The following is a 281,108-nucleotide window of genomic DNA, read 5'->3' as shown; positions in this document are numbered from 1 at the left end:
ACACACAGTCGAGACAGATTCTCTCTCCTCTCTCTTTCTCTCTCTCTCCTCTCTCTCTCCTCTCTCTTTCTCTCTCTCTCTCTTCTCTCTCTCTCTCTCTCCTCTCTCTTCTCTCTCTCTCTCTCTCTCTCTCCTCTCTCTCTCCTCTCTCTTTCTCTCTCTCTCTCTCTCTCTCACAGCAAGTTACATTGCATGATACATCAATATATGCCCCTCTTGTGGATGAACATTTTTGGGCAAAAACACACTAGTGTTCATACAACACTATATTGGTGATTGTTAATGATGCTGTATTAATGTCCACTACATTTCTTATATTTTGGTATTAGTGAAGGACTATCAAAATGGAAATTATAGATTTGGGTGCATAAACTGCTGACAAAGCCCGTGCTGATTGAAAATTCCTGATGCAGCTTACGTACATAGCTTACTTGCTTGTTTTTATTAATTTGTCAAGGATGGCATGAGATGTGATCAGAAACCATTTTCACCCTCACTCAAAACCTTCTGTCACACTACTTGGGATGTCTGAAATGGGTAATCTAGCCATTTGACCAAGCCCCACAGAGGAAAACCTCGGTGTAGATTTACATCCTTGTATTTCTCATTTGCAAAGAAAATTGCATTACAATGGAAAAAATATTTACAACATGGATATTTTTAATGAATTTAAAACACTGTTCACAAAAAGAAACACAACTGTTAATCTTCTGTATCTTGAGGTGAAGGAAATGTAAAATTTGTCAGCTAGCCAAACCAGGAAATTTTTGTGTGAAAGATTTCCTACATCCTATTATACCCACTAAACTGCTGTCAATCATTTTGGTTGATGTCTGTGGTCCTCTACCATCAAGGGGAGGATCCAAAACATATTGTAGCTTTTTCTTGGTATATTCACTAAGTATGTCAAACTTTATCTGTTAAATGCGCTACTGGTGCATCCATAGCCAAGAAGCTGGTCAAGGATTATATAGTCAAAGTAGGCAAACCAGAGGCTCTTCTTTCTGACAATGGGTCAATGTTCACTGGATTTCATTGAAAAGCAAACATTAACCAGTTGTGGTATAAATACAAATTCTAACATCAGTGTACCACCCTTCTGCGACATCACGTGGAATGAATTTTGTGAACTAAACTGGTTAATGAGAACATATTGCCACAACCAGGAACCCAAATGGATCAATTATCTTGATGATTTTCAGGAAATTGTAAACAATATGCCACAAGCGACAGAATACATACCATACAAACTGATGTTTGGAAAACAGGAACAGAATGACTGGATTCGACCAATTCCTAAAGTAGCTATTAACAAAATAGACCTGCAAAAAGTACAACAATCCTTACTCAATATATTGGGCATGGCAAGGAAAAGGAAAATATATTTTGACAATTTCTTGGAAAAATGAAAACAAAAGACAGAGTTTTTAGTTATAAACTCATCCTAAGGCTTCACTTAGACAGAGCAAGAACCCAAAATGGCAATTATTGTATCAAGGACCATTTGTGATTACCAAAATAACCCATCCAGGAACTTCCACTTGGAAGGTTGTGAAGAATGGAAAGGTGAAAGGAATGTATCCTCATAATTTGTTAAAGGAATTTCATGATTACTGAAGATACTGTTCTTATCAAATAATATTGATTAAGACGATTTTCATTAAACCTATGAATCATACTTAGGATAGTTTTTCTTTTTGCAATTTAGTTTTTTCTTTCCAGGCATAATGTAAGAGAGATAGGCAGACATTATGTATTTGTTTTCCAATGTTCACAATGCATAATGACCGTGGGTTAGTGACTCAAATGAATCTGGTCTATGGCAAGATATATTTTCCTTATGTCAGTTTGACAATGTGTGTTTGTATTTTTTTTACTTGCTGAGCTGAAGTCATGCTGTTTGGAAGGGGTAACCTGTTCTCAGTTAAAAAAAACCTATTACTCTTGTTTCCACCTTTTGTGATGGACATTTTCCAACAATAGTACAAGATTATATAAGACATACCTGTGTATGTAAATTATGTCAATCATTGCTTGCAAAGTTACAAGCACATAAAGTAAGTCCATCTGAAATCTTAGTTCAATCCCACCCTGACTAAGGGAGTCTGGTTTATGGTTTGGTGGCGCCCTCAGCATTGTGTACTTGATCTATTGCACCAGTGGCATTTGCCTCGTGATGGGAGCTTTTAGAAAGTGTCTGGTGACCAGTGTCCTGGTGGAGGCTGGAGTCCCTCCATTGTGGATCCAATGTGCGCAGCTGCTTGCCAGTTATGTTGCACACATTCATAATTCACCTGAGCATCTGAATTACTGTCTCCTTTTCTCACTCGTGGCAGCCCATCTCCTGCACCGGCAGCCCAGATCAATGGTTCATGGCTCATGATTGTGGTTCGCATGCGATCTTCTCTCTGGAGTCTTTCCCTTTACCACCTCTACCTGAGGTCCATTCATGTACACCTCCCTGGTGTACACCTTGACCGAAGAGCTTTGTCTGGACCTTTTGCATGGCCCAAAGGACTGTTACCTAGCCCCCTCTGCTGTCAATTCATCTAGATTCTTGACATTTTTCTGGGGCTCTCAAGTTGTTCTCCACCCGACGGGCTCAATGGCTGATGGTAATGTTGGCTTCGGCCTACGTCCACAGAGGTCATATCGAACAGCATTCCTTTCCCGCTGGCTGCAGTGTATTCTCTGCAGAGCTTCTGGCCATATCTCGTGCACTTCAGTACATCCATTCCTGTTCTGGTGAATCATTCCTCTGTTCTGACTCCCTAAGCACCTTAGGAACTATGGACCAGTGCCACCCTCCACCATCCTTTGGAAGTGAACATCCAGGAGTCCATCTCTGCCCTGGAATGGGTCCAGTCGTTCAGTGGTGTTTGTGTGAACCCCCAGGACACTTTGGAATCCCAGGCAACAAACCTGCTGGCAGGCTGGCCAAACAGGCTATGCAGAAAACAACTCCTGGGGTTTGGCATTTCTGAAACTCACCCACGTTCTGTCTAGCGCCACAAGGTTTTTCGGCTTCGGGAGATGGAGTGGCATCAAAGTATGCATAACAAGGTACGTGTCATTAAGGAGACTGTGAATGTGTGGAAGGCATTGCTGCAGGCTTCACAGGAAGTCAGTTTTTGTCAGCTCCACATTGGCCATACTTGGCTCACACAAGGTTACCTCCTCCATTGCAGGGACCTAAGTCAATGTTGCTGTGGGCTCCCAAATCAGTTGTCCACCTCTTGCTGGACTGCCCACTATTAGATGCTCTGTGGTGGACCTTTAACTTTCCCAGCACCCTACCTTCGGTGTTTGGTGATAGTGTCTCAACAGCAGCTTCAGTTTTACGTTTTATTTATGAGGGCAGGTTTTATCATTTGATCTGAGTTTTAGTGCATGTCCTTTGTCCGTGTGTGTCCTCCACCCTAGTGCTTGTAGGGTGGAGGTTTTAATGTATTGCAGAGTGGCTAGCTTCTCCTCTTATTCTCTTGGTCAGCCTGTCATGATAGTCTGCTTTCTTGTTTTTAATCTTTTCTCCCTGTGTGCTGTCTGTCTCTCTGTGGCTTTCTTGTCTTGTACTGTACATTGTAGTGTTTGTTGTCGTCCTTCTTGGTCTTCCTTTCTCCTGTTATTGTGCTGTATGTCTTCTTTTTCTTTCCCTTCGGTAATTTTTCAACTGGGAGCAAGGGACCGATGACCTTGGAGTTTGCTCCTGTTCCACCTTTTAAACCAACCAACCATAGCACTCTGAACTCCTCTGTAGTGGTCCTTAAACTAAGCTGCTTGATGGTCTGACCAAGGCCAGTCCAATCATACCTTTCTGATCAGCATGTCATTGCCATTCATTGGGTGATTAAGAAGGTAGATTAGTCCTTAGTGACCCCTCACACTATTTTTCTCACCTTCCATAGAAAGGTGCTTCCATCCAAGATCAAAGCAGGCTGGACTATGGGTGTTTCATTTATGCATATGTGCGTCCATCCTTCTTACACCAGCTCATTACTATCCACCATTGTCGCATCCCTTTGGCCACTGGCACCTTAAAAGCTAGCCTGTTCAAATATCTGCATGCCAAAGCTGCTAAACTACAACTGTCCCACCAACATGACTTTCTCTTCAGCATCCCCCTGTGGGTTCGGGGGTAAGAATAGGCCCACGGTATTCCTGCCTGTCGTAAGAGGCGACTAAAAGGAGTCTCAAACGTTTCGGCCTTATGTGATGGTCCCCTACCGGGTTTGACCTCCATCTTCTAAATTCTTCCGAAGAGCGAGCTGATTGGGGAAGGGCGCCTTACAAGGTGCAATGTGTCCATCGCTCATTACCATCTCTAGCTTGGTTGGTCGTCGTCGCATAGCTGTCCCGCCCACTCAACATCTCTAGGGCGTGGCTTTGTTCTTGGGTGCGGTTTTTGCAGTCTGCTCTGCTGTGTCGCTTTATGCGCCAATGACGATCATGGGCTACATTTCACCTGAAATCCAGCACGGTAGCCAGTCCGTTGTGGTGGGGCCGCCATGTACCCTGTCGGTTGTAGCCCCCTGACAACACAGGGATCGCTCTACTGATGCCTGCGCCGTTAACTCCCCGCGTATGCCAAGGAGTAGATGCCTGTCTCCTTGGGGCATCGGGACTCCCGGCAATGGCCATCCCGCCAGGTGGTCGTTGCTGAGGCTGGGTGGCGCCCGTGGGGAGGGCCCTTGGTCGGAGTAGGTGGCATCAGGGCGGATGACCCGCGATGAAGCGTGGTACATCATCTCTTGCTGGCGGCCAGCCGCCAGCAGTCTCTAAGCATTCTCGGCCTCAATACAACGCTCAGGCATATGATCCACAATCGTTCCCCTCCCTGGCCACACCATGGGAGGAACGAAAGGCTACGGTTAGCAGCGAACCTTATTCACCTCGCTATTTAGTTTGTACACGAGTCGATGGGGAATCGTTTATGGCGACCAAGCCTCAGTTTTTTGTCGAGCACTTGGAGGACAAGTTTGGGGAGGTGGAGGGCTTGTCCAAAATGCGCTCTGGGGCAGTATTGATCAAAACGGCATCCTCTGCACAGTCACGGCGGTTACTCGCTTGTGACAAGTTGGGGGATGTTTCCGTCACGATCACACCCCATAAGAGTCTCAACATGGTCCAGGGCATTATATTCCATAGTGACCTACTCTTGCAGTCAGACGACGAGCTACGCGCCAATTTAGAACGGCGGGGTGTTCACTTCGTCCGGCGCGTCCATCGGGGTCCGAGGGATAATCAGGTAGCCACCGGTGCCTTCATGGTGGCCTTCGAGGGTGACGTCCTACCCGAAAAGGTCAAGGTGATGGTCTACCGACGTGATGTGAAGCCCTATATCCCTCCCCCGATGAGGTGTTTCAAATGCTGGGAGTTCGGCCACATGTCATCTCGGTGTACTTCCAGCATGACATGCAGAGATTGTGGACGCCCTTCACATCCTAATACTGCATGTGCGCCGCCTCCCATCTGTGTGAACTGCGGCGAACACCATTCCCCTTGCTCGCCAGACTGCAAGGTTCTACTGAAAGAACGAAGGATCATGGAATATAAGGCCCTGGACCGCATGACCTATACTGAGGCTAAGCGGAAATACGAGAGGCTACATCCTGTGGCTCTGACCAGCTCCTATGCCACCGCTGCCAAAACAGTAGTTTTGTCATCTGCTGCACCGATTCCACTGAACACTCTGAGCCGGAATACTACACCTGCCCCCTTGATGGTGGGGGGCACTTCCCCATCTGTTGCTCCTGCACCACCTACCTCAGGAGCAACGACCCCCCAACCATCGGGGACACAAGTCCCCAACTCTAAGCCGGAGAAGCGTCCGACTTCTTCGGCGACTCTCTCTCGCAAGGGATCCCTCGGGTCCCTCCCTTCCCAGGTTTCCACCTCTGGGAAGGGTGACGTCAGCCAATGGCTGAAAAGCAGGCCAGCGGCTGGTCGCAGGGCTTCCCGCTCCTCCTCCGTCCCGGAGACTGACTCGGTGGAGCCCTCCCAGCCAGTAAAGCCCAAGGAGCAGAGAGAGAAGACGAAGAAGAAGAAGGCCTCTAAGGCCAAGGAACGCGCGGTGGCATCCACCCCACCGCTCCATACAGGCTCTGCGTCTGGGGATGAGGTGGAGATCCTGGCGTCCGCTGAGGACCTGGATCTCGCCATACCCTCAGACGCCAAGGACGCCGATTGTACTGGTCCTCGATCGGTGACAGCAGGTGACCCAGTGACGTGATCTGCCTCCTCGGTCCCTTCACGCTTATTTCGCCCATGGACAAAGTGATTCTCCAGTGGAACTGCAGCGGTTTTTTCCACCACCTTGCTGAGCTCCGCCAACTCGTCAGCAGTCACCCTTTCTTCTGCATTGCCCTCCAGGAAACATGGTTTCCGGCAATGCGGACCCCTGCCCTACGAGGGTATCGGTGTTATTATAAGAACCGGGCAGCTTATGAGAGGGTGTCTGGTGGAGTCTGCGTCTACGTCCTTAACTCTATCTACAGCGAGTGTGTGCCTCTTCATACACCCTTAGAGGCTGTCGCTGTAAGGATGTGGACGCCTCAGCCTATTACTGTCTGCAGTTTGTACCTTCCGCCGGATGGTGATGTCTCTCGTCATGTGTTGGCTGCATTGATAGGACAACTGCCGCCTCCCTTTGTGTTGCTGGGCGACTTTAACGCCCATAACCCCTTGTGGGGTAGCGCCGCGATCACTGGCCGGGGCAGAGATGTCGAGACTCTTGTCACATCTTGACCTCTGCCTTTTAAACACGGGAGAGGCGACCCACTTTAGTGCAGTCCATGGCTCGTTTTCGGCCATTGACCTTTCTATTTGCAGCCCCGGACTTTCACCATCCATCCACTGGAGGGTCCATGACGACTTATGTGGTAGTGACCATTTCCCCATCTTTCTGTCACTGCCACAGCGTCACTCTTCTGAATGCCCCTCCAGATGGGCTCTGAATAAGGCTGATTGGGACTTATTTACATCTGTCGCAGTGATCGCACCTCCTTCCACTGATCCGATTGATGCGGTGGTTCAGTCGGTCACCACCAGCATCGTTTCTGCGGCGGCATCTGCGATTCCCTGTACATCCGGGTCACCTCGGCGGAGGACTGTGCCGTGGTGGTCGCCCGAGATCGCAGAGGTGATTCGAGATCGCCGGCGGCTCTTCAGCGCCATAAGCGGCACCCGTCATTGGAGACCCTCATTGCTTTTAAACAGTTCCGCGCCCGAGCCCGACGCCTTATTCGCCAACGGAAGCAGGAGTGCTGGGAACGTTATGTTTCCACCATTGGCGTCCGTACCTCTGCATCGCAGGTTTGGGCCAAGATTCGGCGACTCCAAGGCTATCGGCCACCTGTCTCTGTCCCTGGGCTTTCGCTGAATGGAGCAGTGTGCACCGACTCCGACACGATTGCGGACCGGTTAGCAGAGCATTTTGCTCAGTGTTCCGCGTCAACGAACTACCCGTTGGCCTTCCGCTCCCAGAAAGAGCGGTTGGAAAGTCGGAGGCTTTCCTTTCACACGCGCCATGCGGAGTCGTACAATGCTCCTTTCAGCGAATGGGAATTCCAGAGCGCACTTTCTGCTTGCCCTGATACGGCTCCTGGACCAGACCGCATTCACAGCCAGATGCTGAAACACCTCTCAGTGCCTTGCCAGCGACGCCTCCTAGATCTTTTCAATCGCGTCTGGGTCGAGGGTGTTTTCCCGTCTCAATGGCGGGAAAGCATAGTCCTCCCCGTATTGAAACCTGGCAAGAACCCGCTGGAGGTGGACAGCTATCGCCCCATAAGCCTCACCAACGTTCCTTGCAAGTTGCTGGAATGTATGGTGAGCCGGAGGTTGAGTTGCCTCTTCGAGTCTCGGGGCCTTCTGGCTCCGTCTCAGGGTGGGTTCCGTAAAGGCCGCTCTGCCATCGATAATCTGGTCTCCCTGGAGTCTGCCATCCGTACAGCCTTTGCGCGCCGCCAACATCTGGTTGCCGTCTTCTTCGACATGCGGAAGGCATACGATAAGACTTGGCGCCATCACATCCTGGCCACACTTCATGGGTGGGGCCTTAGGGGCCCGCTCCCGATTTTTATTCAGAATTTTCTTTCGTATCGTTCCTTCCGCGTGCAAGTAGCTGCATCGCATAGTTCCTCCCGGGTCCAGGAGAACGGGGTCCCACAGGGGTCTGTCCTCAGTGTGTCCCTGTTTTTAATTGCCATCAATGGGCTCGTTGAGGCGGTGGGGTCGTCCGTCGCGGCTTCTTTATATGCGGACGACTTCTGCCTATATTACAGCACCAGTGGCATCGCCGCTGCTGAACGGCAGCTGCAAGGTGCCATCCGCAAGGCGCAGTCATGGGCTGTAGCGCACGGCTTCCAGTTTTCGGCCGCGAAGACCTGCGTTATGCATTTCTGCCGGCGTCGCACGGTTCACCCTGAGCCGCGCCTTTACCTTGACGGTGAACCTCTTGCTGTGGTCGCGACGCATCGGTACTTGGGACTGGTGTTAGATACCCGGTTGACTTGGCTGCCCCATATTAGGCAGCTGAAGCAAACATGCTGGCGGCACTTAAACGCTCTCCGTTGCTTAAGCCACACCAGGTGGGGTGCCGACCGGTCCACCCTCCTCCACCTATATCAAGCGCTGATCCAGTCCCGCCTTGATTATGGGTGTGTGGCGTACGGTTCTGCCTCGCCTTCAGCATTGCGATTGCTGGATCCCATACACCACTGCGGGATCCGCCTCGCCACGGGAGCGTTCCGGACAAGCCCCGTCGACAGCATACTTGTGGAGGCTGGTGTCCCTCCATTGCGGTTCCGGCGTGACCGCCTTCTGGCCGCCTATGCCGCGCACGTTTATAGCATGCCAGGGCATCCAAACTACCGTCTCCTGTTCCCGCGCTCGATCGTCTATGTTCCAGACGGGCAGCCCCGGTCAGGGTGTCCCATTGCGGTTCGCCTCCGGGACCTTCTCCGTGGCCTTGACTTTTTTCCTCTGCCGCCTGTTTTCCAGGCCAATCTCCGTCTGCCCCCGTGGAGTGTGCCCCGACCGTGCCTTCGGCTCGACTTGGCACAGGGTCCGAAGGTCTCGGTGCCTCCGGAGGCCCTCCGCCGCCGCTTTCTTTCCATCCTGGCCGAGTTTCCGAACGCGGCGGTGGCCTACACCGACGGTTCGGTGGTCTCTGGTCACACTGGTTACGCTCTCACTCTACGGGATTATTGTGAGCAACGGTCATTGGCAGCTGGCTCCAGTGTATACACTGCCGAGTTGGTTGCCATCTATCGTGCCCTAGAGTTTCTCCGCTCCCGCTCAGGTGAGTCCTTTGTCATCTATAGTGATTCCCTGAGCGGTTTACGAGCTCTTGACCAGTGTTTCCCTCGTTCCCGTCTGGTGATGGCCATCCAGGAGTCCCTCCATACTCTCGTCCGTTGCGGTCGCTCTGTCACCTTTGTTTGGTCCCCGGGTCACGTTGGCATCCCGGGTAACGAGCGGGTTGACGAACTGGCGAAACAGGCAGTCAGTTCCCCGGCCATGGAGATCGGTCTTTTAGAGAGTGACGTCCGATCCGTATTGCGACAGAAGGTCCTTGCTGCTTGGCGTGATGAGTGGCGCACCCTGCCCTCTCCCAACAAACTTCGGGCAGTCAAGGAGACAACCAGTGTGTGGCGCTCCTCCATGCGGGGGTCTCGCAAGGACGCTGTCGTCCTCTGCCGGCTCCGCATAGGACATACCCGGCTCACGCACGCGTATCTCTTGTGCCGTGACGACCCGCCTCTCTGTCGCTGCGGATTGGCCCTGACCGTGGTACACGTCTTACTAGACTGCCCACTTTTAACTGCCCTCAGGCAGACGTTCGCGCTGCATGATACACTCCCTGCTCTTTTAACCGATGACTCTACTATGGCTGACTTAGTTCTCCGTTTTATTCGAGCAGGGGGTTTTTATCATTCAATATGAGAGTCCCTTTTTATTCTTTTTAGTGTCGACTGTGGCTTTTGGCCTGGGATTTTAGTTTGTGGTGTTTTAATGTGTCCCTTGGTTGTTGGCCTTTCCAGTTTTATTTTCATGGTCGGCCAATGACCGTCGCACTCTGTGTGTCTTTTAATCTCTTTTCTCTGGTCTTCGTCTGTCTTTCTTGTACTGTGTCGTCCCTTGTCGTCTCCGTTATGTGTTTATTGCTTGTTGGACTTTTCTTCGTGTATTATTATGGTCGTGGAACAAGGGACCGATGACCTAAGTAGTCTGGTCCCTTTAACCCCCACAAACCAACCAACCATCTCTTCAGCAGGTACGCATGCTGTCTGTCTGCCATCCAAGGCCACCCATCCTGTGTCTCCTCCTTTGAATTGTCTGATCGCCAGTATAGGGTTCGTATGTCATGTTACCTTGTGGAGTTTGCTTTCAGCTCTTGCTCCAGCAACTTAATTTCACTCTACATGCAACTTTCCTGGGTGTGTAAACCCTTCACCACCTTGGTTTCGTGCTTGTCAATGTTCACCTCGGCCTTCAATAGTTTAAGGATACTCTCTCTCTCTCTCTCTCTCTCTCTCTCTCTCTCTCTCTCTCTCTCTCTCTCTCTCTCTCTCTCTCTCTCTCTCTCTTAAGTTACATGACGTTTGCATGGGACCTTACATTGTCCTGCTGAACTAGAATCCATCACTTGATTCCACATTGCTCTCCTTAGATTCCCAAGGTGCCAGCAGTACAGCTCAAGGAGGCTATGATTCAGATGTGCCACTCGTTCTCATAGATACTCCACTAGAATACTGTTGCCATCTGCAAACATGGTATATTTGTGCTCAACACCATTCACAATAGCAGGCAGATGATTATCAGAAATCAGAGGACAGATACAGGACAGAAGGAATACCCCCTCCCAACCCTATTCCACTGATATTACTAAAAGACTAACTTCATGACATTCAGTACCAGTTTCATATTGCTTATCTGACAGTGTCCTGGGTCAACAGAAATATTCCTTTTTAAAATGCAGTAATTACAAAATATTGAAATTAAACTGTTGTCAGAATTTAGAGGTATGATCTTGAATCAGAGGTTAAACATAGGAAGAAAACTATTAAGAAAGGGTGTGCATGCCTTCAGCCAGTGCAGATAAAGATGCACAAAGAACACACACTACATTCATCCAGTGTTTCATAATGAGAGCACTTAGCTGCTTCCAAAAACATTGATTATAAATTCAAACCTTTTCAAAATTCTTAATAGCGGACATTTAAAACGTCATTTACAAAGCAACAGAAGTTCAAAGAAACTGCAGTGTGTAAAACAGTTCCAAATAATTTGAAGTTCGTTCATTAGAAGCAATAATAGCAATTAGAAACCCAATAGCAAACGTTTTCCCTTAGTTTGTTTGTGGCCTTCCATAACATTTCCAAGGTTTGCTTGAGCTACAATAAATCCAGGCCTATGAAAACTATATTATCAATGTGTGAGTTTAACACACTTCACTTTCTTTTGAATTCTGTCACATTCTTTTGCAAGTAACAAATGTATTACATTCCTGCTTGGTGTCCTTCAGCCTTTTCATTATCCAAGGTTTTTATTACAAGCTGTTAAAGCTTTAAGAACATAAAATAATTGTGACGACTCTTGTTCCTGTCATGCTATTCAATAGGTTATATTAAGTACATGACATGTTAGTTTGTAGATATAGACATACATTATTAGAAAATGTGCTCTGGCCTTCATGGACAGCTACACAGGAATGTATTGTTACTCCTGTGCTTTTTAATGTATATCTCTCTATCTATCTATCTATCTATCTATCTATCTATCTATCTATCTCTCTCTCTCTCTCTCTCTCTCTCTCTCTCTCTCTCTCTCTCTCTCTCTCTCTCTCTCTCTCTCTCTCTCTCTCTCTCTAGCTTACATCACAAAATTTGTGGGCTTTTATGACACATTTTCCTGCAAATTTATATTTGTGCACACTACTGTGATTCAGTTGCAAATTGTTTTCTTTGAAGTGAACAGCTGTGCATATAGAAATGTTACACACTCGTAATATGATCTGTAGTACTGATTGCCTGTTAATGTTGACATCCCACCTCTCGTCCTAAGCAGACTAATAAAAAGGTTAATGTATGGTTACATTACAAAACAATTGTATGTGTTGTCTGGCAATTTAATGTGATTAAGCTTAGGGGTGGCCAGTTGTTAGATTGTTTGACACACAGAGTGCCACCTCTTCATGATATTAGACTTCATAAATAAGACATAGTAATACATTTATGTTCCTTGACATGATGTAATTATATTGGACTTGACTAGCTTTAGCGAGTGAGCTGCTTATGACATGGCAGTTTTGTGTGTTTATGTAAGTTAGGCTTGGTACACTGCTTTTTTACGTTATGGCACATATACATCAAGAATATGTGCACCATATATGTATATTGGTCATTTTGGTGATTTTTGAAAACAAAAACGCCTTTGTTGAAAACAGCTGCGTTATTGCCATATATTTGTATGAACTTAACATCCCATGTATTATGAACATCTACATTCTTTGATTGTATGATGGTAAACCTGTTACCTTACACACTTCTCAGCTTGTACCTGTGTACCTCACAGATAGTGTGTTGCCTTAGAATTGGAAAATTACATTCACTATTTCATACATTTTGATTATGATAGTTTTTCTTTGTGTATTAGAAATGTATGAATTCTGATGTGATAGTAATTTTCTCGACAGTAAAGTTTGTTTGACAAATGTATCATAATTCACATTTGTAACTATTAGTCATTTAAATTTGGTCCCTTTGAAAGGAAGTAGAAGTATTTAATATTGCCATTACTGAAGCACCTACATTACTGTTGATGCTTGCAAGCATTGTAAAATGTCTGGTACAAATATGGCCAACAATCAGAGCTTCATGAAGTACAATTAAATGAGTCATATTTTCTACTTCCAACATAGACATTACAGTATTTGGAGTTTTATGCACTACAGGAAATTGTAAAGCACTGATGTAGAAAATGTATTCTACGCTTAATGCAACATTCAGTATTTAGGGTGCATGTTCCATAATATGAAAATATTTAAAATGATATTCCTCAGTTGCTAGAAACTCTTACCCAGCTAGATTAGAAATCCTTTGTTTGCATTAAGGATGTACGTTATAACATCAGCCACAGGTTCATATATTATCGATACAACTGTATGTTGTCTTCGGTGTGTCTTTGGCAGAAATTATAACAGCTAACTAGAACTTGACTCTTTATGTTGGTTACTAGTAGATTTGTTGTGATTTACACATGATACAATATTGTTCTGAAGTGAAAGGACGGAACCTTCCTAAGTTACGTTGTGTGCCAATCTGCACCAACTTCATGCCCTTCAGTAGGCATGTCATATGTGTGCTATTATGCATACATGGCTTCATATGTAGACTGATAATGTGTGCCACATCATGTGGGACATAGTGTAAACTATTTGTGTAGTTTTAACTAATGGCTGATAATGGAAATTTGGATTGTCATTAATACATTTTTGACTTACATAGGTGGTGGAAGAGTTACATACCATACTGCTCTGTGGTGGCATGTCTTTTCGTAGGTGCTTGACAGTAATGTGGTAGTCCAAATTGACCAGTAATATGATAAATGTACAGCCTCAAAAAGTTTCCTTTTGTGGAATATTTGAAGACTGTGTCCTCATATATAACAAATGTTACTTGGACTTGGTGAGCTGTAGATAAAAAAATTGTTAGCTAAGATGGTGTAGGCTGTGTTACAGCTTCTAAATGTCATTATTTAAACTTTATTTAGGGAAACCTTCACTGCCTCTGTAAGTATTATGGGAGTGTGAGAGGAACTCCCAAAAATGTTGTTTACTGTGTTCTGTAACCTAGGTATGTAAAAAATCTATGCTTTTGCCTTCGTTGAAATCAGTCATTATCCAAACATGCATGAGCTACAGTCATGACAAAACATTTTGTTACAAAGTATTTCAATTGATGGTGACTCATCAGCTGTAAAGTCTCCCAGCTTTGTGCTAAACATGCAGTGTGTTACTGCTGTAATATGCTGTTCTATAGATACACATTGAATTTGTAATTTAGTATTTTAGTCAAAGATTGTAACATTTCTATGGAACGATTTCAATTTGGTTATGAGGAATATCTTCTTCTATATTATCACATCAAACATAAAGTGTAGCTATTTCAACTATTATTAAAATGAGGAAAATACTTTCATGTGATGTAGTTTATATTTTTTAGCTAAGGAGTAACCTGCTTGTAGCAGGTGAACATCAAGCTTTCATTGTTAACTGGATGTAACAAGTCTCTGTAAAGTGTCTGCATGTTGTAAAAATTACTGCTATTGAATAGCAGCACTATTACTCTTAAAGTTAATCTTTATTTTTTATGCGCTGATGGGAAAAATGATGCTCAACAATCCATGTAAGAAAAATCTAAGTAATAGTTAGTCTAGTCCTTAATGCAAGAATCTTTCTTCTATGTGTCAGATTGTCTTAGACAACCTTTCAAGATAATCACATGTCTGACTGCTCTGACACTGCTTCTGCTTACTTGCAGATATCTGTTTCTGTCGGCCTCCCTTGGCCAACTCTTGATTTTTTCGACCCCGACGGTATTAGGTTGCGAGGCCTGAGGGTGTCACTCATTTTCTTTCTCTAGTCTTACATTCCATGGGGAAGAGGGCCTCCATAGATGCAGTGAAGCCAGTCCTCCTAGTGGTGTGAACCTGTAAGAAAAATGTGGTCCTCCTAACTGTGGATTATGTGATGGCTGGTAATCTAGCCTTGTGTGCTCACAAGCTTCAGAATAAGCCCCAGGTATGAAGGCTGACAAGTACAAGAGTGTTTCTACCATCATTCACCCACTATGACACTCATTTGGGAACAATGTGGCCTACAGTTGGACATTTCTCTGCATGGGAAATGAAGTAGATGACCACATGAAATGGGAACTGTTCGAGTCTTTGAAGAATTATCATAAGTAGTAATGAGGAATAATGGAAACTTGTAACACCATGTTGGTGCTGTCACAAGGACAATCCTGGAGAGAAGCACAGCACTTCAACACTGCACTGAGCCAAGTGAAAAAGTACGACAGAGGAGGCTATTGTTTCGAAATACATGTGATGTTATGCACCAGATGGATATTCCTGAGGGACAGAATGAAAGTAATGTTACTGGTGCCAAATGTGAAGAGAAGACTGAAGTGAAAGTGACATAACATTGTGGGAGACTGGTGCTGAAATGGGGAACCAATGTACTTAATCCCAAAACACACTTCAGTACACAGCCTCTGATGATACAAGATTCCAGAGTTTGTCATCCCATTCCTCATGGATGTCTGCACTAATGGTCTTCATTTGTATTTTGGTGACCAAACTAGGAGAAATGACTGTTATTGAAGAAGATGCTTCTGGACTTTTAACAGGAAGACATCATGTTCAGTCAGCTTGACAAGAGACGTGAAGCACCTTCACTGGCAATCTTACATTTGGGAGAGTGACATAAACTACCTGTAGGCCAACATAGTTCCACAAAAGTGTTAAAACTGTGACGAAGAAGCTCTACTTGCCAACCAGCCAGCATTTTTCCTCCTGTCATGCACTTCCTTGACCTTTGCTGAAATGTCTAGCATAAGAGCCAAGAAACCAAGGAACAAACAGTAAACAATGACTGCCTGTGTGTGCATGCTGAGATTCTCTGATGTAGGAGTGTGTCACTTGTAACACATCATCTCAAAGAATATTCAGCTGAATGCGGTCTTAAATATCAGTGGACTGCTAATTTTGCCTGGTGAGGAAATGGACAGCTTATAATAAATACAGTGTGAGATGCCAGTCTTAGTGGAAGGCCCATACTAATCTTTCACGGGCCAATCAGTGAAATGTGTTGGAACTGAGTGTGTTCTAGAAAAACTTCAAAGAATAATAGCTCTCTGTGTGGCCGTTCCTAAGTTGGCCCGGCTGAGGATTTAATATCATAATATTTCTTGAGGGAGATGGGATAACCAGAAGAATGCAGCATGTTGTGTGGCACAAACTACTGCCTGTCTTCCAAGATGTGTGTAGACTTCACAATGAACTACATTCACAATAGACTATCCAGAATTTGTGATGTGAGGTAGAAGGGTACAAAGTAACCTGTTATTGTGAGTAGTAAATTGCATCCTGATCACTGCTGTTAACCTGTCTTCAGTGTAATATCAGACACAGTTACCACTGGCCTGATGTATGTGCTATTAAATCAGTTGTGACCAGGAGGAGGATAAAAACATCTTACTACCACAGGCAGTGTCACTGGGAAAAAATAAATCTGGTTTTAGTTTCGCTTGATATACTGCTAACAAGCTATTTATGTACGTTCCTTTCTTGCAGCTTTGCTGTTTTTCTCATCAATTATATTTAACCATAGGATATTGTGTACATAAATATTTGTTACATGAGAATTATCTGCCTCTGTTCTGCACCAATACTGCAACACAGAAGCTGTGGTATGTCATAAGCATATTTAAATTAAGTTAATTGGCATCTACAATGTACAGTAAGAAAAACCTACCTATATTTTACAGATATGGCAGATTACTTTGATCATCAAATTAAATGTACTGAAAGAAATGACTGTTGCTATATTTGCCATTTATTTATATAGTCAAAAATGCTGTACCAGTTTATTGCTCAGCTCATGTTCAGTGCTGATAAATATGTGAAAGAGAGGTGTATTTTGCAGTAAACAACCACACCAAGCTGTTAGCAATTTTATTACTCCACTGCTAGCTTGGTATGGTTATTTCACATCAAAATGAGTTCTATGCAAGCTGTGCTGCCCAATTTTTATATAGGGTGCTATGTTTTCCATTGTCATATTTGTGAGTTACGTGATTGTCTCAACAGATAACGGAGTAATAATAAGTTTCTATAATATAATTATTTCTGAAACATAACATGAATGTAGAGCTATGTAATACCTCCTCCATCATGAAAATTGAGACACATGTATAAAAGTTGTAAAGTCCAGTTTTCCACTCCGTTTTTAATTACTAAAATTATGTTCTAGAATTTGAACCATACCTGCTGTAATGCACTTGTTGGTTGTGCACTACAGTTAAAGCTATAAGACTGCCTAGTTGTACAGGAACTGAAGAGCAGTTGTAATTTTGTGTTCATACAAAAGTTAAATTGAAGTATACTGAGAACTCTCCTGAAAAAGTTGAGACAATTTGGCAGTTGCACCTGCTCATTAAGGATGCCTTACTGTTCACCGTTGGGATACAGTGAAGGTAATGTGAATGAATCCTCCCCTTGCCACCACAAGCAAGGCATAATCTGTTGTTTACTCTCACTGTTGTCCTTTGTGCAGGGTGTTCCACAATTCCTGTTCCAGGCTTTCACAGGTTGTACAGGAGACTTTGTATATTTGTCAACATTGCCTCCTTACTAAAACCTCATCTACTAAACTTGCTCTACAAGCCTGTGATAGGAATTGTAAAATACCCTGTTTTTGTTCATTACCAGGTTGATGGAAAATGGTTTGCATACATTATTGCGCCTCAGTAATACAGCATCTTGCATATCTAGTTTTCAGACATCTGCTACTATACAGCTAGTGGAATTATGTGCAATTACTACACACAAATTTATGCATAAATTTAACATCTAATGTCATTCTTTCTTCCTATGTTGTCAATTGGGTTCAATGCAAGTCTGTTGTTCGTTTGAAAAGCTGACATAATGCTGATGTAATTAAACAAGCTTGGGGAGGAAATTGTCAGTGCAAAAATATGCTTGCATGTCACCAGTTTTCCTTCAGTCTTCCTTAATGAATTGCAGTAATAGAAATACATTATTCTCTGATGCTCATAGAATTGTCTGTTGATAACATTTCTACAATGAAACCACAAGTCTATAAGATGTATACAAAAGTTCCTCATATGAATTAAACCAATGATTTCATTGCTTATGAATGTGAACAAATCATTTGTCATTTTTCATATTAGTATTAGCACTCAGATAATGGAGTAAAGTATTATGTACATATGGTTTGCAAGTGACATGAGGAACAAAGTTTGTTGGAACTTACTCCAAAGTGTACTTGCATAGTTATTTTGAATGCAAACATATTACTGCAGTGATATTACCATGTTTGTGTACTGTATCTGAAAAATTCTGTGCCTTATACGGGTTTACAAATGTACTGGTAAACCCGTATTGTCTAAAGTATTGATCACCCATGCTTAAGAGCTGCAGACCAATTGCTCTGTAAATTAGTCCATGGGTTAGTAATTTACTTAGTGCATGTAGCCAAGACATGTCCAGGAAAGGTTTGATGTTAAGCATAAAGTTTGTTGGAAGTTGGTAAGTGCTCTCACTCAACACTGTATGGATAAAGAGAAGGTATATCCATGCAATCCATGCTAAGATGACAAGCACTCATTTTCTCAAAATCCTAACTGTACTATTTGTCTTATTTGTTTGAACTTCTACTATAGTACACATCTTAAAGAGTAAATCATGGCCTTCTAAATTTCTGAATTTTGTCAATTTGGTGAAATAATGATTACAAATTTTTCATTGTCCTTCGAAATTGTGACATAAGCAATCTGTGGCTGGTATCGTGTCTGGGCTGGTTACTTAGTGACAAAATCTTAGTCACGTACAGGGACATGGAAGATAGAACTGAATACCAGTTACTGGAACAGTTATTATAGTGAGTGTTGTAGCCAAATACTTAATAACATAAGAATGCAAAGTTAGAATTACAGTGTTCTGGCTGCATAGTGACTTAAACATACTAAGTCTTCAGTTATTAATGTCACTGCATTTTTATGTTTTTCTTCCATGTTTTTAGTACACAAATTATTGGCTATAGGTTCTCCCCTCTCAGATATATGTATTCATGTAAGAGGGTGTGCTCTCAACATATATGTTGAAGTACTACACAAGCACTGTAAGAATGCTCCTGCCAGAGTGAAAAAAAGGTGAATATGTTCCTCTATAAAACAATATGAGAAAAGTGAGGAACCAACTGCTCAATCCTCAATCGTCATTCCTCTTTCTTCACCAAAATTTTGGTATGTGATCATACTTGTGCTGTTCAGACATCAAACATTCTACAGCCTTTAACACCATTTCTTTAGTTACATATTAATATGCCCCTAGAATGGGAAACAAAAATGAATCTGGCTGTAGCAGATGTGGGAAAACTGACAATACCTCCCACTCTACAGATGTGCACACAACGCTGTTTCAGCAAAAAAAAGGTGAATATGGTCTCCCTTAATTTGCTTCTATGCAGTCAGACCCAATGGACTATATGCAGCTAAAAGTTCTCTTATCCATTGTCTCCAATACTAGATGTCTCAGCAATACAGTACCATAGGTAGGATCAAAGTTTTGCATACCTGGATCTAGGATGGTCTTGAGATACCTGGATCAAAGCAGTTGTTAGACTGTAGGAGCATTGGTTTCCTGGATGGAATTCGGACTCAATCTCTAGTTAATGATTTCTCCATGAAAAATATCACCAGTTCTTTAGATTTGTAAACACATCTTTGACTGCTTCACCCACATCTTGACCTTGTCGATGAGTAGTAACAAGATCATCCAGCCTGGCTTCACTTGTGGGTAACCAAAATTTGCTGGCAGCAATCTCTGTTGCCCTGATCATATGTTCAAATTCCTCTTCAGAGCTGCTAAATAATCAGATATCTCATTACACATACTCAACGTTCTTCCTGTCTTCTGTGATCCTGTCAAAGTTGTCCTTAAAATTCTAACAGGGTGTTCTCAAGGGCAAAACTGAACAGTTCCAAAGTAACTTGGTGGTGTGAAGATGGAAGTTGAAAACCATGGGTTTCATCAGCCTCTCAAAGGTCTACTGGAGTGTTTTTCAGTGGCATCCTAAACTCTGACAACTGAACAGGGTTCCATGATGGCTGCAGACACAGGGCTTCTTGCAATAGAGAAACAAAATCTGTAGTTAGGAGTCATCTTCAGTGAACTGTCAGAAAATGGACAGGTGATCTATTAATGACTGCCCTGGCTGGAAAAGTTCCCAATATTAAAGATTGTCAAGAGTTAAGTTGTATATGTGACAGGATCAGGTATCGTAAGCTAAGCAGGGCTGCTCAATGATAATACACATTCCTGTTTCAGCCCCCTCACCCCTTTTTATGCACTGGATAGATAAGCAGTGTTCCCCATACTTTTGGTATTTCTTTAGTCCTGCTAATTGGTATCGGCTGGTGTAATCTCCTACAAGTTCTTCACCTCCTGTCTGGATAATCTTGGTTTTTATTGTCTTCACCTGGGCTTTTCTTCTTTAGCTATTTGATATGTTCTGATCTCATCCAGTGTCAGTGAGGGCCACTGTAGTTCAGCTGTGGTTAGACTGGAAATACAATAATACTTCGGGCTCATAACAGTTGCTGATGGTTGAAGTACTCCTTCCATCATCTGCTGATTTTACAAATTTCTTTGTAGTCAGTCACCCTTTTTAATAAAAGGTGGCACCATTAGGAACAATTCTGTGCTATCGTTTGCTCTAGTCTGCTTCTGCCTCAACAATGAGGTCCGTGACATACTTTCTTTGTTCTTATTGGAGTTGCTTGGATAGCTCTCCAAATTGTGCTTAATCCTGCACAAGATCTGTCTCCAGCAACCACTTTCTCATGGCCTTTTGTCTCGTGAGGAGGATTGGCGAGTTCGTTCCTTTCCACCCATCTTCCCAACTGGGGCTCTTCATGGTCACTTTAGCTGTGTTGGTCACTGAGCTCTACATGGAGCATTCTTCATGCTTTTTGAAAGCAGCTTATGATTTTTACATAATCAATAGAAAAAATTAGACCATATATGGATGCAGTACCCAAGAAGTTAATAGACTGACCTAACTACAGATGAATAGTTTGTTAGTGACTCAATTGCTTCATGAAATATATTTGTCACCTGTATCACCACCATTAGTCTCAGCACTAATTCATAGCATGTTTGAACATTCAAAGCATCTCACTGTGGTTTTTGTATGTGAAGGCTAATCACTGAAAATTACTGAAGGGCTCATGCCAAATAGGATTTTCAGTAATGGACAGGTTCACGAGTGCACAGGAGACAGGTGTAGGCTGCCCAACTGCATTGCCAGGTTGCCACGAGCTACCACTAATGGGAGATGAGCTGCTGTTGACTTCCTACATGACTTGGCGACGTGGCACATACAGATTGTAAGGTTGCAAGAACATATGGAGGTACACAGTTAATTTTTAGCTGGTGTTCAGAGAAATGCAGGAAAATGTTGCACACATTCCAGCTCACACTCACGGAGTGAGGTGGCGCAGTGGTTAGCACACTGGACTTGAATTTGGGAGGACGATGGTTCAATCCTGCGTCCAGCCATCCTGATTTAGGTTTTCCATGATTTCCCTAAATTGCTTCAGGCAAATGCCGGGATGGTGCCTTTGAAAGGGCATGACAGACTTCCTTCCCCATCCTTCCCTAATTCGATGAGACTGATGACCTTGCAGTTTGGTCTCCTCCCCCCAAATCAACCAGCTCACACTGGGCTGCACACTGGTTCATGTAGCAGCTAGCAACTCAAGCTGTTGGCATGAGATGTCACTAATGTCACCGGTAAATAGAGTGCAGATTACATTCTCGTCTCGTGGTAGATTCTTGGCATCAGCTGTTCAAATCTTTGGAGTTACACGAGTGTGACGAGGTTGAGGTTGTTGCCTAACATTATCTGTATTTTAATCAAAGGCAAGTTGCTGCTAAGCACCAAGAGTTGTCAGGCCATAGATACATAGTGCTAACTGAGTAAACAGAGGAAGGCTTGCTTGTTAACAACAAAGTAAAAAAAATTTCCCCACTCACTCCTGTTACATACACATTATCTTCAGATAACCATTTAAGTTCTTGTAAAACAAATGTTGTAACAACTTGTAAATCAACCCAGCTGCAATGAAATTTGTGGATTAAAAACTGTTGCACGTTCATTATTTTCACGTTACCCACTCAGATCTGTGCCTGATTAACTGGGGCTACAGTTAGCCATTAATGTACAGACATCATTGTTTGAAGTTGCTCCAAGCATTTCATAGCTACACAAATGGGGCAGCTCACTAAATATTGCTTATGGCTAGGTGGGAAAGTCAAAGGAGACATAAGTTGTAAAAGAAGTAAAATGTCATAGCAATGGTTAGCAACAAGGGAAGGAAAGGGAGAGGTTGTGGAAGAGGGGGTCAAACTATGTTGAAGTTTGTCACCTGTAGCTCTCAGTTCAGCAAGTAGAAAATTCTAGCGTGTTTGCTGAACTTTGGTTTACTACAGGGAGGAAATCAAAAATGTGAAGTATAGCAGGAGGGTAAACACAGGAAATGAAAAACATAGTGAATTAGCATGTGGGATGGTTCAGAGTATCATAGCATGGAGAAACTGAAAATAACTACATCAAGGGTATCCCATAAAGAACACAACTTTTGAAATGCCTACTATTCCTGTTTTAACTGTATTCTGCTCGATTTTAATGTTCTTTATAATTAGCAATAAGGCATTTCACTGCAGAACAGAATGTTAAGCAGTGTAAATGTATTAAACATGTGGTAAACCTTGTGCAGACTGACTGGCTGCAAATTCAGTGGAATGACTGCTCAATGTAGTGCACTGGATAGGTTGACTGACATTGATGAGAGATTGCTAAATTTGAGAAAACCAGTTAATTTGTAAATAAAAATCCTTGAGGTATCATGATGTTATTCACTCATTGGTCAACATCACAATAGTGAGGGATAATGTTGACTTCATGAAATCTTGTCGCTAATGTTCACAATTATTGGGTGTTCGCAGGACTGGCATGCAATTAATTCTGGAAGATTTTCTGCATCTTTTTATTGACAAGACAAAACAAAAGAACTGAAACCAAATTACCACCAAAAGTGCCTACTATTTGCTGATTGGGTGTTTGTGTAATTGGACAGCAGCTTAATCTCAAAAACATTGTTCACTGATGATTTGTTTTTCCATTTAATGACTTCATGATGAACCAAAACTAGAAAATGTGAGGCCAAAAGAAAACCTACATTAAGGGACAGCCATTAAATCTACAACCAGTGAAAATGTAGTGTGGTATTTGGGCTGAGGGAGTTACTGGGCCATACATCCAAGAAGTTAACACCAGAAACTCATATTACTGTAGCATTAAGAGTTTATAGTCCAAACTCGATGGTGTGAATGCTGCACAAAATTTGTTTCAGTACGGTGGTGCAACCTGTCACTCATTAATGGACATGTTAAAAGATAAATTTCCTAGCTGGGCAATGTCCCAACATTGTGGCATGAACTGGCCACCCATGTCTTGGGGTGCAGACCCATCTGATTTTTTGGGCTGTATTTGGTATTTGAAATCCCATGTGTACCCAAACAAAGCACAAGCACTTCCAGAGCTGAAGACCAAGATTCAGCATGTAGTTCTAGAGCAAGAGATGCACATTGGGCTAAAAGTTATACTCCATGAAAGCAGCAGTGTGCCTGCAGTTTGTCAGTATCTGCGTAATGCTATGTTTCATACATAACCACAGGTAAAGCACGTGCAATAGCATTTAAATTACTTAATTTCACCCTCAATTTCAATCCATTCAAAAACTAGGTTCTTTATTGGATGTATTTTACATACATAAAATTACACAAACTTGGGAGATGCTGATGATCAGAATGGTGATAGGAACCCATATTCAGTAACATCATACAATGGTGCTACAGAAATTCAAAGTTCAAGGCTATGGTGAGTGTATATGTATGTATATACAGGCTGAGTCCATGATGTCACAAAGGAACGATGGATAAATGTATCAGTGTGGAGTAAGGGAGCCCAGTTTATGAACGATAGTCAAAAGTTAGAAGCAAAAACCATCCAATACATCTTATCTTAGCAACAATAACGAGCAAAAATATTGGTTCTAAAATGTATTCCTGAGGAGGTATGAGCATGATTTTCAGTTGCATAAATGTTTCGGAATAAGAGATAAAGTACTTGTAGATCTTAAGGCATGCCTCCTAGAGCCCAAGTTTACTGAACATTTATTTTTTGGTCCATTCTAAAACTTAAGTTGCCTATATTCCAATCTGAGGAACAAAAATACCAGTACATGTATTCCACTGTCAGAGGTATTGGACAGATTTTCACTTGTAACTTCAGACAGAAGTTTCCAGGCCAGGGACTCTTGCCTTTAATTCAGGATGATGGAGCTCAATAAATGTACAAAAGTTTGTAAAGTCACAAAATCACCCAGTTTAGATGAACATATAAAAGTGCTGGTGCCCATAGCTGTAGTGGCATTGGATGACATTTCTGGAAATGGATTCATATTCTCATTGCCTTCCTTAAGGCACCCTCCAAATCCCCTCTAGGTTAGTGTAATTTTGAAACATCCTGTATAGGCACACACATGTGCATGCAGATTTGGGTGGTTGTTGACCCTTAAGACGGTGCACAGGGTTTACAATTCTCCTCCATGGATAGGCAGCTCAGCATTTTGGATCCAGTTCTCATAGGCCCACCAATTGCTGAAAATCATTTCTGCAGCTCATGTCAAGACTGCCTGCTTGGTCTTAAAATTGGACATGTCCACCAGGATTTCCCATAAGCACAGTTTTGGCCTGGCAAGTGTCTTTCCTCCTAACAATGTGCACTGCCAGCCTTAATTTCTGCATCGTCATGGTGTTTTATTCAAGGATTGCCCCCCCCCCCCCCCCCCAAGCTGTTCATTGTATTTTCCTGTTCAAAGATCTAAAAGTTCATGTATTTCTTGCTGTGCTTCAGATTCCTGTCCCATATTAAACAGATCACTGTATTATAGGATGAAAGTTTGATCTTACTTGGCAGACGTTCTGATAAGTTTGTGGGTGAAATAAGTTCGATGCATTGAAATATGTTAATTTCTGGTTAAGCCTGTTAAAAAGTTTGACGTATGTTTCTACTTCCACAACAGCTTTCTCCACATTAAGCACAGTCTAATATAATGGGTTATTAGCTAAATATTTTACTGCTCCCACAAATGCTTTCTCTCGTTCTACTACATCTGCAGTGTCGCCTGCATATCCCAATAACTGTGTTCTCCCATTTAACTCAGCCTTTTCACCTTTTGATTTCTTAAATGACTTCCTCTGTGACAAAACTTGAAAATTGTGAAATAACACCATGTGACTTGTGATGCTGAATTTCTTTGAAAGATTTCCTTATATTTTAAATCAGACTTGCTCTGCATTACACTGCTCTACCATTTTGACATCACTGTAGCTGAAATAAGTTTAGGGAGATCTGTTCCACTGAGTCTGCTGATGGAAGCACTATTTTGACTGAAAGTTACTTCAGTAAAGCCTCCTTTGCTTCTTAAAGACATTGCCACCACATTTAAAAAGGACTAGTCAGAAGATTTGTGTTCTGCTTTCAAATGCCATTATTACGGCTCTCCGCTGGGATACTCTGTAAAGTCAGTGTGGCTGAGTCATCAAATTGCCTCCCTGTGTGGGTGCATGACAACGTACATTTCTGACACACAGGGGAGTGTTAGAGCAGTGGTGTAACACTGGGACTTCTGTTAGCGACGTTCTACTTGCTTGGTGGCTGAAACTTGGCCGATGCCTCCAGTGCTTTGGCAGCCGTAACCCAAAGCAACAGTGCTAAAGCAGGTGCACTGTGTCCCAGGGCTTGTCTCTGTCCTGCAGTGCAGGTGTCAAGGACATGTTCCCATGGAACACAATGGATTCCCATGCTTCCATTGGCATGGTAGAGGTGGTGTCAAGATTCATCAGACCAACCAATGCTCCAATAATTCACCAATCTCCAGTACCGAGGATCACATGATCATTTGTCGAAGTTGCCGATGCTGTGGTAACATTAGCAAATGCATGGTTCGTTGGTTGTAGAGGCCCATTTACTAAGAGTGTTGAGTGCACTGTGGTCTCTCAAACTTGTACTCTACCCAGCACTACAGTCCGATGGTAGTTTTGCCAAAATTTGCCACCTGTCCTGTTCTACCAGTTTGCCCAATCTATGGGATCAAAAGTATTCAGACATCTGGCTGAAAAGACTTAAGTTTGTGGCACCTTTCATTGGCAATGCTGGAATTAGTTATGGTGTTGGCCCACCCTTAGCTTTGATGACAGCTTCCACTCTTGCAGGCATATGTCCAATCAGGTGCTGGAAGGATTTTTGTGGAATAGCAGTCCATTCTTAACAGAGTGCTGCACGGAGGAAAGATATCAATGTCGATCAGTGAGGCCTGGCATGAAGTCAGCATTCCAAAACATCCCATTGATGTCCTATAGGATTTAGGTCAGTACTCTCTGCAGGCCGATCCATTACAGGAATGTTAATGTCATGTAACAACTTCACCACACAGTGCATTATGAACAGGTGCTCGATCGTGTTGAAAGATGTAATCGCCATCCCCAAATTGCTCTTAATCAGTGAGAAGTAAGGTTCTTAAAACATCAATGTAGGCCTCTGCTGTGATAGTGCCACACACGAGGAGTGCAAGGCCCCTATGTAAAAAACACGACAGCGCCGCACCAAGATTGTTTGATGTTTACACTTCTTACACCAAGTGAGGCATCGTTTGGCAATTACAAGCATAATGTGTGACATATGAAGAGCTGCTCGACCATGAAATCAGTTTTATCACCTCCCACCTAACTGTCACAGTACTTGAAGTGGATCCTGGTGCAGTTTGGAATTCCTGTGTGATGGCCCAGATAGATGTCTGCCTATTACACATTATGACCCTCTTCAACTGTCAGTGGTCTGTCAATCAACAGATAAGGTTGACCTGTAAGCTTTTGTGCTGCATGTGTTCCTTCACGTTTACACTTCACTGTCACATCGGAAACAGTCGATGTAGGAATGTTCAGGAGTGTGGAAATTACACTTAGACTTACAACACAAGTGACACCCAATCACCTGACCACATTTGAAGTCGGTGAGTTCTGTGAAGTGCCACATTCTACTCTCTGATGTGGGATGGCTACTGAGGTCACCGATTTGGAGTACCTGACAATAGGTGGCAGCACAATGCACTTAATATGATAAAACATGTTTTTTGGGTGTCCAGTTACTTTTGATCAACAGTGCATGTAATGGGGTGATTGCCGAAACCAACAATATCAGGGTTTGGTTCGACCACAGGTTGAAGACATTGCACAATGAAAAAATATAGCAGTGAGTACAGCAGTTTCCAAAATGCTCATGCCTAGCCTGTGCACCATCACAATTTATCCTCAGTCATACTTGGTTCATTGCAGCTGTGACAACTATTTCCACATGTTGCCTGGCTAGTTTGGTGCACAATGGCTGTTGTTTCTGTGAGGCATAAATGTGCCCACCTGCTGGTGGTTCAGCTGTAAAGCACATCCTGCTTTGTGCATTTCTGACTGAATAGTCTTTGCTACATCAATAACGAATTAAGCAAGATGTTTGCTTGTACAGCTCAGCTTTATACAGAAAACATGGGAACCCACAATTGTCATTGGAATGCTACAAAAAATATTTTTCCAAATCAGTTACTTCCTCTCATAAGGGTTAGCTGGTGACCACTATGGGACACACATTATTGTTCTTATAATAATGCAAATTACAGATTTCATCTCCTGTATCATTTACCTAACCTTGTTCCTGGAGGCAGTAATTTTGGGTGGTTGTCAAAAGAAATTTATTCCTAGTCTCTTTAGAGTTCACAACCTGCAAATGTTCTTCTGTGAAATCAAAGTTCACTTTCACCTTTTGGGCAATTACAGCATAGAACTGAATAATAAGCCTAGCTAAAGCTCTAAGTCCAGCTTGAAAATAAACATGCAACATAATGCAGAAAGTAATGGTCTTCGGACTGCACATGGTGATGCATAGTATAGTTCATGGCAACAATGGGAATGTGAACATTGCAAAGCAAGGAGCAAACGTTGTCTGTATGCCTTTCTTGTCAAGACAAACAAGTGCTGCCGTCTGTGTTTTTTCATAGTAGTAAAAGCATGATACTGTCTTGTATGTTATGTGTTTGTGCGGATATCTGAATATGTATACAAAGCTCAGAAACAGCCAACATAGATCCTTAATTGCTTAATTTTGCAGCTTATACCATAAAAAGATAAGCTTGAGATACTTCCATGAGGCCATGCAGTGTGCCTGTTGTTCCTACAGTTAGTGCTCTTTCACAACTGAATTAAACTGGAGGCTGTCCAGCTGGATAAGCAACAATAGTACATATTTCCATAACGGGTACAGAGATTCTTGTATCGTGAACAACGGCTCTGTCACACTTTCTTGGGATGCAGTGAAAATTGTCATACAGATCACGTTGTTGATGTCTTCAGTCCTGAGACTTGTTTGATGCAGCTCTCCATGCTACCCTATCCTATGCAAGCTTCTTCACCTCCCAGTACTTACTGCAACCTACATCCTTCTGAATCTGCAGAACATGTCCTACCAACCGGTCCCTTCTTCTTGTCAAGTTGTGCCACATACTCCTCTTCTCCCCAATTCTATTCAATACCTCTTCATTAGTTATATGATCTACCCATCTAATCTTCAGCATTCTTCTGTAGCTCCAAATTTCGAAAGCTTCTATTCTCTTCTTGTCCAAACTATTTATCGTCCATGTTTCACTTCCATAAATGGCTACACTCCATACAAATACTTTCAGAAAAGACTTCCTGACACTTAAATCTATACTCAATGTTAACAAATTTCTCTTCGTCAGAAAGGCTTTCCTTGCCATTGCCATTATACATTTTACATCCTCTCTACTTGGACCATCATCAGTTATTTTGCTCCCCAAATAGCAGAACTCCTTTACTACTTTAAGTGTCTCATTTCCTAATCTAATACCCTCAACATCACCCCACTTAATTCGAATACATTCCATTATCCTCGTTTTGCTTTTGTTGATGTTCATCTTATATCCTCCTTTCAAGACACTATCCATTCCGTTCAACTGCTCTTCCAAGTCCTTTGCTGTCTCTGACAGATTACAATGTCGGCGGCGAACCTAAACGTTTTTATTTCTTCTCCATGGACTTAAATGGCTATTCTGAATTTTTCTTTTGTTTCCTTTACTATTTGCTCAATATACAGATTGAATAACATCGGGAACAGGTGACAACCCTGTCTCACTCCCTTCACAACTACTGCTTCCCTTTCATGCCCCCTCGACTCTTACATCTGCCATCTGTTTTCTGTACAAATTGTAAATAGCCTTTTGCTACCTGTATTTTACCCCTGCCACATTTAGAATTTGAAAGAGCTTTTGACGATGTTGACTGGAATACTCTTTCTCTAAGTCTACAAATGCTAGAAATGTAGGTTTGCCTTTCTTTAATCTATTCTCTAAGATAAGTCATAGGGTCAGTATTGCCTCAAGTATTCCAACATTTCTGCAGAATCCAAACTGATCACAAGTACTACGTATTAAGAACATTTTGTTGTTTTGTACATGCTAAGAAGTATCAAACGAGAACAAAACTGATCTAATATTGTAAGCTTGTATTTTGTTCAGTTTGTCATTGTGTGCAAATGTACCAAAAGCCTTCTTGAAGGCAAGGTACATAACACCAACCTGGATGCCAGTGTCTTGTACCATCTGGATCTCCCATGAACAGAAAGAGTTGAATTTTACAGTTTCTTTGATATTCCCTCTTTTCCCACTTGTCACTGTTGATACTTACTGAGGTCACATGTCCCAAGGTCATAAAACGTGCAAAAAACATTCCACAATTCTAAAACATACTGAAGTCAGATTAGTCTTTCCAACAAATGTTCTTAAAAGGATAGATCATGTGCAGCTTTCGTCATCTGGAATCAGTTGGTGCTCCAATGTTCTGCAAATAAGATTTGTCATTAGAAATAGATGTTTACTTCCAGCCAAGCTTGTACAAAAGTCACACCCTTAAAACAACACATTGGACATAATTCAGAACTGTTACCAGTTGGGCTCCTATCCCCAGAGCTGATTAAAGTCTTGTGGTACATATGGAATCACTGCAGAGGAAACAGCTCATGGGAGGTGCAAGAGAATGGCATAAAGGTGGTATCATGTTTGGAGATGGACGTGACTACACCATGAAGAAATTTGCTGATTCGTGTCAACATGGGCTACGTAACATGTCGAAAATAAATGTTCAACTCACAGCCATTTAAGACAATAGAGGAAGAGGGATCATAAAAATATTCTACCTGACAGGTACCAAACAGGGATGTCTAGAGTTTATTATGACAATGTGTTCCATACTCCACAAATACTACTGCTGTGAGTGAATGCTAATCTGTCTTAACCTGTTACCTCGCAAACTGCATAAAATCTAAGATAGAAGTCTCATACCTTGCAAAACGCTATTGGTCACAGAGGCACATCTGGATGCATATTATCAGTAAGCCAAACAATGGAACTGAGCCTTACTTTAAAAGGAGGCTGAATTGTGGCTTGTCACACTGTGCTACACACCTCGAACGAGCTGAGTCATACATTGCACCAGTGGCCAAATAGTGTTCAACCCACAGTGTGCAAAGTGTAGTTCAGGCTGGAGGTGATTTTCATGACACAGGCACACTCATTCCAGTTACAATCAAAATGAACCAGGCCATGTATTCCAATATTTTTTCATTCCCATTTTCATGGCAAATACTGTGAACTGTCTCATCTTCTTATGCCTAGGGCCCAAAGGATACATTACCTTGTTCTCACTTAATGTGGACACACACTTTTGGGTAAATAGTCGATCTATGAATATTATGTTGATACGAAGCACTGCTAGATTTAAATGTAAAAAAAGTTGAGTGGGCAAAATGGGAATAACGGTGGTTATGAATAAGTGGTTTCAATGGTAACATTTTCACCATGAATGGGGACAGAGCATGGCAAGAAAAGTTTCTCATTTAAAGGATGATTGTTTTGACATAAATGACCCGCCATTTTCAGAAAGACCTTCAGCATTTGATGATGATCTAAATGCATCAATTCATGATGAAATGATCGTACTTCATCACATTTCAGGTTCCTGAGTGCAGTGATATGGATCATCATTGTGCAGCATTTGAATACAATGGAGAAGGTTCAAAAATAAAGTATTTCGGCACCACATGCCAAACCATAAAAATCAGTTGTTGGCTTTATGTGCATTACCCACTCACTTGTCACTGATTAGTATGTGAACACTACTGAAAATTTCTAAACCTCCGTATCATTTCTACCAGCCCCTTGTGTATCGTTTCTACCGTCTCCCCCCCCGCCCCTTGTGTATCGTTTCTACCGTCTCCCCCCCGCCCCTTGTGTATCGTTTCTACCGTCTCCCCCCCGCCCCTTGTGTATCGTTTCTACCGTCTCCCCCCCGCCCCTTGTGTATCGTTTCTACCGTCTCCCCCCCGCCCCTTGTGTATCGTTTCTACCGTCTCCCCCCCGCCCCTTGTGTATCGTTTCTACCGTCTCCTCCCCGCCCCTTGTGTATCGTTTCTACCGTCTCCCCCCCCGCCCCTTGTGTATCGTTTCTGCCGTCTCCCCCCCGCCACCCCGTTGTGTATCGTTTCTGCCGTCTCCCCCCCCGCCACCCCGTTGTGTATCGTTTCTGCCGTCTCCCCCCCCGCCACCCCCGTTGTGTATCGTTTCTGCCGTCTCCCCCCCCGCCACCCCGTTGTGTATCGTTTCTGCCGTCTCCCCCCCCGCCACCCCGTTGTGTATCGTTTCTGCCGTCTCCCCCCCCGCCACCCCGTTGTGTATCGTTTCTGCCGTCTCCCCCCCCGCCACCCCCGTTGTGTATCGTTTCTGCCGTCTCCCCCCCCCGCCACCCCCGTTGTGTATCGTTTCTGCCGTCTCCCCCCCCGCCACCCCCGTTGTGTATCGTTTCTGCCGTCTCCCCCCCCGCCACCCCCGTTGTGTATCGTTTCTGCCGTCTCCCCCCCCGCCACCCCGTTGTGTATCGTTTCTGCCGTCTCCCCCCCCGCCACCCCGTTGTGTATCGTTTCTGCCGTCTCCCCCCCCGCCACCCCCGTTGTGTATCGTTTCTGCCGTCTCCCCCCCCGCCACCCCGTTGTGTATCGTTTCTGCCGTCTCCCCCCCCGCCACCCCCGTTGTGTATCGTTTCTGCCGTCTCCCCCCCCGCCACCCCGTTGTGTATCGTTTCTGCCGTCTCCCCCCCCGCCACCCCCGTTGTGTATCGTTTCTGCCGTCTCCCCCCCCCGCCACCCCCGTTGTGTATCGTTTCTGCCGTCTCCCCCCCCGCCACCCCCGTTGTGTATCGTTTCTGCCGTCTCCCCCCCCCGCCACCCCGTTGTGTATCGTTTCTGCCGTCTCCCCCCCCGCCACCCCGTTGTGTATCGTTTCTGCCGTCTCCCCCCCCGCCACCCCGTTGTGTATCGTTTCTGCCGTCTCCCCCCCCGCCACCCCGTTGTGTATCGTTTCTGCCGTCTCCCCCCCCGCCACCCCGTTGTGTATCGTTTCTGCCGTCTCCCCCCCGCCACCCCCGTTGTGTATCGTTTCTGCCGTCTCCCCCCCGCCACCCCGTTGTGTATCGTTTCTGCCGTCTCCCCCCCGCCACCCCGTTGTGTATCGTTTCTGCCGTCTCCCCCCCGCCACCCCGTTGTGTATCGTTTCTGCCGTCTCCCCCCCGCCACCCCGTTGTGTATCGTTTCTGCCGTCTCCCCCCCGCCACCCCCGTTGTGTATCGTTTCTGCCGTCTCCCCCCCGCCACCCCGTTGTGTATCGTTTCTGCCGTCTCCCCCCCGCCACCCCGTTGTGTATCGTTTCTGCCGTCTCCCCCCCGCCACCCCCGTTGTGTATCGTTTCTGCCGTCTCCCCCCCCGCCACCCCGTTGTGTATCGTTTCTGCCGTCTCCCCCCCGCCACCCCCGTTGTGTATCGTTTCTGCCGTCTCCCCCCCGCCACCCCGTTGTGTATCGTTTCTGCCGTCTCCCCCCCGCCACCCCCGTTGTGTATCGTTTCTGCCGTCTCCCCCCCGCCACCCCCGTTGTGTATCGTTTCTGCCGTCTCCCCCCCGCCACCCCGTTGTGTATCGTTTCTGCCGTCTCCCCCCCGCCACCCCGTTGTGTATCGTTTCTGCCGTCTCCCCCCCGCCACCCCCGTTGTGTATCGTTTCTGCCGTCTCCCCCCCGCCACCCCGTTGTGTATCGTTTCTGCCGTCTCCCCCCCGCCACCCCCGTTGTGTATCGTTTCTGCCGTCTCCCCCCCGCCACCCCCGTTGTGTATCGTTTCTGCCGTCTCCCCCCCGCCACCCCCGTTGTGTATCGTTTCTGCCGTCTCCCCCCCGCCACCCCGTTGTGTATCGTTTCTGCCGTCTCCCCCCCCGCCACCCCCGTTGTGTATCGTTTCTGCCGTCTCCCCCCCGCCACCCCCGTTGTGTATCGTTTCTGCCGTCTCCCCCCCGCCACCCCGTTGTGTATCGTTTCTGCCGTCTCCCCCCCGCCACCCCCGTTGTGTATCGTTTCTGCCGTCTCCCCCCCGCCACCCCCGTTGTGTATCGTTTCTGCCGTCTCCCCCCCGCCACCCCCGTTGTGTATCGTTTCTGCCGTCTCCCCCCCGCCCCCCCGTTGTGTATCGTTTCTGCCGTCTCCCCCCCGCCCCCCGTTGTGTATCGTTTCTGCCGTCTCCCCCCCGCCCCCCGTTGTGTATCGTTTCTGCCGTCTCCCCCCCGCCCCCCGTTGTGTATCGTTTCTGCCGTCTCCCCCCCGCCCCCCGTTGTGTATCGTTTCTGCCGTCTCCCCCCCGCCCCCCGTTGTGTATCGTTTCTGCCGTCTCCCCCCCGCCCCCCGTTGTGTATCGTTTCTGCCGTCTCCCCCCCGCCCCCCGTTGTGTATCGTTTCTGCCGTCTCCCCCCCGCCCCCCGTTGTGTATCGTTTCTGCCGTCTCCCCCCCGCCCCCCGTTGTGTATCGTTTCTGCCGTCTCCCCCCCGCCCCCCGTTGTGTATCGTTTCTGCCGTCTCCCCCCCGCCCCCCGTTGTGTATCGTTTCTGCCGTCTCCCCCCCGCCCCCCGTTGTGTATCGTTTCTGCCGTCTCCCCCCCCCCTTTGTGTATCATTTAGCACCCTCTCCCCCCCCCCCTTTGTGTATCATTTAGCACCCTCTCCCCCCCCCCCTTTGTGTATCATTTAGCACCCTCTCCCCCCCCCCCTTTGTGTATCATTTAGCACCCTCTCCCCCTCCCCCTTTGTGTATCATTTAGCACCCTCTCCCCCTCCCCCTTTGTGTATCATTTAGCACCCTCTCCCCCTCCCCCTTTGTGTATCATTTAGCACCCTCTCCCCCTCCCCCTTTGTGTATCATTTAGCACCCTCTCCCCCTCCCCCTTTGTGTATCATTTAGCACCCTCTCCCCCTCCCCCTTTGTGTATCATTTAGCACCCTCTCCCCCCCCCCTTTGTGTATCATTTAGCACCCTCTCCCCCCCCCCCTTGTGTATCATTTAGCACCCTCTCCCCCCCCCCCTTGTGTATCATTTAGCACCCTCTCCCCCCCCCCCCTTTGTGTATCATTTAGCACCCTCTCCCCCCCCCCCCTTTGTGTATCATTTAGCACCCTCTCCCCCCCCCCCCTTTGTGTATCATTTAGCACCCTCTCCCCCTCCCCCTTTGTGTATCATTTAGCACCCTCTCCCCCTCCCCCTTTGTGTATCATTTAGCACCCTCTCCCCCTCCCCCTTTGTGTATCATTTAGCACCCTCTCCCCCTCCCCCTTTGTGTATCATTTAGCACCCTCTCCCCCTCCCCCTTTGTGTATCATTTAGCACCCTCTCCCCCTCCCCCTTTGTGTATCATTTAGCACCCTCTCCCCCTCCCCCTTTGTGTATCATTTAGCACCCTCTCCCCCTCCCCCTTTGTGTATCATTTAGCACCCTCTCCCCCTCCCCCTTTGTGTATCATTTAGCACCCTCTCCCCCTCCCCCTTTGTGTATCATTTAGCACCCTCTCCCCCTCCCCCTTTGTGTATCATTTAGCACCCTCTCCCCCTCCCCCTTTGTGTATCATTTAGCACCCTCTCCCCCTCCCCCTTTGTGTATCATTTAGCACCCTCTCCCCCTCCCCCTTTGTGTATCATTTAGCACCCTCTCCCCCTCCCCCTTTGTGTATCATTTAGCACCCTCTCCCCCTCCCCCTTTGTGTATCATTTAGCACCCTCTCCCCCTCCCCCTTTGTGTATCATTTAGCACCCTCTCCCCCTCCCCCTTTGTGTATCATTTAGCACCCTCTCCCCCTCCCCCTTTGTGTATCATTTAGCACCCTCTCCCCCTCCCCCTTTGTGTATCATTTAGCACCCTCTCCCCCTCCCCCTTTGTGTATCATTTAGCACCCTCTCCCCCTCCCCCTTTGTGTATCATTTATGATTACTAGAAAATTTGTCTTTATGCGAATGTAAGGGAAAGTATAGAAGGTAATGCTTTAGTCCAAACAAAGCAGCATCAACACCACATAGACTTGGGCACACTCACACAAGATAATGTTATGAATATGGTAGAGCATTGACCATGTGGTGTACTTAAAGTTGCTTGCATGAGGTGTGACCATTCTGTTGGCATTTGTTGTCAACAACAGACATCTTGCAGATGCAGTCCCAGAACAACAACCAGGAAGACAGAGTGAAGTGATGCTATTCCACAATAGCAGCCACCGGCATTCTGCTAGACTGGCAAGAAACACTATACAACAATTAAGTTGGGAAGTCATTTTGCAACCACCTTTCTCACCTGATGTTGCACCCTCTAGTTCAAATGGCTCTAAGCGCTATGGGACTTGACATCTGATGTCATCAGTCCACTATACTTAGAACTAGTTAAACCTAACTAAGGACATCACACATCCATGCCTGAGGCAGGATTCGAACCTGTGACCATAGCAGCAGCAGCAGCAGCGCAGTTCTGGACTGAAGTGCCTAGAACCACTCGGCAATAGCAGCCTGGTGCACCCTACAGTTTCAATCTTTTCTGCTCTCTGTTCAAAGGTCTTCACATACTTCCTTTTGCGGGTAAAATACACTTTCAACATGGATATAAAAGTTATTTGCTACAAAAACACATTATTTGTAAAATTGTGGATTCAAAAAGTTAACCCAACATAGGCAGGCTGTAGTGAACAGTGAAGCAGGTTATATTAATGATCACGTAAGTCCCCACTATGTATAGTCTGTGTTTTTTAACTTATATAAAACACTAGTCTCATGTATCTGCCTAAGATAGACTGGCTATGAAAAATGTTAATCTGGGAGTAAGTACTAAAAGGCTAAACCTGGAATAACATTTGCCACACTGTCCCACTGCCAATCAGATAAATTGTCTTAAGCCTGCAGGCCAACTGTGTGAGGAGTTGTGAAGGACAAATTGAGTGAGACTCAGTGAGGGGATGGCGTGGCAGAGGGTGTAACATAAGAGGCACAGGAACAGGGATGGAGCTACGCATGGGAATGGGGAGCATATGTGTAGTGAGTACTGAGGGAGGAGAATTATGGAACTTACGAATGAGTTAAGGGGAACTATGATATATGTTGCAGGTAGGGAATCTGGTATGGGGGTGGAGGGGTGCTTAGAACCATTTGAACCAGAGGGTGCAAGGTCAGGTGAAAAAGGTGGGTGCAGAATGGCTTCCCAACTTAATTGCTGTATAGTGTTTCTTGACAGTCTAGCAGAATGCCGGTGGCTGTTATTGTGGAATAGCATCACTTCACTCTGTCTTCCTGGTTGTTGTTCTGGGACTGCATCTGCAAGATATTGTCATTGGAGTTGTCTATTACCCCATTGGCAGGTGAGGGATAACTGTGGATGATATTATGATGATTCAGATCATTGGCCATGAATGTAGTTAACTTGTTCGTCCCATAACACTGGCAATTTTCCTCTTTAAGCAGCTCAACTATGCTGATTGATAGTTGTATAGTTAAATATATTTTATCTCAAGATGATTTTAATGAGTCATAACTATAGAATAAGGGGACTGTGATAAAAACATTACTATTAATTGCAGTGTGCCAATTAGTAATGTTAGCTTACCTTTACAATGACTTATTTTTAAATGTTAATTTGCTACTTAAAAAACTTGGATTCTTTCTCTTTGATTAAATTTCCCTCACAATCTACATACACATTTTAAATACAACTGCACACTTGTGACCAATCTTTTGTCATTACAAAGGCACTGCCAATTTTCAGTGCAAATTATGTAATACGTAATTAATATCCAGTGTCAAGCTCATGTATAAAATTTTGAACAACTGTTCCACTAAAATATTTTAGCACACCACCTATGAAGAATTAATGTCAAAGAAAAGATGAAAAAATGTGCCACATAAGAAAAATATTAAAGTGATAACTACTGAAGAAAGCAAAAATCTCAGCTGCAAATACCTCCTCTGGGTGTACCTCTTGTGGCTCCTGCAAAAAAATTAAAAAGCTGAATGATTTACACTCAAATTCAGTTGATGTAAAGTTAAACACCTTGAAATGTGGCAGTGGTATGTCATCTCACTGCACATGCTTATCTTACTGTTAAAGTTGCTAAACTAAAATGGAGATTAGGAATCAGGTGCAGTGACAAATATACATGTGAAATTTTAGGAAAGTGAGATTGATGAAAACTACATAATGATCAAAGTGAATCAGAAAATATTTGAATTTTAATTGAGCTTGCTAGTCTGTATGGCAGCTGGCAGCTCTAGTAAATTCAGTCACACAGCAGGACAATGGTGCCTGCAAAAAGAAAGTCAACATTGTGGGAATGAGACCATAACTGCTAGATGTTTGAATGCTGGTGTAAGGATACTGCCAGTGACCAAAATAAGAGTACGGCATAGTTTGCTAGAATGAACACCCCTCATGAAAGGGGGAAAGGATTAACAGACCATTATAAAATTACAGACTGTCAAAGTCAGGTGATAGAGAAATTACGTCATGTATAATTCTGATAGTGTGTCCATTGAATTTCAGGTTACTTATTACCAACAGATCCCAAAGTGTTGAGTCACACCAGTTCATAGTTCCATGTAGCAGATGTCACAAATCACATGCCATGTGGTGTAGAAGAGTTGTGGTAGCTTAACAGCTTTAAGTACATATATGACCCACTTTGTGGCCTCAACAATACATTATGATTTTATCAGATTTGTCTATTTATGGGTGTACTAACCTAATCCAGTGTGTTGCTGGGTAAGAATTCATCATCAGTTCATATTTTGGATTCCAACATGCTAATAGCTGCCTCACAGGTAAGGAAGTTCAATGTGTTGAGGGCCAGAACATAAGTTTCCATTTCAATTGAGTCACGCAATCTTGTTACGCAGTTTGTTCAAGGTACATTGTTGGTTAGGGCTTGAGCTAATTATTTTCTCTATGTGAATTGTGTGTGTTGTGTTTTTTAGCACATGGTCAGTTAGCCCCCAAACTACAGTCAGCAGTTCACATTGCTATAGCAGACTGCAATGTGATTGAAATATAGAACTGTAGGCATTGAAACAACTATCAATGGCATTCTCCTGTAAAAATGCATCTGTGGCTACTGGCATCAGTGTGTCAACCTCACTGCATTGTAGCTGTACACACAGAACAAGTGAGACTGGTGTGTTTCATAGTGAATGAATAAGCAGAAGCCACTTCATACTGTGGACTGTGTTAAGGTGATACGCAGAAACGTATATCTAATTTACAAAGATGCCTACGCTGTGACATTGGTAGCAATGATACATGGCATCATAAAGCACAAATACTGTAACAGCTCAACACTTATTAAGAGAGAGAGAGAGAGAGAGAGAGAGAGAGAGAGAGAGAGAGAGAGAGAGAGAGAGAGAGAGAGCAACAGTGACTCAGTAAAGAATCAGCATACTGGTATGAGAGTTCCAACACTTGCAGCTTAACCAGCAAAACTATCACCAACAAGTGTGGTACTCAGTACTGATGACTTAAATATCAGGCAGTCCTTACAGGGACTGTTGTTACAACTTTTACAAGAAACTAATGAAACATTTATACAAAATCCAACTGAAATGTAAATTTGGATTCTGTGATATGCAAAAGCCAAGTCCTACATCACTTGGAGGGGAAAGAAAATGTCATAACTGAAGGCTTTGAAATAATCTGTAGGGAAACAACTTTATCAAACTATAGACAATGCATCTTTATTCCATTTTGGCACATTTGAGCATTTCATTGGGAAGCTGAGAGAGCAATTGCTGTGGACAATTTTGAAGCTTCTTTGTATCTCTGTGGTCATGGCTAACAGATGGAAGCTGATATTATGAGAGCAGTAACACATTGACACTAATGGGAACATGCCTAATACACAGGAAACTGCAAGTAAGAAATTTTCGTCAAGTAGTTCCATGAGCATGGACATGACTGGGCAGCCCAATGATGAGGGTCCCAATGGCACTCTCAACGCAGGAAATAAAACAAATTAAAATGGAAACAAAGTGGAAAAATAGGTAGAACATCTAAACATGACCACAAATGTCCATTGTTGAGGGGCTACAGCAGTGGGCTGGAATTAGTCGTCTGAATGTGAACTAAATGGATTTTGGTCTACTTGGCCTGTGCCAGTAGCTAACAGGATGGGGCTTGACTTCCAGCACTGCAATACCTCATGAGAAACAAGTACTTCTATTCACTGTGTGAAGGCTGTACAGAATTCTTTGGCCAGTCATTCGCACACAAGTTGGTGCAGGTGACTGCACTGAAGTCATTCCATGTGTGTGCTGTGTTACCATCATTACTGTGTGCCTCCTACCAGCTTTAAACAGATGATAATGGAATTTAATAAGTTATGGAGAGATGAGGATGCTTGCACAAGGTAGACTGGAATGGAGAACTGCATCAAACCCACCTTCAGACTGAAGATAACAATAACTAGAGCCCATAGCTATTACTGAAGGGTGCAGTGATGTAAGGCAGATTGACTTCGTAAGTAAATTGAGTGCATGTCTTGCTATTGTTAGGTAGCACTGATTGGGCCAAATGACCAATTGTTGCCATCAGATGGCCTCTAACAAAGCTGTTTTTTGTGTAACTGTGGAGGATGCAAGGGGAAATGACATGATGCAGTGTCCACAGTTGCATTTTTCCTCGATTATAGGAAGACGGATCTCTGGATAAAGTTCTGTAGTCCAGCCTTCAGACAAGAAACAAACATGTTTTGTCCAACACAAATGAAAAGTCATATTTTCTTATTCCATTTCCACCATGAGAAAACACGCACTCTCCATCAAATAAATGCAGCACAAAGACCAATTTCAATATATAAAAAAGTTCGAAACAACAAATAATCCTGATTTTATATATAAAATCAGAAGATATGTTTTGCACATTTTTGGCAGTCTGATGGGTGGCAATAGAGGAAGAGAGAGATGAATTTGAAGTAACAAAGTCTTAAAAAGGGGCACTATTGATTTATTCAATGTATTATGTATATAGACATAGAGCAAGTAAAGAGAACGCAATACTCTAAATATTAAATTCAAATAAATTTCAGTTACAAGGGTAATGTCAATTAGAACTAGCTCAAATTTTCTAATCTCATCTTCGATTGACTACCTGTCAATCATGGCCTGACGAACCACCTTAAGTCTTGTGAAAATACTTTCTGGGTTGTGAAGTAAGTACCAAGTGCACTTAAAGAGGTCATCTTGTCTTTGTGGTTCTTGTGTTTCACACGTGTTGATTAGTAGTTCAATGAAACTACCTCAGTGTACTTCAGCACATGTATCACAAATTGTGCAGTGTGACGTAAAAGTAACTGTTTAGTGAACTTCATCCTTTTGGATTTGCTATTGATAATATTAAGATGTCTTTGGTACACAGAATCAAATGATTATTCTTCTGATCTTTCAGATTTTGCACTGACGTCTTTGCCAGCTGTCATCACAGCAGTCAATTATCTAGTATGTGGTTTCTTTTTTATACATCTTGTTCCATAGAACCGATTTGAGGAGCAAATGTTCAAGGTTATGTAATGTGTCAGAAAATGTACAATGATTATGAAACCAAAAGAAAACCATAAGTTTACATAAACACAATTAAGAATATAACAAGGGAATCAGCTTAATTTTTCAAGAAACTACTCAACAGAACAGGAGTAGTGACCTGTGAGGAAACATTAATAATCAATTCAAATCAAAATTGAAATAAGTCTTTAAATTACTGTGCATCTTATTGAAAAAAGATGCTGCGATACACTGTGCACCTTCCCACACAAAAGTCAAGGAAGTGCGATCCAAATGCAGATTGGATTCCTGCCTAGTGTTAACTGAGAGAATGCTGCCAATTCTTGGGAATAAGCTGGTACTGTTCACAAAGACCAAGGAGTGATTGAACCAGTGACAGTATCACTCTAGGCTTCACAAGTGGTTATCTTGATGAAACCATCAGGTAATTTGTGACTGTGTGTGGATTTTAAAGCCACAGTCAATCCTAAACTTCTTGTTGCAACATTTTTCACCACATCCAAAAGACATGTTAGAAACATATTTGGCTGGACAAATTGTCAAAGTTAAATCTACAAATGTATCTAACTTTTAATGATATTACTTAATTTAATAACGCTTCCCTGCGTAATATTCATGTAAATGCAAATTCAGAAAGATAAAAACTTAAAGGGTCTGTGAGACCAGCTGCGTTTCCAGGTGCGTGCACCACCAGGTTAAGTATTTAAAGCAGTCATTAAAATTCCCCAATACATTCATGTTGGAATACTTTAACAAGGGGGTGAACAAATAACAATGTACTTGTGCACCTACATGGAGCCATTAAAGCCCTAACGAATAATCAACATTAATCAATTAGTTATGCAACATTACTGGTTCATCTACTTATCAGAGAATGTTGATTAAATTATTACATTTATTATGAACCACTAGAAAAAACAATGCCAACAATTAAAAGCTTCCAGATGCATTTCAACTCAGATGTTCACATCTTAAAGCCCATTCTACATCTACGTCAGTAAATGCACACAACTCGGTACTTAAGTTTGATATAGCTTGTTAAATACAAACCAAACATCATGGTAAAGAATAAAAACAGTGAAACTAATGATTCACAGTACCATTCACTTGCTAGCATAGGTAATCAAAGTACTGCAACAAAATACTTGATCGTATTTCTAACAGATGTAATCTGTCACATGTGCCAAGCTTCTTTCCATTACTGTGCTTGTGTATGATCCACTACAATGTAGACGCTGTAAAGTGCAGTTTCAGAAACATTTGTGGCCAAAAATGTTAAAGTTCTTCATAAGTAAATGAAAATAAGTAAAATGTGGTTTACAATGATATTGACGTTTTCATCACACGTAAATAACTGCAGGTGCATCCACATGATTTGCTAGGTCTCACGCTCTATACAAGCCACAAGCACATTAACAACAGACTACATGCTCCATAAAGGAAACAATGAGAAGGGGGAAATTAGGAAGATGATGGTGAGGTGAGCTGCAGTCTTGTGATAGACTATCATCGCAATGATAGTTGGGGCCACACAGGAGTGGAAGATGTCACAGGTATTTCCAGGTATCCTGCATTCACATGACAACTATTAAGTAACAGTAACATGTATTGTTAAAGCTATAGAAATTCACCTGAAGTAAGACTATGGGAATGGAAGAGGCCAGAGTCTTGGGAACATATCAACCTGTGTGATGGATGAATCTTTGGAACTTCAGGAGTCTATCCTCGAACTTTATCTCTGAACTCAATAAATGGAAGCTATTTAGGACAAACCAACAACAGCCTGACATACTACCAAAGTGTCTGCTGTAGCTATTTCCATTCTTCCTTTTGCTTCAGAATTCAACATAGGACACATTCATATTAAAATGGTTCATCCCTGGACCAAATTCAAACTAACAACTTCTGTCTTTACACCTTAGTTCCATCTGCAGCGGGAGGTCAACCAGACACTTTTCCCTTTATCTATATCTTTCGAAGACATCAGACTTGGACATGTCTGCTATAGCCACTGGCATTCAGCAACTGCACAGTACAGTTATCAATTATTTGTTCAAATTTGACTAAATTTAAGAACTAGCTAACAATTTTTTTATTTAGGGACAAACACAGGTATGCACAGATGAGCAAAAACTAAAGGTAACATCATCCATGTCATAGGTGGATTCGAATCTGACCCCCCCCTGGAAAAGCATCAGTCTCACTCTACACCTCCACAGGCTGCAGCCACATAGACTTCTCACTTTAGGTCTGGAAATAAACCTGTCACCACTGCCACTCCTGATGGCAACACATTTTCTTCCTCCCCAGGCATAAGCACAAGATCAGCAAGTAGAAATAATATCGCGAGCAGTCAGTTGCCATAGCTCACCAGGAGCATTCAACATTCTCATTGAAAAAGACAAGTTTTTGATTAGAGATGCATATAGGATGTATGGCATGTCACTCACTTCTATAGAGATGTTGGAACAGTTATGTTGAAAGAGGCATATCAACAGAATTCCTGGTTCAAGCAGGAAGAGACTGAGCACACAGCAGGATGACACACAGGTTGCATGTAAGAGCCAACAACTCCTCTTAGATACGAAGCAGTTTTAGTGAGTGACCAACTTCCCAGTTCTGATGAGACCGTTCACTGCAGGCTGAGGAAAGCTGTACTGCATGCACAAATATCCACTATAAAACAGGAACTCTGAGGAAAATGTCGCACGGGGTGGCAGTCGCAGAGCTCAACTTGAATGTGATGTGGGAAAATTTACTTTTCACTGATAAGGTGTCTCAGTGGCCCGAGAGTAGTTTAACAGCCCTGAGGGTTGAGACATCGTGAAGAGTAAGTGGTTACAACAAGTAGTACTAGCTTGTTGCCAGTTTCCTGGAGGGGTTTGTTTTCTGTGAGAGGAGCAGGAATGCTTCCTCAATAGCAGACAGTATACCCAAATTTTGAAGAAAGTGATGCTGCCTGTAGTGTGAATGCTATAATGAGAATAATTCATGCTACAGGAAGTATGCTCACTTGCATATAAGTCTACTTCATTAAACAGCAGCTGTCCAACATCGACATTAATGTAGTGAACTGGCTGTGACTGCTTACATGAACACAATGGAAAATGTGTGTGGAAGTAGCACAAACACTGTCAGAACTGGCTGTGAAATCATTTATAGCTGATGTTCTTTGGGACTGATTTTTGGAGTCAGTGAGGAAGTTGCCTCTTCTGACAGATGCATCCAGTGTGTCACAGATTTGGTGCCAGGGTGCATGACTGAATTTAGAAAGAATGGGGCATCCTTCCTTCCTTCCTTCCTTCCTTCCTTCCTTCCTTCCTTCCTTCCTTCCTTCCTTCCTTCCTTCAGTGTTCTGTCAGTGACAGCCAGCTTTCAGAAGACTTAAGGTGGTTTGTCAGGCCATGATTGACAGGTAGTCGAAATTGCAAACACGCATCCAAGTACTTTTCTAGAATGATAGACTTGTTCTCCTCCACACATTCATGTTTGTGATATTTGCTCAAAAATGAGGAAAGCTCAGTTCCCAACTGCAATAAATAAAAAATTTTAGGCAACAGTAAGCAGTGACTGTCATTTTTGAAGAATATCAATTGTCACCTTCAATGAGTATAGACTAACATGTAACCTGTTGCTTCGGTAAAATTGTGTATCCCACAATGTAATGTCTATAGTACCAATGAACTATGGTCACCACCAGAAAGATATTTTTTAGTTCAAATGGTGCATTTAAACTTTTATTCACTTTAGGAGCTTTACCTTTTGTGCAGATCGATGCAGCATTTCTAGTCTCCACAGTACCTGATGATTGGAGTGGTTTATTCGATGATGACATCCAGTTAGGTGGGCACTTAACTGCATGGTTATCAGCATCTGCACAAGGTCCCAATTTTTAAAGTCCTGTCTCGCTACTTTTTATTCCATGCTGTCCCATTCTGGTTCAGCAATTTGCCTTCCCCCTAGATCTGTGAAAACCATGACAACTGCCATTACATCTGGATGATGGGGATGAAGTTGACATGTCGTCAAGATTGTGTACTAACCACTGACACATGACATGGCATTGATAATTAAGGAGAGTTTCTTGTTGTAAATTAAGAGCCAGTATGTAATTGGTCTTTGAGAAATATTTTGGATCATTTAGCAGATAATTTAGACTTCAGGTAGCATTTCAGTTGTCAGTGCAAAAGAAGTTGCATAGTTTGTGGGGCCAGGAAACAGACTGGAATGGTAGATGCAATGAGAATGCAATGAGAATGAAATGGAGATGAATAGGATATGTAGAAACGAGTTTATTTGATTAAGTCAGTCAGTATTGTGCAGGGCAGCACACAATAGAAGTATTGTAATGGCTCAAAGGCGTGAGCTGATGAAATTTGTGAGCACCCTGGAAGGAGGCCAGGAAACAGAATGGTGTTAATTATATGATACAAAATCAAACTTTTTACTGCTTGTGAAACTTGCCCTCAATGTGCCAGCACCAGATATGTTCCCTCCCCTTTTTGCCTTTTCAGTGACAGAAGTTGACCTTCCTCCTCAATGGGGCCTGATTAACAAAAAAAAATGAAATTTTGATTTAATATAACAAATTACGTTTTCGAAAGTAAAACAACCAAATGAGAAACTATAATCATTTCAGCATGAAATGAGAAAGGACAGAATCAATTATTTCAATATTTGAGGATGCCTACTGATCAGTGTATGACTGAGCATATCATCTACTCGATGATCTACGAGAATCAACATTACTAGCAGAGTTCCAGAGAGCCAGACCTTTATTCCAGTTTCAGACTGGGTATCTAAAGCCTTTCCAGGGCAAATAAACCTTTGTCTACATTTCTGATAATTAGTGACCAAAATTTAAAATATAAAATGCTGTAGCAATCTGCTTATTAAAACAATCTTTGGTTACATGCTTAACTCGCTGTGGCAAGTTTAATCACTGAAGCGTAGAACAAATTTTGATTGGTTGTGGATGGAGACATCAGGGCTAGTTGGTACATATTGTACATATGGTACTTTTCATTATTGTTTTACCAGTCAGGAACCACTCATTTAAAGCAACACATTTGTAAGAAAACCCACACTCACACAGCTCTTTCAGGGATACTGGAAGTAATAAACAACAGTATAACGTGTGTTGCAATGAGTGCCAAAGACTAAAAATCAGATAATGTGACTAATTTTTGGAGTGTTTGCTGTGATTACCATACTCAGGGTCCCAGGGAAACATGAGGATTATTATTTCTTTTTGCTGCTTCAGCCGGGTTTCCTGTTCATCTATTTTATTAATTATGGCACAGCACCCTATCACGTCCAGCATTTCTATTATTTTCGCCAGCCTCTGATACAGCCGCATCTTCGTGGTGCCAGTAGAGGCTGTCGGGTGAGCTGCTTGTACCAACTGCCCCTCTGCACACGTAACACTTACTTGGCCAACATCCTTGTAACTGGAAGTAAAAGTAAATACTTGTCTGTGTTACTAATTTCTCAATATTAGTTTGTTGCAATGGACTACAATACTGCATACCCTAAGGAGTACCTGTAACTACTATTACCAGCAGTTTGAAGCAGTACGAAATATGATACAATGACCTACCTCCACACAATTTGTGACTGACAATCATTACTAGTGACATTCACCCAAGCTCCTGAATCTCTGTTCTAACAAACTTTAGCATGCTGAACTAGACATGGATTATCTTCAGTTTCTATTGCATAAATTTATAAAACATATCTTCCATTTTTAATATCAGTTAATTGGACCATGCAGAAGTGCACGGACTTTGTTTCAGGAAATAACACTTTAACAAATTACATATAAATGTTTGTGTTGAGAGGTTCCTCCATTCTTGAGAGACAGAAATAAGTTAATAAAACAGGACAAAGCTAGAGGGTATTAAAATTTAAGTAATAGCATTCTAAAGACATAGCAGTGCTATTAATATTTTCAATTTTTCATGAATAGCTAATATATAACTAAATAATATGTAGTTTAAGTACTAAGCTGTTAGGCTAAGCCTAAGTTAAATATATTAAATAATAAAATTTTTTTGCATGCAAAAACTCAATTACATCAAACTAATACGTAGGGGCTTTCTTACAGCATATCTCTAGATGCCATCAATAAAACTTTGTTGGCTCATTCTCCCCTTAAGTTGAAAGCTTCACACAAGCTGTGGCAGGTATTCCAGCTTGCGGAGGGGTTATGTTGCTGGTCCGGGATGAAATTTACTACGATCCCATCACATTGCACACTGTCCTGCAGGCAGTTGCCATCCGAATTACTCTCCCCCCCCCCCCCCCCCCCCCCCTCCCTTTACATTTTCCATTTGTACCGTTTACACTCCCATCTTCGTCTGCCGTTACCAGGGCAGACATCATGCAAATTATTGCTCAGCTACCTGCACCATTTTTGTTATATGGAGACTCCAATGCACACCATCCCCTTTGGAGCTCTCGAGCATCCTGCCCGAGGGGCTCACTGTTAGCAGATGTTTTCAACCAGCTCAATCTTGTCTGCCTCAATACTGGCACCCCTACTTTTCTTTCAGACACATTTCACACCTATTCCCATTTAGACCTTTCTGTATGTACTACCCAACTTGCACGCCGGTTTGAGTGGTATGCACTTTCTGATATTCGAGCGACCACTTCCTGTGTGTTATCCATCTCCTGCATCATATCCCCTCTCCGTGCTCAACTAGTTGGAACATCTCCAAAGCAGACTGGGGCTCTTCTCTTACAAGGTGACCTTTCAGGATCAAACCTTCACAAGCTGTGATAGTCAGGTCGCACATCTCACGGAAGTCATTCTCACTGCTGCTGAATATTCCATCCCTCATACGACTACTTCTCCAAGTCATGTACTGGTCCCCTGGTGGACCGCAGCATGTAGACGCTTTACGTGCTAGGCGATGTGCTTTACATGCCTTTAAAAGCCACCCTACAGTGCCAAATTGTATCAATTATAAACGATTACGTGTGCAGTGTCATTGTATCATTAAAGAAAGCAAGAAAGCCAGCTGGGCTGCTTTCACAAGCACCTTAAACAGTTCTACTCCTTCCGTTGTCTTGGGTAGCCTGCGCCGGCTATCTGGCACTAAGGTCCACTCACCAGTTTCTGGCTTGACGGTCACGAATGACGTCCTTGTGGCCCCTGAGGATGCCTCCAATGCCTTCGGCTGCTTTTTCGCAATGGTTTTGAGCTCCACTCATTACCACCCTGCCTTCCTCCCCCGAAAACAGGCAGAGGAGGCTCGGCCACCTAATTTCCACTCCTCGAATTGTGAAAACTACAATGCCCCATTCACCATGCGGGAACTCGAAAATGCACTTGCCCAGTCATGGTTCTTTGCTCCAGGGCCTGATTCTATTCATATTCAGATGCTGAAGAACCTTTCTCCTGCCGGTAAAGGTTTCCTTCTTTGTACTTAAAATCGCATCTGGATTGAGGGACATGTTCCCGCATGCTGGTGCGAGTCTATTGTTGTACCGATTCCTAAGCCGGGGAAGGACAAGCACTTGCCTTCCTGTTATCGACCCATCTCTTACAAGCTGTGTCTGTAAGGTGACGGAGTGAATGGTTAACTCTCATTTCGTTTGACTGCTCGAATCTTGACTCCTACTTACCAATGCGGATTTCGTAGGCGCCGCTCTGCTGTTGACTATCTGGTTACCTTGTCGACCTTCACTATGAACAACTTCTTGCAGAAGCGCCCGACCGCAGCTGTGTTCTTCGATTTGGAGAAGGCTTAAGACACCTGTTGGAGGGTGGGCACTCTCCGCACCATGCGTACATGGGGACTTCGCGGTTGACTCCCTATTTTATTCGTTCCTTTTTAATGTATCGACAGTTCAGGTAACGTGTGGTTTCTGTCCTGTCAGACGCCTTTCGCCAGGAGAATGGGGTGCCACAGGGCTCAGTTTTGAGCGTCACTCTCTTGGCCATAGTGATCAATCCAATAATGCATTGCCTCCCAGCTGATGTATCAGGCTCACTTTTCGTGGACGAGTTTACCATCTATTGCAGCGTGCAGCATACACGTTTCAAGAGAACGCTGAAGACAGCACTACAGAAAAGTCATTACTCCTGGAGTGTCGCCAATGGCTTCCATTTATCTACCGAGAAGACGGTCTGTATTAACTTCTGGCACTACAGTTTCTCCCACCATCCTTATGACTCGATCTCGTTGCTCTCCCATTCGTGGAGACAGCAAAATTTTTAGGTCTTCCATTTGACAGGAAACTTAGCTGGTCTCCACATTTGTCAGCCTGTTGTACCCGTTCTCTAAATGTCCGTGTTCTCAGTGGCATGTCGTGGGGAGCGGATCGAACCGTCCTACTTCGCCTATATCGGTCCAAGCTGGATTATGGGAGCTTTGTATACTTCTCTGCATGGCCGTCCATCTTATGCCACCTCAACTCCATACAAAATCGGGGTTTACGTCTTGCGATCAGATCTTCTTATACTAGTCCCGTCAAGAGTCTTCATGCTGAAGCCGGTGGTTTGCCACTCACCTACTGGCTTGATATACTGCTTTGTCGATATGCCTATCAGCTACTGTCAATGCCCGACCACCAGTCTTATCATTCCTTTTTGGCAACTCTCTCGACTGTCAATACGGGTTGTACGTCTCTGCACTGCTACCTCCTGGAGATCGCTTTCGTCGCCTCCAACACCTTGATTTTTCACTCCCTGCAACCTTTAAAGAGGGCGAGAGCCACACGCCACCTTGGCTCCAGGCTCAGGTTTGCGTTCACCTTGACCTCAGCTCGCTTCCAAAGGATGTTACCTCCAGTTCGGTATACCACGCCCGTTTTGTCGAACTTTGTTCGAAGTTCAATAATATGACCTTCGTTTATACAGATGGCTCTAAGAACAATGACGGGGTCGGGTGTTCTTTTATTGTCAGGGCACAAAGTTTCAAATACTGGCTACATGGCCTTTGTTCGGTCTTCACAGCTGAGCTCTTTGCCCTCTAGCAGGCCGTTCTTTACATCTGCCACCACCGGCATTCTGCTTATGTCATCTGCTCTGATTCTTTGAGCACCATCCAGAGCCTTAGTGATCCGTATTCAGTTCACCCTTTTGTGCACTGGATCCAACGCTCTGTTCAGCAGCTGGTGGACGACGGGTCTCCAGTTAGCATTATGTGGGTTCCTGGCTATGTCGGTATCCCTGGGAACGAAGCTGCAGATGCTGCGGCCAAGGCTGCGGTTCTCCAGCCTCAGATGGCTTCTTGTTGGGTCCCTTCATCAGATTGTAGCAGGGTTATTTGTTGGTGCATTTTATCACTGTGGCATGCAGATTGGGCTGCACTTACGGACAAGCAGCTTCGGGCCTTGAAACCTCTTCCCGCGACTTGGACGTCATCCTCATGGCCTTCTCAGAGGGAGGAGGTCATTTTGGCCCGGCTACAAATTAGACACTGCCAGTTTAGCCATCGCCATCTGCTGATGGCTGCGCTGGCGCCGTTCTGCCCATGTGGGCAATTGCTGACAGTCCGCCACATTTTAACATCCTGTCCGGATTTTACTACACTGCATCTTGATCTTGGCCTGCCATGTACTCTAGATGCCATTTTAGTGGATGACCTAGGAACAGCTGCTCGCGTTCTTCGTTTTATCAACTTGACAAACCTGTATAAGGACATTTGATTATGCTGTTTTTTAAATTCTATGCCTGTTAATACGTCTTTTATAGTGTTGTCCCTTTTAGTTGCTGTTTTAACCTTGTGCCTCGTGGTGCATTCCTAACTTAGCCAGGGCGCTAATGACCATTGTAGTTGTGCACCCTAAAACAAAAGAAATGGGTAATTTCAAAACAGGTTGCTCTAATGCACACTGAATTTCATGCAAAACATTTTCTCATTTGAAAGAGCCATGAAAAAGTTTTCAAATGTCTTGAAAAACATGTAATGTGCGTTTTATGAGGTTTTTATTCCTAGAGTTGGCGGCAGCTATTGACAAATTGATCTGCCGTAAGTTTTTTCTTTAGTTCAGTAGCAATTGCTGGATATATGGATTCAGATGAACTGGTTTTCAACTCGAGACATAAAAATCTTTCGTTCACTTCAAAAGATGGAGATGGTGCAGCATATCGAACTACTAAAGACAGTTGACTTTGGTTAGCTGTATTGGTAGATTTGTCTGCCATTAATGAAAAATGTCATGGAGAAGTTTCATCTTGCAAGTCTAAAGACTCTCCCAAACAAGTCAACAACTCTGATGCAGTATACTTACTAAGATATGTGGACCTTTCGTTCTGAAATTTTAACAACTTTTCAAGGTTAATGACGCTTTTCAGTACTAGCTTAGTAATTACAGGTTCATATTTTGTTGTATGGGGTATTTCTTCCTTACTAAGGAAATAGACTTTGCAGTTTAAGGCAGTTTAAAGCTTTCACATTTTAATTTTGTTTAAATATCTATGTATGGATTGGAGCAGTTCATCCCTGTAATCTACAATTTTAAAGTGCAGTGGCTCTTGCGTGTTTTTCTGACTTGGTGTACTCTTCTAGTTTTCCTGTGGTTGCAGTAGCTTTTCTAAATTTAGTGAAAGGTACAGAAATTAATACTCCTCCTGTTTTCTGTAGAGTTCCAATATAGCTTTTTAAATGCATTTCACACAATTTGCAGAAAGCCTCACCCTGCTCGTGATCAAAGTGCAACCAATTGTGCTTTCACTCCCAATTTTGGTGATACTTAATCTCACATTCAGTACTTTGAGAACGAAGTCTTTCATGACGACACTGTTGAATAAAATATTCTCGGACTTCTTGCCGCATCAAATCTTGGTAAAACCTCGAGCATTCAATGATATTCACCACCGTCATGGTCAGGAAACTGACTGGCTAAACAGCAGCTGTGGTGGACCTTATGTAGCCCCAGGACGGCTCCTGATTGGATGGCGAATATGTCACGGTGTTGCAGATGTTGTCGACGCCTGCACTGGTGGTGCCATCACTCCCAGAGTATCGAAGACCCGCGGCGAATCTGACACTTCTCCACATCGAGTGCTCGCTTCCATGCACCACTAAGATTGTAACCATTGTCACGATTAAAATTATCACACAATCTAATTTCTATCGCCTCTTTAATTACCGAGTCCCAGTGTATGGAGGCCTGAGACAGAACTTTAGTTTCACCAAACAAAAATTTGTTTCCTAGTGAGGCTATGCTCTTGCCAATTTTTCCAGCTCCCTATTTTTAATGCGACGTTGATGTTCTGTACAGCGATCTGAAATGGTCCAGACTGACCAATGTAACTACTTCCACATTCACAAGGAATTTTGTAAATACCAGGAATCCTGAGACCGAGGCAGTCCTTCACAGGACGCAACATCCCCTTGATTTTCCTTGGAGGTCGAAAGATCAGTCTTAAACCTTGTCTACGAAGGATCCTGCCTATTTTACTGGAAATAGAACTGAAGAAAGGAAGAAACACGCTTGGTTGTTCATCATGCGAATAATCATTATTTTCACATTTCTTTCTCTTGCAGAATGCTGACTTTACATCCCATGAACCATAGCCATTCCTACGAAATACGTATTTTAAGTGATTAATTTCAGAATTTAAATGGTCTTTGTCAGACAGTTTTTGCTCTATATATCAATGTAGTTAGAACGGCTTTCTTCTGAGCTGGATGATGGAAACTCTTAGCGTTGAGATATAGATCTGTGCGTGTTGGTTTGCGGTGCACAGAGTGGCCAAGCTGCCCATCTGCTTTTCTTTGCACCAGTACATCTAGAAACGGCAGTTTTCCCTCTCTCTCTCTCGGCAGTGAACTGAATATTCGGGTGCACACTATTCATATGTTCAAGAAAATTCTCGAGGGCTCCTGCGCCATACGGCCAAACTAAAAACGTATCATCCACATAACGATAAAAAATAGATGGACGGAGTGGATCCGAATTTAGTGCACGTTCCTCAAATTGTTCCAAGAAATAGTTAGCCAATACAGGGGATAATGGGGAACCCATGGCCATATTCCATCCCTAATTTTATAAAATTTCCCGCCATACAGAAAGTAGGTGGTTGTCATGACATGTCAAAACAACTGTACAGTTTCCGGAGGAAAGTGTTCTGTCAGAAATTGCAATGTGTCCTCAATAGGAACCTTGGTAAAAAGCGAGACCACATCTAGGCTAACTAAAATACCATTTGGACCAACTCTAATCTGTTTGATTCTCTCAATAAACATTTGAGAGTTTTTGATGTGGTGTTCACAATGGCCAACTATGGGAGTCATTAAATTAGCGAAGAATTTCGCTAGCCTGTATGTAGAAGATCCAATAGCACTAATGATGGGTCTTAAAGGAACATATTCAATACTTTGTTTAGAATTGCAATTTATGGATGGACCAGAAATAGCACATTTATCATTTCAAAACTGTGGAAGGGAAAAAATATGACTTGGTAGATCTATGTAGTTTGTCACAATCACCAGCACTTCTTTCAGTAGATGCTCACTCATCTGTCTTTTGCAATACACTGTCTTTATTGGAAAAGAAAGAAATTAAAGTTTGTTGTTTCGACTATGTGCAATATTTGTGTTTACAACAGAAAGAAGTGTTACTGCCAAAATACATAGTACACTACATAATCACATAACACTTGCATAGTAACTTGTCGACTGTCTGTTACAGCCTTAAAACAGTTTCAACAATGCATTGAGTTTTTATACAACAATGAAAGCTTAGATTATACTCACAGAGCAGTGTTGCCAAACATTCCACTCACTGAATAAAACAGGATTCTCAGTCCTTTACATTTAGTAACCTTCGAAATAAGCAAGGTGGTCCACTGAAATAGCAGGGTTCTCAGTGTTCCGTAACAGCCATAAACCACTCACAGCTAGAATCACACCATCCCCCCTTTTTTCCCATGTTTTGCTGAAATTACAATTTGTTTAAAGACAAAATTGTTAAAAATACTAAAAATCTGATATTGTGACTCATTTCTGGAGTGTCTACTATGCTTAACGTAATTATGGTCCCTGGGGAGCGCACAGAGTATAATTTATTTCTTCAGCTGCTTTACTCACATTTCCTTTCTGTCTACCTCATTAATTTGTGAACAGCATGCTTAACAGAGCATTCCTTTACTGTCAATTTACACATTCCACATTTATATAATTTCGGCCAGCCTCTGGCTGAGACTGAGGGCAGTCATGGGTGCACCTGTCATTCCCACTGCTTCACAGCATAAACAGCTACTTGCCTTGGCTGGCAGATGTTCTTGGAACTGTAAGTACAAGTAAACACAAATCTGTGGTAACTATTTGTCAGTATTCATTTATGTTAAACTACACTACCCTCCCCCCCCCCCCCCCCCCCCCCCCCCATGAACCATAGACCTTGCCATTGGTGGGGAGGCTTGCGTGATTCAGCAATACAGGTAGCCGTACCATAGGTGCAACCACAATGGAGGGGTATCTGTTGAGAGGCCAGACAAACGTATGGTTCCTGAAGAGGGGTAGCAGCCTTTTCAGTAGTTGCAGGGGCAACAGTCCGGATGATACTGATCTGGTCTTGTAACACAAACCAAAACGGCCTTGCTTTCAGCCGTTCGCAGTACCAGCACAGCAAGGGGAAACTATGGCCGTAATTTTTCCTGAGGGCATGCAGCTTTACTGTATGGATAAATAATGGCATCCTCCTGGGTAAAATATTCTAGAGGTAAAATAGTCCCCCATTCGGATCTCCGGGTGGGGACTACTCAGGACGTTATCATTATCAGGAGAAAAACTGGCGTTCTACGGATCAGTGTGGAATGTCAGATCCCTTAATCGGGCAGGTAGGTTAGAAAATTTTATAAGGGAAATGGATAGGCTCAAGTTATAGTGGGAATTGGTGAAGTTGGGTGGCAGGAGAACAAGACTTTAGGTCAGGTGAAGACAGGGTTATAAATAATAATTCAAATAGGGGTAACACAGGAGTAGGTTTAATAATGAATAAAATAGGAATGCGGGTAAGCTACTACACACAACACAGCGAACTCATTGTCGTGGCCAAGATACACAAAGCCCATGCCTACGAGAGTAATACATGTTTATATGCCAACTAGCTCTGCAGATGATGAAGAAATTGAAATGTATGATGAAATAAAAGAAATTATTCAGGTAGTGCAGGGAGATGAAAATTTAAGTCATGGGTGACTGGAATTAGAGAGTAAGAAAAGAGAGAGAAGGAAAAATAGTGGGTGAATATGAGTTGGGGGTAAGAAATGAAAGAGGTAGCCATCTGTTAGGTATGAGTAAGTTATGCTCTGTGCAAAATTCTAACACTTGGTTCAAGAATCATAAAAGAAGGTTGTATACATGGAAGCAGCCTGGAGATAATAAAAGGTATCAGATTATATAATGGTAAGACAAATTGAGGAACCAGGTTTTAAATTGTAAGACATTTCCAGGGGCAGATGTGGAGTCTGGAGTCTATTGGTTATGAACTGTAGATTAAAACTGAAGAAACTGCAAAAAGGTGGGAATTTAAGGACATGGGACCTGGATAAACTGACTAATCCAGAGGTTGTACAGAGTTTCAGGGAGAGCATAAGGGAACAATTGACAAGACTGGGGGAAAGAAATACAGAAGAAGAAGAAGAATGGGTAGCTTTGAGGGATGAAGTAGTGAAGGCAGCAGAGGATCAAGTAGGTAAAAGGACGAGGGCTAGTAGAAATCCTTTGGTGACAGTAGAAATATTGAATTTAATTGATGAAAGGAGAAAATATAAAAATGCAGTAAATGAAGCAGGCAAAAAGGAATACAAACGTCTCTAAAATGAGATGGACAGGAAGTGCAAAATGGCTAAGCAGGTATGGCTAGAGGACAAATGTAAGGATGTAGAGGCATATCTCACTAGGGTTAAAATAGATACTTGCTACAGGGAAATTAAGAGAGACCTTTGGAGAAAAGAGCCACTTGTATGAATATCAAGAGCTCAGATGGAACCCAGTTCTAAGCAAAGAAGGGAAAGCAGAAAGGTGGAAGGAGTATATAGAGGGTCTATACAAGGGTGATATACTTGAGGACAGTATTATGGAAATGGATGTGGATGAAGACAAAATGGGAGATAAGATACTGTGTGAAGTATTTGACAGAGCACTGAAAGACCTGAGTTGAAACAAGTCCCCGGGAGTAGACAACATTCCATCAGAACTACTGACAGCCACGGGAGAACCAGTCCTGACAAAACTCTCACCTGTCTCATCCATTTTGCTCACCAGATGGTAAATACCCTCAGACTTCAAGAAGAATATAAAAATTCCAATCCCATAGAAAGCAGGCATTGACAGACTTGAAAATTACCAAACCATGAGTTTAATAAGTCACAGCTGCAAAATACTAACGCGATTTCTTTATAGACAAAGGGAAAAACTGGTAGAAGCCGACCTTGGGGAAGATCAGTTTGGATTCCATAGAAATGTGGGAACATGTGAGGCAATACTGACCCTACGACTTATTTTACAACCTAGATTAAGATAAGGCAAACCTACATTTCTAGCATTTGTATACTTGGTATTCCAGTCAACGTTGTCAAAAGCTTTCTCTCTTTCAAATTCTGAAGGTGGCAGGGGTAAAATCCAGGTAGCGAAAGGCTATTTAAAATTTGTACAGGAATCAGATGGCAGTTGAGGGACATGGAAGGGAAGCAGTGGTTGGGAAGGGTTGTAGCCTCTCCCTGATGCTATTCAATCTGTATATTGAGAAAGCAGTGAAGGAAACAAAAGAAAAATTTCGAGTAGGTATTAAAGTCCATGGAGAAGAAAAAAAACTTTGACAGAATTACAAGGTCATTGGCGAAATTCAGAGACACCAAAACTTTAAAGAGCAGTTGAATGTAATGGATAGTGCCTTGAAAGGAGGATATAAGATGAACATCAACAAAAGCAAAACAAGGATAATGGAATGTAGTCAAATTAAGTCAGGTGATGCTGAGGGAATTAGACTAGGAAATGACACTTAAAGTAGTAAAAGAGTTTTGTATTTGGGGAACAAAATAACTTATGATGGTCAAAGTAGAGAGGATATAAAATGTAGACTGGCAATAGCAAGGAAAGCATTTCTGAAGAAGAGAAATTTAACATTGAGTATAGATTTAAGTGTCAGGAAGTCGTTTCTGAAAGTATTTGTATGGAAGTGAAACATGGACAATAAATAGTTTAGACAAGAAGAGAATAGAAGCTTTCGAAATGTGGTGCTACAGAAGAATGCTGAAGATGAGATGGGTAGACCATGTAACTAATGAGGAAGTATTGAATAGGATTGGGGAGAAGAGGAGTTTGTGGCACAACTTGACAAGAAGGGACCAGTTGGTAGGACATGTTCTGAGGCATCGGGATCACAAATATAGCATTGAAGGGCAGCGTGGAGGGTAAAAATCGTAGGAGATAGACATGCATACACTAAGCAGATTTCGAAGGATGAAGGTTGCATTAAGTACGGGGAGATGACAAAGCTTGCACAGGATAGTGGCATGGAGAGCTGCATCAAACTAGTCTCAGGACTAAAGACCACCACCACCACCACTACAACAGATGTTTATGGCTTCCTTATGTCTTGCTGCTACCAATGAAATTGTAGCTACCAAGACAAATAGATACATTAAAATGCTGGAAGTGTAGATGGCAAAAGGTGAATAAGGGTAAAATTGGCTGACTCACAGTTAGGGGAGACAAAGGCAAGTTGCATAACTGCTGCTGCTGCTGCTGCTGCTGCTTAGCAGACAACTCCAACTACTACACGATCATAGTATACGCTACTGAACAGGCCACAGCCAGGAAAGTTACTCACAGTTCGTGAGTGCACATCAATGTCTTGCATCTCAGCATTTCTTCACACTTACTACTACTTTCTTCACTCCATTTTAGTTTTCTATATTTTTCATTTTCTGACCTGTATATTTTCCATTGTCCCCATCCTTGTCCCATCTGTTATTGTTATATACAATGCACTCAGTTTTTTGCTCTTATTAACTCATGCATCATGTTTTAGCACTAACCTCTTTCTTGCAGATTACTCTGTCTTCCACCTCAAAGTTTTCAGGTTTTTGAATCTCATCTGGTACAGTCCCAAACAGTCTACCTTTCTCATCCTGTCTAGTTAGTTTTCCCTAACCCAAGGCTCTAGGTGACTTTTCCAAACTCTATCCCTTTTCCTAAACTTCTCGTTCCTTTCCCTTCATCCCTCTTCCTACTCTTTCAACCCTTCTGAGGACGGTCATGCCCCGCTGAGTAGGTTTTTTATCTAACGGCAACATGAACTGTCACACTATCACAAACTGTGTTGCAGGTTGCCATATATGCTGTGGTGGGAGGCATAATTACGACAGTGACAATAGACACAGATGACACAGCAAGCTTTATTTCCTGAGGCCTGTTTGAAAAATAGGCAGGTTAATCAGATGACACTAATTTATGGCAGAATTTTAGTAGCTATAGCATAGCACACAATCTCAGATGATTAAAGGGCAGACCTGTGTTCTGCTGCTGATACGGAATGTAGCAATGATAGGCATGTTGCTCATAGTAAAGGCATTAATCATGGACTGCCTAATAGATGTTCATTTGTCTTGTGAGAAGGAGGCTATAGTAGATGCCTACATGGAGGAAATTCTATATTACGTTCACAAATGTAAAGCACAGTCTCATCTCATTGGGATGAAAATTGCCAGGTGATCAAATCACAGTTCGTCGACATAGATTCTCATAACTTCAATTTAATTTTCTGTTCAGTATTCAGTCAAGTGAGTATTTTGGTATGCTGGTGTCAAGATTTGTTATTTTCTGTATTTAACTAAAATTCAGAGAAAAAGTTTAGTTAATATTTCAGGGAAATGAGCTGAGATATTTGAAGAAAAAGCTAGTGTTATCTGAATATTCTACCACATGAACCATTCTGCCTACCTTTCTGCCCATTCCTTGTTTGAAACGGACAGATGTAGTGAAAGAGGTACACATGATGATATATTGGGAAGCAATTAGACCATAAAACAGCCCAATCTCTAACCTCTTCTTATCTGCAGCTAAGGCTGGGAGAAGTATTAGGCTGGTTTTGGTCATGAGGGAAATTAATAAAATGGTAATCCTGTTTGAATCTGACCAGAAAATTTTAAAACAACAAATCCAGTGGATCCAAGGGATCAAGTACTTAATTTCCATTAATTTGAGTGTCATAATCGCAGATACTTACAGAAAGACCGTGATTTTATCTTTACAGGTCATACCTACCAGTTTAGAACGTCATTTACTCTCAACGTGAGTGGTGTTTTGATTATAGCACCAATAGATTATTTATTAGGCCTGGAATTACTAAAAAGAATTACTTTATTTGTGGATGATCTGTCGACTGCCACACAAATGTGTGGAGAGCATGTGGAGATCGTAGGGAAAGTTTTATATTAATTTCAGCAACATCATGATATAGGCAATTTCAAAAAATAAAATGTGGTGGTGGTTAGAAAATGAATTTTTTGGGGCACTTTATTATGCCTCAGTGTCCTAACTGACAGCAAAAATACAACCAGTTCATTACTTTCCAGTATCCCAGACAGAGGCAATTAAAAGTACCTTTAGATTTATCCAACTTCTGTGTTTAATAATTGATCTGGAATTAAGTTACACTAGAACTATTACTGAACTTTCTACACAAAGATATCATAGACTTGGTCAAAAGTAGGCCAATCTGCTTTCAGTAAAACCAAAAATGCACTAGCTAATTCGCAAATGTTGTACCATCTGGATATGTACCAGATTGGGAGCTTGTCCCTTCCAAATCTGAGACATTTACAGTACATGAACTGTTTGTACAATACTCTTTGCACGGCCACTCAGTTGGAATTTCTTAAAAGTGCATATAATTGTGAGAACTTCTATCACTGTTTTGTTGGTAATCACACCAAAGAATACTGTGATAACCAGCCTTTAAGCTTCCTTCTCAATTACAAATTACTGCACGCCACACTGGTTGAGTTGTAGAATATGGTTTTGAAATAGTTTATGTAAAGGGAGAGAATGATGTACTAACTTAAGATCTGAGGGATAAAGTACTAAATATAAAGTCTTTCTGATGCAAGATAACATTTTTCATCTGCATTAAATGTCTTTAGTTAAGTGTCTCTGTGACAGAGACCCCAGGTGGACAGAAATCTGAATACAGTTTATCCTTAACCCACCTGAGGCACTAGTTACATACTGTGTGCTTCACAATAATGTATTACGTTATTGCTGTCACATGAGGTATAACTGGTGCAATTAAATTCCACAGGACAGTCTGGAGAAGCTAATCTTGTGCACCCATAGAGCACTGAGGATCCTGGAGTGGCTAAATGTGCTGAGAAAATCAATGACTATTGCTATTTTCCTTTCCTCCAAAGCAGTGTGGAATGGATTATCCAGAAATGCCTAGTCTGTCAAAATGTTGAACCTTCGAGCCATGGCTCCAAAGGTGAGCTACACCTAATCATTACCAAGAAACCCCTGCAAATCCTTGCCATTCGATTAAGCTGGTCCCCTTCCCTGGGGCTGTGCAGGTGTTACACATTGTTGAAATATGAGACGTATCTTCCAAATATGTCAACTTACATATCTCGAAAAGCGCAGCTAGTGCAGTGACAATATGACAGGCTATTAAAAATTGCACTCCACATGTTGGCAATCAAGAAATAACAATTTCTGATAATGCACAAAACTTTGCTAGTGTAAAATGTAAAACGTTCCTGCATGTTCATGATATTGAACAAATACTAAAATCAAGGTATCATCCTGACAGTAAACCCAGAGAAAGAGAGCTTTGAGAGTTTGACAGATTGAGAACTTACACTTTAAACAACATCGATTTTGTGGCCAAATTACTTTCCATTATTTTAAGGATATTTTAATAATCTAGTTCATACCTCTATAGTATGTTTTCCTCCTCTGTTCGTCTTATCCTCTTCACCCTATGTATGTGGCAATATCCTCACCTGCACAAAGAACATTATGTATAAGAACAGATGTATGTAGAATAACTAAAATGTGAACAGAAACAGATAAAAACATTTCTGAAAGAAATTTATTGGCAGAAATGACTTTGCCTTTCCCTTGCATGTGTTCTGCTGCCTGAGCTACCCAAGTAAAAGGTTCACAGTGCAAGCTGGAGATGTCCACACAGTTGCAATCTGCCAGCAAGTTCCATATCACAGCACACACTACTGGAGAGTGAAATAGTCACTATGGGGACATTTATCACAGCTTCTGAAGCCACAGGTATTGAACACTTACCACAAGTCAACAAAAATTTGAATCTGAGGAGTAATTTTTGTAAAAACTATGACATAACTCTGAATATCTATCACAATTGTTTATGATCAACAAAGAGATGTAAATTAGTATAATGTTCCTACCTAGCCAGTGTTCCATGTACCAGATCTGCGGACGGCCACGTTCACTCATTTTAATGCCAGCAGCTTGCAATGTCGCCTGGTCCAAAACACTGTCATTTGCTATAAGACAAAGGCACATTCTGCACAATGGTACTTTTCAGTAGGGTACTGTTGCTTTGTTAAGAGTTTATGATAAAAATAAAAAATGTAAACTATTTCAGATGTAAAACAATTCTGAAAAATACAAGTAGTGCACCTGTAACACAGCTGATGTTTAAAAAAACCAAATAGGTAACTGAAATGTGATTCAAATATAATTACATTTTAAATAATAAAACCTTAAAAGTACACTACAGATAAAGAACATGTTGTGACACAATTTGTTAGTGTTCACTGTTTTAATTTTATAAAGCTGCACGTCTTGATAATTACTAGGACATTCTGTTCTAGTGTCTGCTTGTTTAGCTAATGGGGTGGTGAAGGGGAGGATGATGGTGGGGAGGTGGGGGGGGGGGGGGGGGGATGGAGGAAAGGCAACTGTCAGATTTGTTACAACAGACACTCCTACTGAATTTTAAACTGTTATCCCTCCTTAGCTGCTCAAGAAGAGACCAAAAGCACCAGCTTCAAATATTTTCTGATTAAGCAGCCCATAATCAAACAACTAAAGACAGGGAAAAAATGCTGGGTAGTCCACAATGCCTCACTAATGAATGTATTAGTGTATGAACCATGTAATACATGCCCTGCAGGAATTCCACCCCAGAAGAGTGCCCTTTTCTGTATATTGACAAGACAGTCATCAGAAAAAAGATATAATTATTAGTTCCCCATTTGGTATATTGTTATAACGTAGAACTAGCAGCGACTTTGCCACTTTATCACATGTGTTTCATGTTGGGCAGAGGGGATGCTGGGGGTTTAAGGATGTCATGGAGAAGAGTTGTTTTTCAATTGTGGTTCTTCAATGATGTACACATTGAAATCAAACAATAGCTGCACCAGACACTCACACTAATGTGAAGTTTAGTGGTCATTATGCACCCACAGAAAGTTAAACATTGGTTGTAAGCCAGCTGGAGTGAGATACGGGCTACCAGATCTATTTAAAGGACAGAAACTGACATTGGGTCTGGCAGATGAGTAAAAAAAGTTATTCCTCAATTCTTCAATTCATGTCCAGACATTATGACAGGACGAGCCTAACTTCAGAAAGTACGGGACTCAGCAGCGAAATTCTTATTTCGAATAATTTTCTTTGACAAGTAGTACATTCCTCAGGTGTCTTCCATACAAAATGACCTTATTTCATGGTCCATTTGATTCTCTCCTTGTGTACAGTATAAAATGAATTATGGTCCAGGGATCTAGCAGATACATTAGTTATGCATACATAACTGGCTCTGCAGTCCCAGTGTTATGTGGAATTGGAACAGACAAGAAAGCATGGTCTGTTCCCCACAGTCTACATTAATGAACCTACTTTAAAATATGTATTACATAAGGAATCATGATTAAAGTCATAAGTATGACATCCATGGAAGCTTATAATTTAACTCACAGTCCAGTAATATAATGGATTCTAAAAATTTAGAAAAGTCAACATTAAGTCCGAGACATCAAACTGCATGAAACAAAAATAAAATAAAAACAGCTCCATTTGCGCGCGCATGCACACTCCACCAAGAGTGTCTTTCCGCCGTCCACCTGACCTTCGTAACCTCTTGGTTCATCCGTATGAAATCCCTAAACCACCTTCCCTACCCTCTGGCGTATGAAATCCCTAAACCACCTTCCCTACCCTCTGGCTCCTACCCTTCTAACCGCCCCCGGTGTAAAACCTGTCCTATGCACCCTACCACCACCACCACCACCACCACCACCACCACCACCACCACCTACTCCAGTCCTGTAATCCAGAAGGTGTACAGAAAGGCAGAGCCACGTGTGAAAGCACCCATGTTATTTACCAACTGACCTGCCTACACTGTGACACTTTCTATGTGGAATGACCAGCAACACTGTCCATTCGCATGAATGGACACAGGCAGACAGTGTTTGTTGGTAATGAGGACCACCATGTGGCTAAACATGCCTTTGTGCCAAGATGTGCTGGACGTGCACCGTGTTAAACTGTCCGGGTTAAGTGGATACTTCCCACAAACACCAACCTATCCGAACTCCGGAGATGGGAACTCGCCCTTCAGTATATCCTCTCTTCTCGATATCCGCCAGGCCGCAACCTGCGCTAATTTCAAGTTGCCGCCGCTCATACCTCACCTGTCTTTCAACAACTTCTTCGCCTCTGTACTTCCGCCTCGACTGACATCTCTGCCTCAACTCTTTGCCTTCACAAGTGTGTGTACGTACACACACACACACACACACACACACACACACACACACACACACACACACACCTGTCCTTTTTTCCCCCTAAGGTAAGTCTTTCCACTCCCGGGATTGGAGTGACTCCTTACCCTCTCCCGTAAAACCCACATCCATCTTTGTTTTTAATATATTTTTCCCATGTGGAAGTTTCTTTCTATTTTATAAACACTAGGTTAATTATACATAAATGAGGAAAATGTGTGTGTACTTTTAACACACAGAAGCATATACTGCAAAATGTTGGCCAGACTTACAGCAGCTTCAGAATATGATAAAAGTACTATGTGTGGAGTACTGGACTGAATCTAGTTTAAGGTGCTCATCTCTAAGGCCTTGATGACAATAATGGAGGCATGCAGAATATTTTACAGGGCTACAGGTGGGAGGGAGAGGTCAAATTTAAATAGATTCATTTACTAACAAACATGACACTACTCAGAGAATAGGACAAATGGACATACTGCAGTGAAGAACAATGAGTAGGCCTTCAGTTATTAACTGCACTATGTCCATTTGTCCATTTTGCACAAAAATTAGCCACATACAAAATGTCACATACAAACACACAAATAGAGCATTTGAACTCTACAAAACACATGGAGTGCAAGATTCTATACATCCATCTTCTCACAGATGGTTGTGGGTCTTGGCTTTTCAGAACGGACTGTCCAATCTGTACAATTAAACAGCCAGCAGGTGATGTTTCAAATGATCACTATCAAAAATCTACAGGTGTCAGTCATTGATCCAGTCAGAACAAAGGCCAATATTCAGACGTGGGAATCTCCCAGCACATTGTGCACGGGGGCTGAAGATGGCACAATATATCACCAAAACAGTATTCTCAGTAAAATAACTTTTTTCTCCAGGTACAGAGTGTCAAATTGAAATAATTTGAACACCTGTTAGCCATCTAAATTTCCAAAGTTGTACAGATGCCACACTACAGATAAGTGTTGAAGAGCACTGAAGGGGAACAGTGTTTGAGAGGAGAGAGAACCACAATGCTATTCAGTCTGTACATTGAACAAGAAGTTCAAAAAAGATTAAAGGAAAACATTGAGGTTTTTGAATGAATTTTAATTTTGTGAGATGGAAAATCACTTGGGAGAGCAGTTAAATAAATCTCTTTAAAGAGATTATAAGATGAACAGCATAAGTGAAATAAATGTAATGGAAAGTAGTCTAATTAAATCAAGAGATTCTGAGTGAATTAGATCATGGTTTTAGACACATGAAGCAAGACATTATTGTATAATAGGATTCCATAAAAATGTGGTATTCTCCCTTGGTTTAAACTGAACAAGGTGTTAGATATGTTACTAAAGATTTACAGTAAAAGTTCTCTCTTATCAAATTTGTTGCACATGATCCAGAGGAGTTCATCAGTCTTCTGACTGGTTTGTTGTGGCTCATCCTGAAATAGTCTCCTATCCCAACTACTTCACCCTGCAGTGTAACACACACAATTATTTTCTAGACCACTTGAATCTCTCCCTTCTCCTAAAGTTTTTTTCTCTGTAGCTCCCACAAGTATGATGAAAGATACTGATTGCTCTCTTAACATGTGGCCTGTCATTATGTCCCTTCTTGTCACTGTTTCTGTGGTGAAACCCTTAGTTTCTTGAAAATTCAGTGGCCCAAATTACAACATTCCTATGTAGAACCCCAACTTTAACACTTTGATTCTGTCCTTTTGTTTTCCCACAATACTTAATTGAATTCTATAAAATTCTGTGGTCTTTTCAAATTTACAATGCTCCCCCACCTCTCACAACCACCCTGACCCCCACGCCTCCCCAGTCTCTTAGGACTTACAAAGAAATGTTAACTGTGCCCCCAGCCTTATTTGATTGCACGTCTCCCAATACTTTGTTTATCCAATGAAGATTAAGAGTTAAACAATGTCATCTGACTCCTCTTATATTATCAGACATATTGTACCCCACATAGGTGGAAAGTGTACATTAAGGCATCTATCAGCTCAATACTCTTGAGTTCAACAGTGGAACTACTTTTGCACTCCTAATGTTTGGTGAAAATAAAACCAAAGGAACAAAGGTTGCTTTGACTTTTTTATATGCTCAATAGTCCTACAAATGACTATTTCACTTTCGATTTCTTCACATTTTTTCTGCAGTCATTTCACTTTGGCTCATCTGCTTTCCTATTTATTTTACACTCAAATGACTTATGATGTATTCCTGTCTCTTACTGCACATTTTTGTATTCCTTACTTAACAAATCAATTTCAGTATTTCCTCTGTAACACAGTTTCTTTAGTCACCTTGTGCATACTTAAATTTCTGTTCCACTTCTGTGATTATCCTTTTCAGATAAATTCCTTCCTCTTCAACTGACCTGCCTATTGCAGTATTCATTACCACAGTATTTACTACTTCAGAGAACTTGAAACACACACACAATTCTTCCTAGTACCCTACTTCCTTCACCACCAATAGTTCTGGACAATTCTCGTAAGCTTCAGTCTATTCTTAATCATTACTAAATTGTGATATGACTCTACATCATTGAGACTTTTGCAAATTCTGATATTGGATTGCAAGGTGTACCCAGGAGCAGATATAGAGTCGTGAGAAGATTCTAGTTGGATTACAACTTTTCGAAATGTACCTCCTCCTCTATTAATTTTCGAATAGTATATTCATAATTAATAATAAACCTATAGAACAATTGAATCTGTTTTTTTTTTACTTCGTCACTCCCATTGCCAAGTTCATACTGTTCTACAATTCTTTCTATTACATCGCCTACTACAGCATTCCAATCGCTCATGGTTATTAGACTTCCATCCTCCTTTCATAAACATTTTGTCAGATACTTTTACTCTGTATCAGATTGTGACATTGGCAGATATATGTGAACCATTAGTGGTTTTTCCCCCTGTCAATTCTGATGAGCATAATCTTATTACTGAAATGCCCACTGTATTTACCTGCACAGATCCACACCCAAAATCTGGGTAAGCAGTTGTAAGGTGCATGACACATGTCAGCAGATACAGCTAGAAGTTCAACAATAGCCAGAGGCTGACACTCATGGATGCTCACAGCCTCCCATCTGTGCACTCTACTGGTTGGCTGACAGCTTTTGGAGACAGGACTAGCCAGCTCTAACTCAGTCACATTTGCCTTGATGTGTGTGTTACCTCACTGTTATTGTGCACCTCTCCATTGCTAGTGTATTAAGCCTAGACACAGCTTGTTTTAATAGATAAAGTTCATTGTGTCTGTCACCACATAGTGCTGGGATTAGAACATACAGTGACTCATTTCATTTTAGCCAAAGAATCTTTGGTATTAACTGACTGCCTCTATTTCTTGGCTTTAGATTTCTGCCATGAATTATTACAACTTATTCCATGAAAATTGACATTGAAACTATGTGACAACATATTAGTTGGAAAGATATTTGCTATGACAAGGTATGACAACATCTGAAACGAAGTTTTGCATAATGACTTACCACACAGATCAGTCCTCGCTTCTATCTTGTTTAATTTAAATGAAAGTGAATAGCCAAAATATAGGGGCTGTATTGTGGAAATATCAGATGACTGGTCAACACCTTCTGATCTAGTCATATTCAGCCAATACTTCCAAAAAAGTAGGTTACAACCTAATGAAAACGTGCAACTTATGTTTTGCTTACATCTGTCAAATAGACTGTCTCTCTCAACATGGGCATCAAGGACTGTGTGCCAGAGTATCATAACGTGCACCTAAAATACCTTGGGACAGACACTTCCTTTTAAGTAGTACTTAACACCAACACCTGGAAAGCTCAAAAACACATACAACATTCTGCACAAGCTCTGTGACCTAGTCGGGCAGTGTCAGCAAACATCCTTCAGTCAATAGCACAGTACATCTACTGTGTGCCCATTTAGTGGAATAGCACATATGTGAACAAGATATATGTACATCGTAACTGATCTGCATCCAGTCAGTAGGTCTGTATAATATATTTCCACACATTGGTTACCTATGTCAGCTCATATTCCACATCAGATTTCTTATCATGGCCGGGTTTCTTCGTGAAAATGAATTGAAGGCCACAGATAAACAGAAGTGCTGTTGGCAACAAAAGTGTTCTGTGTCGTGCCTGAAACTGTCTTGCACCCATGAGAAAATCCACGGACTTGATAAGCCTTGAGAAAATTGTGGATTTGAATGGTGCACGGAAGACTTGTAAACACGTTCCACAAGTGAGACAAATCTTCATTACCATCTTGGAACTGTGGTGTGTGATGGCAGATAGTAGCTCATGTGTTATAAACATGGAGAGGGGGGGAGGGGGGAGGGGGGAGGGGGGGAGAGGGGGGAGGGGGGGAAATTGATTTGATGATCAGAGGAGGAAGAGGATGAAACATGGTACCGGTTCATGGCCTCCTACTCACAGGGCCACCAAGCTTAAAGTCCCCATCTGACAGATGGATCACTATCAACAATGTAGTCAGTCCTCACGTTGTAACACACAGAGAAGAGGTGGGACATTGATTGATCAGGATACTTGAGCCACCACTCCTATTCTCCATGGTAGCCAAATACTAGCAGTGAACCTTTCATACACCCCCAGGATTCAAGCTGGCTTGCCTGACAGCTAGTCAACCTCACTTCATCACTGAATACACTTGTGCTGTGTTGTGATACTCTGTTCAGAGGTGGGAATTTCTTGTTACCTAAGGAAAATCGTTCCTCTATAACAGCTGCTTTTCTGAGTTATGCAACCCTAGGTAAATAAAATGTAATCACCACAAAGGAATTATCTGAATGGGATAGAAATCTGAATTTTGTGTACATATGCAGATAAACAAATGATTACAATTTTCGAAAAATTGGATGATTTATACCAGAAAAAGAGCTTCAGAAACTGAGCAAATCAGTAATGCATTGGTCCAACTCTGGCCCTTATGCAAGCAGTTTTCAGCTTATTGGCTCATAGACATGGTGAATATTTTCCTGAATGATCCAATGCCAAATCTGGCCACAAGGTGTGTTTGGTCATCAAAATACCAAGTCGGTTTGAGTGCTGTGCCCATAACGCTCCAAACACACACTAGTCAGAAGAGATCCGGTGACGTTGCCGGTCGAGGTAACATTAGTCGAGCGTGAATACGAGCAGTAGAAACTCTTGCCGTGTACAAGCAGACGTTATCTCGATGAAATGTTAGCCCAAAATGGATTTCAATGGATGGCAACAAAATGAGGAACAGAATGTTGTCGTGTACCTCCGTACTGTAAGGATGCCGTAGATGACAAACCGAGGAGTCCTGCTACAAATAGAAATAGCACACACCACCACTAGTTGTCAGGCTAAATGGCTAGTGACAGTAACGTTGATATCTCAGTGCTGCCTGTACCACTTCCTGACATGCCTTCTGGCTGGAATCTCACTGACTGCAGTAGAATTGTCTTCAGTGATAAGTCCTGCTTTGCAGATTGTGTATGTGATAGTATACTGTGGTCATAGGGGGCTCACTTCAAACACAGTGAGTCTTGTTTGTGCTTCAACATGGACTGCTTTTATTATTTTGAGAAAACAGGCCAAGAATGAATGCCTTTCTGTAAGCCTTGTCACCTTTAAGCTCTTATAATATATATCTTCAGGTAAATGGATCGCTCCAAATCATAGGAAAAACAGCCAGAATCAAAGTGGGACCATGATTAATCACAACAAAAGTGTAACATTTAGGACCTGTCTGTCCCACATGGCCTACCAATGAGGAACTTATTGGACGATCTTCATTTGAAGCCATGCATGTTTCTAACCAATCTTAACTGCTTTCAGCTGAAGTATTATTTAGAACCATGACACGACTCGCCTTTTATTTTAGGGAATTGGAAAAAACAATGCAAGCGACATTCTGTGGATACCAGTTTCGAGGACATTCTAAAAACTGAAAAGTCAAAAACAAATTCCATCACACTCCAACCACTTCCCATATGGGCACAATTTTTCTGAAGAAAATTGTTTGAAAGGTATCACTTTACGAAAGGATATCGACAGCCGTGAGATTCCGTATAAGACTCACAGAAATTTGAAGAAAATGACAGTTTTTTCTCTGAGTCGCACAGTTTTCTGAATGTCTAAAGACTTGTCAGACATTGTGAGAGTAGTGCAATGTAACCGACTACTGAAACTACAGATACCACCGGCTGGCAAGGTGTGCAGTGCTGTCAATCAACTTGAAGGAGCAAGTGAACTTTAATAATATTTCACTTTATGTTTACGTAGTTATTTTGTTACAAAATGGCTAGTATGATGACAATGAGGTATATTGCCACAGAACTACATTATAAACACTTTTCATTTTTCATACTATGTTTTTCATATATGTACACATGCGGTGTGTAAAATATCAATATACAACCAAGGTTGGCAATACTGCACAGTTCGTAAGCTCTGAACAGGAGCTGGTTGATGGCGGGTGTAGAGGCAGTGGTGTTCAGACGACTTGTAATACGTATGCTCCTGGAGAGCGGACCGAGTGGTGCTTCTCCAGCTCTATCGCACCTTAGCCGAGTAGAGGATTAAATTGTGCTTCCATAGTCCAATTTCGAGCGCACTGTCTATTCTTCGGCGTCTCGGCTCTGTCCACCACCGTGGAGCGACTGGAGATTTTTAAACCAGCCCTGTGGAAAGCCTTTATGCTGAGACTGCTGAACCTCAGCTGTCAAATTGGCGAGATGTCCTGAGTCATTGCGCTAGCCATCTGTCGTCCATGCCTGCTAATCGGGCCCATGACATTTTTTTCTATGCCTCCTTGGTGGAGAGGAATCGCAGCCTGCATGCCCTAAATCCTCCACCAGGAGTCCGCTTTTGTCACCTGTTACACTCTTTCCTTCCACTTTCCTAAGACTTTCTTGACAACTTGGGGTACAGCACCACCTTGGCTCTGCCCTTTATCAGTTCCCCAAGGATGGTACCGCTTCTCTTTTTTTATCATTGGGCATTTGCTGCTTTATGCGCACAAATGCAGGATGCCACATTTATTTACACTGATGGCTCAAACATCATTTGGTGTTGGGAGTGTCTATATTGTTGGCGACATCACAAATAGATTTTGACTACCCAACCAGCGCTCGGTTGGAGCATTACACCATTCTCCAGGCTGTGCAATACCTCCATCACTGTCAGCGGATACAGTATGAGGAGAGAGCTGAGCGTATAATAGTCTCGAAGCGCTCTACCCTGTCCACCCTCTGGTCCACCAGATACAGGACTGCCACCACTTGCTCCACTTGGGCGGAGCTCTGTGGCATTCCTCTGAATCCCAGGACATGTTGTCATCTGTGGAAACGAGGTGGCCAATATAGCGGCCAAAGCTGCACTCTCTCTTCCTCAGCTTGCTATACGTATGGTTCCCTTCGCCGATCTACCGAGTGTTTTATGTCGCGTTGCTCTTTTATGGCGAGCACATTGGTCGCCACAGCCCAATAATAAATTGCGGGACGTGAAAGCTCTTCCCTGTGCTTGGACCTCTTCCTCCCGAACTCATTGAGAGGAGGTAATATTAACTAGACTCCGGGTAGGGCACTGTCTTTTTAGCCATCGACATCTTTTAAGTGGCGGTTCTCACCCACTTTGTCCCTGCTGCTCTCAACTGTGCACGGTGAGACACCTTATACTTGAGTGCCCCTATTTTACTCCGTTACATGCCTGTCTACAGCTGTCGCCTGATAATCTTCCATTTTAGCAGATGTCACATGCACAGCCAATTGCGTTCTCGAGTTTATTAGTGTCAGTGATATGACGTCAGTCATTTGAAGATCTTTTTGAGGACAAACAGCCCCCCTTCTATAGTGGTTTTTTAAGCTTTCCTTTTGTTTTTGGTTTCCCCTACTTTTTGACTTTTGCTCCCGTTGCTGCTGGTTCCCAGTTTCATTTTTTAGTTTCTCCTAAGTCACAGACAGGGCGTTAATGACGGCAGCAGTTTTGCGCCATAAAACCATAACAAAAAGTGTCCAGTAAATGCACATTTGACTTTCTGTTCGCCTGCAGCTGGACATTGGTGTGTCAGTTTCATTATTGAACAGATCGACGCATGACTTGCTTGGTTCGCCCCCGCTTCGTCGTTCACATTCCACACTGACTGCAAAGTCACAAAGTTTCCTCGCATCGCGCTGAATGCGAGAGCAATTGTCTGGCAAAACGTGAGCCTCACGACGAGCCGTTGATGCACGTGAAGCAGAAGGCTTTGAATAAATGGTATTAACGTCCATAGGCTGACGTGAATAATCATGGCGGTTTCCGTTGTGGTGACGCCCACGCGAGTCACGCGAATGGGAGACAAGTTGTCAATTAGTGTTTCTCTTACTGCACACAACTTGAACATGGCCTTTCTACTACAAAAATAACACTGTGCTTGACAGGATGGGAAACCGTCCCGTGGGTGGGCACGACAGCAGTTCAGAGATTTCAGTTTCTGAGAAGGTGCCAGGCGTGAAACATGTTTATGTGCGCGCGAGCAGCTCGGCGTGCCTGGCTGTGCTTGGGGGCGGGAGGGCACGTGTTACGGCGCACTAGCAGTACACACACCCGGGGTCACGTCGAAAGCAGAAGTACCCATGTCTAATGTATCTGGTCTGTCTAGCAAGTCTACTACTTCCTGCAAAGACGGCTTTTTAAAACTGAGGACTTGTTCGTGGATGCGGTGATCAGTCAGATTCTGCGCAATAGCGTCTCTAATCATTATATCCGCATATGAGCGTCCACATGAGCAATTACTCACAATCAGAAGTTAGTCCAGTAAATCTTGGTTAGCGGATCTTCAGGGACTGAGTAGGGCCACCCGTAGGAGAAGAAATTTGTAGTGTGCAGCTACAACACTAAAAGAAAATTGTTCAAATGGCTCTCTTGAGGACCTAGACTTGCAGATTGAAGCAGCGTTCCAGCATGTACGGAATTTCCTAGAACTGCCTGATAGGATTCGGGACTCATTTTAGAGATGAGTTCATTGTTGCATTCAAACACATAGACCACATTTTGAACACCTACTTCAACGTTTAGAGATGCTATGTTTTCCTTGACACCGATGAACCGCAAGAGTCAAATCAACCATTGTAGACATACAGCACATTATGTACTCACGTGTATTGGGACGTTTGATGGTCAATAATTCACATAGGGAGAGCACAGGCAAAAACTAGTCACTTCTGAAACACCCGGTATTCGAAATCAATTTGCAACACAGTGATGTTACAAAATGATTCATGATAACAACTGCAACACACCCGGACATACAATAACTGGAAAATCCTTGCACGACCAGAACATCTGGAAGAGTGTCAGGTCCCATTCACCTGCAGAGTTTTTTAGTCAGTGTGTAGCTGATTTTTCTTCAGTCAATCACCCATACTTTGCAATGGTATGGTGTCACTGTATTCGGCTGATGGTCATAAAAGTATTCAAAAAGTTTAATAACTTTCCTATTTGTTACTCGTCTCTGTGCAGAAGCAGAACGAGGAGAATAATTTCATGTGAATTTCCTGTTACTAAAACTTGACTGCCTCCACTCAGTGCTTGGAATAAACAGTTATTGGGTTTGTCATTACCGGTATTGTTAGGCAACTACTACACTTTACCTGGAGAGTACTCCTTAATTCAAAGCTCTTTCATACCTGTGATTTAAAACACAGTTCAGTGTTTGCTTGTTGTATGGTGTTAAGAAACAGTTCTCAGAAACAGTCCGGCAACATATGCAGATTCACATAACCTCACATTAGTCCACTATCGAACTGAATAATAAATTTCAGATGTAGATTACAAGTGATTGAATGTGTTTTAGAATAATAAGACAGCTGACAGATGATAGGACGGAAGTAGAGAAACATTTTGGAGCCACAGTGGCCGACACAGGTGGCCAGCCAGCAGCGTCCTTCCGAGACGGTGTAAGGTTATCGCGGGGAAGGGGGCGCAGCCGGCCGCACCCCGCCGAGCAGGCGGCAGTGGCCAAGTGTCTCACGAGCGGCAGTGGGGCAGAAGCTTTGGCCAGCGGCGCTGACGGGTGCTGGAGATCCGTATCTTGCAAGTCGAAACGGAACCTCGAGCTTCGCAAGCTTAACCGAGCCGAACATAGCACAGAGAAGCGGACGCGAGCTCTCCCAGGAGAATTGTGATCATTCAGAGCTCATACCCTTCAGAGCCCAGACAAACAGATGTAATTTCTTTCCAACAAGGAATGCTACATCTTATGAAACGTCCCCTTAGAACAATTTATACACGACTGTGTTTAAACTGACACAATATTTTTAGCGCAACGCAATCTGACTTTCAATAATCCCTACAAAAGAATGGCCCTGACTAACATTAACCTATATGTTTCACAAATCACTTACCTCACAAAAAAGCTTCGTTACTCAAACTACTGCAATACAGCAAGCACCACTACTGCCAGCTAAATAAAAGATTCAAACTACAGAAGGCACTAACTACTGATAGCCACAGTTAGTAAATGAAAGATTTTAATAGAGAACAATCAATGTATTTACCTTAATAATCATTATATATATATAATCTCAGTTCATGACATAAATTATTACAAATTTCAAAACTCCATCCTTCTCCCCACGTCCACCACTGCTGGCGGCTCACCTCCAACTGTGCAACGCCACGTGCTGTTAGCATCCAGCTGCCGCTGCCCAACACTAAAATGGCAGACAACAATGCAAACCAGCCACAGCCTGCACACGGCACAGCCAATGGTTTTCATACAGAGCGCTACGTGGCGCTACCAATATAAAAACCTAAACAGCCTACTTACATAGCCCCCATGCTACCCACAAAAAAATTACAAATTGTTTTGGGCACTGGCCAATAATGATTTGATAAAATTTTTCATCATTACAATAACAAAGATATCAAATGCACACAATTATTGATACAATGTTGGTCAAAAGCTAAAATTTTCTCACAGTCCATAAAGACAGTCCTGATCGTTCATCACAGTAAAATTGCACCGTTTTTCTCAGTCTGCTTCCAAGTGCAATTTCTTTTATTGCTCAGTGGATTTCTAAGCAGTCTTGAAGAAGTAGTGTTGTCCTTCGAACGGAAAGACAGTGCTGACTCTTGGCATGCACACAGGTAATGGGCCACAACAGAGCAAACCCACAGCAGAGTCAGTCGAAGTTCAAGACTATTGGTAGGTAGGTCATCACAGAGCAGACCCACTGTAGTCCTGGTAGAGATTAGGGTATTGGTGGGCCACCAGAGGTACAGACCCACTGCAGTCCATGTAGAAATAATGGTATTGGTGGGCCATCGAAGGTGCAGACCCACTTCAGTCCTTGTAGAGATGGCCAGCAGCCATCTATTGGGACTGTGCAGGTGCACAATCACCATCGAAAAGTCATGCAGAGAATATAGCAAGTCCATAAACCACCACTTATGCACTCAGTTTTTTTTAATTGTGCTTAGAACAAGCAATGCTGTTATCCAGTCTCTTGTTGAATTGTCAACACACGTGCAAACACTAACAGTCCCTACTTCTCACATATTGTCCATATACTATGACCAACAGAAACATGTGCAGTGAAGTGTAACTTACAAGTTACTTAATTTGATGAACTGGTGTCAATTACCATTTTATAACATAAGAATACAATAACAAAATACATCATTAAAGAACCTAACAATACAGATAACATTTGTAGTAAAACAGGCTTTGCAAAAGAATCGAAATAACCAATAAATCAGTGTTACAAAAATTACGACATAAGTACATACATAAAAGATCAGAATAACTTTTGAAACATCAACTTCACACATGAGCATTAGAACAAAACAGAATAAATAATGTGTAAACATCTTTACAAAGTAAATAACATGTTATTAATGCAAATTATATTTGAGGATAACAGTATTCCTCATCATAGTGAATGTAGCTTAGTATTAGAAGAGAAAAAATTCTATGAAAATAAATAAACAAGGGTACACGAACACATAGTGGGATAACAGACGAGGAAAGGACAGGGTTTGTTTTCAGGGTAACATTTGGTTCTGCAGTCCATCTCAAAACTTCATTCCATAGATCGTCCCTCTCATTTCAACATTTGCTCCAGCCAAAAAAATTCTTATCCAAGCATGCTTTCTGTATTCTGTTCACATCCTCTTTCAAAAATAGTTTTTCTCCACTGTACACTACTTTTTTGGCCAAACCATTTTCTTATAGCTTCTGAGTGCTTTTCTTCCAATTCATCATAGTTAGCTTAAGAGGGGGTAGACTATGTAAGAAACTAACTTAAACGTACTGAGCTCAGATGCTAAACTAAGGGACGAGACAATGCAGCAACACAAAACAATTAACACAAACAGCAATGACAAAAAAATGCAGATTTGCAAAGCAAGCAGCAGTAAATGTAATAACTTATATCTAAACATGACAAAGCTGAAGCAGAAAAAAATATTACAGTAAAAATGTTTAATACCTATGTCACATCTTAGCAATAGAGTGACGCATCACGAGAACATACGCTAGCAGATAAGTTAACAAACCGTAGAAAAATTATTTTTGCAATTCCTGTGAAGGGAAATGTCTATTTGTGCTCTTTTCCAAGAAAGTACACCATAAAATGATTCTTTACTGGGTCTGTAGACACAAAATAGTGATATTAGTACATCTATTAAATTTTATTTTAACCAATGCTGAATTGCAGATAGAAACTGGATATTGAACAAAATGAGCAATCTCTCAGCTAGAAAGACAATAGATATAAAATATTTCTCATCATTTCATTTCAGTAAATATCATAAATTAACAGCTTCACAGTGTAATCATATGTTTTCAACGATGAGAGAATTGATGAAGCCACGCTTGTGGATGAATGTCGTTGCCAGAATTCTTAAATGATTTGAATTTACGTGTAGTAATGAACAGCTTATAGTCAAAATCATAGTGTCGGCGGGTCACATGTTGGTCATTGTTACGTCGTTTCGGCGGTTCCATCTCAAAATTCGGTGTACTTTGCCAATTTCTTTCATAATCTCCAAAGTGCCCTGTGTTATTATTTTGTGGCAGTTCCGTATTTTTATGTCCCTCTTCCCGTAATTCTTGTATTACCTGTGTCAGCTGATCTAGTACTTCCCGGATTTCTCTTTGGTGTTGCGTATTAATTTGATTCAGACTTACAGAAGAATGCGAACAAATGAAGAAATTCAAAGTGTCATTAAAGACGACCGGTTTTGTGTCATTCAGATTATCATCTACCTTCGTATATAAATTATTTAGCTGATCCGAAAGTTCAACTACATTCTCTGATAATGAACTAATGTCCTCCACGTGTCTTTCTAAACCAATTTTCAGAGTATCTACTGTGTCCTTCAATTTTTCATGAGTTTTTGGAAGTTGCGTAACCGAATCGGTAGATGCAACTGAGTCAATTTTAGCTTGCAAGGTCTCATGATTTTCATGAACAATTGTTTGCAGTTCTTTTATGGCTGCTTCGTGATTCTGTAATGCATTTTCATGCCGCGAAAAATAGGTTGGAAATGCTCACAAATTTGTTTTTACGTCATTACAGACTTTTTGACATTTTGATTAGATTTTATGTAATTCAGTAGCTAAATCTTAACGTGTTTGTTCAAAAATTAGACTCAGTGGAACATATGCTTGAAGCTTTTGCTCCATTGCGTCTAACTTTTGCTGTGTTTGTCTCTGATTTTGTTCCATTGTGTCTAACTTTTGAAGCTTTTGTCCCATTTGTTTCTGATTTTGTTCCATTTGTTGCATTAATTGCAATAATAATGTATTAGTGTCTGGAATCTGTTTTTCTATGCTTTTTGGCAGTGCATTTTCACCGGCAACATTCACATTTTGACAGGCAGAAAACGTCTTGACTCATTTCAGTAAACGGTGAGGACCCATAACCTAAGTCTACAGTATTTGCAATATTGTGTTCTGTCATTTCGGATTCCTGAGGAGAGCTGTTGCCGACTGATCGATCGATAATTGTTCCCTGTTCACTACTTGTTTCATTGTCTACACCATTATTTGCCGCCCTCTCCATTTCCCTATGCACAATTATCAAATTACTACTTCGAATGTCTGTTAATTCACTACACAGTGGTGCTGATAAGCGACGCTCGTCGTCACTACTATTTCTCAGTTTACTTTAGAGCCTAGTGTTACATTTTTCATACGCCATTATTGTCACAATATTTCACACGATAACACACAAAAGCACAATTTGAAGAGCAAAAATATGAGAACACATTAACATAGCACGGAAAATAATATCTAGTTAATTGTAAGCGAAGCTGCGAAATACTTGGTGCAAATCTACATGCATGCCACAATTGTTTTACTGTACAACAATGAAAGACTGCAACTACAAAGGAAATTCTCTCTATGATTACGCACTAGCAATAAACAAAGGCTACACTAACCACACAAACTACAAGAAAAAATCAGAAGATTCCAGTGAGGTATGCTTGGCTAAGGGTCAACATATGAAACGTCCCCTTAGAAAAATTATACAAGACTGTGCTTAAACTGACACACAATAGTTTTTAGCGGAACGCAATCTGACTTTCAATAACCCTACAAGAGAATGGCCCTGACTAACATTAACCTATATGTTTCACAAATCACTTACCTCACAAAAATCTTCGTTACTCGAACTACTGCAATACAGCGAGCGCCACTACTGCCAGCTAACTAAAAGGTTCAAACTACGGAAGTCACTAACTACTGATCGGTATAGTTAGCAAATGAAAGATTTTAATAGAGAACAAACAATGTATTTACCTTAATAATCATCATAAGTTCATGACACCAATTCTTATAAATTTCAAAACTCCGCCATCTCTCTCCCCACGTCCATCACCGCTGGCGGCTCACCTCCAACTGCGCAACGCTACACGCTGTTAGCATCCAGCTGCCGCTGCCCAACACTAAAATGGCAGACAACAATGCAAACCAGCCACAGGCTGCACACGGCACAGCCAATGGTTTTCATACAGAGCGCTATGTGGCGCTACCAATATAAAAACCCCCCCAAGGGGGCTCGCGGTCCTTTCGTGAGTACGCACGTGGCGAGCACGGGGCCCCGAGCTATTGCAGCCTTCCTTCTTTTTCCGGGCTGCATTTCCTTTCCCTTCCCCTCCTTTCCTGTCCTTCATCCTTCCCTCCGACCTCTCCTCTCCCTCTCCTCTCCCTCTCTTGGTGTCCCTACTTATGGTGTCCCTCCTTATGTTGGCCCTGCTATTCTCCTGGTTCTGTCGACCTTGCAATTCGGCCTTGTTCTGTAATTCCTTCATCCTTTTGGTATTCTCTGGTCCCCTCTGGGGTTTGACCTCCATCACTAAATTTTCTTCCGTAGTGTGAGCCATTTGGGGAAGAGCACCTTACCTAGTGTCTCCGGCGTGTGCCATCATCATTGATTCCATCGTTTCCTTTACGTCGTTGTTTGACGCTAGGGTCCATAGCCAGCACGGTAGCCAGCCCGTGTGGTGGGGTCGCTATGTACCCTTTTGGTTGAGCCCCCTGAAAACACAGGGATCACACGTCTGATACCTGAGCTGTGACCTCCTCATGTAAGCCTAGGAGTGGTTGCTTGTCGTCCTGGAGCATCGGAACTCCCAGCAATGGCCGCCGTGCCAGACGGCCCTTGCTGTGGCTGGGTGGCGCCCATGAGGAGAGCCCCTGATCGGAGTGGGTGGTATCAGGGCGGACACTATGCTCATGAAACGCATAAGAGTCCACAACTCTGGCCGTTCTCCGGCCGTCTCTTTGACTGCAAAAGATTCTTCACGTGCTGCTTCCTCTGCCCTTCCGCCTTCCCTTCCGTGGCTACCCCCTGGGAGGAGGGCCAGGCTCGTCGGCTGGGGGCGAAACCTTTCCCTCGCTATCTGGTTTGCGCCAGAACTGATGGGGATACTTTTACTCATACGAAACCTATGTTTTTTGTTGAACACATCGAAGACAAGTTTGGCGAGGTGGACTCTGTCAGCAAGATGCGGTCTGGGACGCTGTTGATTAAAACAGCTTCAGCTACCCAGTCTGCAGCTCTCCGTGCCTGTACCCATCTTGGTACGATTCCTGTGTCAATTACCCCACACCAGTCCTTGAACATGGTGCAAGGTGTAATTTTCCATAGAGACCTCCTCCTTCAATCTGATGAGGAACTTCGGGACAATCTAAGCCGGCGGGGGGTTCACTTTGTTCGGCGGGTTCAGAGGGGTCCGAAGGACAATCGCGTTGACACTGGTGCCTTTATCTTGGCCTTTGAAGGGGACACCCTCCCTGAGAAGGTCAAGATTATGGTCTATCGGTGTGACGTGAAGCCATACATCCCACCACCTATGCGATGTTTCAAGTGTTTGCGTTTTGGCCACATGTCTTCGCGCTGTTCGCAGGCCCCCCTCTGTGGTGACTGTGGACATCCGTTCCATGAGGGAAGTTCCTGTGTTCCCCCTCCTGTGTGCGTAAATTGTCGTGGGAATCATTCTTCACGGTCACTGGATTGCCCAGTGTATCAGAAAGAGAAAAAGATACAGGAGTATAAGACTCTTGATCGTCTCACCTATACCGAGGCCCGTAAAAAGTATACACGCCTTCATCCAGTGACCCTGACAACTAGTTATGCTTCAGTAGTATCTTCACCCTCTCCTCCTCATTCCTTACCCCAGTCCCGAACCCCTTTCCTCCCCCCTCCCCCTGCGGTTCCCACACCATCCCCTCCGGGCACCGCTTCCTCTCCCCGGCTAGAGAAGTGTCCTGCTTCTTCGGCGTCTGCCGGTCATGGGCACCCCTCGCGGGATCCCCCTTCCCGGCACCTTCCAGGCCAAAGGTCTGCTGCCACGCGGCCACCACGAGAACCACAGTCTGCGGGCCCCCAGATCGCCCGCTCTCTTTCTGTTCCCGATCTTGCTGTGGCTGGCTCCATTTTGTTGCACAGCCCTCCACGATCCCAAACAGAAAGAAAGAAGCAGCACAAGTCCCGGGACAAGGAGTCTCTGGTGTCGCCAGAGGTCTCGTCCCCATCTTCACAACCTGACTCTGACCTGTTATTCATGGATGTCGCCCCCTCCTTGTCGGTGACGGGTGGTGACCCACCGGCATGACTGACATTAGCCTGTTCACCCCCCAATTGACTCATCGTTCTTTGGCTATCCAATGGAACTGTAATGGCTATTACCGTCACCTACCGGAGTTGCAATCCCTTCTTTCGTTTTACTCTGCGGCTTGTGTGGTTCTACAAGAAACTCATTTTACTGGTGGTCACTCACCAACCCTCCGTGGCTTCCGTGCTTTCTGTCGAAATCGGGTCGGCCCCCTACGGGCGTCTGGTGGAGTTTGCACGTTGGTCCGAACGGACATTGCCAGCACGTGGATTCCTCTCCAAACTACATTGGAAGCAGTTGCTGTTAGGATCCACCTTGACTCTGGGGTCACAATTTGCAATCTGTATCTCCCTCCTGACAGAACTCCTACACCTGCCTCCTTAAGTGCCCTCCTTCAGCAACTTCCTCCTCCCTTCCTTATACTTGGCGATTTTAATGCACATCATCCCTTGTGGGGCAGTGCATTTCCATCTAGTCGGGGTCATCTCATTGACCAGTTTATTACCGACCACGACTTGTGCCTTCTTAACGATGGCTCCCCTACCCATTTCAGTGCCGGTCATGGTAGCTTTTCTGCCATTGATCTTTCTCTCTTCTCCCTCCCTCCTCCCTTCCCTAAAATGGTCACCGCACGATAGTGACCACTTCCCGTTGATTCTCTCGCTCCCTTCCCGCTCCCCCATGGACAGATCACCTCGTTGGTCCTTCCAACGTGCAAATTGGCCTCTGTATACTGCACAGGTCGTTTTTTCTCCCTCATTGTCGGATGGTATTGATGATGTCATACATGACATGTCTGACGCGATTGTTCACGCTGCTAGCCTTGCTATCCCGCGCTCATCTGGACCATTTCGCCGCCGGCAGGTCCCTTGGTGGAGTTCGGACATTGCCGTTGCCATCCGTGATCGCCGTCGAGCTTTGCAACACCTTAAGAGGCATCCATCCGTTGCCAATCTTATTACCTTTAAACGCCTTCGCGCAAAAGCCCGTTACTTAATCAAACGGAGCAAACGGATGTGTTGGGAATGCTTTGTTTCTTCCCTCGGTTCTGCTGTCCCTCTGTCGCGGGTATGGGCTACACTTCGCTCTCTCCAAGGTTGCCATCGGCAGTCTACCCTCCCGGGTCTTCACCTCCCGGATGGCCTTTGCACGGACCCGTTGATTCTCGCGGAACACCTTGCGACCCATTTTGCAACAGCGTCGGCATCAGCCTCCTATCCGGCTGCTTTCCTTCCCCAGAAACAGCGGGCCGAAGCTTCCGCCTTATGTTTTACCCCCAGCCAGTCAGAATCATACAACGACGCTTTTACTGAATGGGACCTTCTTTCCGCACTCTCCTCTTCTCATGATACGGCCCCTGGCCCAGACTCCATTCATAACCAACTGCTTCAACATCTCAGTGCTCCACAACAGCGACATCTTCTCCGGGTATTTAACCGTATTTGGCTCCAGGGTGACTTCCCTTCTCAATGGAGGGATAGCATCGTGGTTCCCGTCATTAAGCCCGGTAAGAACCCCCTGTTCGTCGACAGCTATCGGCCAATTAGTCTGACGAACGTTGTTTGTAAGTTACTTGAACGGATGGTAGCCCGTCGGCTCACTTGGGTCCTCGAATCTCGGCGTCTGTTGTCCCCTTACCAGTGTGGCTTCCGAGAGGGACGGTCTCCGATCGATCATTTACTTCGCTTGGAATCCGCAGTTCGGCAGGCCTTTTCCCAGCGCCGCCATTTGGTTGCTGTATTTTTCGACCTTCGCAAGGCCTATGATACGGCTTGGCGCCATCATATCTTACTTACACTTCATGAGTGGGGTCTTCGGGGCCCACTCCCGATTTTTATCCGCCAGTTCTTGTTTCATCGTTCGTTTAGGGTTAGGGTTGGTACAGTTTTAAGTTCTCCGCGAACCCAGGAGAATGGCATCCCTCAGGGTTCCGTATTGAGTGTACTTCTGTTCCTCATTGCTATAGATGGACTTGTGGCCTCCGTCGGTCCTTTGGTCACTCCTGCTCTGTATGTGGATGATTTCTGCATTTGGGTTAGTTCCTCTTCGATGGCCGCTGCAGAGCGGCAGTTCCAGGGTGCTATACGGCGTGCCTCTGCATGGACCATCTCACACGGATTTCAGTTTTCTCCTTTAAAATCGCGAGTGGTCCACTTTTGTCGCCGTGTGACAGTCCACCCCGATCCAGAGCTCTATCTCAATGCACAACGATTACCTGTGGTCCCACAGTTTCGTTTCCTTGGCCTTCTTTTCGACAACAAGCTCACTTGGCTGCCTCATATCAGACGCCTGAAGATAGGATGTTTCCGTAAACTAAACGTCCTTCGCTTCCTTGCCCACACCTCTTGGGGTGCTGACCGTTCCACTCTCCTCCACCTTTATCGGGCCTTAGTGTTGTCTCGCTTGGACTATGGTTGTCAAGTTTACAGTTCAGCTGCCCCTTCTACATTGCGCCTCTTGGATCCGGTCCACCATCGTGGCATCCGTTTGGCCATCGGTGCCTTCCCGACTAGCCTTGTTGATAGTCTCCTGGTTGAGGCTGGGATCCCCCCCCCCCTTTTCCGTTCGGCGCTCCCAGCTTCTGGTTTCGTATGCAATCGCTGTCCGTTCCTCTCCCACTCATCCTTCCTATTCTATCCTGTTCCCTGCCCAAGGAAGTCGCCCACCTGACTCCCGCCCTCAGGCGGGTTTACCGGTTGGGCTCCGCCTAGCGTCTCTTCGCCGTGATTTTCAGCTTCCTTCCTTTTCCTGTATCCCACGTTCCCTCCCCAACACACCTCCTTGGTTAGTTCCTCGGCCCCGAGTTCGGATGGATCTCTGCCGAGGTCCGAAAGATTCCGTTCCCCCGATGGTGTTCCGTTGTTTTTTCCGCCGCATTTTATCTGAGTTTCGGGATGCTGTTGTTTTTTACACTGATGGCTCTAAATCTGCTGATCGTGTGGGCTATGCCTTCACCTCCTCTGTAGGCATGGAAAATTATCTCCTGCCAAATGCATGTGGGGTGTTCACTGCGGAATTGATGGCGGTCTCCCGGGCCCTGGCCTTTATTAAACAGTCCAAGCTCAATCGCATTTTGTTATGTACAGACTCAATGAGTGGCCTTCAGGCACTTGACCAGTGTTTCTCCCGTCATCCCTTGGTCTCCTCCATCCATGACCATCTCGCTGATCTCCACCATGCTGCTTGTTCTGTTAGCTTCCTTTGGGTCCCTGGCCATGTGGGCATCCAAGGAAATGAGCTTGCTGATCGTTTGGCTGGGGGAGCAGTCACTTATCCCCCATTCCCTGTCACCCCTCCTGTGGCGGATTTACGGCTTTATCTCAAATCCCACTTTGCGCAATCATGGGCCACATCCTGGGAGGCTACCTCCTTGTCTAATAAACTTCGTGCGATTAAGGTGACACCTGTCCCATGGCGTTCTTCCTTACGCCTCTCGCGAAAGGACTCAACCACCCTCTGTCGTCTTCGCATCGGCCATACCAGGCTGACCCATGGTTTTCTTTTGCGTGGTGAGCCACCCCCACTTTGTGGTTGTGGAGCTTTCCAGTCAGTGGCCCACATTTTGGTGGAATGCCCCTTCTTTTAGCTCTGCGTACTAAGTACAGACTTCCCTGCACTTTACCCTTAATATTAGCAGACGATTCCCGGATGGTTGAACTGGTTCTCAGTTTCCTCCGTGAAAGTGGTTTTTATTCTCAGTTTTACGGATTTTCATCTCCCTCTGGAGTAGGGGCAGGGCGGTGAGGGTTGGGATGTCTCCCACTGTAGGCTGTGCTTTGAGATTCCTGACTCCCCTCCCTGGCCATGTTCCTTCTTTTTTCCCTTTTACTGTTTTTATCGCCTTTTAGGTTTGTTTAATCCCTTCTACAATCCGCCCTTTTACACTCTGGCGGTTGAACGCTTTTAAATAGCATGTGGTCTTGCTTGTACTGCATCACAGGTGGGATATTTCCTCTCTTGAGGTTGCCCATTTACTGACTTCCCTCCTTGTGTTTTTATCATTGACGACACAACTGCACTTTTTTAGCCTTTTACCTTTTACCTTTTATCGTTTTTGACTCTTCTGAGCTGTCCCTCTGTCGGAACTGACCGCCTTTGTAACAAGGGACTGATGACCTTGCTGTTTGGTCCCTTCAACCCCAATCAACCAACCAACCAACCAACCAATATAAAAACCTAAACAGCCTACTTACAATCTCTCAACAGAATTTCGTAACTTTGTCTTATAGCTTCTACTTCATAACCTCGACTGCCGATTCGCGACCTTCAGCCAGTAGTTGATCTTGGAAAATGTTCGGGCGTCCGACACTCTGCTGCGACGTCAGCGGCTCTCGCCGGCGGCTGTTTCGTCGCCGGCAGCTGCTGCCGTCTTAGGCGTAGGGAATTTTGAGGCAATTTATAATGTTACGGTGTCAGAGCCTCACTCTGAACATCTGCCGTGTGACAAGGTAAACAATTTGCCTGCAAAATATAGAACTATGACATTACCTTCTGTAGTCCTATGTACTACCTTGAGAAATTCTCTTCTGTACAGACGACTTTTATGACAGTCACTACATACTTACACGATTATACTCAATTTCCCCTCCCTCTTCCCCCCTTCTCTCATGCAAGATTTATCAGATTTGCGTTGCCACAGCTCGTCATTATTAAATGTTTATTTAGAAGTTGCCATTGGTTGTCATTATTACGTATGTAGCATTAAGTATCTAAAGGCTCATTTGCATCAATTGCGGATTGTCTGATAGACGTATCATCATTACTAGTATTAATTCGCCTATTATTCTGCTCTCACACCCACAACCTAACAAAGGCTGTCGGCCATTCATTCGACAACTGCATCAGTTTTTAGTTATGTTCATCTGAGTAACGTCGCACTCTGTTGTAAAGCCCCTTGTTCAGCATAAGTGCCAGACGACAGATGGGCACTGCTGCATCTGCAACAGCCCGGCGTCTCGTGCTCACCGTCATCGACCATCCTCCATATAATCGTCTTGGCCGCATACGATTTTGTCTCTTTCCAGAACTTGGAGAACACTTTCGAGGAATTGACTTTCTTAGTGGTGAAGCAGTACAAGCAGACTTGAGGTTGTCAACCACTCTACAGTAACTGTATCAACAAATTGGTCCTCGTCGGGAGAAGTATGTGTGTCGTCAGGATGACTGTGCTGAGAAATAAATACGTAGACGTGAATAACAAATTTTATGATCATTTTACATATTTCTTCAATCCACTTTAATGCCTCCACATTTTTTGTGCGAAAACTGTTTCATTTCTTTTCACGACGCCCTCGTCCTGAGGCCAGTATGTTTAACGGCGTGCTAGGTTCTGCCGATTAAAGCTACTGTCGTTCGTGACAAGTAAATTGGCAGTGGCAAAGGTGCCATTTCTGGCCGAAAGAAGACTGGTAATAGCAAACGCTGGCCTTAATTTGCAGTAGAATTTTCTGAGAACGTACGAATGAAGCACAACATTGTAGAGAAGTTAACCGCGGACTCTGGAAAAACCAGAACAGGGAGAATCGTAGCCGTTTAGATGTGCTGCTACAAAATAATGTTGAAAATTAGATGGAGGTGATGAAATAAGGAATGACAAGGTTCTCCTCAGAATCGTCGGGGAGAGGAACATGTGGGACAGGCTGACAAGGGACCGGACGGCGGAGGAAGGGAAGGGGTTAGGACATCGAGGGGTGACTCGAGGGGTGACTCGAGGGGTGACTCGAGGGGTGACTCGAGGGGTGACTCGAGGGGTGACTCGAGGGGTGACTCGAGGGGTGACTCGAGGGGTGACTCGAGGGGTGACTCGAGGGGTGACTCGAGGGGTGACTCGAGGGGTGACTCGAGGGGTGACTCGAGGGGTGACTCGAGGGGTGACTCGAGGGGTGACTCGAGGGGTGACTCGAGGGGTGACTCGAGGGGTGACTCGAGGGGTGACTCGAGGGGTGACTCGAGGGGTGACTCGAGGGGTGACTCGAGGGGTGACTCGAGGGGTGACTCGAGGGGTGACTCGAGGGGTGACTCGAGGGGTGACTCGAGGGGTGACTCGAGGGGTGACTCGAGGGGTGACTCGAGGGGTGACTCGAGGGGTGACTCGAGGGGTGACTCGAGGGGTGACTCGAGGGGTGACTCGAGGGGTGACTCGAGGGGTGACTCGAGGGGTGACTCGAGGGGTGACTCGAGGGGTGACTCGAGGGGTGACTCGAGGGGTGACTCGAGGGGTGACTCGAGGGGTGACTCGAGGGGTGACTCGAGGGGTGACTCGAGGGGTGACAGCCGCGCACAGGAGGGGAAAAAGTGCAAATCATTCTGGCTGTAGTGTAAATTACGTTCCACATGTTCACTTACAATTAAAACTACACCAAATTCCTATTAGTGGGATCGCATTATCTGTGTGGACGTCGGTGCTTTGTGAAACTGAAGCCTGCTATATTCTTTCGCAATTACAACGAATACTTCAGTTTAGAATACAAATACCAGATTTGTAGCTGACCAAAACATCCGCGAGAGTGTAAACAGTGATTTCTGTCAGCCTAGATTTGAGCAGCTAGGTGACGCTGATATATAGTACGGGCCAATCGAGGAAGACAGAGTAAGGTCGATCAGGCAAAATTCTTGTAGTGGCGAAATATGCTGCATTGGCAGCAGGGTGTGTCACGAACAACACGCTGAAAGTCGTGGCAGGTGGGGTTTGAGCGTGGGGGTGGGCCGAGCTGTAGAACGTCACTTTGTCTCTCTCGAATAACAGTCACCGCAACTTCCAGCGAAAATGTTTCCCGATGTAAAATTGAACTGCATTGAGTTTCCCACTAAATAGTCTTATCCATTTTCCGTCTGTCACTAATGGCTTTCACATTTGCAAGGTATGGAAAAATTGCGGATTATTAAAAAGTTTTCATCCTAAAATTAAGTGTTAATTGTTAAACGAAGTGGGTCGCTTCACATTGAGCACATCTGACTGGTTTGCATGTGTCGGCGTCGCACATACTCCTGACTGCTTCCGCGTCCATTTGCGAGAGTTACAGTGATGCTGCACTGAATATTGCGACAGTTACAGCTGGTATATCTGGTCCTACGATTATGTTTGGTCGGTAACTTTTTCCCGACTTAACCGGTATGGTTCACGTCTAATTTGGGGGTGGGGGGTGGTATGTCTGTTGCACCAGTGCTGCTGATGAAAGAAAGTGTAGTGATTAGCGATGCTCTTGGCCCTTAAATTGTCAGCATTGGTTATCTGCAAAGCCGTTCACGGATGTCCCCTGCTGAGCATATAGGTGTCTGGACAGACTCATAACTAGATACACTCTAAGGGGGCCTGTTACTCGCTAGTTTTCATTTGACTTTAATAAAGGCAAGTTATGTATTTTCACACATGTCCACAGCTCCACTCACTATCTCCAAATGGCAAAATGTAAACTGAGATAGCAACAGTGAACTACAAATTAAAATGGCAATTGATAAAGAAACCCATAGCAACATTCTAGTCTTCTCTAGATCGTCAGTAATATCCTGCAGTTCAATATGCTCCGTAATATGCTTCGTTAACTGTATCCTCTGTCATCTGGTTAACCAGCACCTTATGCTCACCAGACACAGAAACCACCTCGTCTTTATCATATGTGCCATCGTGCATTTCAGTATGCTCTTTAATCTGGATTGCGACTTCTTGAGCAGCTGTGGCCTTATCTTCTACTTAACTCTCTGCTCTTTTATTAACATTTGCTTCCTGTTCTTTCTTTCATCTTGTCTCTTTCACGGTAATTCCAGTTACCGAGCGTTAGCCTCGACTAATCTGGACTCTCCCAAGAACAGCTTCTTGGTCTTTTACTGAGAGTTAAAACAGATCAAACTTCTAGCAGTTATAATCCAACGATTATTTCTCTCACTGCGAGAACAAGTAAGATGCGACAGCAGAAGAAATTACTGATTTGATCTTCAATGATAATTTTCGTTACCAGTTCCGACTTCTTAATTTCTTTCTCGTCTTGTTCAGTGACACCTTCGTCTGTCCTTTTGAAACTATCGTCTGTATTTTTGAGTGTTACCGTAGCGCTCCTCTGCCTTTTCTAAATATTCGTCCAACTTTCTCAATATTCATCTGCCGTTCCGACCATCCTCTTGAGATTTTCATTTGCCTTCCGGAGATAATCAAGAAGTGCCTGAATGCTAATAAATAGGCGGCGGAAACGTTCCACATTCATTTTCTCTGCTGAGACGTCGTAACAATCTGTTTACTTAGCGCAGCAACAAACTCCACCACACACTTCAGAAGTAAAATAAACTCTTCTCCTCACAAATGCTGCATGAAATGCAATGAAAAGGATGTTGTGTACATGGTGATTTATGTTGCAGGAAAGGCAGAAAGATGTCAGTTATTGCGAAATCATACATTTGCGTAATAAAACAACTTTTTGTGTCCGAAAATCTTCACAAAAACTTAATCACAACCAGGTCTCAAGCACATCACAAACCGTAAGCCTTGCAGAGCTCGCATCAGTACCGCTTCACTACGGCGAGGCCAAATTTTTGACTGTATATTCAGACGACGAATAAGACAAAATCTTCGTCACTTAAAGGTCAGGAGGCACAATAAAACTATGCCCCCCCCCCCCCCCCACACACACACACACATATTTCACCCAAAATATGATGAGCACTCAGGACAACTCGCCAGCTTTTCCTGAAGAGTAGTGAATTGTCCAAACATAGGATGCACGAAGGATAGGAGACTTGGAACGGCGAACCCAGGCTGAGCACATCATTTCTCTTTAAGAAATAACAAATTTATCTCAGAACATGCCAACAGTCAGTGATTGACGTTGCAGACCCATAAGATTTAAACCCACCCGAAATCTAAACATCAGAACGTCGAAACATCAAAAGCTAATCCAACAGTATCTCCAGTACGTTTTGAGCAAAGAGGACTTAACCCTTAAGTGGTCTAGTGGGGTATGACAGACCCCAGAACTTTTTCCTACACGTAGCTCTATATCTAGGCAACAGATAGCGCTGAGGTTTTGGTATTCTCTATGATTAAAATCAAAGCAGTTTTAGGACAGTTATACTTGGCAGGTGTATTAAAATCAGGCAACAAAGATGTTTTAGTCTTTTTGCTGCAGATGGTACAGGTAAAGAGATCTTCCGGGCCACTATGAGTGTAAAGAGACTCTTGTTCATTCTTGCAGCCTTGCGGTTTCGCTGCGCCCAGACACGAGCAAAGCGAAGGGAAACACAAACTTGTTCCTATTCGTGAAATTTGGGATGCGTTCATCCATACTTGTATTCAGTATTTTGTTGTTAGAAGCTTTGTGACTATTGAAGAAATGCTGGTACCATTTCGGGGACGATGCTCTTTCATAATGTACATGCCAAAAAAACCTAATAAATGTGGAAATAAAGTTCTACGCCTTGCTGATTCCGGGGACTTCTATATCAATAATGCTTTCATTTATGTTGGTTCAGAAAGTGAAGTTCGCAGAAATGTCAGTGCCAACGCAAACAGTGCTGTGAATAATTGAACCATCAGAGGGACAAATCGTAACGTGACTGTTGACAATTGGTTCACCTCCATTGAACTTGCTGAGAAATTGTAAACACAACTCACCATCCTGGCAACAGTGACAGCCAGCCGGCCTAGACAAATTCGATCTTCTCTCTTTGTTCTTCTTCGGAACATGTGAACAAAGCTTGGAGCTGCAGTATGTCTAAAGCAGTTATTTTATTGTCCAGCATGCATCACGACCATAAGATAAGACGCCGGAAAACCTGAAATGATAATCAACTACAATGAGAAAAAGGGTGGGGCGGATACCCCTGACCAGCTGTGTGGTACATCCACTTCTTGGAGACGCGCAAGGGGATGACCTATGGCTATTTTCTTAGCAATATTGGACATTGCTGGTGTAAACAGGCTTGCAGTATGACAATAGCACTAATTCAACAGCACAGTAGATGCCAAGAAGGAAATTTTTGACTTCATTAGGCACGGCACTTATCAACGAGCATATGGATGGACATGAAACCTGATACTTTAATTACGTAAAGTAAGCCATGTTATTTTGCACTGTCTGGGCAAATACATAAACTGTTGCAAACAAATTGTTCATGTAGTCACACACAATTTATTAATATACACACAGTTTATGTATTACACATTCACATTTAATAATATGTATCTTATTTGAAAACAAGATGTTATCACAAATAATTGCATTTACTTGTCAATCATTGGGGTTTCTCAGACCTCACTAAAGCATTAATGCAATTTTTTTTTTCATTGGACCAGTTAAGGGTTAAAGCTAAGGAACAATAAATGGAAACACCAGTGCACATGAAGTAGAAGCGTCAGAATCGGAGCGGAACATTTCAAAGACAAAACAAGTAAACATTCGTGTAACCCGAGACTAACTAGGAGGTTCTAACAGACCAGTTGCCAATACGACAGTTTTTACACATATAAATAGAAATCACAAAGCAAATCATAAAGTTACACTCAATGCCTCAAATAGGTTACAATAACTGCAAAAAAAAAAAAAATATCGGCTTTCAAATTCCACAGGCAAGGTTCACTGAGAGAATAAACACAAACCGCATCATAACTTCTTTAATACTGCACATGCCATTATTAAAAGCACTATACCTGCAGCTAACACCCAAATTGCACATGGCAAGAGGACAGGAAGCAAATTTTGGTGCACTCTCCCTCCAAAACCCAGAAACCAGACACAATGGGTGCTATTGTGCAAACGGCTGCGAGGAGGGCGCAATGGCCACGGTGTTGACAGACCGGCCCTCGGTCTATACGTGCTGCCGCCTCACACCAACACCAACACCAACTTTCTAGCCGCCGCATGGGTCCCGCCTGTTCCTCACTCGCAAACAGCGAGAAACAGTGCCAATCTGTCCGGCAATCACGCCTCCTACGGGGGCGTCAGTCAGTCGTAGGATTCAAAGACAGCATGACGCTCTCACAGCTCAACCTCCCCCACTCAAACCGAAGGACCGCAGGGGGCACCCACTCTCCTCTTCCACTGAGTGGAAATACAGAGATAAAGAACTAGCTGGCCTGTTGAACTTGTTTTACATTGACCTTAAAGGTTTTCCGAGCGGCGTTATCACACACAAGTAGGTTGACAAGACTCAAAGCTGATGACTGAACAAGGTCCAATACATTTTGGAGCAAGCTTACCAGTGATCCCCCTAGGCTGACCACCGCCTACATTCAAGTTGCAGACAAAACGTTATGCCCTACCGAACCTCAGAAAGGCAGCCTACCGTGATCGCAACATTCCTCCTGACGGTGAGAGATAACTTAATGTTATTTCTGGCCTGACGGCAATTCTGTTTAATGATGGGAGTGGCATGCTCAGATCGTCAACTATTTTCCGTAGTTATTCCAGTGGCGAATGAAAAGGGTAAGCAAACATCAATTCCGCCGGCACTGCGTTAGAGGCCCCATGCTGGGCTGAGTTAAAGGCAAAGTTAACCCACAGTAAGGATTTAGCCCATTTCATTTTAGCTTGCGCACAGTAAATGACCAGAGCGGCCTAGAAAGGAGTGCTGTAGCATTATCACTCTCAAGGGCCATATGGGGTCCAAACCAAGAAAATATACCAGATAAATGGCGTATAGGAAGCCAGGCACTCTGGTGCTAGAAATCTACCAAACAAAACGAGAGAAACCATCGCCAACGACTACAACACAATGGTTCCGAGCCTTAGTATGCGGAAGAGGACCCACATGATTAATAGATAATTTATCTATGAGAGCCTGCTCCCTTTGATTGTAGCAGTCCCTTGCACAAATAAGAGCGTCGTTTACCGCCTTGCAAAGCCCACACACATTAACCAAACGGCGAACATCGTTATACAATGTTGGCCAGGTGAGATGTTCTCGAATTTTTGTCAAGGACTTTTAGATGCCCAAGTGCCCAACTACCAACGAATTGTGAAAATGGTGGAAGGCGATGGGAATGAGTTCAATGGGTATAAAAATTTTAGGCTCAGCAGGCCTACTGACATTATTACACAATATACCCTTTCATAGGACACCACCGGGAATCTCTTCGAAAGCTGACAATCACTTCCTAATTAGGCCAAAATGGTGATCTCGATCCTACTTGAGCCTGAGCTCAGTGAAGAGCTGAGGTACCCCAGTCACAACACTGCAGGCAGGCAGACTGTCAGTCACCAGCCGCCAATTCCTATCGCCCTCATCAAAAGAGCGACTAAGTGCATTGGCCTACTGATTGTCCGTGCCTCTTTGGCGACTTTAACACGGAACATGGAAATGCGAACAGCCCACCTGCTTATCCTGCCCGTTTTCCTGCGGCACGCAAAGGCCCAGTCCAGTGCCTGTTTGTCGGTTTCCAACTTAACCTCCCTGTGCTCGAGACAAAATTTGAATTTATCTAGAGCAAACAAGACAACCAAGGCGGTGTCTTAATAGCGTCCCAGGAAACAAGATGATCTAAGAACTAAATCTCCTCCCTAGCAAGGGTGACATTGAAAGGTTTAAAGGTCAAACCAGGTGAACGAAGTCTTAAGTAACAATTGCTCAATATAAATGTGGCCCTTAAATTAGCGACTATAGATGACATGATCTAAATAATTGTAAACACACACGAACTTAAGATCGCCCAAGATACGGCTCAGAAGGGGTGAAAGGAAAGCAGCGCCAGTGGCCAGGCCAAATGGAACCTGGTTAAATTTGTACATGTTCCAGTCTGTGCAAAACGCAGTAACCTGTTCAGATTCATTACTCAGTGGTAATTGGTTATACGCTTGTTTCAAGTCAAGGACCGATAAAACACAGGCGCCGGCAAACGAAATAAAACAATTGTAGAGGTCAGGCAAGGGCTTCATACCAAAACTATCTTTTCATTGAGAACACTATAGTCAGCAGCCACCACACCGTCGTGCAGGCACTAAAAATATAGGCGAAGCATACGGGGAAGTGGACGATCTAACAACTTCGTTGCGCAACGTATCATCGATCTTCCGCCTCAATATCTTCATTTTGGGAGGCGAAGGACGGTAAGGGGCATGACGCACGGAATGGTGACGGTGAGACGAATTTCGTATTGGATGTTACCAGTCACCGCCAAACGCTCCGTTAGCACATCAGGAAATTTATCTAAGACTTCCCTTACTTGGGTAGCTCGCTTATGATCAACATGATTTATCTGAGAAGCAGACTGATGTTGTTCTGAAATTTGCAAGAACAATTCCTTAAGTACAGAACGGACTGCTATGTAACAAGACGGACGGAATTTAAAATAAAAGGTATTGCTGGCAATATGTAAAACTGAACCAGTCACATCCCAAGAGTAAGGACCGAGCGAGGTGGCGCAGTGGTTAGCACACTGAACTCGCATTCGGGAGGACGACGGTTCAGTCCCGCGTCTGGCTATCCTGATTTATGTTTCCCGTAATTTCCCTATATAGCTCCAACAAATGCCGGGATGGGTCCTTTGAAAGGACACGGCCGACTTCCTTCCCCGTCCTTCCCCAATCCGATGAGACCGATGACCTCGCTGTCTGGTCTCCTCCACCAAACAACCCAACTCAACCCAAGAGTCAGGTTGCAGACTGATTCCTTAGCACAAATAATCGAACCGGCCAAGAAAAAACGCTGACTGACAAACTCCAACCAGGGGCAACTCTTGGCCATTTGGCCATGTGAGATCCCTGGGAGCTAGCTTTCATGGGGGTGGATTCACAGAAATTGCGGAACTCGAGATACCACTCAGTTTCACGTAGTTCAGTCTCACTGCTCGATTCCAACAGTCACGATCACCGTAAATAGGAACACAGCGGGCAGGAGGTTCACCCAGAGAAATTCCGGCCCGCACCTGGTGGTGTGTGGGTGTGTTATTAGGTGCGGGCCCAGGCCTAGCAGTTGACGCAAAGTGATTTCGGGCTCCACAATGAAAACAACTCCTACACTTGGCAATCCACGAGATGAACGACAACCATCACTTCTAGAAACCATGGACGCAGATTGAGATCCCTTATTGTGCTCGTCAGCAAACCTGAAGCCCTCACTAGTAGCAAGTACCTGATTTAACTCGGCAAATGTTACCACTTTATTACCGAATAGCAAAGGCAACCCACCTTCCGGCCTGATGCCTTCCAAATTTAAAGAGACGCTATCCTATTCACTAATATTCGTATGTGAGGCGGCAACAGCCATGTGAACACGCTCAGTATATTGAATCGCCATCTCATTAAAACCTTAAACTTGTAAATCAGTGCTCCTTTGTCAACTTAGGACTCTAATAGGTAGAGAGCGAGGTACCGACGGGTATTCGCAAAAAACTCGAGCGCCTTTATTATTTGCAAGGACACTACACATGAGGTTTGTTGAGAACTTAAAGACAAATGATAGCGCAAGGAATAACATAATTACAAAATTGTAGATGTAGACTGCACGTTTTGAGCGTCACGCTGAAGCATCACATCTACATCTACATTCGTACTCCGCAAGCCACCTGACGGTGTGTGGCGGAGGCTACCCTGAGTACCTCTATCGGTTCTCCCTTCTATTCCAGTCTCGTATTGTACGTGGAAAGGATTGTCGGTATGCTTCTGTGTGAGCTCTAATCTCTCTGATTTTATCCTCATGGTCTCTTCGCGAGATATACGTAGGAGGGAGCAATATACTGCTTGACTCTTCGGTGAAGGTATGTTCTCGAAACTTCAACAAAAGCCCGTACCGAGCTACTGAGCGTCTCTCCTGCAGTCTTCCACTGGAGTTTATCTATCATCTCCGTAACGCTTTCGCGATTACTAAATGATCCTGTAACGAAGCGCGCTGCTCTCCGTTGGATCTTCTCTCTCTCTCTCTCTCTCTCTCTCTCTCTCTCTCTCTCTCTCTCTCTTAACCCTACCTGGTGCGGATCCCACACTGCTGAGCAGTATTCAAGCATTGGGCGAACAAGCGTACTGTAACCTACTTCCTTTGTTGTCGGATTGCATTTCCTTAGGATTCTTCCAATGAATCTGTCTGGCATCTGCTTTACCGACGATCAACTTTATATGATCATTCCATTTTAAATCACTCCTAATGCGTACTCCCAGATAATTTATGGAATTAACTGCTTCCAGTTGCTGACCTGCTATTTTGTAGCTAAATGATAAGGGACCTATCATTCTATGTATTCGCAGCACATTACACTTGTCTACATTGGGATTCAATTGCCATTCCGTGCACCATGCGTCAATTCGTTGCAGATCCTCCTGCATTTCAGTACAATTTTCCATTGTTGCAACCTCTCGATACACCACAGCATCATCTGCAAAAAGCCTCAGTGAACTTTCGATGTCATCCACCAGGTCATTTATGTATATTGTGAATAGCAACGATCCTATGACACTCCCCTGCGGCACACCTGAAATCACTCTTACTTCGGAAGACTTCTCTCCATTGAGAATGACATGCTGCGTTCTGTCATCTAGGAACTCCTCAATCCAATCACACAATTGATCTGATAGTCCGTATGCTCTTACTTTGTTCATTAAACGACTGTGGGGAACTGTATCGAAAGCCTTGCGGAAGTCAAGAAACACGGCATCTACCTGTGAACCCGTGTCTAAGGCCCTCTGAGTCTCGTGGACGAATAGCGCGAGCTGGGTTTCACACGGCCGTCTTTTTCGAAACCCATGCTGATTCCTACAGAGTAGATTTCTAGTCTCCAGAAAAGACATTATATTCTAACATAATACGTGTTCCAAAATTCTACAACTGATCGACGTTAGAGATATAGGTCTATAGTTCCGCACATCTGTTCGACGTCCCTTCTTGAAAACGGGGATGACCTGTGCCCTTTTCCAATCCTTTGGAACGCTTCGCTCTTCTAGAGACCTACGGTACACTGCTGCAAGAAGGGAGGCAAGTTCCTTCGCGTACTCTGTGTAAAATCGAACTGGTATCCCATCAGGACCAGCGGCCTTTCGTCTTTTGAGCGATTTTAATTGTTTCTCTATCCCTCTGTCGTCTACTTCGATATCTACCATTTTGTCGGGGACAAAACGAGCGAGACTCCTCGCCTTTTCGTTATGCTGTTCCCACAGCTTTAAAGTCTGCTACACAGCACAACAGGCAAGGCGACGAAGTGCTACCAACATACTATGCACAGGTGTGAAATTGAAAAACTATCAGAACTTAGTCAGACTGTTTTCATCATGTGTAAGACATATTTACTTGTGTTTAACATACTAATAGATACAAACGAAAGAATTAATATGAACTGTACTAATAAAAATAAGCTGAAATTCAAAGTACCCCAAATCGTTACGAATTAGCAAAATATTATGCGCATTTGATCTGAACGTTGACACACCATTTCGCGGCCGGTCATACTGGAGAGAGCTGCTGACCTCCCATGAAATTGTGCAAATTTAGTAATGCGTGAAGTTTTATAACGAAATTCAGTTAAAAATCATTCAGGGCCACACTTAAGTCAATTCAGTTAGTGACAGAAGCGGAAAATGTAGGCAGCAACAAGTATGAAAATCTAAGAGTTTCATATTGATATCCATAGGGCGCCGATACAGAACAAATGTAGCAATAAAACGGATTAGAGGCGCGAGAGTTTCTTAAAATTGCTTTACTGATAGTGTATCTGCCTCCATCGAGATTAGAACCGAAAACAAACCAGACCTCTCCTGCGGTAGCGAACACCTTTCACTACGCTAGCAGACAACCCAGGCAAACGGACATGAATAAGCCGGCAATTTTGCAATGCAAATGGCATAATAATCTGTAGTTTGTTGCATAGAGCTTTCTGGACTAAGACATGAATTTTCTACCTTTACGTCACCGCTTATGTGACAACCATTCGGGATGTTTATCGAAATAACAAAATACTGTTCTTAGCGAGTAAATGTAGTAGGATAATTCTGCACAACCGCAGGAAATAAACGGGTACATCGCTGGCAAACGTATTCTACAATGTTTCGAATTCTTCATTAAACTCGCCACATCCAGAAAACGTTCATTAGCCGAAGTGTTTCTTAAGCTAGCTAGCAATGGGAATGCTCGGTGACAATAATACTGGGATCTGAATTACTAAGTGTATAGGCAAATGGACTTCATTTGCATTCCTGTAAACGTGATTTGGATTGAAATCGTAGCCACGATTAATATGCTGATGTATCGACTATTCGAAATGTTCTAGTTGCAAAGAGTAGGGGTAATTATTTATGCTGCCCTCATCTTCAGTAACTGTCGTAGCTATTTTCGTTAAGATGTCTTTACCTAAATAGGTAAAAATGGAACCCTACTAGTTCCACTTTCTTGACCGTCTGTCTGCGTTTTAAGGATTGGGTATTTACCTCGAGTACGGGTAGACATAAAAGCGGAAATGTATCGCACTTCCTACGGTATACGGTCTCTTGGTGGTGTAAAAAGTGAGCTATGTGAACGCAATCTAAAGATAGGGCCGTTTATGTAAAGAAAACTTACGCGAAAGGTCAAAAAATGGCTATACGAACTACGCGACCAAACTACTTACGTAGTAAGTCCCATAGATATAGAACTACTTAACCTACATAACCTAAGGGCAACACACACACACACACACACACACACACACACACACACACACACACACACACACAAATATTCGCCAGCAACTGAGATCGTTTGATCACGGAACTTTTACGAAGTTACATTAAAATTTTGTTCGATGAGGTCTGCAATATCCACTTCCAAACATTCTAGGAAAGTCGTATGCGATATCCACTTCTGAAGACGCTGGCAGATACTGCAGTACCATAACAAGTAGTTAAGAATTTATTGCTATTGATCTATGCATGACTATTTTCAGGCATAGGTGCGTTAAATTTATTTTTTGTTCATTATTTCAGTATCAAGAGCAAACAGGTTCGATATCAAAATCAAATTTAATTGCGACATGAGAGTTACAACATAATTTCGTTGTTACATCTACATGACTGCATCTACAGGATTATTTACAATCCTGACTTACGTTCCTTGCAGAGGGTTCATCGAACCACCTTCGAACTATTTCTCTACCGGCCCATTCTCTAACAGCGTGCGGGAGAAGGACCACTTACATCTTTGCTCACGAGCCCTGAATTACATTATTATTATTATTATTATTATTATTATTATTATTATTGTCATTTCTTCTCGTGAAAGTTCCCGAGGAAATGAGGTTTCGATGTTCAGAACAGATTTTGGTGATTTCCACGTGCAACAGAAGTTTGAAATTGGCATATTATAATGAACAGTAAGTTTCTCTTACATAAGCAGTTTTTAACACAGGAGAAATATCGGTTTCGACAACCACCTTCTCTTATACAAGAAAATTTAAAAACGGAACAACAATAGTTGAAATAATTACTGTTTATCACAATAAGTAGGCCTAAGCCACTCTTACCCGTGCAGGGACCGCTCTTAAAACTCAGTAGATATTAAGTTACGGTAACCTTAAATTTTAAGCACCCGTAAGGCCCTTAAATAAGACCCACTTGAATCATGTAAAGGTTGGTAATTTAAATTACACAATAACCAAGAAAAAAATCAGCCCAAGAAAGAGGGAAAATTTAAAACCTTACGTCTAGTAAACTTCCACTGAGTTACAAGAAGTGCGCAAGCACGTGAGGCCAATCTAACTATCAAGTATAGTGAATTACAGTTGGTATTTAAACGATCAGAAACTGAAATATGGTTAGTGTTCGCAAACTCTCGTATGGAAGTAGATTCTTGGGTTCATTACGTTAGATGACAAGGCAGGGTAAGCTCGAAAAGGCAGTCACTTAAAATCACATGCGAAATAGAATATCTGGAAAACTTAAATTGTTTTGATTCCAGCTGGAACTGCTAAACTCCTGAAAGATTCTACTGCTGCTGAAGATATCATTGGTAGTAGAGCAACGCTGGTGCCACCCCAGTCTGTATTGTTGCCAAATTTATTCAAGGTGGTGGGTACAAAATGGCTGTCACAGATGTGGCAACGTCATAGTGGCCAGTTCAATTAACCTATTTCCCCGCCAAAATTTGGACTACCTCCACTAACCTAACCCCCGTCCCCCATCTGCAAATTGGCAGGAAAAGAACTCAGTCGGATACTGGACCTCTTGGTGAATACACTGGACAAAAAGTTACATCCATCTTATAAGGCAGCCCACCACAAACTGACCTAGGTTACAACACTGCCACCTATCCCATGATGTAATACGAGATAGCAGTCTGCATCTAGCTGCTGAACTGAACTGGGAGGACAGATGCAAGTCTTTAATTAAACAATATACTGTGCCTGTGTACAAAATAAACAATGTTAGCTTCAAATGATTCAGTACTAAACAGTAGCTCAATCCAGTTTCAACAACTAGTGGGTATTTTCGCTATTAGTCTGGCACTGGAGAGTTGCTGCAGCCAATCTCGCCAATAGCCCTATATGAGGAATTATAATAAGACAGCAAGCAATCACTGAAGTACATGGCAGTAGGCTCCTGCCAATCTAAAAGTGAACAGCTACTGTTGGAAGGAACATAAGGATATGTAAAGTTTTAGAATAGAAACTCCCTGTCCTACTCTACCTGTAACGGCCTGCATTACATACAGAACTCACGTAGCAACATCATTTGAAATATTTATACCTATTTACGAGTCACAAACTACATTTTAACCAACAGAAATACGGAAAAGATATCGTACGATACTTTTAATGAGTGTAGTGCCCGTTATCTTACCTGAAGACAGTGTTCCCGAGAAAGAAAACTGACCAGACAGCTCAGGGTCATCTCCGGTCACCTCCAGTTTAGTCCAGCGCCATCTACCAGCTAAAGAGGCGGCCAGCTGGGGAGCTGCCACTCGCCAAAGGCCCTGTTACTACTTCACTTTCGACTCTTCTAACAACTCCCCCACCCCCACAACTGCGTTACAATGCGCCCAACTCAAGCTAACTGCAGCCACATCCCTGACATAGACTCCTCAATTTAAAAACAGAAATCCGAAAAGGGGACTTTTTTTCTCCAATACACCTCGAATTTCTCATGCAGAATGTGGATTCCTCCTATTTATAAAAGTAATTTCTGAAGATAGAAGAAATTTTTGATTCATGGTGGAGTTCTAAAAGTGTGCTCTACCTCGGTCACAGGGTGCCTCCTCACTTTCAAATTCTCTCTTAAAGTAACCAAATGCTTTGCCACATACAAAGTCTTTTACATCCTGTGGGTTGAAGATCCACAACTTCCAAACCGGAAGATTTTCACTGCCCTTGCTAACTGATGCTTTGAAAGCTCTCCTCCTCCGCTGCTGCTGCCACCTTGTGCTTGCCGCCGTCGCGTCCATGTAAACATCTCTTAATTTCACCATTTTCGTTCTCTTTCCCTACCTCAGAAAGACCTCCGCCACCACGATCATATGAACCTCCCCTTCCCTTGCCCCCATCGTTACCTCCTTTGGTGCCTCCTCCAGGTTTCACCTGCCTCCTCCTCTCCTGCTCCCCTCCTCAGTCTCCCCCATCTACTCCCCTCCCCTGTACCCCTCCTGTATACTGCCTCTGTTCCTACTCCTCTCCCTGCTCCCACTAATGCTCCTGCCGCCACCCGTCAGGATGACTTTCTCTCACTCCCTGCTTCCTCCTCCCATTCCACTGCCCACGCTCTGCAGTCGCTCCCTGGAGCACCTACCTTCCTTAAAGTGCCTCTGTCTCACATACAGGGCCTGCCTCCTGACTCCTCTCATTCCAACCAGTACATCACTCCTCCTCCCACGCCAAGTCCACCGAAAAGTCCCCAAATGCATGAGCGCTGATCTCACCTCCACCCCCCTCCTCCAAGAACCCATCACCCACGTTTCTTCCTTCCGATCCCCAAATGGACACCACCCCTCCTTACGCGTCCCCAGCCCCCCCCCCCCCCGTATACATTCGTCCTTTCCAACCCCAATCCTAATTCCTCGAAGCCCACACCCTTCCTGTAGAAATCTGCAATTATATCCCCAGTCCTCTCATCACTCAGCTTATCCCCCACAGAGACTCTCTTCTTATCAAATCAACCTCCCCCTCTTTCCACACTGACCTCTGGAAACTTCTGCATACCACCTTTTGCCCACAGGTCTCACACACTTACTTACCACCTCCTCTTCCCGTAAGCCCCAACCCCCTCGTCCTCTAACACTCACTGCTGTGATCACAAAGCTCAGCCCTAAGGTCATGGATGTGGAAGTGTTGACCACCCTTCCTGGGAAACCACCTTAGCCTGACATCTGTAACAACTCTAGCCCTATGTTAGTGATGTGTGTGTTCACACTGCCACCTCCATAGATCACCTCCTCACACAGGAACCCCTGATTTTCAAGCATCACAAGCTAGTTGATCCCTCCCATTCCCCTTCTCAATCCTACTGAGACTCCTAAAACTGCAGCACACGACAGGTAGCCTAGTTGAAGTTGTGGAAAGGGGCCAAAATAAGGGACTGTCAGTTACACTCGAACATACGACGTTTTATTTGATCAACCATTACAAGAGCCAAGAAATTTTTTTAAAAAGATAAAAAAGACTGCTTTAGTTTTGAAACTTTGTATGGCGCATTAAGCTGCCAATAATCTGATACCTTAAGGGCAAGACTACTTTAAAAACGGCTGAAAGCCAATAACTTAAATTAAAGCTCAACCAAAAACAAATTCAAAAGGTAAAGCCATATCTTAAAATTGAATCTTTAGGGCTTCAGTCTAAGTAAGGAACTGACACTTCATGAGCAGACAACTTAAACTCAGAATCGGCTGAAGGCCCGACATTTACGGGGAGCTGGAACTATCCATGTCCTCCATATTAATTTTAGCAAATAGAAGCAACATTTTTTTCTCAAACAATTAAACGTATTTCTCTGTAGAGAAATATTCACTGAACATGTAGTCCAAATTTCAAAGTCATAATGCCATGATAAGAAATATTTATTGGTTTTTGTTTTACAATTTTTTAAACAGATGCTTATTTTTTCTCTAAAATTTTCCACTTTTCTTTCATAACTCTTGAATTATACAATATTTTTACAATTTGTTATAAAAATTAAGAAAAAGATGTAAAAAAATGTGTATAAATTTTATAGATATACTTTTAGCAGTTTTGAGAAAATGTTCCTCAAAGATGAAAATTTTAAAGTTGCGCGAAACGTCTTCCAAAGATTTTTAATACATTCCTGCTCCATATGAGGGAAGCTATCCCTCGAAAAGATGAGGATGCTGATAATCCATTTCACTGGTATTTTCTGCCCTTTTGCTGCATGTTGTTGGCTTTTCTCTTCTTCCTGCACCTCTTAGTTTTTCTTCATCAATTAGGAGCACTGTGGAAATGTGTCCTGGTTGGAAACCTAAACGTTTCAGCACACCATCACATTTGAGAGAGTTTCCTTCACTGTATGTTACCACTGTATCATGCACTCCAAAATGCAATGTTTCTTTTTATCTGTACAAGCACTCTTTTTGGAATCCTAATCCAAATGAAATTATTTACATTTTCATTTGGATTTTGTGCTTTCCCATGTAAACACTTTTCCAATAAACTTGGCTGTGATAAATCTCTGAATATGGGCTTAATTAAATCAATTACAGCATTTGGAAAATTGTGCCCCACAGGTGATGGATGACCCATGGTGTAAGTACCTATCAAGAAAGGAATATGCCCATAAAACAGTGTATTCTGTGGGTGCTCATTTGTTGATTCAGTATGAAAAATAATGCCCATACTGCTCTCCTCATAGGCAAAATACAAGAAGCACTGAGCACAATTGAAGACCAATAGTACCTCTGCAGTGTATCAATTGCTTCATCTTTGTCTTCCTCTTCCTCCATGGGTCTTATCATCACTAAGCTTCTGGGATCTCAACGTCTGCTTTAGTATGTGCAAGCGAGCCCCCATCCGCTTTAGCACATGTCCAATGCACTCCATGGAAACAGCAAACTCCTCCATGGAAACAGCAAATTCCCACCCAATACTCCAAAACTCGCTCAACACTCCTCCAAACAACACCAGTACTTCAATACTTCAATCACTGAACGCCAGCAAAGCAAGAAGGACCCACTGCGTATCCTTTCGTCCGTCGAATCCGTCAGACAGATCACGTGACTCGCCAGCAGCGCCTCACGAATCGCCTCATTAATCAACCGACCGACGAACTCCCACTCTCGAGCGCCTCGGACCACATCCAACCCAACAATGTGTGTCGTGTATAGGGCCAACAGCGCGACTAAAGTCTCACGCTCTGTCAAATCACGAATTTATAATACTGTTCTATTATATATGTCGATGTCCGAGGCGGACGAAACTTTAAGGACAGAGTTAGCAGAAATTTAGACTGCAGTTGTTTGCGCAGCATATCGTGCGAGGAGTATAGCAACAGAGGTGCAAGAAATGAAGCACTTGTCTCATTTTTTTTAACGAATACATAAGTTAAAAATTGGTTTTAATTATTGAATACGCCGACCGTGAAAGCCTACACATTATGAGTACATAATGATTTCCCTATGTGCAACACGAGGTTAAGCCTGTCGACCTTCTTTATTTCTGTTTTCATGTTTTATTTCTGATACTTACCGGAAAGGAAATCTAAAAACCTAAATATCGAAGTTGGAAGTCGGCCGTGCCCTTGCAAAGGAACCATCCCGGTATTTGCAGTAAGCCACTTAAGGAAATCAGGGAAAACCTATACCTGAATGGTCGGACGCAGGTTTGAACTGTCAACTTCCCGAGTGCGAGTCCAATGTGCTAACCACTGCGTTACCTTGCTATATAGTTTGGTAGTAGTTTCGAGGAACGGTTCTGAGGTTACATGCAAACATCAGCCAGGAATCGTGCTCAGTCACCCACCGAACGTCCCTCAAACATTACAACAGATCACTGCCCACTGGGGAGTTACTGGCAATGTTTGCATGGATATATTACGTACCTGGCAAGGTACCGTTTGCAAATCCTTCAATATTGCAGTCAGAAGCATGTTACAAGATATTGGAATCTGTTGCTGCGAAATCTAGATTTTTCGAGCTCTTTCTCTCATTCACTTACTGCCAGTCTTGGAGATACCTGGCAGGATACTGAAAAACATCGTTGCAGTCACAAATTTCCCTTCTTCACCCGGCACAGCGCATGATAAATTTGCAAGAGAGATAGTGGGTGTCATATGTGGCTTTTTAACTCAACTGGAAATGGTTGATAATATTTTTTGTGTACGACTTCACACACAAGAGTAATGGGAAGAGCTACAGACCGGTGTGGTAACGGTCGTTATTCATTTCTACTCCTATCCAGCTTTCCTATGACGACAAAGTTAACACAAGAAAGGCACGATTTAGTTACCTCATCTTTCGCCAAGTCTATGGAGACTCATTAGAAGTCTGTGGCAAGGGAAATAGTAGAGCTATCACAATGTCAGCAGAAGAAGAGGCTCACTGTACTACTGGACGAACATTGCTGCCAGAGCCTCTACGTAGCAAAGTAGCTCTGTGCGCGAGTGGAGGTGAGTGCCTGCCGCTGGCCGTCCTACATTGTGGCAGCAGAGGGTGGTCGTGGTACAGAGCTGCTGGAGTGTGGCTCAGAAGGCACACACCACTGGGTCTGCCGGATCCTGCACGAGCACTATCGGCATCTAGCTGAAATTTGCAAAAGAACTGTAAACTGTGAATTGCCTGGAGGATGGTATCAATATGTGGTAGTAAATTCCTCCCCCCAAACTCAACGTCGTGTAGTGTACATGAGCAAAGGACGACCAGGGGGAGGGCTGGATGCAGGCGACAATGAGGAGACAGGTCCAAAACTGAGGCCAGTGCCAAGCTCCCACCCGCACTCCAACATACGCCACCAGCCCAAAAATCAGCCAGAGGGTGCGCACCCTGTTCCAGAGACAAGGCAGCAACCCAGATGGAGGGATCTCAATAACTGCAGAGGGACCCGAGGTGGCACATGTTGCAACCACTGGGAAGAGTGGACCATCTCCAGACTAAGTTGGCTTTCAGTACAGCGAGAACTGTGAAAGGGTGTAAACTCCCATCGACTCTGGGACTGGCAACGATGGCACATGGCCCACGGGAGCTGGATAAAAGTGAGGGCTGCTGAGTCCAGGTAGGCATTGAATCTGAAAGCACAAATCCTGTGGCAAGATCGTGCAATTAACATGAACGAATTCGAATCTGATGGCGTTCAGCAATCGATGCGATCACTGCAGAAAAAAGAGAATGTCTAAGAAGCCGTACAGTGGAGCCTCTTTCCCAGCACCTCTGTCCTCCATACAGTCTGCAAAAGACCGCATTGCTAGTGTGATATTCTTCACCTGTCTGGGCGGTTAGGGTGCCGCTCCTAAGGCAGTTGCAGCAACTAGAGCAAGGTTGCTGGCACTGTACTTGTAAAAATTCCATCAGCAATGGTCCATCGGATGAGTGGGGGCGGTAGGAAGACAAGAGCAACAGGGCTTGATTCCATGTGTGGGAGGCACGAAATTTATCTATCTGTTGCTTAAATGATCATACAAAATGTCCCGCACCGTCGTTGGATTGTGGATGGAACTATGCACTCGTGATGTGGGTGATTCTAGAGGTGGTGCAAAGCCGTTCAGACTCGGTGGCAACAAATTTATAGGTCAAATGACAGGCACAATCACTTTTGACAATCCCTTGAGACAAAAAATCGACAAGGCCTAGCTTGTGGAACGAGTCGGAGCATAGAGAATAGGAATCACAAAGGAAAAATTGCTGAAATCGTCAACAATAATGAGCCAATGTTTATGCAAGTAAGCTGCCACGAAATTGAAGTGCAAAAGTTTGAGGTCCAGACCATTCAAAGAACTGCTGAGGTGGGGTTGAGTGCTGTTCAGGACAGGCTTGGCACTGGGAAGTCAACTATTCATTTCTACATCCACACCATGTCGTGCACAATGATGTTACGCCAACTGCTGTGTGTCGACGACGGCTCAGTGACCTCCGTGTACGAGACAAAGCACGTCAGGCTGGAGAGCCTGGGAAACCACAGTATGTGACTGGTCGTTATTGGTGCAAAGCAAAATGACACCTTGCTGAGCTGCAAGCGCGTGCCGATCGGCAAAATATTGGCAAACCACAGAGCTACGAATGCGTCCGGCTAAAAGCGGGTACGGCATTAAGTCGAGCGCCGGCACGACAGTCGGGAACGATGGACCAGAGATGGCTGTGAGAAGACGTCAGCCAATCTCATGCTGACTGACCCTCACCAGGGCGACAACGCTACAGTAGCGGCCGCTATGAGTAGACGACATAAGCGCAGCTACCGACTGGCGCCGCCACAGTTGAATGGTAGCTTCAGGACTAGCGGTTTGAATAGAAGCGTCAACTCTCGTTATTTCGTTTCTACACTCTGTGACACAGGCTTGGGAATTGTTATACTAAAGAGACTGTCGCCCTTTGCTTGCAACAGATCAGTGTAATTGACATACAAAATAAGCAAAGTTAAGTATTGTCTCTTTTCATTTTCTAATACAACTCATTAATACGATTTGTCTGAATGTAATCCGAGTAAGCAAGTTTCATAGACACCCCACATTTCAAGACGAGCATGGAGACAAAATAAAGTGGCCAATCTGTGTGGGTATAGTGCAAGACTATCGGCAAACATGGATCTGATGATATGGCTTCGGGAATTTTCCGGTGATTAAGCGGAAATGTATGCAAATCGCCTCCTTCTTGTTGCTACATTAATGCACAAGACACAGGGAAGTCGTCGCTGGACCAACGGCGGAGAGAGAGAGAGAGAGAGAGAGAGAGAGAGAGAGAGAGAGAGAGAGAGAGAGAGAGCGCATCTGTGTTTGCAAAATTAGAAATGCACCAATACACAATCTCATATTGATAATTTGACAAAAGAGGACCACTGTAGCTTCTACGCCATGTGATTTAGGATTGACTGTTTAGCCCTTCTCAAAGTTTGACGAGATTTATGATCAGTGACCAAGTAAAAATTTCTGCCTAAGGTGTGCAGTACGTTTTTGGCAACGACGAGAGCCTCCTTTTCAATATGTAAATAATTGCAGTGAGTTTTGTTCAATAATTTCGACGCAAAGGCAATAAGCCTGTCAACAGAACCAAATTTATAGGATAAAAGCACCGATCCCATAAAAGGAAGTATCCACAGCTATTATCAAAGGTTTGGCTGGATCAAAATGAAAAAGACATCGACCACTAAGCTACGCATCTTTCCGCTTCAGGGATGTAGACTGTTCCTTTTGTTTGGTCGCAAGTGTGTCATTATTCCTGTGCAAGCGATGCAAGGCAGCCGCGATTTGAGCGGCGATACGAATAAATCGGATGTGGTGCATGACCTCACCTAACACAGACAGCAATTTCCGCACATTGTGTGAGGCTGGAAGGTCATGGATAGCAAGAAAATGTTGCTGCAATGGGTGAACACACTCGCTATTAATGACCTTTCCTAAGTATTAGAGTACAAAAAAAACACACGTTTGTCTGTTAGGTTAAAGTCTAGCTGCAGACAACACTTCAAACAGGGTGCGAAGATTGCTAATGATTTCGTCAGGAGTGCGACATGAGATAAAAATGTCGTCTAAATAATTCGAGCAAAAAGGAACTTTTGCAGTCAGGTGCTCCAGAAAGCGGAGGAACATGGCGGGTGTGAAAGCACAGCTAAACGGCAATTTCAAAAATGTGAAGAGACCTACATGAGTATTAATGAAAAAGATCTCTTGCGATTGCTCATCCAGACAGAGTTGCAAGTAAGCGTCGTGCAAATAAATTTTGGAAAAGCAGCAACCGGCAGCCAATTTATCCATCTTCCGGATTTGGTAAGGGACAACTGTCAATGGCTGTTTGAGGATTCATAGTTTTCTTGAAAACAGTGCACAACCAGTGACTGCCGCACGGCTTCTTTAGAATAGCAAAAGGAGGCATCCGCTGACTGGCAATAATGGGCACTACGATCTGAATGTCTTGCAGAGCATAACTTGGAACTGGCTCAGGAACGTATTTTGTTAGAGCTCATCCTGTTCCTCACGCTCTTCGAGACTGTCGCTGTGCATTGTTCTTCACCGTGACACCAAAGAATACCAGGCAGCGTCCTATACCGATAAAAAGTTATCTACATATTTCCAGCACATCAGTCACAGTGCAGAATTTACGATTATGACTGGTAATCTTTCACTGTATGTGTGGGCGCCACAGGGTATTGTCGCATTCGTAGGATAAAGTCGGAGATTGACAGTTCCCTCCCACATTGTTCTTGACCAATGCTTCCTGCAACACTAATCTTGCCCACGGCACCCATCCAAAAATAAGAGATCGCCCTGTATGCGTGCGTGTTCTTGGAGGATCGCACCTCTTATTGGTGTGTAGTAGACATAAGTGTTGCATTGCTAAGCGGTCCAGACATATGGAGTTTGCACGGTTGATTTACATGAAATCATTTTTGAAGCATTATTCCACCATCTGGAGTTAGTACCAGGAAGTTACCGGCATGAGAGAGATGATCAGAGAGCATAAACGCACACTTCATTGATTTCGCGGTTCTGCACCTAAAAATACTATGCTGTTAAAGCCACACAATTTCAGAAGTATTAGTCACGTGGAATGCAGTGCTCTTAATACTGTAATACTGCAATAATTTTCCAACATCCGACGTAACAACCACCTCGCGGGTATGTTACCCCATTCACTATGGTGATAAATTTTAAAAAATATTGCATATATGCCCATGCGTTGTTAGACTTTACGCGAGGATATCTGCCTCGCCTATACACATGTCTTTTAAAAACCCTAATAATTCCCCTCCTCCTGATCTACATGCACGCATTTTGCATAGAAAAGTCATGAAAAGTATAGTAACACTCGGGTCATACCTTGATGAGACCCAGCGAGTGGTGCCGATTGGAAACTCGTAGTCTGAGTTTTCATTAAGTGTGTGGCTACATGAGTCTACAGACACCCTCTCGCATGTGCCACAGTAGTACACGGATTTGTTTCCAGTCTGACACAGTTCTATACGTTCATCTGACTTCCACTCCACCGTGTAGGGATCTGCAACGGGCAGCTGACATGTGTGCAGAAGTGATATCTGCTGTTCTTTGGTATTCTTTTTTTTTCCATATGTATGTGCTCTTATCGCTTACCATATGAGCATCGGTACTTTCGTTTACACCGCCCAACTCCGACAGGCCACCACAACAGTGTCAGAAGATCTCCAGACTGTAGGTTTCGGATATTTTTTGTTCAAAATGGTTCAAATGGCTCTGAGCACTATGGGACTTAACTTCTAAGGTCATCAGTCACCTAGAACTTAGGTTAGTTAGGTATAGGTAGTTCTATGGACACCACACACATCCATGCCCGAGGCAGGATTCGAACCTGCGACCGTAGCAGTCGCCCGGTTCCGGACTGAGCGCCTAGAACCGCGAGACCACCGCGGCCGGCGGAGTATTGTCACCCTTCATCCAATGGACATCTAGCACACACAATAGCAGAGTAGGGATGATAGTGTTCCATCATTGTGGATCTTTAAGAGCATGAAAGTAGGAGTGATAGGTACAGCAGGATGCCACGGCTTGTTGATATTACTGGCGAATTTCGACAATACTGTTACGTCTGCGGAGCTTCACGTAGTGAAGCGCAGTGGCTCCGAGCGCAGGTGTAGACAAGCGGCTGCTGCCGGCCGTCTTACGTCGCAGCAGCAGGCGGCGCTCGTGATACGGAGCGGCCCGGATCGTGGCCCGGCAGGCACGCACCACTGGTCTGCCACACCTCGCACAGCCACTGCCACCGCCTGAGGCAAATTTGCAGTTTCGTCGCCAACCGTGAAATGCCAGTAGGGCAGTATCGATACATGATATTACAAATATGAATGTCCGACACCTCTTACGAGGAAAAAAGTTCTCCGAACAGTCTCGACTTACAACATCGAATACATTTTCACTGCCAGGCTAAGCTTGCTAACTCATTGAACAGAATGGAATGTGGCGGAATTTTTTTCAGGACACCTTTTTGATGTAGGAGATGCTCTGAGGAGCTAACACGCATGTCCTCGTAACATTCATAAAATTTAAGTAGGCATCGTTCTTGGGATTGAAAATGAGTACCACACCCAGAGGCATGCAGTTTTTTTATTATTTTCGTGTGCTTTTGAATTGAGCACATGGAAAGCCTCAACCTCCACTCAGTATGAAATCACTTGCGTGCCATTCTGCGGGAATTATTAGGGAATCGTCTTTGCAAATGTTGTAAGATAGTAGTTCAACTGCAAAGGACACTCGCTGTCGGTCTGGGCAATTCATTGTAATGTGGTCTGAGATTACTCTACAGCACGGTTTTTGACACTGCACGGTATCCAACATAATGCCTTCATCCAGTAAGTGGTTCCTTAAGAGTTTGAAACTTGAGACGATGTTCGCTGATGCCTCACATTTGCTCAGAGAATCACTTGGCGAGGAGAACAGGTGTTCTTGTAGCTAACGCCAAGCTCCTTCTTTGCACCAATGCCTGCTACAACAGCCACAGCAGTACAGCAAATACTGGCCAACGAAAGCAGTTGTCTGGAACACGAGCGCAGCTGCGATCTGAATATCAAAACTGAAGTATACAGACTGCTTCCACGTTGCAAACAACCCTCTCAATATTAAAAATAAGGCTTTGCTGTGAGGTGCACGCTTCGTGTCGTCACGTTGAGCGTAATTAATTCTACTGTCGATGTTCATTTCATTAAACGACAAAATACATATACGTTCGCTGCCACTCAGTGTTCCATCTGCAGTTTCTTCGATAAACCGCAAATTGCATTGCCATCCAGGCACTGCATAGGATGTTTTAGTGATGATGGAATGTCAGACTGACAATTTTCTCAGGGAAACATTCGGATACCCTCTGCTTGAAGTATAACTTCTCTCCAAAATTAAACGCAAATTAATCTACTTTCGAAAGTCCTCTTCGCCACATCCAACCCGTTCTGTAATGTAATAAACCGCTGATCTGCTTGTGTATTCCAGTATTAAAGCAATTTCACGAGACTTAAGTGCTCTTTTTATTACTTCCATCTCTTTGCAGACATTTCTTTGATGACTACTGACTGCAGTGATGCTTATAACGTATTAGAAATTTCATACTCAAGTTTTCCAGATGAGCATTTCTCATTCCATTAAGAAGTTCTACAAACTGGCTTCATCTAATCATTAGAAGCGACTTCGTCAGTAAGTGTACATTTATCTCCATACTTCTTACGTGGTGGATGTTTTCTACAGCCTTTACGCTTCTTCTATGGATATCACGTTTGTTAAAATGTTTCTTCCTTTCTTTCACTGCTTGCGCTGCGCTATCACTCGCGCTGCTACCACAACACAAATTAAACGCTGGAAATGGAGCACTCTTAAGCTCTCGTTTCCGCGGTAACGCAAGTCGCTAAAGTAATCAGTTATGAGCATCACCACCCACATCATCGCAGACTGCAAGTGACTGGATTTGCTTGCACACATTCAAAAGACTAATTACTCATTTCTCGCTTGCGCTTAGTCACTTTCGTGCAGAGTGGCGCAATCACATAGATCTGACCTCACTGAGGATGCCAACATAAAAATCCTTGTACTGGGTTTACTTGCCCTTTGGTATTCATTGTAGTGTGGTTTCGGTGGTCATGATAGAGTAATATCAAGTTTCTATGTTCAACAAACTACATGAAGAGGCAGTAGTGTCATGTCTCAGTAAAGGACCCTACGCAGTTTCTTGTTGACCGACCGACCGACTAACTGCATGCAATTAGTCTTATTGGTCGAAGACCGACTGATTTTTCTTTGCGGTTGGTTGGTTGGTTGGTTGGTTGGTTGGTTGGTTGGTTGGTTGGTTGGTTGGTCCAACCCGTCCCCTCCCCATGGCCCCCATCCGCTCTACAAATTATGTAGTGTGTAGTCTAAAAACGAACTGCTGTTGGGCGTTTTGCACGACAGTCACTGCGCGCGGGATTGAACGCAGTCCAAATATGGTTAACATGACAGTGTGCGAGGCAGACCAAATTTTGATGACAGACTTTCTGGAAAGTTTTGAAGTCTTCAGATGTCTGTGGGACACGTCGTACGAGCTCTATAGCAATAGAGATGCAAGAATGAAGCGCTTCTTTTATTTCTAACGAATCCATAATGGTTTCAGCCGGTCGCTGTGGCCAAGCGGTTCTAGGCGCTTCAGTCGGGAACCGCGCTGCTGCTACGGTCGCAGGTTCGAATCCTGCCTCAGGCATGGATGTGTGAGAACTACTTAAACATAACATCTGAGGTCATCAATCCCCTAGACTTTGATGTCCTTGGGTTAGTTAAGTCCCATAGTGCTTAGAACCATAATGGTTTCAAGTAGCAAACAGAGAAAGTAAAAGATACACACTTCTGTGAATAACTGTCAGTCGACTGTTTGTTTTTCGGTTTTATTTCCGATACTCATCGGAAATGAAATGTGAAAACGTAAATAAGGAGAGATTAGATTATTACTTCATTTTAGTTAGGTACCCAAAATAAAATCTAAAATCCGAATTATAGACAGTGAAATAGCAACAGGTTTATAAGCAATGACGCATTTAGCAGCTGTTACAACTTTAGAAAAGTCCTTCACTTTGCTCCTCGTAGCGCAAGGGGTGACGATAGATTGGATTTCTGTAACACTTCTAATAATGAACCAAGTGTGAGTTCATTACATAATATGCGCCGCTGCCACCTGCAGTCTTCCTTCTTGTAATTTGAAATGGGTTTCTTGAATTTCCAGGGGATATCTTTAATATTAAATACGAACATAAACTATGTTCATGTAAACTTCAAATAAATTCATAATTTTCGTTTCGCTTTTGCAACTATGAATGACCTTCCATGTTCCAAGAATCATTTTAAATAGTAATTGTGGGGACCAATTGCGCGGCATCTGAGGTTCTCGTAACTTCTGCTAGTGGGTAGAAATCGTAATGCAGCTACCGTTTGACGACGTTCTGGACCTCCGAAAAACATTTTTCATCCATTCTTAAATAATTCCGAAAATCTTCGGACCCCATCTCCGTAAGTTACACAGCGTAGATGGATTTCATCTATTGCATTAGCCAGTTCTTTACCCACATCTTTATCGCGACTTTTTCTGGCCTTTCTAGACAGAAAACAGTATTACTCAGGAAAAGAATTGGGATTTGATTTGGCTAAGCGGGGTCTCGTAGAACGTCACAACCAGCGCTAGGAGCCGGGCGGCGCTTAATTTGTTGTGTGTAGTCGATCGGAACGTGCGTTGCGTAGACTGCCACGAAATTTGTCAGTCGGTCGATAAATTTTGTGTGTGTGTGTGTGTGTGTGTGTGTGTGTGTGTGTGTGTGTGTGTGTGTGTGTGTGTGTGTGTGTGGAGGGAGGGGGAGGCACGAGGTCTTTGACGAACTCAGGATATTTCTCTCTGGAGAGAAACGTATAAAGAACTGTGGCTCAGGTTTAAAAGAAAAGTTGACCATGCGTTTGATAGATATATAGCTAGTACAGCAGTTGATGGGACGGGCTAGTCCTGCATGGCCGAATAATCGAGCACAAAATGCGAGGTGTGCTGAGCACAGCCTAGCTGGACTGAACACAAAATCCCGATGATTGGCTAAAATTTACAGACGCGCGAAATTTGGCACGGACTTCAATGCTAGATGCCTTTAATAGGTTCCACAACGAAACATTGTCTCGAAATTTGGTAGAAAATCCGAAGAAATTCTTTGCGTCTTGCCGCTTGTGTACTTTACATACGACGTCTATTCCTTCGCTGCGCAGTGCCGATGGTACTGTTACCGACGACTGTGGCGCTAAAGCGGAGTTACTGAACGCAGTTTTCCGAAATTCCTTCACCAGGGAAGACGAATGGAATATTCCAGAATTTGAAACACGAACAGTTGCTAGCATGAGTTTCTTAGAAGTAGATACCTTAGGGGTTGCGAAGCAACTCAAATCGCTTGATACGGGCAAGTCTTCAGGTCCGGATTGTATACCGATTAGGTTCCTTTCAGATTACGCTGATACTATAGCTCCCTACTTAGCACTCACATACAACCGCTCGCTCACCGATAGATCTGTACCTACAGATTGGAAAATTGTGCAGGTCGAACCAGTGTTTAAGAAGGGTAGTAGGAGTAATCCATCTGACTACAGTCCTATATCATTGACGTCGGTTTGCAGTAGGGTTTTGGAGCATATACTGTATTCAAACATAATGAATCACCTCGAAGGGAACGATCTATTGACACGTAATCAGCATGGCTTCAGAAAACATCGCTCTTGTGCAACGCAGCTAGCTCTTTATTCGCACGAAGTAATGGCCGCTATCCACAGGGGATGTCAAGTTGATTCCGTATTTCTAGATTAATAAATTTTTGTTGTAAGCTAAAACAGAAAATCTACAGGACATGTCATGCATAAATTGGTCAATGTTGCTATGCTGAAGTCGGAAACAACTTAGTGTGGGATTTCTTACAACTGCATTTCTTTAAATGATATACCTCCTTCAGGAATGTAGATAGTAACAAAGAACTCAAATGGTTCAAATGGCTTTGAGCACTATGGGACTTAAACCTAACTAACATAAGTTCTATGGGCTGATGACCTCTGATGTTAAGTAGTTCTAAGGACATGAGACACATCCATGCCCGAGGCAGGATTCGAACCTGCGACCGTAGCGGACGCGCGGTTCCAGACCGAAGCGCCTAGAACCACTCGGCAACATTGTGCTAAAGAGATTACACCTTTTAGACATGATAGGTGTTTCTGAGGTAGACCAAGAGTTAATTCATCTAGGTGCACATTATCGAGAAGTCAGCATTTCAGATGTTATGTCAAATATTTCTACTGTACGTAGACATGTCGAAGAAGAGGCTTCTTGCAGTCCGAAACCGAATAAGACCTTCTGTTACTTTATAAGTTATTAATAAAACACTGTCTGCGACCGTTGATACGTAGGCTGATTCGTACAAAAGATGTATTATTTGACACTTACTGTACATTACATAGATACAGATTGCCCTCATGTGTATAATGTTTAATTTATAACTAAATTCCCGAGCGTTAAGCTGATGGGTGGCAGGGGTAAAATACAGGGAGCGAAAGGCTATTTACAATTTGTATAGAAACCAAATGGCAGTTATGAGTCAAGGGATATGGAAGGGAAGCAGTGGTTGGGAAGGGATTGAGACAGGGTTGTAGCCTCTCCCCGATGTTATTCAATCTGTATATTGAGCAAGCAGTAAGGGAAACAAAAGAAAAATTCGGAGTAGGTATTAAAATCCATGGAGGAGAAATAAAAACTTTGACAGAATTACAAAGTCATTGGCGAACCTCAGAGACATCACCCGACTTAATTCGACTACATTCCATTATCCTCGTTTTGCTTTTGCTGAGGGAATTAGATTAGGAAATGACACTAAAAGTAGTAATGGAGTTTTGCTATTTGGGGAGCAAAATAACTGATGATGGTCGAAGTAGAGAGGATATAAAAAGTAGACAGGCAATGGCAAGGAAAGTGTTTCTGAAGAAGAGAAATTTGTTAACGTCGAGTGTAGATTTAAGTGTCAGGAAGTCGTTTCTGTATGGAGTGTAGCCATGTATGGAAGTGAGACATGGACGATAAATAGTTTGGACAAGAAGAGAATAGAAGCTTTCGAAATGTGGTTCTACAGAAGAATGCTGAAGATCAGATGGGTAAATAACATTACTAATGAGGAGGCATTGAATAGGCTTGCAGAGAAGAGGGAGTTTGTGGCACAACTTGACCAGAAGAAGGGATCGGTTGGTAGGACATGTTCTGAGGCGTCAAGGGATCACAAATTTAGTATTGGAGGGCAGCGTGGAGGGTAAAAATCGAAGAGGGAGACCAAGAGATGAATACACTAAGCAGATTCAAAAGGATGTAGGTTGCAGTAGCTACTGGGAGATGAAGCAGCTTGCACAGGATAGAGTAGCATGGAGAGCTGCGTCAAACCAGTCACAGGACTGAAGACCACAATAAGAAGCTGGTGCGACTAAATATTACCAAAGACCCACAGTGGAGGATGACTGGTCGGAGATAAAAACAAAATTATGCAACATGTCCGGCGAAATTTTCGTATCAGAGTTCTAGTAAAATACAACTATGGCTTCAAGCATGTGCACAAGCCGCTGTTCTTCATATCATTTAAAAGCGCAATTGTGGCTGAGTGCTGTTTGGAAAATCGCAAGGCCTTCTCTGTGGTGCTCATTGTAAAAGTTCTGCACATGTTGGAACAGCTTGTGCACTATGCTAGAGTCCACACACACTGTGCAAAGTAGTTGCTGCTCAGTGAAGGATAAGAATTCCGCTTACAGATTAGAGGGTTATGAGAATGAACTTGCAGGAAGAATTGTAGATTTCACGAAACCATTTAAAGCGGGTACATACGAATCAGAAGCCAAAAATACCCAGAATCCAGTTTGACACTTCAGATTTTCTGCAGTTTGTAAAACCAAATAAGAACTAAGACAGTGACTGTGACGTCGTTGAATTACTGCAGTTACAAGTTCTTTTTCATCACGATAGGAGGAAAGAAAAAAATGGTTCAAATGGCTCTGAGCACTATGGGACTTAACAGCTATGGTCATCAGTCCCCTAGAACTTAGGTTAGTTAGGTTTAAGTAGTTCTAAGGACATCACATAACACCCAGTCATCACGAGGCAGAGAAAATCCCTGACCCCGCCGGGATTCGAACCCGGGAACCCGGGCGCGGAAGCGAGAACGCTACCGCACGACCACGAGCTGCGAACTAGTAGCAATTACGAATCTATTCTTTCCTCCATTTGTTTCGCTGTGTTTCCGTTACCTAAATATGTTTGACACAAATGAAAACTAAAACTTCTTAGCACTGCATGACGGATGTGTGGAAGCTGTTGAGAAACAGCGTGCAACCATTAACGTAGACGTTTTTCTATAGACTCTGATATTAATTTGCACACAGTATTTCGTTTCGCTATGAGACAGAGTTCCATTGTGGGCTGCAGTCATCGTATAGCAGTGATGAGATAATGTGGAACCGATGCAAATCTGGCGCTGTGAATGCAAGAAAGCCATATGGAAGTGTTTCCGTACGTAACGGATTAGGACCGGGACGTGGCCAGAAAAGCTCAAACAAGTGGAAAGGCACAACTTGATTTTGTTATGAACTTCCGCCTACACAGTTTGTTCAATACGAGCACCGGAGACGTCGACGTCGACGAGATGCTGCATCCGTAAAACGACGTGACCAACAGTCCCTCACAGCAGTTCTGGTGGAATCTGAGCAGTGTCTTTCTGGGTACTGGCCTTCAGGTCAGCTAGAGACTGAACGCGTCCGTGGTAAATGCGTACCTTTAGATACTCCTAGAGCTAAAAGTTACATGGATTCGAATAAAGTGACCTTGTCATTTCGAGAGATTTTCTAGATACATGAACTACATGTACGTGTTAGGTTGCATTACGCAGATCGTACACTGAGCGAACGACTTCAGGTGTTGTCCCATCTTGCATGAAAACGATCGGTTCCACACAGTTGCGCTTTTCCAAAGTAGGAATCACATTCTGTACAATGAGGTCTCGATAGCGTGCCGACGTCACAGTAAACCTGACAGGCTCTCTGGGTCCGTCTTCTTTAGATAACTGACCATAACTACACTGGACACGTGCTTGCACAGTCAGTTACAGCAGCAGCAGCAACCTTATCAATTACTTCCAAAGGGATAGGACACCTTCCTCTTCCGTGTGCACCACCATGCTAGCCCATGTTTCCGAATTTCATCGTCATCTAATGTGTACCATTTAATGACATGAGGTCCCTCCTCAGACCTATCAGTAGGTGATACTCTCTCAATGTACCACTCTAACTGCTGAAGTCCACATAACAGTTTCACTAATTGAACACGGTTTCTCTTCTCGACAGCCATACTGTTCACTCACGTTATGGCTTGTCAAATGACAGTGAGTGGCTGGGCTGAGCCATTTCTAGCCTACTTTTGACGTCAAATTGATATGAAAGTAATTTTATAAATTAATTAATTGATCAGCTTGTTACCCACACCCCCTGATGTCACAGGTTTTTCCCGGATGGCACATGGGTCCCTCCTCAGGGAATTCACAGCTCCCTCCCTTCCCATGACGTAATCAAAGATGGCAGCCTGTGAAAATATGTGGGAAATTTGCTCAGTCTGGTCCAAGCTACTGGTCTGGGAGGATATAACGATGATAGGCTACTACAGTGTTAATCACAGTGTATTAAACAATTTGCATAGATATTATTTATTTATTTCTAATACATCTCGAAATTGTCACCGGAGTTCAAACAATTTACAGGGATACTGTATAACAGATATTGTTTCACACATATATAGTTCCGATCTTTTTATTGAACATGCTACTAGCTGTGAATTTTTTTATATTGCATGGAATATTAAAACTCAGGTATTGTGTGAAACATTTAACAGTTTGTAAATAAAGTGAGGAATAAAATGTAACACAAAGAAAGAAAGAAGGAAAGAAAGAAAGAGAGCGCTTTGCGGGTGATACAAGAATTTTAAGAAAATTTGCGATGTAATTATACTTTTTAATCCGAGAAATCTCACCACACTTGAACACAGACCTTGAAACGATCATAGCGAATTCTTTCACACTTGTGAAACCAACCAGTCTTCATCCAGCTTTCCTCCCTCGGACGCTTCATGCACTTCTGAGGGAAATACAAAAGGCTTCCTCCATGAGGCACTTGACGCTCTGTTTGTGTAAAGCAACATTTGTGAGTATATTGAGGCATCAATTTGCTTCAAATACACTTCCACACAAAATACTGCCCTGTACTTGGAAAGTGTTATATACCTGTCCTGGAAGTTGAAGCGCACTGAGCCATGGCTGGACATCTTAGAATCCGTGGTGGCCCCAGTACCCACTTCCTGAAATCACTTGCGAGTACAGCACCAGATGCACGTGGAACGAAAATACATCACGTAAAAATAAGCGATCGCAAATACACTCGAAAATCACAAATAGACACGAAAATACAATGCGTGGTTTATAAAGTGAAATGAAAATAAATGAGTGCGAATAAATTGCAGTGAAACTCTCAAGATGATCCTACGTCATGTAAAAGGATGCTGACAGCAGGGGAGGGGTGGGGAGCGAGACAGGACACTGGACGCAGAGATAAGCTTTGAGCCCCGACTGTGTAGGACGGCGCACTCCCCAACTGAACCCCGCTTTCTGGCTTGTGAGGCAACAGAAACAGCCTCTGTGAAACTGCTGCCAGGGCACCTGTCCAGGCCTGAGGGCATGTCCTGTGGCGATGACGGGGCAGCACCAGCGATGATTAGTCCACGTCCATTGGGTCGGACCATGCGTCCTCGCTCCCGCCGTCCTTTCTCTTGCCATCCTCTCCTCCTAGGGTGCCCTGGTGGGACGTGCAGGCGGCTGCGAGGTCCGTTGAGGCCGCGAATCTGGGGGAAGGAGTGCAGCAGAATCGTGGGGCAAACGACACGCACCAGTTTTAGTTCTGTTGGCACCGCTGCAAACCATCGGGACCTGCAATGAAGTACATCAAAGAGCCAATGCGTTCCTGGGTTACGCCTATTTCACAGCGCCTACGGTTGCCATAATCCCTGAAAGTAGCAGTATCGCTTGGTGCAAAGCGATACTTGCCAACAGTTAGCGGCGCCGGACGCTGCAGTGGGTGTAGCAAGTACACGCAGAAGTTACGCCAGTGATGGTCCGTCTCGTGGGTGGAGCGATAGGAGGCGAGAAAGAGCTGCAGCGCCTGTTCCCGTGTGTGGTTGATGCGAAGCTTGGCCTTCTGTTTAAATGTGCGCACGAAGCTGCGTTTCCATTAGCATTCAAGTGAACTGGGCTCTGACAAGTGTTCCGTTTCACCCCCAGTCCGTTTCTTTAACACTGTTCAAAATCATCTGTTGTCCAACGCATGTACTTTTGGGAAACCTTCTATGCAAAATATGGAGGACTAAGCTTGAATGAATGGTCTTACGTGATGTGATTGACCATTCTTGTAGAAAGTTCCAATTAGTGGTGGATATGGCTTCTGACAATGAGTTTACCACTGCAGGACCATTTCAGAACAAGTATAAGTACACTCATTGCCATGGGGATTGAGTTAGTAAGGATGACGTCACAGTGTCGGACATGCCCGGAAAGCCAATCCACCTCACGACAGACATTCGCAGTTTTGCTTACAATGTGGCCGTTCGTGCCCTGCCAAGTACAGTGCCAGCGCGATCACTTTTTAGTGCGAACAATTCGCCAATGTCCTTGGTGTTCCATTCGCAACACAACCTTTTGCAACACTGGGGGAATGAGCACATGAGATTGTACACTGTTAAATTACGCTAATATCTTGCTTGTTGTACTGAAAGGTTATGCGACGTGCAAAATATCGGCGCACAACTGAGTTGTGGACACTTCACAATCATCATCGCCTAGACGAGCGAACGCTATGCAACAAAATCTTCATATCTGGGTCTCCTTCCGTGGCTTGTGCAATTTGAATGGCTGGAATATGTTTCCTTACACTACTGTCTGCACATAGATTTGGCAACAAGATGCGGGCCGGCCGCGGTGGTCTCGCGGTTCTAGGCGCTCAGTCCGGAACCGCGCGACTGCTACGGTCGCAGGTCCGAATCCTGCCTCGGGCATGGATGTGTGTGATGTCCTTAGAACTACTTAAACCTAACTAACCTAAGTTTTAGGGGACTGATGACCACAGCAGTAAAGTCCCATAATGCTCAGAGCCATTTGAACCATTTTTTTTTTTAACAAGATGCGGCAGATGCATCAAAACCAGAAACTGGGGCAATTGGAAGGCGAGATGGGGGTTCTACACTGCGCACAGACCTACGGCAAAGCATGCAATTTCATACTGATGCTTCAAGCAATAAAGCCCAACGTTGGTTCCTACACGCACTTCTCAAAAATTCCAGTTTTGACGGATGAAACAGATCACAGCCTTGGCAGTCCATGTTACCAAAAAGAACTTGCGACTGTATAAACTGTGATGAAACTCGGTCACACCGTAGGCAATAACGAGAGCCCCTTGCACTAAGCTTGAGGTAACAACTTTGAAGCAAAAGCAATTGGTCTGTCTTGTGCACCAATTCTCTGCCAAAACACAGCGCTGATTCCGTAACAGGAAGCATCAACTTGAAAAACTGCAGAATCAGAATGCACTAAAAACCTGTCACTGAGCAAGGCATTTTTGACTTACTGAAATGTGTCGTGACAGTCTTTAGTCCACACAATAGGTACATTTTCGTGAAACAAGCGGTTCAATGGAGCCGCGATCTGAGCAGCATTGGGTATGACCCGAATGTAGTATGTCATCTTGCCTAGGACTGGCTGGAAATCTGCGGGGTACAGGGGCAGGTCACAGACTGCAATCAAATGAGATTGGAAGGGGTGAACACCCTGACTGTTTAGCACATGACCTCAGTATTGTAGTTCGATTTGAAAAAAGTCACTTGAGTCCAGATTCTGAAAACGATCGAAAAAGAGTACGCAAATGGCAATGTGTTCCTTTAGAGTACAACCTGACACAACAATTTCGTCAAGTAGTTAAAACAAAATGACTCTTTTGTAGTCAGCTGTTCCAAGTAACGTTGAAAAATGGCGTGTGCGGAAGCACTGCTGAAGGGCAAATGCAAATACTTGGAAAGTGTTTGTTGTAAATACGCACATAGGACTGTTCGTAATTTTTCATCTAATGGAATGTGCAAATACGCATAACAAAAATGTCATAGAAAAGTAACGTCCTGGTCTGTCCATTAGTTCGTCGAGGAGGCTACGGGTGTCAGCTGTTGTCTGTGGGTTGACTGTAGACTTAAATGTTAATGCGACCAGAAGGCATGGGCAAAAAAACGAGAGGACTTGCCCATTGACTAGCTGGAATTCGAGCAATTACTCCATTATCTTGCAGTTCTTGCAATTCAGTTTCACTCTTGAAGCAATTGGAATGGGGCGGGGCAGGAAAATCTTAGGCTGGGCATTGCAGTGCAGGTTATATTGAAAAACAAAGTTATTAGCCTTTCCCATTCCTTAAAATGGTTCAAATGGCTCTGAGCACTAATGGACTTAGAACTACTTGAACCTAACTAACCTACGGACATCTCACACATCCATGCCCTAGGCAGGATTCGAACCTGCGACCGTAGCGGTGGCGCGGTTCCAGTCTGAAGCGCCTAGAACCGCTCGGCCACACTGGTCGGCGAAATTCCTTAAGCAAGCTAGCTAACTACACTGTCTTGTTTCAGAAGCACACACTGAAGGTACACTGTCTTGGATACAAAGTCCAAACAAATTACCGATCCAGTTGGCGCAGTGGTTAGCACACTGGACTCGCATTCGGGAGGACGACGATTCAATCCCGTCTCCGGCCATCCTGATTTAGGTTTTCCGTGATTTCCCTAAATCGCTTCAGGCAAATGCCGGGATGGGCACGGCCGATTTCCTTCCCCATCCTTCCCCATCCTTTCCTCACCCGAGCTTGTGCTCCGTCTCTAATGACCTCGTTGTCGACGGGACGTTAAACACTAACCACCTCCTCCTCCTCCTCCTCCTCCTCCTCCTCCTCCAAACAAATTAAAGGCAACTAATCCGAATATGTGCATCAAAAAGCAACCACAGCCTCTGAAAAGAAAAATTTTGATTAGTTCTGCGGTTCCCCTCTTGCAGTACATACAAGAACACAACAAAAATTCGCAAATAGTAACACCTGAACATGATCACCCCTGCAGGCCAAAACAACGATCGCCACAGAATTATCCTCATTCGCCATTGCAGAGCCTTGTACCGCAAAGAAGGAAGGGAGAGGATGTTGTTATAGATGGAAAAAAATGTTCGAATGTACGTTAATTATTAACGGATCAGTCTGCTGAGGTCATCGGTCCCTAGTATTACAAACTACTTAAACAAACTTATGCTAAGAACAACACGGACACCCATGCCCGATGGAGGACTCTAACGTCTGGCGGGAGGGTCCGCGCAGTTTTGGGTGGCCAGTATCCACTTTCTGCAAGACGAATGCACACTTGGATTAATACTGTCTTTATTTATATGAACTGGAATATCTACTTAACGTGAATAGAGCTCACGTCTGTGGTACAAGTTCATCAGTAACAATCCCTCTATAGTCACTAATCTGGTCGCAATGTACTCTGTCGTAACATGTGACGAACTAAACCCGCTCTGCGAGTAAACTGACAGATGGCAAACCGGATGACTGACTGACTCACTGACTGACGGCGGCCTAAATACATCCTGTCGAGAGGGCGGTGGTGGCCTGTTGCGTGTGGGTGTGTCTCTGGCCTCTCAGGTGATAGGCGTTCTTGATCCAGCGCCTACTAGTCGATCTATGCGCTTCATCTTTCCCGACCAATGTGGCGGAGACAGCTTATGCCAATACATTAAGTCCGTTGTATTGCCGACCAGCTTTTATGAGGTTAAGGGAAATTTGCAGTTACAGAGCCAAGAATGCGCGTACATTTCTTCGGGAAAATACATTCACTGGGTGACTATTATCAACACAACGAATACTACTGTTCGGGATGTACTTTCAGCGTCATGCAGAAATTGACTCCATGCTGCCTGCCTCGTCAGCCCCTGGTACAAGATGGGAAACCTCAATCGCAGCTTCAACGATTGGTCAAATGGTAACAGTACAGTAGTAAATCGTGTGGCTATCGAGAGCTACAGACCAAACACCCAAACATCCTCTCTTCTGTTCACTTATGCTAGTAGCCAACTCTGTAAAAAAGGACTGACACTTCCCTAAAGGACACAAAAGAGGCATACAAAGGGTTGGTTGGCTTAATTGGGGGAAGAGACCAAATTGCGAGGTCATCGATCTCATCGGATTAGGGAAGGACGGGGAAGGAAGTCGGCCGTGCCCTTTCAAAGGAACCATCCCGTCATTTGCCTGGAGCGATTTAGAGAAATCACGGAAAACCTAAATCAGGATGGCCGGACGCGGAATTCAACCGTCGTCCTCCCGAATGAATCCAGTGTGCTAACCACTGCGCCACCTGGCTTGGTGGTATACAAAGATAAGCAGTACTGTAAAACAGCTTGAGATCACAAATTTGGATTGTCGCTACAGAATTAGACATTTATGAATTTGTAACACAAGAAATGTATTAATAATTATAACTAATATATTAAGAAGCACAAAAATATCATTCCATAAAGCTAATAACATTTACAATGCTTCGAATGCTACCCAATAAATGTTAATGTCGGCAGGACCATTTTCAACTGTTTATTTCAGAGTCTGCAGCTATGAAACACGTTGTGCTGCATTACGGTGTCTGAAGACTCGTTTGATGCAGCTCTCTCTGCTACTCTATTCTGTGCAAGCCTCTATATTTCTAAGTAACTACTGCTACTCACAGCCATTTGAACCTGCGTGCTGTATTCATCTCTTGGTCTCCCTCTGCATTTTTACTCTCCGCACATCCCTCTAATAATACACACTTTCTGAGACGTTAAGGGATCGTCAGTTTAACTGATCCGCCGCGCGGTTTGAGGCGCCATTTCACGCACTGCGCGGCCCCTCACACCGGAGGTTCGAGTCCGCTCTCGGGCATGGGGGTGTGTGTTGTTGTTATCATAAGTTAAAGTAGTGTGTAAGCCTAGGGACCAATGACTTCAGCAGAATGGTCCCTTAGGAATTCACACACATTTAAACATTTTTGAACATACTGCTAACAGGGTATATATTCTAAAATCTTACTACAAATCAGTTTTCGAACATGGCTGTCTACTAGTTACCTTCAAGGAAACAATTTACTGACAAACACGAATGCAGAAAAGATCGTTCTAGTGCAACACGACTAGCCCTTTATCCTCATCAATAATGAGCGCTATAGACATGGGTTGTCAAATTGATTCCATATTTGTAGATTTCCAGAAAGCTTTTCACACTATACCTCAAAAACGCGCGCGCGCGCGTGTGTGTGTGTGTGTGTGTGTGTGTGTGTGTGTGTGTGTGTGTGTGTGTGTGTGTTTGAGGTTTTCGGGCGCTAAACAGCGTGGACATCAGCGCCCAAACGCATAGAAACAGGAACACATGCGGTGAAAGGACGAAGACGGACAGTGAACAAGGAGAACTGGTAAAAGACTCAGACCTGATTCAGTTCCAAATCCTCACATACAGAGGCAAAACAAAAGGAGACAAAACGCACTAAAAAAAGGAAAGGAAACACAAGGATAAGAGAACAGAAATCGAAGTGAAACAAGTAGGTAATCGTGACTGGCGGACCTCTTACCTAAAACCTGGGTGACCCAGTCACCAAGGAGCACATTAAAACCCTCTCCCTAAAATCCGAAGCAACAGATTGGACAGGACACAAAACCGTAAGATCTTAACCACAGTCACTGCGTCGTCTTGCAAAATAGAGGGCAAATCCGGTGACAAAGAAACCACCGCCCTCTGGTCAGAGAATAAAGGACAGTCAAGTAAAATGTGGCGGACAGTAATCTGGACGCCACAAGCACTGCAGATTGGGGGTCCTCCCGCCGGAGTAAAAAACCATGCGTTAAGGGACTGTGCCCAATGCGGAGGCGAGTGAGGAGAACCTCATCCCGCCTGTATGGTTGGTAATACGTACGCCATGGTCGCGTAGTGGCCTTTACCAGACGCAGCTTATTGTCAGAAACTGCCAGCCACTCCTCTTCCCATTGATACATAACACGAAAACGCAAAAGGGAGGTTACAGCATGGAGGTGGACGGCACATCCAACAACGTGAGGGAGGGAACATGCATCTTTGGCAGCCACATTCGCCAGTTCGTTTCCCCTAATACCCACGTGCCCCGGCACCCAGAAGAAACAAACCTCCTTCCCCTGCCGTTGCAGGTGGAGTAGGGCATCATGGATGTTCTGGACGACCGTATCCGCTGGGTACAAGTGTTGCATGGTCTGAAGGGCACTCAGGGAGTCAGAACAGATGAGGAACTTCAGACTGGGAACACATCTCATCCGCTCCAATGCCCACAAAATCGCAAACAATTTGGCATCAAAGATGGTAAATGCCGCAGGAAGCCGTAACTTGACGACTCGATCAGGGAAAACAACAGCACAACCAACAGACTTCCCCTGTTTAGAGCCATCCGTAAATACTGGTACATGGTCGGGATGCTGGTGTAAAATATTGGAAAATGAGGAGGTAAAAACAAACGCAGGAGTGCAGCTCCTCCGGTACTCTGACAAGTCTAAAAGGACGCTGGGCCTTTGGAGCAACCAGGGAGGCATGTGGGTAAAACCTTGTCTTTGTGGGGCCACATGCTCCACACCAAGGGACTCAAGCAAATGCTTGGCACGAATCCCAAATGGTCTCGTTGCCCTGGGACGACTGGAAGAGAGACGTTCCATAGGCAGTCGGGCAACGGTAGGGTACGCAGGGGAGGTACAACAGGCAAGGAATTGACACCCGTCGCACCATGAGGAGTTTCGGCGGGATGGCGAGTGGCAGTTCCCCTGCCTCAGCGCACAGGCTGGGGATGGGACTGGTACGGAAGGCACCAGTGGCCAGCCTGATACCGTCATGGTTTACTGCGTCAAGAATCTTCAGATAAGGCGGCCTTGCTGACCCATACACGGTGCAACCGTAATCAAGACGCTATCAGACGAAAGCCCTATAAAACTGAGTCATCGGTCCTGGGGAGCAGATCGGATGCATCTGCTGCAGACACTTCAAAATATTCAGCGCCTTCAGGGCCCACATCTTGAGGCCTTTAAGGTGAGGCAACCACGACAACTTGGAATCAAAAGTGAGGCCCAGGAACCTCACTGTGTGTTCATTTTAATCGTTCTCGACGTGCTTTTTCCTCCCCTGAATTGCGTCTGAGGGACACCATTCTCATTTTTAGAGACGCTCACATTTGTCTGCAGAAAAGGTAAAACCCATCTTCGCAGTCCATGCCTCTAATCGCTTCATCGTAAGCTGCAGCTGCCGACTAGCAGTGACAAGACTGGAGGAAGACCAGAAAACAGCAAAATCGTCCACAAACAAGGAGCACTGGGCCGGACTCCGGATAGTGGACGTGATACTGTTAATGGCGATGGCCAAGAGGGTGACACTTAAAACGCTTCCCTGAGGAACACCATTCTCCTGCACGTACAAATCAGATAGCACATTACCAACCCGATATCGAAAGAGGCGGTGGGAAAGAAAGGACTGAAGATCGGGAGATGGCCACAAAAGCCCCACTCATGGAGTTGATTGAGGATAAGGCGGCGCCAAGTAGTGTCATACGCCTTATTAATATCAAAGAATACACCTAGACATTGCTGGTTACGTAGGAAGGCCTGTTGGATGGCCGCCTCAAGCTAGGTCAAGTTGTCGATAGTTGAACGACATCTCCAAAAGCCACACTGAGAGTGGCTAAGGAGCTGCCTGATCTCGAGCTGCCAAACCAGGCGACGGTTGACCATGCGTTCCAACGTCCTCCCGACACAGCTCGTCAAAGCAATACTTCGATAACTACTGGGATGCATTCAGTCCTTTCCCGGTTTGAGGAGGGGAATCAAAATTGCGTCCCTCCACGAGTCAGGGTACGTGCTGGATGACCGTATCATATTAAAACAATTCAGGAGAACTTCTTTCGATGGCAGCACCAAGTGCTGCAGCATGCTGTACAGGATTTGGTCATCACCTGGCGCAATATCATGAGCCACAGACAGCGCCGAATCCAGTTCCCACATTGTGAAGGGGCAGTTGTAGGGTTCAGAATTTGGAGACCGGAAGTCCAAGTGATCCCTCACGGTGGCAGTGCGGTAGCGGCAGAAATCTGGATCACAGTTAATAGTGGCAGTAGATTACGCAGAATGCATGGCCAGTGTCTGGGCAATGTCTCTCAGCGCCGTGAGGAGACATCCCTGATGGAGCAATGCCGTGACAGGTAGTTGGCTGAGTTTCCCGGAAATCCTCCTGATGGCTTCCCATACTTTCGTAGAACTAGTGGAGCAGGAGATGGAGTTCGAGAACGATTGCAATGACCGTCGTTTGCTCTCTTTAATCACTCGCCGCGCCTTGGCCCTTGCCACCCGTAAGGCTGCAAGATTGTCAGCTGAGGGACGGCACTTGAAGCGGCGCAGAGCTGTACGGCGGGCTCGGATGGCTGAACGGCACTCAGTGGTCCACCAAGGGACAGGACGCCTCTTGGGATGACTGTGGGATTGATAATTCAGCAGCATGTGAGATCACGGCTGTAACATGGTCTACCCATTCGTGGACGCTGGCACGGTGTTCCAAAACAGCCGGTTGGCTGAAAAGTGTCCAGTCAGCTCTGCAGAGGTGCCACCGGGGCTGCACTGGTAATGCCATAGCCTCATCGACGAGGCGAATCCAAAAGGGGAAGTGGTCACTAGAATGGACGTCAGCAGCAACCTCCCACAGCGCAGAATCCGCGAATGCTGGAGAGCAAAAGGAAAGGTCAATAGCTGATGACGACCCTGAAGCAGTACAGAAATGAGTGGGAGCACCAGAGTTAAGGATGCACAGTTCTTCAGACATCATGAGGATTTCCAGAATGCGAACCCTGGGGCAAGTAGTCGGAGAGCCCCATAAGACATTATGAGCATTGAAGTCCCCCAGAAAAAGAAATGGGCGGGGGAGTTGGCTAATAAGGTCTGTGAGAGCCTCAGTCTATTGCATGCTGAGGCGGTAAATAAACTGAACAGACTGTGAGCCTCCGACCCACAAGAATGTCAACTGCAACTGCTTGCAAGTCTGTAACTAGAGGGAGCTCAGATGAGGGGTGCATGTCACTGACAAAAACCGCAACACCACCCTTTGCTCTTTTCCCCATCAGATCATCTTTTCGATACACGGTATAGCCCCGTAAAGGAGGAGCATAAGTGGCCTGAAAATGTCTCTTGGAGACATAAGCACAAAGGGCACAAGGAGTTGTAATTCGGCCACATGCGTCCTGAACCCATTCAGGTTCCACTGTAATATGGGAGCCAGTGATCAGGGTGCTTGAATTTTCACCCTGCCTCTGTGCTTTGGAGGAGAGCCCGTACTGGCCGGAAATTTATTCCTGGGGCGAGAATATCGCTCCCGGTCGACATGAATGTCCATCAGCTCCGATGGCGACCCAAGGGAGATGTCGGACATGGTCAAACAGATGACGATGCCATCGTACTGACTAGTCTCCTCAGGTGGCAAAACCTTCACCTTCGGCGTCTTCGTCTTGGGGGGCTTGGAATACAGAACCTTGTCAACAGTTGGAGCTTTACTCGCCTGGGCAGAAGGTGCCATATGGGGAGGGGCAGGAAGTACCCCAATGTCAGCAACCACGGCCTTGTCCAACGTTGTGGGGAGAGCTACAGGTTGCAAAACAGCCGCAGCAGCACAAGTGCACTGGCAAACGCAGGTATTAGTGCTGACACTAGCAACCTCCGTTTGTGTAGCAACAGTGGCCAACTGCACCGGTTTCTGCAGAGCGGAAGAGAAAGATGTTCAAAACATCTAAGCGCATCCCCTATGGTGAGGCCAAGAAGCTCTTTAAGGCGATGCAACCTCCTTTGTTTTCATCTCCTGTATCTTCCGTTCCTCGAGATAGATGGGGCAGACCCGGCTCCAGACAGGGTGACTCCCAGAGCAATTCACGCACTTCACAGGCGTTGAACAATCGGCTCCGTCATGGGCAGGCTGACCACATTTACCACAAGTGGCTATGCCATTGCACCCTAACGTAGTATGCCCGAAGCGCTGACATTTAAAACAACGCATTGGGTTGGGGAAATATGGCCGTACTGGCAAACGAAAGACCCCGATTTAACATGTTTATTCTCACGTTCAGTTGCCCGAGACTCCCAGAGCGAGTCAGATTTGACGAGTTCCCCATCGACTCGTTTCATAATATGCTGCACGTCAACAATACCTTCGTCAGCCCACTCAGATTATAATTCGTCTATGGGGATATCTACAAAGTCCCTACACGTCACAATACCCTTACTATAGTTGAAAGTGGAGTGGAGTTAGGTCTCGATAGCGTACTCTCCTAGACAGGTTGCTTTCCGAAGGGAAGCAGCTTGATGGGAACTAGAAGTCTCAACTAACAGAGTCCCATTGTGCAGTCGCTTCAGATTTCAGTGTTCCTGCAATTCCCTCAAGACCCTTGTGGATGTAAAAGGGAGAAACCCTCTCAAAGCTACCCTCCTTCCTTTTAATAATCAAAAACACATTCTGGTTATCAGCATGTGCTCCGTTACTACAGTCTGTTAAATCTCTAGTAACACCAGGCGCTGGAGGACTCGCAGCGCGTAGCCGCTTTTTCGATGGAGTGTGTTTTCCTACCAGTGACCCACCCAAGCCACTGGTATGGGGAAATGTAGAGGTCTAAGGGTCCATTGCCGTCCCACGAGCAGCTAGGGAACTACAGGTCCGCTCAGACAGATCCCCGCGTGCCTGAGTAAGCCTTATACAATTAGCGTGCGGCAGGTGCCCCAGGGGTTGCCCGCTTGCGACTGTTCCACCCCAAAAGCCATGCATCGTATAGGCGCACAGCACACCGTAAGATTAAGGTTTTTTTTTTTTTTATAGAGGTTGGCCTTCCTCGCAATCCAGGCGGTCAAGCCAAGATTACCATTCCCCGCAGCACACAACATTCCACCGCCGCGCACTGCGGTGGTCGCTGAAGCATGTCCGGGGGTTACGGTGACAGGAGACTGGCGGCGCTGACCAGTCTCCAGCTCAGGACCCCGGGGTCGCCAAGCCCGTACTCAGCAAATGAATGCTGAGCCCCTGGGGGGGGCCTTACAAACGAGTTCTAAACAAATTGCACGTGTATGGCCTATCGTCTGTTGTGCGACTGGATTCGTGATTTCCTGTCAGAACAGTCATAGTCTTTACTAACTGACGGAAAGTCATCGAGTAAAACAGAAGTGATTTCTGCCGTTTCCCAAGAAAGTGTAATAACCCTTTGCTGTTGCTGTTTAGCAGACCTTCTGAGTAGTCCTATTAATCTGCACATTATCCTGTCATTTACTTTCATGTACCTGTACGGCGCAACTGACTCTGTCATGAAAAGTATGAATTCATCCACATGACTACTACAAGAAATCGGCTAAGTTTCGGTTACACGATAAATCAGAAATTTAAAGGCTACAGACTCAACTGAATACTTAATTATTCGTAACTGTAATCAGTAAGTTGTAACGATCACATAGATAATGTTATGGGTAAAGCAAACCTAAGCCTGCAATTTATAGGCAGAACACTGAGAACATGCAACAGGTCTACCAAAGAGGCTGCCCCCCCCCCCCCCCCCCCCCACTACACTGATGCGTCCTTTTTTGGGGCACTGCTACGTGGTGTGGGATCCGCATCAGATAATATCGACAGAGGACACCAAAAAAGTCCAGAATAGAGCAGCTCGTTTTGTGTTATTGCGTAATAGGGGGGAGTGTGCCACGGACGTGATACGTCAATTGGGGTGGCAATAATTAGAAAATAGGCGTTTTCCGTTGCGACAAGACCACCTCAGGGGGCTTCAGTCACCACCTTTCTGCTCAACCTATAAACAATTTTTTTTTTTTTTTTTTTTTTTTTTTGGTGCCCACATTCATGGGAGGAACGACGATCATAATAAAATAAATCAGAGCTGGCTCAGATAGGTTTAATTGTTCACTTTCCCCGTGTGTTGTTCGATAGTGAAACACCACAGAAATTTTTATGAAGGAAAATCGCCACACATCCATACGTTTTGAGAAGTTATTACTTAGACGCCGAAACTAGTTGTCTAAATAAATATCATCTTCAGGGCCCATATGCCCTTCATGTACAAGACAATCAGATGCATCAATACTAGCATACTATCGGTATCTGGATACACTGAATTCGTTATTCCAGTGTTTCCTTCGACGACTTGACAACACATGAAGTGCGTATGGGGCCTGAAGATGACTAGTTTCGGCGTCTCAATAACGCCGTCAAATAAAATAACTACTCGAAACGTGCAAATTTCCTTGGTAAATATTCGACTAGTCGCTGTCCCACATCCACAATTCATCAAAAGAGGGAGTAGGGAAATTGCTTGAAGGTGGTTCGATGAAATCTCTCCCAGGCACTTAACTGTGAATTGCACAGTAATCTTGTAGATGTAGACCCATAACCTGTCATAGCATTGGGGGAACCAGGCATGATCTATGTCGTCTAGAATAGAACATAAGGGACTGATAGTTTTAAAGTCGATTTTAAAAGAATCCATGTCGCTTCTACTTGTCTGTGGGGAGCGCTTTCGATTATATATCCATATTCAGATCAGGATATCCGTGTGGGAAGGTATCGTTATGTTAGGTACCCCTGAACTGTGGTTTTGACTGCGGTTGTATATTTTAGTCACCAATTGTAAATAAAATCAGCTTCGGCAGAATTAACCTCTCAATCAGTAAAAGTATTTAATACCTTTTGCTGACTTCTTTTATCATACATACCCGATGACGTAGCAGAAACTGTAATAACAAACAATATTTCCCACTGACGTTAAGCCTTCCAGAGAACTACCAAGAATCAGGTTCCCGCAAGGAAACTGAACCTTGAAGGCACTATCAAATTCAGGCATTGTGCACGTACGTAGTCTAGGAGTAAGATCGGTGTTCTTGTAGTTGTTTGCCCTTCTACGGACTTTGCGCATAGGTTTTATACGATAGCTGTAGATATTAAGTTTTCAGAAAACACGTTCAAAATGTTTGTCTTGAGCAACTAGTTCGGTAGCCCACATGCAATGGAAATACCTCAGACCTTGTAGCTACAAATAGGCCGGACCTAATTACTGCCACCAGTATGCAGACGGGCGTTTTTATGTCATTACAGCGACTATGGTTACAAAAGTCAATAAATCAATCAAGAAGGCTAGGAGTGTGTTTTGCTATGAGGAGCAGGTAAGCGGGTGTTATCATCTCACTTAGACAGTGAATCGTCATTATCCAGCTCCAGTTAGATAAACCCAGTGGAATTATGGGAAAGTTTAAACATACTGTTAATCAGTGATCTGGATTAAGGACAGAAAAGACATATCATGTTTTAACAACGAGATTCGGAAACCACTGTGGAAGCAAATTCTATTGCAGTCTCGGTTCAAAAGAGAACGCACAAATAACGGTAAGCAAAGATTGCTAGAGATTCGTGCGTCTGTGACAAGATTACACGCAAAGCATACAACTACTACCATCGTTACACCTTAGCAAAAGATCTGGATGGAAGATTTTCTCGGGTTCTCTGGCAGTCACTTCTCGACCAGCCTGGTGAGGTAGGTGGAGATACCAAACGAGAGCCGAAGTTTTAAATTTCACGTTCAATAAACCGTTCACGGAGGAGAATCGTACGAACGTACCGTCGTTTGACCATCGAACAGGCACCCGTGTAGACGACGTGGTAATAAGCATTCGTGGCGCAAGGAAACAACTGGAATAGTTGAAAGCAATTCAGTCACCAGGCCTGGATGGAATTCCAATTGGATTTCTCAAAGCCGCGCGGGATTAGCCGAGCGGTCTGAGGGGGCGCTGCAGCCGTAGACTGTGCGGCTGATCCCAGGGAAGGGTCGAGTCCTCCCTCGGGCATGGTTGTGTTTGTCCTTAGGATAATTTAGGTTAAGTAGTGTGTAAGTTTACGGGCTGATGATTTTAGCAGTTAAGTCCCGTAAAATTTCACACACATTTTTTGCACATTTTTGGATTTCTCAAAGAATACTCCGCAAGCTAAGCAAGGGGACAATGCGCTCGGGAAAAGATTCGCGATAATTACGGCAAAGCCACAAGCAACTGGAAAAAAAACACAGGCGACTCCTGTTTGTAGGAAGGGCAAAAGAACGGGTGCGCAAAATTACACAGCAACATTCGCAACATCGGTTTGGTGCGATATCTTTCAACATATCTACAATTCAAACGTAATAAATTTTCTTGCGACCGAGTACCTTATGTCCGCGAATCATCATGTTTTTAAAGAGAATAACTCGTCCGAAATTCTATTTGCCCTTTTCTCACATAATACATCGCGAACTGTGGATGAAGGGCAGCCGGCACATTTCATATTTCTAGATTTGTGGAAAGCGTTTGACACGGTGCCCCACTGCAGACGGTTAAAGAATGTAGAAGCATATGAAACAGGTTCACAGATATGTGAGCGACTCGAAGATTTCTTAATTTGTAGGACCCAATAGGTTGCCCTCGACGCAATGTTTTTCCCTCGACGTTCAGTGCTCATCAGAGACATGGGTGCAAGAACCCCCACTCGTACGAAACTTCGAGAAACGTCTCAGTAATATCCGTTCAACTGTTGATAACGTTTTGAGCATCCATTTTTATGGAGTTGGTGGACTAGCACCGATAGCCTCTCAGGAGATACAGAGATCTGGTCTCGTATCCTCTAAAGGCTCAGCTGGTATGTTCAGAATGTATTCATTGACCAGCTCCAGGGAATCTGCGATAATTGATTCCTTTCATCTGCTACATTATTTCTTTGGGCGTCCATGATCTGTTTAATTTCTGTCTTAGAATGAACCAAAAGGGAATCAACCGTATGACAAGCTACTCGAGTAGCGACAAATGCACATCCCCACATCTATTTTCGCAGGTTTTTTAAGCCCACTGCCAAGATTAGGGGGGAAAAATGCAATGCTGGACATGAACAAAATATATAATCCCCTAAAGCACATGGTAGGGGGTTGTTACACTTTCAGATTAGACTTGAAAATTTGATTGAAAATCCCTGAGATTGTTCTTTAGAATACACTGATCAATACGTTCCATCCGTTGTTTCTCAAATAATGGCCTTAAAAGTCCGATCACAGGGGTTGCGTGCTTCCGAATTAGACAAGAGGAGTTAAAATATTCATGAGTTTCATTTTTTCAACGAATGTTCTATAGGCGTAATTTTGGTCCGAGGTCTCGTTGCACCACCTACGTTTCTGTTTGCGAAATTTCAAGGTTTATACAGTAGCTGCTTCTTGTATTGTCTGTTGTATGGTACTCTCTGTCCAGCTCTAAGACTGAAATGTTCGTTGCTGATGGCACACTCCCAATACTTGTTTATTGATTTGTAATTCTGCCACATCATTTCTGCATTCGTTCTTTCCAGCTGTTGGAGCCTTTCTGTGAGGAATGAAATTCATTTTAATCCTGGAGAGGTAATTATCTACATGATACTTCGTACCTCTCTGAACTTCAATATTCCAAATTTCCTTCATAGCAGTCCTGAAATGAGGCATGTAGACGATTTCTCATCGTTGGAGTTTCCAAGTGGAGGCCGTGTCTCCTCTTTACTTAGTTTGGTTTTGTCGAACTGTGTTAAACGTTTAGTCTTCAGTTAGTATCAAACAAATTCAAAATGTCTTGCTCCTTCCATGTACCGGTTCATAATATTCTTTGTAATTAAGATTTTCGTTGACGACTGTAAGCTGACGTGGAATAGAAGTAAATTATGTCCACCTTCTCCTTCTCTAGAAGGCCCCAAAATTGGTCAGTTTTTCTGGACTATGTCAATACTCACTCTTTGATCAGGGTGAAGCCTTTGCCCCATAGCAAAGTACATGCGGCCATCTCGTATGTGACAACAGCAGCCAGTTACTTGATACCCAAGAAAAATTCACTACTGGTTCGATTATCTTCTTGTTTACAATAAAATGTGTTCCAAACATTGTTATGAACAATGTGGGGTATAGGATCTATGAAAAAAGGGAATCCGTGAATATGAGCAAGAAAATATCACATTTGTCCTGGTAATGCGTGTTCTGAACACAAGGATTGTGATGTTTTGGTAGTCCAACAAATTGTCAATCCTTAGTGTTCACCAAATTTTCGCAATGATTTCACATTTGTCGTTCCAATGTAAAATTCGCTCGTCTTATTCAACTTAGTATTTCTGCCACAGAGCATGCAAGTTCCTCAGACTTCGCTAAGCATGTAGTTGCACGCCTACAGGGTCCCAAGATATGCTTGCACTTTTGGGGTCGACAGGCAGAGCCTGGATTCGTAGTGTTAGGCCCAGATTGTGGGACTGATTGTTCCATTAAAAATTTGAGATGGTAATTCGTTCGTTGTGTAAATATGTGGAGATGAGTTAGCTAAATCAGAATGAAATACAGCTCTTACTTAGGTTTTCTTTAATGATATTTAAGGTGTTGAAAGTTATGAGAATTTTATTTCCCTGATTGAAATATCCAGATAATCAATGATATGTTGGACTTTAATGCTACTGGAGGCATCTTTATCTTTCTTTATCTTTCTTTATCTTTCTTTATCTTTCTTTATCTTTCTTTATCTTTCTTTATCTTTCTTTATCTTTCTTTATCTTTCTTTATCTTTCTTTATCTTTCTTTATCTTTCTTTATCTTTCTTTATCTTTCTTTATCTTTATTTATCTTTATTTATCTTTATTTATCTTTATTTATCTTTATTTATCTTTATTTATCTTTATTTATCTTTATTTATCTTTATTTATCTTTATTTATCTTTATTTATCTTTATTTATCTTTATTTATCTTTATTTATCTTTATTTATCTTTATTTATCTTTATCTTTATTTATCTTTATTTATCTTTATCTTTATTTATCTTTATTTATCTTTATTTATCTTTATTTATCTTTATCTTTATTTATCTTTATTTATCTTTATCTTTATTTATCTTTATTTATCTTTATCTTTATTTATCTTTATTTATCTTTAATTTCTACTGATTCACATAAGTTCATTCTGGGAGACCGAACACGGCGCGGATGATTGTGTATCCTCTCGTTGCGTGTCGCACAGTACCAAATACGTTATCAGCGGCACTGCTCAGTTTTAATTACATCTTGACGCACTTTCCTCTGAATTACTTCCATATTTAATCACTTTACTGTAATAGTATTCAGGTTGAAGTGTTGCTACAAGTGCTAACAATGCTTCTCACATGGCAGAGCTAAACATTACACAACACAACGTAACAGTTTCGTGTCCCGTGCTCGACTCTCTACAGACGCGGCTGCCCGCAAAGATACACCACAACTAAGCCAGCGATATGACAATACGCTTACAGGGTGTAAACACACACATGAAAATTTCAATTGCACGTCAGATTGAGGCACAACGATTCAGTCTTTGATATATAACCACACTACTTTTATTTATATTATTGTTGTACCTACCACTGGTTGTATAGCTAAAGCTTTCGCAGTACGTTACCTCTGCCACCTGTGTGTTGACGGCTTCTTCGTGCAGCCCCTCCGTCCACCTGCAGCGGTCCTGGGCGCTTCCGAAATGCTGCAGCACCCACGCAGACACCATCTCGTGCTTCTCCTTCGTGTAGGTTTCCTGCAACAGAAAAACACAGATTAATTCAGGATTACTTTCCCTGTTAATGAAACATGTACCGATCACAACAAAAAGGTGTCAGTATTTGTATTCCAAAAGAAAACCGATCTTCTGATATTCATCTAGTCTACACTTCCGTCCTGCAACAGATGACGACACTGAAGTCCGTATAGGGTTAACGAACCGCTAGGTCCGTTTAAACAGAATCTTTCCTCTATAGGGAGTGTTAGATCACTGTTGTAAATGGTGGCGTGAATGAAAAACGCATAGAGAATGCGAGCCATTCGGGGTTGGTCCGTGATGATCTTACAAACTCTCAGAGGTGATGGAGAGGGATATATATATCACTCCGACCCATCTCGTCTAGAAACGACCGAGTCTAAATTTGCATGCGAAAGTAGTTTTGATACCTCTGACAGTGGAAAAGCCAAGAATTTGCAGTAGAAGTCGTCATGTTTTGGGATTAAGTAGTGTAACCGAAAAAACAAACATATCCAGTAAACAAGGGCTCTAAAAAAGCATACCTAATGAGCTATGAGTAGTAGTTCAGTAGAAGAGATGCATTTCACATCAGCAAAAGTTAGCAAAATGGTTCAGTGAATATGCATACCGGAAGAGGTATGAGCAGTTGTTTTCTTCGAGCCATTCTAATTTCTCCCCAAGTAAGACAACGAAGGGCCTGGAGCAGAAGGGCGACTGCCAGGCACCCCGGAGCAATTTCCGCTTATAACATTCGATTCGGTCGTTTCCTGACCATGGCTGCTTTCGTCCCATTGATACAGTCTACAGTGTGATTCCATGATGATAGAAAAACGTAAATGTATGTTATCCTCCAATGAAAACATTGCGATAAGTTCAATCAACCCTGAGAGTTTGTACAATTTGTATACTTCTTGGCGACAATATTATGTACTTTATTGCTAATATATGAAGAGTTGAATGAGAAACAGGCAGCATAGATGCTACTATATGAAGTGTTGTTTTAAAATAAACTTACTTTGTTTATAATCCATCTTGTATCTGTAACTAATCGAAATGGTTAGTACTCACACACCCTTCGTTAATGTATCTAAAATGTGTGTATTAATGCGTCAAATCCATGAACCAAGGACCTTGCCGTTGGTGGGGAGGCTTGCATGCCTGAGCGATACAGATAACCGTACCGTAGGTTCAACCACAACAGAGGGGTATCTGTTGAGATGCCAGACAAACGTGTGGTTCCCGAAGAGGGGCAGCAGCCTTTTCAGTAGTTGCAGGGGCAACAGTCTGGATGATTAACTGATGTGGCCTTGTAACAATAACCAAAACGGCCTTGCTGTGCTGGTACTGCGAACAGCTGAAAGCAAGGGGAAACTATGGCCGTAATCTTTCCCGAGGGCATGCAGCTTTACTGTATGATTAAATGATGATGGCGTCCTCTTGGGTAAAATATTGTGGAGGTAAAATAGTCCCCCATTTGGATCTCCGGGTGGGGACTACTCAAGAGGATGTCGTTATCAGGAGAAAGAAAACTAGCGTTCTACGGATCGGAGGGTGGAATGTCAGATCACTCAATCGGGCAGGTAGGTTAGAAAATTTAAAAAGGGAAATGGATAGGTTAAAGTTAGATATAGTGGGAATTAGTGAAGTTCGGTGGCAGGAGGAACAAGACTTTTGGTCAGGTGAATACAGGGTTATAAACACAAAATCAAATAAGGGTAATGCAGGAGTAGGTTTAATAATGAATAGGAAAATAGGAATGCGGTTAAGCTACTACAAACAGCATAGTGAACGCATTATTGTGGCCAAGATAGATACGAAACCCACACCTACTACAGTAGTACAAGTTTATATGCCAACTAGCCCTGCAGATGACGAAGAAATGTATGATCAAATTAAAGAAATTATTCAGATACTGAAGGGTGGTGAAAATTTAATAGTCATGGGTGACTGGAATTAGGTTGCAGCAAAAGGGAGAGAAGGAAACATAGTAGGTGAATAGTATCTCCAGGTTTCTTCCATGTATACAGCCTTCTTTTATGATTCTTGAACCAAGTGTTAGTCATGATTAAGTTGTGCTCCGTGCAAAATTCTACCAGACGGCTTCCTTTTTTATTTCTCTGTCTTAACATTATATAATCTATCTGAAGCCTGTCATGGACTGGGGCAGAGATTTAGGAACCAGGTTTTAAATTGTAAGACATCTCCAGGGGCAGATCTATTGGTTATGACCACAATCTATTGGTTATGACCTGTAGATTAAAACTGAAGAAACTGGAAAAAGGTGGGAATTTAAGGAAATGGGACCTGGATAAACTGACTAAACCAGAGGTTGTACAGAGTTTCAGGGAGAGCATAAGGGAGCAATTGACAGGAATGGGGGAAAGAAATACAGAAGAAGAATGGGTAGCTTTGAGGGATGAAGTAGTGAAGGCAGCAGAGGATCAAGTAGGTAAAAAGACGAGGGCTAGTAGAAATCCATGGGTAACAGAAGAAATAATGAATTTAATTGATGAAAGGGGAAAATACAATAATGCAGTAAATGAAGCAGGCAAAAAGGAATACAGACGTCTCAAAAATGAGATCGACAGGAAGTGCAAAATGGCTAAGCAGGCATGGCTAGAGGACAAATATAAGGATTTAGAGGCTTATCTCACTAGGGGTAAGATAGATACTGCCTACAGGAAAATTAAGGAGACCTTTGGAGATGAGAGAACCACTTCTATGAACATCAAGAGCTCAGATGGAAACCCAGTTCTAAGCAAAGAAGGGAAAGCAGAAATGTGGAAGGAGTATATAGAGGGTCTATACAAGGGCGATGTACTTCAGAACAATAGTATGGAAATAGAAGAGGATGTAGATGAAGATGAAATGGGAGATGCGATACTGCACGAAGAGTTCGACAGAGCATTGAAAGACCTGAGACGAAACAAGGCCCCCAGAGTAGACAACATTCCATTGGAACTACTGACAGCCTTGGGAGAGCCAGTCCTGACAAAACTCTACCATCTGGTGAGCAAGATGTGAAAATTACCGAACTGTCTCATACATCTATCAACACCTGCTTTCTTTGGGACTGGAATTATCTATCATCTTCTTCTTGAAGTCTGAGGGTATTTCGCCTATCAGTTTAATAAGTCACAGCTGCAAACTACTAACGCGAATTCTTTACAGACGAATGGAAAAACTAGTGGAAGCCGACCTCAGGGAAGATCAGTTCGGATTCCGTAGAAGTGTTGGAACACGTGAGGCAATATTGACCCTACGACTTACCTTAGAAGCTAGATTAAGGAAGGGCAAAGCTACGTTTCTAGCATTTGTAGACTTAGAATTCCAATAAACATTGTCAAAAACTTTCTCTCTCTTTCAAATTCGGAAGGTGGCAGGGGTAAAATACAGGGAGCGAAATGCTATTTACAATTTGTACAGAAACCAGATGGCAGTTATGAGTCGAGGGGTATGAAAGGGAAGCAGTGGTTGGGAAGGGAGTGAGACAGTATTGTAGCCTATCCCCGATGTTATTCAATCTGTATATTGAGCAAGCAGTAAAGGAAACAAAAGAAAAATTTGGAGTAGGTATTAAAATCCATGGAGAAGAAATAAAAACTTCGAGGTTCGCCGATGACATCGTCATTCTGTCAGAGACAGCAAAGGACTTGGAAGAGCAGTTGAATGGAATGGACAGTGTCTTGAAAGGAGGATATAAGATGAACATCAACAAAAGCAAAACGAGTATAATGGAATGTAGTCAAATTAAGTCGGGTGATGCTGAGGTATTAGATTAGGAAATGAGACACTTAAAGCAGTAAAGGAGTTCTGCTATTTGGGGAGCAAAATAACTGATGATGGTCGAAGTAGAGAGGATATAAAATGTAGACTGGCAATGGCAAGGAAAGCGTTTCTGAATAAGAGAAATATGTTAACATCGAGTATAGATTTAAGTGTCAGGGAGTCGTTTCTGAAAGTATTTGTATGGAGTGTAGTCATGTATGGAAGTGAAACATGGACGATAAATAGTTTTGACAAGAAAAGAATAGAAGCTTTCGAAATGTGGTGCTACGGAAGAATGCTGAAGATTAGGTGGGTAGATCACATAACTAATGAGGAAGTAATGAATAGGATTGGGGAGAAGAGAAGTTTGTGGTACAACTTGACCCGAAGAAGGGATCGGTTGGTAGGACATGTTCTGAGGCATCAAGGGATCACCAGTTTAGTATTGGAGGGCGGCGTGAAGAGTAAAAATCGTAGAGGGAGACTAAGACATGACTAAACTAAGCAGATTCAGAAGGATGTAGGTTGCAGTGGGTACTGGGAGATGAAGAGGCTTGCACAGGATAGAGTAGCATGGAGAGCTGCATCAAACCAGTCTCAGGACTGAAGACCACAACAACAACAAAGCGTCAAGTAAAGTGAGAAAGACGTGACAATTGTGAAGTTTTATGTTGATTTCGCCTCATTCATTATCGTTTGACTACTGTTCTGTATGTATCAACATGCGATATAGAGGAATAAAAAGAGGAATTTTTCAGATTGTTTGCTAGAATGTTACTTCCCAGTCTGTCGTTATCTGCAGGAAATTAAAACGTCTAAAGCAAGTCCTTGTGTCCTTAACTATGTAGCATTTCTGGTTGACATATGAGAACACATCAATTTGGATGTTACCAGCCAGCAGCTAACGCAGGTACAATTTGACCTCTGTGATACCCAGAAGGTTTAGTGTAGTCAGGGGCTTTCTTGATTTCGAATAACGGAGAGGTAATTGCGATAGCTTACAAACGAGACAGATCTCCGAAAACAGTATACAAAACCAGGAAATTGTAACCCCTTTAATTTTGATTAGATAGAAACATGACCCAGCAGGAATTATCAAGCGCATATTACGAAGCATGTGTAACAGGACAGAGTCAGTGATTTTCCTGAAGAGTATTACAGATAAACAGCAAATGGTGACAAGATTGTGAAGTTTACTGAGTTACAAAATCAAGGTTGTCAAAATTTTGGCTAAGAAAATGTCATGTTCGGTAAAATTGAATTAAAATTATTCCTATTCCCTAGTTGCAAACAAGTATTTAGAAAAGCTGACCTTAATTTAAAGACATATTCCTATCTGTAAAAGTTCCCTACACATTTCCAGATACCGAACCATGTGATTACTACAAAGTCAGCTGCTATTTAACTGACTGTGGCTGTGGATCCTACCTCAGACTATCGACACTATTTTCTGTGGTAGAGAATGAAAAGTATAAAAAGATAATTTCAAATTTTCATTTTGTACCATTTCCTTAATTGCAGAATACCATTTCTTTTACACGTAGAGCCATGGTTACATCGTGACTCATAGATTAGACTGCATAAACAGACTGAGTTACTATTTACTGCTAGTCTTACTTAAATTAACCTTCGCTAGGCTTATTTTGTGACGAGTACAATTAACCATATATTTTCCTTCTGGTGAAATGATGCCAAGTGCCCTCTGTCATTACTCAGATAACTACTAATCAAACTAAAGAAATGGCTAGTCAACAAGTAGTAACATCTTATACAAAACTGACATCTTTGTATTGAAAGAAACACACACATCTTTACATACTAGGATTTTGTGGCTGCACTCACTTCCTTAGCCTGACTACCTGGTGTCGGCGTTTCTTCTGGATGAACTCTATGAATAAATAAAACTGAAAAAATTAATTTATTTCAAATTTAAAATAGTTTTACACAAATTTTTGATACAAGGAACTACACATGTAGCTGCAATGCAAAACTGTTATATAGTTACATTTATTTTGGTTAAAGCACATACATGATTCTCACATGAATAACCCAATCTCATTGATATTTGAGTTACTGTTACAATTTGGGTTTTGCACATTCTTCATAGGCATTCTTTGAACTTCATTGAGCTATTTTCCTACAATCAGAATTCTGAAGAATGACAACTAACACTCAAGTGCCAGCAAACAGTTTCAGAACATAAATTTGGATAAGCCCCCCCCCCCCCCACTCCCTCCAACCCTAGAGGTCACTGTGTGGGACTGTACTGATGGCATATTCACGAACTGAGCTGCACTGCACGGTAAGTTCCACACTGAAGAATTCTGTACACATGACACAACAGGCGAGACTCACCTGCTGGTCGTGCGCAGCTCGTGGTCGTGCGGTAGCGCTCTCGCTTCCCACGCCTGGGTTCCCGGGTTCGATTCTCGCCAGGGTCAGGGATTTTTCTCTGCCTCGTGATGACTGGGTGTTGTGTGACGGACTCGGCGGCAGCTATGAAATACTTATCATCCGATTCCAAGGAAAGTATTCGGCAGAAAAATATGATTCTTCGGCATGTTACAGCCTGATATCTTCTCTCGATAAAGGACCGAATTTCTTTTCGTTATTTGTTGTGGTTACTTGCTGCATCTAATTACCTAAACCTTTACACGAAATTTTAATGGGTGTGCACAGGTAAAAACGCATTGCGTGGACTTTGCGTACAGTTCATTTTAGGTAATACATTATTGCGTATGAAATTTAGTCAACGTATCGAAATTGTTTTTAAAGCTGAGAGCAAGACGATAGCTATCCCCGTCCTCGAGATATTGAGTGATATGTCGGCGGACGGGCCGTGCGGTGACTGCGCGCGGGTCGCTCGCGACGCGACCGATACTTCGTCCTGCTCGTCGTAAACCATGTGGTTGTAACAACTGCAAATTTCGTAAACGTTTCAAGAAATCGAGAAGTGTGTTTTTGCAAACGATAACTTGTGAAAAGTCATGTATTTCGTCACATGATAAATATCCTAAATGTGTTTATCTACCAAGATAGGAAAGTAATTGCAGTTTTTCAGAAGGGATAGATGAATTTTTTAAACAGTATTTAACAACATGTGGAATGAGAAGTTAAACCGAAACTAATTTTCTGGTATATCATAAGATGTAATTTGCTAAGTATCTACAGCTATTGATTATTTCCTTTGGAAGTAACAAAAGTTTTTTTTTCTTTATCCAGTGTACTTTATTGGTTGAAAACGCGTTTCGCATTTTACTTTGAGGCATATTCGGTGGAATGTAGAATGATTGTTTTGATATGTGGTACTTGCAGATTATAAAACAGTTCACATCTTTTTTACGTGAATAACTGATTACTTAGTCCATAGACATCTGCCTTTCCCCTCACCTGGTCACATGCTGCAGGTTGAACTAAAACTTAGTGACAGAACATGAAAATGTGCTTATGTTCCATAATCTTTCTTTTTCTTCTAACTGTAGACATTTTACCGAAAACTCTGATTTGAAGTCGTAACTATAGTGTGTTCACCTCATGTCCCTTCCTGTTTGGTTTGCTTATGTACATGTTGCCAACCTGCAGAATTATATGCTGAAAACTGTTTATTTTTGTTCTCCTTGTATCTGTATGTGTGTGTGGCCAGCCAGTGATAGTTATAGAAAGATGTAGTTGTCAGACAGTGGTTGAAAGATTTGGTGTTCAGCTGATTTCAGTTTTGGTTTAAATGTTTAGTCGAGGAGTGCATGGAAGAGTAAATTCACGGCTTACATTAATAGATAAAATAGTATTCTGATAATAATCATCTGTTGAAATGCTATTCTACTATCACCAACCCCTTTGACTACAAGAGGCTAAGTTGACAGGACATATTATGAGGCGTCAAAGAGTGATGACAAAGTTGCCCCATAATTTCCTCTTCCTCCTCTATTTAATTCCGCACCTCTTCTTTAGTTACACGATCCTCGTATCTAATCTTCAGCATTCTTATTGATCACGACATTTTCAAAGCGTCCACTGTCTTCTTGACAGAACTGTTCATCACCCACGTTTCATTTACGTACAAGGCTGCACTCCACACAAATACCTTTGTAAAATAGTACCCAGTCATTAGAATTTATATTCGATGTAAACAAATTTTCTTTTTCATAACGCTTTTGCTGCTATTCAGTCTTCATTTTATATCCTCTCTACTTCTGCCTCCTCAATTACTGCTTCCCTTTCAAGTCATTGAAGTCTTAAAAATGTAGATAATCTTGTTTTATCGATGACATCTCAAAACTACAACTTGTACAGAAACCAGAGTTTCAAAGAATGTGTTTATAGCATTTTCATGTTTGAAGAACTGCGAAACTAAGTGGTGGGATCAGTATTGCCCTTCGTATTCAGACATCTCACAGGAATTTGTTTTTATTAAAATTGTCAAAACCTTTCTCCAGTGTGTCTACTTAGCTAACATTGTGCTTATGTTAGTTTGTACAACCCCTCCCCCTCTCCTCTCTACACATTCCTTCCACTTTCTAGCCTTCTCTCATTTGCTTAGTTCTGCCTTCGCCAAATGAGTTCTCGACAGTTGCTTCTCCTTTGAGCAAAGTTCTGTTTGTTCTTTCTCATTTTCGTTCCCCTATGTTTTCCAAGAGCAAAATCGCATTGCAATTTTGGACTTTCTGTTAACGTCATGTTTAGACATTCCTATTTCCGATGGCCTACTTTATTTGCTACATTTTTATTTTTCCTCGTGCCAAATTTAATATATCACGTTTTATCTAACGATGTCTACTGTACCTTCTTTCCGTTCACATACTCTGCTGCATTCACCACTTCTTCTCTCAAAGATATCCATTCGTATTCTAGCGGATTCCTTCCTCTGTTTTAGTCATTCAAGTTACTGTAATGCAACGACTAAGTCGAGACCCACAGTTTTTCGATAATCTTAAAGTTCCATTTCCTTAATTTGCTACTGTTTACGAGATGCAGTTTACAACTAAAGAGACAGTAACCAATAAATTATTGTAGGTTTGCGTCTGCAGCAGGAAATGTCTTATAATTTAAAAATCTAGTTTCGAAGACTTTGTTCCAAAAATATATTAGAATTTCGCACAGAGCATAATGTAATCATCGCCAGCACCTTTCTTAACAATCATGAAATAATATCAGGTGGCTTCCACTTTCATCCCTTCCCCCAAGCCTTTGTGTTCTTACTGCTTTCCTGTACATGCTACTGTATCACATTTTAAATTTTTGTCTCGCTTAACCATCTGAATAATATGATTGTTCACTATCTCCTAACACATTGAGACAATGTACGACAAATCATGAACAATAGTCATGAAATCTGTTTATGGTGAAATGAGAACACACGAATAATGAAATAAGTGAAAGAGTACATGGTACAGAAAATGAAAACTTGGTATGTCTTCAGCCAACTTCGTCTTTACTTCATGTAGGTGTAAGATATAGTTAATCAAACGCACCGGGCGTTTCAGTGGGTCGAGCCCCGTGCCTCAGTGGCTGTCCGTCATTGGCTACCATTTGCGTCTGCCGCTTCCAGATGGGAACGCCAATTCCGCGAGCCGCCGCATCAAAGTGTAAAGGCCGGTTCCCACTAGAGCACGGCAGTGCGTCGTGCGGCAACTGCAGCGGCAAGTTTTTTCCACTTTGACGCAGTGGCTCGCGGAATTGGCGTTCCCATCTGGAAGTGGCAGACGCAAGTGGTAGCCAATGACGGACAGCCACTGAGGTACGGGGTGCAACCCACTGAAACGCCCGGTGCGTTTAACTATATCTTACACCTACATATAGGAAAGACCAAGTTGGGTGAAGACATACCAATTTTTCATTTTCTGTACAATGTACTCCTCATGATTAATCTCTTTTGTCGTACATTGTTTCAATGTGTTAGGAGATAATGAACATTCAGACAGTTAAGCCAAAATTTAAAGTGTGATATGGTAGCAGGTACAGGAAAACAGTAAAAACACAAAGGCTTGGGGGAAGGAATGGAAGTGGAAGCCACCTGATTAAATTATGGTCTGTGCGACATTCTATCATCGACAGCACCTTGCTTAAGAATCGTGAAAGAATAATACATATTTGGAACAAAGTTTTCGAAACCAGATTTTAAATTATAAGATATTTCCTGGTGCAGACGTAAACGGCAGCTCGTAACCAATAAATTATTGTAGGTTTGCAACTAAAGAGACAGTAAATGGTAGCAAATTATCGAAAAACTGTGGGTCTTTACTTACTCAAGTTCCATTTCTTTAATCTTAAAGTTACCGTAATGCAATGACTGACTAAAACAGAGGAAGGAATCTGCTAGAATACGAAATGATATCTTTGACAGAAGAAGTGGTGAATGCAGCAGAGTATGTGAAAGGGAAGAAGGTACAGTTAACATTGTTGGATAAAACGTGATATATTAAATTTGACACGAGGGAAATACATAAAAATGCAGCAAATAAAGTAGGCCATGGGAAATAAAAATGTCTAAACATGACGTAGACACAGTCCTAAATTGCAACGCGATTTTGCACTTGGAAAAAAGGGAAATGAAAATGAGAAAGAACAAAGAAAACTTTGCTCGAAGGAGAAGCAACTGTCAAGGACTCATTTGGCAAGTCAGAACTAAGCAAATAAGAGAAGGCTAGAAAGTGGAAGGAATATGGAGAGAGGAAAGGGGGAGTGGTTGTACAAACTAACATAAGCACAATGCTAGGATCAGTATTGCCTTGTGTGTTAAGACATTTCACAGGAATCTAACACTTAGCTACGTGGACAGATTGAAGAACTGCGAAACAGTGTTTATAGCATTTGCATGTTAGAGAAAGGTTTTGACAATCTTAATTAAAACATTCTTTGAAGCTCTGGGGATGTCATCGAGAAAACACAGGGCCACAAAATTATCTACAACTTGTAGAGAAACCAAACTGCATTTCTAAGACTTCAGTGACTTGAAAGGGAAGCAGTAATTGAGAAGGCAGAAGTTGAGAGGATATAAAATGAAGACTGAGTAGCAAGTAAAGCGTTCTGAAAAAGAAAATTTGTTCACATCGAATGTAAATTAGAATGATTGGCTACTATTTTACAAAGGTATTTGTGTGGAGTGCAGCCTTGTATGTAAGTGAAACGTGGGCGATGAACGGTTCTGTCAAGAAGACAATGGACACTTTCAAAATTTGGTGATAAATAAGAATGTTGAAGATTAGATACGAGGATCATGCGACTAAAGAAAAGATACAGAATTAAATAGAGGAGGAAGAAGAAATTACAGAACAACTTCGACAACAATAGGGGTTAGTTGACATGACGTATTATGGAGCGTCAAAGAGTGAGGACAAAGGGGCTCAGTGATAGTATACTGATAATAATCATCTGTTTAAATCATCTGTTTAAATTCACTGCTTACATTAACAGATAAAATAGTAGAATAGTATTTCCTCTTCAATGCAATCCTCCACAAAACATTTAAACCAAAACTGAAATGAGCTGAATACCAAATCTTTGAACCACTGTCTGACAACTACTGGATTCACTTTCAACTTTCTATAACTATCACTGGCTAGCCACACACACATACAGATACAAGGAGAACAAAAATAAACAAACATTGGTTTTCAGCATATAATTCTGCAGGTTGGTAACATGTACATAAACAAACCAGAGAGGAAGGCGACATGAGGTGAACACACTCTGATTTGAAATCGTAACTGCAGTTTGCTCTTTTTTCTTCTGTCAGTAGCAGTAGACATTTTACCGAAAACATGAAAATGTGTGTATCTTCCATAATCTTAAGTTTTAGTTCAATCTCCAGCATGTGACCAGGTGAGGGCAAACGTATATGTGTGCCAAAAACTCAGTTCACATCTTTTTTTACGTGAATGACTCATTACTTACAGTGAATCGTTTTATAATCTGCAAGTATCTCATATCAAAACAAAACAATCATTCTACATTCCACCGAAGATGCCTTAAAGTAAAAGGCGAAACGCATCTTGAACCAATAAAGTACACTGGATAAAGAAAAAAAAATTGTTACTCCCAAAGGAAATAATCAATAGCTGTAGATACTTAGCAAATTACATCTTACAACATACCAGCAAATTAGTTTCGGTTTAACTTCTCATTCCACATGCTGTTAAATACAGTTTATCTACCGAGATATGAAAGTAACTACAGTTTTTCAGAAGGGATAGATGATTTTTTTAAACACATTTAGGATATTTATCAAGCGACGAAACACGTTTCGATTTCTTGAACAGTTTACGAAATTTGCGATAGATACAACCACATGGTTTACGACGAGCAGGACGAAGTATCGGTCGCGTCGCGAGCAAACCGCGCGCGGTCACGGCACAGTCCGTCCGCCGACATATCATTCAATAACTCGAGGACGGTGATAGCTATCGATCTGCTCTCAGCTTTAAAAACAATTTCGATATGTTGACTAAATTTCATACGCAATAGTGTATTACCTAAAATGAATTGTACGCAAAGTCCACGCAATGCGTTTTTACCTGTGCACACTAATTAAAATTTCGTGTAAAGGTTTACGTAAATGCGACACAGCAAGTAAACACGACGAATAACGAAAAGAAATCCGGTCCTTTATCGAGAGAAGATATCAGGCTGTAACATGCCGAAGAATCATATTTTTCTGCCGAACAGTTTCCTTGGAATCGGATGATAGGTATTTCATAGCTGCCGCCGCGTCCGCGTCAGCGGTTCGACGAAAGTTCGTGTGGCCCGGGGTTCCGTACTGACGTCACGCTCAGCGCGTTCTGTGATTGGCGACGCGCACCTAGAGCGCGGCACGCGGCAGCGGAAGCGGTTTGACATGGTCAAACCGCGACGCAGAGCCCGCCGCGCCGAGCCGCTGACGCCGTTTCCATGGCAACCATGCCGCTGACGCGCGGTTTTGACGCGCGGCAGCCCTAGTGGGAACCGGCCTTAAAACTCTTGCCGCTGCCGTTGCCGCACGCCGCGCTGCCGCGATCTAGTGGGAACCGGCCTTTACTGCAGAGGGACGCCAGCAGTCGCCGCAGCAGGCCGCGGCTGGAATTGGGCTCCTGCTCCTGCTCCTGCTCCTGCTCCTGCTGCCACGTTCGGTACTACGTCCGTGAGCGCGGGTCTCTGGGATGGCCCAGGCTGCACGTCATGACGGTAGAAGCGGCCTGTAAAATAAAAGTTCACCAGCAGTATAAACATCTATCCGCAAATAGCTCACTGTGATGCACTGCTACAGTCTAATAATGTGTCGTCATTGCAGTATGTACATAGACAGCTATAATTCAGAATGAGATTTTCACTCTGCAGCGGAGTGTGCGCCGATATGAAACTCCCTGACATGACTAAAATTATGTTCCGACATACAGTTTTAATCTGTCAGGAAGTTTCGACAGCTATAATACTTAATATTACTGCTCTTGCATTTCAGAAAAGGGAATACATCTTCTAGTGTTTACTGCTATCCAACGTTGTTGACACAGTTGACAGACAAATAATAAAGAAGTTAGTACCATCTCTAAACAGAAATTTACTTCATGATTATTTGATCATGTCAAATAATCTAGTGTTTAAGAAGTATGAGACACCAATGATGACCATCTCCTTTCCACTAAATTCTGTACTGCTAATGGGCAGTACACTGTCCTCTGACACACACTACTGTGGTTCTAAAATGTAAGGTTATTAAGATCTCCTCATCGTTTTCTCTAACTCTTGGTACTACCATATGGACGTAGTTGAAAGTTCCATCAGGAAGGAGTGCACTCACTGACAGCTGAGTAGCTAGGACAAAGTCAGTGAATTGCGTCTGTCAGGCTAATGAAGAGAGTACGACCTGTAAAAAGATGATACTCAAATACAAGTAGTCGGTACAGTGCTTTTTGCTGTAAGACTAGCACAACTGAATATCCTTCCCATAGCAAATGTCACAGAAACACCAGATCACGTTACGTGTAAAGCAGACTACAATAAGGTAACAAAGAAGTTCCAACGCTACATTCATTTCGTGTTTATTTGGGCAGACGCAGATGGGATACGGAAACAAGTTGCTGATATCAAACGTAAGGTCTGTAACAAAGCCACTTCATCTAAACCATTACACTACTTGAATCATTACTACTCGTAGCCTCGGCACACCAAATGGTACTCACAGTATTGGAACAAGACCTCCACGTCTTGCTCCCGTACAGGCTGTAGAGGTGGACTGGCCCTACACTCTACATCACTACTCGTCACCTGTGACAGAGATACGGAATGCAGGGAGTAATTGGTGTCACGCTAAATTAGAAGACATTCAATCCAGTATTCATAAAATTCCATATCGGTGAAAAGTTTTTGCTGATCACTCGAATACAGTGATATTAGGACAAATTGATATGTAATATTATTATTGCGAAAAAAAGAAAAATCGCCTGCTTGCATCGATATAAAAAGGAATTCTTTTAGCGATATGTAAATCATGACGATAGTTCCCGAGTAGGGCATGTCGGTGGAATGTACCTACATTTGGCAGCAGTACTTACGACCTGGAACGGAGGCACAGAATGCAATGACTGTGGCGTATTATGCTGTATCAAAAGCGACGGTATTTTCTCAATTGTAGTAAATTTATTGTAAAATTCACCTCAAACTTTTTGTCAACATTCAGTTTAGTAATTATTATAAAAAAAGAATTAAGGATGGTGCGTGATGAAATAAGAACAAGATAAAGCGTCTTGCAGTGACGTGCTAAGTGAAACTTTCAAGATTATTCTATAAATTACGTATAAAGCACTACGAATGAATGGTTACGAGTCATGTATCTGGTTATGTCCCCTACCTCCTATTAAATTGGTGAATAATATCACGGAAAGGTTTTCTGAAGTAACGTTATATATTTTTATTTCTGTACTACCAGAGCTGCAAATTATTTATCAGTGTCCAAGGTGTATGAAGAAAAGCAGCAGGACCACCAAACTGTACGAGGAGTGGTGTTGCAAACCGTGTTTAAACAATCGATTGCGATTACCGCATAAAACATCTACTAGGAGACTATCCTTTAATCATATTACTTTAGGAACCAGAATTACGAAAAATTGTAGCTCGCAATCACCAAAACTCAGTCGTATGACTTAATTTCTGCTGCTTTTCTAACTGTATCATTTTGAACCATTACATTACAACGTAATTGAAGACATCTGCTGGTCACTTTCAGTGAAACAATTCTCTGACGAGGCCGATCCACAGGGGGAACCTCCGTCGTCGTTCTGGTCTTCCACTGTGTTAGAGATTAAATGGTGAGAACACAGATAACATCAGATTATGTGTCATACGCTACCATTACAATTAACCTACACTTCTTGTCACCTTCGTTGAATTTTCTTGCGTTTTGAGCTACAAAAGTATTTTAACACTCAAACGAAGTAAACGTTTCTAAGCGAGATTTGTCTACACACACCATTTTGTGTGGTGCATCACGTAGTTTGAGAGTTTCTAGCGTGTGCTGCCTGAAAAGGAATATCCTTTTCGATAAAGAAAATTGAAATGGACAATGTCTTGGAAGGAGGATACAAATGAACACCAACAAAAGCAAAACGAGGGTAATGGAATGCAGTCGAATTAAATCAGGTGACGCTGAGGGAATTAAATTAGGAAATGGGACAGTTGAAGTAGTAGATGATTTTTGCTATTTGGGAAGCAAAATACCTGATAATGGTCGAAATAAATCCTTACTCCATGGTAACAAATTTCTCTTTTTGAGAAACGTTTTATATCCTCTCTAAGTGTCAGTAAGTCTTTTCTGAAACTATTTGTATTGAGTGTAGCCATGTATGGAAATGAAACATGGACGATAAACAATTTCCACACGGAGAGAATAGAACCCTTTAATATTCAGCATTCTTCTGTAGCACCACATTTTAAATGGGTGGATCACGTAACTAATGAGGGGGGGTACTGAATACAATTGGTGAAGAGAGAAATTTGTGTCACAACTCACCAGAAGAAGGGATGGTTGTGTAGGACATAGTTTGAGGCGTCAATTGATCACCAATTTAATACTAGAGGGAATCATGAGGGGTAAAAAACGTAAAAGAAACCAAGAGATGAATACACAAGGAGATTGAGTAACTACTGGAACCTACATCATTCGCAGAGATGAAGAGACTGATGCAGCTCTCCATGCTACTCTATCCTGTGCCAAAGCATTCTTTGGATGGAATACCACAACAACGGCAACAACAGCAACAAACCATAATTTTCACTACTTGGTTCAAATGGCTCTGAGCACTATGGGACTTAACATCTGAGGTCATCAGTCCCCTAGAACTTAGAACTACTTAAACCTAACTAACCTAAGGACGTCACACAACACCCAGTCATCACGAGGCAGAGAAAATCCCTGACCCCGCCGGGAATCGAACCCGGGAACCCGGGCGTGGGAAGCGAGAACGCTACCGCACGACCACGAGATGCCGGCTTCACTACTTCGCTTAGCATTCGTCAATAATTTAATAATTGTATGGTATATGGTAAATATCATGTGCTTCTAACAATTTATTGTTCGCTGTCTAGCTGAATGCAGAAACTGCAGGGTAATAATTCATACTGATGGAAATAAAATCAGACTGACAGCACCTACTAGAAAAATCTGTAGAAACTTTGTTGCAAAACTGTGGTTGTTAATATCAAGTAAACGTGAAAGTGTTTAGATTTATACTGAGAAAACGACACACTTAAATTGAATGCAGCTGCGCATCCACACACAGAGCGAAGTTTTGCATCATCCCGGTATCCAGAACTCTTGAGGATAGAGGGACTGTGAACAGTCAGACGTTGATTGTGTATACTGTATCACAGAGACGTTACTAACTACTGCCCAAAGATGTAAACAACCATGCATGAGCAGCGCCTATTAAATGGAGGGCGTCCGCTAGCCAATCAGTTGGTCATTCCACCAGGAGGGAGGTACACGGCTCGTAGTCAACCATGCCTAGACGGGCAATACCGCGGTTCGATCACGTCCGCATTGCCCTTTCTGGAATAAAGTAACAATCAACAAGGGAAGTGTCCAGGCGTCTCGGAGTGAACCAAAGTGATGGACTGCCTGAGAGAGGCATGTCATCGACAGTTCCTGTCTCTCTGTATCTCCTCCATGTGCGAACAAGGGCTCCTACTACAAAGTATGACCGCTACCTCCGGGTTATGGCTTGAAGAAACCCTGGCAGCCACGTCACCATGTTGAATAATGCTTTTCGTGCAGCCACAGGACGTCGTATCCGACTCACTGTGCACAATAGGCTGCAGGATGCGGGAATTCTCTTCCGATGTTCATCGCGAGGTCCATCTTTGCAACCACGACACCATGCAGCGCGGCACGTATGAGCCCACCAACATGCCAAATGGAACGCTCAGAATTGGCATCATGTTCTTCATCGATGAATGTAGCATATGGCTGCAACCAGACAATCGTGGGAGACGTGTTTGGGGGCAACCAGGTCAGGCTGAACGCCTTAGACACATTGTCCAGTGAGTGCAGCAAGCTGGAGGTTCCCTGCTGTCTTGGGTGGGATTATGTGGGGCCGACGTACGCCGCTGGTGGTAATGGAAGGCGCCATAATGACTGTAAGATACGTGAATGCTATCATCCGGCCGGTAGTGCAGCCATATCGTCAGCATATTGGCGAGGTATTCGTCTTCAGGACGACAATTCGCGCCCCCATCTGCACATCTTGTGAATGACTTCCTCCAGTATACGACATCGCTCGACTTGTGTCCAGCATGATCTCTAGACATGAACCCTATTGAAAATGCCTTGGACAGATTCAAAAGGGTTGTTTATGGACAACCACTCTGGGGGTTCTGCGCCGAATCGCCGTCCAGGAGTGGGCCAATGTGGACCAACATTGCTTTGATGAAATTGTGGATAGTATGACACGACGACTACAGGCATGCCTCAATGCAAGAGCATTCGCTACTGGATATTAGAGGTACCGGCGTGTACAGCAATCTGGACCACCACTTCTGAAGGTCTCGCCGTACGGCGGTACAACATGCAATGTGTAAATAGAGATCAATATAAACATTGTTTCGCCCTTTATATTCCTCATGGAAACCAATTTTCTGTACAGGTTCCCGAACTCTCGGAACCCAGGTGACGCAAAACTTTTTTGACGTGTGTAAATATGAATCATTATTCTCGTCACGATAATAAACGCAAACCCGTCATCTGCTGACGAGAAAAGTAGACATAGATTCCGGTAAGGTGGCGGGACTGTAATACTATTAGTCGAGACACAATAAATTGTTATTGTTAGCTGGGAAGACCTTTAGAGTTACTGTATTTTTAGTTCGGTTAACTCAACAGTAGATGGCAAATTTTTGGATGCCGGTCAGGAAAAACACGAACTAACACTAGCTCCGACTCGCATTTTCAGTCCAGACACACAGAAGCAAGCAATACATCGATTTTCAACGTAAGCACAGGGGCTTACTACAGCAAGCTCAATTCTGCATCTTTGAATAGGTGTAGTAAATGATATAACTCATTTTGACGCTGAATGTGTCACGATCGAATTGAATATCATTGTGCGCGAAACGACGCAAAATTTTATGTTTAACTTCTGATACAAGTAATTACTGTAGCTATGCACTTCATGTAATACTGCAAGGGGCGTGGACTTCACCTTTCCACACTGACTCCTGCTTCTTCAAATCTGGAAGAGCAGTTGGAACACGATTACTTCGCTCAGCCATTGTGAACGAACTGGTAAGAGACGTCTCTGCAGCTACGAACTTAGCGATCGTGAAATGTAATTGATTATTGTTGCACGTGATATGGCTTCTGGACGACCGTTCCCCTGTCTTATTGAACAGATGTAAAATCTTGGTATTACACTCGTCTTACAAACAAGAGAGTGAATTATTCTTTGTGGCTAACCTTTCTCACATTCAGGCCACCGTTACATGGCCCTCATGCTGTTTCCTTGAGTCACGAGTATGGAGACTGCTGTGACTGTCATCGACGTATGAGCTCGCCTGGTAGTTAGGATGAGTTTTAGCTTCAACAATATTTCTGCGATTTCGCAGTATCTGTGATCTGAAGAATAACGATGCAATGTTCCTTCTGTGCATGTCCGAAGGAATATTGCATCGTTCTCTAATTCCTGCGCGGGGGAGTACGTTTCAATTACATATCGTGCGTACGGGTGGAGGATGTATGGCAAAAGTCACTTCCTAGTATCAGAGTCCAGGCCCGGTACAAATTTTCGCTGTCGTCATTCCCCTATGCAGCTGATTTATATTCGTATTCGCAGCTCCGAATAGTTCCTGTGTAATAACATTTCTGTTTTCAATAGAAATTATGTAATACATCGAGATGAGGAAACTAAGGGCGTCTATATTGGAACGCATGCATTCTAACTTCATGATGTCTCTTTTTCACAGATGTTGGTTAACAGTTACGAGAGCTGTATTACAGCTATTGCAGTAGTGTTAGGTGTACCTTCACGGTGATACACAGCAGTTTACACAAGTGCACCGACGAAGAACCGGCCGACTTTCCTCTGGTGTCTGGGCCGACTGAGTGCGGTGGCAGACTGCCACGACTCCGTGCTGGCAGTTCCCTCAGCCACAGGGAACACGTCACTGAACTCGGCGCCGTCTCAGGGTTTTTGCGAAACACTGTTGTTTCGGATCTTCTGTTGATTGAAAGTATCACACGATTATTTACTGTTGTGAAGATAATTGGAAAGAAACGTATGTAAATGCTGTAAAAAGTTGAAAAAATCATCATTACATTATAAATCATCATTACATTATTATTCTATAAAGAACGGCTGGTGATCACGAAACCCTTATTCTGGAATACTCATAAACTGCACACGAAGAACTTCACAAATTCCGATTCAGGAGTTCGTATTCTTGGGTCTCCTTTCTTAACTACTTCACCTTCTACAGACATAATTCAAATCACTGCGCACAGGAAACTAAAATGTATTCACTCTGTCACCTTAGTCCGCATAATCTATAGAAAGTTTGCTTTGTAATTTTGTAACTTATCGTAGTTGATATTGAGTACCACTGCTCGCTTCCACATGTTGACTCAAACCTTAACAGTCATTATTATACAACAGATAAGATCCTAAAATTGGTACTATGTGGTACGAAACTTATAGTCGATATTCGACAAACGCGTTGATGTCACTTTAAACTCGGTTGATGATTTGTGGATCTACCTTAATGCAGACGTATTCGCTTACTACTTCCAAACTAGTTTCAGACGCAACTCATAAACACCTGCGATATTTCTGTTTCTGCACGTTTTCTACTCCTTTCGCGTTACTAGTTTTTTTAAATTGTTATCTCCTTCATAACATGACTTGTCCTGAGACTGACGTACAAGTTTGAGGATATGAAGCAAAGATGCCCGCAACATTGAGGAGTGTTTCAGCATTATATATGTTTAAGACCAGTTACCCATAACATTATGCTCTGTGTTATGCAAAATAACTGCCATGAAAACGGGCAATAAGTCTAACATTAGACACTCGAAATGCACAGAAAAATAGTTATTAATTACGTTAACTACGCGAATGACGATGTAATTGCAGAGTATGAGATTGTTCCGTAGCCCAATCCACACCATAACTGCATATATGTAAGAGAGATAAGAATGATGATAAAACGTCTTGACAAGAGCCGAAATCAGGGGAATATGTTCACCAACTGTTTGACTGTACACTAATTCTGCGAAGTGCAGAAAAATATCAGCCCTGTCTTTGATAAAAGAAGATAGGGCTAAAAAGGAAATAAATTTCAATTGACCATATACTATTCTCTCGACTGCATGAAATTACTTATTTCTCTCCATATAGAAAATTTCCTAAAAACTACTCAAAATATAACATCCCATACACATCAGAGTAATATACAACTACTATAGACACCTAATCAAATGTATCTTTTACTTAGGCGACTATATCGAAAATGATGTTGAAAATAAAATAAATATTCGAACCGTCTGTAACAGAACATTGTAAAAATACGTGGTTTCGTTTTGCAGTTTAGGGGCCAAAGTGATGGTGACTTTGAAAGCGAAGATACTGGAACAGAATCACATGTCAGTTGTTATTTCGTGGTAACCGAAATTCAACTTCCAAAAAGTAACAATCATACATTTTCAACATTTAAATCAGCTTCTGTGAAAAGTCGACAAAAAACCTCATCAGAATGCCAGATCGTAGAATTCTCCAGCAAATCGTGAACTAAAATTCGAATACCCATTACGTTCAGATTTTATAGTTGAAGTCAAGAGCGTGATACTTCCAAAAATATACAATACTGTAAAACTGAGGCTGAGAAATATTTTTTAGGGTTTCACTTTTTTCTAGCTCATATTTACTGAGAAAATGGTAATATTACTGATGTTAGGCAAATGATATTGAATACAACCAGGGTTTGCTGACATAAACATAAACGAAGATTACAAGTCAAGCACATAAGCAACGGTAGTGTGACGTGAGATGCACAACAAAAGACAAAGGTGCACTTACTCTGTCCAAGGCCTTTTATTGGTAAGGGTTCCCAGGATGAATGATAGGAAAAAACAATGTGGGTCTTTATCCACATCCGATTAATTATTCGCCGTGTCCACTTCCTAACTTCCTGTGCTTCATAGATGAAGTTGGCGGGTATTTTCTTTCACTCGCGGCATTTTTTTTAATCCAAAATACTGAAATTAAGATATTGTCGGAAAATACCAACATTAGATAGCACGCAGTATCAACTGAAAATCTATCTCCAGGCTTGCTACAACGTACGGCAACGAATTACCAACAGGAACATCCACGTCAGCTCAACAGATTCGTAATGAAACGCAATACAGATACAACACGGTGGCTACAGTGATTAAACCGTTGCACTTCGAAATGTTTATCAGTCGTGAAGGGATTTTGATGATAAGTCATATCTTTTTGATTTCATCTACTTACGAACTACGTAGCACACACAACCACACAATATCGACCCTCATTTCCAGCAAAGAAATAACTACACAGTGTCTCAGCAACTTTGCATGTCTCTCATTATAAGTAATATCGTTGAATGTAAGTTCCAAAGTCGCTGAGTCCATATTGAAGTCGTTTTATGAAAGCGGAGCGCTGTACACCGCATCGGAATTCTGTAGCTTCTAAACTGTGCGCTTTCCACTGCTACGTATCTTACTGAAACCGTGTGCAACACGTCACTTACCTTTCCGTACTCGAGCCGCGGCACGTACTAAGATTTCCTCTTTACCTCGGGCACAGCGACGTGATCACTTCCGACACGCCCCGTCATCTGAAAGCGACTGAAGGGATGCGTTTCCGCGGATATGAATTTAGTGATCGTCAGCTGTCTTTCATTGTTGCGTGTGCCGTAGCTTCTGCGATGTAAATGACTTCCTATTCGATCTTTAGATGTAATCTAGTAGGCACTGGATATCAGAAGCTGTTGATTCGGAAACTTCATTTTTGTGTGGTGACCACGTGTATCATATCACTTACCTGATGTGCTCCCTTTGAGGATTCTATATGCCTACATCATCACCTAGGAGCTGACGTCATGACTTAGGAATAGTGTGAGGTAATGTCATCAAACTTAATATTTTTGTTCAGAACTTTGTGATCAGAAAGCAGTCAGTCATACATACATTTTAAATATATTGCAATTTCTGATTAAAAGCAACAATAATTCCAATTTTCCTTTCATGTAAAAAACGTACCGTACTTTAAAATTTGTACTAATCAATCCACAAACGACGACTGGGAGTGAAGATAGCCTTAATTACAGCTATCCCCATTAGAATTTGCATTTCGGAAACATTAAGCTGAATGCTTGTAAGAAACGCATAAGAGGGTCGGTAGAAGTGACTGTATTGTCTTTTGACTACTTAACGGCAAAATTCTCTACTGCAGTTGATGGGCAAAAAACATCAAGTGCAAAATTTTCATAACAATTTCTGCTGTCGTCCTGCAGCAGAACAAGTGGAGGGTATATAAAGAAACGGTAATCTTTTGATTGTTGTTTCATTTCGCGCCAGGCAAGAAGAAGTTTCTAAAGAGCACTGCTGTGCCAAGTTATGAAAAATTGTGTACGAAAATTTATGTAGTAATCTTCCCATAACTTTCGTAGCAGATTAGAATACAGAAAAGTGTTGGTAATTGTACAGCGCCACTTCTTGTTGATATGATTCACTTAAATTGCAGCTGAACTATAACGGTGATAGTATTATTGGCCAGACACTTTTTGTTACCGAATGTGCATCCTGTGTATTTGTCCACATGATTAATAGCTTTCGCACACTACCGAGATGTCGCTTACATTCTACTAATTAATGTCTTTCAGTAATTTATGATTAGATCTATGGTGATTATGCAATACTGGGGTAATGAAAATAAACTGGCTTCACTCAGTTACTTTTCCATTCTGATGCCAATATTTTACTATACGCTGAAGCCATCAGGGTAACTTTTTATATGAATTCTCTAGGAACGTCATCATTTACATTGAAGGTATCGCTACCTGAATCCTGTAGTTATTTTCGCCAGTTGCGCAATTACCTGAATCATTATGCTCTGTAAGAGCAGTTCTATTTATAAAAATTAAAAAAGAAAACTATAAGGACCATGAGACTTAGTGCTTTGTACCGCACTCTTGTTAAGTACGTGACGGTAGCGAGAAGACAGCTTCAGACCATGAGTCACGGTTACCGCATGACAAATGCACTCTGATGCAGCAGCTAGATGCAAGTGGTTAAGACTGTCGCTGAAAGGCGACAGCTTCTTATGGACTACGAAATTAAAAATAATGTGGAAACAAAACTTTTGTTAAACTACTTGCTATTATGCTTATTATGACGGTCATTAATTATTGTTAATTAGTTTATTAATCTCAATGATTGTGTGAATCGGAAGTAAGATATTAAATGATAGTTCTCACACCAACGTCTAATTGTGATTGTACAGAAAAGGTGAATTATACTCACAAGGGAATTTTGTAATGTACAGCTAGCTAGGTAATGGGGGTTGGAAAACAAGAAACACAGATTGACAATTATGTCATTGTACCCTCCGTTATAAAGGTGCATCCTAAAACAAAAACACAAAGGTAGGGTGTAGTACACCTCGATGCCTACAACTGTCCTGCCTCACTGATTTTCCGTGTAAGACCTCAATTAAATTTTTGCTTTACGTTACGTTTCTTGTTCACACTTTATTACAGCTTCAGAATAATTTAGAGTGAAAAATTTTAGTGTCTTGATAACATTTTACAATGAAAAAGGGGAGAGGGCGAGGACTTTGAGAAATTGTCGTCGTGTAAGGATTTCCTGATGCGAGTTGCAGAAGTGGATCACTTGCCCGTTGATTCCAGGGACGTTAAGTAGCGAGAAGAAGATCGTGGGTGGCCATCTTCTGCACGTGCGGCTCATGTCGGAAGTTCCGCACAACTGAACGACTGCGTCGCCACCGGTTTGGCCTAATTGTAGCTGGTAATCACCTAAGGCTGCTTCTTGTCCACAGTCGATTCGTCTATATGATCATCACGGTGAAATGTGGAGGAGAACCACCTCATTTTTGGAGTGTGGGACGCCAGTGTGGTCTGGGCACTGAATCTGATCATGTTGCTGGAGACTGGGCGGCCGGTGGTCCCAGTAAGTGCCTAAGGGATTTCTCTCTTGTTTTCCCTAACCGTTCTAATCAGGGTCCCCTCGTGCTTGTGTAGGAACTTAGTGGCCAGTGGAACGCTAATGTGCCAGTTGTCCGTCGTTAGGTTTCTTCCACATCCAGATAACTTGGCTATGAGGCATGCAATCACATCAAGAGGGGAGTTGGTCCTGCAGAAAGCTCCGTCAGGTTGCTTTCCAGCGTACACCTCCATGCAAGAAGTGTAGAGCACCTCAGAGTCGCACATGGCGAAGGTCTCGTTGCCATTCTTGGCCGACTTTATCAGAATGTAGAGTTTCCGTGGGCGATGCTCTTTCATTCAATACAGTTTCTCGTCGATCGTAACGTTGCTGCCGAGGATGTAACTATCCTGGCAGTTCTTCACTGAGACCTAACTGATCCCCAATAGAGGCAGGCAGAGAGTAGTAATGTTGCCCCTCATCACAGCAAATCGCCCCGGTAAGTCACAGAACGAAGGGGTGGTTTCATTGACGGCTTTATGCCACCCACGGGGGCTTTTTGTGGGGATTCTGAGTGTCTCTGTGTCTGAAATGTTTTGCCGGCCACCCTTCAGGAAACCGGGGGACGTCAGCTCTGGGTGTCGCGGTTCTGACTCCGTCGCAGACTCGCCAATAGGAGAACATTTGTGAGTGGACAGTTGTGGGTGAGAGAGGGCGTGTCGCCATCCTCACGATGGCAGTGGGCAGAATTGTTGTGAAATACGGTGCCAACGCGACATCATTAATCCAACTGACAGCTCTCTGGAACTTCTCAGTTGCGGCCTTTGTATTGCATTGGACTCGCATTCGGGAGGACGGCGGTTCAATCCTGATTTAGGTTTTCCGTGATTTCCGTAAATCGCTCCAGGCAAATGCCGGGATGGTTCCTTTGAAAGGGCACGGCCGACTTCCTTCCTCATCCTTCCCCATCCTTCCCTCATCCGACGAGACCGATGGCCTCGCTGTTTGAAAGTTGGGGTTGTTTTGGGGGAAGAGACCAAACAGCAAAGTGCTGACATGTTATCCTCGAGCTCGGCGGTGCTTCTTTCTGCATGTCATAGGGCGACGCGCTTTTGCACCATTACTGAGAAAGTTTGAATGATCACTATTTCGAAACCGCATTGCAATGCCAAAGTTTGAAATTTGGCGCAAATGTGGATACAAAGTTATTGTGCACTGTAGTCGCTGAGGAAGTAGGAGATAATTTCGTGTGGCGCGAACTGCTTAATGCTATGTAATAGCAAAATTGCCTGAGATATGGCTTGCAGTGTCATCAAGCTGAAAAGATACTGATTCTGCTGTCGGGGTGCGTGGGTAGAATAATTATTAGTCTCACAAAGATGATCGTCCCAATGAACAATATGCCAGTGCAATCAAATAAGTTACTTCTTCATTAATAATCTCAGTTTTTCAATTTATCTACAGCGTCCAAGTTCTTGGCATGAGCCCAGAGTTGCGCAACATACGTTTCTAACATTTAATCTCCGGCTGTAAAAAATTGAAACACCATCCGGTCACAATCTATGAACAATGACCAAGGAGACTGAATACTCTGCTTCTACTGCAGGGTACCGCCAGACCGCACACTGCGCAGTGGGCAATATAACCAATCTAGATATTTGATTTTGTGCCCAAATCTCCCCTCTGTTTTTCTCCTGACATTGCGACGAACAATATTTGGCTTTAGGCAAAAAGTTTCGCAACAGCGTTTCGCGAGAATTGCCTTTTTCCCCCTCCAGTGATTCCCGTTTCTGTTCATGGGCCATGTCTCCAAAACTCGCCTGTTTAAGACCGTACCAGTGACCAATCTACAGTATCTCTAAGGCATGGTTGGGATCTTAGACACTCGGGTAGAGCTCAAGAGTGTATCGCAGAAGTGCTGAGATGGCGGTGTCACATATAGATCATCTAAACAGCGCTACATTTCTCTGCATAAACAGAAGTCGACGATTCGCCTTTCCTGCTGCCGATCTCACGTACAAGTTCCGTTTCATGTTAGCTGCAAATATTACGGTTAGATATTTAATCGACGTGAATGTGACTAGCAACGCAGCAGTAATACTGATTTCGAAAAGTACAGGATTTTTATTCCTGCTCATTTGCGTTCACTTACACTTTTCCGCGTGTAGAACAAGCTGTCAGTCCTGACACCAAGTAGTATGTCTATCCACGCCCCCGCCAGTCCCTCCGCCACGGCACTTCCCCTGGACCGGCGCGTCCTCAGCAGACAGGGGCAGACCGCTGCTCGCCCTGGTCCTCACCAGCTGTGGCGGTTTCCCTGCTCAAGCTGGCATCGTCTCCTCAAGCTATCCAACTACCCAAAGTACTTAGAGTCCACAAGGCAGTAACACTGCAATAAACGGCTTCTCTCTCCAACGTTCCAACAATTTCATTTCAGTATAAATGCTCGGCATGTCATTCGAGGAAAGTGAGGTACTACATCTTCTGCAGCGCAAAGTATTTGACCGTGAGAACAGCTGTTTAATGACCCTGGTTATTAATGTTAGAGAAAATCCACAGGTCTGTTGAATGCACTTAGTAGCTTCAATGAGTCAGAGTTCTGCGCGTTCGATACAGACGTATGATTGTTTTACAGGAGCATCGACGTACAACCTTGCGCTACGTTTTACGATTACGTTTCTGATAAAAGTTCGAAGTGATCCTTCCTCTACTTTCAATATTCCCGCTACCGGTTGTAAGTCAAACACAGAATCTATATCAAACGCATCCTACACCTCCTATCTTCTCAGGACTCACTTCATTCCCACTGGTTGCTACACACCATCGCAATAAGCCCAAAATAGTTCACCGGAAAGGCACATAGCCGGATTCCTTCTCAAATTTTCACACAAACAGAATAACATACCGTCAGATAAAGTTGTTCCGTAAGCCAACTTTGCAATTCGACGTACCTACGCTCCTTTCAGTCGAAGAGTTGTTGGGCAGATCATAGTTAAAGTGATTTTCTTGTCGATGCAACAAGTAGTGATGAACATGTTTCAGCGAAGATATATTAATAAATACTGGACCAATGGCGGGGGAGGGGTGGGGGTTAACGAGAGGCACTTAAGATAGCAATATTTCGAAAAAGAGGGCATAGTAATTTACTAGACTTGTGTAGACTTGGAGTATTCCAGTCAACATTGTCAAAAGTTTTCTCTTTTTCGAATTCTGAAGGTGGAAGGGGTAAAATACAGGGAGCGAAAGGCTATTTACAATTTGTACAGAAACCAGATGGCAGTTAAGAGTCGAGGGACAGGGAAGGGATGCAGTGGTTGGGAAGGGAGTGAGACAGGGTTGTAGCCTCTCCCTGATGCTATTCAGTCTGTATATTGACCAAGCAGTAAAGGAAGCAAAAGGAAAAATTCGGAGTAGGTATTAAATCCACGGAGAAGAAATAAAAACTTCGAGTTTCGCCATGACATTGTAATTCCGTCAGAGACAACAAAGAACCTGGAAGAGCAGCTGAACGGAATGGACAGTGCCTTGAAAGGAAGATGTATGATGCACATAATTAAAAGCAAAACGAGAATAATGGAACGTAGTCGAATTAAATCGGGTGATGCTGAGGGAATTAGATTAGGAAATGAGACACTTAAAGTAGCAAATGGGTAGATCACATAACTAATGAGGAAGTATTGAATAGGATTGGGGAGAAGTTTGTGGCGCAACTTCACTGGAAAAAGGGATCGGTTGGTAGGACATGTTCTGAGACATCGAGGGATCACCAACTTAGTATTGGAGGGCAGCGTGGAGGGTAAAAATGGTAGAGGGAGACCAAGAGATGAATACACTAAGCTGTGAAGGTAATGACAAGAGGCATTACACAAACGGCCACTTAGACTTACCATAAGTTCGGCTACTTCCATTAGATGTTTCAGTATTATTTTTCGATCTGATTTAAGACAGTGTAAGAACGTAGCTTCATGATATTTTGAAAGCAGAAAATAGTTGCTACAGGCATAGTGATGTCAGATTTGTAAACGTGTTTGTTTTACCATGCACCCTACAGTTCTCAGAGGAAACAGATTTTAGTATGTGGGGCTTCTGTATATTCCCACATCATAATGTTCGTTACATTTTTGGTTTTTCTATTGCAGGGTGTGATCTGTCAGTTTTGGTTTTGCCAGATTATAAACGTTTTATGAACTTACATATTTTGGCTACTCCATATGTTTGTGGACAAAATGGTAAAAATTCCCCATGTACTTTGGATGCCCAGGTGCAGCCTGACTGTAGTGTAAAACCTTTTTTTATGAGGCTTCTCTCTTAACACAACTTGAATTGAGTAAGGATCTTTGTTTCCTTGAACAGTTGTAGGACTGGTCTTAGTCTACAGCTCTTTCAAGGGTTAGAAGTCGATGATGTTATGTGTCATGTAACTGTTGTTTTTGAGAGTTGAGTACTCACAAAATGTGAATGTTACTATACAGTTATTGAACTGGAACATTGATGGTTATATGGGGATTTGTCAATTTCGTTTTTATCTGTTCGTTTAGGCGAGCAAGGGACCCATACACCACAGAGCGTTACAGTTTGTGATGAGTTAAATCATGGATGTTTAATCAGGTAAGTGCTATAACTGATTTGATTTCATTGTTAATAAAATCCTAGGAAAAAAATGTATTACTGCTGATACACTCTAGCGCGTCATAATGAGAGCAAAGAGGATCATTATGAGAATAGGTTAATTTTTGTTTGTTTGTAGGGACTTCTTTCCTAAAGTTTTGTTACACGTTCACTTGCCAGTAGTGGTAAGAAATGGTACAAGAAGCCTTCTTGGAAGGGGGTAAATTTGAAGCGGATGTTTCACTTCACTATTGCAATTTGACAATACTAGATTGTTGAAAATAACACTTTCTTTATGAGAAAGTATATCGGCAATTGGTGTAAGATGACTTTTATACCATATTTATTCTCTACGTTAACGAAGTAGCATGTAGTACAGATTCTGTAAGCCAGAGCTTCATGGAAATCTTGCTTGAAAGGTAAAGCTAATGACTCTACCTCAATGCTGCCTGTACCTGCGGTGAAAAATTACTAACCTAGCACTTACGTTTCACGAGATTGTTCCAATGCATGGTGTCTGAAAATTAAAACACTAACATAGTGGACTATGCGCTGGGCTATACTGAGAAGGTGGCTTAGAAATTCAAGAGGTGCGATGAGTTAGAGAGACCACTAAGATTATTCACATTGTTAACTTTTAAGATTTCACCAGCACCTTTATTACAATCAACATATACACATTGCTCCTCTCACATTACCAAAACTGGTTCCGCATGAACAAGGAAAAACTGGTGAGACAATGTAACGCTGGTGACAAAACTGAGTTGTGCCCTGGAACAATGTACCAAAACCTGGAAGTTGTCTGTTATATTTGCACTTTGCACATAAAAAGTGTACTCATTTCATTTCTGAATTTCGAGAATTTGCTGAAATCTCTGAACTGTAATCCGTATATTTAATGTGAGGATAATGCATTTCAGATGTGTTTAAAATGACTTTCACTGTCAAGGTTTCATGAGCGGCCGTTTTTTTTTTTTTTTTTGAAAATATTTTCAAATAAGTTATTACTACAACATTGCGTTATTTAGAGAGAGGGAGGACTATTTTTCGCAATTAAACGTATGCTGTTGTATATAAATTGTGCCCGCCCGGTTGGCCGTGCTGTCTAACGCACGGCTTTCCGGGCGGGAAGAAGCGCCGGTCCCCGGAAGGAATCCGCCCGGCGGATTAGTGTCGAGGTCCTGTGAGCCGGCCAGTCTGTAGATGGTTTTTAGGCGGTTTTCCATATGCCTAGGCGAATGCGGTCTGGTTCCCATTATTCCCCCTCAGCTACACTATATCGGCGATTGCTGCGCAAACAAGTTCTTCACGTACGCGTACACCACCATTACTCTACCACGCAAACATAGGGGTTACACTCGTCTGGTGTGAGACATTCCCTGGGGTTCCATCGGGGGCCGAAGCGCACAGTAACACTGGGTTCGGTGTGGGGCGGCGGAGGGGTGAAGTGGACTGCGGTAGTCGTCGTGGGGCTGTGGACCACTGCGGCTGCGGCGGAGACGGAGCCTCTCCGTCGTTTCTAGGTCCCCGGTTAACGTAACATAACATACAAATTGTTGTTTATAAAATACTTCCCTCTGGGTGAAGCTGGTGTGTGTGTGTGTGTGTGTGTGTGTGTGTGTGTGTATTAATTGTATTGAAATGTATTATTTGTATTTTTCGTCTCATGAACTGTAAATTGTCAGTATCTGGCCGCTCTATGTCAACGTCTCACGACATTTCAGTCAACGCTCTGCAAGGTGTTCATTACACTTTACTACTGAACATGTAGATGAAGCTGTAGCTGGAGATGCAAAATTAGTTCTAACAGTACGCCTACAAGTCACTGTATGCGGCTCGGTGCAGGGTACCTTGTACTACTACTACTACTACTACTACTACTACTACTACTACTACTACTAGTAGTAGTAGTAGTAGTAGTAGTAGTAGTAGTAGTAGTAGTCAGTTCCTTCCTTCTTCCACTCGTAAATGGGACGAGGAAGAAACGACTGTCTATATGCATCCGTGGGGCCCCTAGGTTCTCTTATCTTGCCATTGTGACCGTAATCTTACTGTATGTGGCGGTAGTAGAATCGTTCTGCAGTCAGCTTCCAATTCCGGTTCTTTAAAACTTCTCAGTGGTGCCGTGACAAAGAAAGTCGTTTTCCCTCAAAGTATTCCCATTTGAGTTCCCAAAGCAAATCTGTAAGACGTGTGCCGCTTGTGCCTGCAGAATTATCACAGCTATCGAAAACAAGTCAGAACTGCTTTTTTTCTTCCTTTAATCGAACCTGTTGGGGGATCGCACTCAGTTGAGCAGTACTGAAGTATTCCTTGAAAAATGAGTTACATTTTCCTAAAATTCTCCCCGTAACTCGAAGTCATCCATTCGCCTTTGCTACCACGGCCCTTACGTGCTCGTTTCATTTCGAATATGTCTGTAACGTCACCCCTACATATTTTAACGACGTGCACACCGCCCATGCTGTATACGAACGTTACAAGATTGTTTTTCCTTCTCATCGCATTAACTTACATTTTTCAACTTTTAGAACATGCTGCCATTCGGCAAACCGACGTGAAGTTCCGTCCAATTCATTTTGTATCCTCCTATAGTCGCCTAACGATGACAACTTCGTGTACACCACAGCGTCACAAGCAGATTTCTCCCCACCCTGTCCACCAGATCATTTACATATGTAGAAAATCAGAGCTCTCCTGTCACACTTCTCGGACGCACTCCTGACGACACCCTCCCTCTAACAAATACCTGCCGTTCGGGACAACTCACTGTGTTCTATTACTAACTGTGTTCTATTACTAAAGATGTCCTTGAGCCACTCACGCATGTGACAATATAATCCGTATGCTCGGACTATACAGTGCAGTGGACACTGTTCCAAACGGTTTCCTAAAATCTAGGAATATGGATTCTGTGTGTTCCCCTTCACCCATGGTTTGCAGGAAATCATGTGAGAAACCAGTAATCCGTGTTCTGCACGAGCGTTGCTTCCTAAATCGGTGCTGGTTTGCGGAAAGCAGCTTTTCTGACTCAAAGAAATTTAGTATATTCGAACTGCGAATATCCTCAAGCATTCTGCAGGAAACTAATATTAAGTGCACTGACCAGTAATTTTGCGGCTCCATTCATTTACTCACATTGTACACATGAACCATTCGAGCTTTGATCCCAGATAAGGGAGGGTTTCGCAATAAATCTGAGCTAAGCAAAGTCAAATGCCGAACAATCCTTGCTATAAAAATAAATTGTTTCTACCCGGTCGAGGTGGCTTGTTTTCAACTCTTTCAGTACGTATGTTTCACTATCCTCCACACAGAAGTCTGAAGTTTCAGACATACCATCGTTTGATTTTTTAAAACGAAAATTAGACGATTCTCCTGAATGAATGTGCTACGCTTAGTCTGGAAAGCAACAGTCGACTCGCTTAGTGGTTACTATGTGACAATGGAAATTGTTGTATGCTTCGTGGCTCGACCTTTTTCTACATGCATGAATTGCTAATTTTGCCTGTCGATATTTCCGCTTCCTTTATCTAATCGAGATGCTCACAATCTCTGCTTCCTCAGCATTTTCTGAATGTTGTTATTAAACCACGATGGGTCTTACGCCCTTAGTCGCCACATGCTACTCCTGAGCGCGGTTTGCAGCCAGATTAGTCTTGGCCCATGATGCATCTACGCTTATCGTATTCGAACTAAGTGCAGTTGATAAAAAACGATCCTAGCTTTCTTGATCGACTGAATCTAAACTTTGTATTATTTCCAGCTAGTCGGTTCAGCACCAGTGACAACGGTAGACGGTTCTAGGCGCTTCAGTATGGAACCGCGCGACCGGTACGGTCGCAGGTTCGAATCCTGCCTCGAGCATGGATGTGTGTGATGACCTTAGGTTACTTAGGTTTAAGTAATTCTAAGTTCTAGGGGATTGATGACCTCAGATTTTAAGTCCCATAGTGCTCAGAGCCATCTGAACCATTGGAACTACGGTAGATTTTAATGGCATGTGTCTAGTCTAGCATCTTCAGAAACCCCATTATCTACCTGCGCCTCATATTCTCGCGAGTTATTGTCCCTTTTATCGTTCCTCATTTGCATCAGAGACTTTCACAATGAGTGAAAATTTCAGTTCGTCATTGTCTTATTTTTGTCGTCAGGATGGAGTTTCCAGGAAGGACTGACAGACGGCAGAGTTAGTGTCATTGTCTCTCCTCCCACGACGTGGGTGTTGGGCCTTATCAAAAAACTTTGCTCTCTGCTGTTCTATTCCTATCATGAATGGCTTCTGTGGTGCATAGCTGCAGACGAATTTAGAAAGAGAACGAGAATTCGTTTATCTGCAGAAGAATTTGGTGAATATACAACTGAACGACAGGTGGTTGAATGGTAAAGAAATAAATTGCTTAACGGTGATAATGTACATAGATGGAAAGACCAGAGGGTTCTACACAAAGATATCTTATTTGATACATGTAGATATAGTTTATCAAAATGACAATTTCTTTCTGATCATTCGATTAATGCTTTTACAATAATGATACAAAGTTCATGTAAGCTATGCCAACAAACCAAGTATGCATTAGACACTAGGCTGGTACTCATTTTCCATTTATACCTAGGAAGTTCGCTGACATTTCTTCAACTGACGCGTTTTTGCGTTTACCGAGTGGAATAGATGGTATACGGCCTAAGTTCTTTAATTTACATCCTGTCAAAGCTGCCACTGGCCAAGCTGTTATAAGGATTGTCTACAGCGATTCCATATCTAAAGTAGGGAAACCTGAGAGGTAACATCTGACATTGGAGTGCAGTTTATATATAGAGAATTAAAGAATTCATAAAAGAACAGGTGTAGCAAGTGACTACATTCAGCGCACTAGCCAGCTTTCATTTATGAATTAATTATACTGTATTATGTTAATTAAACCAATTCATTATATTAGATTATATTAAAATTTATAAATGTTACATAGTATAATGAATTTAATGTACATAATGTATTACAATTAATTTCATTAATTTGTAAGAAGTGTTTATGGTGCACATTAGGTGTGATTTTAATGCAACCCACTTACTCCTAAATATAAAAATCAATGCCATTTTTGAGCACACTAACTAAAATCTACACAGACATGGAAAAAAAGTTATTTGTAAATGTTGGCCATCCTGAGCGAACTAGAATTAAGAAAAAATTTGATGTTCAAAATCATTAAATATTCTTTTATATGTAGTCACCAAATTTTCAGCAAAACCTTGTGATAGGAAGCGTAGCTGGTTTCTTTTCTGGTGGTACACTTTATTTCATTTCAACCCACTTTTTAAAATTTTTTTAGTCAGTATGGTTTTTGGACTGCGACTCACCCGTCTTCTTCTTCTTCTTCTTCTTCTTCTTCTTCTTCTTCTGGCAACCTCTTAACAATAATTTCTGCAGATGGTTCAGTTGCTAATAAAAGATGTCCTCATTTTCTTCTAGATGTGCTCAAACAAATAACAATATTATTGGCCAGGCAAATAAAACATACAGCTATTCAGCTGCCACCACAGAACAAGTTGTATATACAGTTAGTATTTGAGGAAAAAAGCTGATTTAAGAACAAAAATGAGACATCTGCTAGCGGTTTCCTGGTCCAGCTCCAGCGGCTAATGCTGTCCAGGAAGCTGTGGCCTGACAGCACGTCGCGGCCTGCTACCTCCTCGCCGCTCCGGATGGCGATCAGAATTTGAGTGAGACAGGTCACTCAGGAGGCAGGAGCTACACTATGTTTCACGCCAGCCAGCCTGCTGAATTGATCGATTTTCTTTGATTTTTCAACCAAATATTAACCAGTTTTAAAAATTCTAAATTCTAGTATAATCTACATGAAAATGAATATTCAGAAAAATAATAATGGATAAAATTAGGTATCATAGAATAACTACTGAAAATATTGAAACAGATGGGAGTCTCAACACAGATTTGTATAGTAAGAAAAAATTTAGAAAAACTGCGTGAGTATATAGAGAAGTGTGGCGGGTACGTTTAATGGTAAGGTATCAAAAGACAAAGTCATTGGTGTCTTTTGATTTGTAAATATTTTGTCCAAGTATCATGTTGATCACATAAGAAGGATAATGTGTTACGAAATTGGGGGGATTTCAATCAGTACCTACTCTTTATTTTAAACGAGTTACTCAACAGGGAAGTGTCATAAGCTTTCAAATAATTAACTACTGGTTCTAAATTCCCAGCTTCTTGTGGAAACATGTCGTTTCTTTCGTTTTTCATATACAGATTGTTAATATATGATCATATAAAGCTGTATAATCAGGAAACTGTAGGAGAGAATCACTGTTCAGAATAACATCAAATTTTAGTAACATATTATTGATGCAGCGGGAAAAGTCATGAGACAAAAAACATTTAACGAAAATTTGACCAATAGATGGTGTGCAGATTCTGACGCTTAAAGCGCCAATAGACGCACAGCACACGGCCCTCCCACAGTTGCGATTCATCTGTCGACGGTAGCCGATTCTAGTTATGTTAAGACCCTCACAGCGCCATCTAGTGGGAATATTCGTCTCCATGTTTCCCCCTTTGACGCAGGATTTGAACAACAATCTGAGCATTGGTTCTCTTTCAATGGCGTTTTGAAACTGAAAATTTAATTACGGACATCCTGTGTGTGTGTGTGTGTGTGTGTGTGTGTGTGTGTGTGTGTGTGTGTGTGTGTGTGTGTGTGTTCCACAGCAGTTCCTAAATCAACTGGTACAAACATCATTTACGATCTGGAGAGAACAACTGAAGAGTTAAGAACTGTCAGTCTCCTGGTGGGGTGGGGTTGGTAACTTAAGAGTGTGAACGGGGGAGAAGTAGACTGACAACAACAGGGGAAGGAGGAGTTGTGCAGAGACAATGGGGAGGAAGAAATAGGCAGAGACTGGGGGATAGATGATGATGATGATGATGATGATGATGTTTGTGGAGTGCTGAACTGGGGGATGGAGGAAGTGGATAGGGAGCAGAGTCAAGGAAAGGAGGAGATAGATGGGGTGGTGGTGGTGTGGGGGGGGGGGGGAGGAGAAGGTGACGGATAGAGAGAACGGGAAGGAGGGGATGGACAGAGAGAGGTGAAGGTGAACGCTTACAAAATTGGGATAAACACACATGTGGGCAATACCAGGTACTCAGTTAGTTCATTATAATTGTTTCATTGGCAAAAAGCCAGGGAACGATCGAAAGCCCATTCTACTGGTCAGAACACTATCTGTCTAAAATCGTGTCCTAAACTCTTACTTCTATTTAGTTGTGTGTTACATAATAACTGGTTCATAGACGATACCTTCACATATGTAACACTGAAAGTCTTTGTAGAGGTCAACGATCATGATGCATTGATACAAAAATTGTCAGTCTAGCTCGCACATTGGTAAAACGCGTTATCGATTTGAAGAAACAAACTGTCATTACGAAATTTTTCATAAGACAAAAAAGGAAAGAGCACTGCGTACACATTGTTTCACGTGACAGGTTTACCCAATAACTGATAAAAGAAAATTTCCGTCTAAAGGAATTTGAAAAGTATTTCATCGCATTGCGTCAAATGGAATACGATAGCAGCGAGTGTAAGAGCTTCTCCTGTGACTCTGATATAACTAGAATGAAGTTAGTTGTACAATAAAAGAAAAACATTATCTACATTAATAGAACAACAACAGGCACAAACAACATAAATTCAGTAACATCACTTTAGCTTATACAGTAGCGGCGAGCCGTGTGAAAGGCAGGAAGGTTGACAATGGAATGACGAGTTACAATACCATACACTATACCACCACTGGAAGGGAAATCAAAGACGCACAAGGCCCAAATACAACATCATGAAGGCTAACTGGGAAGAACTAAGAAGGGTCTTTCAGCGTCCGGGAAGTTCATCGCGCAAGAACTGACAGTGGCTATACACACAGCAAGTGAGGCATCGATACCTGCCAGCGCAGGTCATTCTGAAAGAGTGCCTCGCATCTGGACTGAGGTTCTGAAGAAACTAAGATGTGAAGCAGGAAGAGCCAGGAAGCTATACCTGAACAGCACGACTCAAGAATCCGAAGGTTGCAAAGACACAGATAATTTCAGTAACATTTTACGGAAGACAAATGTAGGAAACAAAAATGGAACGATAAAAGCAGTTCGCGGAGGCCAACTTAGAAACCGATCCTTGGGGTATACCGTATAAAATAATCTGCGAAAAAATACGATCATTGGCAGTTTTGCCCACGCTCAAATCAAGTGATGGACGGTAACAGGAAGTTGGCAACAGTGAGCTGCCCTGCTAATGGAAACACTACTTCCTGATGATGGAGAAGACTGTTAAACAGAAGATGACCATAGTTTACAAAAATGTAATGGGAAGACTACAGAAACAATAAATTTGTGGAACCCTTCGCACAAAGAAACACTAGGCAAATAACCTTAAGGCTGAAGAAGAAAAACAAACAAAAAAAAACCTCCAGGACCGAAGAGATCCGTGCTGAAGTAATACAAGTTTTATGTGGCCAATTAGATGATTATTTGTACGAACTATACAACGAATGTCTCTTGCAAGGTAGGATCCGTGTACTGTGCAAGAATGCTGAAATGGTAGTAATTACTAAAGGATACCCGAATCCTACATACCAATCTGTCTAATGCAAGTTTTCCGTAAGACATCTGAAAACTATTATTCAAATAGTTACAAGGTTATTGGCTGCTACATGGGATAAGCCGTCACGAGTACTGGCTCAGAGGAGGCACGTCAACTGAAGACGTAATTAATTAGGCGATTTCGCAAACGACAGATACTCATTCTATGTACTCTCTAGCGATGATGATCGAATTGAGTGTCCTGGAGCGCCGTGCCACTGCCTGAGAGATTATTGCCACCTCTGAAGCGCTTCGTTAGCATGGCCAGGAAAGACAATAACGAAAAGAATAAGAAAAGATTGTCGACAGGGATCACTGTGTAGTCCATAATTTTGGGATGCAGCACTAAAGCCTATACTACAAAAGTTGCATGATGCTGCAACATAAGTGGTCTGGTAGCATTTGCAGTTACGTGTTAAGAGAAAGCAGACAGGAAAGGTACAAAACTTGATGAATAAAATTATAACCAATGCAAATAGGCTATTTAACAATCCGAGTTTACCACCAATATATATTAGCATCAGTCGTGGGATATGGTGCGAGCGTTTGGGCCCGTAGACTGCAGATAGCGTAGTAAGAGTTCAACGAGAAGTGTTAGTAAGATTAATGTGCACCTGCAGCGCTACCCCGAATGATACCTTGGTAGTAATTCTAGGAATATGCGTACTTGACTTGCAAATTAGGAAAAGGCGAGCGTTTTACTAGTTAAACAACGACGGTTGTAATATGCTATCTTTTATTGCCTTTTTTATTGCCTCAGTTTCATGCACCCTTCGTACTTAGAGAAGAATTCGTATGTTCTCATGCTGTGCCCAAAGTGTCCCATTCATTTTGCTATAGTGAAATCTAACATCAGAGACAGACTAAAAATCATTTTTGTTAACCCATCTAGTGAATTGGTAAATTACCTGACGGACCATGGCCCATATTCTGTAGGTATATCAAAGACAGATGAATGATAGCAGCGCGTGCGGCTGGGTGGGCATACCACAAAACCATTGTGGGTCTGCACGCTTTATCGAGATGGGGTGGGCAATGGAGTAACGTTTCAAACGGTCTGTGCTTGGAACCATTCCTGGGAGTCCAGTAGTAGATTCCGATGCACCACTACAGGCTCACTGTAACCCTTGGACCTTTACATTGAATTGTGCCTTTTGTATTCAATCCCGATGTAATCTCTGTGTTTCATCGTCAGACTTCTGTCCATGGGAAGTAACGCCTCGAACAGTCTGTGATTGAAACTATCCTGAGAGTCCAGTATTAGATTTCGATGCTCCACTGCAGCTTTTCTCTATCCCTTGGACCTTCACAATGACGATTGGACACTGTTCCTCTCTTATTCAATCCCGATGCAATTTCAATGCCGAATTCTGTCCAGGGGGAGTAACGCCTCAAACAGTCTGTGAGTGAAACTTTCCTGGGAATCCAGTATTAGATTCGATGCTTCCTGTAACCCTTGGAAATTCAAATTGACGATGAAACACAGAAATGACATGGGGATTGAATGCGAGAGGAACAATGCAGCCATACTCGCTCTGGACAAAAGTCGTCAAACAGTCTGTGGTTTGAACCTTTCATGGCAATCCAGTAATAGATTGCGATACACGACTGGAGGTCCACTGTAACCCTTGGACTCTTATGCAGATGAAAAATGTTATCTTGCATAAGAAAGAAAGTACTAAATATAAAGTATCCCTCAGATCCCAAGTTACTACATCACTCTCACTTTACGTAAACTATTTCAAAACCGTATTCTACAACTCAACCAGTGTGGCGTGCAGTAATTTGCAATTGATAAGGAAGCTTAAAGGCTCTCTGTCTGGGATACTGGAAACTAATGAACTGGTTGTATTTTTGTTGTCAGTTAGGACACTTCGAGGCGTAACAATGTGCCCCAAAAAATTCATTTTAAAACCAAACATCACAGAGTGCCTCTTTGACCACCAATCCCAGACAGAGTCAATTGGACCGTTTTCCTGGCGTTCTTGTTACCTTTATGTCCTCCAGGAGACTGAATTCTTATGAGTACAATCAAAGGAAAAATATGATTTCCTATTGCGGAAAAAGTTCAGCATTAACTGTCAAACCATTAGTGACCACAATTTGTTAATAATAGATATTGTCGCTCGATGGCCGGACTCTGTGCACGACAGAACTATATTTCTCAACTGTGCTCGCAGAGCTCAATTTGAAAACGGAGAAATATCACAATGTCACTTATTGGGAGATAGTGGTTATGCATGTAGATCCTACTTGTTAACTGCACTTTTAAATCCACAAAATGAAGCAGAGCATCGATATAACAGGTCTCATATTAAAACTAGAAACACTGTCGAGAGAAAATATGGTATGTGGAAGAGAAGATTTACATCTTATTCCTACAGATAATATGGGAATACACAGAAAGCAATGTCAATAATTGTGGGTCCGGCTGTCTTGCATAATATTGCGAGGAGTACAAGCAGTGAATAACCACCAGCTCATCTTGAAATTTCTCGACTTTTAAATCAGTTACGTGATGAGTGAGGCCCCAACATTGAAGACAACGAACCATGCTACCTGGACAGCAGATGTATCGTGATGATACACACCTGGAAGAGCAGTTCGCCGTGCTATAATTAATGAACATTTCCGATAATCTAACATAAATTCAGACATTGCTCGTAATGAAAAATTATGATTATAGTTATGGGATTTCCCCGTATTTTCAATTTTTCAGGTTATTTCAACATGTAATCTATTTTGTTTCTGCTGTCTAGCGAACATAAAAGTACTCACTGCACTGGGTGTATGATGCGAAATTTGAGGTTTTGGCGTGCCAGGGACAGGATGTGCTGCCTAGATACAATTACCAAGTTACTGATTTTCTGAGATTTTTTTTTAGTGTGGAACTGTTGATAATTCATTATTAAAGATAAATTTAGCATGTGTATAAATAACATATTTTTTGCATTACATTGGTTGTGAAAGCAATGCAGTACTAAGTATATACCCAGAAATTGGAGAACAAATGACTCCATTACATTTAGTGTGTGAGAGTAAAAGCGAGTGGAATAAAATACAATGGATATTTCTGTATTATGTCCACTATAGATCCTAAACATCTCTTAAATTTTCCACTGCAACAACAAATATGTGAATGTCCAACAGTTTTGCAATATTAAAAGAGCACATTCTTTATTATTAGAAACTTTCAGTTTAGAGGTTGTTTTACTGCACTTCTGCTCAGTATTAATGCAGTCTTACCACCTAGATTAGCTTAAACTTGTGAACATACAGTAAACACATAGGCACGAAATATATAATTTGTGTCATAGCATAAAATGTCAGTTTGGGATTATTTATTTGTTGAATTGTAATCACTACTCTTTGTTTACAATGATTTTCTTCAAACAGAAGTGTGTGTATGGCTGTAAGGTTGTGCAAAGAATTGAATTACGTTGATAATTCTAGTCAGTCATGCGTGTAGCAGCACTTTACACAATATTATGTACAACTGTATGGTATTATAAAAATACATAAATTTGTGTTTAGAAATTGCCACCAAAAACGTCTTCAATTTTAAGTTCTCACTGCTACAAAATGCAATATTATTGCTCTTGCACTGATCCCCAAAGTATCAGACATTGCTGACAAAATTCTAAGTTAAGATGTGTGCTACTTCGGAAGATATGAAAGCAGAACTGTAATGCTGCGGGTTGACGGTACGAAGTGTCATACTTCAAGTTATTACTGAGGGAAACTCCCTCCCTCACTCTGTCACTGATATTGATGCACTTTTTTCACATGTTTAATGCTCACCTGTACAGAAGGGAATTCCTTGTCATTATTTATAGTGAGGCATTTTTCTGTAGCACTATACACAGTTGTGGCAGAAGTTATGGGTTAAAATTGAACATTGGCATGTGTGGCTTTCTTAACAATACTCTGTTTTCTGCTACAGTAATCATAGCAGGTGCAGTGATCCATCATAGGAATGCATTTCTGAAAATATCTTGCTACAAATTTTGTTGTGATAAAAATTATGGGCTGACATTATAAACATTAACAGGTGCAGAGTATTGCTAGAAAATCTACACAATGCTAATCTCACTACTGTCCATATTAGCAATGTATTCAAATGGCTCTGAGCACTATGGGACTTAACTTCTGAGGGCATCAGTCCCCTAGACTTAGAACTACTTAAACCTAACTAACCTAAGGACATCACACACCCTGAGGCAGGATTCGAATCTGCAACCATAGATGTCGCACGGTTCCAGACTGTAGCTCCTAGAACCGCTCGGCCACCCCGGCCGGCAGCAATGTATTACCCAATAATGACTCTCTACAAATACTGTTGTGATAAATGTTACAGGTTACCACCACACACATTACCAAGTGGTGTGGCTAGGAAAGCCACATATGCTATGCTTACTTTTGCAGAAAAGAGAACCCACCGCAGCAATGTATTTCTCAAAATGCCTCACTTCAAATTTTATTGTCATAAAAGATAAAGGTTCCCATTATAAACATTACCAGGTGCAGAGTATTGCACGGAAAATGGCACACACAAAATTATGATTTGGAGCACTTTCCCTCTTAAATTAATATGTTATGTTTTGCATTATTTATACCAGAAATATCCTAACATTGGGCCTCATGTATATAACTATGGAATGAACATACATGCGGTAAAAGTTAGAGTAACAACAATGAGGTAGACTGTTAATGAAACAAAATAATAGTAACAAAGCATCCTTAAGTCATTCAGTCCTAAGTAGAAATTGGCACCTGCCGTTATGGTTGCAGGCCTGCAACTGACATGTAGCTTACTTGTGTAAACTGCAGTGTTGCTAATCTGTTTTTATATATGAAGCAATTCTAATTTTAAGTAATTGGGTGAAACTTTGTCCTGTTAGCGATACTGCTACTATCCTAGTTGGTGCCTGTCTAATCTCTGCTTACAGCTTATTTAGTCTGGACTAACACAGAGAAACAATTTGAACTGTGAGACAACTTTAATACATTCTAGATAGAATACAACACAACACAAAAAATTACAAAAATTCACTGTCACAGGAAAAGAAAGTCATGTGTCACTGGCATTTTTCTTCTTCCAGTATTTTAGTTTTTCTTTCAGGGCCAGAATCTTTAAATTTTTAATCCTCAGCTCCTTTTGGTGCTCTACCTTCATCATGAGTGGAACTACTGGAGGACCAACTACTCTCTTCTTGCACACATTTTCGATTACTGTTCCCGAACCTGATGGCCTTGGTTTTGCAGGCATCCTGCGACGATGCCATGTATTTCTCGGTGTGCAAATGTTTTCATTGGGTTGATCACGAGACTTTGCAGCTGGGTGACATCCACCAGAACAATTTGTTCATTCTTTGGCGTCTCTTTACTTTGTATTACGACAGGTGTGTGGGAAGGGCTAGGTTGTGTGCACTCTGCTAACTCGACAATTGAAGCAGGTGGCGTGTTCTCACTGCACTGCCCTGCACAGCACTGCACTCCATGTTGACACCATCCACAATCATGCTAAACTGTGAATCGGAATCGTATGCATTTGTTAAGTTTCATTGAGGAACCAACAATTTCTAATAGTTTAGCCTGATCATAGATCTTGCTTTTTTGGGTAGGCTTCCCTCCACCTGTTTTATACATTTCCACCTTTTCTTCTGCAAGGTCTTTTCGAAGCCTTCTTTTCATGTTTTCATAACAGGTTTTCAGCCTGTCACAGGATCTTTTTGTCACATCTGAAATTAAATGTTTTAGTTTGTAGTACCATAAATTAATTCTTATAAGTTAAGAGTCTCAGAATGCAAAATGGACTTATGAAAGTAAATAATATAACTGCAATAAAAATCCAAGATCTGTATATGGCTTTTGTTTACATATCAGTTCATTAAAAAGAAAGTGGTATAGGCATATATTAAGAATAAGTGGGAAACGTATGTTCTCAATTTTCAACATAAAAGCTTCCGTTAGTAACATAATATTTAGTTAACTGTAGCATGGCATTGGATTTTTAATTTAAAACTATGTGCATTTACGGTTGGAATTTTTTGTTAGTCATATCACGTATTTCAGTGGTACGCCAATAACAGTTTCAAATTTCAAACTAAAAGCCAGTGTGTGCCGTATCCTACACTTACGATGAACCTAGAAAAGTTATTCATTGATGAGTAAACTTGCCAGGAGTAGAATTAAATTTCGCCTCCACATGGGACCACATTGCCTGTTTTTCTTTTAAGCTGCAGCCGTCGGTTTTCTTATTTTCAAGAACGGATGCATTTGCACCCACCAGTTCAAGAAGTACATCTATCTAGTACTTCGAGAAATTTGGTGTTCTTCTTTTATTCTCCAAAAAAGAAACCAACAGTTCAGAAATAGGTACCGAGGTACTTACACACACACTCCTGCTTGTCGACGGAAAAAACAGCAAAGATAGAAAGTGTCACCAGCGATTATGTGTGCAATTTCATGTTTATTAACATCTTTGCGTCGCCAGGGCACGTTCCATTGCAATGCAGAGAGCTTACCGCGGTCAAATGCACAGTTGGCTGACGACGGTTTGCTGACCAGCGATTAACGTTGTTGCACTGCATAAACATTTTAAACGCGATTTACTTTTAACCATGATCGCGGGCCCTTGGTTATCATGTTTTTTGACTGAGGTTGGTGCACTCGGCCATAAAAGATGAGGAGATTCTGTCTTTCCTCCCTGATCAGGGAGTGACGGCTGTCCATTGGGTCGTGAAAAGGGTTGACAAGGACTTCATACTGACCCGAATCATATTCCTGACATTCGAAAATGTGCAATTGCCTTTGCGAATTAAAGCAAGTTGTGAGATCATTTCTGTTCGGCCATATGTACCCAGCCCTACAAGCTGTCACCAATGTCAGTGGTGCATGATTACACCACTGTCATGTTGAAGTGCGGCTAAATGCGTTAGCAGTGGCAGGGACGCCCATGAGGGTGACCGTCCACTTCTGTCCCCTCACTGCATCAACTGTATGGCCGACCATGGCGCCTCCTCTCGCGACTGCCCCGTCTACAAAGATGAGAAACGTATACAGGAAATTAGAGTGAAAGAGAAGGTATCGACTTCGGCTGCTTGCAAGTTAATCAATAGCAGAAAGCCCACTGTGCCTTCGGCAAGTAAATATAGTACCGTTCTCGCCTCTCCTCGGCCTACCAGGGAGGTAGCTACACCGACATGCGATCTAACATTTAGCACTGGCCGATCTGACGATCGAATCGCTAAGATCGCCCGATCAACGTCTCCTCTTCCTCCCACCAACCCTAAAGCTCAATCATTATCATCTGCTACTGGCAAGACGAGGACCTCTAAATCGGATGCTCGGACCTTCAAAAAAGAACCGACACGCGAAGATTTCTTGCATACACAAACTTCACAGCCATCAACTGTTCTTTCGACAAAACGTAATTCTTCAAAGAAGGCTCATAGAAAAGAGTTCTCTATCTCCGTGGAGGCGCGTTTCTTCTCCTGCGCCACCCAGTGGTTGCCGTTCCCGGCCTTCTTCGGCTACCAGCGGTGCAGCCTGGCGAAACTGATCATCTGGCCTTTCACCGGCGGAGGATGCTGCCCCCTCCTGACCAGCTCAGGAAGGTGGCAGACGCAACTGTTGAGTTGATGGACCATGGCTCACCACCTACTGATTGCAGCAGCAGTGCTCCCTCGAAGCCAGGCCCTCAGCAGCTATCGAGGTGACCCTTTCTTGTTTCTTCTTTTCCTTTTCATAATGGCACTACTTCAATGGAATATTCGCGGCATTCGGTCCAACTGAGAGCAATTAAAATTGCTCCTTCGAATGCGCTGCCCACTTGTCGTAGGTCTCCAAGAAACAAAGGTACGTCCATGCGATAGTATTGACCTGGCACACTATACCTCTGTGCATTTTGACCTATCCCCTGTGTCAGGTATTCCGGCTCATGGAGGGGTCGTGTTGCTGGTTCGGGATGATGTCCACTGTGATCCAATCACATTATACACAGATCTGCAGGAAGTTGCCGTCCTAATTACTCTCACCACTTTCACATTTTCCATTCCATCATTGTCTGCCTTTACTGGGCAGACATGATACAACTGATTGATTAGCTTTCTCCACCATTTTTGTTGATAGGAGACTTTAATGCCCACAATCCCCTTTGGGGCTCTCCAGCATCCTGCCCGAGAGGCTCCCTCTTGGCAGATCTTTTCAATCACATCAATCTAGTCTGCTTAAATACCATTGCACCTACCTTCCTTTCGGACGCAACGCATAGCTATTCCCACTTGGACCTCTCAATATTCACTATTCAAATTGCACGTCGATTCGAGTGGTATGCTCTGTCGTCCACATTCCACTAGCTGGAACATCTCTGAAGCCGACTGGGGGCTTTTCATCTCCCTGGCGACCTTCCATTATCAAAACTTCTCCAGTTGCGATAGCAGCAGTGAGAATAGCGTCCGCAAGGTATGCGACCTGACTGAGTATTCCATCCCTCGTACTTCCTCTTCTCCACGTCGAGTCCCAGTCCCCTGGTGGACCACAGCATGCAGCGACGCTATTCGTGCTCAGCGACGTGCTTTACGCACCTTCCAGCGCTCCCTACAATGGCGAACTGCATCAGTTACAAACGACAATGTCGTCGTGTTGTCAAAGAAAGCAAAAAGGCTTGCTGGGTGGCTTTCACCAGCTCTTTCAACAGTTCTACTCCTCCTTCGGTTGTCTGGGGTGGCCTGTGCTGGCTATCTGGCACCAAGGTCCACTCCCTGATTTCTGACCTGGCTGTAGCGAATGAAGTCCTTGTGGGTCCTGAGGATGTCTCAAATGCCTTCGGCCGCTTTTTCGCGGAGGTTTCGAGCTCAGCCCATTACCACCCTGCCTTCCTCCCGAAAACAAGCAGAGTAGGCACGGCCACCTTCTTTTCAGTCTTTGAATCGTGAAAGTTACAATGCCACCTTCACCGTGCGGGAACTAGAAAGTGCACTCGCCCGGTCCCGATCCTCTTCTCCAGGACCCGATGGTATACATATTCAGATGCTAAAGAACCTTTCTCGTGAAGGTAAAGGCTGTCTTCTTCGCGCCTATAACCGCATCTGGATTGAAGGTGATGTTCCCACACGCTGGCGTGAAGCAATTGTTGTTTCCATACCCATACTAGGGAAGGACAAACACCTTCCTTCCAGTTATCGCCCCCCATCTCCCTTACCAGCTGCGTCTGCATGGTGATAGAGTGCATGGTAAATTCTCGATTGGTAAGGAGGCGTCGAGATTCAAGGAGCCAATGTCCAAAGCAATGTGGTTTTCGTAGGCACTGCTCTGCTGTTGGCCACCTGGTTACATTGTCGACTTCCAGACTTCCATTATGAACAACTTTTTGCGTAAGCGCCAGACGGTGGCTGTGTTCTTTGCCCACCCTCCAACAGGTGACATAAGCCATCTCCAAATCATTCTCCGCAGCATGCACTCTTGTTGGGGCCTTCGCGGTCGACTCCCTCTTTTTATTAATGCATTTTTAATGGATCGAATGTTGAGGGTATGTGTGGGTTCTGCTTTGTCAGATGCCTTTCGCCAGGAGAATGGGGTGCCCCAGGGCTCCGTTTTGAGCGTGGCTCTTTTTGCCACAGCTATCAATCCAATAATGGACTGCCTTCCAGCTCACGTTTCCGGCTCCCTTTCCGTGGACGACTTAACGATCTACTGCAGCGCTCAGAGAACATGTCACCTGGAGCGCTGTCTCCAGCATTGTCTAGACCGTCTATATTCCCGGAGTGTCGCTAACAGTTTCCGTTTTTCTGGTGAGAAAACGGTCTGTATGAACTTCTGGCGTTACAAATAGTTTCTTCCACCATCCTTACATCTCGGTCCCGTTGCTCTCTCATTGGTGGAGACACACAATTTTTTAGGTCTTACATTTGACAGGAAACTTTGCTGGTCTCCACATGTCTTACTTGGATGCTTGTTGTACCCGTTCCCTAAATGTCCTCCGTGTTCTCAGCGGTATGTCATGGGGAGCAGATCGAATGGTCTTGCTTCGCTTATATAGGTCCATTGTCCTATTAAAGCCGGATTATGCGAGATTTGTCTACTCTTCAGCCCGGCCGTCATCTTACGACGTCTCCACCATCGGGTGTTACGTCTGGCGACTGGAGCATTCTACACCAACCCTGTTGAGAGTCTGTATGCTGAAGCCGCCGAATTACCGTTAAACTACCGGCGCGATACGTAGCTTTGTCGGTACGCCTGCCGACTGATATCAATGGCCGACCACCCGTCATATTTATCTTTCTTTGACGACTCTCTCTACCGCCAATATGGGCTGTATGTGTCTGCCCTGTTACCTCCTGGAGTTCGCTTTCGTCGCCTCCTTCAGCAACTTGATTGTACCCTCCCTACGTCTTTTCGAGTGGGCGAGAGCCCGACGCCACGTTGGCTCCAGGCTCAGGTTTCTGCTCACCTTGAACTCAGCTCGCTCCAAAAGGAGAGGATCGTGGATTCGATATACCGCTCGAGGTTTATTGAACTTCGTTAGAGTCCCGCTAATAACGTCTTTATATACGCAGATGGCTCTAAGACTGTCGTTGGGGATGATACGTTTCAGTACCGGCTCCTTGATCAAAGGCACATCCGATGCCAGCAGCAGTGTTCAAGCTTTACAGCTGAGCTTTTTGCTCTCTATCAGTCTTTTCAGTATATCCGCCGCCAACGTCATTCTCCATATGCCATCTGCTCTGATTCGTTGAGCGCCATTCAGTGCCTGGGAACGAAGCTGCTGATGCTGCAGCCAAGGCTGCTGTCCTCCTGCCTCGGACAGCTTCCTTTTGTGTCCCATCAACTAATGTTAGTGGGGTTCTTTGTCGGCACGATTCATCATTGTGGCATGAGGCTTGGTCATCTCTCCATGAAAATAAGATTAGGGCCATTAAACCGATCCCGATGGCTTGGACGACCTCCGCACTGCCCCTGTGGTCATCCATTGACAGTGCGCCATATTTTATTGTCCTGTCTTCGTTTTATTGACTCTCATGCTGTCCTGTCTCTGCCGTCTACCTTACAGGAACTTTTAGCTGATGACGCTCGAGCGGCTGCTTGTATCCTTAGTTTTATTACATTATTATATTAACAGACTTTTTGTACAAGTCTAACTCTTCTATTTTGTTTATATGCGTATTTGTAAGTACGTTCTGGTGTTGCCCCCTTGCGTTTTTCTACGCAATTAGTGCACCAATGTTTCTGAGTGGGCGCTAATGACCTTAGTAGTTTAGGGCCCTAAACAAAAACTAAATATAGGCAACATAAAATCAGTGAATTTTTTTATGTGATGTCACACAAAAGAGAAAGCTATTAGCTAATAGGCAATAAAGTGTGCAAATTTTCTGTAGAGTTCTTATTCCCCCAGCCACAAATAATCCCACCTAATGTCAATTGAGACAGCACGTAAAAAAACCTCAAACACTCAAGGAACCAACAATATTTCTGAATCAGGGCAAAAACTTGTAATGAATCAAACGCGTAGCTACCTTGAATACAGCCCCAGATCAAGTATTGCTAGTTGCGACACATTAACATGGCTCACAAGGTATGCAAGAATTATTTTTCCACTCCACCAGGGTTTCACTTAGTTTTGAAGTAAGGGGAAACTGCATATAAATATATTAAGGGGGGAGAACTCTTAGCAAATTCTCAGCTTCTGATAGGAAAGAAATTGAATAACATTAATTGCATGCCTATGGACCTAAATCATAACAGACTGAAATCACATGAAGAGTATAATAGTTGTGATTTAAATATCCATAGCATGTGGAAGGAATTTCTGATGGCATACCCCAGTAGGAAGGTGACATGATTTATTGACAGGTTTTCTATAATGACGTTCATAACCTCCCCTTTCAGAAACTCTGGGCAGACACTTCCGAAGACTGTGACTGCTGGCAGTGCACTTGCCCGCGAAAGGCAAAGGTCATGAGTTCAAGTCTCCCCTAATCTGTGAGTGAGTGAGTGAGTGAGAGTCTGATCAGTTGGAAGTTGCATTGCAGAGGAGGGTACATGCCTATTCGAAATATTATATTTGGATAGCTCAACATTAATTTCCTTACGGACCGTAATTTATCATGTATTTACCAGTAGAATATGGCATGGAGAAAATATTTCGCCCGCCACATGCAACTTCCGTCAGATTTTGACGAAAGAACTCGTGACTGTGAACACTCTGTTTGGCTGAAACATAAAGAAAATTAAATATCTTCATGAAGGAGTAAGACATAGATTCAATACTAAATAAATAGTCCATACACCAGTTCCATTTAACTCTGCAGTGTAAGTTCATCTATTGATTGCCATAAATTCAATGAAGGATTTAACATGGATGCCGTTTTGACTGGCACTTTTCTTCTCGTAATGAAAATAATTCCTTCAACATTTTCACATACACGTCACACAATAAATCTACTGCTATGCAGTATTGCACTTTTGGTATAGCACTTTTACTTCACACTAAAATTATATTATTTTTAACAACAATAATACGGCGGCAAGACATGCGTGTCAGACACAAGTTACAAGAGAAAATGAAAACCGCGGCATGAAAAACGGACAGAACAACACTATCACGTACATCAAAAGAATGTGTAACTCAGTAACTGAGTAAAATTCTCGATGAACAAACTCAGTAACTCACTGCATCTCTTATGGCGTTTCGACAATAAACACGTTACGTCACAGGATGTTCACCTTTTACATTATCGCAACATTTTTTAAATCGTTCACTAAGCGAGCAGTCGCTCGGCAACAACTACAGTTTGAAAACAAAAACAAACACACACACACACACACACACACACACACACACACACACAGTAACATTATGTGATTGCCTGTGTGTGTGTGTGTGTGTGTGTGTGTGTGTGTGTGCGCGCGCGCGCACCCTTTTTGGTAGTTGCAGTGCACTGGTACAGCAGTCACTTGTCCAGACTGTTGCACCTTAAAGGCCATTTATGTCGGTGATTCTAGGCCAGATCAAACAGCTTCAAGCTAGAGGAAACTACAGCCATAATCTGTCCTGAGGCATGCACCTCCATTGTACAGTTACATGATGGTTTCCTCTTGAGGAAAATATCCCAGACATCAAAATGATCCCCCATTTAGTTTTCCAGATAGGGTCCACTCAGGAGTATGTTGTCAGGGGAAACAACTGGTATTCCTCATGTTGGAGCATGGCAAATTGTGTCCTTTAACCTGGGAGGGATGCTAGGAAATATAGAAAGGGAAATATATAGCTTGAAGTCAGATGTAGTGGGAATTAGTGAAGTTTGCTGGCAGGAGGAACAAGACTTCTGGTCAGGTGAATACAGGGCCGTAAATATAAATCTAATAATGTAATGTAGGAGTTGGTGTAATAATGAATAAGAAAATAATGCAAGTAAGCTGCTATGAACACCATTGCACGTACGATATTGTAGCTAAGATACATTGCAGTTGTTTTTTGTGCCATAAAGCAAAACAAAACAGTCATACATGCCCAAGTCAAAACTATAGGATACGAACACAGATAGGAGTTAAATGACTATATGTCAGTCCCAATGGACAAAATATGAGACAACTAAAAACAGGCACGTGGAAAAAGGCTACAAATACACCATACAGAAATGTAGGTCCAAAACTAAAAATTATATGGCCTTCGCCAAATTGCTTCAATGGATAAAAAGTGAAATGCGGTTAACAGCCCACGTGTCGTTCACTAGAATGGCTTATGAATCATACGCCAAACCCAAGGTGGTTAGAAAAAGGGCATACCAGCAGGAAGTGGTGAACAGTTAAAATTTTGGTGCAATGTGTACAAAGTAGTGGGGTAGCTCCACTTAGTAAATTACGATGACTGGAAAGGCAGTGCCCAATACGCATCAGAGTTAAAATAATTTCCTCCCAGCAGGAGGGTCGAGAGGTGGTCATCCACAGTGCTGGAAGAGGCTTAATAAGCTGAAGCTTAATCCCTTGAAGGGAGGACCATTGGCAATGCCAAAGGGACACCACCGTCCGACGGACAGCAATGCAGAGATCTTCGGAGGGAATATGGGTACTCACAGGCTGATGTACGAGGAGTGCAGCCTCGGCGGCGGCAGCAGCAGCAGCAGCAGCCGCAGCCTCATTTCCTGGCAGACCAACATGACCATGGACCCACAGAAACATGGCACTGTCACTTGCTCACCCTTGGTGAAGCCAGTCTTCCTGCACCCACTGCATTAAGGGATGAGTAGTGTACAGCACACAAACCTTGAAGGGCACTGAAAGACCGTGTCATCGGATGTACTCCGCAGTATTTACAGCCAAGCTCGTTGTCTTGTATCAAGCCATGGAGTGTGGCAGCCTTGTCTTTCAATATTGGCTTGTGACAATGACGAAAGCACACCCGACCACACAGGCAGTCAGAGAGCCATCTGTGTATACAAAGGTAAAATCGGGAAGTCCCATGTGAAGGTTATAAAACTGGAGGCGATAGACTGAGGCTGGAGTAGTATCCTTAGGAAACGAATGAAGGCCAAGGTTAACATTGGCCGCTCCACACAGACAAGGTGATGAAAGGTTCACAACCACTGGGAAAGTTGCTGGTAGTGTGAAGTTGAGCTCCATAGCGATGGAGTCAGCATTCGGCACTTGCTACAGCGGCTTCTCTCTCTTTCTGTTACCTCCTGATCAAAGGAATCATCAAAGGAGGCATAGGAGGGGTGGCCACCCATGGCAGACAAATGGTATGCATATCTTCTGAGGAGAAAGTAACAGCGGTAGGACAGTGATAGTTCAGCAGCTTCAGCATACAGACTCTCAACTGGGCTGGCATAAAAGGTGTCCGTGGCCAAACGGATGCCATGATGGTGAATAAGGTTGAGATGGACACGAGGGGTGGGCATACAGACGCATAAACAAAGCACTCAGTCGAGTTTCGACCGGACAAGGGACCGCTACATACAGGAGGGCGATTCGATCGGCACCCCAGAAAGTACCATTGAGGACACATAGGAAATTGAGAGACCTCATACAGCGGACTGCCAGGTAAGAGCCATGGCAGGACCAATAGTGTTTACGTCTTGGGCCAGTTGATCTTCGTTCATTGAAACAATGACTTTTCTGGGGCTCATGCTTGATACGAGAGATGATGGGAAAAACCATTTGCATCGCCAGAAATTCATGCAGACGGTTTTGACATGGGAAAAAGCAAAAGCCATTGTCGATGCTCCCGGAGTAAAGACGATCTAGACAGCGCTGAAGACGGTGCTCAGTGGCACAGGCCCATGCAGAACTGCAACAGATGGCAAAATCGTCAACAAAGAGAGCTGGAGATGTCCGGTGGGAAACAGGCTATTATAGGGTTAATAGTGATACCGAAGAGGATGACACTCAGGACAGAACCCTGAGACACATCATTTTCCTGGATAAAGTTGTCCGACAAGGCAGGGCACACGTACCTTGAAAACTCGTTTTCTTCGGGCATTTTTACAAGATAAAGGCAGGTGCCCATGTAAGCACCACATGTAAAGAGTACGGCATATACCAGTTCTCTGGCAGGTTTCAATAGGCCTTCTCCAAATCGAAGAACATGGGCACAGTCTGGGATTTCTGCAGAAAACCATTCAAAACATGGGTGGACAAAGTGATGAGATGGTTAACTGCAGAAAGCTGCATTCGAAATCAACAGTGTGCATTCGTTAGTGAATGGAATGTATGATTCATGCCTGCCTGGTGTGGTGGCTGAAGTCTTGCCCTCACCTTGCAAACTCAGCTGTTCAGAGAGATGGGGTGGTAGCTAGAAGGAAGGTTTTTTGTCTTTACTGGGCTTAGGTAAGCATCCAGGAAATGTGCCCTCTGTCCAGAGGTGAGTCAGAGGTAGGAGTCAGCAAACAAAGAGTGCACGGGAAATGGTCGCTCGCATAGGTGTCAGAAAGAATGGATCACTCAAGATGGGCAAGCTGAGCAGTGCAAAAGGATAGGTCCAAATGGGAATAGGTGTGCGAGGAGTCAGAAACGAAAGTGGGCGCTCCTGTGTTAAGGCACAAGAGGTTTATTAAAGTACCCTGTGTCCTTAACCAAATTGTCATAAAAAGGTGGAAAAAATCTAAAAATTGGTGTATGTAGGTCACTTTAAAATTTATAGTCTTTTTAGATTCCATTGATACATACATTATAAGGTTTCAAATGAAAAGTTGCGGTCATGTATGCTGCCATGCCCCCTTTATTTCTGTTACAGAAACCAGTATTATTTCGAAAAGAACTGTGAACTTTCTGTTTCTAGCGATTATGCGTATAATACATTATGTATGTTGGTAACAGTGTAGGTTTCTAGTGTCTGAATTATCATCTTTGTTAGTATTTACTTTTGTTTCGCTGAAGCGGTTTGTTCCCATGTTACTGAATGTCTGTTGCCCAAGTGGTACATATGTTTGTATTTATTGCGCACTCAAGGATATGTACTTCCACAAACTATGCCATGCATCAAGAAATTCAATAAAAGGAAATTCCATGGGAACCAGTTCACCAACAAAGCAAGCCACACTGTTGAAAGTAACCTATGTTCCAGTTCTTCAGGGAAGAAACTCACAAAAATTTGAATCACCAGGAGGCATGCCATGTGTCTTACCAATGATGCTGTTCATAGTGGATTTGTTGTTATTGATGGGGCATCTTATCTTCTTTGATAAAGGAAGAGGCGAAATGTAAACAATTGTGATGGTGTAGGCTGTCTGTTGTTCAGTTATTTCCAAAGTAGCAGGAAGGGTTTAGTATCAAAATTAGTTGTTCTGTGTAGATCCTGCAGTAAATCTCACATCATATGAATTGCGCACAATGTTCGAACTCATTTTTGAGGTAATTTGAAGTTAGTGTGAGCACCCTTTTTTCCTTTTCCTATTGTGCACACTGCACAAACGTTTTGTGGTTTGATGGACCTTCCTCCTCCTCCCAGTAGGTACAGCAAGTACATAAAAATACTTTTAGGTGCTTGATGGTTGTGTTACTGAATCTATGAATGCGGCTCCTGGTTTTGTGGTAGCGTTCTCTCTTCCCGCGCACGGAGTCCCGGGTTCGATTCCCAGCGGGGTCAGGGATTTTTTTCTGCCTCGAGATGACTGGGTGTCTTTCATCATCATTTCATCCTCATTCATTCGCAAGCCGCTGTAGTGGCGTTAAAGAACCTGTGGAGCGGCGGTCGAACCACTCCGAGAGGGGTCTCGCGGCCGCCAATGCCATACGCTCATTAATTAATCTAAGTACTGCCACACCTACCATGCTAACACTGAAGAACATATTGAACATCGATGTTCTAAGAATTATGATGGTTACAGCATAGGTGTAGAGTGTGATGGCATTCTATAAACTGGCACCAACCTAAGTATATGTAACATTAAAAATATTTCCAAGTACCTAGGCGATGTGGGGACTCTGAACTCGTGAATTCTATTGAAAGCTTTAATGTTTATGGTGATACCTTGGTAACAAAACTGGAATGTTGTGAACATTTGCAAAGGAGGGTGGTGCTATATTGAGGAAGCTACTAAGAGGAGTAAAAGGCAAGTTGCTTTTGAATGGAAAATCTGACAGAAATTGTTTGAAGGTCTATCTGCCGTGGCCGAAGTTCTTATGGACCGGCCATTAGATCAAGTACACCTTTGCAATGAGAAAAGCTGTATGGACCACCTAATTTCATAAGATGTCCATAGATGACCACTCTGTTCACCGACTTTGCCCTAAAGGAGCACATTCTTTGTGTGGTAAGCAAAAGAAGGTGGGGAAATACACCATCGTAAGCATTCTCTTCTTGAGCCTGTTATGAATGAAATAAAACCAATTCTTAGAATACAAATGAAAAACAGGGTCACTCAGGTCTCTGAGTGTCCCCATAAAGACATTTACTAAGCAAGTTTCAACCATTATGTATGGTAAGGAGTACCAAAGAATGTTTTTGTAGGACTAAATAAAGTAAAAGTTGGTCTACTAGATGCGTCCATAGGTTTCAATGATGAAGTGATAGGAAGGTTAGAAGTCCTGAGAAATTTAGGCATAAAATGTGGCTCTAATATGGAAGATAAATTGCTTGCATGTGACAGACAACAGGTGTATGGTAACATGAAGAGTGAATCTTTCAGCTTCAAAGAAGCACGAAGTGCTAAAAGGAATGCCAAGAGGAAACTTGAAGAAATGCTGGAGGATGAAGACTATGCTCATATCTTCATTCACAATTTCCCACTAGCTGTATTTTTCAGAATTCAGGTACAGTTTATGAAGCATTGCTGTAATTTTTTTCTGAAACTTGCAATAGTCCATACTTACGAAGTAGACCTAAGCTTCATTGCAGAATCAACTAAATTATAGAAAAAATGACATTTTTATTCGAAAAAAATATAAATGCAAGACGCGATTTTTTTAATCCTAGTAATATACATGATGGCTGAGGTATTCAAACTACTTAATTCCACCCATTATGTCATGCATATCTGGTATCCTTCAAATATATAATATTGGATTAAATGGTACCTCAATTTGAGGAAGCGTTTGTAAACAAATTGGAAGTATTTTGAATATTTTTGAAACTGCTTAGGGTTATTAAAAAATTACAAATAAATTGATGGATTTTTTCAGAAGTCGGCTGCATTACCTGATATCGACAAAAAAATCTGTAAAACACATACGTTATAAACAGTGGCTGAAAGAAATAAGTGTTGACTTTTACATAATATTGAGCCGGAAAAGTACCGTGTATCCTTAAGGAGGTCAGTCAAGAGGGCACCTCTCTGACAGGTCCTGAGAGAACCCCAAAGGGGATGATGGACATTAAAGTCACGAGTAGCAAAACTGGGGGAAGTATCTGCCAAATAAGCTGAAGGAAATCTGCCGTGGTGACATCAAAGGATGGGGGAGGAAAAGGCGAAGTGCAGCAGCTTGAAGATGGGTAGTCAGGGAGATGGGTTGACCATGAAGGTCATCTCGTATGAGCAGCACGACACCCCTGAGAGATGGAATGGCGACCTCAGGGGGAAGGTAAAAACTAATCGGTAAGAAAAGTGCAAGCTCAAAGTGGTCGTGAGGGCGCAATTTTGTTTTCTGAAGGCAGAGTACAATGTTTTCTGAAGGCAGAGTACAAGGGGATGCTGTGATGCTAAGAGCAGCCATAAATCCTCTCTGTGGGACCAAAGTCCACGCATGTTCCATAGGAAGAGAGTCACGATGAGGAAGAGACGTGGGGGTGTCACCTAGGCGGCTGCCGAGTAACAGGTGGTGTAGAGTCGCTACTACAGGACACAGAGTACTCCTGTGAAGACTTCCTCTGCCCCTCCAGCTGAACACCACCGAAGTCTTCCCCTAACTAGAAAGGCTCCTTTCTGTCCTTTCCTGCCTACTGGTTGTGTAGATGGTGGCTTCGCACCTCGAGGTGAAAGTTTGACGGTTTTTTGTGCAGCCGGACTATGGGATGGCGGAGCTACCTTGACACTGGGCGATTTCACAACTTTTCAGCCGAATATGAGGTCTCATGTGTGCTTGGTCGTGTCCTTCATGGAGTGAGAGGTAACAAGAACAGAACTATAGGTGCCAGATGGGAGAACACAGGGTTTGCGGCTAACCAGTTAACTTGCGAGCTACTGGGTAAGGCACTTTTCCCTTTACCTGAATCTCTTGGACAGCCTGCTCATCTAGATACATGGAGCAATCCCGAGAGGAGGCGGCATAGCAGCAAATGCAGTTGATACAGCAGGGAGGAGGGGGCGGACAATCACTGTTGTGTGCACCCCTACCACAGGTTACACATTTGGCTGGATGTCGACAAGATGTTCTAGTACGTTGAAACGATGACACTGGTAGCAGCCAGACTGACTGATCTTTGTGATAATTTCATAGCCTACTTTGAAGGCAGCACCACTCTAAGGTGAGGAAAAGAGTGCGGGTGGGCACTAAGGAGAAATCTGATCAGGGTGTAATTTCTATGCATTGTGTAATGAAAAAGGCAGAGAGTTTCAATTCTTCCCATGGTGTAATTTACACCAGACTGCTCAATATCCTGAGGCCAAAATATAATCTTACCTAAGTTCAGAAGTGAGGCAGTAAGCAGTTGTTGTGTTTGAGAATCAGGAACTCTCCCCTTTCTGAATAATAAACCGATTGACTGCAGCAAAGGCTGACCATCTTCAGTACATGAGACCACAAAGAACTGTGGTAGTGTGGGAAAGGTCTTTTAAACATAATGAGGCAATTGATTCAGTTTTGTAGATATTGATTGTCAAGGTAAGTGATTCATTATGAGAAAATCTCCCATGATTGCTAGCACCTCTGATTGCGCACTCCTTCCAACTGGGGCTCCCTTCACAAGGGAGCGCACCCATCTTAGGTGATTGTTCACACCTCGCGAACATCTGGCAGGGGACCAATTGGCAATTTGGGAAGGTAGCAGCTGGTCCCATCACCCCTCCCTGGGCTTAGCCTGTACTAGGGGGTATGTGCGAACCCTACCTGTCAACATGGGGCTGGGAATTATGCATTACCCAACCACCTATTACGCGTCAGACACATGGGCCAGCCTTCAGGTGGTCATAGGGAATAAGAAGAAAAAGAGGATCATCAAATGCCGAAGCAGGGGAATGAGAGAAGGGAAACAAAGAAAGGAAAAGGGGCCAAAAACAAAGGTGAGACTGTTTGCACATCAGCTTAAGAATGCAGAGCATCATCTTAACACCCAGGGGGCTCATCATTCTTTGACGGGTTCATGATTGGCTACCATGGGGCCCCAGCCTTCGCAGCATTTTTCCCTTCTGTGCTGCATGTCTCTGCTCTTGCTATTCTTTTTCCCCTCCCTTGGCGAACATGTGTGGGGTAATTCTTGGGAAACCCAAACCCACAGCTCTAGTACAAGTCTACAATCCCAGTAGCTCTGGAGATGGAGAGATTGAAGAAACATGTGGTGAGACAAAAGAAATTATTTGGATAGTTAAGGGATACAAACATTTAATTTTGATGGCACTGGGGAATTCAATTGTAGGACAAGAAATAAGAAGGAACAATAATAGTGGAACATAGACTTGGAAAATGAATGAAAAAAATTCTTTGTGCATAATTCGACCAGGCAGCTTCCAACATTCTTTCATGTTTCTTAAACCAAGTGTTAGTGAGGATTATACACATGAAAGAGTTGCAGACACCAAAAGGTTCTAGATTGATATATGATTTTGAGAGAGCAAATTTCAAATCTGCTTTGAAATTGTAAGACATATCAAGGTGCACATGCAGACTGACAGCAATGTGCTCTTCATATACTGTACATTAAAAACGAAGAAATGGCGAAAAGGTAGGAAATTAAGGAAATGGTACCTGAATAAGCTGAAAGAGCCAGAGGTTGTTTAAGTTACGGAGGGAGTGTTAGGCAATGACTGGCTACACATGTTCTATTGTGTTCCTGTACCCTGTTCGAGTCAAATCGTGGCCCACTAGTGGTTTGTGTGTGGCCTGCAAAGACATAAATCGTTACAAAAAATTTTAAGTTTTCTTAAATGCATAGTGATCTATTGCATGCCATCATTTTAAAAGCTGTGGTCCTCTGCCGCCGCACCATGCGTACATGGGGCCTTCGTGGTCGCCTCCCTCTTTTTATTCGTGCCTTTTTAATGGATCGACAGTTCAGGGTACATGTGGGTTCTGTCCTGTCAGACGCCTTTCACCAAGAGATTGGGGTGCCACAGGGCTCAGTTTTGAGTGTCGCTCTCTTCGCCATAGCGATCAATCCAATAATGGATTGCCTCGAAGCTGATGTATCAGGCTCCATTTTCGTGGACGATTTTCTCTTCTATTGCAGTGCACAGCGTACATGCTCAAGACAACGCTCAAGACAGCGCTCCAGGAAACATCTTTCCTGTCAATTGTAAGACCTAAAAATTTTGTCATCTCCACGAATGGGAGAGCAACAGGACCGAGTCGTAAGGACGGTCGGAGAAACTCTTTGTAGCGCCAGAAGTTCATACAGACCGTCTTCTCGGCAGAAAAACTGAAGCCATTGGCGACACTCCAGAAGTAAACTTAGCTGGTCTCCACATTTGTCATACTTGGAGGACATTTAGAGAACGGGTACAACGGGCAGCCTTGTTCTCAGCGGTATGTCGTAGGGAGCGGATCGAACCCTCCTACTTCGCCCATAACGGTCGATCGTGCGCTCAAAGCTGGATTATGGGAGCTTCGTCACTCCTCTGCACGGCTGTCCATCTTACGCCGTCTCAACACTCTACAAAATCGGGGTTTACGTCTTGCGATCGGAGCGTTCTATACTAGTCCCGTCGAGTGTCTTCATGCTGAAGCCGGTGAATTGCCACTAGCCTATCGGCGCGATATACTGCTTTGTCGTTACGCCTGTGGGCTACTGTCAATGCCCGAGACCCGTCTTATCGTTCCTTTTTTGACGACTCTCTCGACCAACAACACGGATAGTATCTCTCTGCCCTGCTACCCCCTGGAGTTTGCTTTCGTCGCCTCTTTCAGCACCTTCATTTTTCACTCACTGAGCCTGGAGCCAAGGTGACGTTTGGCTCTCGCCCACTCGAAAGGTTGCAGTTTCGCGTTCACCTTGACCTCAGCTCGCTCCCAAAGGAGGTTACACCAGCTTCAGTATAACGCTCGTGGTTTTTCGAACTTCGTTCAAAGTTCATTAATACAATCTTCATTTATACAAATGGCTCTAACACCAATGAGGGTGTCGGGTGTTCTTTTATTGTCAGGGCACACAGTTTCAAATACCGGCTCCATGGCCATTGTTCGGTCTTCACAGCTGAGCTCTTCGCCCTCTACCAGGCTGTTCTTTACGTCTGCCGCCACCGACATTCTGCTTATGTCATCTGCTCCGATTCTCTGAGCGCCATCCAGAGCCTCAGTGATCCGTCGTCCACCAGCTGCTGAAGACAGCGTTGGATCCGGCGCACGAAAGGGTGAACCGGATACGGTTCTCCGGTTTCCTTTATGTGGGTTCCTGGCCATGTCGGTATCCCTGGGAACGAAGCTGCAGATGCCGCGGCCAAGCCTGCGGTCCTCCAGCCTCGGACAGCTTCTTGTTATGTCCTTTGATCTGGTTGTAGCATGGTCATTTGTCAGCGCATTGTATCGCTGTGGAATGCCGATTGAGCTACACTTACGGACAACAAGCATCGGGCCTTGAAACCTCTTCCCACGGCTTGGACGACCTCTTCACGCCCTTCTCGGCGTGAGGAGGTCGTTTTGGCCCGGTTACGCATGGGACACTGCCGGTTCAGCCATTGCCATCTGCCGCCGTCTACGCCGGCGCTGTTCTGCCCATGTGGGCAATTGCTGACGGTACGACACGTTTTAACGTCCTGTCCAAATTTTAATACATTGCGCGTTGATCTTGGCCTGCCATGTACTCTGGATGCCATTTTAGCGGATAAAACGAGGAACGCGAGCAGCTGCTCCTGGGTCATCCACTTGACAGACCTGTCAAAAAACAGCATAATCAAATGTCTTTAAATCCTATACCTGTTAATGTATCAAGTAACTCTCCACTGAAGGTGCCATAAGAAGTTTACTAACACAATTTTAAGTGGAATTAAGAGTATATTATTCAGTATTGATGGAAAAAAGTAGTGTTCGAAATTTTTTCTGCAGTCATGTTTAAGATTAGATTTATATTAGTAGCTAAAATAATCACTACACAATATTTCCTTCATTTTGAGTTGTTTGTTGTGATATTTTTGTGCTGAGAATTTTACTTTAAAAATCACTGTTGTTATAACTTTGAATAGGTTCTGAGGTAAGTCTTAGAATCAGATCTTTTTAAAGAAACTGGAAGCTCTTACTTATCACAGCTGTGAATTTGTCCACATTAGGTGACAAATTGCACATCACATGTAACCTCCCCTATCTGCCAATGGCTGGGCCATGTACAGGCTGCTTCCTTTCAATTCAGACAGCAGGAAATATTGTAATTTTTTCTGTGGGAATTCACTTTTATTGTGGACAAGTGTGGTGGGAGACAGTGGGGGATATAAAAGTGAAGGATTGAGCTGTATAATAGCTAAGTGTGTCTTTCTTGGCAACACATTCTGCCACTGGCTAGTCAGGTTTGCTCTTCACTGTGATTTGAGATGGTCATTGTGGACAGCTGTTTGGTGATAAAGTTCAGATAAAACATCATGCAGAAGTTACAGCAGAGCTGGTATAAAACATTAATGATTTTGTGGATGGGCCTGTCCCTGATAGGGTAGAATATGACTCTGAAGGCGTGGCAAATTCCTATAAAGGAGCTGCATTATGATCAGTTGTGTTTCTGCATGTGGCAGATCTTGCATTTGGTTCTTTGGCATGGGCATGACTGATGTTGCAAGATGTTGGAAGTAAAGTATGGCATAAGGATGGACCAGGTTATTTGATGTGTCAGGGAGCCAAATCAAAGTGGAAATATGCCTCCTGACTTTCTCTCTCTCAAAAGCTAGGAGTGTGGTTACAGTATTCCAACTGTGGTAATACTGGGAGCATTCCTTTACAGATTGCTCAAGCATTGCAGGATACAATTGCAACACAGAAGCAATAATTATAATACAGTAATAAATGAGAGAATTTGCCAAACATGAAACATCTCCCTATTGGGCACTAGACACTCCTCTTAGCTTCCTTGAAACCTCTCCTCCTACCCACTGCCCAACCACATTTCCGTATCTTTGTCAAAACTACAGTTGTGAAAAATGTCTATTGCATGATCTGAAGTATTCTGACACAAACATTCAAGTGGCCCTTTTTTTAGCTTCAGACACTCATGTACAGTTATCTTTACTGAAAACTTAGCAGTGTCATGTTGACACAGGAAGCTGAATACTGGTTGTTGGGGCTGCCAGCTCAAGTCACGCTCCAACTGATCTATTTCGAGGAAAGAATCCAGAAAAAACACTATCCACCGAACTGCAGAAGTTAGCAACGAAAAGCTTTTTTGTGTACCCAGACAAGAAAGACATGATAGATCTTCTTTCAGAACATCTTACATTTTGCTGCAAAATTCTTCTTTGACAAGTTAATAACTCTGATTCATGTGGAAGACAAAAAGAGAAGCTTTCTTCTTCTGAACTGAACATCTCGGGCAAATGTAAGTGAAGGCAACAATATGAGCCACTTGGATTAAATGTAACTGTTCCAACAATAAGTCATTACCCAAGTGTCAAGACTACAATCAAAATAAAGATGAGTGATCTGGAAAGAAATACTTATTCCATATTTTTTCAGTGGTAAGCGGACAGTTATTGTGTCAGTGGAGTTTAGGAACAACTGAAGTTATAAAAACTGAATCAACCTCCAGAACCAATGGAATGCACTGCCAGTTCTATACTGAATTTGCAGCTGAGTTAGCCCCTTATTATTATTATTATTATTGTTGTTGTTTCAGGCTGCAAAACTACTACTGTCATAAGCACCCCTTCTGTGGCTTAGAGAAGGGTAAAAAACCGAAATTTAATTCAGCAGCAATGGGAGCGAAACTCAAGGAGAAGGGAAACTAAAAACGGAAGAAAGTAATTGAAAATTGCTGTTGAGGGGGGGGGGGGGGAGAGGAGAGATTGTTTCCCCCAGGAAGAGCTTCAACTGATCCATGTCATCTCACTAAGGAAGTGATCGGCTGAGCGTGCATCATCTGCTAAAAGGGAAGATATATCAGGCGACAGCTGTAAACGGGCGCATAGCCGATTAATATAGGGGCACTGAAGTAGGTGTCTCACCATTCAAGATTGACAGCAGTGGGGACAAATCTGGGGAGGGGGGGGGGGGGGGGGGGGAGAACGCCACTTAAAAGATGTCGATGGCTAAAAAGACTTACTCCCAGCCTCCTCGTCGGACTCTGGACTGGGCACTGAGGTCCAAGCATAGGGAAGATGTTTTATGTCCTGTAATTTCTTATAGGGAAGTGCAGACCAATGGGTGTGCCATAAAAGAGTTCCACAACGACATAGCTGCCTGTTCGCATGGTTCCCTTTGCGAATCTACATTGCATTTGAGGACGAAAGACAGCAGCCTTTAACATGCCCTGGGATCCAGAGCAATGCCACAGAGATGCCCCCAAGTGGCGCATGTGGAGGCAGTCCTAAATCTCTGTGGACTAGAGGATGCATGAGATAAATAGCTTGGAGGTTGAGAAGAGAGCTGAGCGAGTCCGACCATATAATATACTGTATCCGCTGCTGGTGAGGGATTTATTTGACAGTTTTTCCTGTGGGGCTTTATGGTGTTCTCCAGGCTGACACTGACCAGGAAGCCAAAATTTAATAGGGGTGTCACAAACAATGTAGGCTCTCCTGACACACCAAATGTGGTCTTGGAACCGTCAGTGTTAATAAATGTGGCATCCTCCGGTTGTGCTCATAGAGCAGCAAATGTCCGACGGTAAACTATATGGGAGGTACTATCCTTGGGGAAACTGTCCCTGGACCTGTCCTCTGTGTGACCTTTGTCAAACCAAAGACTGCGTGAGCCCCTGTTTGTCAAGAAAGTATTGGGAATCCGCTACTGACAACTGCTACATTCCCTTTCATTCCATTTTCCTGATGGTAGTAGAAAGGGTGGCCTGCATATCCTAAATCCAAGGTGGTGTCGAAAAAACTGGCATGGGTAGAATGAGCAGTCATGGAAGTGAGATGACTAGCACAATGACTCAGAAGTACAGCTTGCCGATCGGACAGTGGTAGCATAAAGGGTCTCCAATGGGCTGATGTAAAAAGGTCCAGATGCTGAACGCAATCCATGGTGGTGGACAGAGTCTAGATGGTGAAGAATAGACGGTCGTGCAGAGGAGTAACTACTCTTGAATAGTCCAATTTTGTGCACTCTAAGGTGCGATATAAGTGCAGGAGGACCACTCTGTGTTATGGGTGGTACTTCCTGGGGAGCGGACAAAGGGTGTTAAGGGATCTCAGGCAGCGAGCCAAAATATATGAAACGTGTGGCTGGCCAACTGCAAGAATAAAAAAGGAAGGCCGGCCACTCTAAAACCTGCACCCTAAAAGCGCTAGGGTGGAGGACACAGAGGGACAATGTGTTGCAAAGGACATGCGATAAAACCTAGATAGAAGTATAAAACCCATTCTCACGGATAAAACGTAAAACTAAAGCTGCTGTGGAGGCACTGTCGCCCAACACCGAAGGCAGGGTGCTGGGAAAGTTGTGTGTCTCCTGCAGAGCTGTTAAAAGTGGGCAGTCGAGCAAGAGGTGGACGATTTGGGAGCCACAGCAACACTGAGGTGGGTCCTCACGATGGAGTAAATAGCCATGCATAAGCCACATATGGCCAATGTGGAACCGGCAGAGGACAACTGATTCCCTGTGAGAGGCCTGCATGGAAGACGTCCACACGTTCATAGTCTCGTTAATGACAGAATGGCGTAACAGCACATATAAACAAACTGCCTGTCTCCCAAAGCCGGAAAACCCTGTGGTGTAAGACAGGCATCTCCGAAGATGAACTGCGTTCTATCTCCAAAAGTTATTTCCACGTCGCCTGTTTGGCCAGCCTGTCGGCAAGTTCGTTGCCGAGGAGTCCGACGTGCCTGGGGTCCACACAAAAACCACGAAATAATGGGACTGTTCTAAGGCATAGATGGACTCCTGAATGGACACTACCAGAGGGTGGCGAGGGTAGCACTGGTCGATAGCTTGTAGGCTGCTCAATGAGTCAGGGCATGAGCGGATGTACTCAAGAACACAAGATATAGCCGCCAGCTCTGCAGTGAAAACACTGCAGCCAACTGGCAAGGAGTGCTGTTGAATATGTCCTCCATGAACATATGCAAAGCCAACGCGACCATCAGCCATTGAGCCGTCGGTGTAAATCACTCCAGAGCCCCAGAACACGTCAAGAATCGAGAGGAAGTGACAGCGGAGATCGGTGAGGTTAACAGAGTCCTTGGGGCAATGCAAAAGGTCCGGACAAAGCTGCAGCCGAGGCGTACACCATGGAGGCGTACGTGAATGGACCGCAAGTAGAGGTGGTAAGCGGAAGGACTCCAGTTCAGAGAGAAGGGACCGCACGCGAGCCGCAATCGTTAGCTCCGATCTGGGCCACTGATGCGAGAGATAGAATGCCATGGGCGGGAAAAGGAAACGGTAATTCGGGTGCTCAGGAGAACTGTGAATGTGTGCTGCTTAACTGGCGAGCAGTTGCGCACGTCTGATCTGCAGTGGAGGGACACTAGCCTCTACCAGTACGCTGCTGACCAGACTAGTCCTAAAAAGCTGCTGCCGCCAATCGAACCCCACAGTGGTGCACAGGGTCGAGTAAATGCATTGCTGAAGGCGCTGCCGAATCATAAACAACACTCTAAACACTAATCTCCTCCTCCTCCTCCTGCTCCCTTGTCCAATCCCGAATTGACTAATGACCTCTTTGTCGACGGGACGTTAATAGAGACGGAGCGCAAGCTCGGGTGAGGGAAGGATGGGAAAGGAGATCGGCCATGCCCTTTCAAAGGAACCATCCCGGCATTTGCCTGAAGCGATTTAGGGAAATCACGGAAAACCTAAATCAGGATGGCCGGAGACGGGATTGAACCATCGTCCTCCCGAATGCGAGTCCAGTGTGCTAGCCACTGCGCCACCTCGCTCGATGATCGGACAAGGGCTCTGTAGAGCTGCAGCAGCGTAGAGCGATCTCCACCCCAATGCGTGTTGCTCAGGCAACGGAGGACATTGAGGTGCTACCAGCACTTCTGCTTGAGCTGATGATGTGGGAGCCAAGTCAATAGAGCGTCGAAAGCCAGTCCTAGGAATTAGTATGTCTCCACTACAGTGAGTGGATCATCATTAAGGTAAAGTGTGAGTTCCAGGTGAACGGTACAACGCTGACAGAAGTGTATCACACGCGACTTTGCGGCTGAAAACTGGAAGGCATGGGCTAGAGCCCATGACTGCGCCTTATGGATGGCTCCCTGGAGGCGCTGTTCAGCAACAACAATACTGGAGCAGAAGTACCAAATCAAGAAGTTGTATGCAAACATAGGTGAGATGGAGGGGCCGACAGCTGCTGCTAGACCGTTAACGGCCACTAAAAATAGAGACTCAATACAGAGCCCTGTGGGACTCCATTCTCCTGGATATGGATGGAACTATGGGAGTCACCAACTTGGACATGGGAAGTATGGAGCGACCGGAAGTTTGGGGACCACTCCCGATTCTTACCCAAGAGATCCCACTCATACAATGTGGCAAGGGTATGATATTGCCAAGTCGTGTCCTATGCTTTGCTGTCTTTTTTTACTTACGTAATCAGGTGTTGCGGTCTGGAAAAGGCAGTTTGGATGACAAACTTCATGGACACAAGATTATCAGTGGTAGAGCGACCCTGGCAGAAGCCGCCCTGACTTAGAGCCAGCAAGCCACATGTCTCCAGGACCCAACCCAACCCAACCGCCATCATACTATACATTCCAGCACCTTACAAAAACGTGTATAGCTATCGGCTCATCAGCCTCAACAACATCAATCAGGTTTTTAGTGCGTTCGAGCACCGAAATGATGGCGCTCTCCCGCCATTGCGTTGGAAAAACTCCATCGCACCAGTCAGTTGAAGATGACGAGATGATGTCGCGATCAGGCCCAGGAGCTGTGTCGGGACAATGTGCAAGGGCACTAAGGAGCTCCCACTCTGTAAATGGGCCGTTATAGGATTCACTGCAGTATGTAGTGAATGAGTAACCCCCAATTTTCACACTCACACGGTGGCAGGAAGGGAACGTCCATTCTCCTACGCACGGCCTCAAGCAAAGTGCTGAGCAATCGTGTTTGCGTCGGTACTTGCCTCGCCATTTATGGTAGCACCGGGATAGTCATTGGGGCGTGGTACCCGAAAAGACGTTCGATCATTGCCCAGACGTGGGAAGGTGACATGTGTCACCCAGTGGTGGAGACGTCTCTCTCCCAAGACTCCTCCTTCCATCGTCTGATAAGGTAGCGAACATTGGCATGGAAACCGTTTAAAGGCTATGAGGTGCTCCAGGGAAGGATGCCGTGTATGCCACTTTAGTGCTCGCCGACGCTCCTTCATTGCTTCAGCGACTTGCAGAGACCAGCAAGGGACTGCCTTACGCCTCAGGCACCATAAAGAGCGAGGGAGCGCGTTTTCTGCCGCAGAAACATTTGTGCTAGTCACCTGATCAACCATCATGTCGATGTTACCGTGTGGGGAAGATTCAGTGGTGACAGCAGAAGTGAAAGTTCCCGAGTCTGCCTTTTTCAAAGCCCATCTGCGCAGGCATCCATGTGCCTGACGCTTGGACAGTGACAGGAATATGGGGAAGTGGTCACTACCACACAGGTCGTCACGTGCTCTACAGTGGATAGATGGGAGAAGTCCTGGGCTGCAAATTGATAAATAAACGGCCGAGTAACTACCATGAGCCACACTTAAATGTGTGGCGGCCTCAGTATTTACTGCCGAAATTCGACCTCTGCCTTTTAAAGTTTCGACATATCTTCCTCGGCTAGTAAACATGGTACCACCCCTCAAGGGGTTATGGGCATTAAAATCTCCCAGAAGTAGGAAAGGTTTAGGGAGTTGATCAATCAGTGCACCTAATACATTTGGGGGTACTGCACCATCTGGAGGAAGAATAAGGACGACGCAGGAAATAACTGTCTGCAATGTATATCTGAGAGCCACAGCTTCAAGAGAGGTTTGAAGAGGCACATATTCACTACAGACTGGGTTCAGGACATAAACGCAAACTCCCCCTGACACTCGATTATAGTGGCTACGGTTTCTGTAATATCCCTTACAGCTGCAGAGGGCAGGGGTCCGCATTGCTGGAACCAGGTTTCTTGGAGAGCAATGCAGATAGCAGGTGTAAAGCTTAACAGTTGCCATAGCTCATCCAGGCGGTGGAAAACACCGCAGCAGTTCCACTGAATGATGACATCGTGAGACTGAGGCCTCATTGAATGTTCCATGCCTTCCCAGTCACCTGCTGCCACCGACTTATTGTTTGAGCAGTCTACATCCATTGTGTGTGAGGGTCTGGCGAGATCTAGGTCCTCAGCAGACGCCAAAATCTCCATCCCATCCTGAGCCGCAGAGCTTTTAGGTAGCGGTGGTGTGGGTGCCACCGCAATTTCCTTGGTCTTATGGGTTTTCTTTTTGGATTTCTCTCGCTCCTCCTTGGGTTTCCCTGGCTGGGAGAACTTCACACTCATCCTCAGTCCCGGAGACTACGCCAGTGAAGCTGTACGACCTGCTACTTTTGGGCTTTTCTGATGGGTAAGACGACACCCACCAGAGGTTGAAGAAAGAGTGTGACCCAAGGGACCCCTTCCTAGTGAGAGCAGCCAAAGAAGTTGTACGCTTCTCCAGCTTAGAAGTGGGGACGGACGTCCCTGATGGTGGATGGATGGGGGGGGGGGGGGGGGGGGGGGGGGGGTTGTTGCTCCCGAAGTATTTGGTACACGAGCAACAGGGAGAGAAATGCCCCCCACCATCAAGGGGGCAGTTGTAGTCTTCTGGCTCTGAGAGGTGACCTGGATTGGCGGAGCTGATAGGCTGCCGCTACAACAATTCTGGCACCAAGATACAGGCAATAAAATTTTTCTCTAAACTTCAGTGTAGGTCAGTCTGTCCAGGCTCTTGTACTCCGTGATTTTCCTTTCTTTCTGGAGAATCCTGCAGTCAGGTGAGCAAGGCGAATGGTGCTCTCCACAGATAACACAGGTGGGAGGCGTGGTACATGAAGTATTGGGATGTGATTGGCATCCCTAATCTCAGCATGTGATGCTGGAAGTACAGCAGGAAGACATGTCAAGCCCTATAACCCTCCCCAAATGCGGTGCTTTTAATTCTGGAAGTTCAGCCATATGACACCGGTAGACCATCACCTTGACCTTCTCGGGTAGTGTATCACCCTTAAAGGCCAAGATGAAGGCACCAGTGGTACCTTATAATCCTTCGGACCCCGGTGAACATGCCGGAAAAAATGTACTGCTCAGTGCTCATCGTCGGAATGCTAAAGGTGGTCTCTGTGGAAGATAATGCTCCATAATAGCTTAAATATGGTCCAGGGTATGGTGGTTACGGAAACAGCATCCTCTGCCCAGTGAAGGGAGTTACTCGCTTGTGACAATCTGAAGGATGTTTTGATCAAGACTGACGCAGATGTCATTTTGGACAAGCCCTCCACCTAACCGAACTTGTCCTATAAATGCTCACCAAAAAGCTGCGCCTTCATCATGAAAGATTCCCCATCAGCTCTCGAACATACAAGGTACTGGGACGAATAAGATTCGCTGCCATCCTTAGCCTGACGTTCCTCCGATAGTGTGGCCAGGGAGGGGAATGATTTGGGGTCATACTTCTGTGCTTTGAATTGAGCTCGAGATTGTTTACAGATAGCTGGTGTTTCTCCACCAGCAAGAGATCATGGAATACACTTCATCACGTGTCATCTGCCCTGATGCCACCCACTCTGCTGTGGCTGGGTGGCGCCCGTGGGGAGGGCCACTGGTCAAAGGCCAACTGGCATCAACAGTAGTCCCCTGTGTGGTCAGGGGACTACAACCAACAGGGTACTTGGTTGCACCTGGTATCCAGCGTGGTAGCCTGTCCGTTGTGGTGGGGCCGCCAAGTCCATGGTCATTGTTGACACAGAAATCGACACTGCATAGTGCATAGTGGAAAATGCACCCAGGAAGGTGCCCTCGCCCAAGAGATGGAGAATGGGCAGGACTGCAATGCGACGACAAGAAAGTGGGCTAAAGATCTCAATGCACGATGGACACGATGCACCTTGCAAGGCATCCTTCCCCAATTGGCTCACTCCTCAGGAAAATTTTGAAGAATGGAGGTTAAACCCTACAGGGGACCATCACATCAAGTCCGAAACATGTGAAACTCCTTTTAGTCGCCTCATACGACAGGCAGGAATACTTCAGGCCTATTCTAACCCCATGGAACTACACTCCTGGAAATGGAAAAAAGAACACATTGACACCGGTGTGTCAGACCCACCATACTTGCTCTGGACACTGCGAGAGGGCTGTACAAGCAATGATCACACGCACGGCACAGCGGACACACCAGGAACCGCGGTGTTGGCCGTCGAATGGCGCTAGCTGCGCAGCATTTGTGCACCGCCGCCGTCAGTGTCAGCCAGTTTGCCATGGCATACGGAGCTCCATCGCAGTCTTTAACACTGGTAGCATGCCGCGACAGTGTGGACGTGAACCGTATGTGCAGTTGACGGACTTTGAGCGAGGGCGTATAGTGGGCATGCGGGACGCCGGGTGGTCGTACCGCCGAATTGCTCAAGACGAGGGGCGTGAGGTCTCCACAGTACATCGATGTTGTCGCCAGTGGTCGGCGGAAGGTGCACGTGCCCGTCGACCTGGGACCGGACCGCAGTGACGCACGGATGCACGCCAAGACCGTAGGATCCTACGCAGTGCCGTAGGGGACCGCACCGCTACTTCCCAGCAAATTAGGGACACTGTTGCTCCTGGGGTATCGGCGAGGACCATTCGCAACCGTCTCCATGAAGCTGGGCTATGGTCCCGCACACCGTTAGGCCGTCTTCCGCTCACGCCCCAACATCATGCAGCTCGCCTCCAGTGGGGTCGCGACAGGCGTGAATGGAGGGACGAATGGATACGTGTCGTCTTCAGCGATGAGAGTCGCTTCTGCCTTGGTGCCAATGATGGTCGTATGCGTGTTTGGCGCCGTGCAGGTGAGCGCCACAATCAGGACTGCATACGACCGAGGCACACAGGGCCAACACCTGGCATCATGGTGTGGGGAGCGATCTCCTACACTGTCCTTACACCTCTGGTGATCGTCGAGGGGACACTGAATAGTGCACGGTACATCCAAACCGTCATCGAACCCATCGTTCTACCATTCCTAGACCGGCAAGGGAACTTGCTGTTCCAACAGGACAATGCACGTCCGCATGTATCCCGTGCCACCCAACGTGCTCTAGAAGGTGTAAGTCAACTACCCTGGCCAGCAAGATCTCCGGATCTGTCCCCCATTGAGCATGTTTGGGACTGGATGAAGCGTCGTCTCACGCGGTCTGCACGTCCAGCACGAACGCTGGTCCAACTGAGGCGCCAGATGGAAATGGCATGGCAAGCCGTTCCACAGGACTACATCCAGCATCTCTACGATCGTCTCCATGGGAGAATAGCAGCCTGCATTGCTGCGAAAGGTGGATATACACTGTACTAGTGCCGACATTGAGCATGCTCTGTTGCCTGTGTCTATGTGCCTGTGGTTCTGTCAGTGTGATCATGTGATGTATCTGACCCCAGGAATGTGTCAATAAAGTTTCCCCTTCCTGGGACAATGAATTCACGGTGTTCTTATTTCAATTTCCAGGACTGTATATTTCAAAAATCGAATAGTAAAAAATGTAGTAATGTACTACTGTGTGCGTATAACAATGCTATTTTCTGCATGTTTTAGATTTAAAAAAAAAACACCACTGATGATGGTGATATTTGTCGCCGAAACTAGATTGGGAGAATAAAGAAATAAACTATTAACAAGGTGTTTTGCAACAAGGCGGACTCAATTTCTGATATTACTGTTTTCCTATTCAAACACGAACCAGATGGAAGAGTTCCAAGATAAAATCACTGGCAAAGCAGACTGCAAACGAAGATCATGGGAAGAACTACAAGAATATCATCTCATGAGAAAGAAAGAAATACTGACGAGTTAAGAGAGTAATTCAATCAGGCAATTAGTAATACAGTGGTTGTTAAAGGAGTGTTTGTTTGTTCAGCAATAAAACACCCTTTATGTAACAAATTAAAATTCATTGAACCACTCCCATAGAATTTACAGTGTTCTGCAATTCGCTGTAAATTCAATGGGAGTGGTTCAATGAATTTGTTTGTAAAGGTTTATAGAGGTTAATAATAATAATAATAATAATTTAATAATAATAATAATAATAATAATTTAATAATAATTTAATAATACAATAGTCGATGAGATCAGTCGAATATGGAAATAATTCGTGTAATCTCAAATTTTTGTGCAGTGATGAGTATGCTGCTCATGGCATTCTCTTCCAACATTCTTACAGGCCTGATGGTGTGGTGGAGGGAGGGGAAGGGTTAGTGTGAGGAAGGGAGTGTGGTTGGGGACCACTTTTGTACGTGTTTGTCTTTAACAAAATCAAATGACTCAGTTCTAAGTTCTAGGCGACTGATGACCTCAGAAATTAAGTCGCATAGTGCTCAAATTAAACCTTACTAACCTAAGGACATCACACACATCCATGCCCGAGGCAGGATTCGAGCCTGCGACCGTAGCGGTCACGCGGTTCCAGACTGAAGCGCCTAGAACCGCACAGCCACACCGGCCGGCTTCTCTTTAACAACTTGAGAAGTGACCACTAGCATTAATGCATACTATTAGCACGTTTTTGTAACATATTTAAAGAAAAAAACTACTGAATAAAAAAATTAACTCTCTTTGCGCAAACTAAAATGCAGTTCAAAGAATATTGAAAATCTCCCGTGACGCGCAGGCCCTGTAGCTTCGGTATTCCAATGTAGGCCAATCTGAGGTTAAAATTTCGCATTGCCATCAAGCCCTTCCATTCTCTCGGTTTGACGGTTCGCATTTACTTCTTTCGCTGCCCAAGCAGAGAGGAAATAGAATTTCGGATGGCACTGAAACAGAAATGAACCATGGCCCTGCTTCGCCCTTATGAATTTCGCTTTCTTTCCACTAATAAACAACTAATTCTTCAGCGCTTGCGCTCTGGTAAATGAACTTTAAATTTGAATTTCTTCGTCTTTCGATGTCCCCACTACCCAGTGCATAATGTCTCCTACGACACCCCTCCCCAACCATCATGTTTGATTCGTCACATTTCAGTGAGCAATATTCCGCTAAAATATGCAGGCATAACAACGTAAAATTATAGTTTGTTCTGAAACACCGGCGAATGTACACTCGTGACCTGTGGCACACGTTACGTTGTCAGTGTCATTTACTACTGTCCTCCCTATGACACATGCTCACTGCTATCCTATCTGTTAAGGACCAGTCCACCAGAAATGAATAGCAGTCATCTTGTGCCATAAGCTTTTTCGTATGTAGAAAGCCACAAATTTATAGCCCAGTCTACTTCTTTGTTTAGTTTTCATTCGGTTAGTGGTAGAGGACATTACCACATGAAAGTGCTGGCGAAGAGCTAGAGACAAACTCATTATTTGGATTTTGCCAAGGATGGAAATATCTTTCCATCTGGGTACTACATTACGCACATAACCCAGATGTTACACTGAATTACTTTGTTCATTAAGGGATGCAGAGGTTGAAGCACAGATTTACAGCGAATGGTGTGAATATGGTCTTCAACTGGATTGGGGAACGTGGATATCAGAGGTCCAGTTTGGCGCACAATGGCCATCTGGCGGCAGTCTGAAGCTGGACAGTGATGCTGCCCCAGTTTGGTCTGCCCCGTGTGTGAAATGTTGGCCCGCACATTGGTGGATAGGCTACCCTTAGAGATCAGAGTTCCTGCCGGCAGGTAAAATATTTTTTGTCCCACTGTGGCCCCAGCCGCAGTGCTGGGAGCTATCCAGATTCCAGACTCAGACGTCAGACTGGTTCGAGACTCCGACGCTGCCAGATGTCACATGTCGGACGTCTCAGAGGGCTACCGCTCGTACGCACCTCATTGATGGTTTTGCATAGTACTTGCACTTGGCGAGATACTGTACAGTGTACTGAGACGCAATAAAGTAGTTTCAATATCCAACCTTGTTACGTCTTCTTAATTGTGCGATGTGGTGGAAACGATGGGGAGATGGTACTCTCGGATCTATACATCAACAACAAGTGTACGTGGCAACCAGAGACGCGTACAGGTCCTGTTGTTTGAATATCTTATTTTGTGAGCCTCCAGAGCTAGATACTTCACGATAAGTGTAGGGAGACGAAGACAGTGACAGATCTGAACTGTGGCCTCGATATAGATAGAGAGATCTTAAGAGTATCTGTAAGTCACAGGAAGTTTCAATTTAGCCAATGGTGTAGCAACTTCAGTGCCGAAATACACTGTTTCCCACGGTTTAAAGTATCTGGGATTTTTAAAGTCAAATTCACTTTCTCCTACTTAGTGACATGTGCATGTTTCACGTAACAGTCTGCAACAGTTTTTACAGCTTCACATACATTTCTTCCTTACGTGACGTATCTGGGAGGGGTCTGCTTAAGTCTTTTGTTAAATACTGGCGAGACGAAATCTGAAGTACAAATGGTTCCAAGGGTTATTTAGCTTCTGATGTATTATTTCCGAACCTGCAAATATCTCCATTGGCTGCACAAGCGTGAAACGAAGCTTCACGCTAGTCCGTTCCAGAACAGGAGATACTGCTTGGTGGAAACACAACCACAGCGTCTGGGAAGGATGCAACAGTTAGTTTTAACGACTCTGTGCGTTCAAGTTGCACCTCACAGTTTCAGGCGTTTGTTCACCACTCACGTGGAAACAGTTAGTCTATATGCACGCAATTTAACAGTCGCTTGTGCTTTCTCGAAACTCCAAAGGCCTGCAGAAGACCTTACAAATGGTTCTATCGTCTCAGTCGTGTGCCTGGATTCGTGATTTACCGTCTATCACTACGAGCTGTGACCTCTCTGAGAGGAAATCATCGAGTACAACAGAAGTGATATCTGGCGTTCCGCAAGGTAGTGTCATAGGCCCTCTGATGTTCCTGATATACATAAATGATCGAGGTGATGATCTGAGCAGCCCCCTTAGATTTTTGCAGATGACTCTGACCGTCTGATGATTTTACTGGACGGTAAATTACAATTACAAAATCATCTAAGGAGAATTTCTGTATGGTGCGAAAAGTTGCAATTGGCACTAAACAAAGAAAAGTGGGAGGTGATCCACATAAGCACTAAAAGAAATCCGATAAATTTTGGGTATACGATAAATCTCACAAATCTAAGAGCTGTCAAATCGACTAAATACCTAGGAATTATAATGGCGAGCAACTTAAATTAGAAAGGCCACATATATATTATTGTGGGGAAGGCGAAACAAAGACTGCCCTTTGTTGGTAGAAGACCTAGAAGATGCGACAAACCCACTAAAGAGACAGCCTACATTACACTTGTCCGTCCTCTGCTGGAATATTGCTGCGCGATATGGGATCCTTACCAGGTAGGGTTGACGGGGGACATTGTTTCAGTCACTGCCACCCCAAACGCGTATCATATCAAAGGCCGTTTTCTTTGCGGTGAGATCTATTTACGAAATTTAAGTGACACTCTCACCGCTATTGCGCGATAACACGAAACGATCACCAACTTTCTCTTCCGAATGCGAAAATATTTTGTAGGGAGAAATGATCATTATAATAAAATAAGAAAACTCAAGACTTGAACAGAAAGATTTAGGTGTTCCTTTTCACACTTGGCATTCGAGAGTGGAATGGTAAAGAAGTAGTACGAAAATGGTTCGATGAACCCTCTGTCAGGCACTTAGGTGTGAATTGCAGAGTAACCATGTAGGTGTAGAAGGGGCACAGATGATAAATAAATGACAAATGCAGTTCGCGAAATCTGTTTCTGCTCGATCTTTCTATTGTTGCAACAATGGGCATTATTGATTGGCTCTGTCTGCTAGAACAACATGAGATCATCCGGCATCACTTTACCGGCAAAATGTTTTTTCCGTACTTTCTAGGCAGCATGTTGCTCGACCGATCGAAGCGGTGAGATCCTCCCGTTGGAGTGACATGGACGTCACTTCGGCCCTATATTTCTTTTTATTTTTCGGATCTGCCTTTTTTCTTGGATATTACAGTCATCATCATCATTTAAGACTCATTATGCCTTTCAGCGTTCAGTCTGGAGCATAGCCCCCTTATAAAATTCCTCCATGATCCCCTATTCAGTGCTAACATTGATACCTCTTCTGATGTTAAGCCTATTACTTCAAAATCATTCTTAACCGAATCCAGGTACCTTCTCCTTGCTCTGCCCCGACTCCTCCTACCCTCTACTGCTGAACCCATGAGTCTCTTGGGTAACCTTGTTTCTCCCATGCGTGTAACATGACCCCACCATCTAAGCCTGTTCGCCCTGACTGCTACATGTATAGAGTTAATTCCCAGTTTTTCTTTGATTTCCTCATTGTGGACACCCTCCTGCCATTGTTCCCATCTGCTAGTACCTGCAATCATCCTAGCTACTTTCATATCCGTAACTTCAACCTTGTTGATCAGGTAACCTGAATCCACCCAGCTTTCGCTCCCATACAACAAAGTTGGTCGAAAGATTGAACGGTGCACAGATAACTTTGTCTTGGTACTGACTTCCTTCTTGCAGAAGAGAGTAGATCGTAGCTGACCGCTCACTGAATTAGCTTTGCTACACCTCGCTTCCAGTTCTTTCACTATGTTGCCATCCTGTGAGAATATGCATCCTAAGTACTTGAAACTGTCCACCTGTTATAACTTTGTTCCTCCTATTTGGCACTCAATCCGTTTATATTTCTTTCCCACTGACATTACTTTCGTTTTGGAGATGCTAATCTTCATACCATAGTCCTTACATTTATGATCTAGTTCTGAAATATTACTTTCCAAACTTTCAATCGAATCTGCCATCACAACTAAGTCATCTGCATATGCAAGACTGCTTATTTTGTGTTCATATAACTTGATCTCACCCAGCCAGTCTATTGTTTTCAACATATGATCCGTAAATAATATGAACCACAGTGGAGACAGGTTGCAGCCTTGTCTTACCCCTGAAACCACTCTGAACCATGAACTCAATTTACCGTCAACTCTATCTGCTGCCTGACTATCCATGTAAAGACCTTTAATTGCTTGCAAAAGTTTGCCTCCTATTCTATAATCTCGTAGAACAGACAGTAACTTCCTCCTAGGAACCCCGTCATATGCCTTTTCTAGATCTATAAAGCATAGATACAGTCCCCTGTTCCACTCATAACACTTCCCCATTATTTGCCGTAAGCTAAAGATCTGGTCCTGACAACCTCTAAGAGGCCTAAACCCACACTGATTTTCATCCAATTGGATATTACAATTAAAATAAAAAATTTAATAGAGCTAGCAAGTTTCCTTCCTGCTGCCTCTCCTTTATCTTGTCAGGAAAAAGGACACTGTGGCCAGGCCTCCTGTGCACTCCGTCCCCACATGTTTGGATTTTCTTTTTTTTTTATTTCAAATCTTTTGCATGTTTCGACTCTCTCTACTTTTCTAGAGTCCACTCCCACTGCCGGCAGAGAAAGAGGTGATAAGCGTCGCGCAGTGTGGATAAGAAGTTTAGAGTCCGCTCCAGTCCATACATTGATAAATCACATTTCGCCTGTCGCTTCACCTTCCAGCTCGCCGCTGACGAGTGTGTTCAGCAGCAGCTGCCACTTCCTTGTTTCAGGTTGGAGTACTCGTCTTCCAGTTGAGTGTTGAAGTTAGCATACTTGAAACTTACGAATGTAAATACTTTAGGATTAAAGGAGACCACTCCCCGAAAGCAGAATTGTTGAGTTGTTACTAGGCACAAACAGAAACTCGAAAAGTTGCAAACTTTCGGATTTTCTTTACTCTGTTTTACTTAAGTTGCTCTAGCTCGTCAATGGATAAATCCTCGAGCTGGCGAGTTTTCCCTCTTTCGCGTGTGACTATCGACAAGGCGACACTTCCGCTTTTTGGTGATGGGGTCTCATTTAATCAAAAGGATTAAAGTTCTGTGTTTACATTTTATAAGAACCTTCCTACAACACTGAAAGGGAAATGAGCGTTTGGCGTCATTGGCCGAGAGCCCCCTTGCGGTGCAGGTCCGGCTGCCTTGGTGCAGGTTTTTCCGTCCGACGCCACATTGGGCGAACTGCGTGCCGGATGGGGATGAAATGATGATTAAGACAGCACAACACCCAGTCCCTGAGCGGAGAAAATCCCCGATCCAGCCGGGAATCGAACCGTCACGCTGGCCATTCAGCTGTCGGGGCGGACTCCTACAACACTTAAGCTCCTTGTTGTTCGAGCTTGTAAAATAATCTCATGCTCAAAAAGGTCTAACGTTTGCAACATATTACTCACTTTGGGTACAACAGAAGGCAGTGGAGACAGCTCTGAACTTTCTTATTGTGTGTGCGGGACGAGTGCTTTTGTACAAAAAGTCAGAAAAACATTTTCTTGTTAACAAAAAAGTCGTTCTGGCACGAATGATTTTCCACCTTCAGGAGGACAACTGACACGTGACGAATTGCGACCATTTAAGCGCTGTGCGATACCTGCATTGAAGTTCAGAAGTTAGAGCATGCAGTACTTCTACTCTTAATTCAAAGCAACATAAATCGAAGGGGTGACTGTTACTGCATTTTTCTCCAAAAATCATCAGTTGTCTCACTGAGCATTCCTGTGCAATATTGTTAAAAAGTTAACATAAAGACGTCATAACTCGCCGCTATTAAGGGGCAATTAATTCGCTGTCCAAACAGAATATGTACTCTAGCGGAGGTCAGTGAGAACATTTTGCATCGGACAACTAAAATAGGGTTGTGTGTGCTACAAACCCCTCCCCAGGGGTGTGTCCATCTCAGCTGGTATTTGAGGGAAACAACTTCAGACATTTTTTTGGTCGCTGTATTAGAGGAAAGGACCGACAAAACTACATCACGTGTTGTTGCTACACGTAAACGGACTCTGCTGATTTCACAAACAAAACTATCCAGAAATTTATTTGGCTAGTCACTCGTCATGTACTTAATCTTCTCATGTTATGCCCTCAAATGGTTACCCTCTCCTTCCTTAACGAAAAAGCCAAGAAAATTCATGTCACTACGAAAATACTCTTCCTACCTGATTTGACGACATCTTTGACTCAGATATTTTACTGATTCCACTTCCGTCGAAACCTACTGGATCTAAGCATTGTCAGACTGTTTTAGATAAGCATGGATATTTTGTGATGCTTTAATGGTGTTTTCCTTTATTTTTTTCAACAAACAGTAAAAATCAGAGGGAAATAAATTATTAACTGTACTACTTGTAGTATAAGTGGAATACAGCATACCACAAAAATTTTATTGAAATAGGCTTTCGTCTTAAGGTTAAAGGTGTCTGTAACTAGAATGTGCCCATATCGACACGAATATCTCACTTTGGCTTCAAAACGGTCTGTGTGTACTTGCCGGCTTGGGTCACTCAAGTGGTATGAAAATGTGGCATGTCATAAACAAGTAAGACTCCGAAACTTCATGGCAGATTAAAACTGTGTGCCGGACCGAGCCTCGAACTCGGGACCTTTGTCTTTCGCGGGCAAGTGCTCTACCATCTAAGCTACCCAAGCATGACTCACGCCCCATCGTCACAGCTTTACTTCTGCCAGTATGTTGTCTCCTACCTTCCAAACTCCCTTATTGATTTTCGGTTTGGCTCCGCGTAATTGTATCACGAAACAGCTAAAAATCTAACTTTCAGTGAGGCTGAAACCACACACCAAAGCAGCCTTTATTTTAAAGGCTATCGCATTACCACAGAGCTTGCAACGCGTTATAACCTTTTTCTCTCCCTTATTGCCCCAGAGATGGCTAGAACAGCTAAATCACAATGTAAACGACGATATAGGAAAGTTGTTACACACGGAAGTCGGAACTGAGTTCAAAACCATAAATTAATAGCCTTATTTCACATCGCTCAGCTTTTTCGATGGAAATTATACAAATATATATTGTGAATTCAGCAGGATAATTTGTGAGCGACGAGTTACTTCCTGGATGACACAGGAGTTGCCAAACATATCCTGCATTTTTGCCGAGATTTATTTACCCCACTAGTATGAAGAATACCAGCCAATGGATTCCTCGAACAGGATGGGAAGTGACCACAGCTGGTGTCTCGAAGACGCAGCAGCCGAGGGCTGGAATACACACACGATGTGTGAATGAGCCGTATTTGCATATCAGTAACTAGGTTTGGAGACTAAGAGGTTAAATCTATTGTTTAATGTTCCCAGCGATCGGTGTCATCTCGCTGAGATTGGGTGTTCTATTAGAGGTCTGCTTCTTCCCAACTCGATATTTGGTCGCCATAACTCTACGTCTTCATTAGGTGTTCCCTCACATGGTGGCAAAGTATTGTGTGGGAAAAATGCAGACCACTGGCAAGACAGCTGACCTGGAGAAGATGGAACATGGCTTAAGACAGACCAACAAATAATAGTGACAGTTCTTGATTTATGGTGTTTAGTTGACAGTTGTGCATCTGAGCATTATTAGTAACCAACTGAAAACGTCATTCACCAGACGTGATTCATATATCAGGAGCATCTCCAGTGATTATACTGTAAACATTATGAGCAGGCAGTACATCTTTATTAAAGTTGTAGACCCAGAAAATACATACTTCAAATTGCTGTAATTGGGACTCTTCCCAAGAGATTACCACACTAATAAAGAGAGAAAAATACAGAACTGAATCCAAAACATGCCCATCCGCAGGGAGTCTTCATAAACTAAGATCAACATAAAGCTGCAAACCAAGAAAGGCTACTGTGCAGGAAACCGCACGCAACAGCAGAAAACGTGGGCTCAAAAATCTGCTGAAAATATAACCAGCGAATGCATGCACTCCACATTGGAGTCCAGCTTTTGCAAACAAGAAATCATCAGGAGGCGGAAGAAGCATACTCACAAATACTCACAACGCTGACCGCGGGACTGCTACGGTCGCAGGTTCGAATCCTGCTTCGGGCATGGATGTGTGTGAAGTCCTTAGGTTAGTTAGGTTTAAGTAGTTCTAAGTTCTAGGCGACTGATGACCACAGAAGTTAAGTCCCATAGTGCTCAGAGCCATTTGAACCATCACAACGCTGGCGGAAATACCTATGAGAAGTCATCCTCAAGCAAAACATTCTTTCACTACTTATAGACTGAACGGCAGACATGTATCATCTACTCGTCATGAGTACAGTAATGGGCAATGACGTGAAAAGCGGGTATTTTAGGAGCTTTGCAACCTGCAGCACGCTTGAGACTGGGAGAACCCGAAATAACGTGCTGCTAAAAGTCTCGGCGTTATGCCCAGCTTGGCATGTGCAGGGTGTTCTCCATTTAACCCGACGTTCTCATGTGAGCGACGCCCCTAGGCTACCACAGTATCAGTATTAGAACTATCGAGTTGTAATGCGACGGCGCAAATGGGCACATGCTTGTAAAACCTGCCGAGACTATCCGTACACTGTGCTAAAATCGGACGTAGTGGCAGTTTGGCGTTACAAATCAGCAGACTTAGTTTCTGCCTGTGATGAAACTTCTTAACAGTGGGTAAATAGCATCGACAAACCTGCACCCCGCATACAACACGGAGTCACTACGTGCCAATAAATCACAGCAAAATTTATCTTTGTGTCTTTCTGCCATAGACTTAGTGTGCTGTGAAAGAAATTATCACCCTTCCGTGGAGGCGAGAAACAAGTGCTACCACCTACCCCATCATCATTCACGCCCACACCCTCTGCCACCCATCAAATCCACTGTGTATGTTTCATAACTTATTACAATGAATGCAGATTTATACCTATTGGGCGATTTCGTGATGACAACCTTCAGGGATGATAGAGGAGAGTAAATGTATTATTTGAGGAAAGGGAGCATGGTCCGGAAACAACCAAGCCATTAGTTATACGCGAAAACCGTTCAGATACCTCCACCAGTTGACCTCTGCTGCAAGCTTCTTGCTTTCCAAATTTGAGGTGTGGGAGTTGTGAACACGGGCTCCAAAGTCAGCAGTATGGGGACTTGCTAATCTCGGCTACTGTGAAACAAACTCTTCCAATGACTGTGGAATCGAAAGCTTTTCAGATGTGCATCTGACAGCTCGTAAGTTTCCATATTTTGTGAATATGTGGTATGGACTAAAACAAGAAAAGTCTAGTGAACATGGGCAGACAATAGAATAGATACAATGTCAGAGGTATCAAAGATTTTCTCTTATAACTCTCGATATTTTTTTTCTGCTCAGGATAAGATCCTTTTTCAAATTCATACGGTTACTTAACTCCACCATCCCTGAAAATTTGCACCATCATCATGGAATCATGCTGTAACTACACTGTAAGGTGTCAGGCAAATCGAACACCTTACATGAAAACCCTGACATGATAAGCAAATCCAGTAGTATGTCACATAGCTCCGAATAAATAGTGACATTAAATTAACCAAAGTAATACGAGTAACGAGTGAGCAAATGGAATACCACAGACTAACACAAAAATGCCTAAATGCATGTCGTACCTTCCCACCGTGAGGCAGACGCAGTTCCGAGGGGAGAAACGAGAACAGAAGCCGAGAGCAGAACCGTGTTAAGCTAGAAGGCCCTACGATAAGGGAGGGGCTGGACACCCACGCCGCCAGACTACCTGTACTACTACACAACCCGCACGTTTTAGCGTGAGGCTTTTTCGCGTCTCAGGTACGTCAAGGACCACCCCCAGCCCATGTTAAAAGCTAGAGCCCTCCAGAAGAACAGTATAGATCTTACGATAACGCTAAAAGGACCACACCAGCTGCAGGTTTTAGCGTGAGACTCTTTCGCGTCTCTGTTATGTTGCAAACTTTAAAAATATTGTCCCACCACGAAAAGTATAACGTTTCTCATTGGATAGACAGAATTTTTGTAGGCGGAGCTTAAGGTTAACATTGAGACCCTGATTGGTCAGATGAAAACACAGCCAGATAGTTTTTTTTTTAAAACCAACTTCTGTAAATTGTAGTAAGGAGAAGTTGAGAGTTAGTTCCGAGATGGCGAGGTGAGCGGAGCTGTGCTGCCCGCCGCTGCCCGCCGCTGCCCTGACGCTGCCTAAACACCGACAAGGTAATGAACGCACGCGATGCCGCATTTTTGAGCGCATAATGCTTCACTCAGAACTGCAGAAGTCTCATCTGTTACACCCCCTTTTGCGTAATACTAGTGTCGCTCGTAAATTAAAGCTCATGGTGTTCACATTTGCCACTTGAAGAACAGATCTGAAACGCGATGATTTTTCTTTCATATAGTTATTGAGAAGCCACATCAGCCACTGTAATTTACGACAAGTTAGATAAGTAATTAAAGATAATTGAGGGTCACTGTAGACCATTTTGATAGTTTTCTCTTTTGTGAAACTTAAATTAAACCTAGATTATAGATGTGATATGGCATAGGTCATCCTTCGATCGATTGTAGAACTTGGAAACCCATTCAGGGAATATTCGTTCACATTTTTGTTGAACGCAGTTGGTTTTTATCATCGTGTATTAAAACATTTCCTTTTATCAATAGTGCAATTTATAAACGATGTTTTGTAAGTAGAATAAAATTTCCAATGGTAAACTTAACTGCTTTTTCGACGTTATTTTACCAGCTAACTAAAAATAGGAAAGCCTTGAACCCCTTCGACTATATTTAGTTAGTATTAAGATTCTTTTACAGGGAGTGCAGTGGAGCTGACGCTGAGATCATTATGTATTTGGTTATATCATCGCTAGTCTCACTGAACTCTTCTGAATTCTACTTGCCATGTGTGGTCTGGCGTCTCCTTACCAGCAACAGGTCCCAGGTTCAATCTAGTTAATTCCCTAAAAAACACGCTCAGAGCGTCGTTGCGCGAAAGTGGTAGGGAGACACGATATAGAACAATCAGACACCACCATGAATGTTTATCATCTGCATTTCTTATTTGTGTAGCTATTTTAATGTTCAGTAGTGTTCTAAACAGATATTCATTGGACAAATACATTATACTAGAACTGACATGTGATGACATTTTCACGCAATTTCGGTGCATAGAATCTGGGAAATCAGTACCCAGAACAACCACCTCTGGCCGTAATGACGGCCTTGATACGCCTGGGCATTGAGTGAAACAGAGCTTGGATGGCATGTACAGGTGTAGTGTCACGGAATGGTAAAGAGTTGGAAACGTGGAATATTGTCAAAGTTTCGTTGGCTAACCCACTGCCTCTGGCTCTCGGCATAGGCCTGGTCACTCACAACAGGCGAGAGTGACTCTACGAAAGTCTCCGTCTAAGCAATTCTAACACAAACCCACATCCTAAGACAGGCGAAGTTGTGAAATGCAGTACAACTGACACTATACCTCTAAGTCTGCCGTAACAACACGTAACTCTGTCGCAAGAACACCTAAGGGGCGAGTACGACAGATGAATCAGCAGTATAAGTGGAATGAATGCGTTCATTACAAATGAGCATGAGATCAGGACGTCGCTCGTGCTTCCTTTAAATACGCCAGCTTTGATAGCAACAGGACACTCGCAGTAAGACTTGCAGTTAGATGTGTACTGGGTCGCTGCGTAGCGCTCAGCTCGCTGATCGACATGTTAATCTTTATTAAGGAGATGTTGCAGTAAGGGCGGCCCATTCAGCAGCAGACGTGAGAGGACAGTACCAGCTCTAGTCCTCTCTCTCTGCTGCTGCTGCTGCTGCTGCTGCTGCTGCTGCTGCTGCTGCTGTCAATCATTAACCCAGGATTAGCAGACATCGCGGCAGACTCACTCGCCGCCAATGCTGACCACATCAGTGAGCCGTCGTCGAGATCGTGCGGGGCCTAGGCCCTGTGCATCTGCTGTCACAACCGGGTGGGCCGATGACGCTGGGGGACTGCAGCGCATTCTGTCCATCCACTGCAGACGAGCCACCAGGAATGGTAGGGAAGGAGACGGGGTGGGATAGAGTACACTCCGCTCTACGAGAACGCCTCTCGTGCCGACAGCGCTGGGACTCCAACCCGGAGCCGGCTGGCCAGCTGGGCGGCGCCAGCCACGTGTGGCCGGAGTAAGGGCATTCCAGAGCTACGTCACAGCACGCGACGCTGCGCTAGCAAGACTGGTGCGGCCCAGAGCTGGTGTCATCGCTCGGAGTCAGTGAAGACTCGGGGAAGGTCGTTGATATCACCAAGCTCAGCCAGCCTGTGTTACATGGGCCACATTGGACACGTCAGAAACGCCAAAGAAACATGATTAATTCATAACACCTTTATTCCTGCTGAGTACAGTCATTTCCTAGCATCCTGACAATTTGAGAGGTCACCGCTGGGCCTCCAGTCCAATGTAGGCGACTGGGACCACCAGGGCACCTACATAGCTACAGCTGCCCATGAAGCTTCAACACGATACCGCAGTTCATCAAGAGTAGTGACTGGCGTATTGTGACAAGCCAGTTGCTCGGCCACCATTGACCAGACGTTTTCAGTTGGTGAGCGTTCTGGAGAATGTGCTGGCCAGGGCAACAGTCGAACATTTTCTGTACCCAGAAAGGCCCGTACACGACTTGCAACATGCAGCCGTGCATTAGCCTGCTGAAATGTAGGGTTTCGCAGGGATCGAATGAAGGGTAGAGCCACGGGTCGTAACACATCTGAAATGTTCGCACTGACGGCTCTTTGAACAGTGGATCTTACAAGAGGTGACATAAACGCATATCCAATGGCACCCCATACCGTCACGCCTGGTGATACGCCAGTATGGCGATGACGAATACATGCTTCCAATGTGCGTTCACCGCGATGTCGCCAAACACGGATGCGACCATCATGATGCTGTAAACAGAACCTCGATTCATCCGAAAAAATGACCTTTTGACATTCGTGCACCCAGGTTCGTCGTTGAGTACACCATCACAGGCGCTCCTGTCTGTGTTGCAGCGTCAAGGGTAACCGCAGCCATGGTCTCCGAGCTGATAGTCCATGCTGCTGCAAGCGTCGTCGAACTGTTCGTGCAGATGGTTGTCGTCTTGCGAACGTCCCCATCTGTTGACTCAGGGATCGGGACATGGCTGCACGATCCGCTACAACCATGCGGATAAGATGCCTGTCATCTCGACTGCTAGTGACACGAAACGCCGTGCTGGATCCCAACGGCCTCATATTACCCTCCTAAACCCACCGATTCCATATTCTGCTATCAGTCATTGGATCTCGACCAACGCTAGCAGCAATGTCGTGATAGGCTACAATCAGACCTCTATCAAAGTCGGAAACGTGATGGTACGTATTTCTCCTCCTTACACGAGGCATCACAACAACGTTTCACCAGGCAACGGCAGTCAAATGCTGTTTGTGTATGAGAAATCGGTTGGAAACTTTGCTCATGTCAGCACGTTGCAGGCGTCGCCACCGGTGCCAACCTTGTGTGAATGCTCTGGAAAGCTAATCATTTGCATATCACAGCGTCTTCTTCCTGTCGGTTAAATTTCGCGTCTGTAGCACGTCATCTTCGTGGTGTAGCTATTTTAACGGCCAGTAGTGTATAAATCTACATCTCACTGTCGTAAGTTAAGAGACATGCTCACGCCGACTCTCTTCCACTATCTGCCACACGCACTGTGCAACTGTTTGGTAGACTGTCGCCTAATTGTGGAGGCGACAAAGAAGTTCTACAGTGTGCTGCAAAAGAAAATCATTGGCGCGAAGATACAACAATAGAGCATTTTGTTGCGATTAAATGAGATATAATCGTTCTGTTGTGGGTGCGGTGCACACGTTTGATGCCATTCACCCACTGTTCAGCAGTTCTTCCACAGGCATAAATTAAGTCTGGGCCATAAGCTGACGTAGTGGTAGTTTGGCATTAAGAATCAGCAGGGCACGGACAGCTGCGCCTCCGAAGAAATAGGGTAGATGCTTTTGCGAACTAAAAAACGCTACCATCTTTTCTACGCTTGTACATAGGTCTTGGAGGTCTCTTTGTGTCTCTCCATCTACGAGTATCACAAAAAAACTGTCAAGTCGCGATAGCCATCTCTGACTACTACTTTGGTCAGTTCACTTAGGTAAGACTCGAGCCGATTGTCAATTTCGGAGACAGTCGAGTGCAGAGCGAGGTTTCCTTTATACCGCTGTTTTATATCGATCGATTTTAAATTCCGAGATTACTGGAAGAGCGGAACATCAGGATTTGTTTTGGCTTCACTGACCTCCTTCGATCATGTATTTTAACACCAGCCCATAAAACTGATTGCAACAAGAAAAAATAAGCAGATCTGTAGTACGTTTTTGTTCGACAAGCACACAGGCGCCATAGAAATGATCTGTATTCGAAGCCGCAGCGTCACAACAAAGAAACGGGCGCCTTATCTTCGAGATTCCAGTCTACAATCGCGTTCCCAACTCCCTCCATCTGTTGGCATTCTGAGGAACTTTCCTATCTTGGCCAGCAATAACTTGTTTCTTATTTCAATGAGCAGCAACTATCGGAAGATGTTCCTTTGATTTCTGATCATGTAAAGCAAGCAGCAGTTCGCCATCCCAGTGATGCAACAACACCCGACATCTATCTTAAATTAGCTTTCACAACTTCCACACCCTCCTTTCGTACGAATTTTTGAATCGAGGACTTAGTTGTACGAAATTCTTCAGTATTGCATGCAAGTGCCCCAGTGTCAGATGACCGGCTAAATTAGTAACAATCTGCGCAGAGGCTATACAGAATCTCAGCACGACGCTCAGCTTTGTGAGCCAGTTGTTACTTCCAGTTATCTCTGTCTTAAGCGTACTGCAAGTTGGAAAGCTCTTCAAAACAGGCACTTTTCGCTTTTATTGACAAAGCATAAAAAGTAGTAATATTGTAATTACAAGTATATCATCATTTTCTTTCTTTCGGTATTTATAGAAGGAATGAATGACATAAACGTCTAGAAAGTCATTTTGAAGCAAAACAATGTTCTGTGTTCCTTGTTTAAGTTCTATTGAAAATTGAATTAGCTAATACGAAAAGAGAAGCAGTTTTCTGCACTCGTTTTCGAAATTGCTGTTTTCAACATGGCACATGGTTTCCGTGCACAGTAGACGACTTGTTCTGCAACTTTGTTTGTTATAGCTTAAAGTGTGGGTAGAAGTTCACGTTCTGCAATCAATTCCGTGTTACCTTTCCATCTGCATTTCTCTGTTTTGGGGACAGTGTCAATGAAGGCGTTCTTAAAAAAATATTTTGAAAGTGAATAACGAGCAAGCCGTGTTGCGTACTCAGTGCTTGCAGTATAACCACTGCAACGCCCCAAAATGTGTGTTCCCGTAAGACATGACGACTGGAAATAGTGACCGATGACCTCAGCAGTTTTGTGGTACTAAGGACACTGAATCTTGTGTGGTGAATGAGCTTTCGGTATTCAAAGTCTACACACTACTTAATTTAACTTAAACGAACTTACGCTGTGGAGGAAACACACACACACACACACACACACACACACACACACACACACAAGCGCGCGCGCGAGAGAGAGAGAGGACTCGAACCTCCGACGGGGCCACCTTATCACACAAAAACAGAAACAATTGTTACATTTATTTACTGCATTTAATTTGCAGCTGTTGCAACTAAGTAAATACGCCACTTACGGAAACGACAAAATTCAGGGACATACACATCTGGTATTCCGACCACAGGGACCGACATCTTTGAGAGGCAAGCTGTTGTCACTTCTGAGCCCCCTCAATGCACACGTTAACTGGTGTTCTCCCTACTGCTAGTATACCAACATATGAGAAGCACATAACTTTGGTAACGAGTTACTTTCTGGTCGGCGCAGAACTATACCGCTAAATTCACTTTATTTCACGTGTCACTACCATTGAATAATCTTTGTGATTAAATTGATAACCTTATGTTTAAATCGCAATTTCCATGTGGAATGACCTCTCTGAATTGAAAACCATAATCTATTCTTTCACATTGCGATTTGCCGCTCCTAGCCACAACATCTGAAACAATCTGACAATGGTCAGGTACTTTACCAATTCCACGCCTGTAGATACATACTGGTTCTAAGTTAAGGATGTTGTCAAACCAGATCTGAAGCGCATTTTAGTGCGGAAACGAATTTTCTTAACGGTTGTTTGATAAAAGAGTGGGAAAGGTAAGCATTTGACGGTATAAAATTGGAAAAATAAGTGCGTGAGGTATGATTACTTCTCACTGATTACTGTATACGAATGCTGTAAGTATTTATTGATCACGTTCAGGTAAAAACTTGCTTCCAATTTGAGCGTGGAGTAATCCTGTGTCAGGCTTTTAATCCTGTAGAAAATTATTCATGCCAGAACGATCGTTCTTGTAACAACAAAATCCTTTTCTGGTCTCTTTTGCCCGAAGACGCTCGCACACACGCAACACAAAGATTCAGAGCTGTCTATGCTGCATTCATCTCTCTATTAAACCCAAAGCGAATAATGTGTCGCAAATGTAAAATATGCTCAAGTGGAAAACGTTCTAACAACTCTTGAACATCGTTCTCCACCCATTTTCAGTACTCAAATATTGTATTTATTTCTACAACGAACTTTTAGGAATAGCAATCAAGGCTAAAAGCTTGAACTGACAGAGCTCTATAATGCATATAAAAGCTGAAAAAAAACCCTTTTCTATCTGGAAGGAGATCAGTTTCCCGTTCTACAGCTTCGCACTTGGTTGCACTGTATGCCTGCTGGTAGTTCCTGCACAACAATGAGTTGTGATTTAGTTGCCTGGCTGTGTTATACGGAATGTTAGAAGGGCATCCATGCGTTCGTATTTCAGATTTACTGAAGTGTAATTCCAATATCGGTTCATCTTACCATCCTAATAATAGAACGAAGTGTTACATAAGCATTCCTACGTTGGTGTGGCATAGACACGTATTACAAAGAAATATTAGAAAATGAGAGATGCCCTGAGGTCAATATGAAAAAAAAGTGAATGAAAATGGATGAGAGTTCTATGGCTGCACGTCTGACAAAGAGAATGAAGTTCTGATAGTGAAACTGGCTACACATACTGGTTTGTTATCCCTCACAAACTGCAGTACTACTTCTGCTTTGAGCTCTGCAACAGATGTTTCCTTTATCTTTGCCTGTGAGTATCTTGCAGCAATGTCACATCTCTTTGAAGAATACAACGCCCACATGTGTGGCACTGATCTACTGGACAAGCGAATATCACTTTATAGGACATATATATATATATATATATATATATATATATATATATATATATAACGGTGGTGGCCACAATTCACTCAGATGACTGTGCACGGTGTGTTTACCACGCAGATATCTCTAATCCAAATGAAAAGCTCTCACTGCAGGAGAATAGAGGTGTTGCGTGTTTCAAAGAGAACACGATCAACACCGAAATGCAGAGGACCACAAGGACGAAGATTGGCGAGAGGACAGGTGAGCACAGATGTATAACTGGAGCCAGGAAATCACTTCAGCTGTCAAGTAAAACATAGTTGTCATTTTCATACTGTATGAAAAATCTTTCATGTGTCATAGCTACTCTGTTGTTGTATATGACAAGGTTTTTTTTCAGTTATGCACTGAATACACTCTCCGTGAACAAAATAGACACACTGTAATATTACAATGTTTCTTGTTTTCTGCTTTGGCGGTAATATCGCGCCTTTTGATGGCTAATTTTGCCAACGTCCCGGAAATGGGAGGGCCTGGAGTTTTTGTTCTGTTCTAAATATTTAATAGATGAGAATAGGTTTTTCTTTCATTTATCACGAAGGTATCACTTTAATGTAAAAAAATTGTCTTAAGAGTAAAAAAGTTTTGGCATAATGGATTAAGTTTCAAACATGCAAAATCCAATACATAACTTCAAACACTAGAACTACAAGTAAGAAAGTTACAGTTGATAAATACAGTGACAGCCGCGGGCAGCATTAACCTGGCGGACGGTGCCTGGAGCTCGCTCTCCTCTGTTACTTCCCCTCTTTGGGAAAGCTTGTGGGGGGAGTTCGTTGCCTTGTGGATTTTACTCCTCTGTGTACTTCTGTGTACTTCTGTGTACTTCTGTGTACTTCTGTGTACTTCTGTGTACTTCTGTGTACTTCTGTGTGTGTGACTTTATCTGTGGTTTTTTGGTGTCTGTGAAGTGTGATGAATGTTCTGCATGTGTCTGGTACTTGCCTGAGGTTGGCGATATGATTGTTATTTTGGGGGCGGGAGGAGGATTATGATTTGGATATAGGGATGTTGATCTTCGACGACTAAGTCGAAGACGTCATAGGGCGTTTGTGCTTGTCGCGGGACATGTCATACCGACCTAAGGAGTGGATAAGGTTATTTCCAGATCTGGAAGAGCTGTCGTAGGAAACCCTTGCCAGATCTTGGAATCTTTCTTTGAGGGGTGGGATTTCGGCAGTACGTGCATATCACCAGTGGGGAATCCAAAGGGTATGGGCAGTGGCCTTCTGAGGGCGCGGTTTTGCAGCCTCTCGAGTTTGTCCAGATGCTACTTTGCTGCGTATCCCCAGACGGGGCATGCATATTCCATTTCTGGCCGGATCAGGGCATGATACGCATTTACTCCTATAGGGCGGGGAAGGGAGCTGGTTGAATTCAGGATTGGGTAGAGGTTGGACATTCTGGTGCAGACCTTCCTGTGGACCTTCCTGTGGACCTTGTCTTCGTGGGGTTTCCACGTAAGACGAGAGTCCAAGGTTACGCCAAGGTACTTAGCGGTTCTGCAGCAGGTGAGTTGGGTTCTGTTTAGGTGAAAGAGGGGGGGGGGGGGGGGGGGTGTGGTTCGCGCCTTCCGAGCCTGCGGGTAATCAGCATAGCCTGCGTCTTTTGTGAGTGAATGGTGATGTGCCAGTGACGGGCCCAAGTTTCTGTGTTATCTAAATCGTTTTATAGCCTACTGATGACCAGGTCCTTGATAGCATTTCTTGTGTAAAACGCTGTGTCGTCTGCGTACTGTGCAGTGTGCACCAGGGGCGCTGTTGGTGTGTCAGCATTGTACAGGCTGTACAAAACGGGTCCTAGGACCGATCCCTGTGGCACCCCAGCACGAAATCACCTTTTGGTGGAGGTGTCAGTTTCTACTTTGACAGAGAAAGTTCTATTCATAAGATAGCTTTTTATCGGCTTAACTATGCTCCCAGGAAACCCTTGTGTGTACAACTTGTAGAACAGCCCTCTATGCCATACTGAGCCAAAGGCTTTGGCTACATCTAGTAGCACTATCCTGCAGTAGCCTCTGTGGTTGAAGCCCTCTGTGGCTGCTTCGACCACTCTCGTGATCTACTGTGGGGCAGAGTGGTTCTGCCGGAATCCGAAATGGAAATCCGGCAGAAGTTGCTCTCTGGTAATATGTTCCTGTATGGGTCTTAGCAAGATCTGTGAGCGCCTCCTGCTGAGAGTTGGCAAGCGGCTATTCCCGCAGCACTAAAGGCCGATTAGAGGGTCTTTCGCTGGTTTGTGTATTGCGACCACTTCCGCATGTTTCCAGCAAGCTGGGAACTCGTGGGATCGAGTAATCTCACTGAGGACGTTCGCGAGGTGTGTGATCGCCGTGAGTGGGAGAATTTTGACTGGTTGGTGACACTGTCGTGTCGTGGCGCCTTTTTTGTGGGGAGGGACCTGATTACTCTTGACTCGTCCTCGGGGCGAAAAGTGTGGGTTCGTCCTCTGGGTCCTCCTCAGGTCCTCCTCAGCATTGAGGAAGACTGCCTGTTGACAACTGACTACCTCCTCATGCTCTTCATCCTGGGGTTCTGCCGATTGAAACTGATCTCGAACGAGTTGGCGAGGGCGTTGTTCTTCTCAGCATGGCTGTAGAACAAACCCTGCTCGCTGTACAGTAGCAGCATCCTAGTGCGTCTTTTTGTGAACTGTTTGGAAGGTCACCAGAAATCAGTCCACCAGGAGGCTGCTCAACTATCTACGGAGATAACTTACGGTAGCGCTAAATGAGCACAGAAACCAGCCATGGCAAAACTGCCTCACAGCTCGCAAACTAGACGATTATACACTATGGAAAGCAACCACTCTTTTTCCACTCTGTTCTTATGTCGAATTTGTGCTAGCAAGTGTTCCAGGAGCTGTATTTGCGGTGGTGGGCCATCCCTTTGTGGAGGGGTGTTGTGGAGGCGTGGCCTCTTTCGCTGCCTGCAAGATGGTGCCTGTTAAGTCCTGTAGCGCTTGTTCTAGTGTTTCGGCAGAAGGTGGCGGAGCGCGAGCCATATCAGAGGCGACAGTTTCTCGGTATCTCTCCCAGTCTGTACGTTTGTAAGACGTCTGGTACCGTGGGAGTGCTACCTATTCTCCCACGTCGACCTCTAGAGTCACTGTGTTGTGGTCGGATGACATTCTGTTGATTGTCCTTGCGGCCACAAACCCTGCGATCCTCCTAGTGAGAGCTATGTCCAATACCTCGGGCCTGCCTCCATTTTTTTGATAAAATGTGTGGGCTCGATCGGACCCCATGTTTCGAAGTGGTGGATGTGTGCTAGTTGTTGCAGTTTGGAATTCTAGAGTAACCTCCAGAGCAGGCGCCAAACAGGGTGTTTGCCTTCAGTTTGCCATAGAGCAACTAACTCATAATAGGGGGCGACTTCAGTGCCAATGTCTCCCTCATCGATCTGGTCTTGTGGGGGTCGGTAAATTGCTGCAATTGTTAAGGGTCCGGTGGCAGTGGTTGTTTCCACCGACACTGCTTCGATTTTGTTGGTAACTGGTAAGAATACCTGGTGGTGGGATCCCTATTTTTATGTATATGGCCACTCCTCCGCCTTGGGTTGGCCTGTCTTTACGGTAGCTAACGTAGTTGGGAACTGTCTGTTTTATTCCCGGTTTTAGGTGAGTTTCCCCCATCATGCATATGTCGATCGAGAACTCCTTCACGAGTTCTCTAAACCCGACCTCTTGATTAACAATGCCATCTGCATTAAAGACCCACATTGTCAGGCCTTAGATGTTTGCTCGTCTATTCATGATGGGGTTTTGAAATTATGAAGGAATTGAGGGAGGCCCAGAGGCAGAACACACAGATCCTTGTAGCCCTTCAGGCATCAGTCCAACAGTCGCTCTCCTCTGTGACTTCCTCAGTAATTTCCATGACGAGGTTGATGGTCTGGACCATAATGCTTAACACCTGATCTCAGGGTGTGGGCTGTGTGTGGGGTTCCCTAGAACTTTCTTTGTCATGGTGGACCTGGTCGTTGTTGCTGTGTGCTCCCCAGTGTTGTTCTTGTGACTGTGTCTGGTGTTGTGGTGATAGGGCTACGTTTCCATGACTTCTCGAAGGAGAAACCACTTCTGCATATGTTGCCCTTGGTGTGTCTGGTCTTGGTTTTACCCAGGCCTTGTCCATGTGTGTTGTCATGTTTTGTTTCCTTGTGTGACTGGATGGGTTGGTGTTTTTTTGTTTGCTTGTGTGGGGGGTGGCCTTAGCGCCCATTGCCTGCTGCGAGTGTCTTTTGTAGACCTCACAACCTTGGTAACGCACTGTGTAGTTTGTGCCACACAGTGCGCACCTTATTTGTGGTTCCGTGTGTTTTACTGTGCATGTCCTTGTCATGGGCCTCGGCGCATTTTCTGCACGTTACTGCCATGGTGCAGTGTGCTGCAATGTAATTCAGGCGCTGACACCTGAAGCACTGCACCGTCTTGTTTTTGCGGCGCAGTAGTTCAGTGGTCACAGGCACAGCCAGGACCATTTTGTATTTCCCTTTTGTTTTGCAGGATATCTGGCAGTGTGACCTGGTATAGGGTCCATTTGCTTCTTATGTTGCCCATCCGCTGACAGACTTGACTGCCTAGGGTTACGTCGTCAAGGTGGTTTTGATCGCCTGGGGACAGTCGTCTCAGGAGGTCTCTGATCACGATGTTCTTGTTTCGTGTTTTTGTTGTGGGGAATGTGTAGTGGGGTATGTTTTTGTTGTTGAAAAGTGTTTAACACTACACCACAGTCAAAAGTGTGTGTACTGTTATTTTGAATTTATCACCACCGGCAGGTTTTGCCTGGAAACTGCCTCCTCCGATTTCTGTTTTTAGCATCTCGAAGAGTTCCTCATAGTTCTGTGAAAACTCTGCGACAGTCAGAGGGAGGTGGTGGATGCATGGTTTTGTGTTTGTGTTTTGTTATGTCTCTGGCCACCATCTGGAACCTGGTCGGGGTGGGTTCCACACCCCAAGCCGCCAGAAGCCTCGTCTGGCGAAAGGTTTTCTTCGCCAACACGAAACCATCTGAGTCCTGCCCAGATACACAGTTCCCTTCCAGGGCAGTCGTTTTCTGGTCCCCTCCCAGGGCGATGACAGGTGCTGTCGGGGGCGCAGGTTCCTCAGAGGGTGGTGGAGTGGTTGGGGTGAGGGTGGTGGAGTGCTTCTTTCCCTTGGAGTGCTTCTCCTTCCGGTCCTTCCTTGCACGCCGCTGTTTGGATGAGGTGGACTTGTGTGTGTGTGGGGGGGGGGGGGGGGGGGGATTTAAGGTATTGGGATCGAGTGAAGGGCTGGGATGAGGGGGTGCGTTTGGGGAGGATTTCGATCGGTAGACGGGTTGCCTGCTTGCCTTTATTTAGGGAAGTGATGTATTCTGGTAGGTTGTTGCTGGCGTTGGCAAGCAGGAGTGGACATACGACAGGGGGAGGAGGGGTGGGATCCCAAGTACTGACTGTGTATGAGATTGTTGGCGTTTTGTGTATGATTGCGTTTCTCGTGTTATTTGCCATGTCTGGAGCGGAAAGGGGGGTCTGCTGCCATGGGGGTGCCAGTTACAGCCATCGTTGACACCATTAGGTGACCCAGGTGCATTGCTGGCCCTATTTTTCTAGTGGACGCGGAGGTCTGGACGGCGACGGTGGAAACCTTCTCTGCGGTCCCGCAGCCGGCTTCCAGGTCCTGGCGCACATTTTCCCTAACCTTGGGGGGGGGGGGGGGGGGGCGGTAGAGCCTGGCCCTGCGGCAGCTAGAGTGCTTGACACGGCCGGAGACGCGGCCCGCGGCAACAAGAAGTCGCGCCTCTTGTCGACAGCGGTAGACCTCTCGACCCCAAGGCACCACTGGAGCTCGACATCATGCAAATCGAAAAGGAACATATCCTGGGTGCCGTAATTGCTTACTGCAGACCTCTACTGAGATCCCGCTGATGCTTTTATAACTTTTATAAAAGCAAAGCCGAGTGTTCTCCTGGTTTGTCACCGGGGGCCTATGGCTGAATGTGCGCTAGTAAGAAGAGCGATGCTCAACCCTTCACTGCCACTCGGCGAGTGAGGCGCCTGGAGAGCGGCCGGTAGTCGATATAAGGCGAGAGGTCTCGAGCGTGATCAGTTCAGACGTTGACGCAGTCACCAGCTGTTCGGGACGAATTGTTTCTGAAAGTTTCTGCTATCACCAGAGTTTAGACTGTGCTATTACTTGTGGGTTATGTAGTGGAGCAAATTATCTTTGAGACTCTATCAGACGTAACATCAGCAGACACGGATATGATTTAAAAGTAAAGCATCGAGGAGTCTATCTCGCGACTTTGTATCTTCATTGCGCGACGTGTACCACTAAACGACGAGCGCATATACCCGTGTAACGGCTGGCGAAGAATGATAGTACTTACTTAATACACTTCCACATCCTGCAGTATTGCCAGTTTGTGCCTACGGCCGCATTTAGAATTGTGAGGTGCGGTGAGTTAGTCGGAATCGTTCACTGAAGGTGCCCAGTATAACTCTCTACGGCAGCCGCCCGTCGGACTGTACATTCTGGGAGGTGGAATGGATTTTGAGTGGGTAATAGTAAACGTGGCACTGTATAAAAATTTTAATAACAATAATTTAAATGGCAATTAAATGTAACAATGTGTCATTTCTACAATATTTCCATTTTCTCTTAATTGTTATGGCCATAAACAGACATGGTCTTTTGTTACCTTACTTTCATCACTTTTTGTCACTCTCCCCTAAATGCACACATCCTGATATTTTATTTCCATTCCAGGCAAATTATCATGAGACCAGCGAAATTATGGGGATTTAAAAACGGGGCAAGATTAAAAAATAAGAGCATCAGAAACTACAGCACACGTACATACATAACCATATTTTCCAATACACGCACTCCTGGCAGGAACAGAATGTGTCCTTCCATTTCCAAAAAAGAATGGAAATCTCTTCAATAGTTACTTTTTCCGGTACCCGCACACCGACGACACAAGAATACACGATACGGATCACGCGAGGGTGGGCTGCGAGCTGCGACGTCGCCGTAAACCCTCTCGCCACTTCGCAATGCTTTCAAGCTTCAGGTAAACGGCGTACACATGTTCAACTCGTATGCAGGTATCAATGTAATCGAAATTTTTTCCATGTTTTAGTGTATTGTTCTTGTTGTTATTAATTATTATTCCGCTTTCTGCTGGACTATTTTTTCTTCCGCGGTTGGTGAATCGCTACTGTAAAGTATCGGAAGGACGTAAACTTCTCTCGCCATCTCGGACAGCATCGATTTTTTTCCCTGTGGCAAGAGGCTCACACAGCCTTGTACCCCAAGTTTGTGGTACAGAGAAACCACCTATATTGTCATTTCAAACCATAACTGTATTAACAAGTTTCCTTTGCTATTCTGGAAGGTTATAACATAACTCTTTTCATTTTTCAGTTTTTGTCTTCTCTCACATCGCTTATTATCTGTGCATTTTTTCCCTTATTGATAGCTTTAATTCTGAAGAAAGTGCGTGCCCTTGCGAAACATTCCAGGAAAGATCTGAGAAAAGGTAACTCTTCATAAGATAGCTTACTAACTGGCCACTTGAAAGTATTCCATAGGATGCGAATTTACGTTGCCTGTCATTTCATAAATAGTTGTTGATACAAAAAGAGCCCTCAGAAATTATGGAAATAGAAACAAAGGATCTTCAGACATATGAAAACAGGATATATCACTGACTTGGGGAAATTGAAACACGTTCAAAATGTGAATGTGTCAATGCGTGCCTACGCCAAGAATTAATCACACAGCAGTGCGTTTTCGCGGTAAACGTTTTGTCTAGTAGCAATTTCTTCGTTAGGCGTTAATTTACTTCTATTTTCCTGTAAAATATTTTCTACTTCCTTAGGATAGCTTCATTTTCTTGCCCCAATATTTCATTATTAGGCTCATTACTACGGCCTGAATCAGCAGCAGAATTGGAACAGCATCGCTCTACCTAAATTTAGGAGTAGTCAACAGTTCTTTTAAAGTATCTCCGGTAACCGCAACCCAAAAGGGCATTTTCAACCGGAAGCGAAACTGCAAGTTTCAAACACTTATCCATTTGCTTGATATATTCCCGGGAATTACGCCGAATAGTATTGTAGAAACCGCACAATATATCAGAGACTCAACTGCCCGCCATCTTCAGGTGCTACTGTCGCATCGCTAAGAAGCTCGCCTTTTTTTCTTTCTTTATTGTGATTTTAATACCCGTATAAAAACAAGTAGGCTAGCAGCAGCCCAATACGCCGCTCTTCAGCCCAAGATATTACAATGGTAAAACAGAGAAGACACATAAGTTGGAACAAAACAGCAGGGAAAAAACAGTAGACACATGAGCATAAAAAACATGAAGCCGTTCACACTCAATGACAATCCACACTACAAACTGTTGACACGACGTACAAACACTGAAGATGTCGATGGCGCAGGTGAACGATGGAGTGTGACGGTGAACACTAAACACGACGGCACACACGAGACACTAATGGCGATGATCTCCGGCACGCGAATGTCCACGTAGCGTGCGCGAGTCTGGGGAACTGCCGTGAGCGGGGGAGGGGGGGGAGGGGGGAGGGGAACAGGGGAGGACAAAGATGCCAATGGCTGAGGAGATGCGAGGAGGAGTAGAGTGTCAGGGGAGTGGAAGCCTAGGGGAGGAGTGGGGAGCAAAGGAGTAATGGGGAGAAAGGGAGGGTGCCCAAAGGAGAAACACAGGAAGAGGGAGGGAGGATCAAAGTTGGTAGAAGGGTAGATACAGGGGAGGAGGGCATCATCAGGGAGGTGGAGATGGTGGAAGCCACCTTTGGAGAGGATAAGGAGGGTGGAGAGATGCAGAGCAGGCAGGACATGGGCAGGTGCGGCAGTGGGAGAGGATGGGAGAGACAAGCGGGTGAGGAGGATCAAGATTACAAAAGGTGTAGAGGATCCGTATCCTTTCAAGGAAAAGGAGGAGGTGGGGGAACAGAATGAGCTCGTACAGAATCCACGTGGGGGAGGAGAGACAGATGCGATAGGCGAGGCAGAGAGCATGGTGTTCAAGGATCTGAAGGGATTTGTAAAAGGTAGGAGGGGGGGGAGGGCGGAGATCCAGGCAGGATGGGCATAACAGAGGATTGAGCGGATGAGGGATTTATAGGTGTGGAGGATGTTGGAGGGGTCCAGACCCCATGTATGGCCGGAAAGGAGCTTGAGGAGACTGTCGGGAGTGTGCCTTGCCTTGGATTGTCCAGAGATGGTGGTCCAGGAGAGGCGACGGTCGAGGTTGACTCCAAGGTACTTAAGGGTGGGGGTGAGGGCGATAGGACGGCTATAGATGGTGAGATAGGCGATCATTGTAGGCAGAACCGCCCCTTCCTTCCGCCTTCTTGATTTAAATTTTGGAGGGATTGACCTTGAGCAACCACTGGTTGCACCAAGTGGTGAACCGGTCAAGATGGGATTGGAGAAGGTGTTGGGAACGCTGCAGGGTGCGGGCGAGGGCAAGGAAGGCGTTGTCATCGGCAAACTGGAGAAGGTGGGCGGCGGCGGCGGCGGCGGCGGCATGTCCGCCATATACAAAAGGTACAGAAGGGGGGGAGAGGACGGAGCCTTGGGGCACACTGGTGGAGTGGAAAAAAGGTGTAGGAATCCGTGTTATGGATGGTGACGTAGGAAGGACGGTGGGAGAGAAAGGAGCTAACCAGACGGATGTAGTTAATGGAAAAGGCGAAGGTTTGGAGCTTGAAGAGGAGACCGGAATGCCATACTCGGTCATAGGCACGTTCGAGGTCCAGGGAGAGGAATATTGCGGAGCGACGGGAATTAAGCTGTTCGGAAAGGAGGTGGAGGAGAAGGTCATCGGACGAGCAGGGCGGCCGAAAGCCACACTGGGTAACGGGAAGGAGGCGATATTGGTGGATGCGTAGGGTGAGAATGGATTCCAGGACCTCACTGAAGACCGAGGTAAGGCTGATGGGACAGTAGGAGGAGATGGTGGACAGCAGTTTACCGGGTTTAAGGAACATCAGGATACGAGAGGTTTTCCACAGGTTGGGGTAGTAGCCGGTGGACAGGACTACATTTAGAGCCTGGCCAGAGTGGAGAGGAAAGAGACAGGAGCTTCACGAAGGTGGCAGTAGGTGACATGATCATGGCCAAGAGCGGTGTTGCATCTTATGCAGAGTGTAGCAATAAGATCCTGTGTAGTGATAGGGGCATTGAGTTCCGTATGTGCAATGTTGTCAAAGTACTGGAAACCAGGTGCGAAGGGAGGGACAGAGGTGTCAGTTCGATTGCAGACACCCGGGAATAGGGAGCAATCGAAATGGGGATCGTCGGGGATGGAAAAGACATTGGAAAGGTAGGGAGCAAAGTGATTGGCCTTACTAAGGGTGTCAGGGAAGGGGTGATCATCATGGAGAAGAGGATAGTAGGGGGAGGGTTTAGTTCTGGTAAGGCGACACAAGGCTGACCAGAACTTGGACGAGTTCATAGGTAGGGTAGCATTTAAACGGGTGCATGTCTGTCGCCAGTCCTGGCGTTTCTTAGCTGCGAGCAAGTTTCAGATGTGTCGCTGGAGTTGCTGGTCGCGTCGTCATGTGTCCGGGTCATGCGTGTGGAGGAAGGCACGGTAGAGGCAGTGGGATTCACGAAGGAGGAGGATGGCGGCCTTTGGGGTTAAGGTAGGACGGTGGGGGTGGAGGGCGACAGTAGGGACGTGGGCCTCCACGGCCTCAGACAAGGACTGCTGGAGAAAGGAGGTGGTAGGTGAAGGGGTGGCCTTAGACCTGGGTGGAGAGGGTATCCCTGTAGGCATTCCAGTCGGCATGGGAATAGTCATGGATGTACTTTGGGGGAGGGTCATTAAGAGGGTCGGGGCAGGGGCAACGGCAGTCTGAAATGGTGAGGAGGACAGGGAGATAGTCGCTACCAATGGGGTTCAGGACATCCACCGTTATGCGGACAAAAAAGTTTGGGGGAGGAGAGGATGACATCGGGAGTGGAGTTGGATTCGGGGCGGGTGTGCTGGGGAATGGGGACGAGGTCGCCTTGGAGGGTGGAGACGAACCGATGCCACCACCGTAACTGGGTGGCAGAACGACTATGGATGTTAAGGTCGGCGGCCTTAGGGCGGACATAGATGGTGCCGCAGGTGACGGTAAGGCTGGGGAAGAAGAGACTAAGAATCAGGTGTTCGGTGGGTTTGGGAAGGAGAGGTTGGAGCCAAACTGGGATCTGGCGGTGGTGACCAATGGCAACTCTGCCACGCACAATTGGGAGAGGATTATTGGAGTGGTGGAGAAGGTAGGGCGAAGTGTGGATGGTGCGGTAGGGTTGGAGGAAGGTTTCATTGAGAAGGCATCCACGTGGTGTGTTGCAAGGGTATGCATGAAGAGGTTCTTGTTGGCGGGATGGGAACGGATGTTGTTGTACAGGATGTGGTGCTGTCGTACCATGACAGGGATTTAGACAAGGATGTCGAGATGGTAGAAGATGAAATGGGCCTGGTGGCATACATTTTTAGGTGGAAGACGGAACGGGCGGCGAGGGAGGCATGTTGGAGGATGTGAGGGCGCTGGAAAGGGTGGACGTTTTGCAAGACAATGGTGAGGAACCTGATGATGTCCTCAGCGGAGGGGGGGGGGACGAAGGGAATTGCCAGGAGGGGTGATGGTGTCCAGAGGACGGACAGGGACAGTGAGTTCAGGAGTGACCGGAGGTGGTCGGGTTTTACGCTTTTGGGAGTAGGTGGGATGGAGGAGATTGCAGGTATTACAGGACGGAGGGGATTGAAGGTTAGGGCACTGCCGGAGGAAGTGCACTTGCCTACAATGCGGGCAGGTGGGGGCCCTCACGGCACTCAGCTGTTGGGTGCAGGTTGCAGTGTAGACACCTCTGGCAGTGAAGGGATTGAGGAGGGGAATGGGAGGAGTCGACCTTATACCGCTGGTTGAAGAGAACGGCACCCTCCTTCAAGAGATGGTCAATAGAGGGGGCATCCTCGGAGAAAACCCGCATAAGGCGGGTGGGGCCGGATGAATTAGAAATGTGGCAGACTGCCCCCACCTCCAGCAAGGGATGTGCCTTGAGCTCCGCCAACACCTCCACCTCCCTGATCGTCAGACTAAGTGGAGTGACCATGGTGGTGAGCATCGGCGGGCGACATGGGGGTTGGGGTTGGCGATTAGGAGATGGATAAGGGGCAGTGGTGACGGAGGCGTTGGGGCCAAACCGGGTGATGGGGAGGTGGGAGAGGATGTCTGTATGGAGAGTGGGTCTGGGAGAGGAGATGAGAACTGAATCCCGTCTGGGAGTGAGGAGCGAGATGTGGGTGGGCACCAGGGAAATGTTGGCGGAGGAGGAGGGAGAGGTTCCGGGCCTCGAGAATTGAAGGATCAGGATGGGAGAGGAGGTATTTGTATAAAGAGGGGATTAGGAGGAGGAGGGGGAGGCGCCAGGTGGGGAGACATACATGGCATCCTGAGGGGGGGGGAAGGAGGAGGAGGAGGAGGAGGAGGAGGAGGAGGAGGAGGAGGAGGAGGTGGTGGTGGTGGTGCCACTAGGGCCTTTAACGGCGGCAGAAGGGTGGGTGGTGACATGAGGGATGGGAGCTATAGGGAGGTGGCGGGAAGTGGCAGGTCCCGGTGTGGTCGTTGTAGTTGGCGCCAGAGATGGTGATGGTGGTGGCGACGGCGATGGTGGTGGTGGCGGCGGCGGCGATGGTGGTGGTGGTGGCGGCGGCGATGGCGATGGCGATGGCGATGGCGATGGGGGAACTAGCCATAGGTAGTGGCCCGCCAGGCCACCACCCTAGTTGGAGCTGCTGTGACAGGCTGGGGGAGTGGAGGGAAGGATCAGAGGGAGAGGAGTTGGAGGAAGAAGTTGGAGAGGGGGCGATAAAGAGCGAGGGCGAAGGGAGAGTGAGAAGAGGAGGGATGGAAAGAGGGGGGTGTGACCTGTCACACCATGTGGTGGTGGTGGTGGTGGTGGTGGACATGACGACAGGGATGAAATAAAACGGCAATGGCTGGCAGGAACGCTTCGGCTGCTGCTGCTGCAGCGGACTGCCCCGGGGCCGTGGTCGGGGCCACCGCAGCTGCTGCTGCTGGAGGGCGGGCTGGCTGGCCCCGGGACCGCTGCTGCTGCTGCTGCCGCCGCCGCCGCCACCGCCGCCGCCGCCGCTGCTGCTCGGCTGAACTATCGCTGCTAGGGTTTCAGGTGCCAACCCGTCAGCCAGCCAAACGCTTCGATTAGTGCTGGAATGGCACAATCTAAGGACGGTATCCTTCCGAATTACCGCCGGAGATCGAAGCACGCCAATTTACATGCTGGCTTTCTAGAAGAGTACAGGCGCCAGCGGGGCATAACCTTATCGAAGACTAATCGCAGACAGCGTCAAATACCAGAGCCTTCTGCTGGAGAAACGGGTCGCGGTCTGCGGAAGCGCGCCGCGGCGCGGGAAATGCGGCCGGGAGCGACGGACCCCGTTCGCGCGCGCGAGGTGTTGGCGCGCGATTTAAGCATCTGCGCTAAGGCTTCCCATCTGCGTTGACTCGGTGAGGTTGCTAATCTACGGGTGACGATTCCTTAGTGCCGCCAAGGCTGGCTCCGAGTCTTTGCTCAGGTGAAACCCCGTGTCTGTTTATTAGGTCGCTGCTTATACGTATTTCGACCGCCTCTTTGACGATGGAGTCCCAGTATGTGGAAGCATGGGAGAGGATCTTGGTATGATTATGAAGAAACCGTGTCTCGTGTCAAGGCAGTGTTCAGCAACCCGAGATTTCTCTGGCTGACCCAACCTCGTGTGACGTTTATGTTCGTCGCATCTTTGACCGTACGACACGTCCTGCCAGTATAAGACTTCCCACATTACCGAGCGAGGTGGCGCAGTGGTTAGACACTAGACTAGCATTCGGGAGGACGACCGTTCAATCCCGCGTCCAGCCATCCTGATTTAGGTTTTCCATGTTTTACCAAATCACTCCAGGCAAATGCTGGGACGGTTCCTCTAAAAGGTCACGGCCGACTTCCTTCCCTAATCCGATGAGACCGATGACCACGCTGTCTGGTCTCCTTCCCCAACCAACCAACCAACCAACTAACTTCCCACATTGGCACGGGATTTTATATATGACCTTTCAAGATTTCGCTGCCAGTAGGGTGTATGCAGTTGTGTTCGCCATGTCACCTACATATTCCCCAAGACGTTTTGGAAACTTTTGTTGCCACAGCTACCCATCATTTTATTTTGAAGGCTCCCAAATAGGTGCTGATAGTCTCACGGCTTCAAGTTCTTTCTATTCATAAGTGAAACCTGAGTCTGATCCACACATTTGATTAAAATCTCATTTACTCCTACTAAGAAGATTGTAGCAACAATGTAACAGCCAAGCCCCTGAAGGAAATCTGATAGTAACTTACTTTTCTAGAAAACATGTGAACCGACAGAAATGGAAATAGTCTGCACTAAATGTTAATGATTCTGTAGCTCGTTCCGAATTTTCTGGCTGAATGTTCAGTATAGCTCAGCTGTCAACTTCAAAGCCATATGTGAACCATACTGACAGACCTATTTAGTGTCACTTTTTAAGTTCTATTTCAGAAATCTCAATTCTCATTTTTGAATCAAAGATTAAACGCGCTATCGAATGTTGAAGATTAGGTGGGTAGATCACGTAACTAATGAGGAGGTATTGAATAGGATTGGGGAGAATAGAAGTTTGTGGCACAACTTGACTAGAAGAAGGGATCGGTTGGTAGGACATGTCCTGAGGCATCAAGGGATCACAAATTTAGCATTAAAGAGCATCGTGGAGGGTAAAAATCGTTGAGGGAGACCAAGAGATGAATACGCTAAGCAGATTCAGAAGGATGTAGGTTGCAGTAGGTACTGGGAGATGGAGCAGCTTGTACAGGATAGATTGGTTTGATGCAGCTCTCCATGCTAGTCTCAGGACTGAAGACAACAACAACAACCAAATGACTAGTAAGAACAGTACTACAGTGTCAAAATATCTATAGCCGACTTGAATTGCCTACATGTCACTATGCCGAGACTAAGTTGTGGTCCATACATTGGGCAGAGGCGCGGTGCAGCCAGCTTCCCAAGCCAGACAACCCCGACAGAAAACCAGGCAGGTCGCGATACTTAGAGCTGGCAGCCCCATCACGCGACTTAACGTGCACGGATTGTGTGTCTTTGGCAATGTGGAATGTTAAACAGTCCTCTAACTCGTTTACTGTGTTGGTCAAAGTATGTGAGGAGAGGGTAGTATACACTGCAATAACAGAAACAAAGAAAAAAAACTACAAGGAACAAAAGATCTGACGGACTACTGGATACCTAACAGTGGTGCCCCACAAAGAAGAGTAGCTACTGCTGGAGTAGCAATTTCAGTCAATGGTAAATGGAGAGGACAGATTCGTGAATTCAGCCTCATAAATAATGGATAATGACTGATGATCTCTTGAAATTTGAAATCTGATTAACTTTAAAAGCTTTCTATAGCCCTGAGGAGGAAAGGAAGGATGATACTGATACTTTTTACGATGACCAGCAAGAAATCTATCTATACCAGTAATATTAAGCTGCTTTGGAGGAAAGACCCTTAATAATAATAGAAATGAACTACGCACAGTTGTCACCTGCGGAAGGCATCCGCTGCTGTAGAACACTGGCAACATCTGCCTGGTGTGGGGGCAGGGAGCGCCTCTGAATAAGCGCTCTATGTGGCCTCATCGACTCCGCGGGAGTTTGTCTACTCCCGCGGGAGGTCGGGCCAACGTGTTGTCGGCCTGTGGTGGACCTGGCGGCTCAGCCCACGAATCAGGCGGCTGCCAGAGTGTTCTGCAGCGTTGTAGAACACTTTGGCGATGTGCACAATTTTTTTTATAAAGGATGGGGCCCCTCCACGCCCACACCAACGTGGTGACAAAACCTAAAGTTCTACTGTCATCTCCGTAAACATGTTGGTTTTTTAATCAGGCGTCACAGGATGCGGGCTGTGATGTTGTCCATGTGTCTGGGTAAGATTACTCATTAACATGGTCCATCAGGAGATAGAAGTGGTTGAAAACGATTGAAGGGTAGCGGTTGTGAGGGCAGAGGGGGAAAAAAAGTGCCAAGGGAAGAAACCTCTGCGACAGTAGGACGGGTAGTAAGGGCAGTAGCGGCTTGCTATGTGAGACAGTGCATGCAAGGTGTGGTTGTGTTAGTTCAAGGTATCGCGATGTGCACAAGTGAGCGCGCCGTATATATAAGCAATCCAGAGGGCGCCGCTGTCAGTCACGTGACGTCGGCTGTGCTATGATCTCTGGTATTGCCAACTTTCTCAATTGAAATTGAAGCAGCAACAACGTGACAATCGATTAATGTTGACATCCATATCTTATCCAGCTTAATGCCGTCATCTTTTCTATTAAAATTATTGCAGTGTTTGGCAGTCTCAATGACCTCTATGTACATTCGCACATAAGGTGATGGTGAAATAAAGTTTAGTGAGACGACCGTCATAGCAAAGACGTCTCATTATTATGCGCGAATGTACAGAGGTGCCTTAATTTTTTTGTTGATTCATTGGTAGCAAAAATGTGACGATTCTGGGAGAGCTGCTAAGCAAAGTCAATAAAGAAGTCTTAAGCAGGCCAAGTGATGTGTGTTCTTGGTGATTCAAAATTAGACTAAGTATCGGCAAGCAACATCTTTCGGAACTGCCGCAAATATTACGTTACAGCAGCTATATTTGGTGGCCCCGACGTGATAATAAGAAGATATGACGACAAACGGGAACGTTTCCGAAGATCGCCTGGAAGCAAACAAGATTAGCATCAAAATTCCGCCTTTCTCGAGTGAAAAACCCGAAATTTGGTTCTATCAAGTAGAAGCACAGTTCAGCATTTGCAAAATTGTCACAGAAGAAACTAAGTTTAACCACCTTGTGTAACAATTCTAACCAAAATACATCGAGAATATTTGGGACATTATTTGCGGCACAGATGCGAATAAATATTCGTTGGCTAAGGAATGTGTATTGAATATTTTCAAAGAAAGTGAAGATAAGCGTATTAAGGATTGGTTACTGGAATTGATTTGAATGACCAAAAACCTAGTCAGTTATTACGCAAAATGCAAGCCTTGGCAGGTGTAGATGTGTCAGAAAAAGTCCTTAAGACACTTTGGCTAGAAAAGCTTCGGGATTCTATAAGGAACATTTTGTCAGTGACGAGGGACTCGAAAAGGTGGCTATAATGGCGGATAGAATAACAGAAATAAATCCCCGTAACGAATTGTTCGTCACAAAAAGTGGTGCTTGTAGCCAACAGGATGTTTCGATAACAATAAGTGACTTGATGGCAAGAATTTCGGGGCTAGAGCAATAAATGGCCGCGCTGTCAACTGGTTATCGAGGCAGGTCCCATAAAAGAAGCTGTGAGCGTCAATGTAAAAGAAGACGTAGTAAGTCTCGAAATAAATACAACCCCAAGGGCAAGTACTGTTATTACCACTTTTGCTTTGGGCAGAACTGCAAGCCTGAAAAAAAAATGCACACCTCCGTGTAGCTGGACTGAAAAGGGAAACGCGAACCAGCAGCTGAATTAGCGGCAAGTTCTACTGCCCAAGTCCTTTGCCGCAAAACCCGCTTATTTGTAACCGGCAAAAAAAGATTGCAATTTTTAGTCGACAATGGGGCGGATGTTTCTCTAATTCCCGATCACTCAAATGTTGATGAATTGTATGCTGCAAATGATACCGAAATTCCTACAAATTTTCGTACTATTGATCTGGGACTGCGTCGTCAATTTCAATGGCCATTTATAGTTGCGAATATCAATAAAGTTATACTGGGTGCCGATTTTTTGAATAAATTTCAATTATTAGTAGATGTCCATAATAAAAGATTAACAGATGATGTAACCAAGCTCAATTCTGAGGGTAAAGCTTTGTGTGTTGGCTCATAGTAGATCTGGAAATCATGTCAATCTCAGAGGAAAACATCCTGAGCACCGTTACACTATCCAGACATAGCTAAACCTAATAAGGTACCTAGCGAAATTAAACATGATGTCAAACACTATATTACCACTGAAGGCCCTCCTGTGTTTTCTAGGGCAAGGCAATTAGACCCAAAGCGCATGGCGATGGCAAAACAAGAATTTAAATTCATGTTTGACAGTGGCATCATTAAACCATCTAAATCTGCATGGGCAAGTCCTCTCCATATTGTTCCTAAGAAGGATGGCTCAATACGTCCATGTGGAGATACATAGACAGTCAAATGAAAGAACAATTCCAGACCGTTATCCTGTACCTAGAATAGAAGATTTCCATTGTATTCTTAAAGGCAGAAACATATTTTCTAAAATCGATCTCTTGAAGGCCTATTATCAAATACCTATTTCTCAAGAAGATAAGCACAAAACAGCTGTAATCACACCATATGGACTGTATGAATTTAGTGTCATGAGCTTTGGCCTGCGGAATGCACCTTCAACATTCCAGCGATTCATTAACGAAGTTACGTTAGGACTAGAGTTTTTCAATACTGGATGAGGCGATTAAAATGTAATCGAGGTAAGGAAACACAAACACACCTGAAACTAGTACTGGAGCGATTGTCTAATTATGGACTTCGAATCAACATATCGAAATCAACCTTTGGAGTTAATGAAGTTGAATTACTGGGGTACTGGATAACATCAGAGGGATCCTGTCCACTACCTGAGAAAGTGCAACCAATTAGAGAGTATAAGTTACCTGACAAACTGCATGGGCTCCACAGATTTCTTGGCATTGTCAACTACTACCGTTCGCTACCTTAGTAATGCAAAACAGCTTGACTCTGTGCCGCATCTTTATCTTAAGGGAGCAAGAAAGAAGGATAATAGACCAATTCAGTGTACTGAAGAAGCAAAGAAAATGTTTGAGAAATCAAAACAAGATATAGCAAATGCTGCATTATTGGCTTTTCCCAACTCGGAGTTACCCCTAGCATTGTGATTTACTTGGTTCTGTATTCCAGCAACTGGAAAATGGAAATTGGAGACCTGTTGCATTCTTTTCACAGAAACTAACAGCAATATCTGATGCGTCTGTACATAAACTTTTTTACAGAAAGGTAAATTCCCAATAATTCTCGGTCGTAGGTACTGTAACCCTTCTAAGCATTTACTGGACGGAAGAGACTTCATAATCTTCACTGATCATAAGCCACTCACATTTGCCTTAAAGCAAAACAATGATAATGCATCTCCACGACAGATGAGACAGTTGCAGTACATTACACAATTTTCGACCGATATTCGTAATGTCAGTGGCCATGACAATATTGTTGCAGATGCCCTATCCAGAGTTGATGAAGTAGTAATACTGGACTATAATGAAATTGCCAAAACCCAGCAGAAAGATCAAGAACTACAGCAACTCCGAACAGGGAACAACTCCTTAAACTTGAAGTTGTATCAACTTCCATCAGTGAAACCATTTTGGTGTGACACATCCACTGCAAATATCAGTCCTTATATTCCTCAACCTTTTCGTTATCAAATATTTCTTCACTTTCATGGTTTAGCTCATCCTGGCATAAAGACAACAGTGAAACTGTTGAGTAGCGGAGCCAATTGGTGAAACATCAAAAGTGATGTGCAACAGTGGACTAAATCCTGTGTCAGTTGTTAGAAAACCAAGGTCACTCGCCCTACAAAATCACCGCTAGAGAAGTTTGAAGAACCTGATAAGGTCAATGTGTACAACACTGAAACGTTCATCAGACCTTTTCCTCCTCCTAATGGCGTGACATATTGTTTAACTCGTAGTGACCGTTTCATATCTTGGATGGAAGTCATACCACTTGAAAATATTTCAGCTGAAAAATTGGCAACAGCATTCTACCAGTACTGGATTGCAAGATTGGGTGTACCATCACAGGTAATCACTGACCAAGGAACGCAGTTTAGATCGCAGTTGTTTAATAATTTGGGCATAGTATGTGGAATGAAAATTCAGCCCACAACGCCATGTCATCCTCAATGTTATGGTAAAATTGAGCGACTACATAGAACTCTGAAGACTGCAATCAAGGCCCATAACAGTTCTAATTGGACAGAAATTCTGCGTACTGTTCTATTGGGGTTGAGCACTGCAGTGCGTGAAACGTCGAACCATTCCATTGCACAGATGGTATATGGAAAAATTATAAGACTTCCTGGTGAATTTTTTTGGCAGAGCCCACTACAAAGATTGACCTTGATTCATTTGCATCTAATTTGCAAAAGCAAATGCTTCATCTGAAACCTAGTGGGCCTACACAAAGCAATTCAAGATCAGTATTTGTTTCAAAAGATCTGCAAACCTGTTCCCATGTCTTCCTGAGATATGAAAGAGGTAGAAAACCATTAGAACCTATGTATGATGGTCCCTTTCCTGTCACTTCAAGACATGAAAAATATTTCACTATTAAAAGGAAGTGCAAACACACAAATGTGTCAGTGGACAGACTTAAACTAGCTTATCTCCTGCAAGAAAAATGGGAATCAGAGACGGAATTTCCAAACTTTTGCAAGGACACTCAACCACAACATCCCACAGAGGAACCATCTCCAAATATCAGAGTATCGAAGTCAGGACGGATTATAAGGTTCCCACCTCTATTCTTAGAGCAGTTGTCTCTGTGGAGAATTAATCAAATATCATAGCAGACATTGTAAAAAGTTTTTGTAATTATTTTGTATCATATCTACATCTACATGACTACTCTGCAATTCACATTTAAGTGCTTGGCAGAGGGTTCATCGAACCACAATCATACTATCTCTCTACTATTCCACTCCCGAACAGCGAGCGGGAAAAACGAACACCTAAACCTTTCTGTTCGAGCTCTGATTTCTCTTATTTTATTTTGATGATCATTCCTACCTATGTAGGTTGGGCTCAACAAAATATTTTCGCATTCGGAAGAGAAAGTTGGTGACTGAAATTTCGTAAAAAGGTCTCGCCGCGACGAAAAACGTCTATGCTGTAATGACTTCCATCCCAACTCGTGTATCATATCTGCCACACTCTCTCCCCTATAACGCGAAAATACAAAACGAGCTGCCCTTCTTTGCACCCTCTCGATGTCCTCCGTCAATCCCACCTGGTAAGGATCCCACACCGCGCAGCAATATTCTAACAGAGGACGAACGAGTGTAGTGTAAGCTGTCTCTTTAGTGGACTTGTTGCATCTTCTAAGTGTCCTGCCAATGAAACGCAACCTTTGGCTCGCCTTCCCGACAATATTATCTATGTGGTCCTTCCAACTGAAGTTGTTTGTAATTTTAACACCCAGGTACTTAGTTGAATTGACAGCCTTGAGAATTGTACTATTTATCGAGTAATCGAATTCCAACGGATTTCTTTTGGAACTCATGTGGATCATCTCACACTTTTCGTTATTTAGCGTCAACTGCCACCTGACACACCATACAGCAATCTTTTCTAAATCGCTTTGCAGCTGATACTGGTCTTCGGATGACCTTACTAGACGGTAAATTACAGCATCATCTGCGAACAACCTAAGAGAACTGCTCAGATTGTCACCCAGGTCATTTATATAGATCAGGAACAGTAGAGGTCCCAGGACGCTTCCCTGGGGAACACCTGATATCACTTCAGTTTTACTCGATGATTTGCCGTCTATTACTACGAACTGCGACCTTCCTGACAGGAAATCACGAATCCAGTCGCACAACTGAGACGATACCCCATAGCTCCGCAGCTTGATTAGAAGTCGCTTGTGAGGAACGGTGTCAAAAGCTTTCCGGAAATCTAGAAATACGGAATCAACTTGAGATCCCCTGTCGATAGCGGCCATTACTTCGTGCGAATAAAGAGCTAGCTGCGTTGCACAAGAGCGATGTTTTCTGAAGCCATGCTGATTACGTGTCAATAGATCGTTCCCTTCGAGGTGATTCATAATGTTTGAATACAGTATATGCTCCAAAACCCTACTGCAAACCGACATCTTTTGTCATTCCAATATGTTTTTTTATTGTTTTATGTTAATGTTGTGCTGATTTTTTAAAGAAAATTCCTTCATCACCATGTATTAACTCGTAACCATTTTACTGGTAGGGGAGTAGTGTAAGGGCAACATTGATGAAATCTAAATGGAATTTTTCTATTTTATGAAGTTGCCAAGACCGTTAATAGTTATAGTTAATTACTGATAACATGATGTAATGTCTTTAAAATTTTTTTTTATTCTTTGGTAGCAAAGATGTGATGATTCTGGGATAGCTGTAAAGTAAAGTCAATAAAGAAGTCTTAAGCAGACCAAGTGGCGTGTGTTCTTGGTGATTTAAAATTAGACTAAATGTCGTTAAGCAACATCTTTTGGGTCTGCCGCATATATTACGTTACAGCAGTTATAGTGACAATCGATTAATTTCAATTGAGAAATTTGGAATATCAGAGATCATAGTACAGCCGACGTCACGTGACTGACAGCGGCGCTCTCTGGATGGGTTAAATATATGGCTGTCGCTCGTGCTCTCCTTACAATTCGCCGATTGTCCTCAGAGGATGCCTTCTGCAGTCGAAGGCGAAACGTTAGGGGAGAGTCTTATGCATGGACCACTGCATCTCAGCCCGGAAGTGTTAAGTGTTGAGAAATCCGTTGAATGATACGAACAGCGTAATTCATCACCACTTTAGCTAAGTGCCAGGGCCTGCGCCAGAACTATATAAGCAATCACTTGTTGCAACATTCGTTTCTGTCGTATACTATACATTTATGGTATTTTAGCTATGAAAACATGTACACTAGGGTACACAAAATATACTTAACCTACATACTATACACACAAATTACTACATCGTCCTTTATAAAGAATAGAAGTACGGACTTGTATAAAATGTAACATTAATGTATTTGATTTAATTTGTTGTCAACATGCTGCTGAAAATTTTATTTGTACGCAGTTACAATGACGCTACAAACCAAACTACATTTCACAAGCTTTTTCTATGATTCTACAGTTACATTTTTCCTGAAAAAAAGAAAAAAGCAGAACGTAATATTTTGGTGTGCCGATCCCGGCTGTAGGGGTAGCAAGGGCATCTGGTGTGGTAGGTGTGATAAATTCTTCCCTATAGTTGGTTATGCTCTTCACTGTCTCCCTATTTTATACCAGGTTCTATTCAACTAAAAAGAAAAACAGAAAGGAGATATGCTGGGACGTTATTATCTCATCATGAGCAAGATAAACATGTAACAAATAAAATTGACAGAGATCAGTACGTAGTCTAACTTAACACTAACGTGTATAAAAACATAATGCGGTTCTGCCTTAAGTTGAATGAACATGGGTGTCGTTTCTATTTCGTAGCGCGGGACGTAGATGATGAGCTGAAGATTATTTAGTGGGTCAGGAAATCGTGTGTCTACATCTCTTTGCACCATAGTGAGTGTCCATTTGAAGGTAGATTTTGCTTTCCATTCAAATTGTCCTCCTGCATCACGCCGTCAGTCAGTAATGCGTCAGTTACAAGTAACCACACACGCGACAATTAGTGTGGGAGAACGCTACGCACCGTTTGGAGTCCAGCAGCCGGGTAGCGATGCCGCGCGTGCAGGTCAATGAATTTTTATGAAAAGTTTTCTGCAGCGTTCGCAGCATTTACGAAACTATGCACCTGCGTCAAATCGTTGTACACCTTGGCTGTGAGAAGGGACCACAGGGCACCTTCTAAGTTCACTGCCAGAAGGTATTTACTGCGCTTTATTATTTAGGCCGACTGTCCTAGTGCACAAACTCATGTAGAGTAGCAGGCTTCCTCGATTCATCAAGTCTCATTTATTTCGAAGTAGAAGGCTCGTGGTGTGAGTTATACACATAGAGGCAAGTGAGAACAAGTTTCACATGTCACTGAATAACTCACTGTCATTGGTTACCTGTACACTGTTCTGTTCATTTTTACAGTTGAAATATTTTGAGCAGTATGTACATAGATAAAGTGTTGGAAGAGGAGACAGGAGCAAATAACGAACGTGGGCATAAACTACTAAAACCTAGGCAGTGGTCTTATGAGCTACAAATTTTTGATTACACAAATTGGTAGGTGAATGTGCTCTCACAAAATACGTGTACAGTTCGCGATCGCGGAACTATCTTACATGTCAAAAATGTTCAAATGTGTGTCGAACCTCCGCCGGGACAAGCCTCACAATCCATGACTGAAGCGCCTTAGCCGCGCCGGATTAGCCGAGCGGTCTGTCTTACATCTTACAGGGCATAAGAGAACACGTTTACGAGAACAGCAGCACTACCCAAACTTAGGATCGAGCTACAAATGCATTTATACATCGAAACGACTGTACAAAAAATGAATGCACCAAAAGTGCTTCAAGAAATTGTCTCCAAATGAGGCAAAATCTAGGCTTTAACTACCCGCAAGTTACTGTAGGGGGAAGAAACGCACTTTTACGTTACCCAAACCTAGCCGTCGGCTGTGGCCGAGCGGTTCTAGGGGCTACACTCTGGAACCGCGCGACCGCTTCGGTAGCAGATTCGAATCCTGCCTCGGGCATGGATATGTGTGATGTCCTTAGGTTAGTTAGGTTTAAGTAGTTCTAAGTTGTAGGGGACTGACAACCTCAGAAGTTAAGTCCCATAGTGCCCATAACCATTTGAACCATTTTTGAACCCAAACCTACATAACAAGCATGATTCAAGCACCAAAGAAAGAAAATAATAAATGACACACAAATAGAACAAATCTCCATACCTAAAATCACAAAACAAACAAAAATAACCTGACAAGTAATACGAGTAACATTACTATGCGCTAGACTGCTTCTGAGTGCGTCAGTGTACTGTACAGGTCTCACGTTCTGTTTGCTTCTTCGGCGCATTAATATGAGCATGTATTAATAGTCATGACCTCTGTCACCTCTCACTCTCATCACACATATCTCCCACCTATGTTGAGTACAATACTCTAAATAAAAAATAAAATATGTACATACTTTGAATTTTCTTATGTTACTAATAGTAATCATATCATGTTTTCATGACGGAAAACTCACATTCCACCTGGCGTTATTGAGCTGCATTTTGTGTACAGCCAATGCTCGTGATAAACTATACAACATTGCCTGAAATAGTTGTGACGTCTGTAAAAGTTACTGCTTTTTATCACCGGACGAAGTCTTGCAGAATTTCTCGGTGTTAGCTAGTATTTCACCCCAGATTTGCGTTTGTAGCTTACCTTGTACTTATTTGTAGACGGTGTCGTATTTACCTTATTTCACGTTTACAAATCGTTCCTCATTAGCGTAGTTATCCTCTCACACAAACAGATAAAGATAAATGTATCCTTGCCAGTTCACACTAATTCTCTATCATGTAGTGGTATGGATATATCGTTAAAGTGTCTATGCACCATGACATGTACAACCATGTACTAATACCGTGCCTTAGGGAGTCCGAATTTTTTATGTAACTTACCCAGATCCTTATTATCCTGATATACAAGTGGTGAGAAAAAAATAACTCACAACTACTTTATTTTAATACTAGGTCTGTGCTAATTGTTCACCCCCATGTACGTGTATTCATAAACTTAAAATTAAAACCAGCGTGATTAAAAATCAATCAATCAAAACCTTACAAGTACATTCTGTGTGTATGTCACTAGTCAGCAAGTCCTGTCTGTGTGTCCTAGTTTGACCACGTATCGTGTCCACAATCACTTGCGGTGAAAACAAAATTGGCATTACTTTGGCCAAGGTAAGCTATGTTTATACTGTACAGCAAAGTAAACTGTCACAGTTTCTTTCTCTTAACATAGTATACATAGTGTATTCATGTGCATAAACAAGTGTAACCTGTGATTCTAAACGTTGTAAAACTTCTTTAAGTCTCAGTGTTCGAATAGCCCTTTGACTTTCTGAGGCTACGATATTAGATAACATCCGTCGTGTGGAATATGTACAATGGTGTAAGGGCCAGTATATTTAATTTGCCACTTAGCATTTCTCTTTGGTAATAAAGATGATTTAACATGAGTTTTCAGCAAGCTCTTCTCTCCAAAAACAAATCTAGTTACACCATGTAATTTCCTGTAAAAATTTTCTTCCTACGATTGGCATTCGCTGAAACAGAGACTGGCACTTTTCTCACGTTATCTAAATTTACTTGTTCTCTTGGAAAAAATGGTATGGGATTCACCCCCTCGTTGTCCTCCTTGATTTGATGGTGTAACTGTTGTGTCGTAAATGGGTAGATCGTTTACCACCTGTTCAAAGACATTTAAGTACCAGATTCATTTTGATTGATTACCAGCTGCATACATTCTCATTAATCGATTTAGCTCAGGGAACATCCTTTCAGTGAGACTAGCTTGTGGGCTATACTTTGACATAATTTTTAAGGGAGCAGCAGATCCAGCAAATTTTTGTTTCCAAGCCAGGCGGGTAAAATTAGTTGCATTGCCAGATAAAATCACTTGCGGTTTCCCAACAGACGGAGTATTGTCATTTAGCATACGTTAGATGACAGGCTTAGCTGCTGTAGATTTTATGGCATACAGTTTCACTTATTTGGAAAATACATCATATACGCCTATTACGTACTTAACGCCACCTCGAGTAGAGGGCAGCGCTCCTGTAGCACCAATACAAACTAGTTTTAGTGGATTCTTTGGCAATATTGAATGTAGTACCGTTTCACAGTTCTGGTTCAAGGGCTTAGCCTTCTGGCGAACAATAAAAGTTTTTAAAACTTGCTGGCTGTGTCTGAGCATGTTAGGAAAATAACAGTAAACATTTAACTTCTTACAGCACTTACAGGCACCGTCGTGTCCTACTGACTGTGTCACTAAATTTTATTCACAAGCTTTGGGAATTCACACACACCACAAATCACTGTGTGGCTTTCTCCTACAAAATAAATAACATCGTGATAAACACACATCAAAAAAGTTCAGCAAAAAATCGGTTCCGAGAGTTCTGGAACCCATACAGAAAATTGGAATAGAGATCAACATAAACATCACTTCCGCCGTTTTTATTGCTCATGAAAACCACACATTGGATGTTGTACCACCATACAAGGACACCTTCAGAGGTGGTGGTCCAGATTGCTGTACACACAGGTACCTCTAATACCCAGTAGCACGTCCTCTTACATTGATGCATGCCTGTATTAGTCGTGGAATACTATACACAAGTTCATCAAGGCACTGTTGGTCCAGATTGTCTCACTCCTCAACGTCGATTCGGCATAGATCCCACAGAGTGGTTGGTGTGTCACGTCGTTCACAAACAGCCCTTTTCAAGCTAACCCAGGCATGTTCGATAGACTTCCTTCAGGACAACGGCATCACTCGACTAGAGTGGCCAGCATGTTCTACAGACATGAAGTCATGTGCACGATGGGGTCGCAAATTGTCGTCCATGAAGGCGAACGCCACGCAAATATGCTGCCGATATGGTTGCACTGTCGGTCGGCCCCACATAATGCCGTCCCAAGACATCAGGGAACCTACACCTTGTTGCACTCGCTGAATTGTGTGGTTCAAATGGCTCTGACCACTATGCGACTTAACTTCTGAGGTCGTCAGTCGTCTAAGAACTAATTAAACCTAACTTACCTAAGGACATCACACAATACCATGCCCGAGGCAGGATTCGAACTTGCGACCGTAGCGATCGCCCGGCTCCAGAATGTAGCGCCTAGAACCGCAAGGCCACTGTGGCCAACTTGAGTAGTGTATCTAAAGTGTACAGCCTGACTGGGTTGCCTACAAACACGTCTCCGACGGTTGTCTGGTTGAAGGCATAGGTGACGCTCATCCTTGGAGGAGATACAGAGAGACAGGAACTGTCGATGACATGCCTCGCTCAAGCCGCCCATGTCCGAACCACATCTCTTAGGTTCACTCAGAGATGCCTGGGGACTTTCCTTGTTGAGGGACCTTCCTGGCACAAAGTAACAATGCGGACACGATCGAACCGTAATATTGACCGTCTAGGCACGGTTGAACTACAGACAACACGAGCCATGTACGTCCTTCCTACTGGAATGACTGGAACTGATCAGCTGTAGGACCCCCTCCGTCTAATAGGCGCTGCGCATGCATGGTTGTTTACGTCTTTGGGTGAGTTTAGTGACATCTCCGAACAATCAAAGGGACTGTGTCTGTGATACAATATTGTAAGTAGGCTGTTTAGGTTTTTTATTGGTAACGCCGCCGCCACGTAGCGCTCTGTATAAAAAATCACTGGCTGTGCCGTGTGCAATTTGTGGCTGGTTTGCATTGTTGTCTGCCATTGTAGTGTTGGGCAGCGGCAGCTGGATGCTAACAGCGTGTAGCGTTGCGCAGTTGGAGATGAGCCGCCAGCGGTGATGGACGTGGGGAGAGAGATGGCGGAGTTTTGAAATTTATAAGAATTGGTGTCATGAACTTATAATGATTATTAAGGTAAATACATTGTTTGTTCTCTATTAAAATCTTTCATTTGCTAACTATACCGATCAGTAGTTAGTGACTTCCGTAGTTTGAATCTTTTAGTTAGCTGGCAGTAGTGGCGCTCGCTGTATTGCAGTAGTTCGAGTAACGAAGATTTTTGTGAGGTAAGTGATTTGTGAAACATATAGGTTAATGTTAGTCAGGGCCATTCTCTTGTAGGGTTATTGAAAGTCAGATTGCGTTCCGCTAAAAACTATTGTGTGTCAGTTTAAGCAGTCTTGTATAATTTTTCTAAGGGGACGTTTCATATGTCGACCCTTAGCCAAGGATACCTCACTGGAATCTTCTGATTTTTTCTTGTAGTTTGTGTGGTTAGTGTAGCCTTTGTTTATTGCTAGCGCGTAATCATAGAGAGAATTTCCTTTGTAGTTGCAGTCTTTCATTGTTGTACAGTAAAACAATTGTGGCATGCATGTAGATTTGCACCAAGTATTTCGCAGCTTCGCTTGCAATTAACTAGATATTATTTTCCGTGCTATGTTAATGTGTTCTCTTATTTTTGCTCTTCAAATTGTGCTTTTATGTGTTATCGTGTGAAATATTGTGACAATAATGGCGTGTGAAAAACGTAACGCTAGGCTCCAAAGTAAACTGAGAAATAATAGTGACGACGAGCGTCGCTTATCAGCACCACTGTGTAGTGAATTATCGGACATTCAAAGTAGTAATTTGGTAATTGTGCATAGGGAAATAGAGCGGGCGGCAAATAATGGTGTAGACAATGAAACAAGTAGTGAACAGGGAACAATTATCGATCGATCAGTCGGCAACAGCTCGCCTCAGGAATCCGAAATGACAGAACACAATATTGCAGATACTGTGGACTTAGATTATGGTTCCTCACCGTTTTCTCAAATGAGTCAAGACACATTTTCTGCCTGTCAAAATGTAAATGTTGCCGGTGAAAATGCACTGCCAAAAAGCATAGAAAAACAGATTCCAGGCACTAATACATTATTATTGCAATTAATGCAACTAATGGAACAAAATCAGAAACAAATGGGACAAAAGCTTCAAAAGTTAGACACAATGGAACAAAATCAGAGACAAACACAGCAAAAGCTTCAAAAGTTAGGCACAATGGAACAAAATCTATTGAACACCCCAAGAAAGCTGTGTGTGATGTGTGATAACCAATAATTGTCATGGGGCATCACTCACAGAAAAGACTTGAAATAAGTTCCCTCGAGTTTCTTGAAGTTAATACGCTTTTCAGTATAATTCCTCTCCCCCCCCCCCCCCCTCTGAAGTACGCTAATGCTTATTACAAAAGAACTGAAATACCTTTTTCACAAGAAAATTATACTTGCATCTGCCTAATCACTATACAAGTATCAGAAAATTAAAATGTGCAAAAAAAGCCTTGAATCTTGCCTTTTACAATATTTCTTAATGAAATAAGAATTCAAATCTAGCTTGTTGGTAGTTTCTCAAGGAGAAAATTTCTCAGTTTGTTTTCACATTTTACTTTGCTGTCACACATTTTATGTCACTGGCTAGCTGATCATAAATTTTTGTTGCAGCATTGTGCGCCCTTTTTTGTGCTACAAACAACCCTAAAGTGGTGTACTGAATGTCATTTTTCTTTCTGGCATCGTAATTATGTGCCTCATTGTTCGTTTTGAGCTGTGGTGTATTATGAACAACAAACTTCATGAGGGAATAAATATACTGTGAAGCAGTAGTCAGAAAGCCAAACTCTTTTACCAGATGTCTACAAGATGATCATGGGTAAGCACAACATAATATAGTTACAGTACATTTTTGTGTGATGAAGACTTTCTTTCCTAAAGATGGGTTATCCCAGAACATAATTCTGTTGACATTATTGAATGAAAATATGCAAAATACATCAACTTACTAATTTGTCTCGTCCCAAGATATGTAGTGCTTCCAGGTGCAAATTGCTTGTAATGCTTCCAAATGCAAATTGGTTGAACTAAGTTGTTCTAAGAGTTCCAAAATGTATATTTTTTCCAATTTAAATTCTCGCTAAGAATTTTGAATTTGCACGCTACTTATTATTTCCTCACCATGTGTTACACTTAATTGTTGATGTTGTGCCTACAGATGTGCAGAACTGAATATGTTGTGTCTTTTTGAAATAGAGGCTGAGACCATTCACAGAAAACCAGTCAATGATACTTTTAAGAACTTTATTTGCCATTTGTTCCATTTCCATACATATGCTTGGATTGATTACAATACTAGACTCATATGCAAAAAGAACTAATTCTGCTTGTTGTATAGTAGATGGAAGATCATTAACATACAGGGTGTACATAAAGCCAGGAACACTTTGGTTTTTGTGTAATGAATAACAAACATTGTACAGATATCATACATACGTTATTTCAAAGAGAGAGGTTTTTTTTTTCATGTATACCGCCACAGCGTAGTTTGGTAATTTGCTAATAGTTGGTAGTCAGCACTAATTGCAAACATGGCAACCATGCTACAGAAGGGGACAGCTGTTTCATGAAATGGCCTCCCTGACCACCAGATCTCACTCCATGTAACTTTTTCTGTGGGGACACATTAAAGATGTGTATGTACCACATGATGTAGCAGAGCTCCAGGAGAGAACACTGGAGGCGACTGCCACAGTCGACTGCTTGGAACGGGTATGGCAAGAAAATTCGATTACCGTATTGAAAAAAACTTGACAGATATACTGCATTTTCAAGAGAAACTCTTAAAGTGTTTAGTTATTGTGCAATAAATAATTGAAAGTGTTCCCTGTTATTATGTACACCCTGTATATGAGGAATAGTGGTGGAACTGAGATTGAACCTTGGGGAACCGCATACATGATTTCTCCCCAGTCAGTAATTCAAGGAATGTATAATCCAAGGACATAATTCTAAGTACAGCTTTTCGCATTCTTCTGGCTAGATATGGCATAATCCATGAGTTGGCTATACCATCAACCACATATCTCGACAGGTAAAAAAGTTTCGAGAATTAATCGTACAGCAAAGTATGCATCTCTTTGTGTGCTATCGTGGTACCATCCAAAAATAGTAGTGCTGTAACAAAGTCAGCAGCTTGCATCAATACAACAAAAGATAACAGTGTCTCGCTGCATATTGCAGTGACAAATGGGAGGCACTGGTGAACCGTCACCATGCGAGATTAGCCGAGCGGTCTAAGGCGCTGCAGTTGTGGACTGTGCTGCTCGTCCTGGTGGAGGTTCGAGTCCTCCTTCAGGCATGAGTGTGTGTGTTTGTCCTTAGGATAATTTAGGTTAAGTAGTGTGTAAGCTTAGGGACTGATGACCTTAGTACTCAAGTCCCATAAGATTTCACACACTTTGAACATTTTTGGTGAAGCTTCACACTTCCTCCCAGCCCCACAGGGTCGTCATGCAGACACCGATTAATGTCCACCAACCAGAGGAATCCTTAGCCCAGTTCATGATCAACGATTAAGATGATAGCATAGTCTTAAATAGGGCACCAGTGTAGTTCATGTCTTATGCTGAACTTTAATTTTAAACCTTACATTAGTGTACACCAAGAGAAGAGCCTTGTAAAATTTTCTGTGTCCAGTGATATTTTAATATCCATATACAGTAGCTAAGACTCCGAACATTCCTGTGGAAATGGAATATATACAAAGTTAAATAAATCTTCATATCTATCTTGTAATAAAGTGAGCTAATATTTTGTTCTCCTCTCGCAGCAAGTAAAACGTCCACTGTTGTAGCATCAAATGTATTTTTGTCATGCACAATAACTATGATTTGCAAAGAAAACCTTCTTTCGATATCTTGAACCGTTTATGAAGTAGACGGGTGCTATGATTACGTGATTCACATCATGCATGGACAGAACAGTGGGTGCACTGCGTGCAATCCTTCTGTAGATATAACAGGCAAAATCTCAAGAACTGTGATATATTGCTCTGCTCTCAGCTTTAAATACAGTTTCAATATGTTAGGTTCAAATTAATGATGATGTAAATAAAATAGAAAGAAACTTCCACATGGGAAAAATATATTAAACTCAAAGATTCCAAGACTTACCAAGCGGGAAAGCGCCGGCAGACAGGCACAATGAACAAAAGACACAAACACACACACACACACACACACACACACACACACACAGAATTACTAGCTTTCGCAACCGATGGTTGCTTCTTTAGGAAAGAGGGAAGGAGAGGGAAAGATGAAAGGATGTGGGTTTTAAGGGAGAGGCTAAGGAGTCATTCCAATCCCGGGAGTCTGCAGACATATTTAATATGTCTGCTTGTGTCTGTGAATGTGCGGATGGATATGTGTGTGTGTGCGAGTGTACACCTGTCCTTTTTTTCCCCCTAAGGGAAGTCTTTCCGCTCCCGGGATTGGAATGACTCCTTACCCTCTCCCTTAAAACCCACGTCCACTCGTCTTTCCCTCTCCTTCCCTCTTTCCTGAAGAAGCAACCATCGGTTGCGAAAGCTAGTAATTTTGTGTGTGTGTTCGTGTGTTTTGTTCATTGTGCCTGTCTGCCGGTGCTTTCCCGCTTGGTAAGTCTTGGAATCTTTGTTTTTAATATAATTTCAATATGTTAGCTACATTTCATATATTGCAGTCATGGCGTCAAACGAATCATATGCAAAGACTGTGCAGTTTGTTTTTACTTTTGAATGACATGTCACATACCATCTGTTATGCGAACACTGCTCAGCCTTTTACAACGGCATGACTACCACCAAATTATCAGTTATGATGAATGGACATGGACAGAGGGTGTATCCTGGCAACAAGCCTCCCCTGACTCAGGTTGTGGGTGACTTTTCTGGACTCTACTCCTTTTCCTAAACCTCACCAGTCCTTTTCTGCTCCTTTTCCTAAACCTCACCAGGCCTTTTCTACTCCTGTTCTTAAACCTCACCAGTCCTTTTTCTACTCCTGTTCCTAAACCTCACCAGTCCTTTTTCTACTCCTGTTCCTAAACCTCACCAGTCCTTTTTCTTTCATCCCTCTTCCTTCCCCTTCAACCATTCTGTCAGGACGAGGAGCCACTGGCTCCGAAACCTTGCATTCGTAATACCTTTGTTTTATGTGTATTCTCCTACCACCGCTTGGAGATTAAATTTTTTATTTCCCCAATTACACACTATTTTCAAAAACTGATTAAGTTCATTTCGAGAGGAGTTTTAAATTGAAAAACTTAAGTTGTCTTAGTTTAAGAGTATGTATAGAGCCGCCGAAGAAGAAGAAGAAGAAGAAGACTATCTCTTTCCATTTATTCTGGCCCCTTCCCAACATTTTCCAATTCCTGTAGCACCTCTTCTGAATGTCTTCTATGATTCCACCCTCCCATCTAGTTTTTGGTCAACAATGTTCACTCTGTCCACCTGGATTTCCTTGTAAAACCTTCCCCCCCTCCCCACCCCTGTACCATTTGTCCACACCCCATGTCTAGCCCACCTCATCCTAGATGACTACACAATTCTGCTAACAGGCTGATCTTTCGAGATGGTGTACAACTCCTCACTCTTTCCCTTTCGCAAATTGAGCAGATGATTCTTCCCCCAAGTGTCCTCTTGAATGCATCTGTTGATTCGGCGTCCTTTGCTGTCAGAGCCCAGGTTTCAGAGACGTGAATAACGACTGGTCTGGCTAGTTTTGTTGTTCTAGTCAGGAGCCTTGAAGGCACAACCAATGCTAAGGTGAAATAAGCTTTATTAGCTGTAGTTAGCTGTTGCTTTATTTCATAGAAAGTATCTTTGAAAAAGTTGATCATTTCAAGTACCTGGGTTTAGTTGTTACCATACCTGGGTTCAGTTGTTACCAGTCTCAAAGGTGTAGGTACCCATTGTTATTTCGGCTGGGATGTCCTTCCTGTGTGTTTTTGCAGCAGCTAGGTATTTTGTTTTCTGCTTATTGATATTTAGTCCTGTATTCCTGCCAGCCTGTTCAAGTGAGGTGAATTTCTCTGACACAGTAGCAAGAACTCTTGACAGTAATGGAATGTCATCCGTGTAGGCCAGTATTTGCACAGATTTATGAAAAATCTTTTCCCTATTTAAGGTATTTGCATATATCATCACCGTTCCTGAGGCGGCATTGAATGGGAGGCGTGCCAGCACATTACCTAGCAGTATTCCATTTTTAATTTCCAAAGCATTGGACAACATTCCTCCAGTTTTTATGCTAGCTTGTGTTCCTTTCATTGTCATTCTTACTATCCTTGTTATAGAAATATTTACATCCCAAATTAAGCATTGTGATACGTCTATAGTTATTGCATTCTGTCTAGTCTCCTTTCTTATATATAGGGTGTGTAATGCTTTCTTTCCAGTTTTGAGGTATTTCCTCTTCTTCCCATAATAGTTTAACCAGTTTCAGGATGTTTATTTCCAATTCAGAGTGTCCTTGCTTGAAAAGCTCTGATGGAATGCTATCCGTTCCTGGCGTCTTCTTCTTTAATTTCCTCATTGCAGTTCTCACCTCTTATAAGTTACATGGTCCACACTGTTATCTGGATCCTCTTTCTCCTGTGTTTCTGCTGAGTTCCTTAGTATAACTGCTCTTGGATAAGGAGTTTATTAAAGTAGTGACACCACCCCTCTTAAACTCTTTCTCTTTACATATAATTTCGCCCTTTGCATAGCTTCTTCTCTTTGCTTATAATTTTGCCCGTTTCATCTTTTATTAAATTTATTCTGCCCTTGAAAAGTTTCCCTGCGTTGTTCACCTCTCTCCTTTGTGCTTCTTAGAATCTCCACCTCATCGATATTTGCTTCTTCCACTCCATCTTTTTCCTTTGATGGGTCCTTTTTTTAGTTCTGTTTTTCTTTATATTCTTCCATTATAATCCTGGTGGTTGTAATGTCTTCCTATATGTTTCATTTGTTTCTATTTCACATTTGGTTCTTGTTTGCCTTATGCTGTTCCCAAGTATCTCACTTGCTGATATTTGTACTGCCTTTTTTATCGTTTCCCATTTATCTTCAGTGTTTTTACATTCTCCAGCGTTTTCAAGGGCCTGAATTATTCTCTCCTTGTATCATCCCTGTGCTTCCTCTTATTCTGAAGCTGTAATGTTATATTTGTTTTCCTAGTTTTGGCATGGGTGAGGGCATGAGTATTTAACGCAGTGAAAGGAACCCAGCCCAGGACAAAGGTCCATGTCTATATTTGGACCCCTTAAACTCCTTACATCCAATTATTCTGACTTGTGCCTTGCATCAGTTAGTACACGGTCAGTCTGATTTATTGTATTTGCCTTTAGTGTTGTCCATGTTCCCTTATGAATTTCCTTGTCTGGGAACAATGTGGAGCCTACCACCATGTTTCTAGATGTTGCAAAGAGTATCAAACTTGTCCCATTGTCATTACTTACTGCATGTCAACTGCGTATACTGATTGTCAGTCTATAGATCTGTTCTCTTCCCAGCGGGCCGTATAGGTCTCTGGCTAGTATTTTTGTATCATTCCCAATGCATTCATCATATGCTCTTCCCAGAGAATTTGTAGTAAGCTTCTTTCTCCTCATCCTCTGAGTTTTCAGTTGGTGTGTAGACATTAATTATGGAGCAATTGAAGACTTTCCCTTTTATAGTAAATGTCGATAGTGTTGGGTTCATGGGGTTGAATCCTATTACTAAGTGCTTACTCGCAGTTCCCTCTAAAAATGGGATTCAAGTCTGGTAATGAACTTGCTAAATATGTGTATCCATACTTTAAGCTCTCCAGTGATATTACTTCACTGTACAGATGATGATTACTGTATTTTTTGACTACACAGGAATGGTGAAACATTTTAGTGAACATGCACTGACACAGGCCTAACTGGAGTCAACTTTTCATGATTTAACAATGGAAAATCCAGGATGGAATGTACAATATTATGAAAAGGAAAGTTGCCACTCACCATATTGCATAAATCCTGAGTTGCAGATAGGTACAACAAATAGATTGTCATAAATAAAGCTTATGCCCAGTATGGCCTTCCTCAAATATCGAACACACACACACACACACACACACACACACACACACACACACACACACACACACACGGCTTCAGTTGCCTGACCTGAGACTGTGTGTGTGTGGAGGGGGGGGGGGGTGACATGCGCCATTTCTGATGACGGTCTTACTAGTCAAAAGCTTTATTTATGACAGTCGTTTTGTTGTACCTGTTTGGGACTCAGTGTGATAAATGTCAATCATGAAAAGCACAATATCGTGAAAAGGTTACCAAAGTTACCACTCACGGTATAGTGGGGATGCTGTTTTTGAATTGAAAGAACTAAAGTTATTAATTTTAACTACTTTGACACTAATCAAGCATAATTCAGTAATAGCATAAGTGGCAAATTTTTCACTTATTTCTGTAGTACACCTCTCTTTGATGTGTCGTCTTTCACAGGTTGCTGAATACTTCAATTTCATGAGCTTTTCTTCTAAAACTTTAGCCAGCTTTCAAGCGCAAGACACATTTATAAGCCCATATTTCTTAATAACCACATCATAACAATATGTACACTGCAGCCTCAATTCACCTCGCATTGCTTTCATAAAACAGTATTACTCAGTAGAAAGGTACATCCCGCTCTCGTATAACGTCACATTGTCTTCACACACAGAACATTCCCCCTGTGGGTCCAGGGGTTAGAATAGGCCCGAGGTATTCCTGCCTGTCGTAAGAGGCGACTAAAAAGAGTCCCTCCCTCTCAAGGGGGTAGATAGCGCTTGCGTCTGGAGATGGACGGTTCCACGACCTATATTTGCTGTAATTTTGGTTTTTCACTTCTTCTGGTTTCTTCCTTCCTTTGGTTGGTTCCTTTCTTTGTTCTTCTCCATCTCACTGTCTTCCTTACTCTTCTCCTTGCCTTCTTTGGTCTCCACCTTGGAGTTTGAGACAGTCTGTCCTTTCTTTCCCTCTGTCCTTTCTTTCCCTCTGTCCTTTCTTTCCCTCTGTCCTTTCTTTCCCTCTGTCCTTTCTTTCCCTCTGTCCTTTCTTTCCCTCTGTCCTTTCTTTCCCTCTGTCCTTTCTTTCCCTCTGTCCTTTCTTTCCCTCTGTCCTTTCTTTCCCTCTGTCCTTTCTTTCCCTCTGTCCTTTCTTTCCCTCTGTCCTTTCTTTCCCTCTGTCCTTTCTTTCCCTCTGTCCTTTCTTTCCCTCTGTCCTTTCTTTCCCTCTGTCCTTTCTTTCCCTCTGTCCTTTCTTTCCCTCTGTCCTTTCTTTCCCTCTGTCCTTTCTTTCCCTCGGTCCTTTCTTTCCCTCTGTCCTTTCTTTCCCTCTGTCCTTTCTTTCCCTCTGTCCTTTCTTTCCCTCTGTCCTTTCTTTCCCTCTGTCCTTTCTTTCCCTCTGTCCTTTCTTTCCCTCTGTCCTTTCTTTCCCTCTGTCCTTTCTTTCCCTCTGTCCTTTCTTTCCCTCTGTCCTTTCTTTCCCTCTGTCCTTTCTTTCCCTCTGTCCTTTCTTTTCCTCTCTCCTTTCTTTTCCTCTCTCCTTCTTTTCCTCTCTCCTTTCTTTTCCTCTCTGTGCATGCCTGAAGGCCGACCCACGTGTTCGCACGCGTAGCCGGTGAGGGGGTAACGCGTAATTCCTCGCCCAGGGTAGACAAGTAAGGCACGCACGTACCCCCTGGTAAAGGCCAGGCCCAGGGAGGGGTGATTGCCTGAGCTGACACCTTCCAACCATGCCGATTGGTCCCTCCGTCAGTTTCTCGGGAGGTGTGACCTGAGGTGTGAACAGTCACCTAAGGCGGGAGTGCCCTCTGAGAGGGTCCCCACAAGGAAGGAGCGTGCCATCGGAGACGCTGGCAATCATGGGGGATTCCTCCGCAATGGATTTCTCTTCTTCCTCTCTCTCAACTTCTGCCCACAAACAGAAACTTGACCAGCGACCAGTGACAAAAGTACTACCGCCTGCCCCACAGTTCCTCGTAGTTTCTCAATCTGAGGACGGAAAGAATTTTTCCCCTGTCAACCCTTTCATTATTCAGAAGGGCGTAGATGCCATAGCAGGATCGGTCAAGTCTTGTACCAGGTTGCGTAACGGTACCTTGTTACTAGAAACAGAGAGTGCCTTTCAGGCACAAAAACTGCTTCGGGCCACACTCCTGTACACGTTCCCTGTCTGGGTGGAGGCTCACCACACTTTGAATTTGTCTCGTGGTGTGGTGTATACTAGATCACTCGACGGATTGAATGACGAGGAGATTCAGTCTTTCCTCCTGAGCAGGGCATGACGACTGTCCATAGGGTTATGAAAAAGGTCAACAATGACCTTGTACCGACCCGGACACTTTTCTTGACCTTTGATAGTGTTCAGCTGCCGTTGCGCATCAAAGCGGGCTACGAGGTTATTTCTGTTCGCCCCTATTTCCCGACACCTACACGCTGCTACCAGTGTCAGCGTTTTAATCACACTCGCCAGTCTTGTTCCAATGCGGCTAATTGTGTCAGTTGTGGCAGGGATGCCCCTGAGGGTGACTGTCCACCTCCGTCTCCTCGTTGTGTGAACTGTCGTGGTGACCGCGCAGCGTCCTCCCGCGACTGTCCCATCTACAAGGAAGAACGCTGTATACAGGAAATTCGACACAAAGAGAAAGTGTCCACTCGGCTGCTCGCAAGCTATTTGCTAGTAGGAAGCCCATGCTGCTCCCAGTGGGGAAATACAGTACTGTCCTCACCTCTCCTCGGACTACCAGGGAGGTGGCAACGCAGACATGCGATCTGACCTTCAGCACTACGGTCGTCCGTTCGGCCAATGCTAAGATCGCCTGGTCGACGTCTCCTCTCCCTCCCGTCACCCCTCAGACACAAGCACCTTTATCAGCTTCTGCAGGACGAAGACCCAGAAGACAGATGCATGGACCTTCAAGAAGGAACCGTCTCGTGCAGACTTCATAAGTACCTCGAACTCCCAGCCGTTGACCAATACTTCCACAAAACGACCTTCCAAGAAGGCTCATGGGAAGTACAGTTCTCCTTCCCCACCACGGTCCATTTCTTCTCCTGTGCCACCCAGCGGTTGCCGCCCCCAGGCCGTCATCCGTTTCGCCTGGCCGCACCGCTGGTAGCCGAACATCTCGCCATTCACCACTGGAGGAAGCTCCCCCTCCCGGCCATCTTAACAAGATGGCCGATGAACCTATAAAACAAATGGACGATGACTGTCCGCCTACTGCTAGCGGTGGCAGTGCTCGCTCGAAGCCGGGCCCTCAGTGGCCTTCCAGGTGACCCCTTCTTGGATCTTCTTCCCACGATGGCACTTATTCACTGGAATATTCGCAGCATTTGCTCCAATTGAGAGGACTTAAAGCTGCTGCTCCGCTTGCACCGTCCGCTCGTCGTAGCCCTCCAGGAAACGAAGCTACGCCCATGCGATCAAATTGCCTTGGCACACTACACCTCCGTGCGGTTTGACCTACCCCCTGTGGCAGGTATACCGGCTCATGGAGGGGTTATGTTGCTGGTCCGGGATGATATCTACTATGATCCCATCACATTGCACACCGGCCTGCAGGCAGTTGCCATCTGCATTACTCTCCCCCCTTTTACATTTTCCATTTGTACCGTTTACACTCCCATCTTCGTCTGCCATTACCAGGGCAGACATCATGCAAATTATTGCTCAGCTACCTGCACCATTTTTGTTGACTGGAGACTTCAATGCTCACCATCCTCTTTGGGGCTCTCCAGCATCCTGTCCGAGGGGCTCCCTGTTAGCAGACGTTTTCAGCCAGCTCAGTCTTGTCTGCCTCAATACTGGCATCCCTACTTTTCTTTCAGACACATCTCATACGTATTCCCATTTAGACCTTTCTGTATGTACTACCCAACTTGCACACTGGTTTGAGTGGTATGCGCTTTCTGAATACATATTCGAGCGACCACTTCCCGTGTGTTATCCATCTCCTGCATCATACCCCCTCTCCGTGCTCAACTAGTTGGAACATCTCCAAAGCAGACTGGGGGCTCTTCTCTTCCAGGGCGACCTTTCAGGATCAAACCTTCACAAGCTGCCATAGTCAGGTCGCACACCTCACGGAAGTCACTCTCACTGCTGCTGAATATTCCATCCCTCACACTACTACTTCTCCAAGTCGCGTACTGGTCCCCGGGTTGACTGCAGCATGTAGAGATGCTTTACATGCACGTCGACGTGCTTTACGCACCTTTAAACGCCACCCTACAGTGGCGAATTGTATCAATTATAAACGCTTACGTGCGCAGTGTCGTCGTATTATTAAAGAAAGCCAGCTGGGCTGCTTTCACAAGCACCTTCAACAGTTGTACTCCTTCTTCTGTTGTCTGGGGTAGCCTGCACCGGCTATCTGGCACTAAGGTCCACTCACCAGGTTCTGGCTTGCCGCTCGCGAATGACGTCCTTGTGGCCTCTGAGGATGTCTCCAATGTCTTCGGCCGCTTTTTCGCAGAGGTTTCGAGCTCCGCTCATTACCACCCTGCCTTCCTCCCCCGAAAACAGGCAGAGGAGGCTAGGCCACCTAACTTCCGCTCTTGGAATCTTGAAAGTTACATTGCCCCATTCACCATGCTGGAACTCAAAAATGCACTTGCCCGGTCACGGTCCTCTGCTCCAGGGCCTGATACTATTCATATTCAGATGCTGAAGAACCTTTCTCCTGCCGGTAAAGGTTTCCTTCTTTGTACTTAAAATCGCATCTGGATTGAGGGACATGTTCCCGCATGCTGGCGCGAGTCTATTGTTGTACCGATTCCTAAGCTGGGGAAGGACAAGCACTTGCCTTCCAGTTATCGACCCATCTCACTTACCATCTGTGCCTGTAAGGTGATGGAGTGAATGGTTAACTCTCGTTTGGTTTGGCTGCTCGAATCTCGACACCTACTTACCAATGTACAATGTGGATTTCGTAGGCGCCCACTCTGCTGTTGGCCATCTGGTTACCTTGTCGACCTTCATTATGAATAACTTCTTGTGGAAGCGCCCGACCGCAGCTGTGTTCTTTGATTTGGAGAAGGCTTACGGGCATTCTCCACACCATGCATACATGCGGCTTTCGCGTCGCCTCCCTCTTTTTATTTGTTCCTTTTTAATGGATCGACAGTTCAGGGTACGTGTGGGTTCTGTCCTGTCAGACGCCTTTTGCCAGGAGAATGGGGTGCCGCAGGGCTCAGTTTTGAGCGTTGTTCTCTTCGCCATAGCGATCAATCCAATAATGGATTGCCTCCCAGCTGATGTATCAGGCTCCCTTTTCGTGGATGATTTTACCATCTATTGCAGCGCGCAGCGTACATGGTCAAGAGAACGCTGAAGACAGCGCTCCACGAAACGTCTTAACTCCCGGAGTGTCGCCAATGGCTTCCGTTTTTCTGCCGAGAAGACGGTCTGTATTAACTTCTGGCGCTAGAAAGAGTTTCTCCCACCGTCCTTACTACTCGGTCCCTTTGCTCTCCCATTTGTGGAGACAACAAAATTTTTAGGTCTTCCATTTGACAGGAAACTTAGCTGGTCTCCACATGTGTCATACTTGGGTGCCCGTTGTACCCGTTCTCTAAATGTCCTCCGTGTTCTCAGTGGTATGTCGTGGGGAGCGGATCGAACCGTCCTACTTCGCCTATATCGGTCCATCGTTCGCTCCAAGCTGGATTATGGGAGCTTCGTATACTCCTCTGCACGGCCGTCCATCTTACGCCGTCTCAACTCCATACAAAATCGGGGTTTACGTCTTGCAATCGGAGTGTTTTGTACTAGTCCCGTCGAAAGTCTTCATGCTGAAGTCGGTGAATACTGCTTTGTCGTTATGCCTATCAGCTACTGTCATTGTCCGACCACCTGTCGTATCATTCCTTTTTTGACGATTGTCTCGACCGTCAATACCTATAGAGTGGGCGAGAGCCACACGCCACCTTGGCTCCAGGCTCAGGTTCGCATTCACCTTGACCTCAGCTTGCTCCCAAAGGAGGTTACCCCCGGTTCGGTATACCACTCCTGTTTTGTCGAACTTCGTTCGAAGTTCATTAATATGGCCTTCATTTATACAGATGGCTCTAAGACCAATGAAGGGGTTGGGTGTTCTTTTATTGTTGGGGCACAAAGTTTCAAATACCAGCTACATGGCTATTGTTCGGTCTTCACAGCTGAGCTCTTTGCCCTCTACCAGGCTGTTCTTTACATCTGCCGTCACCGACATTCTGCTTATGTCATCTGCTCCGATTCTCTGAACACCATCCAGAGCCTCAGTGATCCGTATCCGGTTCACTCTTTTGTGCACCTGATCCAACGCTCTCTTCAGCAGCTGGTGGACGACGGTTCTCTGGTTAGCTTTATGTGGGTTCCTGGCCATGTCGGTATCCCTGGGAACAAAGCTGCAGATGCCGCGGCCAAGGCTGCGGTCCTCCAGCCTCTTGTTGTGTCCCTTCATCAGATTGTAGCAGGGTCGTTTGTCGGTGCATTTTATCGTTGTGGCATGCCAATTGGGATGCACTTACGGACAACAAGCTTCAGGCCTGGAAACCTCTTGGACACTGCCGGTTCAGCCACCGCCATTTGCTGACGGCTGCACCGGCGCCGTTCTGTCCATGTGGGCAATTGCTAGATTTTAGCCGATGACCCAGGAGCTGCTGCTCGCGTTCCTCGTTTTATCAACTTGACACACCTGTCTAAGGACGTTTGATTATGCGTAGCGTTTTTTTTTGCCTGTTAATACGTTTTTCATAGTGTTGTTCCTTTTAGTTGCTGTTTTAACCTTGTGCCTCACGGTGCATTCCTAACTTAGTCAGGGCGCTAATGACCATTGTAGTTGTGGGCACTAAAACCAAAAAAACAACATAATAATATTTTTTAAAGCAACGGTTTCAGCCTCATTTCTCAATACATTCTCCTCAGGCCGAGAACTGTACAGTACTGTCTTGTGCCAAAATCCACTTCAGAGTCTTTATTAAATCCAGTTACACTCAACTGCCTTTTCAACTTTGTTTGTTAACCACTCAATTGTAGGTTCACATAAATTAATCTCTTCACCAAACTCACTCTCTCATATTGCAAATAAATTTCAAGGAACAGGGAATGGTTGGATTACTATTGCCTTTGTTCATTCGAGGGATGCTAAGATGTGTTCTTTGGATTCCTTTCCAACTCGTGATGTAATTGCGTGGAAGACTTTTAATACTGTTCATCAGTCTAATAAAGCCTATGGAGGAAGTTATCTGTCTAGTGAACTTGAAAGTCCAGAATCTGTTTAAGTATGGTGTAAGAGTGGTGGGTCATTCATAGAAAACCTACTAATAATTTTATTACAATGTGTACTGTCTTTGGAATTATTTAAGACCAATTATAAGTTACTACCAGGTTGGAGAAATGTGACAAGCATTTTTCAATGTGTGTGCATTTTTTCTGGGAATATGATAGTGACAAATATTAAATTTTTTGTATTGTACTTTGTAACCTCCACTGCTTAAATAATTACACATCTGTTAAGTACGTTTTTTTTTTTTTTTTAAGTGTACATAAAAGTAGCATAACTGAACATTATATGCGTGTTTTTGGAATGGGTTAGTAATACTCGTAAAGATTCACAATACACACTACTGCCGAACTGTGGTTGAACTAAACTCGTTTGTAGTTGTGCTGCTCTACAAAGAGATTTTGTGAGTATGCGTGTTATGCCATTCATGCACCTGTCACTTGTCCACACATGCCAGAAGACTACGTTGTCTTGGCCATAGATAGTGCAGACAGGCATTCACACACACAGTAGCATGGTGTGATGCATGAATATGTTAGAAAGGCAATCAGAGACAGAGCACAAGCCAGGATTGCTGGAAATGTGGTAAAGGAAACAGGCAATGTCCTCTCCGTAGGAAGCATACCCGTATTTGGCTTAAGTGATGTAAGAAAAGCGCAGAAAATTCAAATCTCGATGGCCTGATAGGGTTTTCAATCACAGTTCTTCAAACGAGTCTCTTGAATCATACCACTGTGCCAAGTTTCTCGGTCGCTCTTCCCTGGCCCTCTTCAAATGGTTCTGCCATTGCATCCTCAGGAATTCTCACTCCAGCTTCGATACCTAGATCAGGATAACAAAGCGGTCGTCAGTTTGGGCTCAAAAGGGAGGATGTTAGCTGTTTGCTGTTAGGTGCAAGTGCTCTTGCAACAGCAGCTGTACATTCAATCCTGAGTACATTCATATGTTCCTTGTGTATGTGCGATAATGTTAAGTTTGCTTTGCAGGCTCAGTTTTCTATGCAGTTTCACAGTTAGCTACACGCACTCCGTTAAGAAAACATGTCAGACTGAGAAACATAGTGTATAGGAACAACTCTCAACAATTCATACAGTCAGAAGTTGTTGTCCACAGCTGATCGGTAACTCTCAGCTGAAATAGAAGAAAGATTGACAACTGTGTTCAGGACATAAGGTGTGCACTCATTGCTTGCTGCTACGTTAGATATCCTATAATCAACTAGCATTGTCACTTAGTTACTGATCCGGGTGCAAGTGGTGAATGCCTGACATTGACCCAAAAAATATTGTCCAATGCTATGCTCATCGTCCACCACAGAAATCTGGATTTCAATGCATTAAAATGTTTTGTCTACAAATAAATGAGTTATTGAAGCGTGTGTCATTCAGCACTGCACACAATGAAAATTTAGTGCCTGTGTAAAGACAAATGTTTTGAAGTGACACAGTTTAGAAAGTGTGTAACAACTGTGGTTGTGCTTATGTAGTACATAACGCCGCCAACTCTGTGAGGTGTTTTTGCAGACGATGCTGTTGGGTCATTCCACGTCAAACCACACAGGTCATAACACCGATCATCTCAGATCTTCATGAAACTTTGCACATTTGCTTATACTTATAATGTAAGAACTTGTGCAAAGTCTTTTTGCTCTCAGACTAAAACTCGTTTATATAAACGAGTTTTAAATATAGTGATATTCTGATAACTGGGCTCTGCGAGAATGTCAGTGCAAAATGGTACTTAATCTTCATAAATTCCCATAACTGTGGAGCTTCTGTAGCTTTGATTTGGAATTTTTTCATATGTTAAGAGAAGCACATACTTAACAGATGTGTAATTATTTAAGCAGTAGAGGTTACAAAGTACAATACAAAAAAAATTCAATATTTGTCACTTTCATATTTCCAGAAAAAATGCACACACATTGAAAAATGCTTGTCACGTTTCTCCAACCTGGTAGTAACTTATAATTGGTCGTAAATAATTCCCAAGACAGTACACATTGTAATAAAATTATTAGTGGGTTTTCTATGAATAGACATAGATTTTTTTTTTCTCCATCACAACACAAGGTATTGATTTCAGATTTATTTAAGTAAGATTATACATACTTTATACCCACTGCTTCAGATTTTCATGATTTTTTTTTTTCTTCTTATTACTTTCTACATGGCAATAATCGATGCAAAATTTCTCCACATGTTTCATGTAGTTTGCGAGGGGGGGGTTGAATGGAAAGTTTTTTTTTTTTACAAATGTAAGTGCTGCAACTGAAGTTTGTCATTTGGATTGCATTACTTCAGATAAAAATAATAACAATAATAATAATAATAACAGTTCTCCTTTCTTATTTTCAACATGTCACTGTAATATTTCCCAAATGTCACGGAAGGAACGTATTTATTTTCAACATGTCACTGTCATATTTCCCAAATGTCACGGAAGGAACGTATTTGTATTGGGAAAAAAAAAAATCAATAACTATTCTTGACTTATGAGAATATAGAAAATCAATTTAAGCTGTTGTGGTCCAAACAATGAGTTTTAAACATGGAAAACACTTTCTGTCAGCTGATACAAGATTTATTGTTATTGAAACTCTGCTATTATTTGAAGAAGAAGAAGAAGAAGAAGTTGAAAAGAGAGAGGAAAAAAACAAAGCAGCGCCCTAAGTTTTGATAGATATTGGAGGCTAATTTAACATATATCACATCATTGTCCAGAAGATCCTTCAAATCAGATTATGTAAACTGACAAGGATGCCTCATGAAAACAAAGAGCCAAAAGTTGTAAATGTAATTTAAACAATTTCATTATGCAGGTTAACTTTGTTCAGGGTGTCAAATTAGCATCTTTAAACACCAAATATTGTAGCCACTCGGTGATGTTAATTTAAAATGTACATGTTAAGCAGTGAAGATCCTTGAAACTGTCAAAGAAACTTTTTAAGAGCATCTCTCTTTTTAATGCACTGTGACAAATTGTATTCTGTTAACTTCATATCTTTTTCATTAAAGTGATACATTCTGCCTAATAATGTTGATTTAGGTACACCAACAGCACACAAAATGTTTTCCTAAGGCACATAACAAGAGTCTTCCTTCTCAGGCCAAAAGAATGACACTGTTGGTCCAGGTGTGTGGAGAAAAAGTAGTTAAACATCTCCTTCTTCATCACAGACACTTCTGACGAAGCAAAGTACTACCTGTCGCAATGTACAGCTGCTACAAACGAATTTTGTTGAGGACGAGTGCATATCTGTTGTGGGGCATTTTCATTGAATGAAAAAATCAAGGAAGACTTTTCAGAAGAAGTTACTCTTCTAATCTCTCAAGAAAAACAAGAAAATTATTTGTAATGGTGAAAATTCCTGGTACCAGGTGTTGTGTGGGTTGCCAAAATCTCTTCTCGAGGTTCTTACATAGGAAATCTACATTGACTTTCTCTAAGAATCGTAAAAATTGTCAAAATTAGTTTTGCAGAAATCGTAAACACCAGATGCAGTTGTTATTTCCGCATCATCTGCTAGTTGAAGATTAGCTCTTCTCAATATATGTTTTATAGTTCCTCCCAAACCATTGCTCACAGTTTTACTATGGCTTGTAGCAAGAAAGGACTGCTCAGCATCAATAGAAAAGTCATTTTTGTGCTCACAGAAATTTTTAAAGTTTCTTCTATTCTTATGTTGAACAGCACATTCATCATTGAAATAACGAACTTTCTTCACATGTGGGTAATACTCTGACAGCCACTTAACCGTTTCTTACTGGACAGTATTTACAAATCCTCCATTTTCCATATCATCACTTACAAAGCAGTGGTTCACTATTACCAATTTACTTTTTTCATTTACCACATACACACACAAGGGTGTATTGTACAGCTGCTTCTTGTTCAGTGGTAACTCTGCTGAAAATCATAGTTTTGTGATTCAGAATGAAATTCAAAGTCCATTAACAGAATTGCTTTTTCTGGGGTAAGATTTTCTTTCAATTTTTCAATGATTTTGACTGACACTAAAATATAAATGAGTGTGGTAAGTTCTTTGTTTCCTCTATGTATTCCACATCCAAAAGCAGTTTTACATTTCGGTGAATGAGTGCTCTCAGCACCAGCTAAAATACACCACTTTGATCTTAGCAAACAAAATTCAGAAAGACCATTGTTTATGTTCAGATTCTCTCTCTTAAAACGAGAGTACAGTTCTCTTAAGTTGCAAAGGATGAATCTTTTTTGCGTGTACACATTCTTCTGAATGCTAACATTTGTCTTTTGCTCCTGGTAACATTCGAGTGTGTTCATCATTTTGGTAGAAATCAGTGACAATCTTGACCACTTCATCAGCAGTCTTTCCTCCTTTGTGGTTTAAGAATTCATAAAATACTCATTTCTGCTTTCAGTTTCCTTGTTTGTCGACCCACGTACTCACTAACATTGAATTCTGACTCGTTTTCTTTTAACCAAGAGGACGAAGCCTCGCTGTGATTTGGAATGGTGTGAAATTTTAAGGGAGAGCACTGCAAATCGTGTAAAGTTTTAGTTTTATTTGCATACTTTGATGTTTTAGTACTGATTAGTGAAATGTCACCTCCAGGTCACCTGCATCACTTTCATTTCAATCACTGATGTCAGTTTTTTGTTCACAAATCTTGCACTGTTTTTGGTTTGGTTTTATGGAGATTCTTTTAACACTGGATGGTTTAGATAAAGAAAAGCAAACTGACCTCAAAGATTTTTTAACTGTTTGTATGTGTTTTTTGAAAGGATCACAAGAAGTTATTTGAAGACTTTCAAAAACTTTTAAGTAATCGTATGTGAGATTTCCATATATAGTAGCACTTTTTTGATCTTGTGGAAAGCGTACATTGTATCGCAGCAGTATAAAACCTCGTTTGTCTTCACTCAGCTCTTCTATTTTTTTTGTAGAGATTTTACTAAGGTCTAGGTTGTAAAATGACACAGTGGTTTTAGTAATTTTCCAACATTACATGAATTCACATTTTCTATAGCATATAACTGAGCACTAATTCGCTTAGAACATACTTTATACAAGTGGAATGATAGGGCCTCTCCACAAACAGATATGAGATGTCTCATAGAAGAAGAAGAAGAAGAAGAAGAAGAAGAAGAAAGATCAACTGATGCCAAATACACTAATTGATGCGCGCCAGCTATTCTCAACAATTAATTTCAGCAATTGTTGAATTGTTTTCATGCTTATAAAGGTTTCAAATAAGCTACTGCAGTCTAAGAACAATTTTTTTAATCACTGTGAGCAGGTGATAGGCTAAACACATAAATCAAATATAATATAATCTTTAAAAAAATTACTGAATTAGTCAAATGAAAGGAAATAAATTTTCACTCTTACAGTTAACATGCTGCATAGACTGAGTTACACTTAAAGGTGCTAATTCGACACCCTTGCATCTGAGACAGTGAGGCAGCAAGTGGTTGAACTTACTTAAAATGGCCCTTTTCCATTGCAGCAAAAAGTATTTAGAATTCAGGTGTGTGTGTGTGTGTGTGTGTGTGTGTGTGTGTGTGTGTGTGTGTGTCAATTAGCAGAAGACCCATTGAAATTTTTATTTTGTTAGAAAGCTTATAATCTAGAGGATTATTTAAGACTAAAATGAGGTTCCCAGCAGGTTAGATAAATGTGATGTAAGCATTTCTCCACATCCTCGCAATTTCTCCACATCCTCGCAATTTCTCTGAAATCGATAATCGACATACATTGATATTTTAAAAAAAAATTCTTTCTAGCTTTACTGCTTCAGTAACTGGGTATCTGTTAACTTCTTACTTAACTTCTGAAAAAAATTCCAAATCAGAAGTTTCATAAACACCTCAGTTATGGACATTTATGTAGATAAGTACCATTTTGCATTGGCATTCTTGCAGAGCCCATTATCGGAATATCACTACATTTAAAATTCGATACAAAATAAAGTTGTGGTCTGAGACCAAAAAGATTTTGCAGAAGTTCCTGTGTTATAAGTGTAAGCAAATGTGCAAAGTTTTGTGAAAATCTGAGATAGAGGGTTACAAATCTTTGGATTATTGTGTGTTTTGATGTGGAATGACCCTGTTGCCCATAGGAATCTTGCAATGCTAGAAGCCTCTAGTGAAGTGCAGGAACATCTGTGGGCGACCTACAATTGGCCTGGGAACAGTAGTTGTCTCTGAATGTAAATAAATGTGACATATGTCAATACGAGAACAGCTCCTTTGTTGTTTGAGTATTTTACTTGAGAACACTATGGAAAATGGCAAAACAGCTGTAAAGTAGCTAGTATTATCAATCAGGAGCGATTTAAAGTGATAGGACCACATGAAACCAGTTGTGAGAGAGTCAGATGTCAGACTGAAATCCATTGGAAGAAACTTAAGAATGTGCACTTAATCGAGGAAAGAAGTGCTTACAAAACACTTCTTCGAACGATTGTCAAGTGTTGTTCATCAGTCTGGGACCCTCACCAAGTAGGATTAACAGAAGAGATGGGGAAGATCAAACAAAGATTGCAAGTTTTGTCACAGTATCGATTAGTAAGGATGAGAGTGTTGCAGACATGCTTGACAAACTCCGATGGCAGACACAAAGAGATGCGGTGCATATCACTGAGGCCATTACTGTTGTAATTCTGGAAGAAAAGTCAGGCACTATATTACGCCATCCCACACATGTTGTACGAATAGCCACAACAAGAAAACTAGAGAAATTACAGCTTTGCACAGGTTTATTGAGAGTTGCTCTTCCTGCACACCATTTGCGAAGCCAACAGGAAAGGAGAAAATTAGAGTTGTGCTGAAGATATCTTCCACAACACACCACTAAGCAGCTTATGGAATGTGGTTGAAGAAGTATGGCCTTGGCCTATGGGTCCCAGAGGATCGAATCAGATCTTTGGCTCCTCCTGCTGGATAATAGCCACCTCTGCACCTTTCCAGGCACATTGCTCTTCCATGCCCTATAATCCTATCTACCTACATGTCCTTTTGTTGCATCTCGATTCGTCTATCTGCCATCCATTCATCTGGCTACATGTCCCACCCACCTTTATTCCATTTTCATTACAGTTTTAAATTAATTTTCCTCTCCTAGTCTGTTCACTGGTCAGTTGTCAGGTCTTAAATGATTTTTGCATTACAGAGGTGATATTCAACTGCCCTGAGTTAAAAGAGGCAATGAATAATGATTGTCAGCTTTCCTTTTTGAGAAACATTGGAATCCCTGTTTTCAAAACTAATTTGCTCACCAAAAGCTTAGCAACTTGACTCTAAGATTTTCTTATCTTTCTGTGTGATGTGTTAGTTACGTGAAACTTGATGAGAATGTAATTATCTGCTTTCTCACGTCTGACATGGGGAGGCCACAACATTGGGATCATGGATTTGCTTCAAACTTTCTACGCCTTTAGCAGGCCATTAAAACAACACAATGTGCAACTAGTAAGGTGCATTACTCTGGCAATCCCGAGAAAATCCCAAGAGAAGTTTTACGTGCCTGTTTTGTCACTGATGTAGCTGCGCATATGTGCCAGACGTTAATGCTAATGGTAATCAAGTGGTTAGTGTTTGAGGCCCCTTCATTTGTTTGTCAATATACGAGGGTCAGTCAAAAAGTAATGCCTCCTATTTTTTTTTCTACGTTTAATTGTCAGGAAATTTAAATGCAATTACATAGGTTGAAAACCACAACATTGAGGATCATTTTGTCATTTTTCAATGTAATCTCCGCCCATCTCTACAGTTTTGGTCCATCTTTGAACAAGGGCATGTATCCCAGCACGGTAAAAATCACAGCTCTGCTTCCTAAGCCATTGACGCACGGATGTTTTGACGGCCTCCTCATCTTCAAAATGAATCCCACGATGAGCTTCTTTTAGTGGCCCGAACATATGGAAGTCTGATGGTGCCAGGTCAGGGCTGTATGGGGGATGAGGCAAAACTTCCCATCCAATTTTGACAATCTCGTCAGAGGTGTGACGACTGGTGTGTGGTCTTGCATTGTCATGCAAAAGAAGAACATCTGCCATTGATTTTGTTGGGCGAACTCGCTGAAGACGTGCTTTGAGTTTTTTGAGGGTTGTGACGTATTGCACAGAATTTATTGTGCACCCCTGCTCCAAAAAATCAACCAGAATCACACCCTCTGTATCCCAGAAAACTGTTGCCATAACTTTCCCTGCCGATCGCACAGTTTTGAATTTTTTCTTCCTCGGCGAGCTTGTGTGACGTCACTCCATTGACTGCCTCTTTGATTCGGGTTCAAAAAATTGCACCCATGTTTCGTCCCCGGTCACAATTTTTTTCAGAAACTCGTCTCCCTCCAAACGGAAGCGCTGCAAGTGTTGGGAGGCTATTGTTTTCCTTGCCTCTTTATTCTGATCGGTTAACATTCTTGGAACCCATCGTGCACAAACTTTTGAGTACCCCAATTGTTTAATAATCGTGATCACACTGCCTTTACTAAGAGAAATAATGCGACACACTTCATCTGCAGTCACCCGACGGTCACCACGAATGATGTCATCAACTTGCTGAATGTTGTGTGGAGTCACTGCACTCACCGGCCTGCCGCTCCGCTTTTCGTCAGTCAACGGTGTTTGCCCTTCAGCTTCCTTACAACGACAAACCCATCGTCTAACAGTGCTGACATCCACTGTCACAACACCATACACCTTCTTCAGTCTTTCATGAATGCGTATGAGCGTTTCACCTTCTG

The 281,108-nt window shown here is 43.7% G+C and overlaps 1 protein-coding gene across 1 annotated transcript; it reads right to left on the bottom strand.

Annotated features, from left to right (window-relative positions):
- Window positions 1-45,404: 45,404 nt before the first annotated feature.
- Window positions 45,405-241,480, bottom strand: LOC126355289 (mineralocorticoid receptor-like). Its single transcript, XM_050005578.1, has 6 exons — window positions 241,388-241,480; window positions 150,762-150,923; window positions 137,933-138,066; window positions 86,475-87,089; window positions 46,147-46,388; window positions 45,405-45,484 (listed from the first exon to the last, which is right to left on the bottom strand). Exons 1-6 carry the CDS (start codon window positions 241,478-241,480, stop codon window positions 45,405-45,407), a joined length of 1,326 nt encoding a protein of 441 aa, XP_049861535.1.
- Window positions 241,481-281,108: the final 39,628 nt, after the last annotated feature.

This window comes from Schistocerca gregaria, chromosome 3 (genome assembly GCF_023897955.1).
Source record: "Schistocerca gregaria isolate iqSchGreg1 chromosome 3, iqSchGreg1.2, whole genome shotgun sequence".
NCBI lineage: Eukaryota > Metazoa > Arthropoda > Insecta > Orthoptera > Acrididae > Schistocerca > Schistocerca gregaria.
Note: the sequence above shows the minus strand (reverse complement) of the source record. Positions and strands in the feature narration are given on the sequence as shown.

Excerpts from the sequence above, each read along its gene's own strand:
- LOC126355289 (XM_050005578.1), bottom strand. The coding sequence starts at position 241,480 with ATGGCTAGTTCCCCCATCGCCATCGCCATCGCCATCGCCATCGCCGCC. Across the intron at positions 150,924-241,387 it reads CCGCCACCACCACCATCGCC|TACCGAACGTGGCAGCAGGA; the intron begins GTCGCCACCACC and ends TCACGGACGTAG. Across the intron at positions 138,067-150,761 it reads GCAGCGGCAAGAGTTTTAAG|GAAACCTACACGAAGGAGAA; the intron begins GCCGGTTCCCAC and ends TTTCTGTTGCAG.